Source organism: Rhinolophus sinicus, chromosome X (assembly GCF_036562045.2).
Source record: "Rhinolophus sinicus isolate RSC01 chromosome X, ASM3656204v1, whole genome shotgun sequence".
Taxonomy (NCBI): Eukaryota; Metazoa; Chordata; class Mammalia; order Chiroptera; family Rhinolophidae; genus Rhinolophus; species Rhinolophus sinicus.
In genome coordinates this window covers 11,583,066-11,815,970 of record NC_133768.1, presented here as the reverse complement: position 1 = coordinate 11,815,970, position 232,905 = coordinate 11,583,066, and the positions used below count along the sequence as shown (strand labels likewise).

General features: G+C 40.0%; 5 protein-coding genes and 2 long non-coding RNA genes across 22 annotated transcripts; 6 read left to right on the top strand and 1 right to left on the bottom strand.

The window, feature by feature from the left end:
* The first annotated feature begins 8,635 nt into the window (after positions 1 to 8,635).
* On the top strand, positions 8,636 to 117,531 carry PIR (pirin). 3 transcript variants are annotated; one of them, XR_002138553.2, is made up of 12 exons: positions 8,636 to 8,854; positions 10,314 to 10,438; positions 19,677 to 19,769; positions 37,454 to 37,537; positions 40,082 to 40,288; positions 63,445 to 63,529; positions 77,869 to 77,913; positions 86,980 to 87,062; positions 93,702 to 93,768; positions 97,626 to 97,756; positions 98,840 to 98,878; positions 117,401 to 117,471. XR_002138553.2 is itself a non-coding variant. In XM_019746288.2 (11 exons), the coding sequence occupies exons 2-10, from the start codon at positions 10,343 to 10,345 to the stop codon at positions 97,736 to 97,738; spliced, it is 873 nt and encodes a 290-aa protein (XP_019601847.1). In that variant the 5' UTR covers positions 8,636 to 8,854; positions 10,314 to 10,342; the 3' UTR covers positions 97,739 to 97,756; positions 117,401 to 117,531. The 3 variants fall into 3 exon arrangements, 2 of the variants coding, with proteins under 2 accessions (XP_019601847.1, XP_019601846.1); XM_019746288.2 differs by lacking the exon at positions 98,840 to 98,878 and having other exon boundaries at positions 117,401 to 117,531; XM_019746287.2 differs by lacking the exons at positions 98,840 to 98,878; positions 117,401 to 117,471 and having other exon boundaries at positions 8,638 to 8,854; positions 97,626 to 97,944.
* LOC141569619 (uncharacterized) lies at positions 17,173 to 17,756 on the bottom strand. Its single transcript, XR_012493312.1, has 2 exons — positions 17,618 to 17,756; positions 17,173 to 17,294 (listed from the first exon to the last, which is right to left on the bottom strand). It is a non-coding gene; the product is annotated as an uncharacterized LOC141569619 (long non-coding RNA).
* VEGFD (vascular endothelial growth factor D) lies at positions 98,073 to 132,106 on the top strand. Its single transcript, XM_019746284.2, has 7 exons — positions 98,073 to 98,878; positions 117,401 to 117,602; positions 121,085 to 121,275; positions 124,279 to 124,427; positions 125,651 to 125,751; positions 130,619 to 130,814; positions 131,444 to 132,106. Exons 1-7 carry the CDS (start codon positions 98,789 to 98,791, stop codon positions 131,568 to 131,570), a joined length of 1,056 nt encoding a protein of 351 aa, XP_019601843.2. The 5' UTR covers positions 98,073 to 98,788; the 3' UTR covers positions 131,571 to 132,106.
* Positions 132,107 to 134,871: 2,765 nt separating this feature from the next.
* On the top strand, positions 134,872 to 138,168 carry LOC141569691 (uncharacterized). Its single transcript, XR_012493445.1, has 3 exons — positions 134,872 to 135,041; positions 136,009 to 136,242; positions 137,578 to 138,168. It is a non-coding gene; the product is annotated as an uncharacterized LOC141569691 (long non-coding RNA).
* Positions 138,169 to 138,413: 245 nt separating this feature from the next.
* On the top strand, positions 138,414 to 153,217 carry PIGA (phosphatidylinositol glycan anchor biosynthesis class A). Of its 7 annotated transcripts, XR_012493295.1 has the most exons (7): positions 138,414 to 139,000; positions 140,894 to 141,670; positions 146,314 to 146,446; positions 147,147 to 147,318; positions 147,477 to 147,683; positions 148,176 to 148,298; positions 150,993 to 151,128. XR_012493295.1 is itself a non-coding variant. In XM_074323411.1 (6 exons), exons 2-6 carry the CDS (start codon positions 140,956 to 140,958, stop codon positions 148,218 to 148,220), a joined length of 1,272 nt encoding a protein of 423 aa, XP_074179512.1. In that variant the 5' UTR covers positions 138,414 to 139,000; positions 140,894 to 140,955; the 3' UTR covers positions 148,221 to 151,135. The 7 variants fall into 7 exon arrangements, 6 of the variants coding, with proteins under 6 accessions (XP_074179512.1, XP_074179508.1, XP_019601901.1 ...); XM_074323411.1 differs by having other exon boundaries at positions 148,176 to 151,135; XM_074323407.1 differs by lacking the exon at positions 148,176 to 148,298 and having other exon boundaries at positions 138,440 to 139,000; positions 150,993 to 153,217.
* Positions 153,218 to 156,680: 3,463 nt separating this feature from the next.
* On the top strand, positions 156,681 to 181,162 carry ASB11 (ankyrin repeat and SOCS box containing 11). 4 transcript variants are annotated; one of them, XM_074323245.1, is made up of 8 exons: positions 156,683 to 156,913; positions 157,722 to 157,957; positions 165,660 to 165,739; positions 169,338 to 169,394; positions 172,596 to 172,746; positions 176,422 to 176,556; positions 177,696 to 177,887; positions 180,598 to 181,162. In XM_074323245.1, the coding sequence occupies exons 2-8, from the start codon at positions 157,840 to 157,842 to the stop codon at positions 180,720 to 180,722; spliced, it is 858 nt and encodes a 285-aa protein (XP_074179346.1). In that variant the 5' UTR covers positions 156,683 to 156,913; positions 157,722 to 157,839; the 3' UTR covers positions 180,723 to 181,162. The 4 variants fall into 4 exon arrangements, with proteins under 4 accessions (XP_074179345.1, XP_074179346.1, XP_019601870.1 ...); XM_019746312.2 differs by having other exon boundaries at positions 156,685 to 156,913; positions 169,287 to 169,394; XM_074323244.1 differs by lacking the exon at positions 157,722 to 157,957 and having other exon boundaries at positions 156,681 to 156,913.
* Positions 181,163 to 181,312: 150 nt separating this feature from the next.
* On the top strand, positions 181,313 to 208,116 carry ASB9 (ankyrin repeat and SOCS box containing 9). Of its 5 annotated transcripts, XM_074323246.1 has the most exons (9): positions 181,313 to 181,830; positions 182,714 to 182,807; positions 189,279 to 189,507; positions 195,268 to 195,347; positions 197,609 to 197,716; positions 200,690 to 200,840; positions 202,537 to 202,671; positions 204,128 to 204,319; positions 207,897 to 208,116. In XM_074323246.1, the coding sequence occupies exons 3-9, from the start codon at positions 189,387 to 189,389 to the stop codon at positions 208,019 to 208,021; spliced, it is 912 nt and encodes a 303-aa protein (XP_074179347.1). In that variant the 5' UTR covers positions 181,313 to 181,830; positions 182,714 to 182,807; positions 189,279 to 189,386; the 3' UTR covers positions 208,022 to 208,116. The 5 variants fall into 5 exon arrangements, with proteins under 5 accessions (XP_074179347.1, XP_074179349.1, XP_074179350.1 ...); XM_074323248.1 differs by lacking the exon at positions 207,897 to 208,116 and adding an exon at positions 205,974 to 207,873 and having other exon boundaries at positions 181,313 to 182,807; XM_019746317.2 differs by lacking the exons at positions 181,313 to 181,830; positions 182,714 to 182,807 and adding an exon at positions 188,781 to 188,968.
* Positions 208,117 to 232,905: the final 24,789 nt, after the last annotated feature.

Sequence of the window (232,905 nt, the reverse complement as noted above, 5' to 3'; positions counted from 1 at the left end):
AAAGGGAGGCCAGAGAATATATGAGACAGAAGGACAGATAATATGACAGAAAAGGAACATTTTCACAGCTTAGATTATTAAGAAATCCAGAAATGGAAGTGAGATTGGTTTTGCTAATGTACCATGCACCAAGATTGCAGTGGAAAGGTGTGATTGTCACTTGACATCATTATGACAACGTGACAACTTTGACTGTACTCTTTCCACCGTTTTCTCTGGTGCACACTGGCTGCTTGTGTGTAATCAATCTAGTGACTTATTTTAGGCTCTGCTATGGATAGTTGAGGAAATTAATCATCCTTTTGGCATGCATTGGCACACTGTGTTAACTTATAAATTGTTGGCTACTTTAACTTACGTGTAAACACCTATGATGTGATCAAATCTTGGGTTGGCAGAGGAGAATGAAGCTACTAACTTTCAAAGAGGTATTCTTTTGTGTGGACACAGGATTAGCGTCGTTTCTATTCATCCATTCAGTTAGTCAAGTCTTATTGAGACCCTTCCATGTGCTAAGCATTCTATTAGGGTCTGGAGACACAGTAGTAAACAGGCCGGAGGCAGCCCACCTGTTCAGGGGGTTATGTGTAGTGGAGGAACAACCATATGTAAAGTTTTAATTACAGTAGAGCGTGTGAAAAATAACTTGCAGAGAGATTTTTAATGTTTCTTTTTGAAGCTGGACTTTGGGAAAGGGCAAACACTCCTTCAGAAGAATTCAAAAGAGGGGAGATTACACCCTGACAGCAAATGAGTCACTGATGGATTCCAAATAGCTCTTAATCCCCTAGGAATAAAGTCAGCAGTCATTTGAGAAACTGAGGGCTGAGCAGCATCACGGCGTCACAGCAACCTGGACAAATAAATGAATTCTACATTCAGTTAACATTCATTTCTACGTGGTGACTTGTATACACTCCACTGTTTAAGCATGGTAGCATGGCACAAGATGCATTCTAGAATGAAAAGTAAATGGAAGGGAGGGGAAGAAGGAAGTGGTAGAACCCTGGAAACACCTGGGCACAATCTCTTGGGATTCTCATCCCTTCCTGGGCCTTAAAGCACTCAAGGGCAGCTGGGAGGAGTGGTTTCCTCTGAGTCAAAATGTCACAGATTTATTTATTGTATTCATTCACTTCCTCAGCCACTTCTCCTGAGACTTTCTTTGGCTCCGTATTTTCCATGTCTTTAGTTGAAACTTGTTGTGGCAACCAGCTATTTCAATTAGAGAAATTATTTGCTCAAATCCTAATCTGCATTGTCACCGCTACCCAGCAAAACCCTTAGGAACTTTTTCCAAAGCGTGTTCATGCAAGCCTTTAACAAGCAACAAGCTTCTGTAGGGACACAGCGTGGGATAATTAGACTTCATGACGTAAATAAGCTTGGGTTCACTTGGGAGTAATAGTGCTTATATTTTTAGAATAAGGAAGAATCTGATAGGATTCATTGTGTGTGTGTGTGTGTGTGTGTGTGTGTGTGTGTGTGTGTGTGACAGAGAGAGACAGAGAGAGAGAGAGAGAGACCCCTTCTCACCTCTGTATTTTTCTCTCACTTTAAAACATTCATTTGACTCATGGCTTTAAATGCTGTATTTGAGTATATAAGTATTTGAGAATCAACGTGTCCATCTATACTTGGAATATCTAATAAACATGTCAAACTTGACATGTCCAAAGCTGCCCTCCCGACTAACCCATCAAATTGGTTTCTCCTACAACCTTTCCCTTCTCAGCTAACAGCTACTCTATCCTTCCAGTTGCTCAGGCCAAGAAATATGGAATCACCCTTGACTTTTACCCTTCGTTCATACCCAACATCCAACCCTTCTTGAGATATGGTTAGTTCTATCTTCAAAATATATCCCAAATTGGCCACTTTTCACCACCTCTACTGCTACCTACTGGTCTAAGTTGCCACCATCCCTCACCCGGAATATTGCACGTGCCTCCTGACCACTCTCCCTGCTCCTACTCTGGCTCCCTGCAGTCTATTCTCCACTAACTAGCCAGAGTGATTTTTCTAAATGAAGTCAAATCCTGCCACTGCTCCAGTCTTAACGCTCCAATGCCCCCCTTCTGATCCCCTAGTACCATCTCTAACATCTCATGATTCTTCTACCTCACATTGCCATTCCTAAAACTTGCCCTCTTGCTACTCCTACAGTATTCTGAGCACCATCTGCCCCAGGGCCTTTGCATTGGCACTTTCCTCTGCTTGGCAAACTGTTACAGATATCTGCCTGGTTCATCTCCCCATCTCCAGGCTCTGCTTCAAATGGCATCTTCCTAATGAGCTCGACCTGGACCACCCAGTTTAATACTCAACCCCACTCTACCCAGTGCTCCCAATCTCCCGTACTCTGCTCTATTTGTTCTTCTGTCCCCTAGCACTTAGCACCTTAAAATTGACTACATGATTATTTATTACCTTTAATGTCCATCTCCTCACTAAAGAACAAGCCCACAGGGCTCCAATAGCTTCTCTCTGCAGCCTGAGCTTTTTCCATGGGGATCTCTTCATTGGGGGCGTCACTCCGTTACCTCCTGTACTTATTTGTTCTGGTGCTAAAATTATCGATTTAGAGGTTGGGATCTGATGTAAATTGTTTACACTTACTGGCATTGAAGATTGATGTATCACCTCTCCTGAGGACGCTTGCATGTTAAACCTCAGGTTCTACAGTGGAACAAATAGCATTGTTCCTCATGAAAGGAGGTGGGTGAGTGGAGGGTGGAGGTGGACATGAAAAGTTTTGTTGTTTTGTTTTGTTATGACCTTTCCAACATCTATGAAATCTTTACACAGACTGTTGGCATTTTGTCAATTTTACCCCTACTTTTTAGTGGAAGTGGGGTCTAGTTGGGGTTGGCAAGCTATCACTACCACCTGTTTTTGTAAATAAAATTTATTGGAACACAGCCCGGCCATTTGTTTACATGTTGTGTATGGCTGCTTTCATTCTACGATGGCAGAGTTGAGTAGTTGCGACAGAGACCGTATGCCCACAGTCTCAGATATTTACTATCTGTCCTTCACAGGAAAATTTTGCCAACTCTTGCTCTAGAAGAATCCTGCTAGCTGTGGAAGTGACCTAGTAGCTTGGAATTTAGTTCAACAGCTCAATTCAACAGACGTTCACTGAATTGTACTGTGTTCAAGGTGCCAGAGTTAGAAGCAGAAAAGGTAGGCAAAGGGGGTATCTTTATGTACCCCTTTCAGCCATGATCCTCACTTAGATTCAAATTAGTTTTTTCTAAAATTTTATCACGAAAAATTTCAAATGCAGAAAAGTTAAAAAAAATTGTATGGTGAGCGCCCATACAGCACCATCTAGATTCTACAATTGCATTTTACATTTGCTATGTCAGCTAGCTAGCTATCTATGCACCTCTCTATCCATCCATCAGTCAATCTTATTGGTATACTACTATTAGTATTACAATTATTGGTTTTTGTTTTCCTTTGGTGCAAAGTAAGTTGCAGATATCAGTATACTTCATCCATAAACACCACAGTGTATAAAACATTAAGTAGAGGTTAATTCAAATTCGCCTTTAATTTTAACTCCAATACTGTGATCTTGAAAGCAGCCTTCATTTGGCCGGAAGACACAACCTTACAAAAGCTGAAAACTGAGAAAGGTTATCAGGGTAACTGAGGTAAGTATCAGGGGAATCATTCACCTAAATTTCTCTATTTCCCTGGTTCAGAGATGAATCAGCCTTTCAGGGCCGAGAGCCTTTTGCTTGTGATGAATTCTAGGAAAGTTCTGTGGCTCAAAAGAGAAGGTCAGAAGCTATTCTTTTTGGCATGCTGCCAAAAGCCCACAGGAAAAGCAGTAACACAGTTATGAGTTTTGTGCAACAGTTGATCACATGTAGCTTCTGGGCCAGAACCCTGGTCGATGGAACAGACTGGGTCTGTGTAGACTGCTCTCATGAGGCTGGAAATAGGAGTCACGTACACACTTCTGGATATATTTGGATGTTCTCAACCACCAGAACATTAATGGCCTCCATAAACTAATGTTACAAAATAATCAGTCCCTGACTTGAAACCAATTGATTTCCTGCGTTCAGTGAGTCTGAATCCCTAATATGGAATATTCCAGAAATATTTTTCATTTAATGAACAACAGCTACAGTGTCCTGGGAGGCACATTACCAAAACCTGACCAATTTGCAAGAAATAATTTTTGCTTGAAGGAGAAAAAAATTGCAAATAATGAAATGTATAATATGTCCATGTATTTCTATAAAATATATCTTTGAGAAGAAAGTCAATAAGTCGTACAGAAGAGGAAAATGTAGTTTTTGATTAAAGAGGAAGAAGAGCCCAAACAAAATATGCGTATAATGTGGATGCCTTTAGAGATTATAATAGTGTTATTTCGAATCATTTAGGGAAGGCTTTCTTCACTGTCACATCAGCATGGAGTTTTCTTTATGTTTCCCAGGGTTCCAAAGGCAACCATGGTCTCTTTACACACTCATATAATCTGCACATTTCCATCTGGGTGGCAAATGACAGCGTGAAAAATGCTCAAAGTTCCATGCACAGGGTCACATTTCTCATCTCAAAAGTGGGCCCTGCTACAGTGAAATGTTACATGCCCCACATTCCATTTGTAAACATTTGTCCCTTCCCACCTTTGTTTTTCTTCATTTTAAGTCTTCTAGCTTTTCAGGCCTGCTCCCCCCAGCCCCCTGGTGCTGCAGGAGCCTGCAAATAGAATTTCCTGCCTTGCTTTGACAATGCATGCCGTGGACTTAGCTTCTACCTGTGAGTGGCTTCTCAAAGACAAGAAGAAGGGACGTTATCACTTCTGTTACAGTTTTGGAGGTGGAGGGGATTCCAAGTCCCAGAAGAAACTTTGAAAAGGTGATAAACTGAAAACCTCCCCGAGTATTGCAAATCTAGTACAAAAGTGGGTGAAAATGTACAGCGAACCCATTCTCTCCTGTTTTACTATGAAGCTGTCCCTGTAAATGCTACTTGTAACAGAGGAGACTTTCAGGACACCTGAACTCCAGTGGGATCCAACATTTCATCTCTCAAGTCTAGTTTAATAATTGTTGATCTTGCCTGATGGCTGGTTGCCTTGGTAATAGCATTTAAATGGACACCCGCTTACTGAACGGGTAAATATTTGTAAGAATTTTCCTTTCGCCCAGAGAACTTTGTAAATCTCCCTCGTCTCTTCTGTCACATAAATATATATATATATTCCAGTTATTATCATGAAACAAATGACCTGGAAACCCAGTGGGTTAAACAACCATTTTTATTTGCTCACAATTCTGTGGGTCCAGAAGTTGGGAAGGACACATTTGGGTCTTCGTTCATGTCTTATCCGGGTGCTGTCAGCTAGGTTAACTGGGGCTAGAGGATCGACTTCCAAGATGGCTTCTTTGTTTATATGTCTGGCTCCTCAGTGTGCTCGGCCTCTGTCTCTTTCTTCACATGGCATTTCTTCCTTTAGGACCTCTCCTCCACATGGTGTGGGCTTTTCTTAGAATGGTGGTCTCAACTTCATTGCTCTTCTTACGCGGCAGCTGGCTTTCAAGAGGCAGGAAGCAGAAGCTGCCAGGCCATTTCAGAACCACACCTAGAATTGGCACAGTGTCACTTCCACCGTATTGCATTGGTCAAAACAGCCACAAGCCCTCCCTAGGCTCAAGAGGAAGAGAAATAAACTCCATTTGTGATGAGCGGAGTATCAAGGTCACATTACAGAAGAAGACAGGTGTGATGAGAAATACTGTTGGGGCCACCTTCGGAAAATAGAAACTTCCAAAGGATGATAAGCAATGACTCTGGTGAAGAATGTATAGGTGCAATGATTGCTACATCAAACATCTCTCCCAGACTTGAAGGGGCAGATGGGGGTTTTCCCAGAGGGAGTGATATCCCAACTGAGAGCTGAAAGATGAATAGGAATAAGCCAGATTAAGGAGAGAGAAAGTTCCAGACAGAGGCACAGCAAGCCAACAAGAGAGAGAATGCACAGTCCAGAGCCAAAAAGAAGTTCAGCATGGTGGAAAGAGGGGGTACCTGTGTGTGTGTCCTTGAACCAGTGCCAGCATGTTGAGGGGGAAGCCAAGTTAATGACATCCTGGGACTTTTTCTTGAGGACAATGAAGGTTTTAGGTGGTTATTCTATTTCCCTCTGACTTGGAGACTGGATTGGCCAGTAGTATGCCTGAAGGCAAGAAGAATGGGGTGGTTAACAGAGAAGATGGATGGTGGCCATCAAAACGGGAAGGACTGGATGTCTTTAAGAGACATCAGGAGCAGAATCCACAGGATTTCAAGGTGGAATAGTGAGGGGAAAGCATGAGTTACAGGCTCAGGCAGTTGGCTAAATGCTGAACTTTTTGGTAAGGGAGGCAGAAGCATTTACTAAGGATTACAAAGTGCCAGACAGAGAGCCCATGCTTCTACTTTATTTGGAGACAGTTGCAGAAGTAAGTTTGATGATGATATAAGCCACAACGCTTTATTATGTCATGGAACTTTCAATGCTCACATGTATTATTTTATTTAGCCTTGAATCATCTAAGTAAGGTGGGGAGGGGATTTTGAGCCCCACTGACGTATGAAGAATCCAGGGGAAGGTCCTTGCTCCACTACTAACCTTTACTTTTAGAGCAGAGGTCTGCACACTAGGCCTGCAGCCCAGTCTGGCCCACCACCTAGATTTTACAACCTGCAAGCTAGGAACAGTTTTTCCATTTTTAAATGGTGGAAATTAAAAAAAAAAAATCAAGAGGAATAACATTTTGTGACAAGTGAAAATCATATTGGCACTGGAGAGTGAGTCCTTCTCAGCGCAATGTCCAGGTTCTTAGCGTCTTGAGCAGAGAATTGAACGAGACACAGAAATAAAGTGGTGAAAGAGTAGTTTATTAGAAGAGATAGCACACTTCAAAGAAATAGAAGCGGACCTGAGCAGTAGAGAGTGGCTCAAGGGCCCAAGGTGACATTATTAGGAGAAAAAGTACACTCCACAGAGTTTGGAGCGGGCCGAGCAAAAGAAGAGGCTCAAAAGGCTCTGACTGGAGAGTTTTTATCCTTTTTTTTTCTCTCAAATGGGCTGTTCCTTTTCCCGGTGTGGGACCAACTGATTGACACCTGTGATTGACAAGAGGCTACACCTCATCTTTTTTAAACTGCACAGGTGTGAGTGGTTGGTTTGATCTAGTTGGGTACCTTGTATCCATTTGTTTACAATGGAAAGGGGAAGGTTTGGACAGAGAGGGGAGGTCTTCTGGGCGGTGATGTAAAGACCCGATGCCTATCTCTAACTGCCTGCCTTGTTTTCTCCTTGAGAGATGTGATCCCCATAAAATCTCTATGGGAAGTTGAGGGACAGAAGGTCTGTTTTTCTGTATCTGCTTCCTGCTGGGCAGGGGCATAGAGTTGTCCCTACCTATTGGGGGATTCATGGAACCTCACCCTATCAGATGAGAGGAAGGGATCTCAAGATCCGCCTAGAAGACCATGTTGGCTTCTTTGGTTGCAACTGGCAATGTTGGTGGGGTGTCCTCTGCATCCCCAAGGCCCCTGAATGAGGAAAAATAGATCTTAATAAATCTGTTTGCTCTAGAGAGCCTGTGGCCATTCAACCAGTCATTTAGGTGGCCTCAATTGTCCTGGAGCTGAGCCCAGAATGGGCTGGAAAGAACATTCAGCTTCAATGATTACAATCAACAAGTGCACTGGCCTGGGGGAATGTTAAAACCTATTTGGTTTCTGGGATGGCCAAGAGTTAGGTCCGGAATGGCTTGGGGGATGTTGGGAAATTACAGGCTTTTAAGTAGTTATCTGAGGCCGGGTGAGAAACATCCTGTGATTCAGGCTGGGAGCAATCTTTAGGATTCAGAAACTGATTAGAAGAGTAATCAAACCCCAGGGCTAAGCGGCTAAGAAACTAAGGAAAAGGAGACTTAAAATTTCTATAGTGAGGGAGGCTTAAAACTTTTGTAGTGTGCGAGCTCTCCCATATCAATATGAAATTCAAATTTTAGTATACATATTAAAGGTTTTATTGAAACAGCCACACCCATTTCTGGTGTTTAGAGGACATAAAGGGCAGCTGTGCCTGTACCCCTGGTTAAGAATCCCAGCAATGAACTAGATCCCTTTACTGGCTTCTGCAACTCCGCACTCCCCTGGGAAAACTCTCCAATGCCTCCCCCCCCCCCATTCTAAGCAGCAAATAGCAGGCGATTTATTTATGTAGCAAACAACTGTGTAGTGCTTAGGACCTGCCAAGCTCATCTAATTCTCATCACAACCCCGGGAGGTTGTATTGTATTATCACTACCATCCCCATTTTGCAGTGGAGGAACAGAGGCCAAGAGAGGCTGAGCCACCAGCCCAAGGTCACGTAGCTAACAAGTGGTGGAGACAGGTTCGAACGCAGGTAGACAGGCTCAGCGGGTTGCGTGACAAGCGGACTCCAATTAAAGACAGGTTTCCTACCGAGTCAAGCGCCGACCCTCACCCTGATCAGAACACCTGCTGGGCCCAAGCAAGGCCCCCACAGGCCGGGGGGCGCAACTCTCCCCGGCGGGAGGGGCGGGAGGGGCAGGGACGCGGAGGCCAAAGGGCGGGGGAGCAGGCGGGGGAGAAGGGAGGGTGGAGCGAAGGGATCCACTAGGCGGTGTGTCCATAAGGAGTGTCTCGGTTGCCCAGTGTCCCCCGCCTCCTGCTTCCCCGCAGCAAAAGGCGAAGTGCTGAGTCACGGTGAGGCGGCTGCCCGGCGCCCTCCACGCTGCCTCCTTGCGCTCGCGCCCTCTGCCCGCACCTGCACCGCCTGACAAGCTCCAGCTGCCGCCGCTGCTGCGTGAGTACCCAGGCGCCCGCGGGGTGCGCGGGTGGGTGCGGGACATCAGGGAACAGCACCCCACCATCTTCCCCAGCCCGCTTTAGATGCCTAGGGGAGTCTCAGAGGGAAATGACTAGAGATGCTTAGTAGTCCTCCGCAATTTGGTGAAAATGGTAGGCGGCTTTTCTTTCTGCAAAACACTGAGATTTGGAAGTCAATCATCGGTTCTTCACGTGCATAGAATTTAATTGTAGGAGTCTGGAAGGACCCAGAAATAGTCCATAGAGGGGTAAAATACATTCGAGTTGCGTGTATGTAGGTGATGACAGTCCCTGAGGGCTTTGAGGCTTGAGCTCATTTCTGTGCCCCACAGTCCAGCACCCAATAAGTATTGATTAGAGTGCTCCGAATAATAGCAATTGACCTTAGAGCGCTGACTACACTCTTCTGAGGTAGAGGGTCTCGTTTTATTGCCCCTGTTTTACAGCTGGAAAAACTGAGGCACCAAAGGCTTAGGCAATTGGCCCCAGGTCACACAACTGGTACATGGTGAAGCTGGATGCAAACCCAGGCTGTCTGGCTCCAAGGTCTATGCCTCTTGCTAAAGCATCTCTCTTAGTTTGAGTAGGAATCTTTGAAGGAATGGATTATATTTTGCTTGAAGAAGAGCTTTAGGGATTGGGGGTACTGTCTGCAAGCATTTGAAGTGGAAAAGGGACTGATTGTACTGATTATACTTGTTCTGTGATATTCCATTGAGTAGAACTTAGACCCACAGGAGGAAACAGTTTTGAATAATGAACCAGGAGTATAGCTCAGTCCTGAAATCTGGGATGCATTGTCAAAGGCACATCCTCCATGAGTTTTCTATGCTCTTGAAGACTTAATGAGAAAGCACAAAGATTTCTTGCCAGAAAAGTTGGCCCTGAACTTCAGGGATAGATGGGTCTTTGAATTTGATGACCCTCAAGGAAACCTTTCAATGCCAAATCTTCAGCATTCTGGAGAGTCACAGACCTCTCGGTTTTTCTCCGTGTTCTCTATGTCACCATACAAATCTCTCAGCCTCACTGGTAGCTCCTGCCTTATGGGGCAGCATGGGGTCAGGGGATGGGAGTGGGGCTGAAATTTCAAAAAGGTAAAGCAGATAAAGTGCTCATGAAGCGTGGTTAGTAAATGCCCCACAGGCGGATATTGCTAAACCTCATAGAAGATGGCTGTAGAGTCACATGAGATAACAATTGGAAATAATTGGTGGCTGGGAACCTTGTAAGTACTCACACTGTTCGCCATCATGATTGCTGTTTAAATCACCTAACCCGCATCTTGTACATAGTAAGCAATCAATAAATTGTAGCTGGTAGTATTTTGGGCAAGTCTGATCTTAATGTTCTTTATGTCGTAGTCCTTGGATGGGACTTAGGATTTAATGACTCTCTTTTTTGTTGTCCCTCCTTTTGCCTTCTGTCCTCTACAGATCAGCGTCAGAACACTTGAGACTTCAACATGGTGTCCTCCAAGAAGGTTACCCTCTCGGTGCTCAGCCGGGAGCAGTCGGAAGGGGTTGGAGCACGGGTACGCAGAAGCATTGGCAGACCCGAGGTATGCCGGTTGGGTGGCTGTTTGTGCTTTTTTGCAGAAGGGACTGGTGGGACACTGAGGGTAAACTTGGGAAGAGAGGGCCCAGACCATCATGAGCTGTTCTGTGGAGTGGCATGGAGGCCAAATCTAAATTTAGCATTTGGGGTCCCTCACAGACCAGTTGCAGCCCAAAGGGGATTTGTATAATGTGGATACCGAGGTCCTGGGCAGAAGGTGCAGCTGACCTTCGTAAAGCATCTCTGCGCCCTCTGCATACCCACATCCCATTCTGGGTGGATTTGTCAGCCTCAGCATGCATATCACCAAACATACCCATCTTATGCCCACAAGTCAAAGCACCAGGGAGTAACTCTGGATCCCAATTCCAAATTCCCAGGAGAGAGAATCTGATTGGCTTGGCTTGGGTCAGATCTCTACCCTTGGCCAGTCAGCCATTGCGAGGGATTTGGGTTCATGGAGAGACCGCCGGGACCCAAATCTGTGGACCTCGTGTGGTGGGGGAAAAGCAGGGGCTCTCAGAGAAAGCAGATGTCTTTCAGCATTAGAGAGATCTTTCATTTGAAAATTATGGGAGACATAAGACTTGTGGAAAAGACAATCTTATATGCACAGAAAGGTATTAAATGATGGTTAGAGCCCAGAGAATACTGTGCCCAGCACCATACCAGATTCCAAAAGATACACTTTTTTATTGAGGTATAATTGACATATTAGTTTCAGGTGTACAACGTAATGATTCATTTGATATTTGTGTATATTGTGAAATGATCACCACAATAAGTCTAATTAACATCTGTCACCATACATGGTTACAGATTTTTTCTTTCTTTCTTGGAATGAGAACTTTAAGATCTCTCTTAGCAGCTTTCAAATATGCAATACAGTATTATTAACTATAGTGACCGTACTGTACATTATATCACATGACTTACTTATTTTATATCTGGAGATTTGTACCTCTTGACTCCCTTCACCCATTTCACTCACCCCCATCTATGCCTCTGGCAACCTACAACCTGTTCTCTATATCTATGAGCTTGTTTTTGGTTTGTTTGTTTGTTTTTATTTTTGCTTTTTAAAATTATTCCACATGTAAGTGAGATCATACAGTATTTGTTTTTCTTTGTCTGGCCTATTTCACTTAGCATAATGCCCTCAAGTTCTATCCATGTTGTCACAAATGGAGAAATCTCTTTCTTTTTATGGCTGAATAGTATTCTATTGTATATACATACCACACCTTCTTTATCCATTCATTAATGGACAGACACTTAAGTTGTTTTCATGTCTTGGCTATTGTAAATAATTCTGCAATGAACATGGGGGTGCAGATATCTTTTTGAGTTAGGATTTTTGTTTGGATAAATACCAAGAAGTAGGATTGCTGGGTCATAAGGTAGTTCTATTTTTAATTTTTTGAGGAACCTCCATACTGTTTTCCATGGTGACTGCACCAATTTACATTCCCCTTTCTCCACATCCTTGCCAACACTTGTTATCGCTTGTCTTTTTGGTAATAGCCATTCTAACAGGTGTAAGGTAATATCTCATTGTGGTTTTTATTTGCATTTTCCTAATGATTAATGAAATGCAAATAAATGAAGAAGTATATTAGAGAAATGGATTCATTTTGAAATGTGAAGTTGGTTTGTCCCTCTTCTTAAAATTTGCTCTGATATTCTCATACTCTTTCCACCATTAGTTTCCTCTTTAACTATGAATGTCCTTTGAGGTCCATAAAACATTGTTTTCAAAAGATAGATACAAACAAGATTCTTCTATGGGCTAAATGCACAATGGATGTTGGGAGATGCAGATAGATGTGGTGTCATATTCTACTGGGACCACATCACCAACAGAACAGTTGTAAAGAATTTGGACACCCATCAGTAAACCCATTATTATATGTTGAGGGTAGCTAACACTTTAATTACTCCATCTATCAGGAACACGTCTGCTGAGGGTTTCTTTCTTTTTTGTTTTTGTTTTGTAAACCCCTTTGGTGGTCTGGTGAAACCTATCAATTCCTCCTCAAAATAATGCATAAAGTAAAATGTATAGGATTACAAAGGAAAACTTGTATATTGAAATATGGTTAGCAAAATATTATAAAACAAATTCATAATGTAATAATTTTACATTAAATAACAAGACTTGGCAGCAGTTCTTTTTTTTTTGGGGTTTTTGATGCTGCTGCAGTGCATGCACTTATTATTTATTTATTTATTTATTTTATTTTTAATTAAATTTATTGAGGTGACAATTGTTAGTAAAATTACATAGATTTCAGGTGTACAATTCTGTATTACATCATCTATAAATCCCATTGTGTGTTCATCACCCAGAGTCAGTTCTCCTTCCATCACCATATATTCGATCCCCCTTACCCTCATCTCCCACCCCCCACCCCCCACCCCCCACCCCCCTTGGCAGCAGTTCTAACTACCTAATTTCAAAGCTTTGAGGGTCATAAGCAATAGTTCAATATACCTGCAACAACTGTAACATGATGTGAAAATAGCTTTGATTTCTATTAGTGACAAAGTCACAGGTACTGGTAATTTACTGTGGCTTTGTAATTACATCTCATAATTGTAGGAAAGGTTACATTTCAGTCTGGAGATGGATGATGGTGACTGTTGCATACCAATGTGAATGCACTTAATGCCACTGAACTGTAGACCATGTCTCCCCGGAAATAAGATCGGGTCTTATAGTAATTTTTGCTCCAAATGACACATTAGGGCTTATGTTCAGGGGATGTCTTCTGAAAAGTCATGGTAGGGCTTATTTTCCGGTTAGGTCTTATTTTGGGGGAAACACAGTACTTAAAAATGGTTAAAATGGTAACATTTATGTTATGTATATTTTACTACAAGAAAAATCCAGAAGAAAAAAGATCAGTTAGAGGTTAGTGAAAATAAAGATGTAATTTTTCCCCAGCCAAGTTTATAGCCACTCTGAATTCCATCCATGGTGCTTAGTGAAGAGTCTCTGGCTGAAAACCTGTGCTTTAAAGATTCCGTGTAATTGTGTATTTTACATCATGGTGATTACACAGAATAAACAGTGTTGTGTCCTCATTTTTTAATTGAACATGGTAGCATAAGCACTTCCCATGTTATTATAAATTGTCCATAAACATCAGTAGCTATGACATACTCCAGTGTATGGGCATACCATTAGTCTCTTACTCATGGCCCTACTTTTGGCCATTTAGACTGTTACCATTTTGTTTAGCACTCTACACACTACCGACTTGCCAGAAAGTTAGACTCCTAACCGTCCAATCAGCAGGGAAGGAAAGCAGCTATCTTACTTCAAGGCAGTTACTTTTCAAACATTTTGCACTGAGGATTTGTCACTGAAGAAACATCTCATAAACTTGGCAGCCCAAGCTATTTTCACGTAGAATTTACAACAGGGTTTCACATTAGTGGCCCTAAGTGTCTTGTTCCCTGTGATTGTAAATGTGGAGGTACGGAATTTACAATGCTCTCACTGAGCCTTTCAGTGATGAATGGTCAAGAAGAGATGGAGTGGAGCTGGCTCACACCTTTCATTACAATTATATGTGGGCCAGGCCAGCCAGGCTGGAATTTGAATGATTGCATAGAATGATGTTAGCGGATTATTCGTCTGTGCTCCCAGCGCGTGGGAAACCTGCTACTCATCTGCATTTGCCTCTGTGCCCCATGCCCCCTTCCACCCGACACTCCTTGGTGGAATGTGATTCTCCTGGGGCCGCTCATATTTATTTTTATTATGAAGAATTTCAAACAGAAAAGTAGAGAAAATAGTATACCGGATCTCCATGTACCTAATGTCTATGATGATCAACTTATGGGCAATTTTATTCCATCTCTCACCCCATCGATTTCTTCCTGCGGAGTATTTTGAAGTGAATCATTTCATTTATAAATATGGCAGTTTGTGTCTCTAAAAGATCAGAACTTTTAAAAATATAACTACAATCCCATTATCACACGTGAAAATTATGAGTGCCTTAATAGCATCAAGTAACCTTGGTTCTGGTTGGTAGAGCCTCTGTAGGTGGCACTCTCCATTATCAGGGTCTGTAGGTAGTGAGTCAGGGTAGAGGAGTGTGGAAGTCACAGACGAAGTCCATTCCGGTTGTATCTACTTCTCAGTCTGGACCATGTGCTGGCAGTTTCCTGTTGCCTTCTCCTCATTACTGTCGGGCTCCAGTCTAGAGGCTGAGTAGGCCCAGGAGGTAGGCTGACCCTTTGGAGCTGCCTTTGAAGGGCCTCTCCCTTCTGCTGCTGCCATATTGTCTTGATGTAGGCTGGCCTTTTGTGGGCTATTGGGGGGGGCTCATGTATGGATTTGTGTTTCTCTTTTGAAAAGCCCAAAGTAGGCAGCCCAGGGTAGTCCTGGATGCCCCACAATTACCAGAGACCCACATTCACTCTAATTTCTTCACTCTTAGTACATTCATAGTGTGTCACCTTATGGCCCAAGATAGCTGTTGGGGTAATAGCCACCATTTGCTTGCTCTCGGACACAGAAGGCAGGAAGGGGGAAAGGCAAAAGGGTACCTGCCAGCTGTCCATCCTCTTTTTATGGGGTATTTCCCTAAAAATCCCACCCAACAACTTCTACATACCTCTTGTTAGCCAGATTCAGTCATATGACCACATCTAGTTGCCAGGGAGCTAGACACCTAAACCAGTACCACTTAGGATGTTTGTGGAATATCTTCTATGTACACAGAATTATTCTAGGTTCAGCGGAGCATCATAAAAAAGCATAGTTTTGGCCCTATACCCAAGGAACTGACATTCCTGGTAGCTACTTGTGGTGCTTCCTGACTTATATAAAATGCCAGGCTGCTGGAGCTTTATTATGGTAGTGCCATGGGCTTGGGGGGAGGTGGTTATAAGTGTTGACTTGCCTTCTCGAGACCAAAAGAAATAGCTTGGAAGCTGCCGCCTGAATTTGGCAGCTAAAAGATTTGTAGCTGTTTGAAGGAAAGGTAATTCTGATATGGTTCAAAATTTTTGAAAGATCATCAGTTTAATATGTAAAGAGAGAAAGATGTGAATGAGTTGGGGGCCAAGTCAAACATTTCAGGAAATTCGAATGCTCATATAAATCAGATCTTATCTACAGATAACATGTTTCTTTAACAATGTTGTTGACTATTTGCCAAATGTTTAGAGAATTTTAGGAACTTTGATAAGGGCTAATACCTAGCCTGCAAATAACACTTTAGTACAATAGTCTAATGCAAGATACTCTTGCTTGATGGAGGAAGAATGCCTCTTACACTTAATCCTCCATCCCTTGACCAGTTGAACAGTTCATCTTTCTGATTCTTTCCTCAACCAGCCCCTGGCTTCTGCAGTCTTTTCCTTGTGCTGGCTTCCTTCCTGTGTGTGTGTCCATATGTCATGGATTGGTGACCAGAAGGATTAAATGTGCCATCAATATATGACAAATAGTACTTTTCAAGCAACTGCTGTTCTGTGGGTGATGGATGGTGATGAGGGTAGGATTAGAAAGAGTGGACCCTCTTCACTATTTATTTAACAGCACGATGTATTTGCTTATATGAAACTCTTTGATACCAAGAGGCAATAAATAAATATCTCATCTCTACCCATATTTTAATTCCATAGACCTACAACAATATAGAACTAAAAAACCATCTTAATGCTCTAAACCCTTTTTTTTGCCCCTGGGGAAGTTGTGCTCAGAGATTTATTGGACCAGCATGATGTAACAGCTACCACCCATCTATGTAGAACCTACAGTGCTTCGCGCACTGGACCAGATACTCTACTTTTCATTGTTTCCAATCCTTCAAGGTATATATTATCCTTGAGAAGAAAAATATATATTATAAGGTAGGAGAATTTTCAACCCTTTCTCTTCCAACCCCACTCCCATTCCTAAACTTTCATTGAGCTGAGATGGAGCTATGAGTGACAGGATAAAATTGAAAGGATCCAAAATCGGATTTTCACTGGAAAGAGCAGAGTTATTGGTGGAAGAGAAAAGGGTAAATTCAGAAGGTGAGGGGGGAAGAGGAGAAAAGGGGAAGAGCTGTCTCCAGGTGTTTCGAGGAGATTTGAAGAGTTAGAGTGAGAGAAGATGGAAATATTGGAGGCAGATATATGTTGGAGAGGAGTAAGGGGGATTTTAAATATTATCTTTAAGTTGAAGCCCCCTTTGGCAATTTTGAGAGTGTTCAATAAGTTGTTTTTCAATTTTTAATACTGGACTGGATGAAACACTGGGCTGAGATGGGTTACAAAGTGGTCCAGCTTTATATGTGTCACAGTTCACATTTTAAAGTGAAGAGACTGAGACTTGGTTAGGTGAAAAAACTTGCAGAAGATTGTTGAATGTGTGTGTGTGTGTGTGTGTGTGTGTGTGTGTGTGTGTGCACGCGTGTGTGTGCAGTATACATGTATATATGTGCATGTGTGTTTGTTTCCATAGAAAGTGAAATAGAGTTAAAACCAGAGGCAGACAAAAAGAGGGTTTGATACTTTCATTTCTAGCAATATGACAGAGTAGATACCATGAAATAAATAAACAAATAACTTTAAAAATTAATTAGCTGAGCTCACAAGAAGTTAGATAAATTTATACAGTCCAAAATCAATGAGAAAGAAAGAAGAAATTGAAAATCTGAATAGTTTTGTAGCCGTTAAGGTAATTGAATCAGTATTTTAAAAGTTCATCACAAAGACAACAGGTCCAGATGACTTTACAGACTAATTTTACTGAACATTTAGGGTACAGATAATTGCAGTAATGCACAGACTCTCCAGAAGGCGAAGGTCCAAGGAGTCCTTAAACCACTCTATGAAGCAGTGTCACCTTGCTACAAGACCCGACAAGACAAGGACAGCAAGTAAAAGGATAATTACATCGCATTTATAAATATTTTTGCAAGAATCCTAAGCGAAATTTAACTAACCCAGTACAGCATTGCATAAAAAACATATACCATGTCCAAATTTGGATAATCTGAAGAAGGTAAATTTAGTTGGATCTATTGGTACAATTTACCAACATTAAGAGATTAAAGCAGGAAAAATAAACATAAGTATCTCAATCAGTACAAAAAAAGCATTCAATAAAATTCAACATCTATTTATTCTTTAAAAAATTTAATAAACTAGAAAGAGAAGGGAAATTCCTTACCTTTATGAAAGGAATCTACAGAAAGCCAGCATTAAACCACCTGGTTACCAGTAAAACTTTAAAAAGCAATCTCTGTAAAATCAGGGACAAGACAAGGACGTCTATTACCATCATTTCAACTCAGCATTGTTGTAGAGGTGCTAGCTTGCAAAAAGACAAGGAGAAGGAAAGTATAAATATTTAAAATGAAGGGGGAAAAACTGAGTTATTTGCTTATGGGTGTTAATTGAAATATTACTCCCAAATATTCACTCCCTACAGTAGGATTATATATCCCCACCCACTTTTAGCTGCATTACCCCTGAGTCCCATAGGAAGCGTTTAAGTGCCCTCCTCTCTGACTTTGGTTTTGGTCAGGTCACATGCTTTCACCAATGGGATGTGTTAATATGATTGTGCCCGATTGGTTTGGTTCACTTTTGCTCCTGACCTTGGCTATGAGAAAAGCATTTCTTACATAGTGGCCACTGTTTCAGTTGGAACCCAGAGTGAGAAGACATGTAGAGGCCAGCCAATCCCAGCAAGAGCCAGAAAAACTGCAGCCTGCCACAGCTTTAATCTAATGCAAGCAAAAAATTGTTTGTGAGATATTGGGCAAAAGCTTATTGATAAATATACTGGTGCTATGAATGTCTGCAAAGGAAACCCCAAAAAAGCTATGAGTAAATTGCTAAAATTAGTAAGAGTTTAGAAATGTTCATAACTGCCTGTCTATTCACATTTCTAATCCCCAGCCACAAACTGTTCAAAATCATAATTTTAAAAGACTATTTATAATACCATTAAAAAGTATGTTAGCTAGAAAAAATTAAGTATATGCAATATCTTTATGGAGAAAATGACAAATCCTATTGAAAGACATTTTAAAAGACCTAAATAAATGGAGGTAACCATATTTATGTATAGGAAAACTCAATATTATATACATGTCAATTCTTCCCAAATTGGTCCATAGATTCAAAGCAATTTCAATCTGTTTCTATGTCTCATTTGAACTTGAGATTTATCTTATCTGCCTTCTAGCTTTTGCACAATATACTGGATACTAAATATTCAAATTCTATATACAGATAACATGTTGATATCTCAAACTCAGTGTGAACTAAAAGTCACCATGGCTATTTCAAGGCTGCTTCTGTTATATTCCTTGTGTTTCTGGATGGCCCTGCCATCCTCCCAGGCACCATAGCTGGAAGTTTGGGAGTCATCTAATGCTCTTCCTTTTTCCCATTCTTCATCACCACAGCCATTGCATTAGTCTTTGTCCTTGCCTGGACTATTGAAATGACCTTCCAAACACTCTTTGTCTCCTTTCTCTTCCTTTTCCAAACTATCTTCCAAACGTTTGCTGGAGTGATCTCTCTAAATCTGATCATCTCAACCTTTGATTAAAACCTGTCACCTTCAGGATAAAATCCAAACTCCTTTGAGATCTGTCCTCTCTCCTTGGCCCATCTCTCATCATAATTCCATGTGCAACTTTTGCCCCAATGGAGTACTTTCCTTGCAGTTTTTTTCAAACTTGCCAATCTGTTTCTGTGCTCTTTTTCTTGGAATTTTCTTCCTCTTTCCCTTCTACTTGATTAACTTCTACATGTACTTCAAGCCTCATCTTAAGTGACACCTCCCCTGTAGAACCTTCCCTGATCCCACCCCACTCTCATATGTAAGTGTCTCCTTCAGAGCATTTATCATCACTGTGCAGTCATTGACTTCCTAGTCTGTTCCCCCATGAGGTGGTGAATGTGTTTAGGATATAGACTGTATCTAGTTTGTGCTTGGCAATTTAAATCTTAGACGATCATGAAATGTTTGTTCACTCTTTACGCTTCTCATAAAATGTCAACTCTAACTTAACTAGTGAGTGAGTGAGTGTGTGTGTGTGTGTGTGTGTGTGTGTGTGTAAGGAGTTCTTTCCTCAAAGCAATTTTCATCGCTAAAAGTTGCTCACTGGCTACGTAATTTTCAGTGAGTCTTTCTAGATCTGCTCATGAATGTAGCCCCTAGTAATATGGCTGAAAAGGCATATCTAATCTGCTGAACTTTATTTTTATTTCAGTTAAAAAATCTGGATCCATTTTTACTGTTCGATGAATTTAAAGGTGGTAGACCAGGCGGATTTCCTGATCACCCACATCGAGGTTTTGAAACAGTAAGTAATATCATTTGACTGCAAAAGTGTATATTTTAAAACTTGCCTCTGTTCTTAAATTTAGTAATCATTTCTTATAGAAAATTCAATTTTAGGAGCAATGAATAATAGGCAAAAATTAATTTATTAGTTCCTGGCTGTAGACCTGTTACTAGAGAATTGTACTATCTATTTTACATGAAGTATACTGAAATTGAAATATTTACTGTTTTTAATATTCTTTGAATTTGTGCCACTGGAGACATTCCTATTTGAGTAGTTAATAAAGAGCAAGAGTTGATTTCTTAAAATATTTATATAATTAAAATTTATTTTAGATAGAAGAAGCAATTTAAGATGTGATTAAAATAATTTTATATAGAAAACTTAGTTTTCTTCAAGACTGTTCAGAAATGTTTAACCTCATGTAATATAATATTTTAAACCCAAAAGACAATCCAAGAACACTATAACTATTTAAACCCAGTTCTAGGGAATTTTGTAGAACCAATGGATTGAAATAGAACATAGCCTAAAAATTAGGATTTTAAAGTCATACATGTACATTTACAAATTTAACTGTAAAATTTAATAGAGATTCTGCTGCACATCTGTTTTAAGTTTTGGTTAGATACAGAAATAAAAATGTATAATATAATATTATGGCACTTTCAAAGATTCCTATTTCCCACACATATATACTTCTGGAAAAATACAGGAGTGGTTACTTCCTAGTTCCAAAGTTTAGCCATCTGCTGTATGAGAAAAATGTGTAATTTTGGGGAAACAGACCAAGACTTGTTAAAGATTTAGTGTGTTTGTCAAGCCAATTATTGAATGAGTAAATATTGAAAGTGGGTGACATGCAGGCATTGGTGTTGGGTGACCTTTTGTATGTTAGGGTGCATGTCTGTGTGTTGGGGAGTGTGGGGAGAAGGTAGAGGGAGGGAGGCTAACGAATAATGAGGCCTGACCTCGGCTTACTTAACAAGGCAAAAGATGCAGTCTACTTAACAAGGCAAAAGATGGACAAGTAAAGAGTTCATCATTGTTGGGTAAAGGTGAAATGAGCCAAGAAGCTTCTGGAAACGGTGTTAAGGACCAAAGTAGTTAGGTCTCCCTTCCTCACTTAGCCATTTGCCTTCCAATTCTCTTCTCATTTCTTTCACCTACCCTACATTCCTGTTGGATTCTGAGCTGGTTCTAGAACATGTGTCCCCACTGTGCTCTTCTGCTTCTGGTGTCAGGACATTCTCACCAGTCCATCCCACAGCCCCAGTCACTGTTATACTAATCTTTCGTGGTTTTCTCAAATATCACTATCTCCATCAAGTTTTCCAGACAGTCACAAGTGGATGCACTTGCTCCTTCATTTGGTCCCCATAGCATTATATGTTTACCAATCTCATGCACATTAGAACATTACACCTCTGTGGTGGCCTCAATCATATTCTGCCTGTTTTGAATGAGAGTTAGGAATTGCCTCAATCGCCACCTCCCTGGCCATGCGCAAAAGGACTGTAAATTGCTTCACCTAAGATAATCCCACATATCCCCATGTTCTCTAGTTGGAGATACTCAGTAACTACTGGCTGCATTTAATTGGATAATAAAAAGAGATGGCTTTTGCTGAAGACAATGAATATATAAAATGAACGATGAAACACATTGCTTTCTTTTCTGTTATGGAAAGGGGGACTGTTATAAATTGTAAACTCAACTTTAAACTACTCTGAAGGAGTTCAGCTGCAGAATATTGGTATTTGACTCTTCTTTTGAGTAAGAATCTTCCTTAAAAACTGTGCAGTTATAGTTGATCCTCATCATTTTGTGGATTCTGTATTTGTAAATTCATCTACTTGCTAGAATTTATTTATTTTTTAATTAAAATTTATTGGGGTGACAATTGTTAGTAAAATTACATAGATTTCAGGGTACAATTCTGTAATACATCATCTATAAATCCCATTGTGTGTTCACCACCCAGAGTCAGTTCTCCTTCCATCACCATATATTTGATCCCCTTTACCCTCATCTACCATCCTCCTCCCTCCTTACCCTCTGGTAACCACTAAACTATTGCTAAAATTTATTTTTAATCCCCAAATCAGTACTTCTGGTGCTTGCGCTGACATTTGTGGGTGTGCACAGACCTGCCCAATGTGCATGCTCATTCCCAGCGAAGGATGAACAAGGTGGTGATCTGCCTTCTTATTCCAGCTCTCACATTCAAACGAATGTCCTTCTTGAGGCCTAGTCAGAGCCACGTTTTTCACATTTTAGTGCTTTGTGTTGGTGATTTCACTGTTTAAAGTGGCCCCCAAACTGTAGTGCTGAAGTGCTGTCTAGTGTTCCTACGTGCAAGAAGGCTGGGAGGTGCCTTATGGAGAAAACACATGTGTTAGATACACTTCCTTCGGAAAAGAGTTAGAGTGCTCTTGGCCGTGAGTTCAGTGTTAATTCATCAACAATATATATTAAATGAGGTGTCTTTAAACAGAAACAAATATAAAACAAGGTTATGTACTGATTGATTGATGAAAATGTGACCGGAGGGACCCAACCCTGTATTTCTCCAGAAGAAGTGGTTCAGTGTTCGTTAATTCAGTGATCGTGGCAACTTTATAGAACATAACTCTTGTGAATAACTATAATCACCTATATCAGTACTCCCCAGGAGTGTAGTTCAGATCTGTCTTAATGTGAACTTTTAAAAGTCTGTAATTTTGTAATAAGTATGTGTAGTGCCAGGTAGGTACTAGAATAATTGGCGGGGGATCACTGCATAAATTATATAAATGTCTAACCACTATGCTGTACACCTGAAGCTAATTTAAAATAATATCGCATGTAAACTGTAACTGAAAAAAAAAAAAAACAATCAAAAAATTAAAAAATGAAAGTCTGCAATTTAAAATCAGGTCCACTTGTAAACTCTCATCATCTCCGTGGAGCATTTTCTACAGGCTTGTTATACATTTTGAAAATGCTAATTAATACAAGGAGAAAAGTTAGAATAACTTCTTATGTTACCTTACCATCCATAAATAGGTATTGTTATTGTTTTGATGTATTTTCTTCCAGTACTTTTTTCTGGTATCATGCTGTATGCTAGGTGTGATCAAACAATATGGTGAATGTTTAAATAAAAATTTATTACGCTAAAAGACACGTTACCATTAATCTCCCTCAAAATTCTCCTCTCACTTAGAACACACTTATCCCATTGTTCTTGCCACTTTCTGAAGCAGTTCTGGAAGTCCTCTTTCATGAGCATCTTTAGTTGCGCTGTCGTGGCTGCCTCCATGTCCTGAATTGATTCAAAACATTTCCCTTTCATGGTCATTTTGACTTTGGGGAAGAACCAGAAGTCACATGTCACAGATCTGGTGAATAAGGTGGATGAGGACACACCGTAATGTTTTTGTTTGACAGAAATTGCTGTACCAGAAGCAATGTGTGACACGGAGCCTTTCCATTGTGATCACAAAATACAGTGAATGCTGCTGCCGAGTGCCATCCAACGGAAAGGCAGGGATCTTCAATATGGGATGTGGCGTGTCAAATCTTAGTAACAGTGTGTGACAAGTTTCAACTTGTTTGGTGCAGTCGGGTGTGAGCTATGGTAGAGCGAGGGTGTGTTTTAAAGTGTGCTATCAATCATCCTCCATCATGGCAATGTTCGTGTCACACATCGCTTCTGGTACTGCAATTTCTGTTAAATAAAAACATTACAGTGTGTCCTCATCCACCTTATTCACTGGATCTGGCATCCTGTGACTTCTGGCTCTTCCCATAAGTCAAAATGATTCAGGACATTGAGGCAGCCGCAACAGTGCAAATAAAGACAATCATGAAAGAGGACTTCCAGAACTGCTTCAAAAAGTGGCATGAATGATGGGATAAGTGTGTTTGAAGCAAGGGGGAGTATTTTGAGGGGGAATAATGGCAATGTGTCTTTTACTGTAATAATTTTTCATTTAAACATCCACTGTGTTTTTTGATCACACCTCATTTGTTTTGTGTCTTTTTAAAAAACTTAACATTATACTGTTAGCATTTTCTCAATACCTTTCAAAAAACTAATCTTTACTGGCTTCATTAAGCATCTGTCATGACGGTTGTACCAACTGACCTTACTGCAACAATGTATGAGGGTACCTGTTTTCCCTCCGCATCACCAGTGCAATATATTTACCCAACTTTTTTTTTTTAATGTTCCTTATTATTTTATTCAGAAAATAACAGAACTACCCAACTTTTATCTTTGCCGTTTTGACCAGTGAAAAATCATGCCTCATAGTTTTAATTTGCATTTTTCTTATCTGAGTGAAGTTGATTAACTTTCCATTTTAAAACCTTTGTTCACCATACATACAAGTATTTATATCCTTGCCCTATTTTTTTTCTGTTGGGTTGCTGGTATTCTTACTGTTTTATAGAAGCTCTTTATATATTAAAGAAATCAGGCCCTTTTCAGTGATAGGAGTTGCAACACTGTTAGGAGAGATTACGCTTGTTTTGCATGTCCCCAAAGGCAAACCTTTGGATACAAAGAATAGATACAAACCAATAGAAGGAAGAACTTTATAACAATTCATTATGCAATGATAGGATAAACCCCCTGAATTGAAGTGATTTTCTTATTTCTAGAGAAATACAAGTGTGTACTGAATTTAAACAATGGGTGTGTTACCAGGATCAGTGGTTCTCAAAATGGCTGTGTGGGAGATGAGTCAGTGCTGTGCTGGAATAAAATATTAGAGCTCATGTGAATTTTTAAAAATAAAAATAAAATTATGCTGTATTATCACATGAATATAAAATATAAATAAATATACATATTTTGAGTGTACACTTGCATTTCTTAAACTGATACTGATACATGATCAAAGAATATTATTCTACAAAATTCTTATTACATCAAGTGTAATCAGTATATCTGCAGTGGTCCCACCTGGTACCTCAGGCTCCACCTGAAATTTACAGAATTAGAATCTGCATTTTAATAACATCTCAAGGGATTGATGTGCACATTAACATTTGAGAAGTGCTCCACTACGAGGTCTGACAATTAAGTTCGCAAACTTGTTGTAATGATGTTGCTAACCTTTTTGATATCAGAGGGGTTATTTATTATGAATTTCTACCAACTGGACACACAGTAAACTAAGTTTACTATTTGGAAGTGCTGAAAAGGCTGCGTGAAAAAGTTAGACGACCTGAACTTTTCGCCAACAATTCATGGCTCTCGCATCAGGACAATGTACCAGCTCACACGGCACTGTCTGTGAGGGAGTTTTTAGCCAGTAAACAAATAACTGTATTGGAACACCCTCCCTACTCACCTGATCTGGCCCCCAGTGACTTCTTTCTTTACCCAAAGATAGAGGAAATACTGAAAGGAAGACATTTTGATGACATTCAGGACATCTAGGGTAATACGACGACAGCTCTGATGGCCATTCCAGAAAGAGTTCCAAAGTTGCTTTGAAGGGTGGACTAGGTGCTGGCGTCAGTGCATAGCTTCCCAAGGGGAATACTTCGAAGGTGATCATGGTATTTAGCAATGAGGTGTGTAGCACTTTTTCTAGGATGAGTTCACAAATTTAATTGTCATGCCTCGTAGATGACCTTCCAAACCAGAAATATAATTCTATGAGATAAGAGTGAGAACCTGATTTTACTGAGTTAATGGCTATTTTTTTTTAACTTAACTCTTTGGTTTGGCTAGCTGTATATTTTCTGTTAAAAACTTGCTTGAAAATTGAGGAAGAAGGAATGCCACGGAAGAGGCACAGCTGGTTGTCATACAACAAAGGGGAAAATGCATTTAGTATTTCCTGCCAGGAGTTTGGACGCTGGAAAGCATTGTTTTCCAAAGGCCTGGGTGGTAAAGGGTGGAATAATTTTGCAGTGACCTATTTCTGGTCAGGCCTGATATCTTGATTTGTTCAGGGCCACTTATAAATGATCAGAAACAAAGAGTGATATTAAAAAATGGGCAGCACTCTTCCCTTTTAAGTCCACGCCCTGCCAAGGTTTAATTTAGCTTGAAAAACCAGTCAAGTTCACGCACTATTGATGAACGCTTCATGTCCTCTGAGAAGAAATGTATTATTTTGTGCCTTTCAAAATCATCCTTTAAATTATAGCTTCAGAATTTCCAGATTTTAGCACTGAAAGTCCCATGTCCCTGGGAACCCCTCAGTTTTGGGGCAACCAGGATGGTTGGTCACCCCTGCCTAAATTTAAGAACTGGTAGTTGTAAACTGTCATGGCTGCTTCTCCGGGACATTTTAGGATGGTCTTTTAAAAAAAATTTTTTTCAGTTACACTTGACATTCAATATTTTATATTAGCTTAAGGTATATAGCATAGTGGTTAGACATTTATATAACTTACACAGTGGTCCCCCAGATTAGTCTAGTACCCACATGACACCATACATAGTTATTACAATATTGTTGACTATATTCTTCCCTATGCTGTACTTTATATCCCCATGACTATTTTGTAACTACCAATTTATTATGTTCTTAGTTGTGCTTAGAAATGTTTTTAGTTTTTCACTACAAGCCTCAGCAGGTTCTTTGATCAGGAAAACAAACCAGCCTTGTTTCCAAGGGCGTGCCCAGCAGAGCAGCCACACTCAAATTCACTGGTTGGCAGGCAGCAGAGTTTGCATGCAATGCCTGAACAATATCATGGAGAGGAAGGGAAGGGTCCTGATGACTCAACGGTGATTCACACGAAACCTCACAACTGGATTTGAACCTCCCGTCTCCCACACAGCTTCTAGCTTGCTGTGTGCTTTCAAAACCAAAGAATACCATTGTTGAATAAAAGCCTGATTAGATTAAAACTCAAATTTTTTTGGGGGGGAGGGGAAGCAAACAATACTCTAAAAATTAGGAGAGCAGGATACTTTCTCAAAATTATAAATGCTATTGTTCAATGAACATCCTATATCATGTCGCACACTGAGATATTAGACATAATCCTGTTAATTTGAGAAAAAAGAAGAATGTCTACCAGCACCATTATGATTTAATATGGTTCTAGAAGCATTGAATCTATTAATAAGAGTTCTAGCTATTGAAAAGCAGGAGGAAAATATTTATTTGTAGGTAATATGCTAATAAAGAAATCCCCACAGTGGCTGCATCCAACTTTGGGCGGCGATGTGACTGGAGGAGGACAGAGGGCGCAGGACTTGTCCTAAAGTTGTGGTTACAATGCAGGCACTTGGGTTTTAGCGTATAAGTTTATTTAGCATGATTGAGGGTGAAGTTAACAAATTATAGGAAGGAAGCTAAAGCCACCTTCACGCCCCAAGATACCCTTTGGTACCACCATGCTAAGAATACCAACCAATACGTGGATATAAAATATCTATGCAAAAATTACCCTTTTTCCTGCATAAAAGCAACAACCAAATATTATGGGGGAAACATCCCATTTACAATAGCAATAAGAACCCCATATAATTACAGGAGAAAAAGTTATTCCTCTTTAACTCAGTAATCCTCCTTCCAGGAATCTAGTAATTTCCTGGAAAAACAAACCCAAAGTAGGAACAAAAGCTTATTATACAAGTGTTTATTCCAGTGCAATTTTATAAAGTTGAAAAAGAGTCAACCAAGTAAGTATCCAAAATAACAAGGGAATTAGTATATATCTGGAAACTATACATAAGGAAATTGTTATAGATCTGAAAGATGGAATATTATGCAGGGTTATTTATAAAAGAAATATTGCAAATTTAAATGTTCATTACTGTTTAAATCAAGGTTTCTCAACCTTGGCACTTCTGACATTTTGGATGGATAATTCTTTGTTTTGGGGGGCTGTCCTCAGATGTTTAGCAGCAGATGCTGCTACCCACCAGATGCCAGTAGCACCACCTACCTCCAGTTGTGACAAAAAATAATGTCTCCATACATTTCCAACTGTCTCCTGCAGGAGAGAGGGCTGCCAGTTTGCCCCCCGTTGAGAACTAGCGGCTTAAATATATGTGTCATACAATGATATACTGCACAGCCATTAAGAAGAATGTCTGTCACAGCTTTGTATGTCCTAATATAGAACAATCTCCATGATAGTTAGAAAGTGACAGGCGAGGTGCAGAATTGGCGAAGTGTAGGATTTGTTTAAAAAGCAAATATAAAGGAATGGGAAGACTATACCTTTTTTCTTTTTTGATGGTTTATTATCAGTTTTATTGTGGTGAAGACATACTAGTTTAGTGAATGGTTACTTCCACAGACTACGTTGATACAAAGAAAATTACAAAGTTCATGTTTCAATACCAAAAGAAGATGGTGCTTAGAGAAAAAACAAACACACAATGACATACAAATATATATTCACAAAGATTTTTTTAAAATTTAGTGCTTTTTAGTATATTCATAAGATTGTGCAACTGTCGCCACTGATTCTAGAACATTTTCATCACCCCAAAAAGAAAGCCAGTACCAGTTAGCAGTCACTCTGCATTCTCACTTCCCCCAATTTCTAGAAAGCACATTTTCTTTTTCTATTGGTTTGCCTATTCTGAACATTTCATATAAAAGGAATTGTACCATATATGGTCTCTCATGTTGGCATGTTTTCAAGCTTCATCCACGTTGTAGCATGTATGAGTACTCATTCCTTTTTATGGCTGAGTAATATTCCTTCGTATGGACATACCACATTTTGTTTATCCAGTCATCTGTTGATGGACACTTGGATTGTTTCCACTTATGATTTTATTCTTGGGTGTGCCTAAATTATCTCTGAAAAGACACCCAAGAAACTGGTAATGTACCTTCCAGGAAAGGCTACTGGGTGATGAGGGAGGGCGGGAAAGAGTTAATTGTCACTCTAACCCCCATTTTTTTTTTTCCGGTACTTTTAGAGTTTTGAACTGTGTCTATTGGTTAACTACTTAAAATATATTTTCAAAATGCCTTCTTCACATGCCGTATTTTAAAAAAAAAAGTATTCTCCTGGTTGTGAAGTTCCTGATGTTCACTTGCTCTCTAAGAACTCTTGCTGAGGCCTTCGACTTGGTTCTGACCCTCCACATAAAATTGACCTGATTTGTGTTCTATTCCAGTCAACCAGATAAGCTAATAATATATGGCAATGCATAATGGGGAGGATGACCTAGGGACAGCTTCCTCTAAGAAATGTTTGTGAACCATTAGAGGTTCCTATGAAATTTAAAAGCATTCAATTTAAAAGCATAACTTTCACTTCTTCCACATGTTCCCTGGCTGAACGGAAATTAAAATTGTGTGTGTGTGTGTGTGTGTGCGCGAGCGCGTGCGCGCGCACGCTTCCATGTACTTGTGAGTTTAGAAATGGGTGTGGAGGACTTCTAGCTGGCAAGAAAGTTAGAGAATGATTAAGGAGGAACAAGAGACTCCGGTTAAAGAAGCTTCACATTCTGAGTGGGAAACTAGCACTTCTAAAAGAAAGATCTGGGAGGGTTTCAGGGAAAATTTTGCCATTTAGGAAAGCCTTAAGGAATAAATTAGGTATGACTCTCTGGTCAGTTGGGGGAAAGATGGAAGGCATAGTATGGGGATATACTAGAAACAGTGAGCAGTTCACGTGCACATAAAAAGTGCATGCGTGTGGGGCGGGTGGGATCTAAGGCTATAGGTTGGGTCACTTACGGGGAAGGCCTTGAAAACAGAGCTCAATCTCTAGTTAGGAGTGAATGGCCAATATTTTATATCCTGAAACTCCCAAGTTCAGGCAGTTGTGTTAAATCAGAACCATATTTAGTCTAAAAGTTGAGCTTTTAGATTGCCAGTGTCAGTGTTTCTCAACTGGGGGTGATTTTGCCCACATGTAAGTCATGTGGCAATTTCTGGACACCTTTATGGTTATACCAACAAGGGGGTGCTACTGCCATCTAGTGGGTAGAGCCCAGGAATGCTGCTGAACATCCTACACAATGCACAGACACTTCGCAACGCTAAGAATTAAGCCCTGGTCTGTGTCAACAAGCATAGGTTACATGAGGGAAAGTAGCAGTGTAACTGAAATACTCTAAGAAAGTAGTCCATATAAATTCCCAATAAATTTCCCATATGCCCCACCCTCCCATTAACAATTGCAGACAGGAACCATTCATGTCTGAGAGACTGCATTCCTAGAGTTTTTTTGTTTTTGTTTTTTTTTTAAGATTTTATTGGGGAAGGGGAACAGGACTTTATTGGGGAACAGTGTGTACTTCCAGGACTTTTCCAAGTCAAGTTGTTGTCCTTTCAGTCTTACTTGTGGAGGGCGCAGCTCATCTCCAGGTCCAGTTGCTGTTGTTAGTTGCAGGGGGCGCAGCCCACCATCCCCTGCGGGAGTCAAACTGGCAACCTTGTGGTTGAGAGCCTGTGTTCCAACCAACTGAGCCATCCAGGAGCTCAGCGGCAGCTCAGCTCAAGGTGCCGTGTTCAATCTTAGTTGCAGGGCGCGCAGCCCACCATCTCTTGTGGGAGTTGAGGAGTCGAACCAGCAACCTTGTGGTTGAGAGCCCACGCTCCAACCAACTGAGCCATCTGGCCATCCGGGAGCTGAGCGGCAGCTCATTGACTTCATTCTAGTTGCAGAGGGCGCAACTCGCTGGCCCATGTGGGAATCGAACCGGCAGCCCCGTTGCCCAGAGCTCGCGCTCTAACCACCCATCCGCCCTCTAGAGTTCTTAAGTAGACACATTGGAGGGGGGATGTAATTAAGACTATAAACCAGTCATTAAACATTCTTTGATGTCACCAAATATAAAATACTGATTTTTAAGTGAGGCAAAAGTAAGTCCAAAATAAATTAACATAGATCATTACACAATAAAAAGCTTTTTGCAACTCTTCAATACTATTAGCAATAGCTGCTCCAGAGTTATCCATCAGTAGACTCTTCAAATTAAATGCCTGACCTTATAGGATTAAACCCGAAGGACATTTGCCATGCAATAACATTAGCTACCAGTTTTATGAGAAACTTCACATGCTTTCTATACATTATCTCTAAGCCTCACAACAACCTGGAAATGTAGGAATTGTTAGCTCTCTATTTTACAGATGAGGAAACAGAGGCTCTGAGAAGTGGTGACTTGCCAAGCTCACACAGTCCACACAGGGCAGGCTTGGGTGGACCCATCTGGACCCAGGCCCACACTTGACCAGTGTTTCATGCTCCTACTCCTTCTGGAGCAAAGTTGCCTTTCTATACATCTGATATTGTCTCAATACATTGACACGTTACTAACATTAGAAATGAGATTGCGTGGGTGACTCAGATCCCCAAACTGAACACCTCATGCTCTCTCTGTTGTTTACTGTGGGACCCAATGCTTTCGTGGTTCTTGGTTCAGGGATCCCAATTATCCTGCCTGTCAGTGCAAAGTAACGCTCTCACTTCTTCTCCCAACTTCCCGTATATGGGGAAATGAACTAGGTTGGTTGACTGCCTGGATATTTAAGGACAATCATTTAACTTCTTGCAGCCACAGGGAGACCATTTGTGATCTAGTAATAACATGGTAATAAAATTATGCTTTAATTGCTTATGACCTTTTATTACAACCTAAAAATTCTTTTCCTCCTTTTATATACCTTTTTGCCCCAGCCACTCCAGCTTTTCCCCAATATTCCATTCTTTTAAGGACCAGCTGGTAGGCTGCCTCCCCCATTCCTCCGGATTCTCCCTCATCAGAATTAATCTTTCTTCTGTGTCTCCACTGGACCTAATTGTACGTCCCTTTAACATTCACTTCTCTTATATGCATATTTTAGTAGTGTTTCCCCTGCTAGAGTGGTAGCTCCCTGAAGGTGGGGAAGGGGTGATCACTGTGTTCCTTTTGGGTGATTTCTAACTTCCTGCTTATGAGTTTGTGATGACATTTTTCCCTTGTGCAGGCTGAAAGGAAAGGAAAAAAAAGGAAAGAAAGACAAACAGAGATTAAGAATTATTCCAAAATATAAAGTTTATTTTAAAAAGATGAAAGACAAAAAATTGGCATTCCCATGTCAGGCCCCCTTATTATAAATTGTGTTATTGCTTCTTGAAGTCCAAAATTATGAGAATTGTGGCCCAATACAATCAAGTACAATGAACACATTCACTAAAAGTTTGAGAAATTGAATCCTTATAATGAATTGAATCAGGGAATAATAATAATGCACCCATCAAAAAGTGTCAGCCGCTTAATTAAACTGTTATTATAATGAAATCTTAACAAAATAGTAAAACAAGAGGAAAACCTACATGATTCCCTTAAACCTCTCTTTCTGAAAGAGCCCTGTGAGCCCCAAACCTGTCTGGGACCATGTGTGCAAGGGAGCGTTTTCAGGTGCTTCATTCTTAAGTAAGTGTCTGTCTTGACAGGTTTTAACTAGAGACTGTACAGAGCAGTAAAACCTCCCTCTACACCACAACACAGCTCGTCCCTTGATGACTAGATGGCACTGTGCCATACAAACACACGGTCTTTAAGCAGAGACACTCGCACATGTTAGAAGACATAGTTATCAGTGGATCTATTATTAAAAAACGTCAGTGAGGTCTGTAGAAAAACAGTGAGAACACATTATTAGGATCAGCAGAGGGCGCTCTTAAGCAACAGTACTTCTAACAACCGCCCCCCCCCCCCCACACACACACCCGCCTCCCTGGGTAGACAACACATTTGTACGTGGGAAATTTGGGTAATCCTAGAAGTTGGCAAACCATTCCCCTGAGGCTCTTTCAGTACAACAGGGGAAATAAAACAATGGACATGAACACCTTGACCACAGACTTACAAGGTGTAGGTGGTATCAGTTAAGGAGCTGGCCTGATGATTACATGGGGAGCCAGGGGTACTTTGTCTGAAGTGATTCACCAAAATATTAATCCTGAGTGGGGTTTGAAGGGGAAGGGCATTCCTGGCTCTAGGGGTTCTACAAGCAGCTGGAAGTTTCTGAGGAAGTCTGTAATTCAGCTTGCCTGATAGTTTGGGAAGCGGTTGTCAGCAACTTAATGTGCATGTGAGAAATGTTGTTCAGAATGAAAAGAAAATCAGTAGATTTGGGAGACTTTTGAGAATAGGAGCAATAGAAAAATATAAAAGGAAAATGGCCTTTCAGTCAGCTGTTCTTTTCTGTGTAGTTAGATATTGTTGAGTAGAACTCTTCAATATCCACACCAAAGAAGGAGCCCATCATCACCTCATTTGAGGATCCTGTGTCTGTCTGTCCTTCCATCAACCTCTTCTCCACTTGGCCCAGCAATCATGAGGCCTAAGCTTTCTGTCTGTGTATAATAGCACAAGGACCCTTTCTTTGGCAGAGGAGGCCATTTTGCCTTAAAACCCTCACACCACACTTGAGGCCTTTAAGTCCTGGCTGCTCCTGCAACTCCCATCACATCTCTCCTTGAAGGCCAGCACCATGCTCACAACACATCCATTACTGCCAGGGCGATGTCAGCATTTGTGAGGCAACATGGGAGGGTGAAATAGTTTTATTATCAGAGATGGAGAATGTTAATGTAAGTCCTTGCTCTGCTGTTATTAATGGTGTAACCTTCATCACACCAAGCCACTTGTTTTCATTAATAACATGTAGATAATAATATATTTCCAGGGTCAGATGCTTTGTAAACGCTGACATGCTATACAAACACAAGATACTGCTATTCATTCATTCATTCATTCATTCATTCATTCATTCAACACATCTTCAGTGCCAGCAACATGTTGTAGCCTTCAGGGAGGTAACATTCTCTTAGGAAAGAGACAATAAATGAATAACCAAATAATTATATAATAGAGTGTCCTTACATGAAAAGGCTAGGAAGAAAAAACAAGTCAGGGTGGGAAGATAAAGAATAGATTGACCAATATGATGGGGTGGTTGTGGGCAGCCTCTCTTAGGCAGTGGCATTTGAGCAGAGGTCTGAATGAAGTGAGGAAGCAAAGCATGAGAATATCAGGGGAAATATATTCCAGAAAGCACAAGTGAGGACCTGAGAGAGGACCCACTAATGGGATCTCTGCCCCACCGGAAGTGTGGCAGATGTGCTAATTCTGCAACTTGCTGAACACTTGTTATGTGCCAGGCGCTTTGTACACATTACCCTCCACTCGGTGAGCTCATCTTCTAGGTCCATGTTTTCACGTACAGCAACCGAGCCTCTAAGAAGTTAATGGAGTTCGCCCCACATCTCACACCTGGTAAATGGCAAACCCAAGGTTCCAACTAGGGCCCCAGAGCCCTGAGACAGGGCACCAGAGGGCAGTGTGGCAGGAGTCCCTGAAGCATTGAAGCCTCTGCAGGATTGTGGCAGGAAGTGTCAAGGCAGGACCCATGAGAGCTGTGGGGACAGAGCCCCAGAAAATAGTTTCCAGGCTCTCGGCCTCACATAGAAAGGTGTTGGCTCAGGTAGTAAATGGCCATCAACTGTGATTGGATGGCCATCAGCTGTGGCTAGTTGGCTGTCAGCTGTAACCAGTGAGCCATTGGCCACTAATATAACTGCTGTGGCTAGGCTAGCAGGAAAATGGGTGCTAGCAAGAAGATGGTGGCTGAGCTAGCAAGAGCGGATTGCAGAGAGGCGGATGCCGCCAGTGAGAATATAGTGGTGTGACTCCCCTACTTATGGCTCCGTGGGTGTTCCTTTTTGGCCTCACCGTGTCCTGCGTTCTTATGTGGGGAGCAGGAGCAGAGACCCCGCAGGCCTCCCCGCACTACAAGAGCTTTAAAATATTTAAATGTGCCCGTTGGCTGAATACCTAAATCATGGTTTGGTTATCAAACCACCTTTTGGCACTTGTGAAAGTGTTTATGCAGGGCTGGGATTGGATGAGCCAATTTAATGGGGTGATTTTCCAGGTTTCTCAGTGATTGCTGAAGTAATTACAACTTTATTTTCTGTAAAATAAGTTGGGGCCTTAATTGTATAGATGCAAACATTATGTTTCTGTCTTTGAAGACCAGTTAGCTGCTTTTATTATGCAATATGTTCCTTGCTGGTCTCTCTCATCAGCTACGACCTCAATGCGTTGTTGTTTTTTTCTCTCTCTCTTTTTCCTACTCAGCTACCAAGAGAAAAAAAAGCCACCATTTTAGGGCAAATGGAAATTAAAGGAAAACGTAGTTTTATCTATAGCATAAACTTTTTGATTTAAAGAATGTCTTGCATCTATAACAATAACTGCGCTTATCACACTCTTCCTTCTAAATACCAGTTAGAAAGGAAACAATAAACTACATTATATCTTGTGCTGCAATTCCTCAGAATTAATTTATAGCTCTTTGAGGTACACTTTTCCTAAATTTCACATTGCAAGTGACACTTTTCTTTCATTGCTGTTGTTGGTTTGTGTCCTTCCAAATGCAAACATACAAAGAAATACGAACTGACAAAGAAGCAAACGTATTTATTATAGTAGAGACCCATGGAAAGTTCAGGAGGAAAGGACGAAGTAGGATCAGGAAGCGTGGCAAATCCTTTAAGAAAACACCTGTTTCAGATTACACAATTCTAATTAAACAGGCACAACTCTTAAATTTAAACATAACACTCCCCAATCCGTTAACCACCCACGGCAATTCTCCAGGTGTTTGCGATTATGTAATGTACTAAAAAATCATCTGGATTGTGTCAACTCTCAAAGTACGGCTTGAGTTTTTAAAAAATCCTTTCCAAGCATCAATTTATAGTTAAGATCTCAGTGTAGCATTTATATCACTTTAGCAAAAATAAATAATAAATTTTTAAAAATAATAAAGAGTCAGTGGTTTCCTTGGTTTCTGATTTTCCCCTCCAAAGGCTAATAAGTATGGTTTTTGCTTTAAGTAGTAAAAAGTAAGCATTATGGGCTCAGCAAACTTCATTGACCAGACATCTCTAATTCAAATTTTACAATATTTAGGATGGGAGAAATGATGTTTACTTTTGTATTATTAGGGAAGAGAGGATATTCACACTGCAAAAGTAGAGGAAAAGGGGTAACTGTTTTCTCAATCTTTTACAAAGAGTGTTGGAATTACTCTCTGAAATAAAATTTGCAAAAAATAAACTTTTCTTGGTGTCCACATAAATATTCATCTTTAAATGAGTCATGCTCACCACAATTTACTTTTTAAAGTTGCCTGACATACTTTGAGATGATTAACAATTTGAAGGCCCCTAGGCTTGGATAATTGAAAAATCTTTGGGGACGGAAAGAATATGATTTGAAAGAGACTCCTTTGAGAACCCAAAGGAGAGCTTCAGCCCAAACAGAATGAAAATTGCCTTTATTATGCAGTTATTTTAATTAGAAATGCATGCAGAACAGGAAAAGAAAGCAATTCTAGACACCACTCCTGATAGTTGGGCTGCTTGTTTGAAATTTGGAAGCATTTTATTTGTCTTCTTAAATTTTCAAGCTTTGTATTGGGTCCTAAGTGCTTAATTCCTATTTTGGCCCTCTATAACAATTCTAGATCTTTTCCACTTAGTAGCATATTAAAGTCAGAGCCAGGTATTTTGTCTTCACACATAATATGGAGTTATTCTTCAGATTCTTAATGTCTTCCCTTATGTCTCACTGCATTCCTGTCCAGCCCCAGTATACTGAAGCAGGGAACAAATATGTAGATTTGCCCGCTCCTATGCAGAATAAAGCACATCACTTATTTTCATTCACTGATTAGTGGCAGCATCTTTATGTATTTTTTTTTCAAAATAAAAAAAGTTGTTGCCTTTGTGAAAAAGTAAAAAAGTAAACTACTTATTCCAGAAAACCCAAACTATCAGAAAAGTGCAATTCTATCATCTAGAGATGACCACTGTTCACATTTTGCTGTGGGTCCATCCGGGCATCTCCATGACTGGATACAATGTTATTGAAATGAACCCATTTAAGTGGATCGTTGCATTTAACCCCTTTAAATAAAATTACTGTCCTGTAACCTGCTTTTCTGATGAAATGATATTTCATTTTTCTGTGTCAGTAAATAGCGATCTATATTACTTTTTAACAGTTGTATGCATAATGTAACATAATTTAGCTAAGTGTACCCTATAATCCATCACCCAGATTGTTCCTGTCTTTTTGCTCTTATAATACGCATTGCAAAGACAGGTTTGTGCAGACATTTTGTATTCTTGTTATTTCCTTAGATTTAAATCTTAGAAGTGTATTTTTTACATTTAAATCCTTCATCTATTTAGAACACGTTTCTGTAAACAGTGGGGGCTGACTCTTTTTTCTCAAATGGTCAGTCAGTTGTTCCAGTACCATTTATTGGAAAATGCCTCCTTGCTCACTGATTTGAAATTGCTGTCATCATATGTTAACTTCTCATAGAAATGGGTCTCTTCTATTTCCATGCCAGTGTTGCACTGTTGCCATTACTATAGCAAGTTTCCAGGTAGAGGTTTTAGACTTAAAATCTAGTCAGGGTTCTGCAGAGAAAGGGAACCAGTAGGGTATACAGAGATAGACATAAGAGGAGGTTTATTGTAGGAATTGGTTCAGGTGGTTATGGAGGTGGAGAAGTCTCATGATTTGCCTGCATCTGCAAGCTGGAGACCCGGGAAAGCTGGTAATTCAGTCTGAGGCCTAAGGCCTGAGAACTTAGGGAGGAGGGCACTGCTAACACTTTCCTCAACACATTTTCTGTGGAAAAGGTGAACTCTTCATAGCAACCCAACTCCTACTTTTTCTTCTGCTTGTTTTTTCAAAGGTATCTTACCTCTTGGAAGGGGGCAGCATGGCCCATGAAGACTTCTGTGGACACTTCGGTCAATTGAACCCAGGAGACCTGCAGGTATGGCCGAGGACAAGGCATCGCTGATGGTTTAATGGTGTTTGGGTGTGCATGCTTGCCCTCACCCCCTGCCAGTACATTCACGCTTTCCTCCCTCTCTCGTATATCTTTGACCTCTCCATTCTGTGGCTCTTCCACCCAACCCAGAAAGCTGCACAGGTCTCTTGTATTCCTCTCACTTTCCTTTCAATCACTTTGTAGCTCCCACTTGGTCTTTCTCTTATGTTTCTCAAAAGAATAATCAAGAGTGACTATCTCAACTTCCTCATCTTCCATTTTGTCCTTCACTCACTGAAATCAGGATTGACCTCTCAGCACCCCAGAACCTTTACTGAAGCCGTTCAGGTAATGGTCACTCATGATGTCCGAATTACCAGGTTCAGTGCACCAGTTTCAGTCTTCATCTTTCTAGACCTTTCTGCTGCGCTTGAGACAATTTACTTCCAGCTGATTTGCTGGGGTAGTTGTGGTCATTTAAGACAATAACCCAAAGCCCGCCACCATCCTACTCTTGTCTGAGACATGAGAATTAAAAATCCCCAGAAAATGCTTGGGTCATCTTTACTGGTTTTGTAAGTCTGAACTCAGTATCAGCTACTTTTTGGGATCATTGACATATTTGGTGGAATGATAACTGCAAATATTTGACTCGTGGGATTTCAATGGACATGAAATTTAAAGGCAGAAACACAAAAGGACAAACAGTTGTGGCCAAAAGTCAACAGTAACCTCGCACTAGAGCAGAACATAAAGTGGAGACGGCCTACAAAGGGGGCGATATGATGTCTGGTTGAGTCCTGACCAAGGAAGTGGCAATTGTCCTGCCCTCTGTGCAACAATTCTAAAGTGTGTCTGCATGGATCCCAGTGGGATTGACACCCTGGTACCCACAGATGTAACTTACCCATTAAATGCCCCCTGCCTAGCTCACTTTTCTCTACACTTCTCTACTTGTGCTTTCTGTATCTCTTTCCAAATAAACTACCTGCACTGATCCTTGCCTCAGGGTCTTCCATGGGAGAACCTAAGCTGAGATAGGCAGGAAACCTATCCATCATGTTCCATCCTTCATCCCCAAAGCCCGAGGTTAGTGTCTAGGTCTGGCCCCTAGTACTCTCGCTCTTTTTTAAAAAATAAATTTTATGGGGAACAGTGTGTTTCTCCAGGGCCCATCAGCTCCAAGTCATTGTCCTTCAATCTAGTTGTGGAGGGCGCAGCTCACTGGCCCATGTGGGAATTGAACCAGCAAATCTGTTGTTCAGAGCTCGCACTCTAACCAGCTGAGCCACCCCGCTGCCCCTAATACACTCTTTCTTTTGTGTGTGTGTGTGTGTGTGTGTTTTGTTGGGGAAGGGGAACAGGGCTTTATTGGGGAACAGTGTGTATTTCCAGGACTTTTTTTTTTCCCCAAGTCAAGTTGTCCTTTCAATTTTAGTTGTGGAGGGTGCCGTTCAGTTTCAAGTTGTTGTCCTTTCAGTCTTAGTTGTGAAGAACCGGCAACCTTGTGGTTGGGGGCCCACACGCTCCAACCAACTGAGCCATCCGGGAGGCAGCTCAGCTCAAGGTGCTGTGTTCAATCTTAGTTGCAGGGGACAGAGCCCACCATCCCTTGCGGGACTCGAGGAATTGAACCGGCAACCTTGTGGTTGAGAGCCCACTGGCCCATGTGGGAATCGAACTGGCAGCCTTCGGAATTAGGCGCATGGAGCTCTAACCGCCTGAGCCACCAGGCCGGCCCCTTAATGCACTCTTAATAAAGAAATAAAGGAATGCTTTAAGAATCTATACAACAGTAGAGGCAAGTAGTGAGGGCTCCTTTACCAGAATTGAGCAAACAGAGACTCAAGTCACCCATCCATGGCTTAGTAGATACTTTGGGCTTGTGCATGTGTCTTTAGGCCCATGCATGTGTCCTCCAGCTGCTGTGAAAATCATCTGCTGATGGCTCATAGCCACATCACACCCTGGACACTGCCCTCCATAGCACAAACTGCCTCTCCCAAGGCTGTGCTCCCTACTGAAGGGAGGCCCGCAGTCACTGCTATGCTGATGAGAGGGAGAAAGAAACCTGGCCACTTCCCCGCAATTTGGGGCAATTCTGAAGCTTCATCCAACTCCAGGCCTCCCTGTTGGATTGACCAAGGCCACCATTGTAACTGCACTGCTGGCTGGCTTCTCCCCCTGCCCAATCCTGCTTCTTTCACTTCTTAATGTGCTCCTGAGAGCACTCCCCAATATGCTGTTTACTTGCGTCTCCCCATAATCAGTGCTCAATGAAAGACTCGGAGTCCAAAGAAAGGCTTCTTCCATTTGTGTGAATTTTAGATCTGATGCTTTGATTTCAGATGTGAACAGTAGAACATGTTGGGAAAACTGGAAAAGGTTCCAGCAGTTATCATTATTGTTTTGTTATTCTGCATGATGCCCAGGGACTATGAAGGAAGCACTTGTAAGGTGCTTCACGCAATTACCGTTTTGCAATAGTCCTCCCTGCAGACTTGTTCGAGGCTGGGTTACATTTCCCTGTTGGTATGGTGTTTGCAGTGGATGACCGCGGGCCGGGGCATTCTGCATGCCGAGATGCCGTGCTCAGAGGAGCCAGCCCATGGCCTGCAACTGTGGGTTAATTTGAGGAGCTCAGAGAAGATGGTGGATCCTCAGTACCAGGAACTGAAAAGTGAAGAAATCCCTAAACCCACTAAGGACGGTGTGACAGTTGCTGTCATTTCTGGAGAAGCCCTGGGTATAAAGGTAAGCCATGCTGTTGTGTGTTTGTGAAAACTGAGATGGTCATTGACATAAGGCTGGCCCCATCTGGGTTGTCAGCTCTCACTGGGTTTATCACAGTTCATGTCCCATGGGATGGACTTGCTTCCTGGAGGCAGAAAAAGTGGAACCTAAGGGGACCTCAAATTTTTTTTGTCACATGCAAACTCAGAGAGTTAGGAAAATTGTAAGAAAGGAAGCCCATATTAAAAATTTGGTCAAAAAACAATTCTCAAGGTATATTTTAATATGCATGCAGATTTAGCCTCTTTCCTTTTGCGTATAATACAGTTGTATAGGTCCTTGGAACTGCAAGATCACCAACTTGAGGAAACAAACAGAAAACAAAGCCAGCTCCACTCCCTGGAGATTTGAATTATTTATGTCCAATTTAGTTAGTAAGGAAAGCACACTAATATATCATAGAAAGGTTCTTTTTAAATTGATTTGAACATTTATTCATCCCATACATGCTATGTCCTGTACATTCTCATCAAATGAGACGTTATAACATTTCAGTTTAGGGTCCCACCTTTTTAATCAAATACGATCAATGGAGGCTAAAGATTATGGACACATTTGTGGTGGGAAAAGGGTATGGGAGCCCTGTGTTAATTGCACACGAGACCTGCTGCTGGGAAGGCCAAGTTCCTCACACTGGGAGGTACTGGACAGCTGGGAAGTGAGCTGGGTGGCTTGGTCCCTTCGGTATCATTTCCCAGAGGCAGACCCCAAGATGAGAATTCATGTGCAAGTAATTTTAAAGGACATGTCCCCAGGGGAACAGAATAAGGAACCAGGACAGGGAATGGCAGGGAGCCAAGCAAGGGTATCATCTCAGGCAAAGTCCCAAAAAAGACGTGGACTCTGGAGGATCCACCGCCTCCTCCAGGTTCCCCCGCTCACCCCTGGCAAGGCAGCTGCGCTGCCACATTCCATTACCCCGTCATGACTCGTGCCCATTGCATTTGGGGTAGGGGGCAGAGAAACAGTTAAAAGGGATCTGAGGGGGATCTAGGAGTGGCCCCAACACCCAGTTCCACACATGCCACCTGGAGTTGAGAGCTCAAACAAATTGGGAGCCACATTGCCATTCTCCTTGTGGGCAACCAGCACTTTATTTTACACACTAATTTATGTAAATCTAAATTTTGTTTAGGTTCACCCACAGGGATAATGGCTTGGCAGTGGCTGCTAGCCAGCCACTCAGTGGGGTGCATTTCATGGGTAACAGATTGGTCGTGATTATTGGTTGGGACTTACGGGGTTATATATTTCCTGCACTATAACCACAGTTCTTTACCTGTACCAGGCCTAGGTGCGTGCATTATTTTGTTTTGTGTTTCTAGTGTAAATAGAAGTAATTGAAGAAGAAAAGAATAAAAAAATGCTCCCTATTAAATATAAACAAATATATATATATATAGTTCACATTCCTATATACATACATACATACATACATACATATGGGGCCAAAAATGTTTACACATTTTAAGAAAGGAAAAAGCTGTATTAAAATTGTAATAACATATATCAATAACAAAAGATGAATAAAAGTCATGTTTGACTTCTGTAATTGCAAGAGGTGCTCAAAGTAGTTCCCATCAGCGTAATTTTAATACAGTTTTTTTATTTTCTTAAAATGTACATTCATCTTTTGGCACCCTCTGTATGTATATATATATGCCTGCCTGCTCTCTATGCCCTGCCAGGCTTATGGCTTAGTACTTTGCAGTTAGAAATGCGACCTTTTATTGTGTTTCTGTGATTCATTTCTGTTTTACCAAGTACTGGGCAGTGCTCTATTAAGATGTATGGTAAGAGTTTGCTTCCCTTCAGCGTCACAGAGGACAATTAAGATTCTGTGGGGTCTTTCTGATAGAAGGCAAAGGATGTCGCTGTGTGTGGAGTCAGGCAGGGCTGTCTAAGGAGAGCTGAAGTCATACAGTTAAGAAGCTGCTCACTCTGTTTCCTGTGGGGCTTTTCACTCTGTTTGCAGGACTCGGGTTCAAGGGGCATATTGAGGGATTTCCCCTGTCCACTTCAACCAAAGCACAAGGCTTTGTGCAATTGCTCTTACGATTTCCTTTATGAAAGAGCTGAATTGTCTGCAGCTAAAATGAGAAATGAGACCACTGGTTTAATAGATAAGTGAAGTCAGCAATATCACGAATCTTAGAGTTTCACAACTGCATCTCATTTATAGACAACACAATGCAATTTTAATGTCCACGCCAATTCCAATTACAGGCAGAAGAACATTTTAAAGCACTTCCAAACAGCAGACCACATGGTCTTGCAGTCACAACCAAGAATTAGCCACCGGAGGTAATATTTTAACTTTGTAAAATAATGTTTTAGTACCTGCTGACCTCTGTTTTTTGTGTCAAGTAAAATTTCTGAAGTGAATTACATTCTCCTAAGTCAGTGATCACTATGAGAACATTTTAATAAGGAACTCTTGGAACCCCATTTAGCATTGATTTGAATTTTGAGAGGCAGTGTGCTGCTGTGCGTACCAGCATGAACTCTGGCGACAGATGGCCTGGATTAGAATCCCCACTATGAACTAGCTGTGTGGCCTTGGGCAAGCCTCTTAACTTCTCTGTGCTTCAGTGTCCGCCTCCTTAAAAAGGGTTTCTGTGAGGATTGGGTTGTTTTTTTTATACATTAAGCTATCAAAACAGCGCCAGACACATGGCAAGCGCCACATAAGTAGTAGCTGTTACTATGATTGTTTTGATTACTTTCTGTTAACTTGGGCAGGAACTGGGCTGAAATTTGTGATTGCCGTCTATGCTAAAAGGACTTGCTGGCATTTGGGAAAGGTAATTAATCTGCTCTGTAGAAAGACACCAGCATCGGTCAGTGTAAAGATGGGGGGACTATTGACCATTTTTTTCTGGCTCCCAAAAGAAACATAGTTTTCTACATCTGAAGCCTTACTATCTGCTGACCAAAGAATGACTAGATCTTTAAAAAGTCTAGATGTACCATATAAACAAACTGAAGATTATTTTATGTTAAATTACCAGGTGAGCCTGAGAATATACCTTTTAAGAGACTGATGTGCTTCTAACCAATATAGAGTCAACAGCAATTCCCCTCCCACAACTAAAATGTCTAGAACATGGAATTAGTGACCATTCCAGCACTTCTCCAACTTCAAAATTCATGATTACCTGGGGATCTTCTTAAAACGCAGATTCTGCTTCAGGTGGTCTGGGCTAAGCCTGAGCGTCTGCATTTCTAACCACTCCCAGGTGATGAGGAGGCTGTGGTCCAGGGACCACTATTTGGAATGCGTGTAACGACCATGGCATCTAAGACACGGGGGATTACTCATCACGAGGACCAATTTGATTACGTGCCTATAGAAGATCTTTTAAGGTCCAACTCTGTGGCTTTTGGCAAATCTCGTTTAATTTTTCTGGACTTCATTTCCTATATCCACAAAAAAGATGAGGGGGTTTTGTGCAAAATGCTATAAGCTTTTTGTAACGACTCAACTGTCCTTTTGATATTCCCAAGTGTGGATGTGTTCCTGCTTCTCAGTTTAGATGTGTCAGCCCTGGGGAAGCTATGGCCAATTTTGAACAAGATTCTGCCAGAATAGCATGGTCTAAAGTGAAGGCTGAAAGAGGGAAAAGATAAAAATGAGATACTTTGAATAGTTTCTGTCACTTCTGGAAGGTCAAAATCACATGTTTATTTCATGAGACTATGAAATTCTCCAAACCCCATTCCATCCTTATCAGGCAGCCAATCAGCAATATTTATTGCCAGTTCTCTCTGGAACATGACTCTTTTTCCAACAAACGCTGCTGTTTTAAATTCCATTATGTCAGAAGCAAGCCTTAAGGAGGCCTCAGTCCCTCTGGGGTCAAAAAAAGGCAATCTGGAGCCAGACTGCTTGCGTTCAAGGCCAACTCCACCACTGACTAACCTTAAAGAAGTCTCAGCATTCTCATCTGTAAAATGGAGAGAATTATGACCCAGAGGGTCATTGGAAGGATTAAATTGGTTAATATGTGTAAAGAACTTAAAACAATACCTGGTGCAGAGGAAGCCTTCTATAAATGGCTGTTCTTTTTACTTCATTGCAAAAGCTTTGTATAGTGTTCATGTGGCCTGCATATGTAACAAAAGAATCTTCCTTCTCATGGACAGACTGTATATTCATGTATTGGGTGGTGACCCAAAGTTCAAAAATTCAATTTCCAAAAGAGTTTACCAAGTATCTCATGTCATTCACTCTGATCTTGCTCACCATGGTGCCCCGCACCTGAAACAGTCTGTGATACATAAAGACAACCAGGAAATACTTTCTGGGTGCATACTTGATATCATTAAAATGTAAATGAATGCTGGGATAAGAGAAACTAGGGTAAAGTAGAAAGCAGATAAGACAATATAGGGGTTAAGAATGACTGCAATAAGCTTAATATGAGCTAACTGAAGAGGTGAGAGAACAATAAAATTAGCTAAATTAAATTTTAAAAGAAAATAAACTATTTAAGGGATTAGGAAGTAGGGAAATAAACACCAGATTGATTTTTTTCTTTAAATTTGCATACTAGGCTGTTTTGCAAGACTCAAAATGTTCCCTGCAGATTTCTTAAGTTCAAGCAGTGACAACAATGAGAAGCAGAGGTTTGGGGGCTTGTGGTTCCCCTTGGGGGTCCACAGGCATGTGTCTTGTCTACTTTAGCATCTTTCCTGTGGGTTTTCAGGGCGTGGATTGATGTCCAGTAGGGGACATACTACCTTTCAACAGTTCCCCGCCCCCTACCCCAGACATTGGAAGACCCCGAGTCCCTCATGCAGTTCTCTCCCAGTCAAAAAGCAATTTTCCCACTAAGCAGCCTGTACTGGTTATGGGTTGGCACAAGATTTCTAACCAAATCTGCAATTGTCACCTCCAATTTGGAGAGCTGATGGAATGTCCGGGCTGTGGCAGACAATTGGTGTCACACATACACTTTTTCCTAGACCAGAAACAGCCGAGAAACTCGACAGAAAACCATATTTCCAGCTTTTGTTTTCTCCAGGAAACTTTAAGGGTAGAATGTCATTTGAAACACTTTCTCACCAATATATTATACAATTTTTCTAGTATCCCTTCAATCATAGTTTGATTAAAATACAGAGTTTGTGTGACTTTCAGGGAAATACTGTTATAGCATGTCCAAATGGCAGTAGGTTTTGACAATCAGAATACTGGACAGTAAACTTAGAACATTTTTGCAGTGTACCTATTTCTCTATTTCAGGGGAAATTGGAATTCATTGACTATGTCCAGCACATGTTAAATGGATCTTGCCTACTTTACAGTTAACTCCATAGTCTCAGCTCTTCCCTTCACCTGCCCTTTTGAGTTTGCATCTGTTCACATTGTGACATGGATAGAGCTGGCCCCCTCTCCCAGGAGGCCTCTCTTTCCTTCCCAGGCTCAAAGAACAACTTCTCAAAGTAGCATTTAAAAAACTGTTTAATCGTGAAAACAGGTAGCACAGGCATACTTTTGTTCCCCCTTCTTTTTGCCTTTGAAGTATTCCAGCATGTTCATGGGTTTAGTTCGAAAAAGAATGATGCATAGTCTCCTAATGGTTGTGTGTGGAGGGCGGGGGCAGTGGGGGGAGAGGGGGACAGTGGGTTTCTGACAAAGGGAGCTTGAGATAACAGGCTCCAGCTGTCACGAGAGCAAGCGGAGGGAAAACAACACTTGCTCAGAAAAGAATCCTCCCTTCTGAACGCCTCACTGTTGATATATTTTACTTATAGATCAGAGTACTCTGTGATAGACTTTAAAAATGCTCCTTTTGGGCTGAGGGGTGGGGTAAGGACGGACCTGAGACTTCTCTCAGTATGCCTTTTTTATTTTTTGAAAGATGCAAATGTTTACATATTTAAAACATCCAGTTAAACCAGAAAAGGGAAAAAGCCCTCAAACTTGAAAATTAAAAACAAATGGAAACAAATGAAGAGCCTAACATTTGTGTAAACATATCAGCAACATAACCACACAGAGGAAATATTTATTTTAAAGGCTTTAAACATAATTTTCTGACTGTACAATTTAGTGGGATATATTCTAAAGACAAAAAGAACGGCATAAAAATTATTAACTTCATTCTGTAGTTTTGTTAGTGTCGGCATTACAATTTTAAAAGTTTTGTGTGTATTGTGAAACAAATGAGTGAATTAATATTTTTAGGAATCAGGATTTTCAGTGTAAGAAAAATAGGTTCAAATACAAAACAAAAGAGCTAAGAAAAATTCTGTAATATTCAATGTTACATTAAATATAAATGGACATTTAAAAAAAAACGGATGGCCATTATCTCTATAAGGCAGTTTCTAGAAACCTAATACATTTGACGATTTGAGGAATCCACGATTTTTAACAATGCAATTCTATGTTTCTTTCTGATAACAATTTTATTTTCCTCTGGTTTTTATTTCCATTCACTTTTCTTTTAGGGTTCATGTTTAATTAGATGTCATGAGGAATACTAAAAAAAAGTCCTGCCTAAGAAATTCATAATCACCCAAATGAATTCTGGCTGAATTTCCCTTTTGACACAGGGCAAGGGGGAAACAGCATTTGGGGAAAAGGATATTGTAAAGGGCCAAGTCCTATAAAAATGTGGAGTTCAGGATTTCACCAACTCTGTCTCTTTGCTACTTGTTCAGCAGAGTCCAACGTACATCCCCTCTCTCTGGTGAAGCCTTCTCAGTTGCCCTACATCCACACTGCCATCTGTCTTCACAACCCATGAGATTTTGGGACTGGCAGTTATTTAATTCACGTGTCCCATTTCTCTATGAGCTGTATTTATTCAGTCATTAGACACCTGCTGTGTGCACATTGTGCAGTGCCCTGGAAATATGCTGTGAATAAGATACAACTACTGTCATCAATTAAAGTCACAGTCTAGTTGGGGAGAGAAACTGGCAAACATTAGAAGTATAATGTGATACGAGAAATGCTAAAGCAGCAGTAGGTAAAGCTTGCATGGTACTATAGAGGAGGGACAATTGATTTTTCTTGTGTGGATGGAGGGAGGGAAAGAAAAGAGATGGGGCCAGGGCGCATGTCTTACAATGGCTTGTATAAAAGGCTTGGATACTGTGTTTTCCCGAAAATAAGACCTAGCCGGACCATCAGCTCTAATGAGTCTTTTGGAGCAAAAATTAATGTAAGACCTGGTATTATTATATTATATTATATTATATTATATTATATTATATTATATTATATTATATTATATTATATTATATTATAGGCCCGGTCTTACAGTAAAATAAGACTGAGTCTTATATTAATTTTTGCTCCAAAAGACTCATTAGAATTCATTGCCCAGCTGGGTCTTATTTTCGGGGAAACACGGTAGTAGCAGTGCAATAACTATTTGGAGATCATGATGGGCTGCATAGGCAACCAGATCCTGGTGGGGTTGCGACAGGGCAAAAGGAAATGATGCAAAATATTGGGCTGAAGGGAAATCCAAGACCAAGTTTGTCTATTCCTGGAGTTTGCCTAAGGCTGACCTTGGTTGTATGTATATTCCGGCCTCCCTCTCTCCCAGGGTTTTTTATAGCATGCTCTGAGGTTAAGGTGGAGTGGGGTGCTGTGTGCACTTCTGTCTCATCTTGAATTTCACAACGTAGTTCATTCTGTGGGACCTGCACAACATAGACGCTGGACCCTGAGCAGATGATCAGTATCATTCCACAGACAAGGGCAAAACTTGGTTCTGATTCAGGGTTGTGAATAGGCACAATTAGGTCTGTTAGTCTTGTTTTGTAAATAGGAGGACACCAGAGAAATGCACCCTGCAACTTCAAAGACTTGTCCTGTGGTAGGCAGCCATAGTTGGCACTTCATTTGCAGTTAGGAATGTTCAAATAAACACTGCTCAGCATCTGATCAGATCAGGGCAGCCCACTCACCCCAGAAATACCATTCTTGGTGTGCACAAAGGGTGCCAGATGTTCTTATTCCTTCAAGATGTCCCTGCTGACCTCATTACCTAGGAAGTACATTCCAGTGGTGTCGACAAGCCCTCTTCTGCCAGGAAGAATGGAGAGGTGCCCTTTCAAAGCAGAAGTTACATCCTGTGCCAGTCATACATCGTTGGCCCTGGTTATAAGGATTACAAATTAGCAAGGAAATTTTGACTCAGAGGATAATGAAAGCTATAAAAAACCAAGGTGTCACCTTCAGTAGAGGTGAGTGGCTATTTCACATATCAGTGTAATAACTTCCATGGCTGCTGTCAAGGTTTGTACTTTGGGGATGTAAGTCTTTCCCCACGAACACATTCCGTGTTTTTTCTAACCACAGTGAAATATACAGGACAGCTTCAGGGAGCATCAGAGGCTATTGCATGTTGTGTTAAACTCTTGTGGATATAAATGAAGTAGATGTTAGTATTTTAAGAACTGGTATTGGCACATACGAGTATAGAGCTGCAAACACACTATTTTGACTGAAGCACAAATCCTTGGAATCATGTAGCTTTTGAACAATTTGAGCAAACTCACACTAAAGTGTAATGAAAAAATTTGGTGTTGGATGTAATTCTGATTACCTGAAGCTTAATTAAGAATTCTGCTCTTGGGGACAGGTATAGGTACTCCAAGATAGACAAGAATTTAAAACTTTCCCATCCAATGGGCTCTAAATCATTGCTAGGGATTACTCTGTTGAAAGAGGAGCATGTTGTGGTCTGGTTAGCATGGGGCTGGTTAGCATTCCCTGGGCTTAGTAAAATCAGATGAGGAAACGGAGGTCTGCCATTCTTGGAAGGGCTTCCACACTGGCCATGGGGAATTGCAGGGATTTCTCAGAAAGGTATCTGTACCATGACAGTTCAGTTGAGCTCAGCAAACATGTGCTAAGGGCCAACTGTATGCAAGGTCCTGTGAAGGTGTGAGAGAAAAAGATGAAAAAAATCAGGGAGCTGGCAGGGGACAATCGAAGGGACAGACACATCAATTGCTAGCACTACTGTACTGTGTGGTCAGTTACCAGACTAGAAAACATGGAGGGGTTTAGGGGAAGGCAGAATAGATAGGAGGTTCAGCCCAATCTGGAGGTTCAGGAAAAGCAGGCATAGGTCTAGAGGAGCCAAATGACCTGCAAAGAAGGGTGGAAAGACACTAGACCGTACAAAGGAGACAGCATGAAGCCAGAGAGGTGTTTATAAGGTGTTTCTCCATACGGCTCTGAAAGTGTCCAGGGGAATAACTCCATGTTTTAGAAGGCCTTCAAATCATGTGTTCATTGTCTTCAGTATGGAAATTGGAAAAGTTATCTCCATCAGGTAACACTTTTCTGGTAATTTCTCTCTCTCTCTCTCTCTCTCTCTCTCTCTCTCTCTCTCTCTCTCTCTCTCTCTCTCTCTCCTCTCTCAGTGATCAAAGCTAAAACAGTGCAAAATGACAAAGATGCAATGTTCTCATGTCACTATGTATAGGAGGTATCCATGTTCAGAGGGTAGCTGTTACGTTTGTAACCCAACATGAATCAATTAAGGTCCAGCTTTTCCAGGTGCACTGAAAAATGAAATAATGACAATTTGCCCTTTTTTTTCCCATGAAACCTCTTGTTCTCTTTGTTTCCATATAGATGGTCATTTTTAACATTACAGAAGGAAACCATGCTAGCCCAAAATTTTCTTTCCTGATTCAACTATAAATAGCAACTGGAGAAATTGAAATGCTTCCTTTTAGAGGAAACCATTTTGAAGTCCAGAGCAAGGCTCTTCTTTCCCACCACCTTCAAACTGCCTGTGGTCAGTTTTTCTCTTATCTCTAGGCTCTGAAAATAATGTTGGCTTCTCCCAATCCCTTCTGGTATTCCCTGATTGCAACAAGGGTCCACAAGAAAGTAGGATGGAGGGCTGGGCTGTGAAAAGGAGGAAGAAAAATAACCTGACACTTTTTCTACTCCATCTTGATTCCCTTAGCATTGATTTTTGTGCCTCTCCATCCTTTCTCCACCGGAGGGTTTTCTTGTAGACCTCCATCCCCTCACCATCACCATTTAGAGGTTCTGCCAATTGAGTCCTCCTGGCTAAATTCTTTCCCTGGCAGCTTCCAAATGTGGTTGCAGCAGCTCTACTTGTCAGGAATTAGTACCCACCTACCTCTTTGTCTGCCCTGGAGACTTTCAGTATCTCCGAGTAACTACCGGTACTTGGCTGGTGGAGTTTTCCAGCATCAGATATTGATTTAAGGCCATCTGTTATTGATTAATCCAAAAGAAGTTTTGAGTGACAGTCCTGATGACTGTGATTAAATGTTTTCATAGGCTTTAACTGACAGAGTCTGTCAGCCAGACAAAAGCACAGAGGACTTAGAATTGGATAGAAGTCAAATGGAGGGAGTTGAGATGGAGGAGAAGACCAAAAGATAATTATCCTTTCTTCCTCTCCAAGTTCAGAATGAATTGACAGGTAGACTCTGAGGAGTTGGCCAGATGGGGATCCAAATATTATCTTTATTGCCTGGTAGAATCTGGATAAGAGCACATGACTTGTATCTGAGACATTTTGGGCTTCTTAATACTGCCTGCCCACTTCATTAAATGTGTCCAGGCAGAACTGTACAGTCATCCTTTTTAGAGGCAGGCTTATTACCTCATGGTGTATGTATCTTTGGGGAGAGAGAGAGAGAGAGAGAGAGAGAGATTGATTTGTGTTCAGAAACAGCTTTTAACTTGGCTAGTGTAGTTGACCTCTTGTATGGGTAATTTACGAGATTCTAGGAAGCCCTGACACATGCCAAAAATTCTCAGTTACGTTATTGAAACTATACCAGTATAAAGTGAATTCTTTGATAGTATGATAGATTGAAAAGAGCAGGGACTGTAGAATCAAAGAGACCTGGGTCCAAATTTCAGCTCTGTTTAATACCTCTGTGACCTTGGGAAAATTATTTTTGAACCTTTACTTCTTTATCTGACCAATGGGGATAATGAACAGTCTGAGTTATTTGTGTGGCATATAATGTGCCTATTAACATAGAAGGTACTTAACACATACTTGTTCCTTTTTCCCTATCTGTCTCCCTTTCTGCTCCCACATTCACTTTTATCATTAGGCTTTACTGATAGCAAATCTCTAGAATTTCTTGGGAAGGAAAATGGCTGACATCTTTTGTGGGCTTACAAGTTAATTAAATTCTAAGCCAGAGTTGTCCCATGAAAATATAATGGAATCAATATGTAATTTAAAATTTTCAGTAGGTACATTGAAAAAAGTAAAAAGAAACAGGCAAAATCAATTTTAACAATGTACTTTAACCCAGTTATCAAAAATATCATTTTAACATATATCAATATTAAATTATAATGAGATATTTTGCATTTTTTGGTCACCAAGTCTTTGACATCCAGTGTGTAGTTTACACTTACAGCACAGCTCAGTTCACACTGGTGGCCACATTTCATGTGCTTAATAGCCTCATATGGCCAGTGGTACCTGTATTGGACAGTGAAGTTCTGAGTGCTTTACATGTATCAGTTTTTTTCCCTGCTGAGTTAACTCAGGTTATCTGGAAAACAGAGCCTAAAGCAGGTCTTATGTACAATCCCAGGGCAGGGAAAGTAAGGGGAAAGGGAAGTGAAGCAGATGCTTGTTGGTGCAGGTACCTGTTTAGAAAACTGTACCTTAGTACTTTCTCATGGAAAAAAAAGGAGGAAGAATTTTTCTGCCATCCCATATTTTCCATTCCTCTTAGGTCAGAGTTTGCCCCATGTGGGCTAATTCCGTGCCGTTCTGGATTGTGGCAACCTAGCCCCTTCAGGCAGCCTCCGAGGAGGCCACCTACCAATCCAGTGGCTTGAGTCTCCATTCCAGTCTAGGCAAGGGATCCAGAGCCTCAGTAATACTGTCAGCCAAGCCCAGGAGCTGTGGAGCGGCTGTAGCTGCCACCACTGTGGGGGCAATCAAAGCTATTCAGAGCGTGGCAGTCAGAAAGGAGCCAAGGCAGCTGGAGATGGCAACAGTTATGACCCAGGAGTCTCCATAAGTGGCCAAGGGCACAGGAGCTAGTTGGGCTGAGAGACTCCGAGGAGACTCATAAAATGTGTCCAATGAAATTCTCACAACAATCTAATGAGGGAGGGAACTGAGGCATAGCGAGATTAGCAACTTGCCCAGGGTTATGCAACTACTAAGTGACAGAGCTGGAATTCTAACCGGATGGCATCCAGGGTCTGTGCTCTTCACCACAAGCTCACACAGGTCCTTACCAGTTTGGCACAATCTGATACAAATCAGATTTTCTGCTGACAGCAGGTTTTTATCCACGGGAACTTGAAAGACAGAGAGGGCCTGTGAGGAGAGATGGATATGGCAGGGTTCAGAGGAAATTCTTGACCCATCTGTAATTTTGCTCAGGAGCTGACCACTTCTTGCTTGCCCAGGAATCCATGAACCATCCCCTGCCCCAGCTGGAGGATAAGTACTGACCCTTCTATAGGTCCCCAGCCCTTCATTCAGCAGATTCGCTGACCTCTTCAGTTTCTCAGAGCTGTTGCCGTACAGTAGGGAACCTCCTCTCTTCTTGTTTGTGGATAGATAGGAAGCCATATTTGATACTTTGGGAGCCTCTTTGTATACTATTTACTTTATTTCAATGGGTTGGTGTAGTAAGTTTGGGTATTTGGAGATTGATCAAGGAGAAGACTGGCTCATGAGAGGCGGTAACATAACCTTTATTTGGGCGGTTCTTGGACAGGCTTGCTTGATAAGTGAAGTCCCTCATAGTTGGAGACTTTCCAGAATAGATGTGTCAGGCCACCACCCAGAAGGGGAATCAGGCAAGGGCCTTCACAGGGGAGTTGGGGAAATCAGAGAGGGGGCTTACCTGTCTAGGTGACGTCGCTCAGCGACAATGTGGAGGGTCTCTGGGTCAGAGAGCTCCAAAAGGCAGCGGCAGTTTGGGGTCTTTTATAGCTGCAGGATTCGTTATTTATGACTAACATATGTTGGGTGCAGTTTCACAAGTTATGCAAGTAGGAGCTAAATATGTTTATGGCTAAAATATGTTTATTTGCAATATATTTAAAACAATTGGATGTGTGAGAATTTGAGTCGGGCAGCCGCAGGCTTTGGGCTACAGATCCTAGCCTGCTGTAAAGAAGTAAACAACAACATGGGGCCATTTTTGCCTAATACCCAGGGGCCGTCTCTGGCCCATTTATATAATAGTTGGACAGGAAACTTTCCATTCATTTACCTCTTCAATTGCTGTAATGGAGTATTAGGATCTGAACAAAGTCCTTAGGGTAGCACAAGTCTAGAATTCCTGACAGTAGGAGATGCTTTTGCGAGCCGACCAAGACCTACTCTTCCTTTTTCTTCTGGCACTCCCATTGGAATCAGAATGTCAGGCAGCCATAGACGTGAGAGATCAACTGGCCAGCTCCACCACTTTGCAGATGAGAATGCTGCAACCCAGTTATGCAAAAAGTCTTTCCCAAGGTCACCCAGCTCATTGCGGAAGGAACCTAGACCTAAACTCAGGTTTCCTAATTTTGCCCCATTTTATTTGACTGCACCCTTGCCTTATCACACCATTCAGCCCTTGTACATAAACTTGCTGAGTATGTCTCTCTCTCCAGTTTGGGAATGCTTTAGCTCATTTTCATGGAAGGGAGCTTCAGAATGAAACTCTTTCTACACCAAAAGAGTACCCTCAGGCACGTATCTATACAAGGAGACACCCCTGACAACATCAGAATGTCCTGAAACGATCACAAAGGAGAAGCCCTGTGTCATAATAAATTTTGTCTTAATCATATCTACACAAAGGTGTCAGTCCCCAGAGCTCTATGAAACCTTATCTTTGCCAAATAGTTTCTCAATCTCAACGCACTTTCTCACAAGAGCTCATAAAAACATCTTAGTAAATACCAAATGTGACTAGTAGAGATTTAAAATGTTATGAAGTCCTGTGAAGAATATTCTAGCACTGGTTAATAGATTTTCTCACTCCGCCTTGGAACATGTTACCCATGGATGGGTGATAAGGGATAGGAAGGCTCCCTGTTGGCATAGTTGGGGGTTATTTGTAGTTTTATTGTGCTGTTGCCTTTGTAGGATTATGAATGGATTGGTCATATAAGAGATGAGCATTTGTGCTTTCTCTGTTTTTAATTTTCAAAAAAATTAGAACATCTATAACCCAACTTCAGTCAAGAATGCTGACTCAAAGGTGAAGAAATCAAAGTCCAGTTTCACAATGAACATGTCTACGGTCAAATTTCAGGATGGTGACAGTCCCTTGCCTTAGCTCTTCTTTCCTCACTGCCTCTCCCCTAAAAAAAAGGAGAGGGACTAGAATGTTACTGTTGATGAATGTGCTGCTTGAAAAAAGATGCTGTGGAGGCTAGACTGTAGGATACTTCAGCTACGTGCAAAATTCTTGGTCAGCTGGACAGTTTGATGCTCAAGATTTTCCACAATCCTTCATGGTTGACTGAAGTTAAGAATGTTGTTGGCCCTCTCTCTCACCCTATACAGAGTCATTGGCATTTTGCCTAAGAGTTTCTTGTTTTCTCTTTGTGTAGCACTTCATGTATATGTCAAAAATATGATTACAAGGTTTTAATCCTTCCCACTGCAGATATAAACTAATCTCTCCCACTCCTTATCAGCATTCTTTAAAATAATCAAGAATTCAGATATCAGTGTGCTTTGGATTAGGGACAGAAGACTTATCATTTCCTTGAAGAGCATCAGCCTATTCTAAACAGTGAGAGTTGGAAGTTTGCTTTAAATAATGTGGTAAATCTACTTTTAATTTCCTCAAAGCCTTAAGATCTCCACAGGAAAGAGAAAGATAAGGTTCTCCATGCAGGGGCCAAAGGATGTGGCAGTAAATTTCGTTAGTGTGTGTGAAGGTGTAAGTGGTGGGGAGAATGGGACTGTGCTGATGGGTTTTCTCCCCAGTGCAAAGCCCAGCAGACCATGAGAGTGGGAAAGTGGTAGAAGGAAACTGAGGAGATTGGGAAACCCCGTGGGAGATGTACTAGATGATGACAAGAACTCCTTATGAGTAGATCTTCTATTAGTTGGGGCTCCTGAGTTAATTAGTGAAGTTTTCTCCATTGAGGCTCTTCCTTGTGATCGACAGAAAGAGAATCTACCTGAAATAGACCCAAGTGTATATGCCAACTTAATAATGATGAAGAAGGTTATCATCAACTGGGGAAAAGGGAAGACTAAGTCATCTGGGACCACTGGTTAACCATTCATGAAAAGAAACTAGTTTATCTCATGATCTCACAAGTAATAATAAAATAAATTTGACATAGATCAAATAATTAAATGTTAAAAATGTTGACCTAAGGGTGGGGGAAAAAATGTTGAACTAGATAAATATAGGCAGATATTTAATGTCATCTTTGGATGGAGAAAGACTTTCTAAGTTTAAAAAGCATTGAAAGGAAAAGGCTGACAAATCTGACCCATGTCAGAAACGCTGTAAATGAAATTAAAGGCCAGAAACAAACTGGGAGGTTTTTACAACAGATACTATTAAAGGCTAATAGCCTTAATTTATTTTTAAAAACAACAACACATCTCATACATTGATAAGAAACGTGCCCAACTCTTGACCCCTATCCCCCAGTTCTCTGCTCCCTCCCAGAGTCATACTTCACGAAAGATATGTCTGCACATGTTATCTCTACTTTCCCACCCCTTCTAGGCTCTCAGCCTGGCATCCACCCCGTCAGTGCACTGAATCACCACTGACTTGCATGTGGCCAAACCCAGAAGTCTTTTTTTCCTCTTCCTCACGTTACTTCTTCCTTTCCATGCTTCTTCCTTCTCTGCACCTTCTCTCCTTCCTTTGGCCTCTGAGATAATGCATTCTTGTATCTCTGGATGCTCCTTTGCTTCTTCTCAGTTTCCTTTCTTAGGGAGGTGCGTTTTCCTCTACCCCAGACCCCTAAATGCTCAAGTTCCCTGCATCTCAGTCCTGAGTCTTCTCTGTCATTGAATATTATCTCTCTAGGTGACCTTATCCATCCCATAGATTTAGATGTCATTTATAGTCTTGTAACTCCCACATTTATATTCACAGCACAATCCTCACCTCTGATCTCTGCGTACTCGCCGTACTTCACATCATTTGCGTGGTTCCCAGGCATGTCAGATTTTAAATAGCAAAAGTTGAAGTCTTACTCCCCCTTCCCCTGCCTGTTTTGACAACAAACAAAGGAAAATTTGTTTCCCTTCCAGTCTTCTCCATCTTAATGAATGAATGGCACCATCACTCACTGCTCAAGTGGCGGTCATCCTTATTCCTTTTCCTCCCCCACCCACATCTAGTCCATTAGCAAAACCTTTCTGTTTCCCAAATAGATTTTATTAATAAATCTATCTACCTCTCTCCCATCCCCTGCCCAGCCCTGGCCAGGCCCACTGCAGCAGCCTCTTCAGGGGGCTCCTCTCTCCTCTCCTTACTCCTTTCCAGTTCTCCACATAGTAGCTCAAGACATCTCTTTAAGATAAAAATTGGATCAATGTGTTCCCATTGTAGTTTAAAGAAATCCCAAATACCTTACTTTGGTCTACACCTGACTGGGTCTTTTCTAATTCTCTAAACTCAACTCACGGCATTCTTTCCAGCAACTTCTTTGTGTCTGCATGTTGCTCTCCTCTGGTTTCTGAGTCCTCCAGGGTCTTCCCTGCCTCCAGGCATTTGCACATGCTGTGCTCCTTCCTTTGCCCAGAAACCTCTTACCCGTAGCTCTTCTCATTCGAGGCCTTCCATCCCCCCATACCCTATCTATTTCTTTTATAGCCTGTATGATTTTATATTTAATTTGTTAAATTGTCTACAAAGCCTGAGCAGATCTATTAATGAATATACATGTCCAATGACTAGCACACTACAGGCTGTCTATCAGTATTGCTCAAATAAAGGAGTTAATTAATAATGAATGAAAACTTGAATAGGTTAATGAGCAGATAGCTTATAAAAAGGCAAGTACAAGTGGCCTAATTAATACGCATGAAGCACCTAGAATAACACCTGGTACATACTAAGCACTTAATATATTTCACTATTGTTATTCTCATATTAATAATATTTAATAGTATTTGGTAAATTAAAAATAATTGTATCACCCAAACTAATAGTCAAATTAAAAGATTAAAGAGATAATAAATTTCTGCTTCTTAAGTTAGCTAAGATTTTTTAAAAATTGGGTGGTCAGCATTTTGATGAGATGGGTACTTTTTGCAGGTAGTTACCAAGTGATTTGACAAAAAAACGATTTGGATGAAAGCAAGTCAGTTAGTAAAACAATTGACCAAAATGATTCTTTGTTCAAAAACAAATACTGCTAGACAATGGTTATCCACACATTGGTATTTGTACTGTGGAGACGGTGCCTTTAAACTGTTTTTTTAGGTTAAGCTTTTTTCCTTATTTTTTTGTTTTCATCCATATTTTCAGATTCTTGGGTACATTCTCTTTTCCTTTACTTTTTTTCCCAGCAATTAATCCTTTCCTGCTATGTTTGTGGCAGGGATATATTGGGGGGAAAAGCCAAAATGTGCAACAATAGGGGATTTGTTGGAATGAGTTCACTTTCTAACAATAAGGGATTAGATAGCGGAAAAACAATATTTAGAGCACATGATGAGTTGAAAACTGCCCTGTGGTGTAGCAAAATTACCAAGACTAGAAAAACCAATGACTAGCAGTAGACATGTTCAGAATTACTGTTCAATCAATCATATGATCATGTTGACCGGTTGCTTTTGGCCACATTGCATTTAGCCATAAACTTACGGATATATCAAGAGTCTTTAAAATGTCTAGACTTTTAGTCCCAAAATTTCATTGTGAAGGAATAAAATAGAAATGTGGTCAAAGATTTATGTGCAAATACATACATCAAAATTTAGCAATGATGCAAATGAAAAAAACCATAAAACATAATGTTCGACATTAGGGGAGGTGATCCAAAATGAGGGTGAGGGTCCAGGAATAGGTAGAAACACTGTTTCTCTTATCAAATATTGAGGATTCACACTTGTTAGTACAGTTACTTAGAATAATTTGCTTAAGCAACATAGTAAAATTGAGAATTTGAGTGCATTTCCTGAAAAATCACTAAATCACAAAGGGTCTTTGAAGTAGTTCCCATAAAGAAATGTGAAAGCATTTATTACAGCTCTGACATGTGACAAATTGCTGCCACTTGCTTTTAGGGAAGGCCAGCATGGTGGCAAAATTAACAGCATGCAGGGATAAATGGGTGGCCCTTAATTATGAAAGGAGCAGTGGCAAAATGGAAGGTAGCTCCTTTGCCATGTTCACACACAGCAACCAACATAGCATGCTCTGGGAAAATGTTTGTAAGCCACATGGCTCCATGTGGAAATGATTTCATCTCCTCATTAAGATCACATTGATGAATAAAAACAGAGGAAGGAAGCCAGCTTGACAAGGATATCATACCAAAAGCCAGGGTGAGCGGGAAGTCTTTGAAGGGTATAAGATGAAGGTAGCTGGGCTCCGGAAGGAAGTAGTTTTGTAGACCCTGTTTGGTCTTGGTTGTTTTGCGGTCATTATTGGAGTGGTGTCTTAGGCTCATTAAGGGTTTAATTCTGACATATTTATAGAGAAAAAGAGACAAGGCTTGTCTGGATTTGGTAGCACTCCTGTTGTTGTAGGTTAGCCAAAATTTACCCTTAACCTCATGAATAGTTACGTTACTTACCTTCTAGAAGCTTTGCCTACTTGATATTTGAACTACAAGATTTTAAGCCATTACAGACTAAAACATTTAAGATAAGTTTTCTAAATACTTTTAACAGAGAATTATGAAATGAGAAGAAAGACAAGAGAGGAATAGCTTTGGATTTCAGTACCCGTGCATATACTATTAAGACCAAAACAGAGACGAGGAAAAAGAAAAGAATGCCGCTGATGGAATTGATGAGCATTAGTTCTGTTCATGCTGAAACAGATCTGAAGAGGAATGTTTTATTTTAGGCTGTTATTGACCAATTTATTTTAATCCTGTGAAAATATATACACTGATAGCTAAGTTTTAACCAAAAAAAGAACAATTGGTTTAATTAAATTCTCATTCTATTTAGAGGGTCTATTGATAGTTTAATACTATGCATTAAAAAACAAAAAACCAGGACACAGGAAAGAATGTGCCTAATGAAGATATTTGTTGATGGTTGCAAACTGACAGTGTGCAATAGAAAAATTAAATCCAGGTTTGCTCAAAGTGTATTTGAGGCTGGCATTATCCTTGAGTTAAATGAATATAATTTACATTTGCTATTCTAGCAGAATTACCAAAATTGAAAAAAAAACACACTACCTGATTTTCAAAAACTATATATGAGTACCTGTATGTTTGTGTGTGTATATATATATATATATATATATATATATATATATATACCTACATACACACTCATGAGAACAGCTTCCAAATTGAATTTTATCTCATTATGGGTTTATTGGAATATATATATATTTAAGTTTTGGGTAGTTGATTATTCAAGACATGTATTGCATTAACACCTTCGTTGATCTGATTTTCAGTACAAAAGAAGTTGTTAGAATCAGAATTCTGTTTTAAGGTGCATTGATGTTGTGAAAAAATACCTTCAAAATGAATTAAAAATTTCCCTTTAGCCCTTTTCACACTATAAGACAATGGGATATATTTGTGGCTTTGTTATGTTAGAACGTCTCTCCCTGATTTCTGTTTAAAATTTTATAAGTGAATACATAAGTACAGAATTCTGTGTGCACTCCCATGTGTATCTATTATGCAGCTACAGTCTCCATATTAATAGATACAGGTTACTATTTTTTGGACAATATGATTAGGTTGAGAAACTAGAGGCAGGACTAGCTTAGAGGGCAAGACTGGTGACTGGATTTGAGGGCAACAATAGGGTGAGCTGATCATTCCCCACGGCCCTAGTTACCCTCCCTTTACCCAGCCTCATCTCACTTCCCTACAGCTCCAGTCTGAGAAATTGGAAGGGAATTTGAAAATGAAAACGTGGAGGAAAACATTGATTTTCTGACTCAGAATTCAGGGAACCAGAAATAGACTGCGACATCAGTGAGTCCCAACACGAGATTTTCAGATGAGTGAACTAAGCCCCGAAGAAGACAAGTGCTTTGCTAGTCAGCAGGATAAGCGATCCTAGTATCAAAGACTCCTGGTTTCCAGTTCAAGGTTATTTTAATGACTACATTGTGGGAGAATTCTAGTAAAAATGAAGCCAAGAGCCTTCTGGTAACTGATGTCTTCACTGTGGGCAGGGATACTGCATTTGTCTGAGGCAAAGGTTAAGAAAGATGCTTAAACCAAACAGGAATTCTTTTTCTGGAAGAGAGCAAAATATTGCCCAGACAGAGGAGTCATCTGGTATTATGTGACATTTACCCTTGATCTTTTTAGAGGTAATCTTAGAAGGCTTCATCAGACAAAACCAGATTCTTTCCATATGGTGCCTTACAAATCTAATGTTCCTAGAGAATCTGCTGCTGTGTCCCATGGGTGCTGCCCTTGTGTTACGTATGTTTCCAGCTCTTTAGATTGATTGTGAATCTTTGGCCTCAGGCTGCACCTGATGCCACGGGTCTTTCTGGTTTCATTTATGTGTGCATAAAGGAATTTCCTTTTCCGGTCTTTGAAGCTGTATTGATGTAGCTTGATCTTCTAAGCCATGTAACACCACCTACCAGACCACTTAAAGTCCAAAACATTCATAGGAAAGGGAGCAATCTTCTGATAGCATTATTTACAGTTCTCTATTCCAAAATTTAATATACAGACATAAACTTTGACCATATCAAATCGCCCATTCTGAAAAGAGGCATTTTGCTACATGTAGGTAAAGATGTTGATAAATACCCTCTGTATACTGTAAATATATTTATTATTATACATGGGGTTTTACAATAGGGAACATCATTCAATAAATATTTATTGAGCACCTACTATGTGACAGGCACTGTGGGTTGGCCCTGGGTGAAAAAGGCAGAAATGTCCATGTCCTTGTGGAGTTTACATAATTAATCTCTGCAAAAAGATGCTTTTATCAAGGATAGTCAATAATTCTGGGCTCTGGATTCTGTCTTTTAGTCTATTTACACATGCATGTTTTTAATGAATATAAGCTTTTTATTAAAATATAACATATATAAAAAGATGTAGTACATACATACAATGGAATATTACTTGGCCATAAAAAAGAATGAAATCTTACCATTTGCAACAACATGGATGGACCTAGAGAGTATTGTACTAAGTGAAATAAGTCAGACTGAGAAAGACAAATACCATATGATCTCACTTATATGTGGAATCTAAAGAACAAAATAAATGAACAAAAAAAACAGAAACAGACACATAGATACAGAGAACAAGCTGATGGTTGCCAGATGAGAGGGGCATTGGGGAGCTGGGTGAAAAAGGTAAAGGGATTAAGAAATACAAATTGGCAGTTATAAAATAGTCACGGGGATGTAAAGTACAGCATAGAGAATACAGTCAATAATATTGTAATAACTGTGTGTAGTGCCAGGTGGGTACTAGACTAATTGGGGGGATCACTTCATAAGCTATATGAATGTCTAACCACTATGCTGTACACCTGAAACTAATAAGATAATATTAAACGTCAACTGTAATTTAAAAAGTAAAGAAAAAAATTAAATAAAATGAAACATATAAACAGAAAAGTAAACAAATCAAGTGTATAGCTCAGAGAATTTTCACCAAGTGAATGCTTCCATGAAACCAGAAGCCAGGTTAAGAAACAGAACATTGTCAGGCCCCAGAAGTCCCCTTTGGAACCTCTTCCGGTTGCTAACCTTCCCAAGGTGACTACTTTTCTCACCTCTGATGCCACAGATTAGTTTGGCTTTGGTTTGAACTTTATAGAAATGGAATCAGTGGTATATGTATCTGCCCTCATTTGCTCAAAATTGTGCTTGTGAGATTCATCTGACTTGTTGCACATAGTAGAGTTCATTCATTCTCCTTGCTGTGTAGTATTCCATTTTAAAAGTATATTACGATTCATTTATCCATCCTATCATTGAAGATATTTGGACTATTCCCAGTTGTTGTCTGTTTCTGACAGTGTCACTATCAAGGATCATAGACTTGTCTTTAGGCGAACAGTTCTGTTGGGGATACTCTTCTGAGTTGGAATGCTTGGTCACAGATTATGCCCATATTCATCAGTACCACGTACTGCCAAGCAGTTTTCTAAAGTGTTTATACCAAGTTATAGTCCTACCAGCAGTGTATGAAAGTTCCAGTTACTCCACATCCTTGCCAAATCCGGCATTATGTGCTTTTTCGTTTTTGTGTGTATTTTAAGTTTAAAAAAGTAGAACAGAACCACTGGGGTTTTGTGATAAACAATGAGGCATCATCAAGTTTATAGCAATGGTAATCATCCCTTGCGTTTTGATCTATGCCAGTGATTCAGAATGGTATCATATCGAATTACAAACTCTGTTTACCTGTTGACAGAATTAAAGCCACTGTGTACAATGGAAAATCCTGGGAAAGTTTGTCTTCCCTTACATGTGGAGTCATGGCTTTTTCAAGTCAGCAGTGGTAGTCCACCTTTTTTTGCTTAACAGGGCCAAGTTAGAACAAATAATATTTACAAGCCACTTCTTTTGAATTGCAAAATGGGCATGGCTTTATTGAGACCTGGGGAAGAAACATACTTTTGGATGTGAGATAACCTTCCATATCAAGTGGAAGACTGGAAGTGAGGAAGTTGGAACAACTGTTGGCCAGTAAACTATTAGCATCGGACCATATTTAAGAAGTGGTTGTGGAGAGATAGCTGTCATCCTGAAATTAGCTTGTCAACCATATTGTGAAGTTAGGAGGGCTAACTTTTAGACCAAAACCCTTAAGAAGGTGCTGTATTGGCAGCCCATCCATACCCCTCCTGCTACTTTAACTGCACTTTCCAAGGAGAAATTGTAAATATAATGGATGCAGGCCTGGGACCAATCACAAAAGAGCCTAGCTGAAGTAAAGAAGAACCTTATTCTTGGAGAGATGCTGATGGTTTCCTTTTTCTTTTCAGTCCAAGATTTACACTCGCACACCAACCTTATATTTGGATTTCAAATTGGACCAAGGAGCAAAACATTCCCAGCCTGTTCCTAAAGGTATGATGGGTTCTGGGATTTAGTGATCATTTCAGGAAAAACAAACAGACAAACAAAGGGCCACTTTCTCTGGAATGTGGTGGTTTCTGAACCTCAACGCAAAGTTCTGTGGACTTAGTTTATGTTTAATTATGGCTAGCAAATACTGCTGGCCCTTTCAAGTTAGGAAAATCAGGAAGAATTCATAGAATGTCATGGCTGGACTGTCTGGGCCACCTCCCTCATTTTACAGGTGTGAACATTAAGGCCCAACAGATGAGCTTCTTGTCAAGGCCTTGTAAAGACTTGCTGGACAGGCAGGACTTTTACACATGTCTCCCACCTGCTTGGCCCATGTTGACTCCCAGTGCTCCTGGAGGCAAATTCCAACCTTGTTACTTATGAACAAGTACATCCTGGATTGTGATACATCATCTCTTGAATAAAGGTATTGCTATAGAAGACTTTTCCTTTAAGTTGACATTTAAATACAAATAATAATTAGGAAACTCCCAAGCATTTAAGGCCAATTTTAGTTTTTTAAAAACTGGTTGTGCCTGAAATCATGAGGCATCAATCTTGGACCCATTATTTTGTTCTTTTTTTTTTTCTTTCATTCTGGCTATTTTTAAGTACTGAAAAGCTTTTTAAATCACTTAAACATATGAGGTGTGATCACAAAATACAGTGAATGTTTCAATAAAAAATTTATTACAGTAAAAGACACATTGTGATTAAGGCCCCTCAAAATACTCCCCCCTCCAGCCCCCCTCCCCCCCGTTTCAAATACATTTATCCCATCGCTCTTGCCACTTTCTGAAGCAGCCCTGGAAGTCCTCTTTCATGCGCTGTCATGGCTGCCTGGATGTCCTGAATCGATTCAAAATGTTTACCTTTGGGGAAGAACCAGGAGTTGCACGGTGCCAGATCCAGAGAATGAAGTGGATGAGGACACACCTTAATGTTTTTATTTGACAGAAATTGCCGTACCAGAAGTGATATGTGACACAGCGCACTGTCATGATGGAGGGTAAAGTAAAGACACTCACAAAAGAGGATTCCAGAACTGCTTCAGAAAATGGCAAGAACGATGGGATAAGTGTGTTCAAAGTGAGGGGGAGTATTTTGAGGGGGCTTAATGGCAACGTGCCTTTTGCTGTAATAAATTTTTTTATTCAAACGTTTACCGTGTTGTTTGATCACATCATGTATGTGTACCCTTATACACAATTTTTATAACAATAAGTGTGATAGCACATATGCTTTAACTTTTTTCTCTTTTGAGTTTGCATCCCTCCAGTACCTTTTCCTCTCTTATCCGCCCATCACAGTACCTTCTCTCTATATCCCAGATCTAGGAGAAATCCCAGATACATTCTCTGATTAGATTTTGCTGTGTTTTCCTCCACACTTACTTTTCTACACTGACATATATGTATTTGTAAATACACACATACAGAGTTACTTTGTCATTGTTTTAGCAAAATGGAATCATAAGTACATTTTTGCATCTTGCCTTTTTGACCAAACTATGCCTCATGGAAATCTTTCCCAATCTGCTCGCGTGGCTCTCCGTAATGGTGGTATTCTGTGCCGTGGCTTGGCTGCAGTGCATTTAGCTATTTCCTGTCAGCAGGCACTCCCTTTGTTCCTCGTGCTTGGTTACTGCATACTGGTCTGCTGTGCACATCCTCGTTCACGTACCCTTCTGTATGGGGACTTATTTTGATGCAGCCGGTTTCCAGAGATGGTCACAAGGTATATGCATGTTTAATTTGAAAAGGTTTTGTCAGGTTGCAGTCCAAAAAGGCAGTCACACTTTCCGTCAGCAGTGTATGAGAGTGCCAGTTTCTCCAGGACACCACTAAGTGTATGGTTCATGTTCATTTCTGCTCTAAGTTTGCACTTAGCCACTGCTCTATATTCCCTCATGAGAGAATGTGTGTCTGTCACTTTACAAAACTGTACTTGTATATCATTTCATCATTATGAATTTTAAACCTGACATTTGTTTCCAAAAACATTTTTAGAGGGATACAAAAGCAAGTTAACTTAGAAATGCATGGTTATTATTGAGTCACTGTAAACCCACTTTAAATAAGTCTTTTATAAACCTAGATATGAAGCAGAAAAACTTGTTTTTTCTAAGACATCACTTTCAGTTATAGTGTTTCTCTCTCTCTCTCTCTCTCTCTCTCTCTCTCTCTGACACACACACACACACACGCATATTCATTCATGCTTACCTTGTATTAGGTGACAAATCCAAAGGTTGAGGCTTCTCTGTCCAGTACCAAACAGTTAATTCAGATATTATAAAGTACTTATTATTTATAGACTTGATAGTTCTGACTGCCTGTGATCAGATATAATAGCTGGTAAAATTATGCCGTGTAAATTTTATTATTCGGTCATTCAAGTCAAGGTCACCCTTTGTCTTTTTTCCCTAAAAACCACCTTTCCAGGTCAAATTCCATTATAAAATCCAAGGACTGTCTAAATTAATTATATTTCTGTGCTTTGCTGCATCAATATTCCTTGAAATGTGTTGGCCCCTGGCTGGGTCCTGGACATGTTTTGTTTGTTGTATTTTGATTGTTTTCTTATGGTAAATAGACTTGACGTGACTGTCTGGGTTATGTTTGGCTTTTGGCATAAGCTTTGCAGTCTCACTAATTTAATGTTGACTGCATTGTATCATTACCAAATGAATGGGATAGAAACAGGCATTTATTGCACCATGCCATCTCTGATGCCAGGAAAATGCATATTTCCCAAGGGACATCCAGTTAAAGGACACTGGTAACATTTCTCATGAATCAGGCTAGGTTTTATCTGAATTCCTGCCTGCAAATAGTATTGGAATCAATTTTTACCATCTTTTTTATTTCCTCTGGGTAAGGCATGTTTCTGTGGAGTTGTGCTAATCTTGCAGAAAACAGATGTTTCATGCAGTGATGATTTGGAAGGCAGTTAGTATCAGGAATAGCGCTGCACGGTGCTTCACTTACAAAGAATCCAATTTGTCAAGTCTCTGACAGTACTAGATTCTTTTCACATTGGCCACACGTTTTTCATGTTATTTCTTGGCTAAAATAAGAGTAAGTAGTTGTTTTCTTTTCTTCTTCCTTTTTTCCTTCCTTCCTTTCTTCCTTTCTTCCTTCCTTTCTTTGTTTCCTTTCTTTCTTTCTTTTTTGCAGTGACTTGTACCATTTCTTGCAGAACAATCTGATTTTCCTTCCTGTAAACTGATATACAGGTAACACTGTTTGTTATCATTCATTGAGAAAGACATAAACTTTTATTTCTAGGAAAATATCAATCATTTCCAAGAAACATGCCTTCTGGTCCTCATGTTCCCTTTGTCTTCTGATTGACTACATCAAAATTTGGCCCTGAACAGCCACTGTTTTCCCCATCTTCCTTCACAGCACCTCTGTTACTAGGTATTTAAAAGCATGATCTGAAATGTTAAAAATGGAGGATTGTTATGTTATGGAAAAACTTAATTATGTAAACCTTTTTTGCATCCCCCAACTTTTAACTGTAAAGTATATGTACATGAATCAACAAAGTTTCTTTAGAAATAATATAGCCTACCCCTCTGTGGTTAGTAGAATAATGGCTATGCCTAATCCCTGTGTCATGCAGGGTCTCAGCTCCCGCTCCCCACATAAGAACGCAGGACAAGGTGAGGCCAAAAAGGAACACCCACGGAGCCATAGATAGGGAAGTCACACCACTATAGTCTCGCTGGCGGCTGGTTGGAGACACAGGAAGCAGGAGCCACATGATCCGCAACCCGCTGTCCACTTGTCTCTGCCAACCAACCTCATTTGCTAACTGCAATCGCAATACACACCCTGCCATGCCACGCCATGCCACCCCACCCCTTGCTAGCGTAGCCACGGCAGTTATATCAGTGGCTAGTGGCTAATGGCTAACCGGTAACAGCCAATGGCCAACTAGTCACAGTTGATGGCCATCTACTACCTGAGCCAGCACCTTTCTATGTGAGGCCGAGAGCCTGGAAACTGCTCTCTGGAGCTCTGTCCCCACACCCTGGAACATGCAAATATGTAAAGGGAAGTTACAGATGCGACAAAATGAAGGATCTTGAGATGGGGAGATTAGCCTGCATAATCCAGCTGGGCCCAATGTAATCATAAGGATCTGTATAAATGAAAGGGAGAGAGAGAGCGAGAGCGAGAGCGAGAGCGAGAGCGAGAGCGAGAGAGAGAGAGAGAGAGAGAGAGAGAGAGAGAGAACATTAAAAGCAGAGGTCAGAATGATACAATTGCTGGGTTTTAAATGGAAGGAGCCACAAGCTAAGGAATAGGGGTAGACTCTAGACCAGGGGTGTCCAAACTTTTTTCAACAGTTTTCACCAAGAGCCACATGCGGTAAAATACACAAACAGCCGGGCCACTCACTCGAGGTGAAGTACGTATTGACTTACCTGGTTTATTTAAGTAAAATAAATATATTTTTGGAATTTGCTGTGGGCCAATTAACAATGGATTGCGGGCCGCAGTTTGGACACCCCTGCTCTAGAAGCTGGAAAAGGCAAGGAAACAAATTCTTCCCTAAAGCCTCCAGAAGGAATGGTGCCCTGCTGACACCTTGATTTTAGACCTTGGAGACCCATTTTTGGACATCTGACCTCCAGAACTGTAAGATAATAAAATTTTGTTGTTTTAAGCCACCAAGTGTGTGGCAATTTGTTAGAGCAGCAATAGGAAACTAATGTACTCTCTTGAATATTAATATACATATTTTTGCTTCCATGTTTGCCTTCAAGGGGAAAGAAGAAAGGAGCCACACCAATTGTATGTTAACAAAGCTTGGGGTGGGGGGAGGAAATAAATGCTTCAAAACACTCTTTAGAAAGTAGATTTTAATGCCATACATACAGTAGCTACTCAGTAAATCACATTAGGACAGGTTGACACAGATCTTTTTTTTTTTTTTTTTTTTTTTAAAGATTTTATTGGGGGAGGGGAACAGGACTTTACTGGGGAACAGTGTGTACTTCCAGGATTTTTTTCCAAGTCAAGTTGTTGTCCTTTCAGTCTTAGTTGTGGAGGGTGCCATTCAGCTTCAAGTTGTTGTCCTTTCAGTCTTAGTTGTGGAGGGCGCAGCTCAGCTCCAGGTCCAGTTGCCGTTACTAGTTGCAGGGAGTGCCGCCCACTATCCCTTGAGGGAGTCGAACCAGTAATCTTGTGGTTGAGAGCCCGCGTTCCAACCAACTGAGCCATGCGGAAACTCAGCGGCAGCTCAGCTCAAGGTGTCGTGTTCAATCTTAGTTGCAGGGGGCGCAGTCCACCATCCCTTGCGGGACTCGAGGAGTTGAACCAGCAACCTTGTGGTTGAGAGCCCACTGGCCCATGTGGGAATTGAACCGGCAGCCTTCGGAGTTAGGCGCATGAAGCTCCAACCACCTGAGCCACTGGGCCGGCCCCGAAAGAGATCTTATTGTATCAGTTATCTATATTGCTGCTTAAAAATTACCCCAAAGCGTAGTGACTTAAAGCAACATTTGTTATCTCACAGGTTAGCTATGTCCTCTGGCTCAAGGACTCTTACAAGGCTGCAACTGAGGTGTCAGCCAGGCTTGACTGGGAAGGATGCACTTCCAAGTTCACATCCATGTGGTTGTTGGCAGCATTTGGTTTTTTGAGGGTTATTGGCTGCAGTCCTTTGTCAGTTTCTTACCACGTGGACCTCTCCATAGGGCAGCTCCCAACATGGCTGTTGGCTTCATCGAGCTGGCAAGTGAGAGAGCCAAAAAGGGTGAGCAAGATGGAAGCCAAAGTCTAATCTCAGAAGTGACAGCCCATTGCTTTTGCGTTATTCTGCTCCTTCGAACCAAGTCACTAGATGCAGCCCACACCTAGAGAGAGGGGATTACATAGGGCACGGATAGTAGGAAGCAGAAGGTATCTTACAGTCAACTCACCAAAGCTTACGATCTTAGATCAAAGTGCCACATAGTGTTCTGTAGTGTCAATGACTTAAACATGAAGAAGGATTTAAAAAAATTTTTGTATTAAATTTATTGGGGTGACATTGGTTAGTAAAATCATATAGGTTTGAGGTGTACAATTCTGTAATACATCAATTATATATCACATGGTGTATTCACCACCCAGAGTCAGTTCTCCTTCCATCACCATGTATTTGATCCCCCTTACCCTCATCTACCACCCCCCACCCCCCTTACCCTCTGGTAACCACTAAACTGTTGTCTGTGTCTATGAGTTTCTCTGTCTTGTTTGTTGCTTTCAGTTTTAGTCATTTTTTTCTCTTGTGATTTTTTTTTAAAAAAAACTGAGCCTAGAGAAATACATGGTGAGTTCTCCTCAGAGTTCCTGCCCAAATGGAGCACTTTCGTTGTCATTATCTGCTTTTTAAAGAAGAATGCCCCAAATATGAATGGTTCATGTGGAATTTTAGATTTTCAGGTGTTTTCATAGACAGAGTGAAGGCTGATTTTGTTCACTACATATAATATATGATTTAATTCATGGGTAGCTTTTGCAAAGCTGTCTACCTACCAGTAGTACATTAGAATATTCAAGCACAGTTTCCCTCAGACTCAGAATATACCCATGACGGTTATGGATGTTAATCAGTAAGTCTTCAGAGCAGGGATGAACATGAACCACTGCCTGAAATATAAAATTGTCATGTCATTTTCCTTTGGATGGGTTGTCCGTCTTTTTTATATTGATTTGTAGGATCTCTTTATATATTCTGAATACTGGTCATTGTCAGTTATTTGTGTTGCAGATATCTCCTCCCTTTTGCCTCTTTTCCACCCTTCTATATTAATATATTTTCTGCATTTTAATCTTTAAATGAGTCAATGTCTTTATTAATGGTTTGTGCTTTATGTGGCCTCTTTAACAACTTTTTTCTAACCCAAGATCATGAAAATATTCTCTCCATTACAGATGCTTTGTTGTTTTGCTTTCTTACTGATATATCTACACCTGAAATTAACTTTCATGTATGGTGAGGTACAATTGCATTTTTTAAAAATGTGACTTTGAAAAAGAGAAAAAAATGGCAAATATATATGATGGGGAATGTCATGAACATTTTCAGGAACTCACAATTCGCTGAGCCATCTTGTAGAGGTAATAATAATCAAAGTACTAACATTTATTCAGTGCCTACTGTTTGCCAGAAACTGCTCTAAGAACGTGCCCTGTATTAACACCTACAATCCTTACAACTCCATGAGTCAAAGACTTATTACCCCATTTTTTCAGATGAGGAAACTGAGATATAAAGAGGTTAAGTAACTTACTCAAGTTCAATTAACTAGTGAGTATTGGGGCTGAGATTCTAACCCGTTATGGCTCTTAACCACTAAGATCCAGACGGATTAATGGACCTTTAGTGACCAATACTCTTACTGGTAGTGCTTTGGGTATGTTGATAAATAAACCCAAGATTTTGCAAATAGGTTTAAAAATGACTATTTTCGAAAATTTTTAAATGCATAATCTCACCAGTTTGAAGATTATATTCTGTTTATCTAATGTATTATCTTTAAGAGAATTAATCATCTTTGACTCTTACGTTAAAAGTCCATATAAAGTAAGAAATTATTCTAAGAATTGAAACACATTTCAATTTTGACAAGGGTGTATTTTTTAAAATATTTTCCAGGTCCTATTTAAAAATATTTTTCTCTTAAAAACAATCAGCTGTCTAAATATGTCCTACAATAATCCTAGGGGTATTTATGACATTCTCTGCTTATTCCAGGTTTCTATTGTTTTCTGAAGCTTTATTTAACCCTTAAAGTTCTATCTGTTTCAGTTCTTAATTATCTATAAACTAGGTTTCAGTCTAAGTTCAAATGCCTAAGATAGTTTCTATTTTACAGCCCTAAATATAATTTTATTATTATAACTACATACTTAAATTATTTTCTGAAATTTTCTGAGCAATTAAAAACCAATTGTGAATACTGTATATTTGAAGAGGAGAAAAGATCCGTTCAAATAAAACCAAGAAATAGTAGTAGCATGTATTATTTTAATTAAAAAAATGATCGTATTAAATGTCTTGTTGCTAGGAAAACTTCAATGTACACTTAGTCTCTAAAGAGCAGGATAAGTTTCCAGGGATTTTTAATATGTTTTTTTTCTTGCTATTTTGTTAGCAAGAAAATAATCTGTGGAGTTTGTCCCCCAGAGGGTTAGGCTCCATTCTGGGCACTTAGAAGGCTTTATACTGAGAATTTACATTCCAAAGAGCTTACATTGCTAATACATTTCTCATTCAAAATGTTAATTTTCCTTTATTTTTTAGTTTTTCTGCTAGTCTCTAATGCAATGAATGTTTCATATTATCTGTGTGGACTAAACCATAGGGAAGATTTTCCTGTGGGTTGCAATTGTTATTGTTTAAAATATAGGATCTTTGGAGACAGCGCTGAGTGTTATATACCCATGACTTATAAACACAGGCCATAGTATGACCATTCTGGAATGTTTGAAACACATTCTGAACATTTTACTCTGGAAAGCAAATCATCTCAAGTGTATTTGTGTGGGTACCATTCTATGCAATATCATTGAGTATTTTATTATCGATATCACTCACCACATTTAGTGAAAGGTCCTGAAATAACCTGTCTCTTGCCCAGATGGCAGAGATACAAAGCTGACACCTCTCTCTTGCTGTTTATGTTGGGTTATAAGATGGGTATTAAATGCCTGTACTTGGCAAGCTTAGAGATCTTATAATGAATGAGCTGTCAGTTGCTGTGTGATCAGAAATCCCACCTTATGTCACCAATTCTAGACTGCAGGGGTCATTGGGACACAGACAGCATCCTAAGTGCCACGAGGTGCTTGAAGAGGACAGCAAAGATCTATTCTTTAGACCTTTGGGAAACAGTGACCCTACATACCTTTGCTCAGTGTTTAGCACAGTCTGCGAGGAGACTCATTAGCTTGGACTTGAGGGGGACGTGCTGGGGAGCATGGGGTCATCTCTGTGGTGATAACCCTTCTCTGGCCTGGGTCGCAGCTCATCAGAAGCATAGATAACTGCCCCTGCAACCTCTTGGCCTACATGATGTTGGAGGAAAGTTAGAAGAGAAAGAAGGGGCAGGAAAGGGAACTGACATTTGTTAAATGCCTACTAAGTGCAGGCATTGTGCAGATATGGTGAGAAACATATAACACACATGTCTGTACATATATATATATATGTATGTATATATGTATATGCAGATATACAATGACAGTTGATCATCACAACAGCCCTGTGTTGTACATATTATTTCCTTATTTTACAAACCAAAACAGGCTCATAGATGTTAAGATTCTGGTCATAGATCTCTCTAGGGATCATTTGCTGTTTTTCAAACCTGCCCTTTCTGCTTGTGATTGCCTGTTTGTCTTTGTTGCTGTTTTATAGTTACTTAGTTGGTTTGTTTTCCACAGCACCAAAGGGTTTTAAGTGGGGCTTCTAGAAAGGTCACATTTTCTGTGTGTAGAAAATGGATTGGAGGCAACCAGTTAGGGGACATTGCTCTCACCTATATGATTTTATCTGTAAAAGAAAAAGATATGAAATAAATATGGCAACACATATGTTCATTATTTTGTCCTTTGTGCTCTTCTGAATTAAAATTAAAGTCTTGAAATTAAAACAAACAAAAAAACAACTCTAAAGTTGAGAGGGAAAGGAACTTAAAAATTTGGTCTAATGATGAGGAAACATTAGACAAACCCAAACTGAGAGACATTCTACAAAATAAACGGTCTGTCCTTTTAATGAAAGAGAAAGACTGAGGAACAGTTTCAGATGTAAGGAGATTAGACGTGACAACTAAATGCAGCAGGAACTCAGATTGCATCCTGGCTTAGAAAGTTTTGCTTCTTTTTGCCGCAAAAGGCACTACTGAGACAACTGGCACAATTTGAATATGTATACGTAGATAATAGTACTGTATAGTGGTCATAATTTTTTCACTGATATTGTAGCAATTTCACAATTTTTATAACTCCACTACGATCATGTAGGAAAATATTTGCTTTTAGCAAATACATACTAAAAATTATTTCAAGATAAAGGGGTATGAGGTCTGTATGTTTTCTCTCACATATTTCTAGAAGGAAGAATGTTAAAGCATCTGTGATAACATGTTAGCTTTTGGAGTATCTGGGTGAATGATGTATGGTCATTCTCTGTACTATTTTTGTAACTTTTCTGTATGTCTGAAATTATTTCAAAATAAAAATTAGAAAATAATTTGGTGGAACGATGAATGAGAGGAGAGGACCAGGTGGGTCTGCCTCCTGTCCCAGGAGGCCAGGCATGAAGTAGGTCCATGGTGAGAGAGCGGCCTGCCCATGCTGAACGCAGCGGGTGGGGAGGCTCTTAGGAACCAGCGCTGCTTTGGGATCTGGCAACCCGCAGGACCCAGACTTCTGGGAGAGTTTCATTCTCTCATTGGCTCCCTTCCCCTCTCTTCTTCCCTCCCCAGAGCTAACCTTTGTCAGGGATTTCGTGTGACGGCAGGCCATGTTTTTGTACTTTCTCCACACATGCATATGTATATAAGGAGTAGTTGTAAAGTTCATTAAAATAATGAACTGTAAGACTGAGAGGCTGGAGGAAAATGAGCTGGATTAAGGCAAAGAATTTAGGCCAGCTAAAGCTCTCACTAGGGACATTTGCAAGACTTGGGAACCTCCCTGGAAATGAGAGCAGATGCCACAGAAAATGATTTACATATTTAAAAGAAAAGTTTTACATTTTTTCTGTTTGACTAAGGGAGTTCTGACTTAAATGTGTTGCTGATTAAACCATCCTACAGGACCAGAGGTGAAATGTGACTTCCATCCCAACTCATTTTCTTTGTTACCAGGGAAGGGAAGGGCTTCCCAGCTGCAAAGGGGCTGTAACTTAGAGGGGGCATTTGTAGAAGACAGGAAACTGTAGGGCCTGTGACCTCTGACAGCACAATAAAAATGTGAGGATGCTATCAACTCCTGGTACAGGACAAGAGGTGGGGGAAGATAGAAAACTGAGGACTTGAAAATCTCACAAGAGAGCTCTTTGCTGATGCAATTCTGCTCTTAGCAGAGAAGGAATTCTAAGAAAATGTAGTGGTTCTTAAACGTATAGTAAACATTCACACAGTTTGGCTCTTGTTTTGCCGTAGCTTTAAGAAACAATGCTTGATGGAAATGAAACGAGGTTTAATAGAAGCAAGTGCAAATGGACAACCAGTTAAGAAGAATTAAAAAAGGAAATTGCCCTCTCTGTTCCTACGCCAGAGTTTAGTTCCTCTAAACTCTGTGCCTTCCAACCAGTAACATGAATTGTGTTATTACTAATGAAGATGGATTCTATATCCTAATAGAAGACTTTTTCACGGAGCAAAATTAGGTGAATGTGTTGAATTAATTGACTTGACCATTCCTTTAAGCCAATGTTTGGTCCTTCTGGATTATGTAAGAAGACAAAAAGGGAAAGAAAACAGACCGAGGCAATTAAGTGTGGACTAGTTTTCTGCTTGGAGGGTGAGGAGGAATGAAGCAAAGGGAGTAGAGGAGAAATGGGATTAGAATAATCCAAATAATCCTGAATAAAAACCCAGTTGAGCAATTGAGAACTTTGAGGTTCTGTCAAACTCAGAAACCATTGATTTTTTTATTAGTTTCAGGTGTACAAAACAATGTAATAGACATTTATCATTTATATCCCTCACACAGTGATAACCCCCCTCCCCCAACCTGCTACCCCTCTGACATCGCACACAGCCATTACATTTCCACTATCTCTATTCCTAATGCTGTACTCTGCTTCTTGTAAATGTATGTGTATGTGTGTGTGTATATATATATATATATATATATATATATATATATATATATTTATATATATAAACTTGTTGTTGACATTCATTATTGTTCAGCTTCAGCTTCAGGTGTACAGTGCAGTGATCAGGCATCTACATCATCCCTGAGGTGGTCTCCCTAATGAGACAAGTGCCCATCGGATACACTACAAAAGCTTTACAACATTATTGATTATATTCCCCAAACTGACTTTCGTACCCCGTGGTCATCTTTTGGTTACTGATTGTACTTTCTAATCCCCTCACCTTCCCCCTTGTCCCCACTCCCCCTCCCACCTAGCAACCCTCAGTTTTTCTTCTATGTTTCTGAGACTGTTTCTGATTAGTTCGTTCATCTATTCTTTTCTTGAGATTCTACATATAAGTGAGATCATAAGTATTTGTCTTTCTCTGTCTGACTTATTTCACTTAGCATAATGTTCTCTAGATCCATCCATATCATTGCAAATGGTAAAATTTCATCCTTCTTTATGGCTGCGTAATACTCCATTGTATAAGTGTACCACAGTTTCTTAATCCAGTCATCCACCGATGGGCATTTTGGTTGATAAACTATTAATTTTTTAATATCTTGTATAAATTACGACACGTACTTACAATGGAATGCTTTGCAGTCTTTCCCAAAGGAAGAGCTATTTCTCTGTTATAACATGGAAAGGTATCCAAAACAGAATACTGAGTTTGCTCTAGTTTTTAAGCAAACAGTATATAGTGCATAAAACAAAGAAACTGAAAGCACAAGTACCCCATTGCTAACAATATGTCAGGGTAAGTATGAAGATTTCCAAAAGATGTTCTGTTTAGATGACGCTACATACTCTCAGTCTTAAAATATTTTCAAATTAAAAAAAATAATGTGTATTACTTTTTTATAATGAGAAAAAAATAGAGATATTTGAAATACAGATATTTGCACTTTGAAAAAGAAATTTAAACAATTTCCAATGGCAAAAATTTTTAAAAAGCAGCTAAGAAAGGGGTTTTGTTGCAACTTTGTTGTAAATCAGGCTCAATAGGACTAAGGAAACTTAGCATCCATTAGAAAGCAAACAGAAGTGCTGTAGTAGAGTCAGCCCATCTGGATAAGACACGTGCAACTAGGCTGTGAATTGTTAGCGTGTTTTCAGCATCTACGTGACCCTCCCTCCCCAAAGTTGCACAACTTGAAAACCTAGCTGTGCCTTATTCATCTTCCTGTTTCCACCCCCAGTGAGTGGTAAATGTTTACTAGGTGATGGTAGACTGAGCTCAGAAGACCGATCGAGTGCGTCAGTAAGGGAGCAGAAGTGTGAGTAAGCTATGAGCAAATAGTGTTACTTCCAGCAGCCTTAAAACTTATTCTAGTAAAAATCTCAGTAAACACTGGAACAGGAGGATGAAAAAATATTCTTTGGCGTCCACCCAAATGTCTTTCTTTTGCTATCCTTTGGATTTTCTTAACCAGACTGAATTTATGTTAAGTTTTATCCACTATACCTTTTCTTTTGTGCCTCTATTGCACATTTCAACCCACCTGCCATCATATCCACTTCCCCCAAGTATATTATGTCCTTCATGATCCTTCCATCCCTGCTTTTGTTTTGTTCACTGTGTCACCACGTTGACTTGCACACAGACTCCAGTCTGCCTGCCCTTCTACCTTGCACTCTGCCCTGCATTTGTTTCCCAGGTCTCCTTCTCCCTTGAAGGCACATGGAGTGATGTCCTAATTCAATTTTGAGCTTGCCATTTCTAAATTCATGTCTCTCGGTAGTGCCACAGCATCTCTTTTGGGCCATGGGTACATTGCATAAATGTCCATGAAAATCCAATGCTGGTGCTCAGAGAGCCACTGGCAGGTGGTTCATGGTTCTGGGCTCTTGGCCCCATGAGTCACTGTAGGAATCTGGTGAATGCTGTGTACCCTCTTCACAGAAAAGTGTCCACACTTGAAAAATTGTGTGCACATTTCCAGGGATTGCATCAGCCATCCGAAGCCCATTTGTGCCCCAAAGATTATGCATCCCTGGATCTGATGCTCTGTTGTAGGATAGATAAAAAGGAATGAGTTCACTGGAAATGAAAATGCAACTAAGTAAAGAAAAGCATATTTCTAGCATTCTGCTCCTGGAGAGAAAGAAGCACAATGAATAAGATAAGCCAGACTGGTGTGTTGCAGTTATTAGCATGATGTTAAAACTGGAAGTTTGTTAATACAGCTGCTGGCATATAGATATGGAGCCAAGTGAATTGTACACCATCTACTTGGGAGGCTATAAAACATTTGGGGCCAAGTCACTTAAGGGTATATGTATGTGCGCATGTGCACATGTGAGAGTGGGTGTGTGTGTTTTAAACAGTTCACAGATCTTAATTTTTTAAGTATGTAGCTAAAAGAAAATAAATGATATAAATACATTGTTATATCTTTGTTCCTTTTGGCATTATGGACACTAACCTTTTGATGTCGCTTGTCCTTTTTCAGGGTGGACAAGCTTCATTTATACCATATCTGGAAATGTGTATATTGGTAAGTGATGACTATGTTGCTTTGGGTTCAAGTGCAATATAATTTGAACTGCTGAAGGAGAGGAAAGGTAAGATGAACCCTTTCATGTCATTGAATAGTACATCTCCTGTCCGTCCAGCACCAGCCTCCTCTATATCCCAGGACATCCTGGTACACTCAGGGTAGGGCACCTCTCAGCTCCCAGGATGTTCAGAGAGGGAGGAGAGTATGAATACCAGTCATGACAGCAGCCATTTTACTGTGGTCTGTGTGCAAATGTAAGGTCCAAGCACCATTGTATGGGTTGACACCTCGCTATGATGGTAAAGGGATAGAACTCTAACAGGCTCCAAGGGGAGCAGGAAGGAGGTTTTCTCTTATTCTAGCCTTGAATATGTGTCTCTTGTTGAGTCTAGTCTAGATGGGATATTCGAAACTCAAGTAATTCTCATTTTATAGATGAAGAAAGTAAAGTCTAAAGAAAGTTATTTAACTTGACAGGGTTAAGTTAGGCCCAGGAGCAGAACCAAGGGCTTCTCAATCCCAGTCCCCTTGACACACGCCATATTCTTTGTATGATGACAATTCCGGGTCCATTTAGCTTGTCATCTAAGCTTCTCAGAGCCCACAGACCAACTTCCAACCGCCAGTAGTGTCTGTGTCTCTTGGCCTGAGATTTTCTCTGAAACCTGGGAACCTGCTCTGCCCTAGTCAGTGCTGGGGAATTATCATTCCCCGAAGCTCCCTCACCCCTCTGGTGGGATACCTCTGAGGCCTGTGTGTGAGGCCTTTTCCTAGAGTTTCCCCTTGGGATTATGTTTAAGCCACCCACAGTGGGTGTGTGCTTGATAACACACCCTTCCTCATCTGCCTTCCCTTTCCTAACTTTCCCTGTTCCTGGACTGGTGTTTCCTGGGTTCGCCTCCCATGTAAACTCCTTGCGCTCAAATACACATCTCAGGCTGTGCTGGGGAAACCTAAAGAAAGAGAAGCAGCCTCCTTTCCCTCCTTACCTCCCCCTCATGGATAGTGACCAGTGGTGTGGATGAGGGGGGCAGGGCAGAGCCTCTGACTGCTCCAAGGTGCAGGCCAAAATCCCATTGCTGAGACCCTGTGGGGTTGAGTGCTTTCCATCCACCTCCTGCAGGCTAGCCAATTCAGTAATGAATTTCTTTGGTCCCTAACATGGCTAGCTCCATGGGCAATACACTCCTAGCCCCAGACAGCTGGCTTAGTAATAACCTCTGCTTAGGCCTTGAAGGCCACACCCAGAGCCATTTAAACCATTCATTATATTCTCCAAAATGGGGTGTTCAACTGCCTAAAATTATTTTTTCCTGGAAAATGCTGGTAATACAAATTCATGTATTTTGATTTTATACAGTAGGAATAGGCTTAGTTCCTCTTTCACTGAATAGTATTTATTTTAGCATTTGAGAAAATGAAAAAAAATGTAGTGTATCACAAATCCATGTGCACACACATCAAACTATATTAACCGTCTGGAAGAGACAAAGCATCATTTGTTTTTATGCTCTTTTGAAAACTTTGAGTATCATGCAGTTCTTTATAAAAATGACGGGTCCAAACCATTTTTATGGAGGTAGCATTCCTGACTTATGATTTCAAGAGAAACAAAATAATCTACACAAATGGAAAACAATAAAGAGAGGACATGATTTTTAAAAATAAATCCACCGAAAGATGCTGGCTGCCCCTCCATAGTTTGGCTTTTTTTTTTTTTTAATTAAAATTTATTGGGGTGACAATTGTTAGTAAAATTACATAGATTTCAGGTGTACAATTCTGTATTACTTCATCTATAAATCCCATTGTGTGTTCACCACCCAGAGTCAGTTCTCCTTCCATCAACATATATTTGATCCCCCTTACCCTCATCTACCACCCCCTCCTCCCTTACCCTCTGATCACCACTAAACGATTATCTGTGTCTATGAGTTTTTATTTCTTCATTTGTTTGTCTTGTTCTTTTGTTGTTTTTGATTCGTATACCACATATCAGTGAAATCCTATGGTTCTCTGTTTTTTCTGTCTGACTTATTTCACTTAGCATTATAATCTCAAGATCCATCCATGTTGTCACAAATGGTCCTATTTCATCTTTTCTTACCGCCGACTAGTATTCCATTGTGTATGTATACCACAACTTCTTTATCCATTCATCTATGGAGAGACACTTTGGTTGTTTCCATGTCTTGGCCACCGTAAACAAAGCTGCAATGAACATTGGAGCACATGTGTCTTTACGGATAAATGTTTTCAGATTTTTTGGAGAGGGATTGCTGGGTTGTATCGTTCTTCTATGCTTAATTTTTTGAGGAACCTCCACACTGCCTTCCATAGTGGCTGCACCAGTCTGCATTCCCACCGACACTGTTTGAGGGTTCCTTTTTCTCCACAGCCTCTCCAACACTTGTTACTATTTGTCTTGTTGATGATAGCCATTCTGACTGGGGTGAGGTGATATCTCATTGTGGTTTTTATTTGCATTTCTCTGATGATTAGTGATGTTGAGTATTTTTTCATATGTCTATTGGCCATTTGTGTGTCCTCTTTGGAGAAATGTCTATTCAAGGAGCACATGATTCTTAAGGTGGTAAGGATACCACAAATGTTTGTGTAGAATGAGAAAAAGCAGGAGCAGCAAATTTTCTGTAAAGGGCCAAATATCAAGTATTTTCATCACTGGAGGCCATCCAGTTTCAGTTGCAATGACTTATTCCTGCTGCCTTTGTAGCACAAAAGCAACCACAGGTAATACAGAAACAATTGGTTCCAATAAAACTTTATTTATGGCCACTGAAATATGAATTTCACATATTTTTCATGTGTCATGAACTACTACTCTTGATTTTTTCTCAACCATTTAAAAATGTAAAAACCTTTCTTAGCTGGTTGTTGCTACAAAAGCTCACATTCGCTTTTGGGTTAAATGGCATTATAAGGATGAAAGAGAGAAAAATTTACAAATAATCTTCAAAACCTGTTTTAATCTGTAGTTACAGCCTTGTTTCCTGACAGACCTTTAGTCCAAGAATTTAACAAGTGAAAAGCTCAACGATTCGAGAGGTAAGATGACTTACACATCTACTTGTTTTTCTGGAGGTGAGGCAGATTTTCCTGAGTCATCTGTATATACTGGCCTGGTCTTGTGACCATGGGCCTCAAGTCCAAAACATCTGGCAGGAAATGGGGTCACAGTCTGTAGCCTTGGAGCAAACTTGTATCTGCCCAGGGTAAACTGGACCTTGGAGAGAATCCAGCTCCCAAAACTGGGCTCTTGGGACTCTGCTTAACCAATGAGTGACTGGCCAGATGACCTCATTTGAATTTTATCTCCTTCCGTTCCTCCTACTCACCTGCTAATAGAAATGCTAGTGAGAAAAACAAAAGAGCAAGAACAAATCACCAGAGAAAAAGAAATGACAAACAGAAATAGCGATTGAATATATATTGACTTATAAATTCTATAGAGAAAATCCAGAAAATGCTTTCTGACTTTACTGGCTCAATTTTATCTTGCTTATAAAACCAGGATGGTACCTGCCAGTCACAGATGGTAAGAGCTGATAAGCAAGTAATTATTTTTTTCTGTTTAAGTAGATATTGGAAATACATATAGTCAGACATTTTCAAGTTCAAGGTGACAACCTGAAGAAGAGAAGGAGTTAGCAGAAATAAAATGAGTAGACTTAACACTTTTTTATTTTAAAAAGTATTTCTTTGAGGTATTTTCTGCTTTTCTGGGATCTTCTTAATTTTTTATACGTTAGTTTATTCCAAGCCTTCTAAGCTGACTGTTGAATAGTAGCTTTAAAAATTGTGCGGGAGAGAGAATCGTCTTTGACACAGTCTTATACTGAAGCAACAAGTGCTTTGACCAGCCCTCAGCTGAAATCTGTGTAGTGTATGATTTTTAAAAATCCAAAGAAAATAAAAACTTCACGCCCAGAAAAACCAATAGATCCCAAGGATACTAGCACTGAACCCCTTCCTTGTAGCTGAGATGAAAGTGACATGACTCATTAACACAGAGATCAAAAGGATAGAAGATACTTTATCCTGTATTCCTGAAGCTTGGGACAGTTTATCAGCTTGGATGCCAGTCCCTGGTAGGACCACTATCAAGTATACTGTTGGGGCTTACAAAATATATTTAGAAATCTAAAAATATTTGTGTGTGGTTATTGAACTAACAGCTAACTGGCTTATCTGGGTAGTAAAATGTTTCCAATTTATTTAAATAAGTAATTATTCATGCTTAGTTTGTACTCAATTCTTTGCTTCTGGTTCTGGGGAGTATTAAGAAGTTTGGCATGGCCCCTGGAACTCAATAAAAATGAGGACATACACGAGAAGCCCTCCAAATTGACCTCCACTTACTCAGAACGAACTGCTTCATGCCATGGTGAATACCTTGAGCGAGGTGCCTGAGCACCCAGGATATCAGCTCCCCCCAACACCACCTGCCCATTGCTACTCCCTTCAGCCAAGTCTCAAGTGAACTCGGCCGCTGTGATTGCTCTCAAATCTGTTTATGTCAGTTGTACCAATAATGGCAATTCTGTAATTAAACTATATGTTAATTAATGAAATAGTGTGAAGAGGGTTAGTATTTCTAGAACAAATAAGTCAAATGCTTTGCAAACATGAATTGCTAACGAAAAGTCTTGAATGAATAAGGGAGAGATGACAGTAAAAGATTGGGGGAAACTGTAATAATCTAGAAGGATTTCAGTGGCTCATTATGTGCATGCTTTATCAGGAAAGGCAGTGCTTCAATCCAATCAGCGGACCTTCCTTGGCTATATTTCTAAAAATTGACAAATGAAGGCACAGTTTCACTATAATTTATTTATGTATTTATCTTTAAAAAAAAAAAAAAAATATATATATATATATATATATATATATATATATATATATATATATATATATGTGTGTGTGTGTGTGTTTTTAAAAGATCTTATTGGGGAAGGGGAACGGGATTTTATTGGGGAACTGTGTATTTCCAGGACTTTGCTGGGGAACAGTGTGTTTTTCCCATGGCCCATCAGCTCCAAGTCAAGTTGTTGTCCTTTCAATCTTATCTGTGGAGGGCACAGTCCAGCTCCAAGTCCAGTCGCCATTGTTCAATCTTAGTTGCAGGGGGCGCAGCCCATCATCCCCCACGGGAGTCGAACAGACAACCCTGTGGTTGAGAGCGCGCACTCCAACCAACTGAGCCATCTGGCCGCCCGGGAGCTCAGTGGCAGCTCATTGTCTCCACTCCAGCTGCACAGGGCACAGCTCGCTGGCCCATGTGAGAATCAACCCGGCAGCCCTGCTACCCAGAGCTCACACTCTAACCAACTGAGCCCCCCGTTTGCCCCGGTTTCACTATAATTTAAAATGAAATGTTTAAGGCAGTTTGTCTTTTTCAGTTAATGATGTTGATTGCGTCAGATAAGAATGCTGCCACTGTACGTATAAAATTGATGATATCAAAACCTATGATGAAGTATTGGAGTGTGTGGAATAGAGAATACGCGGGACAGCAGTTCTTATAAAGAGAAGGAAAAGAAAAAGGAAATTTGGCATATGGGGGAAATTTGCACAGCAATTAATCGCACACTGAAGATGCAGCACTAACTTTAAAATATGTTCTAAAGTATTTTGCCCTTTTATAACTGTTTAGGCAAATGAAAATATTTGCAATTCAATTGTTTTCAGTTAAATTTTCCTTAACTGCACTATTAGATTCAACATTCTTGGCAAAGCTTCTCAGTGGAAACTATTTAGTATCTGATTTGGCTCTACTTATATTTGAAAGTAATCAGAAACAATAAGATATATTTTCTTGAGACTTATTTTAGGTTCAGAAGATAACCAGATGGGTGAAATAGCATGGAAATGACATGAAGATAGTGTCAGTTTCTTTGCTTTCTGTGATCCTGTTTAAAAAACATGTCATAAAATAATACAGAAAGTGAGGTACACTTAGAATGATTACCTGGGAAGCTGACTCGAGTATCTGTAAGAAAGGCCTGCTTTAGCGTGCACCATTTCAGATGGCCTCTTCAGAATCAAGACTGTGATCCGTCTCCCAGATCAGCGAGCAGAATTGGTAAAAATTGTGTTCCACGTAAAGTTAGAATGAAAGCTCTGAGGAAAACATGAACTCTTTGTTTCTAAATTAAGATTTCCTCACAGGCCAATGAACACTATAGTCAAGCAAGCCCCTGGTGGGAGGTGCAGAGAGATCCCAATTTAGCGTTATTTTTGAGAGCTGTCTCTTGCCGGCTCGCTCCATTAAAACATAATGAAGGGGCTTTATAAACTGTTTGGGTCTATGTATCATGAATCATCCTGCATGATGAAATTAGGGGCCAGGAGTAGACCATGTGGATAATGGGTGTTACCTATGAATTAGTTGTCAATAAAGACATGGTTTGTTGTTCCCAGGGAATCTGAGTAAAGCATGCTTAATAAAATGCTGCTCCATATCACACTTAAAAATATTACCCGACTTTAAATGAGATTATTCTTCAACTCCCAGAACTCTCTTTTATTGCCAAATTCTTGCATGAGTGTAAAATCAACAGAAGTCTATCATTTGCTTCCATGGCATTTGTTGACCTAAATCTGAGATGGAGAAGACACCTTTACTGGTGTGCTGACTCTTGCCAGCTCAGAGGGGCTGGTTATGCACCTCTTCCCTGACCTCACAATGGTTGGCAGCTTGAAATTGGCAACAGGGGGAGCATTTACACCAAGGAAAGTGACACACACTACAAATCAGCTTTATTCTCCCCCTTGTCCCTGAAAGTGAGTTTTAAACATTAACTAGCACACCACTGCCTCTGGGACAGACGTTCTTAATCTTTTTTGTGCCATGGACCCTTTTGACATTTGCCAAGGCCCTACCTCTGAACGATGTTTTTTTGTTTGTTTGTTTTTTAACTCAATGAAGTCATTAAAATGCTAAAAGAACAAGTTTATGATATTGTTATATGTGAGCTTCTCTAATGACATTCGAAATAACATGATCCAGCAGCAGGTCATCTCTGAATTCTAAGTAGTGATTAACATAAACTGTATTTTGAGATATCTGGAACAACACTGTCCTGTGATATGCAAATATCTGTGGTTTCTACTGGGGACAAAGTCATTGGTCCAGCTAATGCTACTGTGGTTTGTTGGCTACATTCATAGCTGAAGGAAAGGCCACATTTCAGTTAGGTATCAGTGAAAATAAGGATGGAATTTATCTCCCGTTCATGTCTGTGATTGCTCTGAATTCTATTCACGGACCCCTTGGGAGCACATTGACTCCAGGTTAAGAACTCCTGCTCTATTAGAATCCTACCTCAAGAGGACATTTGAAACCTATATAATTTTACTAACCGTTGTCACCTCAAGAAATTCAATTAAAAAAATAAAAGACAAATGAATCCTATTTCATGTTTGTGAGCATCAAACTGAACCCTGTTGCTTCATATCCAAAGAGGTGGGAAGGACGTTTTCTCTAGAAAAGACAGCTATATTTTCAAGCAATATTCACAAAATTCACAAATTATGTTTCTGTTCATATAATAACTCCTCAAGCTATTGTCTCAATAAGCACTTCTTATTGATTATTATTGCTGTGCCAGTGTATCCCCCTAGACATCTTTATAGACTTCTCGCCCTGCTTAGGATCTTGTCCTTTTGCATGGCTGTTCTGTCCCACTTCAGCTTCTCCGTTTTCTAGCCTCCTCTTGCAGAACCGCTGTTGTAATCTTCAGGCGACGACATTAATCTGCTTCTGGTGAGAATCATGTTAGACCCCTCTCACTCCCACTGTTGCCAAATCCTTTAGATTCTTTCTCAACTCTACCTCTTAAATCCATCCTTATCTTTCTGTGTCTACTCTTCCCGTTCAGACTGTAATTCATTTTAACTTAGACTCTTAGGATAAACTCCTAGTAGGTCATCCTAACTTCAGTTTTGCCCCCTCCAATGTATTCTGTGCTCTTCTCCCAGAGTTATTTCTACAAGACACAGATCTGACCATTTCACACCCATACCCTCTCCTCAAAGGCCCTCCATTTTATATGGATAAGCATGGCCCTCAAGTTTCTCCTTGATCTGAAACCACTCTACTTTTCCATTCTTCCCAGAAGAATGTTCTAGCAATGGCAGAAGGTTCAGCATTCCTCCAGAGATGTCCTGCATGATCCCAGCGCCTTACCTTTCCACAGTCTGTCTTCTTTTCTAGAATGCCCTTCATCCTTCTTGTAGGTCTTACTAATCCTTCAAAGTTCTGTTTGTCTTAACTCCTTCACAACAAATTCCTAGGGTCCCTACTCCTGAATTAGCCCCTATAGTCCCTGTTCTCTCATTGAACTTTGCTTATCTTACTGTTGCCTTTTACAATTTCATTTGTATTATTTCGTCTGTGAGCCTCAGTATAGAGGGGATGGAAATGTATCCATCCTGAAGATCCCCCCCCCCCCACACACACAACATTTAGCACTGGGATTGTTCATAGTTCAGTAGCCATCCAACTTACTTATTTTTCAACTGGATTATTCTCTGATTATTTTGCAAATATATATTTAGTTTCACCCAATGAGATTTTGAATTATTTGTATGCAACAAATCTGCTCGGCACTTCCTGGTATTTTCTCAGTACTAACAATTATAGGTGCTGAATAAATACTTGTTGAAATGAATTAATGATGGCATTTACTCATTTTCCTAAGTATGCTTCATTCTTATGAGGTTTATAATTTACCCAAGGAAACACTCTTAGCATGTCATGCCCAGGACTTTGCTTGTTAATTGAACTATTAGGCAGCCATTAAAGGTGTAAGTGGAAACACAATGCAAGACTCACCTCCCTGTTATTTTCTACAATGGAAACCAGCCAGTTTCAGACTTTAATAATTGCAGATATCATCAACCAAGAGATTTAAGGAGATTCCTAAGTCTTATTTCTGAAGTTGAAATGAACGTTACGGTGCTCTGTAGTTACCACATTTGTAACCATATGATAAATATACTGTGATGAGTATCACATTTAGTGGGTCACCTTTTTTGTAGGGCCTGATGACGCACAACAAAAAATAGAACCTCATCACACAGCAGTGCTGGGGGAAGGTGACGGTGTCCAGGTGGAGAACAAAGTAAGTATTAAAAAATCTTTAATTTTTCGTAACTTGTACTTTCTACTAGTTTCCAGGGACATGCCTAAATCTCCAGTGTAGCTGGGAATTTTTCTCTCTACTGGGCAAAGAAACTATGCCACAAGTTTACTAACCCCTTTCATTAACTTTTGTTATTTCTACTAGCTTATTTTAAGGTTTTATTTATAATGATTCCTCGTCTTCAGGAATCATCTATGTCCCTATTGTTTACCCCAAGAAATTTGAATCTGGAGGCAACACATCTTCCTTGTCTTTTAATTTTCTTTTTTTATAAACTTGATTTACTTTGTTTTAGTGTAAGTGAAAATGGGTCAGCTCTTTAGGAGTATAAATATTGATGTACATGCATACTCATAGAGAGCCCTTTGAAAGTAATTCCCACTTTGAACTGAGATGGAGCACATGATGCATTTCGTAGTCATTTTGTGTTAATGCCCTGCTTTTTAAGTAAAGTGTCTGATATTTTAGGAGTCTTCGGAGCTTGTTTTCCCCTGGTTGCCAAATTTCTTCCCTATGTCTATTTCACTGCCTTGGGTGATTCACTCACTCATCATCTTGTGAGCCTATGAAGTCAGTCTGACTGCTTTGCATCATTCTAATAAAGACGATTGAGGAGACAATTGTGCAAAAGGTTCTGAAAAGATCAATTTTGAAAAGTAGGGATGAAAACTATTTCAGTGTGCAGGTCACTGCTGGAGAGGCAGTCTGAGTGACTTCTGGCCCTCTGACCCTGGCCTTGTATTAGGTTGGTGCAAAAGTATTTGCGGTTTTTGCAATTATTTTTAACCTTTTAAACTGCAATTACTTTTGCACCAACCTAATAGAATGCAATGGATTTGAGGAATTATTCTATCTTAGCCCACTTTCCTGGCAGCTCACCTCCTGCTGCTTTAATCATCTGTACCACTGCCATGAACTGTGAAGTAAATAGAAGAAAACCTCATGAGCACCACACAAAATGCATATCGCAGGGTCTATGTTGAGCTGTATGAAACTGCCACACTTGACCTACAAAAATGGCAATTTTATCTACTTCAACCCAGTGCAGGAAAAGAGGAATGGAAGCTATACATAGGCCAGAACCTACTGATAGCAGATAAGTTTGTAACGTTATCTGGGTTTGACTTGATAACCTCAGTTCTTCCAATAATATAGCAAAGGGCACATGCAAATATTAACGATTTGGAAGCTGAAATGCAACACCAGAAAGAAGTGATGAGAGGAGCCAGAAAGACAGGAGGCAGCAGGGATAGAAAAGAATCGGCTGAAACCATCAGTTTATTGACAGCGCTCCTGGCTTTGGAGACATCATTCTATTATGGGTTCTTTTGTAATTATTGCTGTGTACAAGCCTAGTCTGAGCCATCGAGACATTAGAAAGATTTCTGTGAAAAAAATTGTTTTATAAAAAAATTAGCATTTAAAGGGCACTTGTCACTCACATCCACAAAGACTAGAAAGTCCCCCTTAGATTACAACAGAGAAGAGATTGTGAAGTGTGAATCTCGGCTTTACCACTTGTTAGCTGTGTGACTTTGGACATGTTTCCCAACCTCTCTGAGCTTCAGTTTCTTTGTCTGCAAAATTGAAATAATGATACCAACTGCATGGGGTTGTTAGAATATGTGCAGTTGTGTCTATCAAAAGTGTACTCCAGATCTCGCACAGGGGTTGGTGAATTATGTCCAATAGGCCAAATCAAACCTGTTTTTGTTAATTACGTTTTATTGGACCACAGCCACACCCATTCATTGCTGTTTGTCTGTGAATCCTTTCCCACTACAATGGTAGAGTTGAGTGGTTGTGACAGAGACTGAATAGCCCACAAAGCCTAAAATGTTAACTCTCTGGGTCTTTACAAGGAAAAGATTGCTAATCCCTGGCCCAGTACATAGTGGGTGGCCCATAATGGTAGCTGGAAAGTTCACTGATCTAAAAGCCTAATTTAACAGATCGTCATGCCAGATACATGTTACCTAATGAGGATTCATACCTTAGGCACGTAACAGTTTCTACAGCTAGGAAAAGGCCCTAAAGGAATCTAATTCATTTGGGCTCCAGGCCACAGTTATCTTCACTTAGAACTAGATTTAGCCTAAGGATTAGATAAAGAAGAAAGATGTGACTTCCCAGTACTCCCCCAATTCCGTTTGCACTGAGTCGTGGTCAAGAAGGAGGAGGTGATATACTCCCTGGCTTCCTTCCAGCACGGTTCTCCCTGCACTTGACTGGTCCTCATTTCTGCATCTTCCACCATCACACCTATCTTCCTGGTTGGCCAGTCGAAGGGGCAGTTTCCTGTAGAGTGGCCAGTCCTCTGGGGCAGGAGAGCAGGGCAAGGAAAGGTTGGTATAGATCACGTCTTTTCTTTCCCTAGGCTTCCCTGCTCGATCTCAGCCTTTGACTCAGTTTAGGTCAGCACATTTTAGGATACAGGGACCCCTGTGTTCTTCACTCAGAAGGCAGATTGTCTTTTGTGACCATTCCTCTGAAGTCTTCCATGGCAAGTAGCAACTACCGGGGGCTTGGTTTATGTTAGATTTAAGTCTTTGAGCCAGACCCTTGGACTTCTTAGAGGAAACCAAACCCCAACAATGGCCTTAACTTTTTCAGAGTTCTTAAAGATTGGGATCAACCCATGCTACCCTGGACATTTGATCCTGTACTGTGCTGGTCACCCTGGAACGGCCTCTATTTCAAGGGCTAGGGCTCCCTGTGCTGCTTTGGCCTACAGTTGGTACTCTGGTTACCAGGATGGCTCCATGATCGGGGCACAGGGATTTGATATGAAAGGCTGGATCTCACCTTTGGCCCCGTGTTTATACTAGTGCTTTCTATAGAGAAGGTCTTAAGCCTCATGGACTAACAAACTTATTAGTGTAGTTTGTCAAGATAGGCAATCAATTCCTCATGGGATGCCATTAAATCCATACTTGAGGTTAATGATACTCTAACTGGCACCATTCGTGGGGAACTCATTAAATTAATGCAGATTAATATTTCATTAAAATAAAGATGGAAAGACAAACAAAGCACCCTATTAAAGCTAGAGACAACTTTTTGCTTATGTATGTGCAAAAATTCATAACCATTAATTTTTTAAAACTGGTAACAGTTAATCGTTTTGTCTTTCAATTGGCCTAAGTATAAACAATGAAATCTAGTAAGAACAACTGCATTCAATTAAGTCATGCTAAAGCTCAGTTTCTTTCTTCTGGTAATTTTTTCAGGTAATGTATCACTGTAATAAATGTTCATAAAGCAAAAGCATGCCCTTAGATTCATTCTCAAAGTCTAATCAATCAAACAAACATGAGAACATACTCAATAGTGTAGAAGTTATCAACACCTTCAATGAATCCTAGTGTCTTCATCTGGGCTTCAATCATTTATTGTTGGTATCAGTGGAACCCAAGGCATATCTTGGCAATAATATTTATGGAATAACAAAGCAATTTGGAAAAGGGAATTTGGAAAAGGGAATCAAGTAAACCAGAAGGGCCTAACGCTGAGCTAGGAACTCTGAGAATGTGCGCCATTTTACGTTCCATGTAAAGTAAAAGATGCAGTCTGAGCCCCACGAGATCATGAATTTTAGTTGGGGTAATTATACATGAAGCAGCAAGCGGGCCTCTTACCTTTATATATGGTCTTTTCATCAGACCCCAAAAAGGCATTGACTTAGATTCACACAGGGACTCGTGTCTTAAACAGGTCTTTCATTCTCTTTGCTTTTTACGTGATTGTCATCATTTGACATTGTACACAAGCTCACCATAGACAAGGATTTTCCAAGATAACAGCAATTGGGACTTTTAACCACATCAGCATTCTACTGAATATCCAGAAAGATGATCAGCTTTCACCAAAGAAGGCTAGTTAAGGAAAGAAAAAAAGATGCATTTAAGAAAAAAGAAAGACACAAAACATCTGGTTTAGGTTAGAGCAGAAGGGGCCACTCAGAGGTTAATTTTGTGGAGAAGTCATTAAAGGAAACTTGGATCATCCTTCAGATTTCGGAAATGGGAAACTGAGCCCCTGAATTTCTCAACACCCAGAAGTTTAATCATTTTTCACTTCAGACCAAATTCAAGTGTCCTTTTATCCTACTGCCCAAATTATAAATGAAAAGCCATCATTGATTTGAGTAATAGCAAAAGGAGCAAAACTTTTATTTTTAAAACTTTATTATTCTAAACTGTATAAACTGTAGGACAAATTTGTTACTTAAAGATGCATCTTCTGAATTAAAAACCGTGCAGTCTTAGAAGTCAGCACATCTGTGACATGGGAGATTGACCTTTCCTCTTCCTTTCTCTCGTAACCCCCAACTCTTTGTTTCCCCTCTGCCTCCTCACCCTAAAACTCAAGTACATCTCCCCTCCAAAAAACACCTCAAAACACTATTCAGTGACATCTTCTTTCAGATTAAATTATAAATGATGTAGTACCAATGATTAGAACTATTTTCCTAAGACACTTTTCTTTCAAATGTCTGTTGATTCACATTAGAATTTCACCACTCCAAAGCCTTTAGGGAATAAACTTTTTTTTTATTGAATTTTCAGTCATTTAAACATGACATTGGAAAAAAAATCATTTCACATAGAAACCTGCCCCTTTCCTGTGGGCTTAGGTTCTGTTATGCACAATTTCACTTATTCATAATCTTGGGACATCAGCATGTATATTAATTATTCTCCTGAGCTATAAAGCATGATGATATCTTTAGGGCCTGCTGGCAACTACAGTAAGTGGTCCTAGACTAATTTTTAAGCTTCTATACCTGTTTTCATAGTTCATATTTCGTTTCCATTGTTGATGCTAAAATGTCCATTTTCTTGTATTGCTATCCAGAAGTGCTTTCCTGTCATATAGCTTTGAATCTGTTATAGAGCTGATAACCACAAAGCCTAATTGCTAGTGTTGTGTATAAAGCAAGAATAAGTAGGGAGATTGAGTGAGGATCTGTGCTAAGGTTAAAGCACTAATCTGTAGTGTATGGAGTTTATGGCGTCTATTTTAAAATTTGAAATAGCAGAAGCCTTTTTAGGCTTACTGTTTGATTTTCAGCTGAGTTCACATTGGCATATTTTGACATCAAGTTGGGTTATGGATAGGTAAGGTGGTGATGTATAAATAAGTGTAGGCCTAGGAATAGTTAAACATATTTTTTAAACGTGAAGAAATCATTAAAGCATCCACTAAATGTACTAAATGATACCAGCCCTGGAATTGTAGGGAGTGAATTAAGACTTACAAAAAATATTCTACCCTAAATTCCCTTTTAATTTTTTAAAATTGGAAGCAAGAGAAATAAATTTCAGTTCTGTAAAACACAAGTTTTTTTAAGAAACATGGAGGATTAAATAATTCATTATTCATTTTTATTGAATCTAGTGATAAATCTTCTGGTACTAGTAACATAATGATTTCTAGTTAAAGAGCTTATATTAATAAAAGCATATAAATATAATATGATGTATAACATAATATTTTATCACATATTTAGATATATGCTTATTATTAGAATATGGGTGAAGTTTTTCAAAATTTTTGAAGGATTTGTTTTAAAGTGCCTAATCGTTATGGCTTTATTGATTGTTTTATTCTAAATCAGATAAATGTAAGAGATGCTTCAAAAGAAATACATTATGTTCAGTTATCTATTAGTGAGTAACAAACCACCCTAAACTCTAGTAGCTTAAAGGAATTATTTATTATGTCTCACAAGTGTGGTGGAAGGTTCTGCTGGTTTCTCTGGCATTACTGGTTCAGAGGACACAAGCGGTAGTGGAGGTTTGGGGTCATATTGTCAAAATGCTCTCTGGAAGGATTACGGCACAATTTTAAATCTCCCCAACAATATCTAAAGGTGCATCTTTCTCTGCATCCACACTAACACTGGATATTATAATTTTTTTCAGTTTCAGGGAAAAATCTGATCTTCATTCTGAAAAACTTTTAAAGACTTTAACACAATAGGACCTTTTTGGAGAGAAATTTGCTTGAGCAGATGTCCCTTGGATGTTTTAAAAACTTTAACACAGTAGGACCCTTTTGGAGAGAAATTTGCTTGAGCAGATGTCCCTTGGATGTTTTAAAAACTTTAACACAATAGGACCCTTTTGGAGAGAAATTTGCCTGAGCAGATGTCCCTTGGATGCCTTTATAAGGTTAGGGCAACATTTCTGCGGCATATTTTATGTTAATAGTAATAAGTATCAATTACTTTTGGATTTGCATAAATAATCTTCCATTTAAAAACTTACATTGTTAGTGGGAAATTATAAATCCTATAAACAATTATAGCCACGTCAGTCACACAGTTTGTCTTAAAGAGGTTTCCATTTAAAGACAATCTTAATTTTAATTCTTCTTTATTTGTAAAGGTTAATATTTTAGTGGTCTGGACTTATTCTTGAATTCTGAATGCAAGCAAACATCTTAAGGAATAAGTGTTTCCATATTGAGTGCTGCACAGAAAGTATTTCTGGAATTTATATTCAGAATTAGGAACATTGTCCATTTGGCCAGCATGTCAACTTCAAATTATTCCTAAGTCGATATTTAAAAATAAGCATGTTTATGGTTTGATGTGTTCTTTCTTGACTTCAGGATCCTGAGAGAAGCCATTTTGTCTTGATTGCCGGGGAGCCATTAAGAGAACCAGTTGTCCAACATGGTAAGCCCAAAAGACATGTCCTTTGAAATGTCAATGAGAAGCAAAGTGTTTTTCACTTTTTTTTAACTTTTTAAAACCCAGACAGTTAGGTTATTCTGTTACCTGTTTATGTTTAAAGATAGCCATAACCATTTCTCAACTATTTGGAAACAAGTATTAGTTTAATGAATTCGCTAAGGCCTTAATTAATGTCCACAAATTAAACATAGGATGTCATAGATTGTTGGAATAGAGACTGTCCTTAGCGTCAAGGGAGTGGTGTCCCTTTTATAAAGGGGAAAATGAAATCTCGATATTTTACATACTTAACAGATCCTTTGGTAGCATTTACTGTTTACTAGGATTGGTCAAGATGCTTTCCAAATATTAATTCATGTAATCTTCAAAGCAATCTTATGAGGTAGATACTCTCATCCCATTTTTCAGATGTGGAAGTAGAGGTGCAGAGTTGCATTGGCTTGCCCATGGCCACATAGCGGGATTCACACTCAGACTGTCTGGCTTCCAACCAGCCTGCCCCTTCTCCTTGCACCATGCTGGTTGCTCCTCACTCTACCCTGTGGCTTGTCTGATGGGACACAATTGTTGGTAGTGCAGCTGGGATTCGAACCCTAATTCTTGACCCCATGTTTTGTGCTCTCTCCACTATACCAAGGTTCTACATCATGAGGGATTAAACTCATACCAGTTTTATTACTGGGGAGGGAATTCAAAGGTTTAATTAGAGAAGAGATGGAAATTGTAGTTTGAAAGAGGATTTATGGGATTATCAATAACTATCAAATAACTCACTTGTTTATAACTCTTAGAGTTGATCAATTAAAAACATATGCTTTCCGGGAGGATGTAATATACAGCGTGGTGATGACAGTTAATAATACTGTATTGCATATTTGAAAGTTGCTAAGAGAATAAATCGTAAATGTTCTCATCACAAAAAAAAAAATTATGTAACTATGTATGGTGACTGTTGTTAACTAGATATTATGGTGATCATTTCACAATGTGTACAAATACCGAATCATTAAGTTGTACACCCAAAACTAATGTTGCATGCCTGTTATACTTCAATTTAAAAAAATAATAAATTTGGTGATATAGTATCCAAAAAAAAAAAAAAAAGAAAAAAAAGGGCATGAGGAAAAGGGGGAAAAACCCCAAAACATAGGCTCTCTGGTTTCAATTTTCTTCTCCTCCTTGAGCATTTGAAGAGATGAGCTTACTTAACTAGACTTTGGAGGACTCTAAGTTTCCAGGGGTTCCCTTATTTCTCAAAGTGGGGTCCGTGTCCACAAGAGACAGTTAGAAATGCAGAGTTTCAGACCCTACTCTGGACCTACTGAATCAGAATATACATTTTAATAAGCTTCCCACCTGATTCATATGCACAGTATAAATCGAGAAGCCCAGCAGAATACTCCAGAAAAATGTCAGGATGGGAGCCCAGACATGCATTGTCTTTACAGAAAAATAATTGGGGTACAGGAGAGGTGCTCTACAACTCCAAACTATAGCAAAGTTATGATGTGTCCTTGGCCCAGTACCTGCTTTCCTTTTCTCTGTGTGTCCTTTAAAAAGTTGGCTTCTCCAGGATGACTTCTTGGATTTGTTATTTGTTTCACATATGAGGGCTCTCTCATTCTTTCCTGCCTGATGTAGTCCAAAGCTCCATCTCCAGATGAAATTTCTCTCATGAGCCCCAGATTCGTATTTCTAACAATGTGTCAAGCACCTCTGCCAGGAAGCCATTTTATTGTCTCTGGATATTGTCAAAATACCCAGAACTGAACTCCTTGCTCTACCCACAGCCTCCTATGTCCTGTGTCTCGATTACCCTTAACAATTCCACCATCAACTCAGCTGGTAGAGCCTGACATGTTCTCTACCCTGATGCCAAAATCTTCAAAAACTGCAGATCAGATCACGTTGCTGTCCTGATCGCCTGCAGTATCATGTCCAGACTTCTTTCCATGGATTTAATCCAAAGCCCAGAGGAGTCTGGCCTCTTCCTGCATATCAGATTCCCCCATTCTCTTCCCTCTTTGAGCCCTCCTTCCGGTACTGTGCCCCTCTCCTCAGTTCCTCCCGCATGCTAATCCTGAGAATGCCTTTCCTCCATATATGCCTGTTTAAACATCACCTCCTTTGGGAAACCTTTCCTGCACACTTCCTCCCCTTTCTGTGCTGATTCCATAGATTTTACACACTTTCATCATTCCAGGTATTATGCTCTTTATAATGTTTTGTTTTCATATCTGTCTGTGTGATAGAGTTGAGATCTTTGTGGGACAGTCTGCCAGTCACGTCCAGCTCCTAGCACAATCTTTAATAGGCACTCAATAAATACTTGATAGATAGGTAATTGAATGAAGAAATGAATAAATGAATGAATGAAGATGCTTTCTTCCTGTGTTCTCTTTGTACAACCATCCTATTCCCTGCAACCTCCCAAAAGGCCTCAACATCATCAATGCATATTATGTTGTGTCTTCCTTCTCAAGTGTTAAAGTGAAGGCCAAATCCCTGCTGATATGCTAACAGTGGTTAAGACGTTGAAATGTGTGATTCCCTGCAAGTAACACAGTTATATTTTAATCTGAGTCTCTCAGAGAAAGCCCCTTAGAGGAGGAACTGTCGTAAAAGGAATGTCAGGAACCTCTGCAGACTGGTAGAAGAAATATACTGAACTGGCAAATTTGTCAACTGCTTTCAAGACACTGCCAGTGCCATAGAGGAGCTGGCCCTGTTATCTAGCAGATTGTCGAAGTGATACAGTCCAGGATGGTGTCCCTTGGCCCCTACAACGTGTGAAGCAAAGGGAAGAGACAGACACTTTGCTTCCTGGTGGATTAGGGGAGTACTTCTACACTTTTAGCGGAACCCAAATTTAAATCTAGGAATTAGACAAAGGGACCAGCAAACTCTGACCCATGGGCCAATTCTGCCCACTGCATGTTTTTGTAAAGAAAGTTGTATTGGAACACAGCCATGCCTATTCACTTTCGTATTGTCTGTGACTCCTTTTGCACTTCAGCAAAAGAATAGCGTACTGGAGACAGACTGCTTGACCACAAAATCTAAAATATATACTTTCTGACATTTACAGAAAAAGTTTGCCAGCCTCTAGAGAATCCAAAATATGCTTTCTTGACTTGAATTTTTTGTAATCTCCTGTTTATTGTCAACAAGCAGCTACTAGTTTTCAAAAATTACTTAGACCCCTCATTTAAGTACACAGTCTCATATATGGTGTAGACACCAAATTAGGATGAGATTCGCCAATTCTTTGTATCAGATTGGTTGAATTCTTGACATCAGCTAGTGCTGTCAAACTAACAACTACAGTAAATCTTAAAAGTTCTCATCACAAGAAAAAAATGTGGTAACTATATATGGTGACAGATACTAGACTGTTATGGTGATTGTTTTGCAATATATATGCTGATATAAAATCATTATGTTGTACACTTGAAACTAATAAAATGTTGCGTGTCAATTATGTCTGAAAAAAATAAGGAAGGAAAAAAACCCTAACAACTACAAAAAATAGTTGTAATACAACCACACCTAAGAATGTTTTAAATAGCTTGCCATTGTTGATGACAACCTGCAATGGATGAGTGACATAAAATTGCCTTTGTTCATTTGAAGTTTGGTCTTTATAATTATACGCAATCCTAGTCAAGAAACTTGTATGGCAGTAGTTGGGGATTGAACACTGTGAAAGTAACCTTTTAATGTTCGGATATGCCTGGATGTGTTTCAAGTTAAGAACTACAGCAACATGTAGCAGTTCTAGTGGTAGAAGGAAATATTATTGTCACCCAGAATTTTCTGAATGTCTCTTTCTGCCTTAGGTCCATTTGTGATGAACACCAATGAAGAGATTTCTCAGGCCATTCTTGATTTCAGAAATGCAAAAAATGGGTTTGAAAGAGCCAAAACCTGGAAATCAAAGATTGGAAACTAGTGAAGAGCACGAGAGCAGGTCTTGATGCTTTCTAGAATTTTGCCACTTGTGGCATCCATCTGTTCAACGCATTCAGTTTCCAAAGCTGACTTAACTGGTGCTTCTGAAGAATTCCACACTAAAGTGATAGCATGGTTTTTATAGCAATGTACAGTGAGATAAATTCCTGGCACATGCAAATAAACCTAATTGTTGCTTCTTTAAAAGTCAGTGTTCTTCATTTTGACCCAAGTTACTAAGCTTCTGTTACAAAAATCACTGTGTATGTTTGCTTTTCACATGCATGTAGATACTGTGTTATTTTTGTGCAGAGTGAATTATTTTAAAGCATATTCGATTGTTTTCTGTGTGTCACTGGAAGTTGATGGGTGAGCATCAGAAGTTCCTTCCTGAGCAATGCAGTTTCAATACTACAGTTGTGCCTATGTGTGCAGGGGTTTCACATTACAGGTTATCGGCGTTAAAATAACAGCGGTCCTGAGCGTTTGAGTCAGTTTTTGAAACGGCCCTGCTATTGGTAGGGACGCGACAGGATTACAGCCAAGACTTCCCTGCATTTTCTGCCAAAATCTGTGTCAGATTTAAGACACATGCTTCTGCAAACTTCCATGGGGGTTGTGAAAAAAGTTGGAATCCAGAATTGGGTCCCAGCTTTTCTGTAGCTGCAGGCATTGGTGGCCACACCACCTTTTTACAAAGCAACTAGAACCTGGGGCATAGGGTGGAGAGATGTTTTTTTAATTTGCTGGACATGAAATGGACTTAGAGTGATTTCTCATTGGAAGTGGGAGACATGTCCACCTCCTGATTATTTTGGGAGCATGAAAACATGTAAAAATTCCTTCATCTCTCTTCCTCCGTAAGATTGTGCAAAAACGTACCTTGACTAATTGAAGTTGTTTCATTGGATTTTTATCACAACTGATTATTTGTTTTTTCAGTGAAATCTTGGGGTCTCGAACTTTCCTTCTGGGAATGTCTTTTGAAACAGTTTTCTCTAGCTGCCTGATAGCAATCGCTTGGTAATCAGTGGATATTAAAATATTCAAAATGTACAGACAGTGGGCATTGCTGAATATTTTCATGATGTCTTATCTGCAGTTGGTGCAGGGCTCCAGTTACGAACGTGGACCAGTGAAGGTAGGTGAGCTCAATTTTTAATATGATGCAGGTTGTTTTATTGGCTTATACGAAGGACTTTCTTTTTTTGCATCCTCTGTTTGTTAATGAGTGTTCTGTTTCTTAGGCTTACTATGATGCTTGCTATGAGTTTGAAAATGCTAGGGAGTGTGGAGATGTAATAGGACATGAATGAACATTCTGGAATCTTTTCAGATAGGGAAGTTTCCCTCATTTGTATATGCAGATGGCACAGTGATTTTCTAATGAAGCACTGACTTGTTTTTGTGACACAGATAACTTTGTGGGCCATTTATTTTCATGTCACTTGTGAGCAGCAAATGTTAATTTAGTTTCCTTAATTTCTTCTGTAAATCGAAAACTGCTTTCTATAGACCTTTTCTATGTGGTTTTCTAAATTACCCATTGCCTCCATCTAGAAAAATGTTTTCTTATAACTCATTTGGTATTTTTGCTTTGAAATGTGCATAAAATTCAACAGTAATTGACTCTGGCTCTATGAGCACGCATCAGATAGAGCCCAATAAATTGAGAGGAATGGAAAAAAAATTAACTGGGATATTACTGACTAAGCAGTATTTCACCCAATTTTATGTATTTCATAGAGTATATTGGTTTTTTAAATCAGCTCTGTATTTTGAAAATGATTCTGATTGTTTTGAGTGAAGTGATGCTAAATCATTATTGAGTTGGAAATTTCTGGCAGTGAACAATTAAATGTGGACTTGAGATTTTGTAGTTGTTTTTAGGACATGCATTTTTCATCAGGGATGATAGCGCCCCCAACAGGGGAAAATTGGTCCTTGGGGCTGAAAAAGTGTTAACTCTCATGTTGAAAGCACACATATACATGCAGCACACAAATAGATGTACATGGTATCTGTAAAGGGTGGACTCTGCTAGTGGGTGAGAATCACCTTGTCCAGCAGTTTACACCTTTCTAATTTTCCAAATTCCAAATGCATTTGGGAGAAGTCAGTCATTCAACTCCACTTCATTGCCACCAGCCTGGATGATGGAGCTCAATGCCAGATTATAGGTGAAAAGGAATCCAATTTTGAGCTTATGTAACAAGAGAAAAAAAAATCTGACTTGTTTGAAGCAAGTAAGACTTTTCGGGCTGTTCAGCTTTTTCTTAAGTACACAAAACTCAGGTTTAGATGTGCTGGGTTCATGGAGTTGTGCTTTTCTCTTTTTTTCTCCCAGTTTTATTGCATGAAGTTTTAAAATATTTCCATTGTACTTTGAAAACATCAATTTATTTGATGGGACAAGAAGAGACTGAGTTGTTGGAAATAAGTGTGATTCTTGAGGTTAACTCTTTTAAAGAGCAGAGACACCAAGGTTTCTTTCGGTGTCCTGGGCACAGTGAGGTTTTAAATGTTTCAGATTTACTGCTAATACATGAACTTATTTAATGGGGAAATGGAGGGAAGCAGTTGAATTTGCATGTGACAGAAAACATGTCGTTATACATGGAAGATGCAGCATTTGTGCTTCGCAGTAGTATTCGTGATTTTCTTCGTATATATCCGAATTTCCTTTAAAAAGTGAAGCTACATATACTGAGCTTACATCCACCCTATCCCCAAATAATTAAATATTTCTGATGTGAAGGGAAGGTTGCCTATATTTAAAGAGGAGCTTTGGTATTGATTATTGTACTTTTCCTTTCCCCCCAACTTTTTCTTGAGAGAAAATCTAAGGAGAAATATGTTTCTTAGTGTTAATGGTCCTCCTGTTTAAATTAAAATTGAGTATGAAAGCATAGTCAGGATGGTAGGGTTTGGATACTGGAATATGAATTTTATGTTTTGTTTTTTTGAGGTGAATATGTTTCATTTATTACAAGACCTGTTCAGGGTCCTCCTCAGTAGTAGGACCACGAGCAGGTTCTTCTCTCCACCCACCCCTTTTCTAACCACCTCTTTTCCAGAATGGACGGTGATGCCAATTCTGTCCCTAGGTTGCCTTTTCCCCACAGTCCTCACTTGCTAGCCTTGAACAGTCTCCTGTGTTTTCAGGTTACACTAGCGTTGCCTCTACTACAGTTGCATAAGTCGGTGAACATTTTTTTTTTGCAGCAACTATGCAAACAGCTACGAATAACCCAGACAATTGCACTTAGTGCTATTTGAGGGTAAGGCATCCTAATTTCATTAGTTTTGCCACTTGTACTTAGGAGAGCTGTTTGGGGTCAGCAGTGCATGGAATTTGTGAATTGAGATAAATCTGCTTGAAATTCTACTGTATATACTGTTTAACTGCTAAGTTGCTCAATCTGAACAGAACATGTTTTCTTTTACAAATAAGGTTAACCCAATACCTATTCTTGGCTCACTAACAATCAGATTAAGCATCTAGGTGTGGGATTTAGTTCTATGTCTATTTTCGCCAGCTTGTTTATACAGTTGGGATAGTCATATACAGTTGCACAGGGTGTGCACTGCACAACTCTGGGAAGCTCTATCCATATAGACTCACATCTGTATGTGACAACCCTGAGTACAATAGTGTAGACACTCTTGGGCATTTGGCAAATAAATACCTGCAACCTCATTGTCCTGTCATTCACATTGACCTTCTGGCCAGCACTATATCTGGTTTATTTGATAAGCCATTAGGGGAAGCCATCCCCCATAAATCTTTTCAAAGTCACTGGTGCAGACATATCAATAAAGCAATAAAGGAATAATTCCTGGTCATGGTAGGCTTTCCTACCATGTTTCCCCGAAAATAAGACCTAGCTGGACAATCAGCTTTAATGCATCTTTTGGAGCAAAAATTAATATAAGACCTGGTATTATATTATATTATATTATGTTACATTAAATTATATTAAACTGGGTCTTATAGTAAAATAAGACTGGGTTTTATCTACCATAATATAAGACTGAGTCTTATATTAAATTTTGCTCCAAAAGACACATTAGAGCTGATTATCTGGCTAGGTCTTATTTTCGGGGAAACACGGTAACTCTTTTCTGGCAAAATTCATTTCCTTCTGCCCCACACTATGTTTTGGCCCACTCCTTCTTAACTTCACTGGTGGAAGAATATAGCTGGGTGTTGGAGTTATTCAAACTCTGCATAAGGCTGGAATAAGTCCGAGATCCACAGGAATGTGGGATACCTCTAACTTTCATGAAAAGCCACATGGCTGACAAGACTTCATAACCTTTGTGTGACTTGCCTTCTCCTGAAATTGTCTCTAAAGTGAACTGAATAACAGGGACTGAGGTGTACCTTCCATATTTAAGTCCAGAAAGCAGACTTGCCCCCTCCCCACTCCCCTCCCTATTTCCACTTCCAAAGTCATACACAGGAAAGTCCATTGACTTTGTTGCTAGTCAAGTGATCCAATGAGCTCTTGTCCACTCTTCTGTCAGGCACAGTTTTTGGGCATAAAAGACATAGAAGATGTTTTCTGTTAATTTCTTCTTCATTTATGACCTTGTATTTTAATGTGTTGAATTACATGTTTCTACGAGGTGTGTCAATTAAGAGCCGACCTTGTTGCACCGATGTTGCTAACCTTTTTTTGATGTCAGAGGGATTATTCATTATGAATTTGTACCAACTGGACAAACAGTTCACCAAGGTTACTACTTGGAAGTGCTGAAAAGGCTGCATGAAAAAGTTAGAAGCCTGAACTTTTCACCAGCAATTCATGGCTCTTGCATCACGACAATGCACCAGCTCACACGGCACTGTCTGTGAGGGAGTTTTTAGTAAACAAATAACTGTATTGGAACACCCTCCCTACTCACCTGATCTGGCCCCCTGTGACTTCTTTCTTTACCCAAAGATAAAGGAAATATTGAAAGGAAGATAGTTTGATGACATTCAGGACATCAAGGGTAATACGATGACAGCTCTGATGGCCATTCCAGAAAGAGTTCCAAATTTGCTTCAAAGGCTGGACTAGGCACTGGCGTCAGTGCATAGCTTCCCAAGGGGAGTATTTCGAAGGTGACCGTAGTGATTTCAGCAACGAGGTATGTAGCACTTTTTCTGGGATGAGTTCGCGGACTTCATTGTCAGACCGTATATGCAGACCCATTTTATCCTAGTTAGCCACTTTTAACTAGTTGTTAAGGCTTTTATATCAGTATAGCGTATTATTGGTATTCAGCATACAATAGAACCCAACTGTATCTTATATATTGAGTATAGTACTTCTTTTCATGACATTTTTAAATTTAAAAATCCTGATTTGGGCTTGCAGATAAACCTTTACTATAGACCCCTAAGAGCTCTAGAAAAGAAAATAACATTAAAGCTGAATGTTGAATGAGCTCCATTATGGAACCCCTCTTGGAACAGGCTTATAAAGACAATTTATGAAGTGAAAATATAGTATTTGGACACATTGGATGCTTCCATGTAGAACTTGACGTAATAAGATCTGGAACTCCGGGGCACATTTATCATTAACCACAGTTGGCTAGAGATGCTAGACAAATACTGACACAAATGACAGTAAAATCGTTTCTGAGCACATTTCTAACTCAACTCTTTCCTTCCACTTGAGATTAGCAGAAAGGGTGGAAACTATACATAATTGGGATGGCATTGAGATGAGACATTTCTTCCAGGTTGCTTTTATGGTGGTAAGTTCCTTTTTCTCTCACTTGCCAGTAGTTCTTATAGTCTGTACTGAGATCCTAGGACATTATAAAGCAAAGACACTTTGAGGTCCCCCCACCCCACATCATGAAAGTCTTGAGTGGTTTTGATGTCCTAAAGGATCTCCCTTGCCTCTCATTAGAACCTTCCAGTATTTGACAATTCATTATTTTTTTCTTGAGCATCTACTATGAGCGCTAGGAAAGCAGCAGAAATAAGACAGTGTTTCAACTCTCATGGAACTTACAGTGTGGCAGGTGGAGGCAGGCAATACACAAATCTGTAACATGTAGGGGTGATACGTGCTATGAAGAAAATCCAGCAGGGGAAGGAGATAGAGCAATGGTTGGAGGAGAATTCTCTGATTCCGTTTCATTTGTGCAGACGCCTGAAGGAAGTGGGGGAGGCAGAGACCACCACTGTGCAATGGCCATGGTGAGGGCAGGGATGTGGCTTGGGGGTTTGGGTATTAGCCAGCGGACCAGTGAGGAGAGTGGAGGCCAGCGCTGCAGTCATGTAGGGTGTGGCTGTGTGCCCATGAAAGTTTGTGGCCACTGAAATTTGAATTGTATATCATTTTCATGCATCAGGAAATATTCCCCTTTTCATTTGTTTCAACCATGTAGAAAATAATTCTTAGCTCGTAGGCCATACCAAAAGAGGCTACAGACTGGATGTGGTCCACAGGTGGTAGTTCACCATCCCTGATGTATATAATTGTACTATTTTATCCTCTTCATAGTATGTATCAGTACTGGTACCTGACATTTTTTATTTGCTTGTGTCTATGTTTATTGCTTTGTTACCCCCCATTAGAATGAAAACTTTCTGAAAACAGGAACTTTTCATTGTCTTGTTCAGTGTCCCAATCACCTAGTGCAAAAGCCTATAATAGAATAGATACTTTAAAAAAGTATCTGTTGACTGACTGATAGATTAGGCTTCTAGGATTTTGAGATACCCAGGTTATGAACTATTGCATTAAATAGTCTCCAACATCTACTCTCATCATGGCTTATCTGATTTCATTTTGTTAATCCTGAAGAATTTTCTATAAGGCAGTGTACTCATCCCGGGCTATTTTCCTGTGGGGATTAGAAAGAATTTGGGTGGAGGTATCAAAGAATCCTCTAGGGTCCTTCCAGCCTCAAGCTATTCTATAAGGTTTTTACTTCTAGGAGCCAGTTATAGAAGGAAGTTACCTTAGCCTGTTATTCTAGCTTGGTGCTCACAGAAAGAGAGATGGGCAAAGCAGCATCTGGCCACATAGCAGGTCTGGTTAAAACTTGGACACCTTGATGATTTCCTTCATCGTTGAGATCCTTGAGAAGTGCCGTCTATGTTTTCATCTATGTTTGTGAAGATGTGGTAAATTATGGCAAAGTACTCTGGTCAGATACTTTATCAGTCAGGCTAAGTCAGAATATGCTATAACAACAAAAATCCCCGAGTCTTTAGGACTCACAAACAACAGAAGATGAAAGTGGCTGAGCGTCCACAGCTTAAATGGCACTTGAATGGCAGAGGGAAGGAGAGCCCTGGAGAGTCTCGCCCTGGCAGTTAAATGCTCTGACTCAGAAGTGACACATCACTTTTGGTCACAGCCTCTTGACTCACCACCCCATCAACCACAAGGGGCCAAGAAGGGCATTCCTTCCATGTGCTCAGAAGGTAGAAAGCTGGAAATATTTGGTGAACAGTACTAATGGTCACACAACTTTGGTCATTTCTAAATCTTTCTGAACATACCTTTGAGATGGAAAACAGCCACAGGTGGACACTGGGATAGAGTAGCTGAAGGAAGACACTCATGGTTATTTCTACTGCTCAGGAGATTCCCTCTCCCTGATAAAGGAAAGCTGTGCATTTAATTCAGTAAACATTTGTGGAATGTCTCCCATGTGCCAGGCCCATGGGTGGAAGTGATATGTTTTTTATAAACTAAAGAGGTCTTAGTTATGTGCTTGTCTTACCAACAGCCAAGGAGTTCAATTTGGCTTGTGGGAAGGATAATTTTAATGCCTAAAACTTTAAGTAATAATGTAACTTTTTATAATGATTCTCCTTGTCATTCATTGTTACCTAAATAATTACAACACTCACATGTTGGAAAAATTTATTGTTTTCCTGAAACCTACGTTTGGCTAAAATTGTTTCTGGAGAGAGAAAATGAAATGTTGAATATTGCTGTGGCAAATATTTTGTTGCCTACTGTTTCATTCTGGAGAGAGTGAAGAAGAGTGTAATTTTGGTTCAGTGAATACCCTGAGTTCATCCTAAATAAGAGACTCTCCCAAAAGAACAGAATAGGATGAAAAATAGTAGCCTTTGTAATGTTGTGCTTGGTTCATAGCTACACTGCCTTAGCAAGACTGGGGATCAGTGGGCATCTTAGCTAATGCAGAGGATGTTGGTGAGGAAAAGGAGAGCTGTGGATGTTGACATGGGACCACTGTATATTTAGAAAGAAAGGGAAAGGGGCAGGCTGGGCTGACTGCCATTGGCACGGCAGGGCTGCCTTGTAAAAAGCACGATGAGGTTTTGCATAAAGATCTTCTGTCCATCGATGGATTATGTTACACGTAGGCTGAAATGGGACTGTAGCTGTTAATTACCACCACAATAATGCTGATTAACAAACCAGTCCAAATTTCAGTGGCTTCAAACATCACTAACCTATTCTCACTAATGTTTCTGTGGGTCGGCTGGGAATCAAGGCCCAAGACATAGGTTGAGTGTGGGTCTGCCCCACGTTCCTCCTCTGCCTCGGATCAATGGGCTAGGGGCAGGTGCTTGTGCTGATGGCAGAAATGTAGGCGAACTGTGCAATCATAAATACATTCCAGTCCTCTGCTTGTAGCATAGCTTGTAGCATCCTGTTGGTCAAAGTAGGTCACATGGCTCAACCTCAGTGCAGCTGAGAAATAGACTCCTTCCCTGGGATGGGGGGGCAGTGAAATTGTTTTTAACAATAACCTAAGTACCATAAAGGCTTTGGGGTGTTGCCTTAGACATTGGGCCCTTGATCTTTGAAATCAGTGATAAAGAGACAGTAACTCAGCAGTATATACTCTTAGGGTTATTGAGAGCATCCTTTTAGAGTTCTGCCACTCAAGCCCATCCTACACTCATGTGCCCCCACATTTACAAAGCATAAATGCATCAAATGGGAGCACAGGCATGTGAGCAGAGCATGGCTTTAAAACATGTGAAGGGGGAGCGTAGACGTCTTTCCAAAGCTAGATAATATGGCTGGGCAGAAAACCTCCAACCGTAGTCATCAAATTGGAGGATGTGGAGGTCCCAGACATCCTAGCCCTCTATTGTCCCCTGAAAATACCCAGACAGCTATGCACACGCAGAAATGCGTGCACTTTCCTTGCGTGTGTAGTTCCTTTCCTTAGTCTAAGTTTGCCCTCGGCTGGTTCTAGCTGAGCAACCACCGCAGCCATGACCACAGCAGTAATTATTAGCAAGTGCCCTCAACTGGTGCCCCATACTGTTAGGTACCACCTCTTGTGGGTAAAGCCAGATCCTAATAACAAAACACAACGTTTTTAAGAAGTGGGTCTTTTTTTTTTTTTTTTTACTATTCATCCATCTATAAAGATATATGTAACGCCTGAGTAGATATTTTAAAATTGGCAGTTCATCTGAAAATACCCCCAAGAAAGAAAGGTGAAAAAGAAGGAGGAGGAAAAGAAAAAGTTTGTCCTTGATTTACTCAGGAAAAGTTTTTCTCTTTTTAATTTTTATTTACTGTGACTGGAGTTGCCCCATCTTGCTCTTTTGAAACTCACCTCTCTGGTGACTAAGGGAAACCGAGGACCATCAAACAGGACCAGATGCCCTCTTTTGAGAGCCCGCTCTATACCTGACCCTTCCCACATCCGACCTCATATAATCTCCACATTAGCACTGGAAAGTGAGTATTATTAGCATTGCCATCTATAAATGAGGAAACCAAGGCTTAAGGAAGTTCAAAATTTGACCCTCAGTCAAAAAGCTAAAAAGTAGCAGTGTCTGGATTCACAAATAGCTTAGTTTTTTTAAAGTTATTATATATTAAACATTGTGGGAAACAAGTAAACTCGTCATATCGCCTCTAGTTGGAACCGGAAAAATTTTGCAAAGTAAATAAATAGAGACCTCTTTTTAAACTAAAACACTGAAAGTTTCATAGAAAAATATCAAATAGATCGAAAGATATGAATATTTTACGGAAAGTCTAATTTTGGGGAGAAAATGTCAAAACCCCGCGTTACAACGCAATTTGGCGGGAAAATGCCCGCTTACAAAGTGTTAAAATTAACATTTTTTTCACTCTTGATATTCAGCTCTATGAATTTTAACACATGTATAGATTTGTGTAACCACCACCACAATCAGGATACAGGAAAAAATTCACGTATTCTTTTTATAGTCACTCCCTCCCTGCTCCTCTGGCAACCTCTGCTCTGTTCTCCATCACTATCGTTTTGGGGTGGGTTTTTTTTGGACACTGTCATAAATGGAATCATACAGTATGTAACCTTTTGAAATTAGCTTCTTTCACTCCCAGTTTCTTTGAGATCCATCCAAGGTGCTGCACGTACCACAGATCATTCGTTTTTATTGGAGTGGGATGGATGTAGAACAGTTTGCTTAGCCATTCGCCCGTTGAATGACACATGGATTGTTTCCAGTTTTTTGCCTATTACAAAGAGAGTTAAACTATAAACATTCATATAACCATTTTTGTATGAACATAAGTCCTCATTTATCAAGGGTAAATTCCCAGGCGTGAGACTGCTGGGTTGGTCATGTGGTGAGTGTATGTTGAACCTTATAAGAAATTGCCAACACATTTTCCTGAGTGCTATACCATTCAAAGTCAGTTGTGAACACTTCAAATCCATGCTCTCCCCTCTCCAATCAGCTGCCTGTCCAGACGACAGAGTGGTTTACACTATCAGGCAAAGCTTCCTCTTGGGGGATGTTATTTCCACTTGGGAGCTGTCGGAAGCAAAGTCACAAAGCTTCAACTTGGACTCACAAGTCTAACATGACCTGAGCAGATTCCTTGGCAAGTGGGAGAGTGAGAAAGGAGAATAGAGGGGCAGGAGGGGAAATACCTATGGAGGACAGCTGGGAACGTGACCGTGCAACTTGGGCCCCCAATTGGGGAAAATTTGGTGGTTTTGGCTAAGCCTTAAATATCAAGTTAAAATACAAAATGCTCTTCCAGTGAATCAGAAGTTGCTAAGAAGTGGAGGGAACAGGAACTGTTTGTATTGCAACCTGATCCGCCTCAGTAAACCCACTGCAAAGAGCTGAGCCCCCAGGAAACACTTGTAAATCCCTAAGCAAATCTAGGGAAAGTTGTGTGAACTGTATTCCCTCCATAGCTCACCAGGAAACTTCTGGATTTTCCCAATATTCAAATTCTACTCACCCCACCCCTTTGTCACCAAACTTCCTGAAGACTTGGTGCCAACACAATGTAATAAAATAGCATCAACACGTTTTGAAAGACTTGGAAACATAGTGTTAGACCCACAGTTCTTAAGAGGTCAATCCAGTGAGGAGTTTTACAAAACTGGTTTCCTTTTCCATTTCTAGAACAGAATGGTTCTTTTTTTTTCTTTTTTTTACTAATTGTTTTATTTTTCAATTACAGTTGACATACAATGTTATATGAGTTTCAGGTGTACAACATACTGATTGGACATATAATTTATGAAGTGATCACCCCAATCTGACACCATACATAGTTATTACATATTAGTGACTATATTCCCTATACTGTACTCTACATTCCCATGACTATTTTGTAGCTACCAATTTGTACTTCTTAATCTCTTCCCCCTTTTCACCCCCCGTGCCCCCATCCCATCTGGCAGCCATCAAAATGTTCTCTGTATCTATGAGTCTGTTTCTGTTTTGTTTGTATGTTTGTTTTTATTTTTTTATTTTTTTAAAGATTTTATTGGGGAAGGGGAACAGGACTTTATTGGGGAACAGTGTGTACTTCCAGGCCTTTTTTTCCAAGTCAAGTTGTTGTCCTTTCAATCTTAGTTGTGGAGGGTGCCGTTCAGCTTCAAGTTGTTGTCCTTTCAGTCTTAGTTGTGGAGGGCGCAGCTCAGCTCCAGGTCCAGTTGCCGTTGCTAGTTGCAGGGGGCGCAGCCCACCATTCCTTGCAGGAGTTGAACCGGCAACCTTGTGGTTGAGAGGATGCGCTCCAACCAACTGAGCCATCCGGGAGCTCAGTGGCAGCTCAGCTCAAGGTGCCGTGTTCAATCTTAGTTGCAGGGGGCAGAGCCCACCATCCCTTGTGGGATTCGAGGAGTTGAACCGGCAGCCTTGTGGTTGAGAGCCCCCTGGCCCATGTGGGAATCGAACTGGCAGCCCTAGGAGTTAGGAGCATGGAGCTCTAACCGCCTGAGCCACCGGCCGGCCCCTGTATGTTTGTTTTTAGAACAGGAACTTTTTATGAGCAAGGGACTGAAAGGGCTCAAGAAAAGCTTAGAGCCAGGATCAGAGCCTAGTTGTGTACTCTGGTACCTAGTTGTGCCATGCTCCTTCCACTTGGCATCCATGTTTCTGTTCTCATTAATATTTTCTTTCAAATATAGACTGCCTTGTAAAAGGATTATAATTTGTATTTCCCTGTTGAATTCCAGCAGGTTAAAGTAGTACTTATTATTTTTAATTCTGTTTTTGAGAAATTGGTTGTTTTGGCTTCTTGGGAATTTGACAGCATTTTATTCTGTCATCTAAGATGGTCTCACAGAAGGTAACTGACCTCGTGTTATTTAGCCTGGAAGACAATCTCGGAAAAGTCATATAGGTTGGAAACTGGTCCACAAACAGTTTATCAGGTAGCTTGAGTTTTAAAAACAATGCTTAGAAAGTCCAGATCAGCAATATACTCATACATATATTTTGAATCCAAGATATAATGCAAAAGGGTTCAAAGAATAAGACTATTTCTCAGTATGCATCTACCATTTAGTCCCCACTGAATGGACTTTTACGTAGTTCAGCCACTCACCCAGGTCTTTGAACTTAAACCAGCATGCACCACCCCCAAAATTAGTGGTTCTTACTAAAATTATTTGGGAAGATTTTTTAAGTACCTTTTTATTTTGAAGTAATTTTAGATTTACAGAAAAGTTGCAAAGGTAGCATAGAGAATTCCTGTATATCTCTCACCTGGCTTCCCCTAAGACTAGCAAACACTTGGGAAGTTTAAAAAAATATCCTTGGCAAAACCACAGCCCAGACCCATAGAAAGAGAACATCTGAGGATGGGATCCAAGTATCAGTGTTTCTCTGAAGCATCTTCCTAGGTAGGTTCAAGGTGAAGTCAATGTTGAGAACCTCTGCTACAAACCCTTCCTTCTCAAAGTGTGGTCACCCCTCCAAGATCATTGCCATCACCTGGGAACTTGCATTCTAGGTCTCACCCAAAACCTCCTGCATCAGAACTTGCATTTCAATAAGATCACCAGATAATTAGGATTCACATTTCAGTGGTTTTTTTTTATTAGTTTCAGGAGTACAAAACAATGTAATAGTCAATTTTGAGAAGCACTAATCTATACAAAAGATTAAACATATCAGACAAACCTGAGCCCAATCACTATTGGTCAAATGTGTGTGTATAAGTATTATTCCTAAATTATTTCATCAGATATTTATGGTTTATTATGTGAAAATATGAACCAGACATGTATTCTACCCATATTCACAGAGACTGCAGTCTAGTAAGGAGAATGCAATATGTTCATAAATAATATAGTCTAACTTAGGGACAACACAGAATGCTTGATGGGAGTAGTGATACTTGGTTTGGACCTGGAAGGAGGACACCTGGAGAAAGATACTTAAAAGATAAGTGACGTAGTTGGACCAAATCGATAACTCAGGATTACATTTTCTACAGAATTTGATGCAACAATTGGCTTATTCATACATTTAATCCACATTGATTTGGCTCTTAGTATTGCCATGTGAACAAGATATATCATTACTGCCACAGGGACCCTGACAGCCCAGTGGGGAAGACAAGCAATATTAGTTCAGTGATGGTAAGCACTAGGAAGGAGAAGGGTGGGGTGCTAGGAGTTCATGCAACACTGGGACCACAGCTAGGCAGGGATGGGAGTGCTGGGGGAGGGTTCCCTAAGAAGATAGCACCTGGCTGAGAAAGGTTTAGCTAGGCCTAGGGTAGATGGCATTCCAAGTAGAGGGGACAGCACAGACTAAGGCCAAAGCAAGAAGAAATGAACAAAACAGCAAACCAATGAAATGGATGTCCAGTAATATTCCATTGTTCAACACGCCAATGTTTTCCATTGCCTCCTGGATTGGATACAAGTAGCCTGGCCTTCAAGCTTCCAATCCTTTCTCTTTTATGTTTTAAATAACTGTGTTGATATACAATTTACATACTATGAAATTTACCCATTCACTTGTTTTAAGTAACTCGGTGATTTTAGTAAACTTACTAGTTGTGCAGCCATCATCCATGTAAGATCCCCTATGCACTTTTACAGTTAACCCTCATTCCCACTCCCAGCCCCAGGCAGCCAATAATCAATTTTCTGTCTCTTGGGTTATACCAAGGAATGGAATTGGTTGGTCATATCCTAAATTTGTGTTTAACTTTTTTTATTTAAATATAGTTGGCATGCAATCTTATATTGATTATATTAGTTTCAGGTGTATAATATAGTGATTTGACATGTTTATACCTTACAATGTGATCACCCCACTAATTTTAGTAATCATCTGTCATCGCGTGGACTTAATCACAATATTATTGACTATATTCCCCTTCCCCTTTTCATCCCCTCCCTTCCGGTAACAATCCCTTTGGTCTCTGTTTCTATGAGTCTGTTTTTGTTGTTTTGTTTCTGTTTAACTCTTTAAAGAACTGCTGAACTCTTTTCCAAAGTGACAGCACCATTTTACAATCCCATCAGCAACCTGTGAGGGTTCCCATGGCTCCGTGTCACTGACAACACTTGGTGTTGTTACTCTTTTTGACTGTAGTCATCCTACTGGATGTGAGGTGGTACCTCATTGCACCAACCTCTCTTCCTAATTTTTCATTCCAGTCCTTCCACTCTTAAACCTGCTCTGTGCCCAACCAAAGTGAACCTCCTACTGTTTTCTTCAGTGGGGCTCCTTGATATCCCCAAATCATGCCTTTGTTCACTCTTTGAATGTGTGACTTGACTAGATATTTGGGGGAAGGGGAGAGAGGACGGAAATTTAGAGTTCAAATTAGTAGGATACTAATTTGAAGGCCTTTGATTTCCCTACAGCATGGACACTTCCAAATCCCTCCTACAAACCCAGCCACCATACCTTTCCGGACACCTTGCCTGCCATCTTAGTCACACTTGGCCTAAGCCTGAGCTGTTGAGATCCTCATGCTTCCTCAGGGGAGTATGCCATGTGAACTTAGAAACGAACAGAGGGAGCAATGAGTACCATTCATATTATACCGTAGAAAGCAGTATGTACCGGGGTGCCAAAAAATGTATACACGTGGCTTGTATTCATCTTTTGTTATCGGTATATATTGAGTATTGCAATTTTAAATAAGTTTTTTTCTTTCTTACAATCTGTGTGCATTTTTTTTGGCACTCTTTGTATTTAAATAATGGTAAAATCCTGTTCCAAAGACTTTAAGCCTCACAATTTAACAACTGGCCTACGGTAGCCAGAATATCAGAGAAAGATTTATTATTTAGGAGTGAAATCACTAACAATCTTGGATTAATCACTAAAAAAAGATGCTGCTGTAATAAAAAGCAGAGATCTGGTAACCCTGCGTCACTTCCTCTTGCTGACTGCTTTTTAATTATTTTAGTTTTGGTTAGCACTTCCATTAGAAAATAGGAAGAAATATGAGCAACTTATTTGGCAGAGTTTTGGTAGTTAAAACCATTGCAATCAATGGGTTAAGTACGTATTTGGGACTATATTTGTACTTTTTAATTATAATTTTGTTTTGTGCAAGCAGATAACATCAAGTTAATTATACAAAAATCAACCAGTACAGAAAGTTTATTGGAAACAAACCACCATTCTCAACCCTTTGTAAACATATGCCCCCAATGAATTAGTCAGATTTCTGCTTATGTTGAATTGTTAGTACTTCCACTTGTAATAGGAAAATGACTATCAGCAATTTCTCAGTTATTTCAAGTTATGTTTTAAATTATAAGGCTTAAAGTATGCTCAAATAACTGAGTAAACACTGCATTTTTTATGATGGGGTAAGTCACATGAGCCATTCAATACTTTTAATTCAATCCAGAGAGTTGATGTTTTCTCTTGAGTGCTCAAAGTTGGATAGTTTAAAAATATTTTTGAAATTGAATTGAAATCCATAAAAAGTAGGAAGCCATACATCAGTCTTTATTTATGGATGGTATTGAATGAAATTAGTCTCCATAAATGAAAATCTTTTCAATATAGTACAATTTTTTAAATATTTAAAAAGCTATTTGATTGGTTTCATTTTTATCTGAAAGCAGTGTTGTAACAAAATTTTATTTTGAAAATTGAGTATGTAGTAGTTATACTGTCCAACTAGAAGAAGCAATGAATAATCAGGAAAAGAGAGGCTATTGACAAATGAGCCTAATGGAGAATGATTGAATTTCAGAGTTGATAGAGACATTAGCAATTATTCAGTTTCATCCTCAGAATGTTTTAGATGAAAAAGCTGTGGCACACTGCTTAAATTCAATACCTATTCCACAAACCCTATGTATTATGCTCGTCATGCTTCCTCCTCCCCTCATGCCCAGAAAATTACCTTGATTCACACTTCACAGATAAGTGAGAAATCATAGGTCCCAAGCAGTCCTGCTATCTACAAACCCATGTCATTCTCTGTGAGGTTCCTGTTTCAGGGGGTGACCCTCTCATCCATTCATCCTGTGTCCACTTATCTCTGGAACTTACATTAAACCAACCCCCCTAGGTCCCTGCTTCACCTGTCCTGCATATGCATTCAGTTTTTTCCTCTCTGTTTGCTCTTTCCCTCAGCTCATAAACACATTCAAGGTTCTCCTACGTTTATTAAACACACACACACACACACACACACACACACACACACACACACACACTCACATCTGAATTTCCAATCACGATGACCTTCTAAATTCATGCTTTGAGATCTTTTTTAGTCCATAGCAATGATAGATACAATATAAAATTGATCAGATGATGGTAAACATCTGCAGATGGCAAACACTTGCAGAAATGGTACCAAAAACACGAAGCTGAAAAAAATCAACACATTGTACACCTTAACCTTACACCATGCTATATGTCGATCACATCTCAATAAAAGTGAATTTTAGAAAAACATGAAGCAGAAGCTGCAGAACTGATGGACTCTGAGTCTGGAAGGTGGAGGCCACCAAGAATTGAGCTCTAGTGGGTCATGGGATCCATGAGTCATGGGTACTACATCAGATCCATCAGATCCATGAAAGTGGAAGGAAGTGTTACTGCTCACTGCTGCCTAGAGCTGTGTCTTCTATGAAAATGTTTCACCGGGGGCAAAGGAGGAAGCAGATACTTCCTTGCAACCAGAAATTGATCTAAAGTGATCCTGAGTCATAGATACTCAACAGAATTCTGGATTCAGGGCCCTGCAAGTCAGGGTATAACCACAGAACTTTTAAATGATGAAAGAATAGTGAAAAAGAAAAATGAATCTCCCAATGAAGATGAAACAACTAAACAAAATTCCGAAGCACACAGAGGTAATCATTACTAAGAAAGACAGCCAACAAAATGAATAATCGGGATATAAATCATACATATGAAGTTGTAATATGAAACAATACTTCAAATAAGTAGGACCCTCAAAGACGTAAAGGACTAATATTCATAAAATAAAATGACAAATTAGGAAAGACATACAGAAATGAAACAAAAAGCAGATAGGAAAGAGAATGAAGTAGAAAGATTTGAAATTAGAAATATGGTGATTGAAATTCAATACTTAACAAAGTAAACTCTAGATTCATACAATTGGAGATTTGGTGATTGGGGAGATGGACCAATTAATTTACCCATAACATATTGAAGAGAAATGAAGGGAGAAATAATAGATAAATATGAAAGCACATTTACGAGACATGTAAGGTCATTAAAAGTTCCAATATATGTCCAATAAGTATTTCAAAAAAGAGAATAGAGACAATATAAAACATGGAATAATGAAAAATATAATGACTGAGAAAAGTGAAATTTTAAAAAGATGGGCGGCCTCAGATTGAAACCGCTATGAAGGTCTCCGTCTCAACTTCTCAACTCTGCCATTGTAAAATGAAGCAGCCATAGATACAATGTAAGTGAATTGGACATGACTATATTCCAATAAAACTTTATTTATAAAAACAAGCAGGCAGCAGGGTGAATAAGGCCAGGGGCTGTAGTTTGACAATGCCTGATCTAGGGAATTAGCTGTTGTTTATATTTTCATGTAGATCCCTCCAGATGTTTTACATATACATATATTTAAATTATATGTGATTAATTCACAATGGTTAGTTGTTTATATATGATGTACATAAATAATTTGAACAGAGATGAACTGAATTATATAACATGGATCACACTTGCTTTTCTGACCACCCACTCTCGGACAATGCAGTATCCATCATCATATCTAAAAAACAAAAAATCCTACTTCCAAAATCCCGATGAATGATGCAGATTCATTTTGTCCCAATAAACATCATTGGTTTTGATGATCGCATAGTATTTCATTGTATACATTTATTGTTATTTACATAACCAAATCCCTAATTTTGAACAATTAGGCTACACTCTGAAAATCTTTTTGATCGAGTCTTTTTTTCTCACAAATCTTTTTTTCTCACAAATTGTATTAGTCAATACAGTTCGTGCAACTGTGTGGAAAGCAAATTTTCAACATAAACTCTAATAGTGTATTTTATCAGAAAAAAAAGTCTTTGAAATAGTAAGCAGGTTTAAAAGGGGGGCAGGGCTCAGAGGGTTAAAAGTTGGAAAATTCAGTTTATCAGGACCTTATAATGTTCCTTGCATGATTGTAGACAGGGTCCCCAGGACTTTCTGGGTCAGTTTCTCAAATAACAGATTAAAACAATCGTCATTGGCTCCTGTCGCAAGAATAGTATGATTTTAAAATCTATATTAGTTTCCTGTAGCTGCTGTACCAAGTTACCACAAACTTGGTGGCTTAAAATAACAGAAATGTATTCTCTCACAGTTCTGGAATCCAGAATTCCTGAATTGAGGCTCTCGGCAGAGCTCTGCTCCACCCAAAGTCTCTTGGAGAGAATCCTTCCTTGCCTCTTCCAGCTTCTAGTGGCTCCAGGCCATCCCTACCTGTGGCTGCCTTATTTTAATCTTTGTCTCCATCTTCACAAAATCTCCTTTGTGTCTGTGGCTTTCCATCATTTGTCTCATAAGGACACTTGTCTTTGTATTTAGGGCCCTCCTAGATAATCCAGGAGGATCTCATCTCAAGATTTCTTGACTGCATTATATCTGCAAAGATCCTATTCCTAAATAAAGTCACATTCAGAAGTTCTGGTGGTTAGGACATGGACATATCATTTTGAAGTCCACCATTCAACCCACTATGATATTGTTTCTAAATGTTCTGAGAACCCAGGGGCCATAATTCCTTTGATTCGATCATGAGTGAGCAAAATGTGAATCAGAAATACTAGGTGTCATTTTTCCTAGGTACTGGTGTACATTTCATTCATCTCTCTAGTTTCTTTTCAGATCTATTTACATTTTTAAGTGTTGGTAATGAAGATTATTAGACAAACTAAAACTTCAGTACTTGCTTTTAAACCAATCTTTATTTTTTTTAAGCGGTCAATGCTGGAACAATCTGAACAGCAGATTAGGGCGGCTTCTGGTTTGGAGGAACTGCTGCGAATCACACACTTTGAGGACTGGAAGCTATGGCGATGCCGACTGAAGCTGAAAAGTTTTACCAGCACGGACTCTCGCTCAGCATCCCATCGGTCCACTAGGTTTGCAGCAACTTTCTACGACATCGAAACACTAAAAGGTAGGTATGTGTGTGTGGAGGCCAATTCTTGCTCTTTCTCAGATACTAACAAATGCACCAACCTCTTCCAAAATTTAGCAAGGCAGGCATGTGTCAGAGAGAGAAACGGGGGGCTTTGATTTCATAGCTTTGGTGTTGGTGGAGAATCTTGGTTTTCTACGTCTACTCCACAGATAAATATATTCAATAGGATTTTGAGATAAAAAGCCAAAACAAAGAACACTTCAAAATATAGGAATATATTTAACTCAAAGATATGGGGGCAAAACAAACCCAGAAAGATGGTTCTTAATAGAAAAAAATCATTGGGTTGACTTAAAAAATAAAACAACCTAGGTATTCATCAGCAAGGGGCATTCTACTGCTATACATACGTGAATAAAAACTAATAGGTTAGGTATAGCTTTTTTATTTCTTCAAAATTCCGTGATTTTTTAAGTAAAAATGAAAAGTAGAAATTGGCAGCTGTGTTGTAACAATGCATAGTGGTATTACTAGGGGAATAATGGAGGGGGGAAAATCTCTAGACAAAAGAATCCAAACTCCAGACTGGAAAATAACATAATTGGAAATAAAGGGAATGATTGTTCCCTTGTAAGGTATGGCAGTTCTTTATAAGAAAACCATTGTCTGTCTGTATTACGCCATAATGAATGAAATGCTTGCCAAATAATACTGTGTGGCCTCTGATTAGGCATTTAACATTTTTGATGACACGTAACATCAACACAAATACCACTGTGGCATGTTGATCTAGCATTTTCGATTTGATTAAGCTATGATTACCTGGTAATAGATTGTATCTGTTACGTAATTCAAATTGACCAGTAAGCCAAAATTATAGTTTGCTTTCTTTCTAGACTTCTCTTTATTTTTTTGCATTTGTAGAAAGATGATGATGTTGCACAGGGATCTGGTGTTGGCTGTGGGGGAGGCGGTGCGTAGGCAGGGATACATCCCTTGGCTGCATTGTGGGCATGAATGTGAAGAGAATCCTTTGTGCTCATGTGTATAACTGTGTGTCTAAATGAGCTGAGATAGTTGGAACCACAGCCTAGAACCTACTCTAGCCAGAGGTTTGCAGCTCTAGTTGTATCTCTGTGGTGAATTAGCATGGACTTCATGAAAGCAAGGGAGTTAGGCTTCACCTGAGATCCAAGGCCTTAAGCAGATGACCTGTCTGTCTGAAGGCTTTAGGTGAGTCTGGAGATACTCTGTGAAGATGGAGGTAGACACGCGAATGACCATAAAACCAAGACGAGGTGATAAAAAAAAGTCAGTCACATTGACATTTTCTAAGGAGGAAACCATAAAAAAAGTATAAAAATATTTTTAAAAGAATGTAAAAAAACTCTAAAATGTTTCGTTACATGGGGGATCATCTGAAGTTTTTTACTAAGCTAGAAACAGCAAGTAATCAAATGGGTATGTTACATCAATTGCAATTTGTTATTAACTCTCCCTCATAGATTCCAGGGTCATCTTGGAGGTGGAGCAGCCTGCTGAGCAGTAGTAAAGAATAGTAGAGTCATGAGGCCTTTACTCTGTGTCATTGATCACAGTTCCACAAAAGTTTGATTAAAATCTTACCACTCCAACTTTCAAAACTTAGTTTTATTTTTTAAAAAAAGGAAATGGACAGCAACATTTAAATAGAATTTTGAACAAGGACTATTTTTATAAGTCGATTACTTGCTTTTTCCAGGATTCATGATTAATAATAGAGAATTGAATAATACCCATATTAATACCTCATTGGGTAATTTATCTCTCATGTTTTTCACCGTCACGTTCTTTCCATAAACACTCAAAATCAGAAATTTAGTGATTGAAGAAGCAACATATGAGGAAAGTTGAGATTAAGGGGGGAAAGGATATGGAAAGCTGTTTTAAAGGAGTAATTTAGAGACTAGAGTCAGATCTCCAACAATAATATTATATCTGTGTACTTGAGGCAGGCGTTCTTTCTGTCTCTTCTGGTGGAAACATGTTCACGTATGTGGGAATTCAGAATAAGCTGGTGAGAGAGAACAATATACATTTTTAAAGATGGGCTGAAAACAGAGAAGAGCTATTATCTATTGCTGCATAGCACATTACTCCCAAACTTAGCTGCTTAGAGAATAACATTTTTTATCTCACAGTTTTTGTGGGTCATAAATGCGTACATGGCCTAAATGGGTGTCTCGCCTTCAGAGTCTCCATAGAGGCTACAGTCAAGGTGTCAGCTTGGCCCACAGGCAGCATCTCGAAGTTCACCTGGGGCAGGATATGCCTCCAAGTTCACTCAGAGGCTATTGGCAGGACTCAGTTCCTCACAGGCTGTTGGACCGAGGGTCCCGGTTCCTCACTGGCTGTTGGCCAGAGCCCACCCTCAGTCCGTTTCCCACCTTCCCAGCTTGACAACTTGCTTCATCAAAGCCTGCAAGCCAAGGAGGCAAGAGAAAGGGAGAGTGCCCGCAAGCGATAGAGGCTGCTAGAAAGACGGAAGTCACGGTCTTTTTTAACCTAATCGTGGAAGTGACATCCCATCACTTTTGCTGTATTCTCTTCATACGAATGAACTCATTAGGTCCAGACCACACACAGAGGAGGGCATTACACAAGGGTGTGGACACCAGGAGGGGCGTACCATTGGGGGATCCGTTTTAAGGCTGCCCGCCACAAGAGGTTTTCACCACCACCCTCAACATATAATAAACTACAAGTCCGTGGCAAGCTAAAAGAATGCCTTTAAATGTTGTCTTTGTCATAAAATTGAATCACTTCCCAAAACCATCCATAGAAAGGCTATACAACATTAAGTATCAAAGTGTCAAATCTAATTTAAAAAATAAACTAGGAGAGAAAAGCAAGTATTGTTTTACAAAAATGTATATAATCCTTTTATTCCCACAGGCTTGTCTCTTTTTCTTGTTTTTCTCCAGTTCTCTAGAATGGCCAGAATATTTCTCCTTCCGTCAAAATGAATTGTCTTATTTCATCATTTATATAAATATCAGTATTGGACACTCGCAAATGAGAAAAGTCTCACTTGAGGAAAGATTAGTTCCACTTAAATTTCCATTCATGTGTTTGCCAGATTTGAATCCTACTGTAGTTTCTTAAGCAACCAATAGAAATGTACTCTTTGCTGATGCTAAAACCTACCCACACCTGGCTTCAAGTAGAAGAAATGTTACCCAGCTGTGTTGTGTAAATTGCTTAATAAATAACACTTACATGTTATTTCTTACATGGTTTTACTTTTTCTGAAAACAGTCTGTGGTTAATAACATGTAATAACACTTACATATTATTTCTTACACGGTTTTAATTTTTCTGAAAACAGTCTGTGGTTAAAGGACTGACAAAAAAATATCCGTCTGGTAAAACAAACAAGCACTACAGATGTGAAAACGACCATGTGCAGCATAACCCGGGCTCACGCTGGCATGGCAGGTCATTTCTTTTGCTGGCCCCAATGAGCTTCCTCTCTGCAGTTATAGATGAGGAATGGCAAAGAACCCAGTGCAGCCCTAGAGAGACGTGTGTGGAGGTCGCCAGTGAGCTGGGGAGGAGCACCAACAGGTTCTTCAAGCCTCCCTGTGTGAACGTGTTCCGGTGCGGCGGCTGCTGCAACGAAGAGAGCCTCATTTGTATGAACACAAGCACCTCGTACGTTTCCAAACAGGTATGAGGACATCAGCAAGTACGCCCTCTCCAAAGCCCTGATGATGGTGTTGACAGCTACAACTAAGCTTGTTGCCAAGCACTATGCTAAATACTTTACGTCTTGTCTCATTTATTCCCTGAAATCAGCTAAAAGGGTATCTTACTATCCTCCTTTCTAGATGAAGACACTGAGGCTCAAAGAAGTAACTTATGGCAGAGCTGGGATTCAAACCCAGGTCTGTGAGACTCCAGAGCCTGAATGCTTATCAGTTACAGTCTCTCTGATGCTATCATGTCAAGAATCAGAAAGGCATATGGAAGTTACTAGAACAGATATTAAAAGGAATGAAGACAGCTGCACTGTCTTGTGTATTTGTTAGGTTCTATGTTGTTCAAATGGAGTGACTGAGAAGAGTAATTTAATAAAGGATGTGGGCTGAGTTAGGGGAAGTAGGAAGGGCTGGTGCAGCACCCAGAGCTAGCAAAAAAGGGGGAGCTGTTCCCAGCTTTGGACTGAAGACGCAAGGAAATGGAGCAGTTATGGGACCCAGAGATAAAGTGGAAAGGGGGCTGCTGGACTGGCTGGAGGAGTGGCGGCCACTGCCAACCCTTAGCCTGGCAAGGAGTCGGGGGTAGGGGTGGGAGAGGCAAGAGGAACTAGAGACGCATTCCATGGAGGTCGGTGTCCTGGGACACAGACTTCAGTGGGGAAGGAAGGAGAGAGGATGGCATCTTTGGAGGGGCAAATGGAGAATATCTAGCACAGAAGACCTTTGAATTCTGCAGTCCTCATGAAAAAAAGAATTCTCCCCTCTCCATCTTATACAATCCCTTTTGCTCCATAGATAAGTTTTTCTTTTTATCACTACCACAGTGTTATTATGTAACTATGTAATACTTGTTGCTTAGGAGAAAAACAATAACAAGTTTAGGAAAACATATTAAAAAGCTACAAGTGAAACTACATTCTTTTTGATTCTATGTTACAAATTCCTCATGCATGTTGATACATTCATTGAACTGTCATATTTGCTTATACAATCTATTCTTCTGTATACATATGTATACAACATGTATACAGTAGTGGTACCATGAAATTACATATGCACCAAATATGTCCATGTTAGGTAATTATCTTAATTGGATGGAAAAAATAGAATGTTGATGTGTTTGGTAATAAGTTAACTTATCCTTAATTTTGTTCTTCCTACCCCCTAAAATATCCCTTAAACTGTAGAATTTCTTTTTCTAAATCCTTTTAGAGACTCTTGGGACTTGTAAAAATTCTGACCTCTTCTATTTGATAATCAGGTCCAAAAAATAGCATAAGTATGGCTAAGTATCAACAGTCAATAGAAACAAAGCTTGCATAACATAAGAGGCTTTAGTTCATGACAGTGTTATTCCCTAGAGCATAGCTGAAAAATTTCGCAAGAAGATGTAGTTTATGCAAAGTAAACACTCTAAAAACACTCTCTTACTTAGATTCATGGAAGTCCCATTACATATTAAAAGGTCAGAATAAACACAACTTTAATGGATTGTTTCTACTTAATAGAGAGTTGAATACTTTATTTTGACTGCTATCCTCAACAAATGATTAGTTTTAAAGAATGTACTTAAGTATAAGTGTACAACAGATTTTATTTCCAAATATGCATATTTGAACATTTTAGTAGTGGGTTTTCTTTCAAAAAAACAACAACAAAAAACCTACCTCTCATTCCAAAGTTATGGACTATTTGATGAAATACCTGTTAGAAACAAAGTGAATAAATGAATACTTTCATTTAAGTAAGGGCTGTATGGGATGGTGATTGACTGGAAAGAACATTAAAAATCAGGTTCAAATTCATCCATACATCATAGAACCACTGCAGAAACAAAGTAATTGACATTTCTCTTAAGTTCTACTTGCCAGGATCCCACCTTGCTTCTTCTGGTCATAGCAATTTCATTCCAAAATGTAATAAGGCATATTCTTAAGAGTATCACCTCTGGCTCTAGAGTAGACTGCCTGGGCTCAAACCAGGCAGGTTTATAACTTGCTATAGGCAAGTTATAACCTCTCTGTACATCTGTTTCTTTGTCCGTAGAGGGGGGGCGAGGATAATTTTTTAAAAAAAACACCCTATAATGTTGTTATGAGGTGTAAATGAATTAATATAATATGCTTACAACAGGGCCAGGCATATAGAAACACAGAAAGAAGGATATTCATGTTACCTATAATTAAGTGGTTGGGCATGATGAGCTTGTATCAGTCAGTTATTACTATGCAGTGCTGCATAATAAACACCCTAAAACTCACGGCCTTCAAACAACAAAGACTTATTCTTACTCATGTATCTGTGGTTCAGTTGGTTTAGTGTGGTTTCAGTTGGATTCCACTCCAAGCTGCAGGTTGCATCCAGGTCTGTTCCCTTTGTCTCTTATCCCTTGGACCAGCAAGCCTGCCAGGTCATGCTCTTCTCATGGTTACTGCACACACATGAGAAAACAAGCCCCACAAAGCACCCACAGTTCAAATGTGTAGTTGTGTCATGTCTGCTAACATTGTGTTGATCAAAGCAAGTCACATGGCCAAGTCCAAAGTCAAGGAACAGGAAACTATATTCCTTGAACAGAGATGGTATGAGAAGGCATAAGTAATTTGTTTTGAACAATATTCTAGTCATCATCGTCTCAAATAAACTTCAAAGCTATAATTTCAGTTAGTACTTACTATTTATACTCTAAAGCAGGAGCAGGGACCGACAGTGCCATTTTACAAGGGTACCAGTGACACAGAAAATTTAAAAGATTTGACCAAGCTTAAATACTTGGTAAAGTTGCCTAAGTCCCCAGTTTCCTCACTTCCAGCCCAGCATTCTTTCCACCATGCCAGCCTTTATCCTTATTAGTTCTGGTCTTAATGGACAACTTTGCTAAAGTCATTGCCATAAAAGACAAAGGCGAAAATGCAGACTATAGAAATAATTATTTTAAAAAATATATATGTATTATGGTTATCTTTCTCTAGCTCTTTGAGATATCGGTGCCTTTGACATCAGTACCTGAATTAGTGCCTGTCAAAGTTGCCAACCATACAGGTTGTAAGTGCTTGTCAACGGCTCCCCATCATCCATACTCCATTATCAGAAGATCCATCCAGGTCCCAGAAGAAGATCGGTAAGCATTACTTCTCCTCGGTTATACTTGTTCTTGCCTTTGCCAAAGCTGTGTGTGGGAGATACTTAATTAATTACAGAGTCATCACTATCTCTTCAAGTTCTCCACCTTTTAGCTTCTAACCCAGATCTACTGGTAGTAACTATTTGGCAAATATATTTTGTATTAGGTGTTAGATGTATATTGCAGTGGAACCAAAAAGCTCAGTGGTTATGAACTAACTCAACATGTCCACTTACGGACATCTTTGTTCATAATACACACAGTTGTAAAACTTAGTTCCAGCCTCAAATTTGTCACATGTTCCCTCATTCCAGAGCAAGCATTAAATAAAACTCATTTTAGGCTGTTTATACATTTCAGTCCCAAAATTCGGGAAAAAAATAAAAAGGTTCCTAGAGGCATTGGGGAGTGGCAAAACTATCTGCATCTGAGTTTGGCGATTTTCTAATCCTTCTTCTTAAGATCACCAAATGGGAAATTCTTACTTTAAATTAAAATGACTTACAATTAATTTGACTTTGAAATTTTCTTGAGAGTATTTTATGATTCTTCATGACACAAATTATGATACCCTAAAGTGTTCTGAAATCAAAGGTAAGAATCACTGATTTGGGGGAAAAAAGATTGAGAAACAAATAGAGGGCAAATTACAAATACTGAATGAAAATATGAAGTAACTAAGTTGGAAACTTAGATCTTGCAAAGGTAAAGCAGTAAAGGCTTGTGTGAGTGACAAGTGAAGGAGTCAGCTGCTGGTTATGTTAGTTAACACTGAACCAAGGAAACACTTCTACCTCTCTCAAGCAGAGAAGAAAGCTCATATATCAGGGACATTTATCCTCAAGATGTTCCTGCTGTGTTGACCAATGTCTTTATCTCCATTTTAAAGAAGATAAATTCTTAGGTGCTATGTTAGAACAATATTTACTTTTGGTAGATAAGTTCTGTTGATAGTGAATTTGCATTGTTTCAACACCAGTCTTCTTTAAAAGATGATAATTTTCCAAAATTACAGTTTAATTTCCAAACATTTCTAAATAGAATATTTGTAATTACAGAATTACTATCTAATAACGTGCATTTCAGGAATATGAATTAAGCTCCTTAAAAATTTTAAACATTCTACACTTAAAAATTTATTCAACATTTTAAAAAAATGTTTGAAATGTATGATTGCCTTTCGAAGAGTTTAAATGTGGTTTGTTTTTTTCTTTTCCTAGCTGTTCACATTCCAAGAAACTCTGTCCCATTGACATGCTATGGGATAGCAACAAATGTAAATGTGTTTTACAGGAGGAGAATCCACTCGCTGGAATGGAAGGTAATGAGCAGCATGAAATAATAATAGTAATAATGCAAATAACAACAATAGAAACTAACATTTATTAAGTTCTTACTATGACCAAACAATGTTGTAAGCCTTTTATATGTATAAACTCATTATATCCTCACACTAATTCTATAATATACTGTTATTATCCCTCTTTCCTACAATTAAAAAATGGACACACCAAGATGTCTGGTAATTTTCTCAAGGTCACACAACTACGAATGATCGAAGCAGTCAGATTCCAAAACACTCTGTACTATAATTATACAGTAAGTCTACCAATGCATCATCTACTTTCTAAAAGAAAAGCCCAAAGCGATTGGAGCATCCTGAAACATTGAATTTGAAAGGGGATGGTAACCTATAATGAAAGCCACTTCAGAACTAAACACTTAGTCAACCATGTTTTACTAATTCATTTGTATAAAAATCTCACCAGAACATAAAGTAATTTTGGACTTGTTGGTTTCTTTAACTGTGTCATGTGAAAACGTGCCAATAATTTCAAAAGGGGGCAGGAGATATGACAAAAGTTTTTATGAAACTAGGGCTAAGTAAAAGCAAAACATGGCTGCTGGGCTAAGGGGAGTTGGGAACCATATGAGACAGGTGGTCATCACTGCCCATAACTCATAATGCTATGATTTTGAGTGATGGACATTTGGCTGAAAATGAATGCCTTTTTTTGTTTATTTCCCAGATAATTTGACATGATTCTACTGAAAAAAAAAGTCAAGGAATCGTGCAATTTGAACCTTGCTTGTTTTAAACTATGATCTACAAGCAAGACTAGTAAGGATTAAACTCTAAGGAATCAGTGCCTAGAAACAATTAGTAACATCCTACTTCCTGTATTTCTGTCTCTCAGCTTCCTTCTAAATGTTTTCCTGGAAGCTCAACACCGGGTTTAAGAGAAACTTAAAGTCAATGTAGTTGAAATGCCCGTGCAGATCTTGAATGTCATCTACATCCTTCAAGTGTTCAGCTATCCGCTTGCAGAATGTACATCAGTCATGGAGAAACTCGCCACCCACTGACATAGCCCGGTTACTCTGGCCACACTCTTGGTGCTAGTAAACTATGTTGAACCTAAATCTCTCTCTCTCCAGAACAGGACTATCCAGTGGAATTACAGTGAGAGTCACATATGTAACTTACATTGTATAGTCCTCACATTAAAAAGGTCAAAAGAAAACAAGTGAAATGAATTTTCATATATTTTATTTAATCCAACATATCAAAAATAGTATCATTTTAACATGCAATCGTGTTATAAAACTTCTCAATGAGATATTCTCATTTTTGTGTGCAAAGTCTTTGAAATCCAGTGTATATTTTATATTTACAGCACGTCTCAATTTGGACTTGCCATTTTGTGCTCTATATGACTAGTAGCTACCATGTTGGACAGCCCAGCTCTAGAGCATCAACTCATTAGTTCAGGTTTTACCCTACGGAGTCATGTAAAATATAATTCTTTGTCCATGTGCTTCATTTTTTAATAGTGTTAGAAGGTTATTGTGGGAGGCAATACACATAGAGCTTAAAGGCTGTTCTAGTTGAGGTTTCCCTGCTACACAGCTTCTGAAAGAGATTGGTACTCAGGAGGCTCGCATGTAGGCACAATGCATTAAAATGTGAGATGGAGTCAGGACCAGGTAGAGGGAGAAGTTGAACCGCAGTGCAGTTGCTAAGAGATGTCAGCCAATCCTATGGGGAGCTGAAGCTGGGAGAGCCCTTGGGGGTTGTCTCAAATTGAAACCAAGGGGCTGGGGCCTCTGGACTGGTCATTGGATATGGGCTGCCTCGGGGAGGGAACGTCATGTAACCTTGGGTGAGGTGGTCTCTTTCTACTGAAGGTAATTCCTGGGGAGGGACTCAGCCAGTGCACATGAGTGCTGAGGGTAGAAAGAGTAGTGGGGAAAGAGAGAAGTGCGCTGAGCAGGGGGGAAATGAGTGCTCAGGAGCCGAAGTACAAGAACATAGCATATGGGGTGCTGGAAGGAGTTCAGCATGGCGGGGCTGTAACGGGAGGGGGCTGCATAGATATGAAAGAGGAAGCTGGAGAGGTTCACAGGGAAGTTAGTGAACCTTGTCCCAGAGCTTCGATGCGATGCTAAGGGCAAAGGGAAACCACTCAACTGGTTCAAGCGGGACAGTGACAGCACCTTTTAGAATTTCAATGAAATCAACCCAACGGCAGCATACAAAAGGGTGGGTTGGTCCCCCAGGGAAGGAAAGGAGGTGGGGAACCTTCTGGGAAGTTGTAGCAATGATGGAAGTGAGAGGCACAGGGTAGTCTGGATCACAATCACTTCTAATTTTCATCTCCCATAATTCAATGTGGGCCAAGTTCACGGTCATCTTTCCAGTGTCCCCATCAAACTAATATCATATACTGAGCTTACTGTTCACTAACTACCTTTTTCACACATGTGGCTGTTAAGCCAACTGCCTTTTTTACAATGATCTCTTTCCTGAATGAGCACATTTGGGTTAGTGAATCCAAGTCCAACTTAATTTTATCTTGTTAGATTCAGGTCATTGCTCTAAACTGTTACAATACCAAAATAAAAGGGCGGGATGGGGGGCAGTTCCTGATTCTGTAATTTAAATTCATCAAGATATCCACAACTGCAAAAATTTACTTAGAAAAATTCCATCATTTTATTGATAAAAATGATAAATGGAACAAGGCTGGGAACAGAGTACACTGGCATCCCATCATCAACTTGCCCAGGACTGACATCAATATGTAATAGTTCAGGGTATCACCCTTAGCTATAGTTGCTGCTTCACTCAGTTGTCCTACAACCAGTCTCTGTTACTTTGAACTTGGCTAGAAGGATTGAGGCCAGCCTCTGCCAACTAGCTTGCTGAAGTTCAGCAAACACCCAGTGGGCTGTGTTTCCCTAAACCACCTGGCCAAGAATGGAGTTGGTCTCTGCCTGAAGTGTTCTGAATGAGTCTCTACTGCCACCTTGTGATCCTTGCAAATCTTTTCAGTGCTTCCTCACTGTCTTTTAACAATGTATTCTTGTCTTGCCCCAAAGGGACATCTGCCTCACTGGCATATGGCTTACAAAGCTCACCTTTTTTCTCCTCACACAATTCAGAATGGAGTCTCCCTGGATCTAGCCTTCCAACACCCATTCCCATTCAACATCATCCCTCAAAGATCATCAGCCACAGAGCAGTTAAAACTATGAGATTGGATGACACGAGGTTGCCATTTTGATATATCATTAACAGTCAGATATTGGCAAGAACATATGGTTTAACTGAATGTTCAATGTCTTGGAATGCTGGGTGGGATTCTTCAGAGTCTCTGTACATCATCTAGCTTCAGGACCCTTTAATTATACCAAATAAGCTTAAAAAAGTTTATCAAGTGTCTATTTTATGCCAGAATGATGACACCTGGTCCCTATATCCTTCAGGATTTTTAAATTCATGGACAAGACAAAGAAATAAACAGTCAAATGTAAGTAGTGTCAGAAAGCACAGGATAGAAATAGCACAAGGCCAGGGCTCTAGGCTAAACTTGCAGAATTTGGGAAAGATATGGGGGAGGGAGGATAACTACTAGCAGAAGGAAGGAAGTACATGGCGAAAGGCATGGGTCTGAGACAGCCGGGCATATCAGGGGAACAAAAAGTACTATACTTCAGTATGGAAGCAACATAGGATATGAGAGAGACAGAGAGACAGAGAGAAAAGAGGAGAGGAGTCTGGGAGGTGAGTAGGGTTCTGTTCATGGAGGGTCTTGTATGTCCTAGTGGGAAAATTGGCTTTTATTGTGAAAGAAAGGGGAATCTTTTAAGGTACTTAAAGTAGTAGAGTGATGTGATTAGATTTGCATTTGATAAACTTGTGGAGAATGGACTAAAGGGGTAAAACTTGTGTTGGCAGAGTGACAGCCATCGACACAAAAAATACAAAGTACTGACTGAATTGAGGCAGTGGCAGTGGTGATGGGAAAAAAGTACAAATTCAGGGCGGCAGAAAGGGGTGGACATGGTGATTAGGCTCAGTATGGCAGGTGAGTACAGAGTGATGGCGCCATTCCTTAAATCAGGCAAACTCGAGAGAAGCAGGTTTGGGGAAGAAACTAAACACGTAATTTGCTATAAAACCGTCAATAATGCTAAAGTGACATAGTCAAGTTCTTCCAAAGTTTCTCTCTCTTCCATTTTTTGCAATGAATTTCAACTTGAGGATCAGAATTGGACATGGAGTCATCCAATTGTTTTGTACACATTCTAAAATAAAGATCTGTCAGCTATGTGTGTAAAAAACTTCTCAGGTCCTCCTGTCTCAGGTGAAAGTATCTTCCAGCAGATCTGGAATCCAAATTTGTTATCACTGTTGTATCTTTTATATCAGTGTTATGATGTGCGGTGAGGAGTACATCACTGATTCTACCCACATCTGGAAGGTCTGAGGTATTTTTCTACAGTGCCGATATTTCTGTTCCTCTCTCCATTTAGTCTTCACCTAAAAACTGGAAAGGACTAGACTCACAATCCTTAGACAGCCTACATTTTATTACTAATACTTGGTTGTGAAAATTTGCATTTTAATAAGTCACCAACCTAAAAATCTCTGAAAAATCTTACTAGGAATATTCAGCTTCTAACATTTTTATCACAAACTGAGGAGAACTTACAAATTCTCTCTTTGTATTGCGAAATTAGAGGTGAGTTTCCTTCACCCTGTGCAAAGATTAGGCGAAAATCTACAGGAAAGATTTTGTAAATTCAAGTTATTCTGGAATGATGTAAAGTATACATCCACTTTGGAGATCATGTTATTCATGCTACAGCTATTCGACCGACACTTTTCTTGTACTGTTTAGACCACTCTCACCTCCAGGAACTGACTGTCTGTGGGCCACACATGAAGTTTGATGAAGACCAGTGTGAGTGTGTCTGTAAAACATCCTGTCCCGGCAATCTCATTCAGCACCCAGAAAACTGCAGCTGCATTGAGTGCACAGAGAGTCTGGAGAGCTGCTGCCAGAAGCACAAGATATTTCACCCAGACACCTGCAGGTGAATGGCTTTTTTGCTTTCACCTTAATGTGACTCATTGACATGTAATGTAAATGCTATTTTGATTCAGTGGGATTCCTTATTAAGCCATTTTTTTTCAGTGCCCAAGCCTCTTTTTGATAGTGAAACAGAGGTGTGGCAGCTAAGGTAGAAGCAAGAGTATCCAGAGTGATGATTAATTGAGAAGACAGGAAAATCCTGCCTCCTATTGTTGGCTTATGGACCTCAAGCAGAAGCTAAATTGATGAGATTTAAACAATTATTTGTGGAGGGCTTTGGATCAGCAGTCTCTTTGATTTAATCTCTCTCTCTCTCTCTCTCTCTCTCTCTCTCTCTCTCTCTCAATATATGTCCATATATGTTTGTTTGGTTGTTTTTTCTTTGAGGAAAGAGGTGTCACTGGATTTATATAGCAAGAAGTTTATTGATGAATAGAACAGTTAGAGGTTACTGAGTGCACTTTAATAGATTTTAAATCTATGTGGGATAACCATTCAGGATTTTATATTGACTTTTTAAATACATATCTGGAAAATTTACTTTGAAAACTTAATCAAATCAGAACAGAATTATTCCTTCGAATGCAGTCCTTGATTCTGAAGTTTCATGTTTATTTTCTTTTGCAACAGCTGTGAGGACAGATGCCCCTTTCACACCAGAACGTGTACAAATGCAAAACCAGCGTGTGCCAAGCATTGCCGCTTTCCTAAGGAAAAAAGGGCTTCTCATGGGCTCCACAGTCGAGAAAATCCTTGATTCAACTTTGTTCCCAAGTTTCCCATCCTTGTCATTTTAAACAGCATGCTGCTTTGCCAAGTTGCTGTCACTGTGTTTTTTTTTCCAGGTGTTAGAAAAATCCATTTTACATACTACCGCAGTGAATCCAGACCAACCTTCCATTAAACGCCAGCTGAGGATTTCCTGGCTTGCTGACAGATGTCTTCTAACTGAAGATGCCTCTGTACACCAAGGAATGGAGAGGAGGGAGTCTTGTAACCCCTTGTATTTGTTTGGTGAATGAAAAAGTTTTGACCATCATGGAATGACAGGTGCCATGTGACTGATTACTCACAGCAGATGAGGCAATTCGCATAGCCTCAGAGTCCTTTGCTAATTGCAACTCTCTTGTGAATTATTCTGATTCTTTCTTATGCAGATTTTGATTTGTATGATCAGCACTGATTTTTCTGATTACTGTCCAGCTTGTAGTTTTGAGTTTACTGAACTACTGTCTGTTGTTTCATATTTAAGTGTATTTAAAGAAAATAAACACCATTATTCAAGCCATTGAATTTTGTGTGTTATTTAATATGCTACCACTCTAAATTTTATGCTAAAGAAAAAAAACACTTTAAAGAAAGAAAGGAATTTAGAAGTGGGAGGTGTGGGGAGAGACATGGGCACAACAAAACTTGACACCAGTTTTGGAAAACCTGAGCAGTAGCTCTCAGAAGGTTTAAGATGCTACACGAGGTCAAATAAATGTGACCCAAGAATCAGCTGGAAACCGATCTTTCTTTTGAGATTCAATTCAGCTTGACCTGACCCCATCCCATGGCTGAGGAGAGCCCACCGATGCCCCTGACAGCTTTGAGGGCCATGTTTCTTCTGGCCATCTCTGTCTGCACGCGTCTGCACTCACTCAGATCAGTCTCATTCACATCTCCATTCTCATGACCACCTAATTCTTCTCTCTTCTACTGCTAGCCAGGAAGGGAGCACAAGCCGTTTCCCTTGTTTTCCCCCAAAAATACTCCCACAAATAATTTGTTGATGGGGTAGACTTTACTGAAAATCTGGTATAACGGAACTTAGCAGCATTAGCAGAATTAAGTTACTTAGCAAGTAACTTAAAAACTGTTGCTTTCCTCAGCACCTTGCATAGATAGATAGGCAGATAGATGATAGATAGATAGATAGATAGATAGGCAGGCAGCAGATGCAATCTGTTACAGCACTTATCATACACTTGTAAGTAGTTGTGTTTATGTTTATCTCCCCACTGCACTGCGACCTCTTTACAATCAGAAACGGCCCTGATTAAGTTTGTATACCCCACGCTTCTCAGGCCAGACTATGTGGAGCAGTACAATAACAAGGAGGAAGATGACAAATACAGCAAATACTTTTGTTTCTCCTGCAGCCGCAAGATAAGACTGTTGGATCCTGGCCCAACCCCTACCCTCCCTGTCTCAGGCTTCCTAAACAGTTCCTGAATTCTCCCTTTGTTCACTTAAGTTCTCCATGGCTTTGGGCCCTCTGCTCCTTTCCTGGCTTTAGTTCTCAGTTTCCTGGTGACACAGCTGATCTCAACTGGCCTGGCCATGGGACCAGTCCCCACTGTGCTGCCAATACCATTGCCTCATCATTTACTGGTATTGGTATTGGCCCAGTCACTTCTCTTGTCACTGTTCCTCTTGCCCTCACTTTATGACCTTAATGGGCCTTCTTTCTTCTCATTTTACTATTTGATTCTCAGGCTTCTGAAAGGTCTCACACAAAATTTCGTGTCTTCAATGGATTAGCGTTCAACTCCTTGCTTTGCCCCTTCAGTTTCTACCACTCTCCTTCTCCAGATTATTTGTTTAAGTTCCCTTGAGAACTGGGGCAGCAGACAGCCTGAGGGACACCGCACAGTTAAAGGAGTTACTTCATTTATCCTTGACTGATAAAAAGAGAAACTGAATCCTAGACAAGGAGAGAAGACCTGAGTTTAAGGACAGGCTCTGCCACCTAATTGCATTATCAGACTGAGCAACCTCATGGGGCCTCAGCTTCCTCACCTGTCAAATGTGGATGATAATCTCATCTCTCTGGACCTTAGAGTTGCTCATTTCCCTTGAGTTACCGTAAGTGAAAACAATTTGAAAAAATACAGCGGTACTTTACAAATGAAAGGGATTATCCTGAAGGAGAGATACATGACTGTGAATAACGTTCTTGGTGTATCCTGGATCTGCCCTAAACCAACTCAAACCATATTTTGATTGGTGGCTCTGACTTCCTAGTTGCCATTTAGATGGCAATATTAGTGAATTCTGGACTAGGACAAAACTATTTGCAATCTGGCTTTGCCCTTCTAACACCCCTCCCCCTGATTTTTTCCCAACCCCCAATAACCCCCAAGAGATTTGTACTTGGATTCCTGAGGCTGGGCCTGAGCTGGAATGGGGCTGGTCCTCAGGGTGGAGGTGGGGTAACTGGCCTATTGCCTTATTAGAATTCACTGGTCATTGTACAGGAATATTTATCATACTAATAGCTTTGGAATGTGGGCTGATAATTCTCAACTTGTTGCAAAATAAAAATATGTGAGAAGCCCCAAGAGCTTAAAGCAAACAATAAATGCCAGTGGTGCATAATATCCCTGATTATCTGAGCCACAAGGCCAGAATATGTATTAATATGACAGCACAGACCATAAATCTGTGACTAAAGCAGAGTGGTGGGAGGCCCATTAGAGATGGAAACAGCATAATAGTCACAGTTGGATGAGATTAAAATATGATGTGAGATACTTGATAAAGGAGATGGACAAATAATCCATTTAAAGGCTCCTAAGGGAAGCAATAGTTCAGTGAAAATTGTGAGCCTAATCGATTTGGTCATTTGGTCAACAAGAGGTAGATTTTGTCTAATTATAACCTTCAGTGTGAGAACGTGCTGCATATAGTAGGTGCCTAATAAAGAATCATTTAATAAATAATGAGGGATTGCATTGATTTTTGTGGCCAGGGAATGGGAACTCATCTGCTGCTGGAATGAATGCTCAAGATGCACTCCCATTCTCCAGGGCCTGTCTCCATGTGGCTTTTCATCATTCAATATCTTGCGAGAGCTTCTTCACAGCATAGCCATTGGCTTTCAAGTGAGAAGTTTCCAATAGGACATGCCCCAGTGCATAAGCACTTAGTAAGTTTCTGCTGTATCTCATTTACTGATGTCCCATTGGCTGAGGAGGTCACATGGCCAAGGCCAGAGTTATTGTGGGAGGGGATTAGACAAAGGGTGCGAATATTGGAAAGTAGTTCATTGAAGGGCACCAATGTGAATCTTTCACAGGCTGATTCCTGTCTCTAGCCACACATGGAGCCCTGTTAGGGTCTATCATTCTACAAGAGCTGAATTCTGGTTCATGTCTTCCTGCTTCCACATACAGAGTCCAGGACCTACATGGCTTTGGTCTGACTACCATTTTCATTTTGGTTCTGTTTCTGATACATGGAAGTATGTATATATGTATGTATGTGTGTGTGTGTGTGTATGTATGTATGTATTTATTTTACCACAGCTTTAACATTTTAATTTTCTCACTTATATTATATCTCTTATTTTTTCGTTTAAAGCAGAATAAGGAGTGAGGAGTCTCAAAGTATTAATTGAAAATGTCATGTTGGCTGGAAGTCTGGCTCAACAGCAAGTCCATTTTCCTTAAGTTCCTCTACCAGTTTTTTTTTCCATTTTTTACTGGAAACGCCACACTTCTCCTTTCTGAACCCTTCCCCTGTATAATTATATAACGCTGTTCACTGGACAGTCAGTACCTGTCTGCACCTTGTTCATGTTGTTCTTGGAACGGTTTTACTCCACACTTCTCCTTTCTGAACCCTTCCCCTGTATAATTATACAACGCTGTTCACTGGACAGTCAGTACCTATCTGTACCTTGTTCATGTTGTTCTTGGAACGGTTTTATGCCCATCAGTTGCGTAAGCATCCTTTATTTCTACTAGCTAAATGTTAGTAGCTAGAAATATTCTTTCCCTCCGAATTCCTGGTATTTCTCTTGTATTTCTCTTATGGCACTTGTCGCTTCCTACCTTTTATCATATATATTTACATATGCCTTAACTCTGTCTTGGTTCCTTGGGGGTAAAGCTCGTGACAGATTTTCCTTGCCTTGAGCCTTGTATGTAAAGAGCAGGCTCTCCATACAACTGTTGCCTTCCCACTCCAACAGTATCCAAGGGAACTAATTTACATATACATTTATAATGAGCTGAATTTCAAGGGAAGGTGATAGCCACATTTATTTTACACCTCCATTTATAGGTCATTTTATACTACAACTGGTACTGATTGCCCTCATATTTTATTAAGTGTAATCAGAATATACTACATATAAATATTTTAGTCTACTTTCAGTGGTTTCCAAGAAAATTCTCTAAAGGCATATCTTGATTCCCTACATTTAGGCAAAATTCTATACAGTGGTACCTCGGTTTTCGAACGTAATCCATTCTGGAAGACCGTTCAAGTTCGGAAACGTTCGAAAACAGCTGACAGCTAGGCCTCAGGATCTTGCACTCAGCGGAAGCCGCGTGATATGTTCGACTTCTGAGGTGTGTTCGAAAACCGAAGCACTCACTTCTGGGTTTATGGCGTTCGTAAACTGAAATGTTCATCAACGGAGACGTTCAAAAACCGAGGTACTACTGTACTGTACTGTAATTAGAATTATCCCTTATACCCTCTGGGAACCACTAAACTATTGTAAGCGGGGGAGGGGTAGTGGATGAGGGTAAAGGGGATCAAATATATGGTGATGGACAGAGAACTGACTCTGGGTGGCGAACACGCAATGTGATATGTAGATGATGTAATACAGAATTGTACACCTGAAATCTATGTAACTTTACTAACAATTGTCACCCCAACAAAATTTAGTTAAGAAAAAAGGATTATCCCCAGATTTATAGCTTAATTCTGCTGCTACAACTCTCTTTTGACTTTTAGAAAATAGTCTTTAATAGAGACCCTTGTTTAAGGTTTAACTAATTATAAGTGGAGTTCTGTAACCACGTGAGATTGTGAACCATGTGCAGAATCATAATTTATTTGCTTTTTAATGCTCTGTGCCTAGCTCAGCTGATGACTGTTAAATGTTTTCAGATTTTGTTGGAACAGCCGGCAGTTTTCTCAACCCCTTTTCCCTACAAAGACTCAGCAACAGTGTACCTTTATGAATATCTATTTATAAAGGTCAGCCTATTCTACAGTATTTAAAACACAAAAAGTCTTTCCAGAAAAGTGGATCCCTTTATACTATTGGTAAAAGATATATAAAAGCTAGGAAAGATGAAAAGCTTTTAAAACACAGGGACTATGTTTAATAGTCCTTGTATTCCCTACAAAGCCTTTGATAGAGTAAGCACTCAGTAAATATTTGATGATAAAGATAAAAAAATATTTGTTCTGATTTGAAAAAAGGATCACAACTCTTCAAGGAGTATTGGCATTAAGATCTTAGAAGATTCATGGTAGAATTTCCAAAGTGTATTGTGATCAGAACTATGGAAGTGAGAAACCATGGGCTCAATAAATGAGGCTTACCACTCATTTATACCTTTCAGAATGTCTATCTACACTCTTTGTCTTAAAACCTCTTGCAAAAATGAAAAGGCCAAATCAATGTTATACCATCTGTTAGTGTCGGTGTTATCTGTGAAGCCAACTGCAAATTATTTAGCTTGAATTAGTATCCCTGAGTCTTTGTCACCTTTATTCCCTGATGCTTCAACATTAACACAGAGCAGAGTATCTATTCCTACTGTGCCTTACTCATTAAGATTAACCCATGAATACACTTCAAATCCTCCAACCAAAGTGCTCTTTGAATTGTATCACTGCACTGTAATTTTTTAAAGGTACACTGTATGAAATATTTTTGATACATTTTATTGAGTATATAATGTATGTCAGAGACCGTGTTGGATAAAGAAATTCATTAATACAACTAAAACATATTCGATGTCTATTACCAGGAACAGACTCTGCCTCAACTTATTATCTGGCTGGGAAGGCAGACATTTAACAAGCAAATTCAATTGCCAGTTTTCAGAAAGAAGTTCATTGAGATTCCAAGAAGATACAAGTCTTTAAGGATCAGGTGGAGGAGGAAGAGGACAGCAGCCAGGCAAACAACTTGAATATCACCTGATAAATGCTACACCAGCGTATGGCCAAAGTACTATCAAAATACAAAAGCAGGAGGATTTAATTCTCTCTGGAGGTTTGGGGACGGCGTCAGAAAGGAGCTGAAATTTTCAGGTTTTCTACAGGCTTAAAAGGGATGCTGAGTGATGGTGTTCAGGAAGGCATTTGTTCTGGAAAGTGTATGCAGGGCAGGGCTGGGAAACTCCAAGTACTGACTCTGAGGAGTAGATCAGACCTCTCCCACTGATTCATTTGCCTCTTGGCCAAGCACGACCATAGCCAGTTGAACCAGTTTGAGTGGGAGTTGATATTTCAGGTCAGACCTCAGATTTTTTTTCTCCAGAGTGTATGGCTGCCAGATAAAATGCAAAATGCCCAGTTAAATTTGACTTTTAGATAAATGACAATTTTTCAGTAAAGTCCCCAATATTTAGGATATATATATATATATATATATATATATATATAATATTTATCTGAAATTCAAAATTAAAAAAAAATTTTGATTTGATTTGACTTTTTTGTTTTTGTATTTTCATTTGTTACATCAGGGAACCTTACCAGAGTGACAAGAACCAACACGGTTCTGTGGTGGCACAAATAATCAGAAACAAAACGCACCATGACCCCGCCTTTCTGTAGCCTTCCCACTCAAGTCTCTCCAATTGGAATCAAGAGAGAATAGAGACAGTGTTCTGTAGAAAAAGAGACGCTGTAACTAGGCAACAAAGGTTCAAACGCACCCGATCATTCAAAAGATCCAGGTTTAGAAATGCGGTGCATTTTGGGAGTTGGTTTGCTAAGTTCGGATTCTCCTTCAAAGGCCACCAGACTACAACTCCCAGCAGCACTAAAGGTTGCGAGGCACCCTGGGAGTTCTGGCTATATCCTCGGAAGGGCCCTGGAGGGCTGCTTGTGTAACAAGAGACCAGAGCCGATTTTGAGAGATTCGCGACATTAGGAATTCATATAAAAGATTAAACCGAAGATTACTGCTTTCAATCCAGAGACAAAAAGTCTTCCAGAACACTGTGGAGACATGTGCCACTGGGTACTGCTTTTACATCCCACGTTGAAGGGTGGGGACTGAACACCGTCCCTGCACGTGATCCTAGCGCCTCTTTATTATTGGCTCCTTCAGGGACGAAGCGCTCGGGCGCGGACGCCCGGGATTGGTGTTTCAGGGCAGCCGGGTGGGACTCTGGCTGCTGCCGCGGGAGGTCTGGACATTGGCGGCCATGGAACTCGCCGGTAAGTGTGCGTCTGCCCTCCCTGCGCTGGCACTCTCACCCGCTTCCGGTTGGGACTGGACTGCCCCGCTGGGAGTGTGGCCGGCCATGGAGGGGGTAAAGCCGGCCCGGCTTAAAGCTCGGAAGTGGGTGTCGAAGGTCTCCGGACTCTAGTAGGGCTGAGGATGCGCTGGGGCGGGTTCCGTGGACCCTAGGACGGGCGGGGCTCCGGGACACCCGGCCTCAGACCCCTGCCCACTCTTTGGCCACTTTCCTCTCTTTGGGCCTGGTAAGAGCCCGCCTGACTGTAGCTGGGTCGTCCTTTCTTTGGCAGTAGCGCTCCCCACTGTTCTCTCAATGAACGAAGCCAGGGCAGTGCCCAGCGGTTGGGTGGAAGCTCTGTCCTCTTGACCCCAAGCTCCCGCCGGATCTCCCTAAGGCTCTTCGGGAACCTCTCTGCTGCTAATGACTGTCCAGGAACTCATTGGCCCTGGTCGAGATTTTTGCAGCCATCGCGCATTTGCCACTTAAGTGGCTGGGTGGGGACCTTGGATAAATCGCTCAACTTGTCTGGCTTTTCGTTTGTAGAATGAGAAGTATTCACTAGATCTCTTAGCCTGTCTTTAAGTTTACAATCTAAGATTCTGTGAATATGCTGTTTGTTGAGCTTTTACGCCATATAAGATGTTGGACTGTAAGAACCCGATAGAAGTAGGCAAACTCCACACAGACCATTGCAGGTCGATGAAAAACTTTAAATGAATTCATTTGGTTTTTTATTTACTGTTTTCGTTATTCATCTTTTTAATTGACTACAACTGGGAATTCGCGTTTAGGTGACAAACCGCATTTAAGAAAATGTTAGTGAAGCCACTGAAAAGTAAAAACCTGAAGAATCTCAGTATTTGATAATATGAACCTTAATTAGTAAATTCAGGTCAACGAACACTTATAGAGTATTTCTGAGAATATATTTAAAATATAGATGAGTTTGTTGGACAGAGTACATGTTAAAACTTTGTGCCTGCAGTTAATTTGCATTTTCTGAGTCTGCAGGTGAAATTGGAAACTTAGACCTTTAGGGTGGCTTCCCATTGTATAGTTGAGTTTCTGGAGGCATGGAAATCTAATTTGTAAAACTGAGGAAGGTTTCTAGCAGGTTTCTAAGACTGTAGCTTTAAAAGTCTAAGAATCTGTAACAGTACTGAATATTGAGTTGGCATTTTGCATTCATAAGGATCTAGGAGTCACCTGAGATGAACATTTCAGATGTAGAAAATGGCCCCAGATCCAGCCCATCTCTAGTTTAGTCTCATTCAGAAAGGCCTACATAACTGAAAGGTTAAGTTAAGAAAATAAAGGAAGCAGTTTGATTATCTTCTTCCTTGAGTAAGGAAACAATGTGGATGTCTGCAGTATGTGCTACCAGTGACACTTGAAAAAGCTGCTCTCCAAAAGACAGCTCTAGCTCCAGGTATATTTTAGTATAAACCACAAAGTTAGTACTAACAAAACTTAATGAGATTCACTGAATCAGTGTCTAAGCTCTAGTGGGGTTGGCACACTTTTTCTGTAAAGAGCCCTGCATGTAATTATTGGAATGAACTGGTTTGTTAGCATGGCAAATTATTATATACTATGGTGTAACAAATGTATTTTTGAAAATTATATGCAGCAGTCTTTTTAAAGCAAGATTAAGATAAAAGGACATTATCAAATGTAGTTTTGTTGTATGGCACAGAGTAAATGCTAAGCAAGTAAATGTCAAATGAGTAAATTCAGATATACTTTGTTTTATTTCTCGGGGAAAAGCTAACCAATTTACATTAACATTAAAACAATATTGATGTCTGGATTTGGAATATGGAATGTATTTTGTCTCAGAGCTGAGATCCTCTTTTACTCTCTCTTTCAGGTACTAGACGACGCATATCTCAACTGGATTACTCTAAGGACTAATGCCTACACCATCTCAGCATGGCCTATCGAAGAGGAGGAGGGCATGGCCATCCTCGCTCAGCTACCCGCTGCCGTGTTGGTCGTGGAAGTCTTTACACATTTAGAACCCGTACCCATAATATATGCATGGTGTCGGATTTTTTCTACCCGAATATGGGAGGCGTGGAAAGCCACATTTACCAGCTCTCTCAGTGCCTGATTGAAAGAGGACACAAGGTCATAATTGTCACCCATGCTTACGGAAATCGCAAAGGCATCCGTTACCTCACAAATGGCCTCAAAGTCTATTACTTGCCTCTGAAAGTCATGTACAACCAGTCTACAGCCACGACCCTGTTTCACAGTCTGCCGTTGCTCAGGTACATATTTGTTCGGGAGAGAGTCACGATAATCCATTCACATAGTTCCTTTTCTGCCATGGCCCATGATGCCCTCTTCCACGCCAAGACAATGGGGCTCCAGACAGTCTTCACGGACCATTCCCTTTTTGGATTTGCTGATGTCAGCTCGGTGCTTACAAACAAGCTTCTAACTGTGTCTCTTTGTGACACAAACCACATAATTTGTGTCTCTTATACTAGTAAGGAAAACACTGTACTAAGAGCAGCACTGAATCCTGAAATAGTGTCCGTCATTCCTAATGCTGTAGATCCTACTGACTTCACTCCAGACCCATTTAGAAGGCATGATAGTATAACTATTGTTGTTGTCAGCAGACTTGTTTACAGAAAAGGTAATGAAATGATAGTTACAATTGCGCTGCACAGACTTTTCTTTCTTGTAGAAAGCTGTTGAATACTTGTATACAATGATTGTTTAGCTGTTTATTTTGTTTTATGGTTTTATGACTACTGTATTAAATATAGCAAAGAAAGATGGAATATTGTTTTATACATCCAAAAATTTTTTTGAAACAATGGTGAATGCTGCCTCCCTGCCAACCTTTGATGTTTTAATAGTGACTTAAAAACAGTAACCTGATGCTGTTTAGTAGATCAGGTCTTTTTAAAAGTTAAAACAGCCCTGCATGTGTGGTAAGAAGTATAGGGCCAAGCCCACCACCAATTTCTAATTGCGAAAGTAATGTCTTTTCTTTGCAGATATACATATATATGTTTTAAAGATTTTATTGGGGAAGGGGAACAGGACTTTATTGGGGAACAGTGTGTACTTCCAGGACTTATTCCAAGTCAAGTTGTTGTCCTTTGAATCTTAGTTGTGGAGGGCGCAGCTCAGCTCCGGGTCTAGTTGCCGTTGTTAGTTGCAGGGGGCACAGCCCACCATCCCTTGTGGGAGTCGAGGAGTCGAACCGGCAACTTTGTGGTTGAGAGCCCACTGGCCCATGTGGGAATCGAACTGTCGACCTTTGGCATTAGGAGCACAGACCTCCAACCGCCTGAGCCACTGGGCCGGCCTCTTTGCAGATATTTTGAAAACGAAAAAAAGCACAAAGATGAAAACTAAATCAACTATAACTGTACTCTTCAGGGATGACCATAATGAATGTTTTAATTTATAGCCTTCCTGTTTTTTTCTGCATACTTGAAATCAGTTAGCTTGTTCTGCACATTACTGATTTGTAGCTTGTATATTTAATCCTAGATAAGGCATTAGTAAAACATTGGTAGGTAAGTCATGAAGGAAAGGGAATAACATGGCTCAGAGTCCAATCTTGGCTCTGTCTCGTTTGTGTGATTGAGGATAAGCTACGTAACGTCTCTTCAGTCTCAGTTTTTTCATTTGTGTAATTTGGGCAACAGTGGAAATCTTGTGAGGGTTCAGTGATGGTTCCTATAAACTACTTAGCCCAGTTTGTACTTGATAAGTGTTCGCTCTTATCAGGGAGGATTTTTTCAGTACCTCTGCAGCATTTAATGGACACCACAGTAGAATTTGTAGAGCTTCATTTACTAAGCCTGAAACAGTCTGGTTATTCTAGACGAAAATCGTCTTCTGGATGCTATTTGAAAACCTGTCTAGTAATCATAATTAAAGTAGAGAATCGTTCAAAAGATAATAAATAACCTCCCCTTAAGTATTTGAAATCAACTCAAAATATTAATGTGGACTGAATTGCCTATTGTTTAGGCCTGCAGGCTTAAGAGTACTGGTCCACTGATTCGAGCTGCATCATCTTTCTTGCACAATTACCTTCAAAAATCATCCTTTACAATTGCCAATTTGGGTTTCTTTTCAATGGGGTGAGAGCCTAAGGGCGCGTGAAGTAATGTGCTGGATTTTTCATTTGTTTTTGATTTTATACAGTGGTTTAAGACACTGTACTTTCCTTTATTGAATTCTTCAGACCGTTCAGCTTCTCATAGAAACTCATTTTGTCAGTTTCTGTGCTATTTAATTACCCAATTGGGTAACAAGGGCAACTGGCATCAGACAGGTTTGTGGACAACGCAGGTGATTTTTGGTAAGCGTGAGCTCGGTGGGATCAGAAGTGTACCTCAGTGTACTATGCTGTGAGCTAAAATCCACTTCGGCCATGGGAATGGAGAGCCGTAGATGATCGGGCAGTCCACTTAGGCGGAGGTTGGTGAGGAAACTGCTACTGAACTCTGCTGGAGTGAAAGCAATGATGTGCTTCCATTCTTTTTTTTTTCCCCCAGAGTTTTTATAAGAGTTTATTTGAGCCAAACTGATGACATATGCTGGGGAGCGAGATCTCCAGTGCTCCCTGTGCTTGCTTTCTTAACTCATGATGTTAATCGACCAGCATTCTGTATTCTGAATCCTTTGGGATATTTGCTGATATGTTATTTGTTAGAAAATGTGCTTAAAATGTTTTTTAATCAAATAAGTGTACCTTTGTGAGATAGCTAGCTGAGAAAGAGTATGATGCATGCATGGTTGAGGATCAGAGCAAAATTAACTACTTGTACAATGATTAAACCTGTACTTCATTAATTATAGTATTTTCACCAGCTGAGCTAACCAGCAGCAGGTAAAGGAACGGCATTTCCTGTTCTCAATTCAATAATTTAACAAATACTTATCAAACCCTCTCTGTATGCCAGGCATCGTGCAAAAAGTAACATTCTGAGAAGGAACGCCACATCTGTAGCACACAAGTGAGTAGTTGTATTAGTTACATTAATGGTCCGTTGAAGATTAAGAAATTAATTTCCTTAGGAGGTGTTCATTTGGACCAGATATCAAAGGCCCACTGGAATGTAAGAGAGAATAAATCAAAATTCTTATCACTCAGATTTCCTGGCTGGTTTCTTCCCTCGTCCCTCGAGCCTGTTTTGCTCAGTCAGGGTTTTCCAGTGGTCCTGTGCATGTGCAGACATGCCCTACTTCTTGTTGTAGTGGTTGGTAATGGCAACTTACATTTATATTCTGCAGTTGATACAGCCTATTCATGGTACACTACCTCATTTGACCCAACAACTGTAGGGTAGATGTTCTCTGCATGTAACAGACTTGAGTTTCAGAGAGGGTAAGTAACTCGCCCAGGTTATACAGTAGGTAACAGAGATGACAGACCTGAGTTCAGTCTTCTTGAGGTAAGGCCTCTCATTCCCTCCACCATTATCCTAGATATGGATTCAGAAGATTCTTTGAAATATTGTTAGACTGAGCTTTAAAAGCAGTTTGAATCAGGAATTTTCCTTGTCCATTTTGTGTGACTGGAGATGGGACGTCCTTTTGTATATTTTGTTGTGTTAGACTCTGTTTAGAGGCACTAGGACATTTTTTTCTGGAGGAAAAAACCCTTTATTTTTAGAATAGTATTACAGACAATTGACAATATCAATTAGTTCCATTTCTTATAAGGTACTTGTCAGGATTAAATGACATACTGCATTTAAAATATATTGCCTGACAGTAAGTACTCAGTAAATGTTAGCTATTTTCAGCAATTATGATTATTCATATGTGTTGTTTTTTTTCATTTGGAGAATGGGTTCTTAAGCTTTGTATTAGAAGGGAGAGAGAGGAAAGAAAGAAATGAAATGAAACAATTATAGGAGACTAAATGTTAAAAGTCAGTAAGCCACCTTGTGGTTTATCTAGAAATCCACCAGATGGATTTAGTAATAGACCTGAAACATACCTGAAGAGAAGCCTTCATAATTCAGAAACGCCGCACGCGAATTTGTTTGCTAATACAATCATTTTGAAAATACTAACAAAGTTCACCTAGTAAATCCTATTTTGAATTATTTAATAAAAATGACCTTGTATATACAGAGGGTGCCAAAAATTGTATACACATTTTAAGAAAGGAAAAGCTATTAAAATTGTAACACTCAATACATACTGATAACAAAAGATGAATACAAGTCATGTGTATACATTTTTTTGGCACCTCCCTGTATATCTCCCACTACTGTTTTTATAGTTGATCTGCCTATACTAGGGAAGATTGATAGAAGTGTGATTGTGTGTGTGTGTGTGTGTGTGTGCGCGTGCGCACATTTCTTAAAATTAATAAACTAACTGGGTTATTTTACTTTGAATGTGTACAATTTGTTAATGAGCTAAATTCCCAAATAGTGTCAATATTGCTGTCACTTTGGATAGCCACTTTCAGACTAGTAGGGCATGATTTACTTTATTGCTTTATGTTACCTGAGGTTGCATTTACATAGAAAAGTGTTTCATTAAAAAAAGGAACAAACATGCATCCTTTTGTTCTATGGACTGTAATGGTCCGGCAGTTGAGATCCTGCCACTTTCATTTACTCTCCTTTAGGGGAAGCGGGCTATAACAGGTTTGGATGGACCACTCTTTTAAATTTTACTAATACTGTGGCATTTACTGCAAAATCCTCTGTACAGATTGCATTCTGCGTGTAGTAGAGGCAGCAGTTATACCCAGTTGCTTAGCCCTTTCCTGTGGCAGGAAGTGGAATCATAGACTGGTAGAACTTTATAACTGAAAGAGACCTTGGACTTTAGGTACATAGGTCTCTTCATTTTCTGTATCAGGAAATGAAGAGTTTGCTTTTTAAAAGGCTGGGACAAGACCTAGATCTCCAGCTAGCTGTCCTGTAGAAAACTTGAACTCAAAAGGTAGCTACCTCAAATACCATTTTTAGAAGTGGGTGATACATAAACAAAAGTGAATAACTTAAAGAACGTTATGTTGAAATGAAACAGAGTAGTCCACAAATTGGGTGTGTGGAAGGTAACAATGGATGTCAGTGTGTGTATCTTTAAGAATTGCAACTCTTGGGGGATGTCTGGCTGTTTGTGAATGATTCCACCCTCCCAGGAAAGGTTTAAGAGAATTAGTTTCTCTACATAAGGAGGGCATAGCTAATACTTTTCAAAGTGAGTGGATTCTCAGTTCTGATGATTTTTTTGAAAGTTTAAATATTAGTATCTCCAACATTGAACTTTATTTTCTATTTTCAGGGACCGATTTGCTTAGTGGTATAATTCCTGAACTCTGTCAGAAATATCCAGATTTAAATTTCATAATTGGAGGAGAGGGACCAAAGAGAATCGTTTTGGAAGAAGTACGGGAAAGATACCAGCTACATGACAGGTATTGATGGATTCCATATTATCTTGGGTGAGAAAATACCAGTTACTTAAATTCAGTTTGGGCTCCATGCCTGTGTTAAGTGGGCTGCTTCTCCTACATATACTTAATGTAAACATGTAATGCAAGGCCTATTTAAAAACATTTATATAAAATGGGAAACCCTAATTAAAGAATTCACAATTTTTTCCGTTAGCCCAATATTATTTGACTTTACAGGGCAGTGATTGGAGGCACCCTAGAAGGCACAAAAAACCAACTGCTTTGATTGGAAATGTTTGCCGATTTTTAAGGCATTCTGAGTTGTGATTTGAATAGCATGGCCCAAATCATGTCAATTGCTCTGCACATGCAGATTCCAACATTTGTCTTCCTCACTTACTTAGATAACATGTGAGGTGTGTGCCTGTGAAGCAGCAGTGTAAAAGGGACAGTTTCCTGTTTAGTAATGACACTTTAACATTTACTCATCAAAGTGTATTAATATTTTCATTAAATGCAAACTAATTTTGGAAAAGATGAAATTTGATATGTGTGACGAAAGTCAGGAATATGTTAACTGAGTTTAACCAAACAGCTTTATAATCATTTAGATCAAAGTTTGGCAATATTAATCTTTTGAGGTGGCAAACATTAGAACCAGTACGAATATAAGTATAATATGAATAGCACACTTGACCTATAAATTATATTTCTTTTCTAGCATGAATTTTCACTTTCCTCTTCTCATTTTAAAAATCAGAGTGCGTCTCTTGGGAGCCTTAGAACACAAGGATGTTAGAAATGTCTTAGTTCAAGGACATATTTTTCTTAATACGTCCCTCACCGAAGCGTTCTGCATGGCAATTGTGGAAGCAGCCAGTTGTGGTTTACAGGTAAAAAGCTTTGAGGGCTTATATTGTGGGCGTTTCTGTACTTGTATTTTGAAAACTAACCAGACACATTCCATAATAATTTTTACATTGGTTTTTCTTATTTTCTCTTGTGATACGAGTTATGCTGGATTGTATATTCTTTTTTTTTTCTTTTTAAGGTTGTAAGTACCAAGGTTGGTGGAATTCCTGAAGTACTTCCAGAAAATCTTATTATTTTATGTGAGCCTTCTGTAAAATCTTTGTGTGAGGGATTGGAAAAAGCTATTTCCCAACTGAAGTCAGGAACATTGCCAGCTCCAGAAAATATCCATAACATAGTAAAGACTTTCTACACCTGGAGGAATGTTGCCGAGAGAACGGAAAAAGTATGTCATGTGCCAAGAAAAGGGTATTTGAAGATTGTGTCTGAATTCCTGATTCACGTATACGTTTGCCTTTTCTTATACAGGTTTACCATTTCTGTTCTATTGCTTAAGCTTATGAAGTCTCTTCCAAATGAAAAGAAGTGCACTAATGGATTACTTTTGGTATATGCTAGACTTCAAGTTTCTAGTCAAATCATTGGGTTTGACATCTGAAAACAGTAGTAATGCAGTCTAGACCTTTCATTAGACTGGGCATAAAGAAGTTACAGAATTTTCTAGAAGCCACAACCATTAGAGGCAAAACTAATATTAAAACCTACTGTTGGACATTTTCTTGAGGCTGTTTATAATTCTACAGTGTATAGGTCTATTAGAAAATAATGGTTTTACCTAAACTCTGATTGCAGAAACTTTGTAACTTGTTAATATTTAATTCAGGCTACTTTCTAAAGCTCTTGTGTCACTTTTGCTAACTGCTGTGATTTTCTACAGGGAAAGGATTTTTGCATCTTTTGGCTGATTGAGAACCTAAGTTAGAATTCAAAATGCACATGACAAATGTTGGAAATATGATCACAAATAAAAAGCAGCAATAGAGAATTTCCGAAAGGACAGGTACAGGAAATAGATTAATACCCTTAGGTGGGAGAGTCTGGTTGTGGGACATGCTTTCTGGTTTCGAGTTAGGGACTTCATTTATTCTACTCAGTTTCATCCGTCCTTTAAGTTTCGTTACTTCGTCTGCCTCATGCCTTTTATTACCATGTAAACAAGCTGGATGGAAACACCCTGCTTCTTAGTACAGTGGTACCTCGGTTTTCGAACGTCTCCTTTAATGAACATTTCAGTTTACGAATGCCGTAAGTTTTATGGATCTATGGTATCATTAGATAGTAAAATTCATGCTAAATTTGCAGTTTTAGGGGTTGATTTTAAAGGTCCGGAATGGATTAATCCATTTTGCATTACTTTCTATGGGGAAACCACACCTCGGTTTTCGAACTTTTCAGAACTCGAATGGTCTTCTGGAATGGATTACGTTCGAAAACTGAAGTACCACTGTATATAGAAATTGAGAACCAGACAGTCAGTCAGTTGGGAACATGGAGCAGATAGTTTAGACTAGTGCTTTATGCTGTCAGTTGTAGTCAGTGGAGCACCTAGTTTCTAGCCTGAAGATGGAGCTGTGTAAACAGAATAGCTCTTTCCTGCAAGGCTTTCTTACTTGGTTTAAATTGTAAATTCCTGTACATAAGATGAACCCATATTTGAATATAAGTGCAAAAATTGTCATATCCATTTTCCATTGAACTGTACGATATTTGAGTTAAACACTTTTGACTGAAATGTCTCTGAGACACTCACCTTCTAGAAGTTTTCAGTATCTCCACCTATATGAAATAACCACCTTTTCCTGGGTTTCCTTTGAAGTTGGAGTGTAGCACTGATTACCTGTTAGGAGTACATGTCAGAATCACCTAGGTATCCTTTTCAGGATCTGTTCATTCCATCTTTGTGTCCCCCGGCCTCTTCAGCCACTGCCTAGATTCTAATATGACTTTTTAGGAGCAGAGGTGGCATTTGGGAATGGTTGGCAGGGCTATTTGGTCAGACTGGTTTTTTCAGTGATACTCCACTCTACCCTGTTTTCCCAAATAAGAAATAAGACCTAGCCGGACCATAGCTCTAATGCGTCTTTTGGAGCAAAAATTAATGTAAGACCCAGTCTTATTTTACTATAATATAAGACCCGGTCTTATCTAACATAATATAATATAAGACCTGTTCTTATATTAATTTTTGCTCCAAAAGACACACTAGAGCTGATGGTCCAGCTAGGTCTTATTTCTGGGGAAACAGGATTGAGAACCACTGCTCTGTAACTTGTGGCTTCACCTTCTTGATCGACATGTAAACCTCAGAAGTCTGAGCCATTGTAGATAGTAAGTTTGGGACAAAGAACTCTGGTTTTTTGTCAACATATGTTTAAGGAGCTAATTAGGATTTTTTAAACCGTGACTTTTGTTTAAGGTCTTGCTTGAAGTAATAGTAAAAATCTGTATTTTTTTTCTATTTTATACTCTGTGGTGATTTATAGTATACATTCAGAAAAAAGTCCTGTCTATAGTGGATTGTCATGCCTATCATTCTCTTCATAGTAGTAAATTACTTTGTCATTTAAGGTCAAAATTTGATTGACACTGAAATAAAGGTTGACACGCAGGTCACTTTGTAGTTGCTCTTTTAATTCTACCTGTCCCACACAGGACACCTCGATTCCTTTCAACTTCTCCTTAGTTTGTGCTATTTAGAAACTTGAACAAGTTGTGATTCGCCTGTCTCAGCGTAATTGTCAACATACTTTTGATTCAGAGGTATTCCAGATGTCCTCAAGGTGAAGCCCTGATGAAAACATCCTGTATCTTTCAAAGGCCATTGGCCTTTAGGACTTACACTGCACGTCATAAGTTTCTTGAGTTCAAAAGGAGATGGTTTACAGATCTGATACATGAGAAGCACAAGTAATACTCAAATGAATTTAAAAAATTAATGTTGGTTCATTTTATGTGTTCAGAATAAGAATGTTTAAAGATCTTTGTTTTTTCCTCATATTTCTGAGTTTAGTGCCTAGCAGTGCTGTAAAAAGCAAGCCACCTACTATCAATTCTCAGCAATAAACTTTGTTTTCTTTGCCGGTGTTTGACCTGTACCTGCCACGAAGATTTCCCCCGTTTCTTTTCCCTCTTATTTGGAATCTGTGAAATGTTTCTGTACATTCTCAGCCTCTGTGCTCAGCAACACAGCTTCACATGGCTGTGGAAAGAAGAGCTGCTCTGTACCCAGAAAGAATCACACTAGCTTGTCACTCTCTGATTGTGGTTGATGTCTGCCAGGTAGCGTGGTGAGGGCTTCTCCGCCGAGTCAAGGAACCTTAGAAGGCCTGTTCTGCTTCAGGGAGTCACTGCTGAATTAAACATGGCCTTGACAGAGGCGACCCGAAGAATGGTTCCAACTTCTCAGGACTTTAGAATTCTCGTAGTTGGTTATAAGTGATGGTGGTCCCTAGGAGACAGGACCCGTGGCATGTTCGTCTTTCTTTGGCATGGCATCTAGCCTGGTATTTTGTCCATGATAAGCACTGCATGAGTGTTGAATCAGAAGGCAGTAATTTTGTAATGAATTTCATAAGCCACATCGTTCCCTATAACAACAACGAGATTTAAGCGACTTCTGTTTACATCTGTAAAACATTCCTGGTCGTTGCTTATTGTGGGTCAGAGTGCTCATTCTCGGCCTCTCTCCTGCCAGGTGTACGACCGGGTGGCAGGAGAAGCTGTGCTACCGATGGACAGACGACTGGACAGACTCATCTCTCACTGTGGCCCAGTAACAGGCTGCATTTTTGCTTTGTTGGCCGTATTCAACTTTCTCTTCCTCATTTTCTTGAGATGGATGACTCCAGATTCTGTCATTGATGTTGCAATAGATGCCACAGGGCCAAAGGGTGCCTGGACTCATCAATATCCTTACAGTAAAAAACGGGGTGAGAATAATGAGATGTGTAACATCAGGTAGAAGGAAGCCTGGATTGGAAGTTTTTAAACATTTGTAACCATTCTATTAAGACAATTGAAAATAACCTTGCTCTTTCTTTTTTTTTTTTAAAGTTAATTTAGTAAGTTATGCTACCTCTATATTATTCAATGTTTTATTTTGAGGAAAGAGAAAAACTTATGCAATTCCTGAGTGTAGAAACCCCTTGCACTTATTTAAAATTTAAGAGAGAACATTTAAGCCACTCAGGTATGACCTTTCTCAGACTACTGAAATCCCTTTAGCAGAGATGTTTTCACATTATATTTTGGGAGCTTTGGGTGCTGAAGGGCCAAATGTTTTCTGGACATTTTTTTGGCCAATTTTAAGTGTTCTATCATTAACTAGATAGTCACCAGATGTTTACAAGTCACATTCTTGGACATTTATCATGTATACTCAGTGTTACATGTAATCAGGTTTCGTGAGTAAAAAGGTCCGTCACTCACCAGCGTGTTTTAAGCACCTGCTATGTGGAGAACACTGAGCTAGATACTTCCTGCCGTGAAGGACCAGGGTACATTCGCTGTTTATCATTCAAATGGCTCACTTCACTGCAATCACAGTTGACATGAAATGGTGAAAATATCCAACATGCCAAAAATGTTCATGCTTTTAATACCAGGAAACAGTTGTCCGCATGCTCCGGGTACTTCTTTGAGCCTGTTGTACGCATTCTCCTAGGTGGAGCCTTCATCTTCAGTTGTGTTGATGAAAATGCCGTTTGCTTTTTAATTACTAGGGACCGATATCACTGTTGATGAGAATGCAGAGAAAAACCCTCCACCTCTTTCAGTGTATAATTTAGTCCTCTGTAAATGCCTTTGTGTTTTCCGAACAGAATGTATGAGGTATGCCATCTCAAACTCAGATGCTACCCTGTACCTTTGAGAGAAGTCACTTCCCTTCACTTGTGGCCTAGCTGATGTCTGATAAGTATTGTCAGTGTGCAAAAGTCTTTACCCCCAGGATGTTTTGTTTATAGCGAATTGAGTCTGAAAATTTTAGGAACACAAGTCTCTTTGTGGATGGATGTGTTGTTAACTGTACTTGTCCAGAGCCATGGGTTTTTGAACCCCAAATTATCCACATGGTGTGTCTTATTATGGGACTCCTTAGAATAAATTTTTGTGATAAAGGACTGCAATCAAAAGACAGGCACGTGTGGGTACACTAGATAGATTTTGCCAGTATTGTGATTCTGTACAGGATTTTTTTTAATGGCAATATTTACAAAACTTCTTGTTAAAAAGTATCATAACATGCCTAGTAACTGGTTGCCACTGATATAGAAGAAATATATTTGTGTTTCCTACTAAAACACAGATGCAAGAGTGCAATTTTTAAAGTCTAGAAGTTAAGGGTTCTTTAGTTAAAATAAAATGGACTGACCCAAACCATTAAATCTTTTTGGGATTTTTATGCAAAGAAACTGATTTATGTAAATATGGAATAAACAGTGCCAATATTCATGATAAAGCGTGATCTGTAACATTTGGTTTTATTTAATAAGTAATTTTTAAAAACATACTATTTTTTCTTACCTTTTTATTTCTTGGAAATTTTTCAGAATTGTCACTTGATTATTGTCATTTATTTCAGATGGAAATAGGATTTAAAGTTCTTGCATGTAAAATATGTAATTTGCGAATTATTTTTCTTTTAACAAATGGAAGTAAATTTGCTTGTTCTAGTAAATCTTAATTTCAGACTTCCCAGATACCTTAATTGTAACTATCAGTGTTGCACTGGTCAATATGTGGAAACATATTGTTCTACCCTGCTACTTACAGTTATTCGAAAGTGATCTTGCAGTGATGAAGAGTTTATGAAAAATATATTGTATTTCCTTTGATGTTACAAAAAGTAGCACATGTAAAAGTGATCTATGAAAACATGGTACATGTCCAAAAATAAAGACCAAAATGACATTTTGACAATTTTCTGAGTTTGTCTTTTTTTATGAACAGCACTCCCCCCGCGTCCCTCCCTTGCACGCTTTGTTTTTCAGTGCAATTTGATGTGTTGATTGGTCTGTTAGTAAAACAGGAAGTATCCTTCTATTGATGAATCCCTCTGTCATCTTTTCTTTCTAGAGTGCTTCTCTCTTTTACTCATGGAATAGCAAGTTCAATTGTGCCTTTGTTTCCTGATCCAAACAAATTCTTGTTTTGTACTGTGCTAGAGTTACTGCATGAGACAAGTGAATACATCTATTAACTGTTGTGTATGTGAAGTATGTAATTACACTTTATCTCGTGAGCTATTTTAAGAGAAATTTGAATTTTGATTTCCTTTACAGAAACAGAGCTTCTCCCACCCCTTTTGTTGGAAGCAGTGGAAAGCATCACCTACATTGGTATGTTCCGATTTCTTTTTCTTTTTTTTTTTTTAAGATTTTTTTTTTTATTATTGTTGGGGAAGGGGAACAGGACTTTATTGGGGAACAGTGTGTACTTCCGGGACTTTTCCAAGTCAAGTTGTTGTCCTTTCAGTCTTAGTTGTGGAGGGTGCCGTTCAGCTCCAGGTCCAGTCGCCGTTGTTAGTTGCATGGGGTGCAGCCCAGGGAGTCGAACCGGCAACCTTGTGGTTGAGAGCCCCGCGCTCCAGCCAACTGATCCACCCAGGAGCTGAGCGGCAGCTCATTGACTTCATTCTAGTTGCGGAGGGCGCAGCTCACTGGCCCATGTGGGAATCGAACCAGCAGCCCCGTTGCTCAGAGCTCGCGCTCTAACCAGCTGATCCACCCGTCTGCGCTGTTCTGATTTCTTACACCGAAACTTGTTTATGGCAAAGTCAAGGTATCATGCATCTGTGTTCACTTTTTAAATTTATTTATTATTTATTTATTTATTTTTAAGGGTTTTATAAAATATAGCTAATACACAATATTATATTAGTTTCACGTGTACATTGCAGTTATTTAACAGTACCCACCTGGCAATATAGATAGTTATTACCATATTATTGATTATATTCCCTATGCTAAAGAAGTGATCATGATAAGTCCAGCAACCATCTGACACTACACGCTATCACAGTATTAGTGACTATATTTCCTATGCTGTACATTACATCACCATGACTTGTTTGTTTTATATCTGGAACTTTGAACCTCTTATTCCCCTTTATCTTTTCACCCCCTTTTTTCAAAAATTAGTTTCAGGTGCACAAAACAATGTAATAGTTAGACGTTTATCATTTATATCCCTCACACAGTGATAACCCCCCACCCCCCACCCACTACCCCTCTGACATCGCACACAGCCATTACATTTCCACTGCTTCTATTCCTAATGCTGTACTCCGCTTCTTGTAACTTAAATATATATATAAACTTGTAGTTGACATTCATTATTGTTTAGCTTCAGCTTCAGGTCACTTTTGTGAAGTATTTTTAAAGGCCTCTCTATCCTTCTCTGCATTCCCAAAAGAATCTGGCTAGATGTTACCATATTGTATCCTGTGGCTGGATTTTTTAAATATGAAATTCTGAAAACTGAATTCTATACAGAATTTGGTTTCTATTCAACAGTACTTTGGGGAGTTGATTTTTCTTTATCCTTTATTGTTTATGTTTGGCTATGGCTCAGTGGTCAACTGGATGTGGAGTGTGTGTGTGAAAGAGTTGGTGATGTTGTGCCCGTTCGGATATGTGGCAGTGTCTGGAGACATTCTGCTTGTTACAACAGGATGGGAGTGAGGCATTGGTATCGAGTGTGTTGAGGTCAGGGATGCTGCTAGATATCCTACAGTGCTTTCACACAGCCCCCCACCACAGAGAATTATCTGGCTCAAAATGTCAGTAGTTCTGAGGCTGAGCGACCCTGGTGCTGTAGATGATTTCATCTCTTGTAAAAGATAATGTGAATTAACTCCTTCCGTAGCTTTTTACATGCATCTCAGATGTAAAGATGGTCTCTCAGAGGTAGTATAGACATCCATTTGAAGCTTGAAAAAGTTGAGCTGCTCATAGCTGACTTTTCTGGTATGTAAAACAAAGTACAGCCAGCCGTGTTTTAAAAGAAAATCAAAACCAAAACAAGATTGAATAATGTGATAATGATGCAATATACATCACCGGGCTGACATGAATAAATGATTGCCTTCTTAGAGTACAGTTGAAGAAAGAGACATGAAAAGAGCTAAAATACTTGTGTTCATCCATGTATTTTCATACATTGGCACTCGACTAGGTAATCTCAACTTGGTAAAGTCAACCCTATATGTTAATATTTGTTCTTGAAAATGAAAACAACAAGAGATCTTTATGGTTCTGTGACACCGAAATGATCTGCTGTGTATTGTGATTCAAAGCTGTATTCTCACGCATCAGCCTTTTAGCAGAGTATAGGTAAACAGTTCTTCTGATGGTACTCATTCTAATTTGAGTGCTAGAAGCTCCCATATATTTGCATAAAGCATTTATTAAATAAGATTTATTTAGTCTGCTCTTATAATTTTAATTTGGCTTGTCTTTTCTAACAGATTGTAGAAATTTAGAAAAATCTAATAGAATGAAAAGAGGAAACCTAGATTTGCCTCCCTTAATTTTCCAAGGTGAGGAAAATTCAAAATAAATTATTCTCACTTGTATTGGCCAGCTTGTTGAACAGTTAGGGTTACATCTAAGCAACTAGGGAAGGAATTGATTAATAGAATCTTTGGGTATTTCACCCAAAACCTAGGGCATCGTCTTCATCTGTTTCATTATGACTCCCCCATGATCAAGGGTAGCCCACATTTTCCAGAAAGAGGCACCACCTTTACTGACACTTGAAATGGGAAGTGAGCGATCAGTAACTTTGCTGGGGGACGTTGTCATGGATGAAATTATTACAGTAAAGTGGTGGAATGCTTCTAGTCTGACACTTCCACTTGGAGAGGCTTCCAAGATGGACCTTCTATTAAGCACTGCCTTCGAGTAAATGGTCTTTTTTAACTGGTCATATTTGAGATTTGGGTTTTGTCTCCCATAAACCTCAGAATGAAGAAAAAATGAAATGTTCCAGGGGCTAGACTTCCCACCAGGAGCATAGGATGTATTTGTACTGATTTGTGTGAACTTCAGATAGCTTGTTTTGTCCCCATGGGATCTGAGACGTTTCTTTTATCTTTCCAATCCTGCCTTCCAACATAACATAATCAAAATTGGGATTCAGGAATAAAAAAGGTTTGGATTTGAATCCTGTTTGTTAGGTAGCACTGAGGAATGTAGGTCTAGGATTATTGGGTGTTTCTGGTTAGAAGGAAGTTTCTTTCGTGTATTTAACCTTGCTGTGAATGTCAGCAGCACATGCAGTCTCCAAATCCCAGTTAGCTTAGAACCTACACACTGAGTTCTCCGTAACAGGAGCACTGAGGGCTAGAAGGTTTAAAATAGATGTCATATGATACCAATTATAACTCAGGGAAATTTTGCAGTCCCGAGAACCTGTACAGAGTACAAGCCAAAATGGAAGATGGTCCTGTTTTCTATGGCTTTAAAAACATTTTTATTACAATGTTTGCTACCTTTCTTTTCTTCAAGCTTTTAATTAAAGTTTTTTTGGCTCTCTTAACACATTTCTATATCGTCAAAGGAAATAGAAAAGAAGCGGCAAGGATAGCAGAAGAGATCTATGGTGGAATTTCAGGTAAAAATACATGAAGTTGTTCCCAATTCCTTTTTTTTTAAACCTCCTGGATAATTCATGTGAATATTTCTAGAAGGCAGATTTTATATATACTTTGGCTTTGAGTGGGTGGTTTAAAAAAATTATTTAAAGTAGCAAATGGTATTGACTGCACCAATTTGTGAAGGATTTTCAGCCTTATTTTTTTTGCAAGTTAGTAGTTCTGTTAACATTTAAGAAGTAAATAAAGTAGTGGCTTTCTGAGAATATTTTGAGAAACCTCATTTTTGCTAACCAAAATATTACTTATGTAGGATTATTGTCTTTTACATTTTTAATCAAACTTGAACAATGCATTCTAACAAGACAGAATATCCTCAGGAAATAGAATGGCCAGTACATTTAATGTAAAGCAGCACACGTGGCATGCTATATTTATTTTTGTGCTGTCATTTGCAATTCAAATTGATTAGCCACTTGTCACTGTTAGGAAAAACCCTTCACTAAACCCATTTATACATGGCACCATGCAAAGCACTACAAACAAAGGTTATTGTAATAAGAAATGCCAGCATTTGGGCAAAACAATTTAAAGTCTTATGCTTTGTAAATTTAGTCTCCATTTCTTTCAAGAAATGATTCACCTTAATTGTGGTGAGATGCTGCAAAACTAATTGAATCAGATATCCTTGTCACTGCTGGGATTGTCACTTAATAGAGGAGTATTTATTCATAAACAGTTCAGAATTTCCCGATGTGTTTTTAATGTTCATAGTGGCTCCAGGATTACATCATTCTTTATCTGGTATCCATTTCAATTTGCATCCAGGATTCTCTTTCAAAATAAACTGATGCTATGTGATTCGAACACAGTAGACGACTTTGAAGACACTAGATAACAGCAGTCTTATCCAAGGAAATAAGACCTCCAAAGACGAAGCATCAGAATGCTTCAATTAACTGGGGAAAATGAGAAGAATCTTGACGTTTCAGGAAGTGTCAGAAGGCCCGGAGTATGGAAAGAGGTTTCTTTTGGGGATTACATTTGTCACACATTTCAGGGAGGTATGTTGCTTAGACTGGTTAAAAAAAAACAAACAACTTTTTTTTTTAGTTTCAAGTTAAGCATGATCTGAAAAGCTGTTTTGTAATTTAATTTATAAATCTGGGCAGGGGCTTTTTAATGTTTCAGTAATACAGTTTTGTTGTTCTCATAGATACATTATCCTCATGGTTTATATTAGGTAAAGTCCAACAGTCTGTGTCGGCAAGAGTGTTAAAATGTTTTTTGTTGCTCATGTGCATTATTTTTGTCTTTGTGGCCCTTAAGTTAAATACACTCTTAAAAAGGTTTTATAATAGTCAAAATCCATGGTTTAAATCTGGAGCCATAATACAAATCTCTTAAATGGAGCATTCATTGTTTATCTCAAATATCTTTATTTGTTTAAGCGCCTAGGATAATATTTAATTTGCAAGTAGCATGGTATAATAAAGTAAAACATGTGTTTTTCAGTTATTAACAGGAGGCAGCAGGGAGAATAGTGCATGTTAATTTCGCAGTTTCATTTCCTTCCTATATATATGTATATATGCATGTGTGTGTGTGTGTGTGTGTGTGTGTGTGTGTGTATTTGATATATAGGGCTTTATGTAATAATGTAGGAAGTAACATGCCAGAAACAGTGGTTTTCACATGATTCTAGCAGTGTGTTTTCTTGTGATACTGTTAGGAGTTAGATACTATATACTTAAAGCCAGACGTATTAAAAATCAAGAACAAAATTTTGTGTAAGTGTTCAACTCAAACCAGAAATTACCTTTGCTGTTCATTGGTCAAATGTTTGTTGGGAAAATATGTGGCATTTAATCAGTAAGTTAGCTAATTGGCTTAGAAAAGTCTTAGCTCAAGGTTAAGTATCTTGATTCCAATAGCATATTATGTTCCTGTAAACTATCGTCAGTACTGTCTAAGACAAGGGGAGGGCAGTAAAAACTGACCCGGGGCAGAGTTTAGCCTGTCGTTGGTCGTGGCATTCTTTCTTTTGGAAGCAGCACTTAGCATCTTATCCCTCATTAAGTATCATTTTCTGGCTGTAAAATCTTTTGGGAAAGATTGTTTTCTTCTGGGATTTCATATTCTGGAATGTATCATTCAATATGTCTTTGTGGTTTAAACTACTGCATTTGTAGAGAACTCATCAGAATTGAGTTAAGCTGTGGTTGGCTTATTATTTTGATTTTTTCAGGCTGGTCTGTGTGGTTGGTCAATATTACACGTGTATATTTTTAAGTTTGAAACATTGTTATTGGCCCTTGGCATTACATCTAGAGCACCAGATGGATCACTGGATCCCACCTTCAGCCCATAGATTTTTATGCAGGCGCTATCTCCCCTGAGAGATGTGGTGTGTGATTTTTTGACCTTTGCTAATTGGGCCAGAATTGAAGCTGTATTCAGTACAGTGACTTGGTTATCAAACTTGATAAAAATAAAGTGTAGCTACAGGTTGATAATCTGCTTTCACAACCCTTGGACCAGATGTGTTTCAGGATTCAGGAATTTGGGGGGATAGTAGTAAGATTACACAGGGTATATACTGTATATTACATAGCACTCCCAGCAGGACCCAGAGCTGCCTCCCAGAATCAAACATTTTGACATTTCTGTAGTGAACATGGAAATATTCACACTAAGCAAAAATACAAATTAAAAATAATAAATTGCTTAACCAGAGTCCTGGCCATGTTTTGCTGCCAAAGGGGTTTGCATCAACCTTGGTGAAACACTTGGTTTTCAGAATTTGGGGGATTTTACAATGGCAGATAGGAGATTATGGAACTATTGTACCCCTCCCCGCTTTTCTTTTTTTAAAAGGGCTATTTTAAGCTAAGTCTAAAAGATTGATTCTATTCTGAGTGTTATGCTTAAAATCGGTTGTCCTTGTTGCTCTGAATTCAAAGGACTGACCTTGATTTGATGGCCCCACCTCTGCCTGACTCATCGTCCTGACTCATTTTTCCTATCCTGCCCTTTTGGACAGATTTTCCTGCCTTTGGTACATTCTTGCCTAATCTTCTACCTAGCCTTCTACTCTTGTGCAGTTTTGCTGGTTGTTTCCTCAGCCTTGGCCCAACCATCCTCTGAGTGGTTACATATCACAGGTGCCAGCTGGCTTTCCCAGGTTGGGACAATCACTCTTTAGTAGGGGCCCCACCTGTCACCTAGCTCAGCTCTCCTGCTCCTAATGGGTTCAAAGGAACCTTCTTTTTAATACACTACAGAAAGATGTTCATTAACTTGGGTTCATCTCCTGACCAGAGCTGGGTGTTCTAGGGAGTATACATTTTAACTCGATTTTATTATAGTATTTTAGATATCTCAGGAAATGGATTATAATGTGTTTTTTTACAATTACCTTTGTTGCTTAAAATATCATTAATTCTGCTAGACCCTTGCTTGTGTTTTGGTTCAAAATTGAAATTCCTTTTGAATTTTATTTTCTTTGATACATGCTACAAGAGAAGATATTGCTTTATATGATTTTAGAACTTGACTAAAGAGAATAAAGATTGTTCCATGTGTACTAGAGATTAAAACCAGTTAGGTTGTTTTAAAAATAATAATAAACCTGTGATCTCGAATACTTGTTGGAATTAGGAAGGATAAAAATTGCAAAACAATTTAAAAATAATAATTGATTTTTATCTTGAATACTTGAAACTCAGACAGCTGTATTCCATCTGAACCAGTTTTGTTATTGAAATCTATGGTTTTCTAAGTTGTCATGAAATTGTTATTCAGAGATTCTGAGAAGTAGAGATATAAATCGTATTCTGAGAAAAAGTCAAAGGTGGGAATGAAAAAATACTTGAACATTTTCCGTACACCTCATCAGGAACAAGTAAACATATTTGTAGAGTAAACTATCTTTATAATGTGCTTGCGGCCCTGTGACACAGGCAGTCTGCCAAATAACTGAAAATAGACTGCCTTGGAAGAGAGTAACTGATTCCTACTTAAGCATTCATTTATTTGGAGAGCTTGGTTGCATATTTCTTGAAAGAAATGGAAAAACTCCCTAGCTGCCAAATAACTTTTGTCCTTAATTTCTCATAATTAGCTCCAATTTGCAAAACAAGAATGATAAAACTGAGAGACTGCGTGTCAGGAATAAGAGAAGAAAAACAGGAGAGCCCACCTTCGCAGTTTTCTGGGAAAGGGTTTTGTGTGAAAACTCTTCAAGGTCCTTCAAAGCAAGTTCTGGAAAACAGTGTGACTAGAAGCAGTGTGACTCCTTCAGAGTGGTTTTGTTTCCAGTTGGAAAACAAAAATGATTTCTACATTTAAGGTGCTATACAATAGATACATTTCACATTATCTATAGAGAGAAGGTGGATATAGCAAAGCACTCCAGACAAGTAAATCTAGCATGAGGACCGGCAGAATTTAAACACCAGTAGTTCTTAAAACCAGAACAGCGAGTGTTCTGAAGTCTCAAACCTTGGATTTCAGTTTTTTTTCTGCCAGTTACTAGAAGTGAGATCTCTTCTTGTGGGGCGAGGGCGTTGTCTGCATTTGGGGGTATTCCAATACATGAAGCAAGGCTCTTCCCCCTTCTCTTCAAAGCCAAGGGATGGGGTTCCAGGAGAAATGCAAGTTTAGATAAGGGGCGCCTGAAAGGAGGGGACCCGGGATATTTCATTCTCACATTGGAAGCCTGCTTAGGCAACTTGCTGAACTGCCCCCTGCGCTACTCAGATAGAAAAGAGAATTGGAAAGCAGTGGGGTGGTGAGTGAAAGGCTCAGCACAACCCACCATTCCCTCTTTCTTGGCGGAATGGAAGATGGCCCCACAGGCTTGCTGCGACTTCAGAAGCATGGGGTGGGGGTAGGGGGCATCGAGGATGCTGCACTGGTGGGGGACACGAGGACAGGTGGTGAAATGCCAGTACATAGGAAAGGGGCCCCAGAGTGAGCCTGGTGTGAAGGGCAAGGCCACCGACCAGGAGTGAGATCTGCTGTTGAGGCCGAGTGAGCAGGACTGGTCTCCTTTCAGTTAACTGGGGAGACGTCTTCCCTTTCCTCTCACTTCTCCCCACTCCCAAGGCACCAGAGGAGCTGGCACCTAGAAGGAAGTGGGGACATGTGTAAGAACACACCGCACTTCAGCCTCCAGCTACTTGGGTGGCAGAGAGGCCCCCACTCTGCCCTGGGGCTGGGCAGAGGAGTAGAGATTACAGCTTTAGAGTGGACTGCCCAGCAGGCTAGTAGTGTTTACATCTCTATTGAAATCGGACGTAAACACAGACAAGTGCACACATCCCGAGCAACAGCTGGATGAATTTTCACAAAGCAGACACAGTCAGCTCCCAGCTCCCAAGGTCAAGAAACTGCATGTTATCAGCATGGCCCCCACCAGGCCCCCTGCCAGTCAGCCCCTGCCCTTCCTCTAGGTACTTTGGACTCCTGACACTCAGCGCGAATTTGGCCCTTTTTGTACTTTATAGAAAGGAATCAGCACACACTCTTGTGCCTGGCTTCCTTCTCTCCACGTTAGGTTGTGAGATCTCTCCAGGTTGTGTGTACAGAGCAGGTCTTATGGGACTGATGAGTGATAGGAAATTACTAGGAAAAGGACGGAGATGTGGTTCCCGCTTCCCAGAAGGAAAGGGGACGTCACAGCTCACTTGGAGGCAAGTTAATGCTAAGTTCATAGCAAGTTACCACTTAAAGCTTTTTATTTTTGAACCAAATACTTACAGTACCTTTAGGTGACTTGGGTTGACTGGCTATTGTTAGAACAAAAGAATAACAAAGCCATGTTTGTGGGTTTGCTTCTTACGTTGATCAGGGTGCTGAGTTGCCGTCTGTGGGTGAAGTCTGTCCTCGCAACCCGGGTGCCTGCGTCCATTTTCAAGAGCAATTAGGCGAGACAGCGCATATGTGATGCAGGCTTCAGATTGAATGAGATGGAGATGCACTGGAAGAAAACCAAAGCTGACGAATTGAGTATCACATGTATACATTATCTCATTATGCAAATTGTAAATGTCCAAGAGATTTACAAATACTCCACTCACCAGCTTGTAACTAACTCAGGGACAAGTGGAGATACAAACACAATGTACTTTCATCCTAAAGATTTTATCTGTTTTTCTTATAAAAGCATTGCACATTCATATTAGGAGGATGAAAACACTAGTGATTATACACACACACACACACGCACATAGTTTTTTATTTTGAAACTAATTTCAAAATGACAGAAAAGTTACAAGAGTGGTACAAAGAATTCCTACTTCTCTTTGCCCACAGACTCTATTCATGTTTACCCAGCTGTCCTAATTATTTCCTTGATAGCAAAGGGATCCAATCCAGGGGCGCACATTGCCTTTAGATGTGTCTTGTCAGCTTCCTTCAGTTTGAAACAGTTCCTCTGTCCCTCTTTGAACTGGTTATAGGACAGTTATTTTATGGGGTGTCCCTCAGCTTGAATTGGTTTGCAGTATTCTCATGACTAGATTTGGGTTATGCATTGTGAGCAGGAATGTCACAGAAGCGATGGTGTGTTCTTTCCATTGTGTTCCTGCCAATTGTACATGGTATTGCTCATGTGTTCCATTAGATGGCACTCTGCCAGTTTGTTTCCATCACTTCTGATGTTAACTTTGACCCCCTGGGTAAGGTGGTATCTACAATTCTGTTCCACTGTAAAATTACCTGTGTTCCCTTGATAACTAGTAATTATTTTGTGGGGAGATAATTTGAGTCAGATTCTATTTCTACATTTCTAAGTTGGAGTTCTACTATAAGGAAGAGCTTTCTCTTCTCCCAGTTTATATAATATATTCATTTATATCAGTGAGGACTTTCATTTAATAGGAATTAAATTATTTAATCTCTTACCATCATTTATGTTGATGCTCAAATTGTCCCATATATGGCCAATGGAAACCCCTTCAAGCCAGCTTCCCTGTCTTTTTGATATTTCCCATCATTGCCCATCATTCATTGAACATTTCCTTACTTTCTGGCAAGGTGTTTGAGGCCCATCTTGTATTTTTCCTGGCCTAGCCCTGAAATCAGGCATTTCTCCAAGGAGCCCTGGTTTAGGTTTTCTCAGTGCACTGTGTATGTGTGTATGTGTGTGTGTGTGTATGTATGTGTACGAGGGGTTCCAAAAAATGTACACGTTCTAAGAGATGTTATCTATGTATTACTTTTCGAAGTTGAATCGAATTACAGTAGCAACATGTAGTATGATGTTCGCTCAAAAGATGGCGTTACATCAAATGAATGCTAGCGTCATTCATTGTATTACAATTTTAATACAGTTTTTACCTTTCTTAAAATGTATATACATTTTTTCAGCATATACATATAGTCACATTTTCATACTAATTGCTCCAATTTTAATCCAACCCTATTAAGTTCATTCTAGCTTTCCCCATTTTCATAACCCAAAGGGTTAGAGAAGATAAAAACTGAGTTTCAGTGTAAGAAGACATCTTACTGAAATGTTTGTAGCCCTGGTTCTTATTAGTTGGGAAAGTTCACACTCTCCTTGAGGCCTCAAGCTATTTCAAATCCACCTAATTCCATCTTTGGTGGGATTGTTTTTGCCAAGGTTGCGGTATGGGGAAAACTGAATTCTTAATACAATCGGGATCACCTAGAAAAGGTTGGTTGTGTTAAATTCCAACTGTATTACATGCTATTCAGTGTGTGAAGAGCACAGTTATAATTTGAAGAATGCTCAGATTTTGCAAACCAGAGTAGGTTTTCTTCCAAAGTGGATGATTAGCCTTTGGCGTGTTTGATAGAGGGTTACTTCTGCAATGTCCATTTAAACTGGTTAGTCTTGTTTGCTGATGGGCATCTACAAGAAAAATGTGTTCCTAAGGCAGTTCTGAGGCTGCTCCCTGGAACGCGCATAGACTTACTAAATGTACTTATTATTAAAGTTAATTGTATTGTGCACCTACCATCATGGATGCATTTTATTGGCCTACTTAGAGACCCAAGCACTTGCTAAATACTAGATTGCTGTTCTCTCATTTTGCAGATCAGGAAATTGAAGTTTAAGTAATTTTAGTAACTTGCCCACTTTTTCAGAGAAAGTGGTCACGGTGGGACTCGAACCGAGGCAGTGTGGCTTCACTGGCCCCGGGCTTTGCCATCACACTCAACTGCCCCCAACAAAGCTGTTCAGGGAGAAGCTTTTGGAGGATTATACCATCTGATAAACAACATTCTGCATTCTGATAATAGATATGCTTCATTACCAAATTGAAACAGAGGCAATTACATAGGGAATTTAGAACACAACCATTTTCCCTAACCTACTAGAATCTCCTCCATGGTGCATAGGATGTTGAGTCTTTAGGGTAGGAGTCAGGGTGAGCGGCAGGGGGAAAAAATGAAAGTAGGGATGCTCATTGTCCAGCTTTGCCCTTCATTTTGCTTTATGTAGAGCTATTGATTCAAGCACTTGGCAGTATTTATATGAACTGCATCTATTGCTCATTAAAACTGCTCCAAAAAGCCAGAGACAGTCTGTGTGCTCTCTCCTCACCCACCAGCAAGCTAATGGACTGCATACTTAGTGGCTTGTCACCCTGAAAGTGGCTGACACGAGAACCTGATGCTTGTTAAAAGCTTCTCTCCTCTTCTTCCAAACCACCTCTCACACTATGTGGGCAGCATGACCGAGCTGCTGAAGAAGACTTCAGACCTTGGCTCTGAGCTTGATTTGTGTTTCAGACTGCTGGGCTGATCGATCCCCACTTCATGAAGCGGCGGCCCAGGGGCGCTTACTGGCCCTTAAAACTTTAATTGCACAGGTAAGAAAACAGAAGACTTGATCCTTTGTGTTTATGATATAATCAAGCATCCTTCTTTATTAGCCTTGCCTGTAGCAGAGGTCTTGCTTGCTGGACCCCAGTACGGCCATTCTAGGCGTATGTGTCCTCTTACAGCTCACCATTTGTTTCTCCTGCCTCTCCTTTCTTGGGAGACTGGCTCATTTTTGCCCAGTTCCATCCTTCCCCTTCTGGGCCTTCCTTTACTTCATAGATAGTTTCCCTGTGGGTGTGGTGGGGGATGCCCTCAAATTTGTGTTACACTAAGTCACCTTAGACTCTCCCAGTGTGCCTTAGTTGCATCAATCAGCTATTGCTATGTAACAAATCACCTCAACACCTAGCGGCTGAAACACAACAAACACTTAGATTCTCATGGTTTCTGTGGGCCAAGGAACAGGTTAGCTGGGTAGCTCCGAGTCCCTTGCAATCTGTGAAGTATCAGCCAGGGCTGCAGTCATCTCCTACCTCGACTGGGGGAGGATCTACTTCCAACCTCACCCATATGGTTGTTGGTCAACTTCAGTTACTTGCTACATGGGCCTCTGCATAGGGTGGCGCCTGCATCGTGAGATGGCATCTCATCCCCCAGAGAGAACGTGAGAGAGTACCTAAGAAGGAAGTCTTAGTATAACCTAATCTCCAAAGTGACATCACTTCTGCCATATTCTCTTCATTAGGTATATGAGTCAGTAAATCCACTCAACGGGAGAGGAGAATACAAGTGAGCCAATACCAGCAATCAGGGATCACAGGGAACCATCTTAGAGGCTGGCTTCCCCACCGATACAACATTGCAAGAGTGAAAATAGGTAGACAAACAAGTAACCTTACTCCTTTGGGAAGACTTATTAAAGTCTTGCTTACTTTATTTTAATTTATGACTGTATCCCTGGCAGCTTGAACAATGAATGGTGGCCAAGTAAATATTTGTGAAGGAATGAAAGTGTACACACTCCATTTACTTTGTTTTAGAGTCTGTGTGTGGATAGAAGAGGTGAGTCATGTATCTGTTTTCCACATCCTAGCTGCCACCGAACCTGGCTTACTTACTGATTTCAATTTAAACTGCTGGGCACACTGCTCTTTATTTGTGTAGGTGTGCCTTTATTTTCTCTCCTTTATGAATTGTTAGTTCTCAAGAAAGTACAAGCAAAAAGAAAACATTGCTGCCAGAAATTATCAAATAGGTTTTATCACTTGCTTATTTGTTTGTAAGCACTTTAAATTTGATTGGATTGTTTTCATACGTAATATATTCACATAATTCAGAAATTAAAATGATACAAAAAGGTACACAGTGAAAAGTCTTGCTTCCACCTCCTCCCTCTCAGCCTCTCACCTCAGTCCTTTTATTAGTATTTTTAATAGGATTTTAATTTTGGAATGATTTTAAAGAAACATTGTACAGATAGTACAGACTTCCCGTATACCCTTCACTCAACTTCTCATAGTGTTAACATCTTACATAACTGCAGTTCTTTAGTCAAAAATAAGCGATTAACACTGGTACAATGCCATTAGCTAACCTACAGACGACTGGGATTACACCAGTTTTCCCACTAGCGTCCATTTTCTCTTCCAGGATTCAATCCAGGATACCACATTACATTGAGCACGTCTTTATTTTTCACTCGACTTCATACGCACATTGGTGTCTCTAGTGTGCTTAAATGTATAAGGAGCATTCTTTATAGAGAAGTTCAACTTTCCCTAAGTGCACCCTCACTTCTTTGCCCTGACACACTAGCCAAATGTATTCTATTTTATTTTTTACTTTGTTTCACGTTAAGATAAGGTGGTGTGCTGAGTAAAACATTAAACTGAGGACCAGGAGCTCCTGATTATCACGCTGGCTGTCACCGCCAGCTGGTGAGCCTCCAGTCTTATTAATAATTTGAATTTTCTGCTTCTCTGTTTTCTCATGCATCGTGAATGGGATTCACTGTAGATGGTCTTTCAGGCTTGTCCAGCATCACATTTCTAAAATTCCAGGTATTCTGAGAGTTTGCACTAATGGGTTTTTTCCCTAGCACATTACTGCCACCTTGTGGACTAGCCCGTTTTTCTTTTCTTGAAAAGAAAATCAGATATGGGAAAAGAAAAAGGGACTTTTCGAATTGTATTAGATACGCAACTTGAAATATATAGCACCGCTCTGGAGTAATGACACCATATTCAGGACATGAAAATGGACAGAACTGAGGAGGCACAAAGAGACCCTAAGATGAAGGGACAGGCAACACCTCGAAGGTTTGGCAGGAGACGGTGGGTTACTTAGGTTGGGGTTTGGAGTTCCGGGTCATGCACTAGGTTTGGGAAGCTTTCAGCAGGTGAATTACAAGGCAGGAATAAAAAACAACTCATCTGGGAAGGATCAACTAGGGACCTAATTCCTGCTGGACCATCAGCTCTAATGCATCTTTTGGAGGAAAAATTAATATAAGACCCGGCATTACATTATATAAGACCTGGTGTTATATAATGCAAGAGCGGGTCTTATATAATATAAAATATAATACCGGGCCTGGTATTAATTTTTGCTCCAAAAGGCGCATTAGAGCTGACGGTCTGGCTAGGTCTTATTTTCGGGGAAACATGGTAGCACTGGGCCCTGTTGCACCTGGCTAAGGAGATGGGGTTAGGAGAAGCCCCTGGCCCCAGAGCCTGGTATGCAGACACCTCTGCACACAGTGGAGTGGTGGCTGACATCAACTCTGGGAGCACAGCCTACTTTACTTTCTTCTCTTAAGCCTGGGGGGAGGGGGTCATCCTTTTGTTCCCAATCTGATTACAGTACTTTAAGTGTATTTTCTCTTCCTTATGATGTCCTTAATGACATTTTCTCTAGCTTACTATATTGTAAGAATACAGTACGTAATACATGTAACATACAAAATATGTTAATTGACTGTTTATGTTATCAGTAAGGCTTCCAGTCAACAGTAGGCTGTTAATGGTTAAGTTTTGGGGGAGTCCAAAGTTATAGATGGATTTTTGACTGCATGGGGGTAGGGCTTGGGGTCCCTAACCCCTGTGTTGTTCAAGGTTTAACTGTACTTTTTTTTGCCTTACTAGCTTGACATTTTGTATGCTTCAGGCCTTAGCTAAATACTACCTCATTTGCGAAGTTTTTTCTTACTACCCAAGCCAGATTCAAGGATACCCCATGCTCCCAACTGAAATTTGAATATGTATAGGAGTATATTCCAGTATAGCAATATATTCTTGCTGTTCCCCTCCCGCCCCCCCCCCCCATTTCTGTTTTCCCGCTAGGTTCTTAGAGGAGAGAGACCTATGTCATAAGTTTTGAAGACCCAAGTACTAACATTGCCTGGCCCAGAATGCTGAATAAGCATTTGGTGAATACATGAATTCAAGGCTCCCACACCATATTTAGATTCCCCAGTCATGGCCTTTACTTTCTATGTGATCCCCACAGGCCGACAGGAACAGCTCCAACAGTGTTGCTTTCATTGATATTGCTAATGCAGTCTTTACCTTTAACCGACTTCTCTCCAAATTGTAGGGTGTCAATGTGAACCTCGTGACAATTAACCGGGTCTCTTCTCTCCATGAGGCATGCCTTGGAGGTCATGTAGCCTGCGCTAAAGCCTTGTTGGAAAATGGTGCACACGTGAGTACCGCCCCTGACCCGCAGGTCTGTCTGCCCAAGTGCAGCTGCTGCCATCTAGAGAGACATGACCTTTCAGACTGCTTGCGTGCTGTAGGTAACACAGGTCTGGCCCCATCCGCGTCCACATTCCTGAATGGTCTGGAAGACACTGTTGCTTGCTCCTCCCTTCAGGATCCATGCCCACTTGTGAACATTCAGATGACGTAATTCACAGAAATCTTTCAAAATTGTGATGCTAACTTTAAAAAAATCAGTTGAGCTAAAGTAATTTGAAAACTGATCTTGGAAATTTTATTGTAAAACATTAGAAAGAACACATTCTGAAAGAACAAAAAAACCACTCTTAATTGAAAAACCTAAATGAAGAACTCTTTGTATTGAGTAAATTATTAAAGCCCATGAGCTTCTAATAAATAACACATTGCAAAAACCTACAAAATTAACTTCATCTTATTTTTAAATTCTCTCCTTCAAGGAGTGACTGTGGTGCTGTATGTAATCAGATATCAGAATAACTTATCAAATTAAAACTTTTGAAAATATCAATGACATTTATTTAGTTGCCAGATACTGTTCTGTTGCTAATTTTTTCCCCTCCCTCCCCCAACTCCGATTCAAGCCTCACACAGCAGCTCATACCATCCTTTAGCTGCCCAGCTCCAGGTTGAGCCATTGTTCACAATCTTAGCTGTAGAGGGCGCAGCTGACTGGCCCATGTGGGACTCGAACCCGTGGCCTTCAGCGTTAGGAGCATGGCGCGCCAACCACCTGAGCCACTGGGCTGCTGTTTTTAAACTCAGTCTTTGCATTCTTTGTTTCATGAGCTACAGTGTGTTTAAGGGCTTAATGAAGATTTTCTTTGCATTTTATGTGGAAGTTGGGTTTCTACGTCATGTTAGACTGAATATCAAAGTCTTCCGTGGGCAAAGTGATTTTCCCGATGCCATCATGGTTGTGTATTTTCATTAGGTAGTGCTTATTTAAGTTACCACTTAGTCAACTCACATGTAATGATGAGAGCAAGGTTGGGGGAGCACCATTTCCTTTCAAGCTAGATGACTGGAGTCACAGGCAGACTGTGAGTGGGAAATATCAGACAACATCAGGTCGTAGAGGAGTGTGAGCTGGTACAACTCTGGGACGTTTTGTGGGGTACAAAGAGTGAGACATGGTCCCTTGTCTTTGGCAATTTTATGAGGGAACAGTCGATACATACGATATTATTTAACATTTACCTCAGAATGAGAGAAGAAACAAGAGGAAAGTTGGTCAATCAGTAGAACATTCCTCAAAATTGACGGTCTCATGGGTACCTCAAACCCAGTGCATCCAAAACCGTGCTTATCATATTCTTCCCTCTGGGACTCCCGGCTCCTCTTGGATTCCCAGTCTCAGAAACCAGATGAAAGAGATTCCTGGTTTCCGAAGCCCCAAATCGGGGATCATCCTATTTCTTCCGTCTCCTCATCTAATTAATCACAACATCCTACTAATTTTACTTCCTAAATGTTTCTCAAGTCTGTGCTCTCCTTTGGCCTGTTCCTATAGTGATCTAAAACATTTATTGTTGTATCAAAATGATCTCTTCCTCTGTTTGTCTTTCCCTGTGGAATTCAACCTGTTTAACCTATTCTGTATGATTTCCTTAACATTTTCTTTTCTCCAGCTTTCTTTATTGTAAGAATACAGTGCATAATACATGTAACATACAAAATATATGAATTGACTATTTGTTATCAGTGAGGCTTCCAGTCAACAGTAGGCTATTAGTAGTTAAGTTTTTGGGGAGTCCAAAGTTATAGATGGATTTTTGATTGCGTAGGGGGTGTCTTACCCACCTTTGTTTACAAAATTGGCACCTAATAGATGCTGAATAATGCTGAACTGAAGTGACAGAGAAACTTACAGGAAATCAAATTAGAAGACTTCCTGGACTGAGGAAGAGGATAATACTTAGTAAAAACAAATCAAACCAGTTCCACCAAATATTTTTTATGGAAAATATTTTATAGAAATAGGTTAGAAATCCCTAGAATGTATACATTTACACACATTTTCTCTGTCCTTTCTGTCTCTGCCATCTTAGCATCTCATCTTTAGCTTTCCAGTTTAATGGGGCTATCCTGGCACTGTGGAGAAATATCTTTTTTGTCTCTAAAAGAAAGAAATTTGGGATCCTGATTATCACAAGCATATATCCTTAGTTGCTGAGGTGATAGGGTTTGACATCAGGCCCTTATTGTCCCACATTTCAATCCTATCAGAACCTCCCCACCAGAATGCCTTGTTCCCCCAACGTTCTTTCCAGTCTATTGTTAGTATTCAAAGATGCCTCCCAGCCAGGCTTGTTCTCATAGCCTCCCATAGCCCTAGAAGGCACTGAGGATGGTTGGAGACACCATATTGCTAACTGTTTTCTTTGTGCCTTTGGCTTGGTCACGATCTCTTTAGGAGTCACTGCTGGCATATGTAATTTGTATGGATTATAATAGTCCAGAAAGGAAATCTGTGTCAAGAAAGGCAGAACGTGGGGAATTGCCAAGGAAATTTTTTTCTAAGCACAGATTTGGGGACCTTAAGCTAGCTGGTTTTTCTAGTACTTTTGGTTTCTGCCATATTTATTCATGATTGAGAGGGGCAGTCAGCTCCATATTAATGGAAATAATTGTTGCTCTAAATGTTTATTGAGTGTCTACTGGGCACCAGGCAATGTTCTAAGTGTTTAACTATAGTAACACACTTGATCCACTCAATAACCTCACAAGGTACATACATTCTTTTATGATCTTCACTTTACAGATATGGAAACCAAGGCACAAAGTTAGTATCCCAACCAAGATCTCTGAACAAATAAAAGAGAATGAGAGCTGGATTTGAATCCAAGCTGATGAGTCCATAGGCCATGTTCTTAACCACCATAGAGGACCGCTCATCAATGATTAGGAGGCTCCTAAGAAGCTCTGGAATACCCATGAATGCATTTGAAAAGCTTTGTCCCATTTTGCCCCATTTGAAATGTCATTTATAGGTGAGAGTTGATAGGCTACTGGTGCCTAATTAACATGATGCTGTAATGATGTAGCGTTTCCTTGCTCATTCACCAGCATGGGAAATTTCTCCAGGCAGATATACAGGAATGCAACTTGGAGATGGTGACAAAGAATTAGCAAATCCTCTGCATCTGTCTTTGCCCATCATTAGGTCAATGGAGTGACAGTTCATGGAGCCACGCCCCTCTTCAATGCTTGCTGCAGTGGCAGTGCAGCGTGTGTCAACGTGCTGCTGGAGTTTGGAGCCAAGGCCCAGCTCGAGGTGCACCTGGCTTCCCCCATCCATGAGGCAGTGAAGAGAGGTAAATGAGCCATGACATTACACACAGAACACTGGGGGACTTGCTCCAATTGGCATGAATCAGTGGTACAGTGTTCACCATGCAAGGATCGCCCAGACCTTCTTCACCAGTAGACTACTGTGTGTGCCTTAGAAATCCCACAGCAGCAACTTCAGTTTGCCTAAACCTTCAGGAGATACCACCGGGGCACGAAACACGTCTTTCTATAACCTGGGAATGGCTTTGTGTCTCAGATGTCCCATTTCCTGGGGACTGTCTCTCAGCAGGCCATTGTTGAGGCTCTTTGCTGGTGTTTTGGTGGCAGCTGGTGCAGTCAAGACTGCAGAGGTGACTTCCATGAGTTGTACTGTGCTTATGTCACTGTCCTTACTAGAAAAGAATAGCTCATCCCCAAGCCCATAAAATATCAACCACTAACATAAAATAAATTACGAAAGTGTCTGAAAGCGAAGGCTGATAGTCTCTCTAATGAAAGATTAAACATAATTGTCCATAACAGGCAGTACACTCTAGATGAGCTGATGACTTCAGGGTCATTACGTAGTTATTGAGAAAAAAAAGGTGCAAATTTAAAAAGCATGGCACTGGAAACCTTGAAATTGACTCTAGATTCCTGTGTTCTCACTTACTTTTGAAATGAGGGAAAAGAGTAACATTAAGGAATTTAAAAATTATATGCATAGACTAGACATGAACAAGAAGATGCCATTGCAAGGCCAAGGCCATTTGTCAAAGGTCACACCTAAAGAGCAACGTTTCTGTGTTACCCAGCTGGTATAATTGGGGATGAAAGTCTTTTTTTCAGAAGGCAATACTGAAAGATTTGCCCCAGGTTATTAAACATGTCACTTGGTAATTTTTTTGGAATGGATTACTTTAAATGTCACAAAAGACCCAAATCTCAATGTATCTATGGTTTTGATGTTTTATACATATTTAATAAACAATTATTAATAACTGGTGGCCATTTCCCAAACTTCAAGTAAGTCTTTTAAGTTGTAGGGAAATAGTCTACTTTGGAAATGATATAAAAGTCTTTAAAATTGTTTTAATATGGATTTGAAGTAATAATGAATCTATTATTTGCATTTCACCCGAACATTTGAAAATGGATGAACATTGGGAATGGCTTGAGTTACCTGAGTAATTCTGCAGTGCTTGGATGGTTATATATGGAGTATTTGGTATCTGTGTGCCTACAAAAAAAAAAAAAAAAAATATATATATATATATATACACACACACACACACACACACACACACACACACACATATATACATATATGCTTATCATAAACACATGAATTTGTGTGTCATTCTGCATTTTTTTCTGTATCATAAAAGTGTGTTAGGGACCAAATGTCACAGAATGGAAGGATGAATAGCAAATTCATTATTTTACATATTGTTACATTAATGCTAATCATTTGACTTTTATATATTCTTTTTTAATTTTTTAAAATTTTACTTATTTTTTTATATTAGTTTCAGGTATATATTCATTTTTGAAACTTCCTGAGAATACTTAAATTTAACTCAAACTAGGCTCAGTTTCTTCTGCAGAAAAAAAAAGACAGGAATTACTCACAAATATTTATTAGATACCTGTGTTTGCTAGGCAGTTTTAGGTACTGATTAGATATTATTTCTAGATTCTTACAGCTTTCAACCTCTATGAGTACGCTGGATCAGTCTGATCAATACTTTGACATATCGATGCTAAAATCCAGGTATAACATTTACTTATGTGAACAAATAGTTTGAATCCACAGAATCCTTATTTGTGCATTTTAATGCCTATTTATCCTTAACTCAGAATTTGTGATAAATCAAGCAGGTTTGAGATGAAGCTTACTTTTATGCTATCTATAAAGAAAAGGTTGGTTAAGTTAATCAGAGATGATAAGATTTTTTTAAGGAAACATTTAAATCTTCAAAGAGAACAAACTCTTTACAAGCTCCCATTGATACCTCAGAAGCATTTGCTCCTGAACAAAATCATTCATATGCTGCAAATTAACCATGCCTGTCTATTCATTGGGCAAACTCTCTAAGGAGAATACTTGTTACATAGTTCTTGTTAGCTATTAAATTTGAAAGTACATTTCAATATATTCTATACTTGAGAAATTTAACTAATTCTCATAGGTATCTTTCAGGTTAACCAAAATAAGGAGGTTTTACTGCCTGGTGCGGCCATACACTCAATCTTGCATGCGTGGGCGAAGAAGAGAATGAGAGATTTGTAATGGAGGGGGATCAGGGTTGGGCCTTGGATTTGAGCACTGGCTTTTCAGAGTAATACCGTGTTTCCCCGAAAACAAGACCTAGCCGGACAATCAGCTCTTATGTGGCTTTTGGAGCAAAAATTAATATAAGACCCAGTCTTATTTTACTATAAGACCGGGTATAATATAATAGTATAATATAATATAATGTAATATTATGTAATGTAATGTAATATAATATAATACCGGGTCTTATATTAATTTTTGCTCCAAAAGATGCATTAGAGCTGATTGTCCGGCTAGGTCTTATTTTCGGGGAAACACGGTAATAGGATGAGTCATTTACCCCCCTAGGTCTCGAAGCTTCCATTTGTAAACTAGAGGATTTCAGCTGTGCTCCTCAGAGCCCTTAATTTAGTTGGAGGTACCTCAAAGGCTGCAAAGAGGAATTTAAGTGGGGAAAGCATGGGCGTACTTCCCTTTCTAATGGTTTTATTTTGGAGATTTCTAAGATTTAAAAAAACATATATTTTCTGCTTAAAAAACGTCTATTGGCCGTCTGTATGTTCTCTTTGGAGAAGTGTCTCTTCAGGTCCTCTGCCCATTTTTTAATTGGGTTGTTTGTTTTTTTGTTGTTGAGGTGCATGAGTTCCTTGTATATTTTGGATATTAGCCCCTTATCGGAGGCACTGTTTGCAAAAATCTTCTCCCTTTCAGTTTGTTGCCTCTAATTTTTGTGGATGGTTTCTTTTGCTGTGCAGAAGCTTTCTGGTTGATATAGTCCCATTCATTTATTTTAGCTTTTACTTCCCTTACCTTTGAGGTCAAATTCATAAAATCCTCTTTGAACCCAAGGTCCATAAGTTTAGTACCTATGCTTTCTTCTATGCGGTTTATTGTTTCAGGTCTTATATTTAGGTCTATGGAAGGCAGTGTGGAGGTTCCTCAAAAAAATTACGAATAGAATTACCATATGACCCAGCAATCCCTCTCCTGGGTATCTACCCCCCAAAAAATCTGAAAACATTTATACATCAAGACAAGTGTGTTCCAATGTTCATTGCAGCTTTATTTACAGTGGCCAAGACATGGAAACAACCAAAGTGTCCTTCAATAGATGACTGGATAAAGAAGTTGTAGTATATATACACAATGGAATACTAAATACTATTGTGCCATAAGAAAAGATGAAAGAAGGGGGATCAAATATATGGTGATGGAAGGAGAACTGACTCTGGGTGGTGAACACACAATGGGATTTATAGATGATGTATTACAGAAGTGTACACCTGAAATCTGTGTAATTTACTAACAATTGTCCCCCCAATAAACTTTAATTTAAAAAAAAAGTCTTATTTCTAAAGCCCATTCCAGATAAGCGATCGTATAATTCTGTGAATAGTCAATATTTCCCTTACTTGACTCGGATTATCTTGTGTTCCACCAGGTCATAGAGAGTGCATGGAGATTCTGCTGGCAAATAACGTTAACATTGACCAAGAAGTGCCTCAGCTTGGAACTCCCCTGTATGTGGCCTGCACCCACCAAAGGGTAGACTGTGTGAAGAAACTTCTAGAATTAGGTAACTTCCAGAAATCTTGTCATGAGAAGAACCTACTGCCCTTGTTGGTTTTCCATGGCTTCAAAGATGAAGTTCTTGTCAGGCTGGACAAAATTCTGACAGCATTTGATGCTTGAACGCTTAAAACAGAACTTCTCCAGGGAAATGAGTGTGTGTATATTTCAGTTCTGCTTCCTTGGATATTGGCTCCATTTACTTGGTATGGGTCTCCTTGGTGGTCTCGAGAGAGAGCAAGAGTCTCTTTCCCATAAGTCCTAGGGGAAAAAACAATTGTATTTCCTTGGCTCTTTTTGAGTCACATGCTCATGTCTGAACCAATCATGGTGGCCAAGGGAATACATTGCACTAATCGGCTTTGGCCTAGATTTCAGTCTACACTGCAGCTGTTGGGCTTCACTGGAAACACATGAACTGGGAATCACAGGGGATGGTTCCCCAGAGGAAATCTAGATGTGGTTACCAGGAAGATGCTGGATAGTAAAAACAGCAGACATTTGCCATAGACTACTTTAGATCAATCCTACTAAGTTATTTAGTAATTTTTTTTTTAATTCTAAAAGGCATGTACAGAAACAGAGTCCAGCGAAAGGTGAAATGTCTTGAAACTATTGTTTAAAGATTCCCCCAAATTAGCCACTGGCATAAAGGTGGAGATTATAGTAAGAACCTTTAAATAAGAATTTTTATCTCCAAGATTTTTCTTGCCTTTTTTATCTGCCATCATATACTACTCCCTGTAGTAATTCAGAAATCTTTTTTGTGAGCCCTGAATAATATAAATACTAAATAAACTTTATCCTAATACTAAATGCTAAGTAGCTTTATCCTTTGCCAAAAAACAAAATAACTGTGTAAAAAGAGCTATAAATACCTAATTTTGTATGTCACAAAGTTCATATGGGAAAGGAAGTAAAGCATTTCAAATGACTAAAATATTTTTTATTTACTTTTCTTGCAAAATATTTTGAAACTGTCTTAATGGACATTGCTGAGGTTCTAAACTTACATCACATTTTCAGAGATTTGTCAAATATGTCATGGCATTTAAGATATCTTTATGTACAGCTACTAGATTTTAAGCTCACTGTGTTTCTACGTTTAACATTTGGTGTTGAATTGTGGCCATCTGCTTTGTTAAGGAGCCAGTGTTGAGCACGGCCAGTGGCTGGACACCCCCCTCCATGCTGCAGCCAGGCAGTCCAGTGGGGAAGTCATCCACCTGCTAACAGACTACGGGGCTAACTTGAAGTGCAGAAACGCTCAGGGCAAAAGTGCACTTGATCTGGCGGCCCCGAAAAGCAGCGTTGAGCAGGCGCTCCTGCTGCGGGAAGGTAAGGAAGGACTCGGGGGTCATGTCTTTTCCATAAGCACATCTGCTCTCTCTTCTTTCTGTCTTGTCTCTAGACTTTCTCACCTTTTTCCTTTTTTTCTCTTTGTAATTGGAACTGACAGGAGGTGGTGAGTCCTAGCATCACTGAGATGGGATTTTCTATGCTGTGTATATTCACTTGTAACCAAAGGGCATTTACATACAACTGGTATGTTGCTTTGTATTTTCCATAACAAGAAAATAATCAGAGAACTTTGTTTTCACTGTGAAAAGGTTGAACTGCCACATCTATCCTGGCCTAAGCATACAGTTGAACACTCCAAACTCTGCTTTGTAATATCTGGAGGAGATTCAGGGGAAGTTAGAAATACTTGAGTGAGATGATAAAATGGATGCGGAATCCCGTTGTCGAGATCAGGGAATAGGTGGGTCTGCATTCCTCATTGCCTCACTCCCATTTCCATCATGAGCTGATGCAACTACGGATGCCAGGGGAGGAAGGCCGGGCCTCCAAAATGCTCTGTATTCCAAATTCAAAAGAGAACCATGTTATGACCATACAGAAAGAGAACATATCAGAGCGTATATTGATCATTTGTACACTCGGGAGAATATTAACGGTAATAGTAATTATTCATCTTTACGTGTGCCAGGCACTGGAGGGCGCAGCTCACAGTGGCCCACGTGGGGATCGAACCGGCGACATTGGTGTTAGTAGCACCACGCTCTAAACAACTGAGCTAACTGGCCGCCCCTCCTTGAATTCTTAAAATGTTAAGGCAGCAAGAACTTTACAGTAACGGGTGCTATCCCAGTTAATGGGAAAAGAGAAACATGAAGAGATGGGCTTGCAGAAGGTCACACGGCCTCTGAGAAGCAGAGCCAGGATCCTAACCAAGCATTCTGATCCCAGAATAGTGTCATGGCCCGATCCTGAATCTTCTGAAACAGTTTCTAGTGGAAAAGTGTTTTCTTTCATTCACCAGTTCCATTTTGTGAAACCACCCCATGTCTCATATGCCTTCCAAGTGGAGTGCTTGGTTCAGTACTTTTTGGAATGCTCTCTAGGTCAGTGCTTCTTAAGCTTTAGGGAGCATAGGAATCACCAGGGGATCTCATTAAAATGCAGATTCTGATTCAGCAGATTCTGCATGTCCACCATGTTCCCAGGTGCTGTTGACGCTGCTGCACTGAGATCACATTTGGGGTTCCACTGGTCTAGATTATTTCCAGTAGCCTGTCATTCATGCTTGTTCTTGTATTTGAACCTACACTTGAAGAATTAGGGTCTTCCTTACCAGTCCGCAGTTTGGAAATACATACCAGGTACTTTCCAACTATTAGCTGAGAATATGGTTTATAGCAGTTGTCACATTTCCTCTTCCATCAAAACACCCCAATAAATTTAAAAAAACAAAACAAAACAAAAACAAACAAACAAACAAAAAACAAAAAATGTTTCCAGGTCCAGGATTTGTATTACCTATAAGCAAGTTCCTCTGTCCTCTGTCTTCATAAATATAGCCGCTTGCCCTAGAAGGATGAGTACCAGCTGTGTCAGAGTTCACTCTGGTGTCTGAACTAGTCTAGGCAAACTGGACAATTTGCTGCGTTACTGTTTCCAGAGGAGCTTTAGTTGGGTGACAGGTAGCGATGCTTTCTATTCTTGCTTCCCAAGATTTTAACTAAGGACGATTGTTTGTTCCTCCAGGTAGCTTTCTATCACATGGGTGCTCCTTGCAAATATCAATGCATGTGTTATCTGGCTGTTGTACATGCAGTCCACCATTTCTCATAGGGTGCAAGTAGGATATTCTTGAAAAGGAAAGCTTTGTATAGTCCAGTAATTACACAGGTCTACTTGAAGAGATCTTGATTGATAGAGTCAGGTTTGGAAATAGTAGGACATTACAAATGCCCCTGTATAGCGTAGTCCAGCCCAAAGCTCATTCATCCTACTCCCTCATATTTTGGCCTCTTGTTAGTTTACTTTCCTTTAGGACTTAAAGCCACTCAAAGCCGTGGGCATGATGACTCCGTGAGACTCCATGAGATGGAGGTTCAGGGTATAATGGGGTCTAAGTGAATTGGGTCCTTTCTCCAGATCCTCTGTTGAGCTGGGATCCTTGAGAGAATGGAGGGCCCTCCAAGTGTGAGTCGGGACCCAGCCAGCACTGCCTCCTGGGCAGCTAGAGCCAGGCAGTCCAGGAGGACCCTGAGGCCTGAGTGCCAGCCCCCCCCCCCATATCTCGTGGCACTGCCTCTGTGATCACGTAGGCCAGGCTTCCTGCTGACACTCTTGCCAGTTGTCCCTCCCTCTGCAGCTCTGCCTTGGGGTCCTGCATGTTCAGTGCTCCATTTGTGTCTTCTTTTCAGTCAGTGTATCACCTCCATTGGCATATGTGGTACATGAATAGAGTGCATTCCCTTTAGACCTCACACTTCATTTCTAACGTGCCTCTGGTTGGCATCATTCTTCAATATCAATGCAATACCATTGGAGGCTCAACGAAAGAAACATGTCGCCATCCAGGAGGCAAACCAGGATCCCTGTGTGTATTGCGTGTCTCTACCTGACTCTCTAATTCCTATACAGATCCATCTTCAGTTTTTAGAAAGTTTCACCCTCTTCCAGTTCTCTTGTCTCCCCTTCATTCCCTCAAACCCTCCCCACTGTCATGAGGTTCACGCCATTTTAATTCCTTCCTCAGGCCCGCCTGCTCTTGCCCAGCTCTGCCGCCTGTGTGTCCGGAAGTGTTTGGGTCGAACATGTCATCAAACCATCCACAAGCTACATCTGCCGGAGCCACTGCAAAGATTCCTCCTCTACCGGTAGTCCCAAATGTCCATGGGAAGTTCTTGGAAATAATCAGGTTGTTGCCTTCTGTACCCAGGGTACCTAGTGTAGACACTCAACAGCTACACTCTCAGCATCTTCAAATGAGCTAAGCCAGTTAGAGTAAATTCCTGATGAATCGTTATACTTGGGGAGTGAAAACTCCTGGTTAGTTTAATGTTCTCAGAAACATTTCTTTTTTAGCTCTCAGTGTTAAGAAACTTTTAAAAACTGTTAGTAGAGTGAAAACAAGTTATTTTTAAAGGCTCATGATCTTCATTTATTTAAGGGTCACCACTCTGAATAGCATGCAGACACATGTAAATCTGGGTGAATAAGATTATGATGAATCTAAGTATTCCAAGATGTGTTTCTGATTTAGTTCCTCCCTCCTTCCCCCTTTCTTTCCTCCTATGAATAAATCTCTGCTGTAATTGTGATTTCCTTGCCTTTTTTATATATATAAAAATGCTAAATACTTTAAAAACATCACAGTCGAGATTTCCGGTTACTGAGGTTCTGGTTGATAAGAGAGATGTTGGAAGAAATTAGCTCACCTGGATGGTGGGGTCTGTCGCTCATCACTTTCGATATTAGATGCTGTTCTTTGAAATAGACACTGGGCACTCCCCAGGCATGGTTTGATGCAACCCAAGCACCTGCCAATTTATTTGCAAAGTCAAGAGTCCCAGGGTGTTTGAAATAATTACATGTTTATGCCAATCACTGAGATGGGCTCAATGCTGCGTCAATATTATTTCTGCGAGTAGGGGCCCAAAATAAGCACAAAGGTGTACTCGAAAAACAGCCTTCCTCTCCTCCTTTTTTCTCTTCTCCTACCTCTCCTTTTTCTTCTTCCCAGCCCCTTCCCCTTCTGAGATCCTTTCTTCTCCTTTTTGTGAATTTAGGACATGAAAATTGGATAGACTTTTAATTATTGTAAGTACTTCTGTCATGGTTTAGTGACTATAGTGATACTAGTTTCTAAAAAGAACACTTTCTCTCAGATGATCCTATGATTTGTTCCAAACATATATTATTTTTCCAGTTTTTCTAGACTTTTGATTCTCAACTGGGAACAGTTGTACGCTGCCTCCACCCTCCTCAGGTACATTTGGCAAAGTCTGGAGGCATTTTTGGTTGCAACAACTAAGGGATGGGTGCTACTGACATGCAGTGTGTGGAGGTCAGAGGTGCAGTTGATCATTTTACAAGGGGCAGCTTCCCACAGCAAAGAAATGTCAGGTCCAAAATGTCTCTAGTGCTGAGAGAGAGAACTGCTCTAAACCTGTGCTGTTCAATATGGAAGCCACTCACCACATGTGGCTACTGAGCAGTTGAAATGTGGCTAGGATGAATGGAGATGTGCTGTGAGTCTAAAATACACACTACATGAAGACTCAGTACAAAAAATATGAATTATTATTTTGGTGTTGATTACACATTGACATGACAATATTTTGAATATATTAGGTTAACTAAAATGTATTATTAAAATTATTTCCCCTTTTTACTTTTGAAATGTGACTACAGTACAATTTGAAATTATATATGTCGCTAGCATCATATTTCTGTTAGCACTATTCCAGACCTTTTTCTCATTTTCACAACTTTGGAACATCAAATAAGTTAATCTTAATTAGTTAACTGTTTGGGGAAAAGGTTAAATTCTTATTTTACATCATATTTCAAAAATGAATCTAGTGTTTTAAATGTTAAAAGTTTTTAAATGATGCTATAAGTACTAGAATAAAGTGTTCATGAATATACATGAAAGGGAAGGTGTTTTCTAAGCATGATATCAAAGGCAGTCACTTTAAAGGAAAATACTGATAAATTAAAACGCATATCATAGAACATTCAGGAATTGGAGGCTTTCTATCTTCAAAGTGTTATGCTGAGGGCATTTTTTAGGTCATCCTGCATCTTGCTGAATGTCTGAGCTCTGTGTTAAGCCCCAGGATGTCCTATGATACTCGGTCTGCCTGTAGGCCCAAGGAATTTGGGAATCCTGCTGTTTCCTCCACTTCCTGAAATTGCCGACCATGGATTTCACAAATATTTCCTATGGACCCCACCAGTCTGGTAAGAATGTGTGTGTGTGTTTGGGGGGGAGGGTGCTCTTTAATCCTGAACTGAGTCCCAGAACCGATCCTTTTCGTTCCAGAAGGATGTGGATACAGAACAGGTCTCAATCCCTGCATCTTGGAGTTACTGCAATGTTTTATGATTTATGAATGTAGAGATTGGAGAGGCGCTAGTCTTTCACTTCCCTTTGAGTCCCACATCCCATCAAACTAGAATTAGACCATCAGACGAATCATCTGGTTTATATGAGATTATAATTGCTTGCTTTTGGGGATTCTTGACACTATTATAGATTATTACATTTTTCACAGGATGTGGGATGGTTTATTCCCCAAATAGTATACTTTTTTTAATGTCAATCATATTTGAAGTGCTCTTGGATAACTTCTCAATTACTTTGTTCAACATGTTTTTACTCAGCTTCTATTATGTGCCAGACACTGATTGAGGCTGTGAAAAGGATAAACATGGTCCTTGCCCTAGTAAAGCTTATGTGTTAGTGTCGGCAGCAGGAAATAAGCAACACGTACATGTATATCATCATGTCAGGAAATGATAAGAAAAATGAAGCAGATGGGGGTAAACAGTGACGGTGAGAGCTACTATTTTAGATAAGGTAATTAGGCAAGGTCCCTGGCGGGGTGACTGCATTTTAAAAGAACTATTCATGTGCGTAATATTTATTAATTTTTACTGTTAAGGTATTAGTGACTTTTCAGTACATCGTGGTTTTGTTTTGGTTTTGTTTTGGTTTCTTTGCCTGATTTAACATAGCGATCCTATTATAAAACTATTTTTGATTTCTGTTCTTTCCACAAACCATACATACTATAATGATTTTCTAAGTTTCAAACTCTTTTACACTATCCTTTTAAATGGTTGTGTCATATTCCTTAGCTATTTCCATGTTGCTGGATACTTATTTCTAATTTCTTGTTATAAATAATACTAGTGTGAACTTCATTTTTTAATAAATCTTTTTAAATGTTTGAAGTATTTCTTAGAAAATATTTGAAGTGGTATTTACTGGTTAAGAAGACAATTTAAAATAGTAGTTTAAAATAATTTAAAATAGATACACAATCATTTTAAGGGAAATACATTTTAATAACCAAATACCCAATATTACCCATCCATATGCCATCTGTCTATATACAGACATCTAATATATCTATCTACCATGTGTCTATCTGGCATCTATCTATCCGTTATTTATCTGACTGTATCCATCATCTGCCTTGACCCATTATTAAAAAAAAAAATAAGCTTCCCTGTGTCTCTTGAAGATTTAAGCCTCAACTCTTTCAAAATCCCTTAAATTATTTAAAAGGTTGAATATGTCATCGACATCTCTAAGTTTTTTGTTAATATTTTATTAAGTAATTGCTTTTCCCCAAGTAATTCTTCTTCCTGATATTTGTAATAATGCCATGTCAAATCTACTTGAGGTTTACAGGTGATTTTTTTTTCAGTAACAATGCTCATTGCTAAGATTTTATACACTTAACACAAAGAGAACAGCTGATGCTTCAGAGACATTGCCTGAAGCTGTCGTGGTGAGGGATGAATTGTTGAATAATCACAGCTTGTCAGGGGAGAATGCTCTGAACCTCACGTTTTCCCGTCACAAATCATTGCCAGGGGCTGCTCCTGCATGGACATCTGCGTGCGGAATATATCATCATCTTCCTTTAGCAGAGTGTGTACTAGGACAAATACACGGTCACACTCAGAAGAACAGCTTCAAATTTTAACATCAGTTTAACCTGTAAAAAAAGGATGTCAGGTTTTCATTTTCATTTATTAATTTTTCTTCCTCTGCTGTTATTTCTTTTTTTAACCTTTTTTTAATTAAAATTTATCGGGGTAACAATGGTTAGTAAAATTACATGGGTTTTTATATCTTGAAAAATTTCCAGCTTATAGAAAAAATTGCAAGAATAATACAATGAATATTTGTACATCCATCATCTCAGTTCACCAATTGTTAGCATTTTGCAACATTTACCTGTCTCTCTATGTATGTGTATATGTACATATGTTTGTATGTATATGTACGTATACCATGTTTCCCTGAAAATAAGACCTAGCCAAATGCGCTCTAATGCGTCTTTTGGAGCAAAAATTAATATAAGACCTGGTCTTATTTTACTATAAGACTGGATATAATATAATATATAATATAATATAATATAATATAATATAATATAGGGTAATATATAATATAATCTAATAAAGACTGGTTGTTATACTATAAGACTGGGTATAATATAATATAATATAATATAATACTGTGTCTTTAATATAATAAAATATAATGTAATGTAATATAATATAATACCGGGTCTTATATTAATTTTTGCTCCAAAAGACGCATTAGAGCTGATGGTCCGGCTAGGTCTTATTTTCGGGGAAATGCGGTACATATGTGTATACATGTGTATACACATACCTATATAATATATACATATATATATATATATATATATATATATATATCCATGTATAATTAGTACATATACAAACATTTTCTAAACGAACCATTTGTGAGTAAACCATGGACACCAAGATTCTTCACCAGGGCTAGGAATTGGATGAGGCAATGTAAGGAGGCATTGAAAAACTCAGTCATCAGATAAATATTTTAGTGCTGGATTTTAAAAATTCAATGTTAAGGAAAAAAGCCCACGATAACTAAAACGTCAAAAAATTTTAAGACAGTCTCTTGTTTGTTTTATGACCCTGTATAATTGTGCAATGAGAACAGCATTTCTAATCAGCCTGACATTCTGGGACATGTGGCTGTTGGGCTTCTGAGGAATGACAATGGCTTGCGAACAGATTGAGCAATGTGGGCTTCATATATATACACTCGTGTTTTGACTATAGAACTTGCATTAACTTTTTCTCTTTGATGCAAAATGTGTACATAGGGATGTACATTTCTCCCTTTGCATCACGCTCCCATATGGCTCTGCTCTAAGCACTTCAGCGTGCATCTCCCAGGAACACATAGATCCTTCTACATCACGTGGTGCCGTGATCACATGCAGGAAGGTTGACATTAATGAACGGTGTTTATCTGATATACATTCATATTTAAGTTTCCATGATTGTGGCACTGAGGTCTTTTTTGTCTTGTTCCCCCCATAAGGATCCAATCAAGGATCATGCATCACATTTAGTTATCAAGTCTTTTCATCTGGAAAGAGGACCCCCACCTTTTGTGCTTTGTGCCATTGGCATTTTTGAAGAATCCAGTCCCATTGTTATACAGACTGTCTCAATTTTAATTTGCCTGTTTCCTCAAGAATACTGTATTATGCCAGATTTTTAAACACACATCCTTGTTGGAATGTTATTGTACTCCTAGATGGGGTAGGAATGAGTGACTGCTTTCTAAAGTACCATGTTTCCCCAAAAATAAGACCGATCTTATATTAAGGTTTGCTCCAAAAGACGCATTGGGACTTATGTTCAGGGGAGTCATCCTGAAAAATCATGCTAGGGCTTATTTTCCGGTGAGGTCTTATTTTCAGGGAAACACAGTAGCAACCTCAGATAGCCCAGCATGCAGGGCCAGTTATGCAAGAACAACTGAAACAGATGTACAGCAAAAACAGATCATTCCAAATTTTCAGAGAAGGTGTGTTCCTTTTAGGTTTTAAATGTTTTGTGCTAGAAAAAAGTGCTAAGTGGAATGAGAAGAGGTTTCAGCTCCTGGGCCCACTTTGACTGATGGGAGGTGAGTTTCAGGGCTCCCCAAGGCCTCGGGAGGAAAGAGTCATAATCCATGTGTGACATCAACAATGGACAGCTAGGTGAGGGGTGGGGCAGAGGCTGGCTGGTGTTAAGACTGCACTTGAAAAGGAGTGGCTGGCCTTACAGCAGCTGCAGGACACAATTCTTACCTAATCTGGGCCAAGTTTCCTGAACATACACACAAGGACTGTCTAGAAGTGGTAAGATTGTTCTTGTCGTATGACTCTCCATCATCACAGCTCATACACATGTAATTCAGCTTTATCCTCATACAGATCCTTAAAAATGCATGAGCTTCTCTTGTAATGGTTTTCTAATTCCTGCCTAGAACTGTTGCTAAACAATTTGAAAAAATCAGTTCCCATTTTCCAATATTCACAAGTGTTGATCAGCATTATAAATATAATGAGAAGATTGAAAGCTGATTAATTCCCTACTAGGTACTAAGGCAACAGCCTGGAAATCTTTATTGTCATTTTGGACAATAAACTTAAATTTGAATATGGAAAAGCCTTATCTTCTTGGAATTTAACTAAAGGTAAATAAAGAAGCTGTACTATGCAGATTTTACTCTAAAAGAATGGTGATGGAGTCCAGCTTCCGGGAACCATTGGGCCCCTCTGTTAACTCCTTGTCATCCAGTCTAGTTGGGAGTAAATTTCTTCCTTTCTGCCAAATACATGTTTTATTGGTTTTCAAATCTTTCCTGATGGAGTAGTGAACAATGTATGTGCTCATGGCTTTCTCGATTAATTCTGCAAATAGGGTGGGAGGGCAATTTGAGAGTGTTTATCTCAATTTCAAGTGAACAACCCCTTTTTCAAACTGAAATTTATTTTGAGATAATTGTAGGTTCGCATGCAATTGTAAGAAATAATACAGAACCATATGATTTCACTGATATGTGGTATATAAACCAAAAACAACAAAAGAACAAGACAAACAAATGAGAAACAGAAACTCATAGACACAGACAATAGTTTAGTGGTTACCAGAGGGTAAGGGGGAAGGGGGGTGGGAGATGAGGGTAAAGGGGATCAAATATATGGTGATGGAAGGAGAACTGACTCTGGGTGGTGAACACACAATGGGATTTATAGATGATGTAATACAGAATTGTACACCTGAAACCTATGTAACTTTACTAACCATTGTCACCTCCAATAAACTTGAATTAAAAAAAAGAAGTAATACAGAGATCCCCTATAGCTTTGCCCAGTTTCCCCCAATAACTTTGTAAAACTGTGGTATAATATCAACCAGGGAATCGTCATTGATGCAATGTACTAAACTCATTCAGAATTTTTCATTTTGACTTTTACTCCATCCTGTCTTTAGTTGTAGAGAAATTACCATGTGTATGAGCAGCATTTTCATCCTTAGGCATCTGCCCTCCAGAAATATTTGCACGTGTGCACAAAGCCATATGTACAAAAATATGGACTTCAGTATTTTTGTAGTCGTAAAAGAAATGGTAACATTCTGCCTACGTCATGGGAAAATAATGAAATATTTGCAGTAGTGACTAACGAAAGCTATATATGCTTGAAATGGAAAGATCCCCAAGACAAATAAGTGTAAAAAGCATAGAACAATATAATTACAATTATATGACAGATGTTAGGGGATAAATGTGTATACATATGTACCACACGGAGATGCAGTATAAAATGTGAAGGACTCTCCTCAAACTGTTAACAATAGTTACCATGTCTTTCAACGAGGATCCATAAGTCTGAAACAGTGAGGCTACATCTTGGGCATTTAAAAACAGTCTGCCATTTCACAGCCAGACTGTGCTTAGACTCACTCAGTGCCTTCCCAAAGGAGGAAGAAAAATCCCCTGCCACCTGGAAGAGAGAAGTAGCCAGAATCTAAGTGGCCGTCAGCCTGAACCAGCACCCAGGGGTGAGGGGAAATGGTGTATCTGCAAAGACACGTGCAAAGCCCCAAATGTGTTGTAAAGGCAAAGCCTTCACAAAGTAAAACTTTTTATTTTTAACAAAGATGGTAGGTCTCTTCCATGCCCCCATGCCAGCCAGCAGTCCGTTTTTCCAATAACAACCATTAATTATTTACTTAGAAGTTAAAATATAATGTGTGGAGGAAGGGTGAAGCAGGGCATTTAATGAAATCCTTGCAGTTAGAAGAAAGAAAACAAGTGCTTTTCCAAACCTGCATGTTTGTAACATATAGATACATTTCCCCATAAGAAACTCCCAGAAAAATTGGAACCACATGCGCAGATGGCCTGGGCGTGCTGGGCATGTTGCTGAGTGAGCAGTTCAGCAGGGCTGCAGCAATACCAGCTTTCTCTGCTCTTGGGTTCTGGGGCTTGTCTCCACAAGAAGCCCCCAAGTAACAAACGGATCCTGGCAGGGGGGAACAAGGCTGCAGTAAGGAGCAAGGTTTCCTACACCCCCACCCAGTTCCTTCACTCTCCAAAATTTACAAACTTTGTTTCCTTCCTGAAAACCCCAAGGTTTCCTCACTGATTGGTCTCAGTTTTCGAAAGGAGGTGACATCAGCTACTTTGTAGACTTGGGGCTTGGGGGGCTGTCCTGGGCTTTGGCCAGCCTCCAGCCAGCTAGGTGGAGCCTGCGGGTGCGTGCGTGCGTGCGTGCGTGTGTGTGTGTGTGTGTGTGTGTATGTGTCTGACCACAAGTAGCACTTGGATTATCCTGCCTGTTCTGTTCTCTGTTGCAGACAGTTGTTCTCTACCATCTGACCAGGACGGTGCAGCTTGGCAGGCTGCAGTGCCAGAATTTCTCAGGAGCAGAAGCATGGAATTGAAACTTTTCACAAGCCATTGAAATGGAACACAGAGCTTGTTCAGCCCAGGACAGCACCACGGATGGTGCACCACAGGACAGGACCGTCAGGAAGCCCAGAGGCCCTCCTGATACCAGGCACCTTGCAAATCCACTGATGGGCCGTGAGTCTAGGGGCTGTGGAATCAGAGTGCTGGGGAGAGGTTGTTTATCGGAGAGAGAACAGGGCTGGACAGTTTCAGTGGCTCCATCTGAGATAAGTCCATGGGGCACTTATTGGACCGATGTCCATAGCTTGTGAGCATATATCCTTTACACGGTTGTTCAAAAATGTGTACACCTCTGTGTGCAGAGTCCTATAGACCATAGAAAGTCAACTGTCAAAGTTTATTCTCCAGTAAAAGCTTCAGCTCTAAAGGTCAAATGCATCACTTACATTAAATTGGAGGTTTAAAAGTTACTTATAAATAGGAACATTTGTGCAGGCTGTTAAAACTGATTCAAAAGGTTTTAGGTATTTGGCATTTAGGTGGGGCTGGGTTTATAAAGCATGTTCAAACCTGATCGATTCACTTTAAAAGGAGCCTTTTTTTTTTAACCTTTGGAGAAGTGTCTTACAGGTATGAGTCTCACCTGTCAGGTGGTGTCTTTGCTAATGTATAGAGATTCACACCTCCGGGCAACAGCCCTTTCCTGTGAGAATTCAGCAGGTGGCTGCTAACTGAAAGGAATCTGAAAACTGGGTGTAGGCCTTAGAGGGGAGATTGTTATATCCAGCACCCTGGTAGGGTGCCCCGAACACTTGCAATCAAATGGACTTATGCAGGGACCCTGCAGTCAGCTAGGGCTTATTAATTTCCTACTGTACGCGGGCTGAAAGGGGGGAAAACATAAGGAATAAAATACACAGTGCCTTTCCTTGGACTTACTGAATAGGTAAGACTGCTCATTCATTCATTTATCCCATTTTGCTTGTAAAATGAGCAGAGCAGTGAATAGGATTTGGATCTGAAAAGGCAGAACTGGATTATTGAGCATAGACTTGGAGCAGTAGAAAAGAGAGTGGCACACGAAATCACTTTTTAGAATGAATTTGATAAATATATTTTTAAAGCAAAAGAATCAGCAATTCGCTTGACTTCCGCATGATTATTTTACAGCTAAGTATTATGTTGATGTTCACTAGGGTTTCTAGAGGTCCTAGTACAACTCTGGTTGTATATATTTTTTTTGGCACTCCCAGTATATATGGTACTTAAAAAGTGAACACACGGTCACAGCTAGAACGCAGAGTGTCTTAGGGAGTCTAGTAAAAAGTTTGGAGAGATGAAACGTGATAATGAACCTTCAAAAGCTGGGTGGCAGAATTTAACCTTCATGAGGCAGGGACTTTGGAGCCATCGGTGATTCTAGAGCAGAGACCTGGCAATCATGAAGACTGTAAATAAATTAAACTGGTAGCCACAGTCAGGATGGATTGTGGAGGGGTCATGGGAAATTCCAGCACTAACTCACAGATTCTCAAACTCTCACGTGCATCAGCGTCACCTGGAGAATTTGATAAAATGCAGATGGCTAGGCCCCACCCTCAGAGCCCCTGACACAGTTGTAGTTCTGGGATGAGGTTGGGAATCTGCATTTATAACAAGCTCCCAGGTGATGCTGACAGTGCCGTTTGGGGGCCACACTTTGAGAACCACTGCACTAATCCAAGCATGGACCTTGCATTTGGACCAAACTTGGAAATGACAGAGAAAGCACAAATAAGAGATAATTTCAAAAGAAAGAAAACTTAGGCTATGTTGGAGCTAAAGGAGAGAAATCAGCCAACATTGTAAAGTTTTTAAGCCTAAATTAATGTCAGATATGCAGTCTAGAGAAGACAGAAGTTGGGAGGAGGAGCTGGCTTAGGAGGAGAGTGAGGAAGGGAGGGTAAGGAGTTAATATTTTAAACATGAAAGTGCCAATGGTCAATGCGCAGCCTGATGACATGGGACTGAATACAGGTCGGGAGTCAGAGACCTCAGATAGGCTGGGCTCAGTCCTACCCTATCACATCCCAAAGACTGAAAGCAAATGCTTCCGCCATCTCACAGAAACCCAACCTCTCTTTTTACCCCTTGACCTTGCAAAATGTTTCCCAGGATGATAGATTTATGCTACGGGCCCAGCATTCACTGGCAGCTTGCGTGGCTCCGTTAATAGATCTTTTTAGAATGTACCAATTAGTGCATTTTAAATCTCTTATGAAATAATGAAAATTTAAAAAAATCATTCCAGAAATTGCAATAAAAAGGAAATGGCAGCTTTCCTAATGTGTTGTAAGTTTGATGGAGACTCAATTTAAAAGAAAAGTTAAGTTTAATGGCACTAATTGGTGGACTTAGGGAGTGGTTTCATTAGGAGATCTCGCTGGCCCCATTTAGCCATGACTTACTGATTGCCATTGACCTCATTTTTGGTAGTAAAACCAATAGACCCTGGCTGAACAGTGTTGGGGAAGAATCTTTCATATATACCAAGGGCTTGGATAACATGTTATATACAGATTATGGCCCTTGAGTTTCAAAGACTTTGGTGGGGTCAGTGGAAAGGGGATTGTGACTTTGAATCTCCCCTTTATCCATAGTCTCCTATGGTGAGCATCATCCGTGTTCTGGTAGGAAAAGGTCTCCTTTCCATTGATTCTGCTCTCTCCAGTTATCAGCAGAAAGGCAGGCAAAGCTGCTTCTGGGTGTAACTCACACGTGTTGAGCCTGTAGCTCATTGCTTGTTTGGGGGGGGTGGGCTCTGGAAAACCCTGGGGAGACATCTCCTGGATATCTCCTCAGTGTTCTCAAGAGCTAAAGTAAGTGTGTGGACTAATCCGTGTTGCAAATTATGGTGTTTGCTAAACTATATGTGTATATATGTATATGTACACATACACATACACACATATATACACACATGCATAATTCATGCTCTCAAAGCTAGGAAAAATGTCAACCATTCCTTGTCACAATTTTAAGTCTTCACACAATCACTCAATTGTTCAGAGACCTGTTGAGGTTAAAGTCCTTGTATAAATTTGAGATGAATTTTGGTTTTACAAGGGCCCAAGTTTTTCTTCTGGGCAAGAATATAAGCACAGTGTGATAGCCTTACCAAGCCCTAGTCTAAACTGACTTTAAATCAGGAAGAAAAGTCTCATACACTGCTGGTGGGAATATCGAGTGGTCCAGCCACAGTTCCACAGAAGGCTCAACACTGGGTTACCATATTATACAAGTAGTTCTATTCCTAGGTGTATACCCAACAGAACTGAAAACATACATCTACTCAAAAAAGTGTACATGAATGTTCATAGCAGTGTTATTAGTAATAGCCAAGAAGTAGAAACAGCACAAATGTCCATCAACTAGTGCATTAGTAAATTGTGGTCTATCTATGCAATGGATATTATTCGGCCATAAAAAGGGATGAAGTACTGATACATACTGCAATCTGGATGAACCTTGAAATAGTACGCCCAGTGAAAGAAGCCAGTCACAGAGGACCACATATGGTATGGTTCTATTTATGTGAAAAGTCCAGAATGGGAAAATCCATAGAGACAGAAAGCGGATCAGTGTTTTCCAGAGGTTGAAGGTACTAGAAATGGGGAGTGACTGCTAATGGGCAAGGGATTTCTTTTGGGAGTGATGAAATGTTCTGAACTTGATTGTGGTGATGGTTGCACAACTCTATCAGTATACCCAAACCACTGAATTATAGACTTTAAGTGGCTGAGTCGTATAGTATGTCAATTATAGCTCAATAAAGCTGTTAGACAGATAGATATTGTCAGCCACCTACCAGGACAACACCCTGCGCTTCTCAAAGACAGAGTCTGCTCTGTAAATGCTACATTCTGAAGCACACCTCAGGTAGCCTTTTTTTTTTTTTCCCTCAGAGAAGTACATAACTCTTTATTTACCCTAAATAGGAGTAATGGTTCCATGACAAGTGAATAGAAAGTAGAGCCCATTTTTGCCTGCACTTGATAATATAATTGCATCATTTTAATGAAACCTGAGCGGACTGACTATTTAGGACCCAAATTACCTGCCTGGACTGTTGAGGCTGTCACCTCTAATTATCTGAGGTAGCTTCAAGAAAGTTTGAGGAATGTGGCAGCGCTATTTCCTAGCAGCTGAGCCCATAGTTGGAAAAATAGATTAATCATCACACACACGGTGATCCATAAGGGTACTTTTGCAAATCTATTTACGACTGATTTTCAAAACCTTTTCCAATTTTTGGCTCTTTCTTCTCACTCAAGATTTTGTGTGGATGGTATTTTGCATTAGCACCAACAGGATAGAATTAACTGTCCTTTGAATACTAATTTCGAGAGAAATCTTTCTGAATCTGCAGTCTGGATTGTAGGCTGTGAGTGCTAGAGACAGCAGTGCTTTTCCTGAGAGAATTTGGAACCTCGGAGAATGCTTTGAGGACACTGAGTTTCTATTGAGCATAAGGTTTTGGAGGTAGGAAAAGCCACTTGACTTAAGGTGCCTCAAGTACCTTAGTGAGACCAGAAGAAAAGCATTGGATGGGCAGTGTGTAGGCGGGTTCATTTAGCTTCCCCTTACCTATTACATGCTTCATAAATCCATCTGGAAGGATGGTAATTTGCTCACTGGGACAGATTTTCCGGGACATTGCTAGCTCCATGGAGCAGGCCGACCTCAGCCAACACATGTTAAGTACAAAGTGTTCTCACCTCCTCCTTTAGGGCCTTTCAAAGTTGTCCAGGTCTTCTCAGCTTTTAGGACATATGAGTTCCTTTAAAAGGCATGGCTAGTAACAGACCATTCTGTCTTGTTTGTGTGTAGTGGTGTTTACTTAAGCAGGCCGAGCTGGAGCTGAAGCAAGCTCAGACGAGCCTCCTCACATTCTGACTTCCTGCGTTTGTTCTGGAAACTAGACGCAGTTTGAGATGAGAAAAATTCAGGTCTATATCTCATTCAGATTACATCCACACTCAATTAGAAAGAGAGAGGAAAGCATTTAATGTGTTCAGATACAGTTTACAGGCTTCCTTCCTAAGAATGTGCGTTCCTTCCATATAGTTGTGGAACAAATTTGCTATTTTAAATAGCAATGATTATGGGATGTAATCAAGACTCTCTGTTTAGCATTAGGGCAGGATAATAACAGTAGCTAATAGATATTAAGCCATGGGTAAGTATATTGCTGTCCTCACTTTGCAGAGAAGGAAACTGAAGCTTAGGGCCTGTCCAGGGACCCACAGCTCAGAAGACAAGAGGGTCTGAATTCCGAGCTTTCCCTTAACCACGTCGGCATGCTGCCTTTGGGGGGTAAATAATGTCCCTGTTAACAAGGTCAGACTGAACTCTAATTTGCACTTGATTCTGGAACAGGAGGTAATCCATAAATAGATATGGTTCTGTTTAGATTTGATTCCAAGCCTAATGGTGTATGTAATTACTTGATTACTACTATTAGTCTATGGCACTGTTTGCTGTGATGCCAAAGTTTGTATTTCACGCGGGAAACTAGACTGGCAACCACAGCGTAACACATTAATGCTGGTAATTAGTGAAGCTCTCACTTAACTAAATGGACCATTTGCCTTTGAAATCAGTGTGTAAGTAGAAGTACAGTAACCCATCTGTCATCCCAATCTACCTCTTTTGTCCTTAATTTGGACACTGGCTGTAGTTCTTTCTTTAGGTCCTTAGACATTTCAAATAAACTGTGTACAGGAAACGTTAATGGAGGGGAGAAATGCTGAAGTCCTGATGAGAGTTTGATTGATTGACTCCAACGTCTCCATCCAATAAGACCTATTAGACTTTTATTGGTGGATGGGCAAGGATGAGCCTTTGGGTCTAAAGTACATTCAAAGGATGTAACCCCTTCCTCCCTTTCCACAGATATTGTGTCTGATCGGACTCCTGTGCATGAAGCTGCGATCCATGGGAGTCTGCTGTCTTTGAAGAAACTCATAAGCCAGGTAGGTAGCTTTTTGAAAAAGAAAATAAAATAAATATTAAGCACATCCTACTGCTCACCACATTTAGAAAAAAAAAATCACAGCCTGATATTAAGGTATAAATTCATCTTCAGCAAAGTGAGGTGAATCTCGTCCTATCCAACCATATTTTATATTTGGAGGCTGGCCTAATACTAGAATTTAGCACAATTCTATGCACATAGTAGGTGCTGTATTAAATATCTATTGAATGAATAATGGGCAGATGAGTGCATTCGAATTGCCTTCATTTTATTCGATAAACTATGTTCCTAAAAATTATCATGTGGTGTTGGTTCTCAACTGGAGTGATTTTGCCGCTTTGGGGACATTTGACAATGTCTGGAGACACTTTTGGTTGTCACAACTGGGATGGGGGTGAAGGGTTGATACTGGTATCTAGTAGATAGAGAGATACGTAGAGACCAGGGATGTTACTAAACATACTACATTGCATAGGACATCAAAAAGTTACCCATCCCAAAATGTCCGTAGTGCTGGGGTTGAAAACCCCTGATATGAAAAAAGACATGCTTGCAAATGTCTTTTTAAATATGTCATCTTATAATTTCTGAGACATTTTCAGTTCTATTGAATCTCCAGTTGATAGTGGCTCTGCCCAGTTTGATATTAATTTCTCTGCCCCTCAGGTGTAATTTCAAGTACACATTAATTTGAGTTTTGCTGGTTTTGAAATTTTGGTGGATCTTAAGCAAAGGCATGTCTAAGAAAGCAGTTAAGATCACCCTTCAACATTCTAAAAAAGTTTTTGTTCAGGATGTTCTGTTCTCTGAAAAGATAATAGATCTTCTAAGTTAGGAGCGCTTGGCCCTTTCTGTACCATAGTCCCCTTTGGCATTCTGGCAACGTCTATGAATCCCTTGTTAGACTAATGTTTTAAATACATAAAACAAAACACAAAGGAAACCTATCAAAATATTAAACGACAATTGTGTGACCAAGTAATATATGAACTTCTTTAGTAATGAACTAAATATGATTTCATGGTGATTCTAATGACCAACCATAATTGCTAAGTAGGATGAACATATATTTTGGATATTTTAAATATCTGTAACAATTGTAATAAAAATATCTGTAATTCCTCTCTATGATAGTCCTGTATACTGCTACAGGACTTGGTTTGCTGTCTACATTCATAATTCAATGCATAATTGAAGGACATGATAAATTTCAGGCAGTGGTTAGTGAAAATAAATATGCTTTTTGAAAAAAAAATCCAATTTCATCGACCTTTCCAGACTAAGTAATCCTCCTATAAGAAAATAATTTCTAGAGAAAAATTTCAGACTACCCCAAGCCACTATCTTAAGCTGTTTTTGATAGCAACAGCCTATTATAAATAGAAATATAGATAGTAGCGCAAAACTCTAGCTAAAAGAAGTTAAGCTGCTTCTCAGATAAAATGAAACTTTTAGCTTATTTTGATAGGACAAAAATGATCATTGCAGCTTTTATAATATGTCACTTACTAAATTGGACGGATCCTGATTTATATTCAGTATTTATATGGTTACTGAACATCAGCCGGAACCATGTGTTTAAGCTCTATCACGTTATTTCAGCAAGTTCTCTTCCTGGAACCTCAATTTCTGCCTTCGTAGAATGAGCATTCCAATACCTACCTGCATTAGTAAGCTCTTGCTGTGTACCAACCACTCCAAACGCAGTGGTATCGTGCAATAAACGTTTCTCGCTAACGAGTCTCTGCGTCAGCTAATCTAGGCTGGGCTTGGCTCCAAGCTGTTCCCATCCTTCTTTGACCAGTGGCGACATGAGAAATTTTCTTCTCATGGCTGAAGGCTGGAGCATCAGAGGCTCAGCCCAACCATGCAGGAATACACACAAGAATAGTTGCTTGTCAAAGACCTCATCAAAACAATAAGCCAGCAAGAGGGAGGGCAAGAGGGTGAGAGCAAAATGCAAGTCAGTCTTGAGTCCAATTGCTCGGTAACAGGTATGTGTAGCATACATTCTAATACAGTACATACTGTCAAACTGTTTTCCTAAGTGGTTGTATAATATACTCCCACCAGCAGAATGAAACATCCTTTTTTTGTTCATGTTTTTCTACATCATTATCAATACCTTAGTATCCTGTCAGATTTGAGGCCAGGTTAACTTTTAAAAGAATCGTCATAGTACTGCATTTGTGGCTGAAAAACCAACCCTATGGAACTGATGTTTTGCACCCGTTCCTCTGCCCATGTCCCGTCTCCCAGGGGTGGCCTGTGAACCTCGTTACAGCAGATCACGTGTCCCCACTCCATGAAGCCTGTCTTGGAGGTCATTCCTCTTGTGCCAACTTTTTATTGAAGCATGGAGCTCAGGTAAGTACAGCTCAAATAGCATCTTAATAACCATGAATGAAAAATGACTATTTTTATCCCTTCAGAATAATTAGCAGCATTTTTGATTAGCCTTATTTGAAATATGAAGAGGGGTATTTTTCAAAAGCATCGTGTCCTTCCAGCTTATTTGCTTTAGCAATAGATGAAATACTGAATTTTTAGCTAGAAAGTAATGATTCAAGTCTGTATCATTTTCTTTAATAGTCACTGCTAATAATTAGCTGTTAGATTTCTGTCTTCATTCCTACGGCTTGAAGGTAGTGAAATATTGTAGAAAACACAGCACATTTGGCTCGACACCTAAATAATGGTCCCAGACCATTTCTACCATTTACTAACATTGGAAACTCAGACGAGTTCCTTATTCTTTGAGCTTTAGCGTCTACATGTGAAAAATGGGGGAAATACCAAAAAAAGTTGTGTAACTTACTGTGGTATTGCAAGGATTGAAAGAGAAAAAGGTATATGATTATTTGAAGAATGAGAATTGCGATTGCCATGAGAGATCTGCCAAGGGAGACACAGAATCATTGAATTTGAAAGTAGGTACCAGTACATCTTCCATTCACTAAGTCTCCTCATGCTCAAAAGTGACGGGAAAGTCTGATCAGAAAATTACATATGAGGTTCTCATATTCTCTCAACCAGTATTTACTGAGCATTTATTATATGCCTAACTCTGGATAAAGACTTTCAGGAACTTATAAATTGAATGAGGAGACAGCCAGATAAACAGGTGTTTTACTGACTGCAACACTAGTTGTTTCAGTATATAAGCCCTGAAGTCTCAGTAGCTTAATACACTGAAAGTGTATTTCTTGCTCAATGACATTCCAGTGTGGGCATTGCCAGTTGGGTGACTCTTTTCCATGGGTGATTCAGGAATACAGGCTTCTTCCATCCTGCTCCACAATTTTCAGTAAGTCATTTCCACGTGTGCTCTAGAGGTAGCCTCCATTCCAGGTGGTTGGAAGGGGAAAAGATGTGGAGGATTGTGCACGGAAAACTTAAGGACCAGTCTAGGTAGTAACATATATCACTTTGCCCACATCTCATTTGTCAGATCTCACGCCACACCCAACTGCTAGAGAAGTTGGGTAACGCAGTATGGTTATATGCCTAAGAGAGAGAAAATAGGTTTGTTGAATGCATGCCATCTCAGCCACAGCAGGCAATTACAATACACTGTTTTTATCCATTAGTTTTTACTGGGTAGCAACCACCCTAACTTAATGGCTTAAGACAGCAACCATTTATTTATCTCCCAATTCGTTGCATTGGCTGGACAGCATTTCTGGTCTGGGCTGGTTCAGCTGACCTCAGCTGGGCTTACTTATGTACTTGAGGATAGCTGATAGGTTGGTTGGAGCAGGCTGCTTCATGATGACCTTGACTCGTATGGCCGAGATGTCTGGGGAGCCAGAAAATCTCTATGTGGTCTCTAATCCTTTTGCAGGCTGTCTGGACTTATTTACATGGTAGTAGGGATTCCAAGAGCCACAAAAGAGGGCAAGCTCTCTGCTTGAAACACATTTGTTACTGTCCCATCCATTGGCCAAAGCAAGTCACATGGGCAAGCCCAGCTTCAAGTATTGAAAAAATAGTGTTCATCTTATGAAGAATTGCAAAGCTGCATTGCATGCTGTGCAGAAACTCTGGCCATTTTTGCAAACGACCACAATGTAATAAGTATTAATAGTAAGGGTTGTTGGGAGCACATAGAAATGTTCCTCACCCATTTATTTCTGATGGGGAGGGAGGGAGTCAAACTAGGCTTCGTATAGGAAGTGATGTCTAAGCTGAAAGCTCAATGACCTGTTGGAGTTAGCTAAAAGCGGGGGGGGGGGGGGGGGATATGGACCGCCTACCCACTAGGAACACCAAATGCAAAGGCCTGGAAGTGAAAGTGAGAATATTTTTGTGACTTCAAATCATTCCTTATAGGGGGAGAGTAGAGTGGGTGAGAGGGGTAAGGATACAAACATCATCAGGTTTCTATTTTGGTTAAGAAAACATACCCAACACTTGGAAACAGGGCTAGGGCTCAGGAGAGACAAGAGGTGCCCAGGGTGCAAACTTGAAAGAGCTGCTCACTGTCAGGGGCGTGCAGCACTCTCACAGCTCTAGGAGGGAGTCGTCTCCTTAAATTTTGCACCCCCTGGGCATCTTTTGTGCCTCACTAGTCCTGGCCTTGCCAGGACTATATTCTTGTTTAACAGGTTCACCAAAGAATGTCTTAACAATATAGAAAAATGCATCTGCATTTGGCTTTGCTCTTTCCTATTCAATTATAGCCCAAACCCTGTGCAGTTCAATGCAAACATGTAAGTTTCTGTCTGATTTCCAACATTAGCAAAGATAGCCCCAAAGATTATAGTTTTATGGCCCTATAAGGTATTAACCAATTTTGTGTTTAGTAGCAAATGTATTTCAGCATTCCATTGACTGACTATATAAATTCTCCTTTGAGCCAGCCTTACCATCTTAGTAGTTAATGAATGAATTAAAAAAAAATCTTTGGCATGTGTTCACTCTATATTTGTATAAAAATCATGTTTAAAATTTTTTTTAAATGATACATTAACAATTTTAAAAAGTTACTCTGACTGCTCTGAAGAAACTGGATTGGTGTGGGATGGGTCTATGATGAAATGTTTGAAATAAAGAGATTCGTTTGTAAGGTATGGAAATATCCTAACCGGTTTCCAAGTTCATGTTCCTGGGGAGGGCATGGAGCAGATAGAACATCCGGTAACATTCTTGGTGCCTTACATTCCATGCCTCATTCAGTTTTTCACATCAAGTTCGTGGAGTTTGGTATTTTTGTCCCCATTTTATAGCTGTGGAATGGAAGGCTCACTGAAGTTAAATAACAGCTTCGGGGTGGTAGAGTATAGATTTGAGCCCAGAACACCCCAGAGGCTGTCTTCATTGTGGAGCTTTCCTTTCCAGGTGGATGGCATCACCATGGACTGGCACACTCCCTTGTTTAATGCTTGTGTCAGCGGCAGCCAGGACTGTGTGAATTTGCTTCTGCAGCATGGAGCCAGCCTCTGCCCTGTGAGTGAGCTGGCATCCCCGATCCACGAAGCTGCTAAGAGAGGTAAAGCTACTGTGAAGTGAAGTTTTCCAACCACTCCTTCAAGGGATCTTACTGTTGAGAGAAAGAAGGAAGAGGAGGTCTATTTTAGAGCAGTAGTTCTCACAGTGGGGTCCAGGGACCAGAGCATCAGTGAGACCTAGCACACAAAAATGCAGATTCTTGGGCCTCACGGCAGACCCCCTGAATGAGGAACTCTGGGGTCAGGGGAAGGGGGGCGATCCAGCCATCTGTGTTTTGCTTAACAAGCCTTACAGATGATTCTGATGCAGTCTGTTTGAGAGCTACCTTTTTAAAGCATTTGGAATGTTCACTGCTGTATTTCTGGAACAAAGCCTGGCATATAGTAGACTATTCATCAATATTTGTTGAATATATCGTGAAACCCATGACTCCATAGAAATCAAATTATGTAATAAAACAAATTATATCCTTCTATTTAAAGGCCTTAAAGAATATTGTCTCAAGGTTACTTAAGTTTGCTAAGTGAAACAAACTTTGAAGTTTGGGGAATGTAAGTTGTTTCATACGGTTTGGGGGAATTCTTTTTTCCTCCCCAGCTTTATTGAGGTAGGATTGACAAATAAAATTGTATGACTTTAAGGTATGCAATGTGATTTAATATACATTGTGAAATGATTACCACAGTGAAGTTCATTAACACATCCATCGCCTCACATAGTTACCTTTGTTGTGTGGTGAGAACACTTAAGATCTCTCTCAGCAAATTTCAAGTAGACAATACAGTCTTGTTAACTATAGTCACCATGCTGTACATTACATCCCTATAACTTATTCATCTAGTGTAGAATTTTTAAAGCCACACTTTTTCTGATATTCTTAACTCTGAGACAAAAAATAAAAATGCAAGTTTTGCTTTTCTCCAATGCCGCCGCGGCCCTCCCCCTCCTCCATCATCCCCATCCCCGTACCTTGCCAGAGGGCTTTCTGTTTCCCCAGTGGCTTTCACAAAATGGCTCCCCCAGATCCTTACAGCAGCCCTATTTGACTGGCCCAACTATTATTATAATGATCTCCCAAAGCATTGACATGTATCCACTAAGAGACACACTAACTCATATTCACTGGATACATGAACCAAAACAAGAGGAATGCAAAGGGGCAATGTTTAAAGTATGACATTCTAGACCAAGGAAGAGTGACTGATTCAGTTTCACCGAACCTAGTTTGCCAGACTGGGCCCCGCTCATGTTGCATTTGGCAGCTTCTTCTAAGCATCGCCTGTGCCCACTGTGGCCTGTCTCTCCCAGGGCCTGTCCTTGGTGAGGTTGTAAGTGAGCTCCCCTGTCCCATGACCCGTGCTGTGCCCTTTCTTCTCCAGGTCCATCTTCAGTCCCTGTTCTTCCATACCTCTCCCCAACTCTCACTTCCGTTTGTATACTCGGACCGATTACGAAGCCCAAACAATGGGAAAGGCGGATGCTTGCTGGTTGCTTACCAAGGCCAGTAAACTCAACTGCTGTTCCACTCGGAGCTGCAGATCACATCCATGGTCAACCTGTGACCTCATGGCAGTGCTTAAAATCATTCCCTATTCAAAGCAAAAGAAACAGCTTTTGGTCCCCTGGATAAGTTGCTGGCAGATTTAAAATCACACACAAAAATGGGGAAGGTGCTGTTTTCCTAGCTGAGAGAGAGAACTTGTGCTGTAACTGTTTTCTCCTGCTTTGGGCTGCAGGCCACATGGAGTGCATCGAGTCTCTTGCAGTTCATGGGGCCGACCTTGACCATAACATCCGCCACCTGGGCACGCCCCTATACCTGGCTTGTGAAAAGGAGCAGATAGATTGTGTCAAGAAGCTGCTGGAGTCAGGTAAAACAAAAGGCGAAATGAAACAAAGAAAATGAAAAGTAAATTAAATGTATTTTAAAGCTCTTTCTATGTCTCAGAGTTCGTGTGGGCAGTGGAGTTGGACAAGGTGGGGATTCATATTGACTGTGTTCCCATGGGGACTTGTCTTAAACTGTTTCACGTTAGCTCTCTCACTTGTAATGAGGATAATGATGAGGATGATGGTAATATCTCCTCCCAGGGTGGTCCTTGATGATGGTTACTTTCTCCTCCCTTTCCTCTGCCTCCTCCCTCCTATCATATTATTAGGCCCTGGATAACTCCCAAAGTTGCCGGATTAAGGCTGAGTCTTCCTATTTTGGGCCTTCTTCACTAATTCTCTTTGTTTTGGAAATTGCACTTGCCTCATTTTTAGCCCATTGTAAATATTACATTATCTTTGAAAAGGCTTGTGTAGCATCATTCTTTTTCACCTCCCTGCTGTTGTCCAGTCCCCTCTTCAAAACTTGGAACACCATGTCATCACCTCTTTAATTATTTGAGTCCTGTTTTTTTCTTTAAAACTCCAGTAATCTTTCCCCCCCTGAATGTTCTTATAGTTCTTACTGCCTTCTACTCATCTAGTAGTCATTGCCATGAATTAGGAGATTCATATTCATTCATATTCATTCTCATTCTCCCTCCTCTCTCTCTCCTTCTCTCTCCCTCTCTTTCCCTTTCTCTCCATCTCTCTCCCTGCCTGGCTCCCTCCCTCACTTCCTCCTTCTTTCCCTCCCTCCTTCCCTCCCTTTCCTTCTCCCTTCTCCCTCTTTTCTTCCTCCCTCCTTTCTCCTCTCTCTCGCTCTCTCTTTCTTTTTGTCTCGTCCAGGTGTGACATGCCTCACAAACCCAAGAACAAAGCAGTTAACATTTATTGAATGGACATATATGCCCATTTTACTAGAGGGACAGCAACTGAGGAAAAGCCACATGATCCCATATGTCAGAGTGGGAGCCAGCATCCAGCCTGGGGTAGGGATTTGATGAAAGTGTAGGCATAGAATTGGCTGGCATAGTTCTAGAATTCCACTTTGCTGCCAAAGAGGAGGACTTTGTGACCTTCCCAGTGACCTTGGGATTTCACCATCTAGCCTCACTTCAGGTCTGTACTGGCTAATATTAGGGGCCTGTTAAAAATGGGCAGCTGTCACGCCACCAGGATTTTTCTTGTATGTATCACACCTATGTATTGCACTCACAGGTGAGGTTTTAAACCTCATACGCTTCACAGCTCATGCTGTACATTCAGTGACATTGTCAAATGGCATGTACCTCATGTTTTAAATGGAATCAAGCCATCTTCCATTTTCTCAGGAGAATTCTTATCCTCACTGTGGATGCCCTTTTGTTAGGGAATTTTGAGGTGCAGTGCATTGAGAAGGGGGAGGCTCGGACTTTGCCCCTCAGCTGAGTCTCTGTTGTTCTCGTCACTGTTTAGGAGCAAGCGTGAACCAAGGCCGAGGTCTGGACTCCCCTCTTCACGCAGTGGCCAGAACATCCTGTGTGCTGCTGGCCCGCATGCTCATGGATTTTGGAGCAGACACCCAGGCCAAGAATGCCGAAGGCAAACGTCCCTTAGAGCTGGTGTCTCCAGAGAGCCCTCTGTTACAGCTCTTCTTGCAGAGAGAAGGTGCTTCTCCTTTGCCCGAACCTAAACCCTAACCCATAGAAACTCCTGCGGGTTCTAGCAGGAGGCAGGTACTGACTGGGTTCTGACTTCTGGTCCTATAGAAAGGCTCGTTGTCTGCTGTCATCCACTGTGGGTGGCTGATGTAATTTAGTATTCAACAAGGAGCAGTACTGGTGATGGAATAAAGCACCATCCTGCTGTTTGGCATGTGGGAGACAGGCTGTCTTGGGTAATCTAATACTCATAGATGAGATGGGCCAGTTTTCAAAGAATGAAGATATTGTTTTAAAATTTTTATATTAACGTTGGCTAAAACATACTTTATTTAGAATGATGTAGCAGAGGTCTCTCTGGGGCTGTCTAATGTCCTCACAATGTGTTACTGTACTACAGACGGGCCGAACTACTGGGCAGTGGTTTCTGGGGGTAAGAATGTAACTAAGTATGACTTTAATGATTCACAGCAATCTGGAAACGTTTACTATGAAAGTTAATCAACAATAAGGCCACATTCCTCCATAAATAAGAACTGACACTTCTGACCTTGTGATTGAGCAGTTGCAAGGGGGTAGGGACAGTTCCCTGGGCTGTGAGATCGTGTGGGCTGGGGTGGGGAGCAAAGATCCCTCAGACTGAATTCTTAGTTGTCCCTAGAGGAAGAGAGCAGCCAGCTTAGGACCTGCTTTGTTTACCACAGTGTGGACTTGAAGTTTTAGGGCTTGTGGGACTTTGCAGCAGGCTTCCTAGCAGAAGGATTCTCATGTCGTAATCGGCTTATTTTGTCCCCACATGCCAAGCACTAGGGCTGGCTCTGGGCACCGTTGTGAAGTAGCCATGGAATCCTTTCACCTCTTCCTCCCACTACTCCAGGGTAGTTGCAGTCAAATCCCAGCCTTGGGGCCCCCAAACAAGGCCTGTACTCCCCAAGCCATGCCAGCTGGGCTGGGGAACACTGACCGTAGGTGCAAGAAACAGTCCAATAGAAGCCCTTTATATTAAGTGGTGGGGTAAATACCAGGCAACTGGACCTGCAGTTTGAAGATTTCTTGTTTTGAAAAAATTCTGTCTATCTATACAGGGCCGATTTCTCCAGCAGGCACAGACAGCACAATACTTGGGGCCCACAGAAATGTTTTAATTCCTTTTAAAATTGGAAGGACAAGTGAATAAAACTCAACGTGGATTATATTAATCTTTACACCAACACAATTTCAAAATGTCATATATATTTTTTTAATTGGGAAAGAGCTCCACTAAGGCATAAGTGCCTCGGAGCCCCTAAAGTAAAAAAGACACACACACACACACACACACACACACACACACACACCCAATGTTCAGATTGCCTCCACTGACTCTTCCCTTCTACTTTATTTCCCAAAGTTATTGCTAGACACCTGTGTTACCTTTAATTCCTTTATTTACATTTCAGTGACAGTGTGGCCAATGATCCCACTGGTTTATAAAATGCCGTTTTCTATTGGAGAGAATCGCCACTTCTTTTGCCTCCATGAGTCATTTTTGGGCTTCTGGTAAGGTCACCTCTCAGCAGGCAGAAAACCCATGGGAAATGGGGACAGAAAGCCGGACCTGTGGATTTCACACAGTCATTTCTTTTATTTATTTATTTTATTATTATTTTTTTTTAACACAGTCATTTCTGTCTCTGAGTGTCCCCGGAAAGGAGTTCAAGAATATGACCCAACCACCTTGAGAAGCATCTAAAGCAGTGTGTACTTGTGGCAAACACTGAAAACTGAAAATGACTCTCTTTCATCCCAGCTCCACAGGAGCCACTCCTGAATGCACTTTGGCTGTAAAGCATTTTGAGTGTTGCTGGGGGAAAAAAAGAAGTGAAGACCCAAAGCAACATGTCAATTCAGAAACATAGAATGAGCTGATTTTATTATTGAGTGTGGCAAATGGCTACGAAGCTGTAGTGGGTTTTCAGGTCAATTTATATGGGATTAAGGTGACAGTTGTACATCATCATACTTGTGGTAAACAGCAGATACTCAGTTTGCATCGGTAGCTCCACCGAGTTTGCTCGGATGTTCTGCTTTTCCGGATTCGCCATCAGGCTTGCTCTGATGTCTTGTTCCTCGTAATTCTTTATCAGTACCTCCTACACTTGTCCCTGACGGTGTATCTAGCACAGATGATTAGTCATATCCTTCAGCGTTCCTTAGCGAGATGAGCGTAAGTTGTTTCCCCACAGCACACCTTTTGCAACGTGTTAATATATGTTTTGAGTGCACTGAATATAATCTGCAAGTTATCCTAAATTCCAACAGGGACCTTCTGAAGGTGCTATGAGGGCCTGATTGAAAATACTGCATTGATTTCTCTGATTGTATGTGTTGTTTCCCCCTCTCCTTGTTCTCCATCATCGGAGAAATATGCAATCCACTTTATCCTGTAGCTTTTGGTGACATTGTAGGAAATTAGAAGCCACTGTGTCCTTTTGATTGTATTCTCAACTCTGGCGGCACAATCCGAGCACCCAGGGCACGTGCCTTGAACAAATCCAGATGCATGATCCTCACTCAACAATAATTGAAACAACATCTCTGGGCGGGGCCCAAAATCACGTAATTTAAAGCCACCTTCTTCCAGTAGGTGATTCTAAAGTACAGTCTGGATTGAGGACCACTGCCCTGTGGAGTTCTTGGAGCTATATAGCTTTGCTTTTCTAAAAGAGTGGTTTTAATAACCAAAAGAGAATCCCCATTATAGTTTGGTGCAGGTGGTGGCGGGAGTCATTTTCCATTCTTTTACCCTATAGCAGGGTTTATCAGCGTCAGCATTGTTCTCATTTGGGGCCATTGGAGACCGTCCCATGCACGGTAGGATGTTTAGCAGCATCCCTGGCCTCTACCCACTAGATGCCAGCAGCACCTTCCCCAAGTTGTGACAACCCAAAATGCCTCTAGACATTGCCAAGTGTCCCTGATGAGCAAAATATCCCTCCTTTCTCCCTCCCCCCACTCCCGTTGAGAACCACTGTCCTAAAATGTAAACTCTTGGCTGGTTCCTTATGCAAGGTTTGTGCTAGTTCGCTTTTCACCAATGAATTGAAGCATTGGGCTAGCTCTGAATGCAGAATATAAAAACAATTATGATTTAAGATAACATCTGATTCACTGATAACTCATTGTATTCAAATATCTTAAAATTGCTCAAATTATAAAAATGCTTCCTTCTAGAAATATGAGCTTACTGTTTTTAATGTAAAAGATAAAGAAAGCCATTAAACATGAATTTTGTTTTCATTATTGGGAATTTTCTGTAGCTTCATAATTCCAAAATTAGCTCCCTTAAGCCTCCCTTAGTGAGACTAAGCTTTGAATTTTTTTCAGTCTGTTCTAAATAAAAACATAATAAACTCATTTCAGTTAGTCCAGAAAAGAGAAAACATGGCCTAAAAATTCCTCCTATAAAACACAGAAAATGATCTTAAACAGTACCATAATTATTTCCTTATCACAATGTTGTATCTTGTATGCTTTAAAAGAAGGAATGGAAAAGTTGTCTTAGATCACTGAAACCAATGTGTGGCTGTCTGATTTTTTTCCAGGGCCCCCTTCTTTGATGCAGTTATGCCGCCTTAGAATCCGGAAGTACTTTGGGATCCAGCTGCATCGTAAAATCACTGGATTCTTCCTCCCGGAGGAGGTGAAACAGTTTCTCCTACACATTTGAATATGTCAAAGGAATGGAGTCACAAAACAACAGACAAACCTTATCGAGTGTTCTGGCCATTGGAATTTTAAAATAAAGTCAGGTTACAAAGCTTGGCTAGTTTTCTCAATGGGATGTTTGTTTTCAGTGGAAACACACTGGGTACTTTTGTATTATTGGTTGGAAGGCATGAAGACATTTTTCCCTCTGGCCCGGAAAAGGGTAGCTAAAAGAATAACTATTGTTTTGCATATGTACTACATGCCAAACACCGAGCTAGGAACACTTTGTGCGTCATCTAATTTAGCCCTCACAGCAACCCCACCAGGTGGGTACTATCCGTGCCCTTCTCCAGGGGACACACTGAGATCAGGGGGGTCAATTTGTCCAGTTACCCAAGCAAGGACAGGAAAACCAGATTTGAGTATAGGTTTTCTGATACTATCCTGGGAACTTTGGAGTGAGACAGAATTTTCTAATACCACTATTCTGGCTCCATTTGTGTTACATGGGAAGGCAGGTAAAGAAGAAAGAAGTTTCTTTATCTACATCTGACTTTTTGTTTTCAGTTACAGTTGACATTCAGTATTACTGTATATTAGTTTCAGGTGTACAGCATAGTGGTTAGACATTTATATAATTTATGCAATGATCCTTCGATTAGTCTAGTACCCTCTTGGCACTATGCATAATTGCTGACTTTTTTTTTAACCTTCCCTGTTATAATAAAACCACTACTGCTCTAGTATAGTATAGGGCCCAGTTCTTTTTCTGAACCCAAATATTTTATACATATTAGGCATATTCTAGAACCGTGCTGTCCAATACAGTAGCTACTAGCCCAGTTGCTCTCAACCAGGGGTGATTTTGCCCCCTAGAGGACATTTGGCAACATCTAAAGACTTTTTTGGTTGCTACAATGGGTGGGGTTACTACTGGCATCCAGTGGCTAGAGACCAAGGCTGTTGCTAAACATCCTACAATGCACGGGACGGCCCCACCACAAAGAATGATCCAGTCCAAAATGTAAATAGTGCCGAGGTTGAGAAACCCTACACTAGCCATAGGTGGCTATTTTTTAAAATGTAAATTAATTAAGATGAGCTAAAATTAAAGCTCCAGTTCCTCAGTGTCATTAGCCACGTTTCAGGTGTTTAATAACCACACAGAGCTAGTGGCTATGATTGTATTGGACAGCACAGATACAGATCATTGCATAAAGTTCTATGGATCCACTGTTGCAGAAGTTTCTTTTGGAGATATTTCTTTTGGCCAGCATTCTTCAGATGGCTCAACAAATGGATTTTCACTGCCTTTTAGTTTCTGATTTACATGAGACTTATGATATAATTAATAATGATGGCTGTAGTTTCAAGTCTTCTCTCTGAAAGATTAATTTGGGGTCCCATTCCATCAATAGAAAGAAAATATTGTACCTATTTACACCACATCTTTACCTGTAAGATGACCTACGGCCTAGATGATCTCTAAAGATATTTCCGACATGATTTTCTGTGATTCTAAATTCAATTTGCCACATGAAAGACGAGAATCTTGTTCTAAAAGGTCCAACTAGTTACCCAGCAGATGGCGCTGCTGTCACATAGACACTCAAGCAATAGGGTTGTGCTTCATAAATAACCCGTTGTAAGATGGTTTACCACATAGACTCTGGAAATTTCCAGTCAGGAATGCAAACTTGGTACTGATAAATTCCATTGACACCGGTTTCCTTCTTTTCCAATGTACCCCAAAATTCAAATGTGACTTGACAGAACCTCACCTCCCTGCTTCTTTTTTCTTCTTGATCTGATCATGTTTACATTTACAGCTACTCAGAATTTAGATATAGCATCCTGCCACTTGCTAATTCATTTCATTTCATTAATTCGTTTACTCAGGAAATACTATGAGTGAGTGCCGGTGTCTGTGACATGCTATTCTAGGCACCAAGCTGGCCACAGTGAAGAAGATAGGCAAAGATACTGACTTTCTGGGTGTTACACTCTAGTGGGGGAATCATTTGCTAAGTAGTAAGGAGCTATAGGCATTTTGCTATAATTTTCTTTTTGAAAACAGTAATTTAAAAGATAGCCTGGTTTCTCATAGGAAATGTATTGGACAGACTCGTATGTTAATCTTCCCTTGGCCAAATCCTCTGAGTTTAACCCCGGACTGTGCAGAATTACTAGAACAGCATTTTTCTTCTTAAATCTTCCAGATAATTAACCAATTTGCAAATTCAGATAATAGATGGTCATCTCTGCAAATGGGGAAAGCACCACCACCACCTCCCTCATTGCAATTCAGGAAAATTTGAAATTGCCTCATTTAGCAATGCTCAGAAAGAAGATTCTATTAAAATAGAAAGTCTATCTTTATGAGTCTAGCTGTGGTTCTATTTATAAGTGGCATATACCTTTGAATGTTTTATTATCACAATCTGGCACAACTTCATAAATTCTATCATTAAAGCTGGTTCAGTGACATTTAATAGACTCCCACCTCCATGAAGGAGGGATATAAATTTTTAGCCTCATACAACTATCTTTAAAAAATACTTCATTTTAGGGCGCAAACTTAGCACATATTTATTGTTAGCCCAGTCTCATATTGTCGGTTTGCTACATTCCCTTGGTTTTATCCAGTGGAAACACGGACCAGTTTGTACACATCACTAGCACAATTCCTATTATAATGAAGGAAGAAAGCAGAAGAGGCCAGGAAAGGACAATTGATTTATTCTGGGTTTATATTGGGGCTGATTGACATGGTCTGATACTCCGTGTACCAGGCTGGGGTGGTTAGTCATTAAGCAGACATTTGGGGCTCAGAAACAAGAACCAAGATGTACTCAGCTATCTATCCTGGGGCAGGGGGTTGGGCATTTATTACATGATGAGAGCCCAGCATTAGGGCTTGAGTATAAGACCCGGTCAGCTGCAAAAGCAGCTAAACAACAGCTTCTATTTTAGAGGGCTTGCTAATGGCCAGGCCCCAGGCATCAGTGATTTATAAGCCTTACCTCAAACCTTAACAACTCTGTCATCCCCATTTTACAGATGGGGATCCAGAGATGTTAAGGAATTTGCAAGTCACACAGTAGGTGCTGAAGCCAGAGTTTACTGCAGAAGCCCGAGCTCTTAACCATTACACTCTCTGCCTTCTATTTTTTACAACCTCCAAAGCTCTGGTCCCAGGGTCCTAAAAACCCCCGCCTGATTTCCCAGGTTCTTGAAAGTGGAGGTGGAGCCAAGTCTGTAGGTCAAAGGTTTCAGCATGGTGTCAGGCGGCTGTGCCAGCTTTAGGTTGGATATTACCCAGCCCTTTCCCCAACCCATGAACCAGCCTGGGAGGCCCCAAACCTGCTGCCTGTTGGGGCAGGTGAGTCCCGTCTTGCCCTGTCAGTGATGCTGGTGAGTACAAAACAACACTTTCCCAGGGGACCAAGCCCAGCGTGGCAAATGAGATTCTTTTTTTTCTGAACTGAGAGTATTTTGTACTAACTCCATCAGTGACAAAATCTTTATCTGTAATGTGACAGGGTGGAGGGGAAGCTGCCTGGGCTTTGAACAAAATCATCTGGCTGCTGATTTGCTAGTTGTGTATGTTGGTTTTTTCTTTTCTTTCTTGCTACATTAGTCTTCTATTGCTACATAACACATGTTCACATGTTCACAAGCTTAGTGGCTTAAAGCAATACTAAGTTATTATCTCATAGTCTCTGTAGGTCAGAAGTCCAGGCACAGTGTGACTGGATTCTCTGCTCAGAGCTAAAATTCAGGTGTTGGCTAAGGTTGCAGTTCTTTTCTGGGGTCTAGGGAGTCTTCCTTCAAGGTCACTGGTTGTTGGCAGAATTCAGTTCCTGATGGCTGCAGGACTCGGGTCCTTGTTTTCCTGCTAGCTGTCAGCTGAGGACTGCCCTCAATGTCTAGAGACCACCCGACTGTTCCTTGCCCTGTGGCCCCCTCCACAGGAAGTTTACAGCATGGATTCCGGCTTTTTTGCAGTCCAGGTGGAGTACATTGCCCTGACTGTCTATGCTGCAGCCTGCTGGAGGAAACTGTTTCTAAAGGGCTCACCTAATTAGGGCAGACCTACCTGGATTATCTGATTTGAGACCTTAATTACATCTGCAAAATCCCTTCAAATGATCACCTACATGGTGTTTAATTGAAAAAATGGCAGAAAGAATGTGGATACCAGAGGCCCAGAATCTTGGGGACCATCTTAGAATTCTGCCTACCATACCTGCTAATGGCTAACAAGCATCCATGTTGTATTGATTTTTCTGAAGCACGGACTTCATCTATAGCCGCATGTGGTCTGTCTTGTCAGATGGCCCAGCAGCCCCAAAATGTCAGAGGCAGTCAACATCTGAAGCAGGATAAGGGGGCCTTCTGTTACATATAATCTGGAGGCTTGCTCTGTGTCTTGGTCCAATCCCGTGTTGCTCCAATCCCCGCCTTCAGAGTGTTTGGGCTGGGACTGAGGAAGTCACGCTCAGGTTTGGGTTCCGCTGTGGGCTCATCTTGATGAGGAACAGGTAAAATCCTTAGCACAGACCTCTCAGGACAGAAAAGGATCCAACCTTCATGCTGTGTCCTCCATAATGTGACGGAGGAGAACGTCCTACTGCCCAATACACCCTCCAAGACGTTTAGACTCCTTCAAGTGTTTAAATTCTCACTGATTTGACAAGATTGATTTTCTACACTTTACTTTGTAAAATCTATTGTAAAGCAGAGGCAAGTAAAATTGATTTCCACTCACTTTCCTCCCCACCCAAGGCCTCTTTGCTCACTTCTGGCGATATGTGATTTTTCAAGTTTCTGTGCCCTTTTGAAAAGCTTGGTCTTTTGGAGTACAGTGAAGTCAGAAGTTTCTACAGGCATGTGTGGGAATTTTAATGTGATGTTTTAGGTGTTTAAGCTTCATTGGCTTAGAAGATACCTCTGTTGGAAGCCTAAGTATTTACATTGCAAGCATTGGGCTATGATCATGAAAGCTGGGAGTGGTCTTACCCTGCTTTTCATCCAGTTCACATTTCATGTATTTTACTTAAATAAGAAGGCACTTCAGGAAGCCACCAGTGGAAATTTATTCCTTTGAGTTGCATTGTAGCATCAAATGGAGTGGGCCCAATTAAATTCACTTTAGAGAACTAAAGGAAATGGGACATTCCTTATATCCTACATTGAAGAGTAAAATGCAGACCCACTACATTTGGTAGTTACCATCAGTCTGGCTGGAAATTTAGCCTCAGTCACAATATGGACCCTTTCAAGGGTTAAGCAGAGATCTCAAGGTTCTTACATTGTCCATAACGTGCAAGGAGGACCTCCTGGTCTTAGGTCTAGGTGGGCACTGATGATGTTTGTTGTCCAGGCCCATGTGGTTCCTTGGAAACAGGAGGCTCTGAGGCAACCACGTGACCAAATACTTGGGCTGGGGCTGGGAGCCCTAGTGCCTGGGACGCAGCCTCCCTAGAGACACCCTGTAGCCGTTGTCTCTTAATGCTCTGCTGCTTCCCCAGGTTGTTGTGTGGGAAGAAGACACGAGCACCTGCTCCTGGCACCCACCCAAAAACTAGTCCCCTTTCAATCTTGGGGAATTAATGTCTCCCCATGTTAGCAAATTCCACCCTCAGTCTCCAAGTGTTCTTTCCCTTGCAGTTCTGGGAAAACCTCAGTGAGTTTCAGAAACACAAACCAAGAAAGTGGGCACTTAACACAGAAAGTGCCTGCTTTCAGGGAACTCCAGCCTTCAACCCTGTATCGTAAATGTTCATGAGCCCAGGGAATTACGGGCTTGAGTATTTTCTATTTTCCCAATGAAACACAAAGAGTGAGTAGGAGGAGGTGATTTTGGAGATGAGAGGATGGAAAAGATGTAAAGCTGTTGTCTCTGAGAGCAGAAAAGTTAACTCTACTGGAGAATCGTGGTAGGATTGTTAGGTGTGTGGAACGCCCACTTGAGATCCATGGTCATGATGGTGTTTTTCCTCCAGCCACTCTCAGTGTTCACGTGCAGCTGTGGCATGGATGCAGAACTCAGAGAGAGGGACAAGGGAGTTAAGGGGAGTATACAAGGGTATGATTGCTGTCTAAACTGGGCAAGGAGGCATAGGAAGACATGGGAGGGCAGGGATGGTGGACAGTGACAAAGTCGTAGGGTCGATACATTGGAAATCCATTCACTGAATCAAAGAACTATTGGTATCGAGAGTAAGTGGGTTAGAGCAAGAGGGATTGATTGTTAGTTTGAGGCTTGAAGTCAAGATTTTGGAAGTAGTTTGGTTATTGGAGGTAGACTCTAGAAGAATGTGGGTGGATTAAGGAAAAGATAATTGGAAGTGAAGGCTGCAAGGGACAGAGAAGTAAGGATGTGTGGTGACTTCTATTCTCCATGAGTGGAAAAGTTGCTGAGAACAATGACAAACATAAAAGATTAAGAGGAAGACAGAGAGCCAAATCTAAGAAGGAGACATTAGTTGATGATTATAACAAGGAGAGGTAGGAGACTACATGCTCTGATGGTGTAATTTAAAAGGAGATAGAGGTTTGAAGGAGGAAGAAGAGAAGTGACCTAGAACAGAGGTGGGCAAACAGTGGTTAGCAGACCTAATTCATCTTGCCTTCTGTTTTTATAAATAAAGTTTTATTGGAACATAGCTACACTCATTCATTTACATATTATCTATATCTTCTTTGGCACTACACACTACATCAGAGTTGAGTAGTTGTGACAGAGGCCATAAGGCCTGCAAAGCCTAAATTATTTACTATCTGGTACTTTACAGAAAAAAGTTTGCTGACCCTTGATGTAGAATTAGCAATGAAAAACATTAACCTCACAGTAAAGAAGTAAGTATGATTAATATCATTTACCTGGCCACACAAATGTCAAATCCTTCTGTTCCTTTCAGTCTGGGTCTACTCTAAGTCACAGAGCAACCATTTTGACTCAATAGATTTTTATTTTTCGCAATCAACCCATTGAATGGCTGAAATGACAAAATGGCTGGCAGCTTTAGCTTTGTGCATGGATATATTTTTCCATGTAAGCCTGAACCAGCGTACATGATTGTAACACTTCTACATGAAATTTACAGAAGTGATTTTGCTCATGTGTAAATCCATTCAAAAATCAACTGCAGGCTCTGGCACTACTCGATGGCTTGTTAGGGCACTGAGTAAAGATGCTAGTGGATCTATCTTCCACAACTAATTTCCTGTTCTAACTTACCTTATTCCTTGCTACTGGTCTTAAGATTGGGACACTGTTGTACATGGTTTGCCCAGGATAATGAGACAGGCATGGTCAGCATTCCCAGAGTAGTCAATCTGAGGCTAGTGGTCCCCCACGTTCCTTCTCTGGAAAATTTGAATTAAGCAATATAAAAACTCAGACAATGGTGGTCAACTGCATCAACTCAATAGTGAGACACCAAAGTAAGTATTTAGGTTCTTGGTCATAAGTGGGTTCATTGTCTTGTCTCTTTTAGTATTTCAGATAAGATGTGTTCCCTGGGCCAATAGCCCTTTATGCCCTTTGTACAAGGAGAAAAGAATATGGAGGGAGTAGCACAAATGCAAATCAGTCTTTACTCTTGGGAAGACCATTGACAGCATGAACCCAACTGAAGCAGAGTCAGTAGGCACACTTTCTGTAACAGATATGCTTTTCTGGTCTTAACAGGAAGGACTGACACTCGAACAGCAAAGAGCCACTGAGGTTATTTGCCACCCAAAGATAGCCTAGGGATTCTCTCAGATAAAGCAAAGAGTGAGCATTTGAGATGCAAATGGTTTCCTTGGAAGATGTTTATTAAGAAGCATATCACCTTGGCCATTTTCCTCCCAGCGTTTTCCAGAACTGACATTGATGGTGGTGTTTGTAGAAACGTATTTAAAATGCAGTTGTATCAGTTATGCTCTGGACCTGTCAGACTGTAGTGATGAAAAAAAAAAAAACATAAAAAAAATTCCCGCACAGCCCCTAGCTACCAACAGTTACTGATGGAAATAGGCCCTGTTGTGCCCTTTAGCTCATTAATAAGTTCTTCTGATCCAGTCACTTCCTATGTTAGTTGGGTTTAGTGAAAATGCATTCTGCTGTTTGGGGATTTAGCAGCCGAAGACAGAAAAAACCAAATACGTGTACTAGTATCAGCTACAGCAAAAACACTACACCAGAGATCTGAAAGGATAGTGACCAGTGGGAATCCTGATGTTTCGTGTTCCAAGGCTCTACGTGTACTCTTTCCCTGGTCAATGATGACTCCTTGCCTCTGATTAATGAATAAGCAGTTCTCTGTCTTTAGTTCAATAAACTGTGGATGGAAGGCAGCTGTTCTGCTGTGGATCCCACCAGTGGTGGTGATGCCAGATTGGTTGTTAAATGAGGCTGGCAGATACTTTTCCTCAGGCTGTGAATTTCTGTGTCTCATGTGACCTCCACTTTAGGTCAGGACCAGAGGCAGCTGCTTGAGAAGGGAGAAAGACTTCAGTTTGATGTGACACTTTCCACTCTACTGTATTGGAAGAAGTCATCGAAACATGCTTTTTTCTGTAAACCTTTATGTGGAAGTGGAGAGTCATGGACTAATTAGCTTCTCTGAATTAGTTTGGTAGTCATAAAAAGAATGACTCAGAAATTAGTGAGGAGGCTTGTTTCCCCCTGATGTGGAATAACAGGATGATATTTGATATTTGGCTATACTCAGTGTAGAGGACCCACTTTCAAACTTTACCCGGCTAGTGAAGGCAAGATAATGACATTTTAGTTTTGTCTACTTTGTCATGGACAATAGGTTTTGAGTAGTGGTATGCTGGTAAATGTTTAACACCCAGGTCTCCAGAAAAAAATACAAATTTCTAATTTGTAGTGTTTACGAGTTTCTGTGGTGTAAATATGCCCACCATGGCCAATTTCAAGCCACCCGTATGACAGTGTTGAATACAGAGTTGGGAAAACACGTGCACAATCAACTTTTAGGAGCTGGTACCAACTGGCTTCAGCCTTCTAGGAATGATTAGACCATATACAACAAGGCTGGCTCCTGTCTACTACTTCAGAAGGGTATTTGCTGGAGAGGAAAGTTAAGGGATATATTTTGATGATGTCAGTTTTAACTATGCCTCACCTTTGTGGCTTAAACACAAGCTGAGAAGCTGTCTAACTAGATGTGATTCACTTGGCCATTATAGGTAAATTGTATGTTACCTCCGACTACTGCAGTTTTTCATCGCAGCAGTACAGAGTTGTGGAAAGAACGTAGTATTGGAGTGTGGGTGGGGCCCATTGGGGGAAAGATCTTTCTTCTATCTCCAGCTCTTCCAATCATTGACTATTTCACTCTTGGAAAAATTGTATGTTACCTACCCTCTTTTCTGCCTCCCCAACAACTTATGAATGAAAACTAGGCACCAGCTTCTTCCCAACAAATTCAAAAGCAAAATTATAGGGCTGTGCATTTTACCCTTTTTCTTCTCTGCTCTCCCTCTGGAAGTTCAAACAATAGGACAATGAATGGAAGACAGAAACAAGATGTTAGCAAAGTCACAAAGCCCAGTGCAAACACACAGTCTCCTCTGAAAGGATTTCACCACTTTGACACTTAAAAATGTAATGTGCAGTATGATGACTATAGTTAATGATACTGCATTGTATGTTTGAAAGTTGCTAAGAGAGGAAAGCTTAAAAGTTCTCATTACAAGAACAAATTGTAACTATGTGAGGCGATGGAAGTTAACTAGATTGAGGCGCACATTTCCAATATATACAAATGTCAAATCATTATGTTGTACACCTGAAACTAATACAATGTTATACATCAACTATATCTCAATACAACTGGGAAAAATTTTAGAAATAGATTACTTGAGAGAAAATGAACATGAAAAAAAAGGAGTGTTTCCCATAATTCAAAAGAAGTGACTATAATTTGCTCATTGAAATCACTAATCCCTTTTGAATTCACTAATTCTTTATAATACAATACAGAGAAGATATGCCCCAACTATAAAATTATACACAGAAGTTCTAAAAATACTGATTTCCCAAATCCCACTTCAGTCAGACCTCATGATTCAGAATGACAGTTGGGGTGGGAAGTGGAGAAGAAGAACAGACTCAGTAGTTTAAAAAATTCCTCCGATGTTTCGGATGCAGGTGAAGATTTGGAAATCACTGCTCTAGACCAAGGAAGGACTTTGTGATGGCTCCGTTAAGCAGAGCTCAAAGTTAAGCAGTTTCTTCTAGGTCAGCAGTCCATGTGGGAGCTCAGAAAGACTGAAGCGTTTACAGATTAATATTGCCAGTGGTAAGAAGCCAAACCTCTGTATCAGTGGTCCATCAAAATGGCTCCCGTTTACCCTCATCTGCCGCCACCACTCTCCTCCCCCCTTCCCCTCTGGTAACCACTAACCTATTGTCTGTGTCTATGAGTTTTTTCTGTCTGGCTTATTTTGCTTAGCATAGTAATCCCAAGCTCCATCCATGTTGTCGCAAATGGCACTATTTCATCTTTTCTTACGGCAGAGTAGATGGAAGGAGAACTGACTCTGGGTGGTGAACACACAATGTGAAATATAGATGATGTATTACAGAATTGTATACCTGAAACCTCTGTACCTTTATTAACTATTGTCACCCCAATAAACATTAATTTTTTAAAAAATGGCTCCTCATCAAATTTATAGCTCCCGAAATTTCACTGCTAATGTAACTGACTGACAAGCACCCGGGTGTTTTCCAGCTGCCAACTATTGTGTTCTCCCACCCCTCCAAGTCCGTAAAACGAAGGTTTCTGAAAGTATTAAGGAAACTGAAAGAGATGGCACATCTGGGTGACTGATGGCCTTCAGAGGCTGGAAGAACTGCCAGAAAGAGGAGCTCTTAGCCACTTGTAGGCTTTCATGGGCGTCAGTTTTGGTATTTGAGTCAATGTACATTAGGTACATCAATTCCTATTGTAGCCGACTGTCAGCATCTCTGTCCCTTTGGTACCTGACTCAAGTATAATCATCAGGTGAACACACTCTTTATCATTGTCCATTTTTCTAAGCTTCTGTGTATTGATTTTCAACCTCAGAGCTGGGGCAAAACAGCCTTGAACTCTAAGTGATTTTTCTACTCTGCCTTTTTCTTCAGTTCATTCATTTATTCATCAAATAATAAATGTAGAAGATCTGCTATGGCCCAGAGATACTGCAGTAAAAAAAAAAAAAGAAAGAAAAAAGAAAAATTAGACCAGAAACCCTGCTTTCCTGGACTCTCCCTGTGGGACGACAATAAAAAAATCACAAGCAAAGTAATAACTATGTTAATGTGGTGAACAAAATAAATAATATACATAGTATGAAAGATGGTGCTAAGTGCCACAGAGACAAGGAGGAGGGAGAGTTGGGGTAGGGATTGTGCGTTAATGGTGGCAGTTAAACAGGGTTTAATTGCTCAGGAAAACCCACGGGACTCTAAATGACAAAGCTTACCAATCTGAAGTTCATGATTGGAAAATGATATAATAGAGAAAGAGCATTAAAGCACGGATATGCATGATAGCCAAAGACTGCCTCCTAAGGAGGGATCTGGAGAGATTGGGGTACAGATCTATTGTCCTGTATAAGTGCTGTGGCAGGGTGCACTTTTGCTTTCTGATCAAGAGCCAGAGATGTGTACATGGTACCCCTGGGAACCACGGAAACCAAAATGGAGTCTTGGCTAGAGTTTTTATGCACGGCTGGTTATGTATGCACATTCCTGCCATGTAACCAGCCTTTACAGCAGAGACCTCTGAGGGTGTCACCCGGACCAGGTGCAGATCATCAGTGTCACCATTATCGATAAACAATGCTGACAAGCTGCTACAAACCTCTTCAAACTCCTCAAGCCCATGGGCCCACTGCAGCACTACTAATTAATAGGTTTCATGCCCTGGCCAGGCATCAGTGTCATACAGATGGATTTCTTATTTCAACAGAAGTTTAGGCAAATACTAGGCATGCTGCAATGAACTCTCACAGCACAGACTGCAATTCTAAATATCAAGTCAGGGAGAGCTTAATGAGAAGGTGACATTGAAGCCAAAATCTCAAGGTGATGACAGAGCTAGCTAGCTAGGTAGAAATCTGAAGGCAGCTTTTTGCCTCCTTTAAGGCAGGGAGATCAGCAAGTGCAAAGGCCCTGAGGCAAGATTGTGTTCTTGTAGGGAAAGCAAAGGGGTCTCTGAGGTCAAGGCTGACTGAATGCTGAGGAAACAGAAGACGATCTCAAAGAGGTCAGGAGCAGATGCTGCGTGGAGATCTGAATCACATGCTCTCCGAAATTTTTCTGGACTCTGCCTTGCTTTTCCCTACATGTTGCAATGGAATATGTCAGTACATTAGAACAGGAGTTTTTTTTTTTTAATTAAAGTTTATTGGCGTGACAATTGCTAGTAAAGTTACATAGATTTCAGGTGTACAATTCTGTAATACATCATCTATATATCGCATTGTGTGTTCACCACCCAGAGTCAGTTCTCCTTCCATCACCATATATTTGATCCCCTTTACCTACCACCTGCCTCCCCCTTACCCTCTGGCAACCACTAAACTATTGTCTATGTCTATGAGTTTTTGTTTCTCATTTGTTTGTCTTGTTCTTTTGTTGTTTTTGGTTTATATACCACGTATCAGTGAAATCACATGGTTCTCTGCTTTTTCTGTTTGACTTATTTCGCTCAGCATTATACTCTCAAGATCCATCCATGTTGTCACAAATGTTCCTATATCATCTTTTCTTACCACCGAATAGTATTCCATTGTGTATATATACCACAACTTCTTTATCCATTCATCTATCGAAGGACATTTTGGTTGTTTCCATGTCTTGGCCACCGTAAACAAAGCTGCAATGAACATTGGAGCACACGTGTCTTTATGGATAAATGTTTTCAGATTTTTGGGGTAGATACCCAGGAGAGGGATTGCTGGGTCATATGGCAATTCTATTTGTAATTTTTTGAGGAACCTCCACACTGCCTTCCATAGCGGCTGCACCAGTCTGCATTCCCACCAACAGTGTATGAGGGTTCCTTTTTCTCCACAGCCTCTCCGACACTTGTTACTATTTGTCTTGTTGTTGATAGCCATTCTGACTGGGGTGAGGTGATACCTCATTGTAGTTTTGATTTGCATTTCTCTGATGATTAGTGATGTTGAGCATTTTTTCATATGTCTATTTGTCATTTGTATGTCCTCTTTGGGGAAACGTCTCTTCAGGTCGTCTGCCCATTTTTCAATTGGGTTGTTTGGGTTTTTTTGTTGTTGAGTTGCACGAGTTCCTTGTATATTTTGGATATTAGCCCCTTATTGGAGGCACTGTTTGCAAAAATCTTCTCCCATTCAGTTGGTGGCCTCTTTATTTTGTCAATGGTTTCTTTTGCTGTGCAGAAGCTTTTAAGTTTCATATAGTCCCATTCGTTTATTTTAGCTTTTACTTCCCTTGCCTTTGGAGTCAAATTCATAAAATGCTCTTTGAACCCAAGGTCCATAAGTTTAGTACCTATGTTTTCTTCTATGCAGTTTATTGTTTCAGGTCTTATGTTTAAGTCTTTGAGCCATTTTGAATTAATTTTGGTACATAGTGACAGATAGCAGTCCAGTTTCATTCCTTTGCACGTGGCTATCCAATTCTCCCAGCACCACTTATTGAAGAGGCTGTCTTTTCTCCATTGTATGTTTTTTGCTTCTTTGTCAAAAATTATCTGTCATCCCAATAAATTTAAAAAATAAATTTAAAAAAATTATCTGTCCATATTTATGTGGCTTTATTTCTGGGTTCTTAATTCTATTCCCTTGGTCTATGTGTCTGTTTTTCTGCCAATACCATGCTGTTTTGATTATTGTTGCCCTGTAGTACAAGCTAAAGTCAGGGAGTGTGATACCTCCAGCATTGTTCTTTTTTCTTAAGATTGCTTTGGCTATTCAGCGTCTTTTGTGGTTCCATAGAAATCTGATAATTTTTTGTTCTATTTCTTTAAAATATGCCATTGGGATTTTGATGGGGATTGCATTGAATCTGTATATTGCTTTGGGTAATATGGCCATTTTAACTATGTTGATTCTTCCAATCCATGAGCACGGAATGTCTTTCCATTTCTTTGTGTCTTCTTCAACTTCTTTTAAAAATGTCTTACAGTTTTCAGCATATAGGTCTTGCACATCCTTGGTTAAGTTTATTCCTAGGTATTTTATTCTTTTTGTTGCAATTGCAAAAGGTATTTTTTTAAATTTCTTTTTCTCAGATTTCACTGTTAGTATATAGGAATGCAGTGGACTTTTGTACGTTGATTTTGTAGCCAGCAACTTTACTGTATTCGTTGATTGTTTCTAATAGCTTTTTGGTGGAGTCTTTAGGGTTTTCTATATATAGCATCATGTCATCTGCAAGGAGTGATAATTTAACTTCTTCATTCCCAATTTGGATGCCTTTTATTTCTTTCTCTTGCCTGATTGCTCTGGCAAGGACTTCCAACACTAAGTTGAAAAGCAGAGGTGATGGGGAAAGAGAAGAGGAATTCTTAACCTGGGAATCTATGGATAGAATTCAAGAGGTCTGTAAATTAAAAATTTTTCAAATCTTTGTTTTTACTAACATCTCACTGAAAATGAGTATTTCTTTCAATTAGGAATACCGGCATCCAGATAAGTATTAGCAGTATTGTAACTGCCATTCATAGATGTCACAGATATTTTTATATCAGATCATAGTCATTGCAAATATTCCGAAATATCTTTTATCCTCATCACTTCTTTGGAATTACTGTAGTTATTAACCTGTTTCTAGATTGCACATGACAATGATCTTAATGTGTCCAGATCAAATAATGAAGTTGAATATTTTCATAACTAAATTTAAACTCAGAAAGCTCTGGAGAGTTCTGATGTCTTTAAGAGAAGATGATCTTCTCTTAAATGAGCTATGGAAGTTCAATTCCATGTGCAACAATATATCTCTGTGGATTGGCTTTTCAACATTGGTAACCATTATGACAAACAACAACAGCAACAAAATGATGTAGATTGGATAGCCAACTCGATGTACCTCCAACTTTCAAAGACCACACCACAGTTTAATGTTTTCTTATAAACTAAGCAACAACAGCCTTCACAGAAAACTGTCTTTAAAAATATCCTATAACTTGCACAGATGTGTTATATTCTCATTTTATGTGTTGTTATTTAGAATGATTACAAAAAAGCACTTAAATTACTATGCCATAAATTTATTCATTTCATTTTTTCTTTAACATTCACTGAGGTGTATTTTACATGCAATTCACAGAACTTTACCAGCTGCAAAAAATAAAATAAAATAAAATAAAATGAGTTCAGCAAGAACATTTCCTATTAGCTATTCCAAACAGATATACAAGGTCTCCAGGATAACAGCTGGTATCTTGAGAAATTGAATTTTCCAGTGCCAGGTAAGGTTGATGAGGTATTAGCTCCTGAATGGAATATATCATATAAGATTTGACAAGCTTGAATTAATACCTAATGTTCTTGAAAGGGGCAGGAAATGATTGGAGAGCAATCAGGGAGTGCTCCCAAAGAGGCCACAGATAACGTGCAAGCAGATAAATATGAAAATGCACCCCATTAGCAGGTCACAAATGGACTGCCATCAGCTGGTTATCGCTGAGGGTAAAATGAAAGCTTAAGGAGATGTGTGAACACAGCAGGGAACTGGCACCTCTGCTAATTTTTCCCTCTCAGGTAACCAGATTTGTTTATAGGACTTGGCTATTCAGAAATGCTTTTGGCTGAAGGCTCTATTTAAACAACAAAAAAGGGCCTGCTCAACAATGCCCCCTGTGCTGAGAAATATGTGCCCCTATGTTATGTTTCAGTTATTGATCTGGGCTGAAACCACATTAGATAATCGTCTAAATTGCATACTGACAACCAGCATTTAATCCAGCAGTCTTTTCTCCACCGTGTGCAATGCAGTGGAATCTTCTGGGATCCTCTTGGGCTCACTGACTTCTTGGGCTTGCAGGTATCCTCAACTGGGGGGTATTTAGCCCCCCCAACACTATCTGGGCACATTTGGCAATGTCCAGAGATACTTTTGGTTGTGACAATTGGATGCTGCTGTGGGTAGAGGCTAAGGATGCTGCTAAACATCGTACAGCGGTGAGGACAGCACTCACGACAAAGAACCCTGGCCCAGAATGTGAGCAGTGCCAAGGGTGAGAGACCCTGGTGCAGACGATGGTGCACATAACTACCTGGTAGTGTCAGGCGTACAAAGAGGAGGGTCTTGAAGGAGGAGCAAAGTGGCCAAGTAGAGAAAGAAAGAAAAGGCATACCATTTTGTCTGTTTTGACACATTTTCCAAACACGACTCTACTGTGGACTTCAGGTTGTTTCATGGAAATTACTCATTTCTGTCCTGCTTTCATCTTTCTTGTGGATAAAAAGGGGCAGCCAAGATCAGGGAAGGTTACAGTAAGATTCTGGCACCACCTAGAAAAGCATCCACACTTGGGGCTCTGTTGTTCAATTAATCTTATATTAAAATATTGATGTATCATCAATATTGATCTATCATATATCAATCATAATTTATTGTGCATACTGATATATGTCGTTCACCTTCTAATTAACATTATTCTTTAGCTCCTATCCAAATAAAGCACTTGAATGCAGTCACATCTCACATGGTGGAGTGGCTGGGCGATAAAAGAGTTTTCAAACAATAGTCCAACCCTGATCTAAAGTCAGAGTTATAGGTACTCTCACTTGTCCCATGACGGGACAATGAAAATACGTGGGAGAGAAGTAAGGAAGCACATTTTCACAGAGTAGTGAGAGGTGGTAATGGGACTCAGAGCAGACCTACTGCAGATTGAGAAGTAGGGCAAACTGGTAATGGGTGGCTGTCCTTAATCACCTCTTGTAGTCCCTTTTCCCATTACAGAGTCTGTGATTCATTTATCCAACCATCTTGTGGTCTACTGGCTGCTAACTATTCCTGTTCTGATGTTTGCTGTTAAAAGCCCAAGTGATCACCGTAAGTCCAGCAACCATCTAACACTGCACTATGCTGTCACAATATTATTGACTATATTCCCCATGCTGTACGTTACATCCCTATGACTTATTTGTTTTATACCTGGAAATTTGAACCTCTTATTCTCCTTTCCCCCTTTTAATTTTTCAATTACAGTTAACATTTAATATTATTTTCTGTTAATTTCAGATGTACAGCATAGTGATTAGACATTTGTATAATTTAAGAAGTGATCCCCCTGACTAGTCTAGTACCCACCTGGCACTATACATAGTTATTACCATATCATTGACTATATTCCCTATGCTTTACTTTACATGTCCATGACTGTTTTGTAGCTACAGACTTGTACTTCTTAATCCCTTCACCTTTTTCGTCTTGTCTCCCAACCCCCTCCCATCTATCACTCTGATAAATCTAGTATCCATATGACACCGTAGTTATTACAATATTGTTGATTATATTCCTTCTGCTATACCCTACATCCCCATGAGTACTTTGGAATAACCAATTTGTACTTCTTAATCCCTTCTTATTTTTCATTTACCCCCTCAACCCCCCTCCCATCTGGCGACCATCAAAATATTCTTTGTATCTATGAGTGTGTTTCTGTTTTGTTTGTTTATTTTGTTCTTTAGATTCCACATATAAGTGAAACCACATTGCATCTGTCTTTCTCTGTCTGACATATTCCACTCAGCACAGTACCCTTCAGGTCCTTTCATGCAGCTACAGATGGCATGAACCCATTCCCTTCCATGCCCGAGCAATATTCATATATATATATATATCCCCCCTCCTTTTCATCCATTCTTCCATCAACAGACACCCAGGCTGACTCCACATCTTGGCCATTGTAAACAATGCTGCAATGAACATATGGATGCACATATCCCCTCAAAGTAGCATACGGGGTTTCTTCAGATAAATACCCAGAAGTGGGGTTACTCGGTCCTTCTTTGTCTCCTGTTATAGCCTTTGTTTTAAAGTCTGTTTTGTCTGGTAAAAGTATTGCTACCCCAGCTTCTTCTTTTTTTTTCCATTTCCATTTTCATGAAATATCTTTTTCCATCCCTTTACTTTCAGTCTCTGTGTGTCTTTCCATCTGAAATGAGTCTCTTATAGGTAACATATGTAAGGGTTCTGTTTTCTTATCCATGTTTTTGATTGAAGCATTTAATCCATTTATATGGAAAGTAATTGTTTATAGATATGTAACTATTGTCATTTTAGTATTTATATTTTTGATCTCTCACTTTTTTTAATCTTAAAGAACTCCCTCTGACATTCCTTGTAATACTGGTTTGGTGATGAACTCCTTTAGCTGTTTCTTGTCTGGGAAGCTCTTTATCTGTCCTTTGATTTTAAATGATAGCCTCGCTGGATAGAGTAGTCTTGGTTGTAGATCCTTGCTTTTCATCAAGTTAAATATTTTGTGTCAGTTCTGTCTGGCCTGCAAAGTTTCTGTTGAAAAACCAGCTGACAATCTTATGGGAGCTCCCTTATAAGTTACTAGTTGCCTCTATCTTGCTGCTTTTAGGATTCTCTCTTTGTCTTTAACCTTTGACATTTTAATTATAATGTGTTTTGGTGTGGGCCTGTTTGGGTTCATTTTGTTTGTGACTCTGTGATTTCTGGGCTTGTATGTCTATTTCCTTTGCCCGATTAGGAAAGTTTTCAGTCATTATTTCTTCAAATACGTTCTCAATCCCTTGCTTTCTCTCTTCTCCTCTGGTACCCCTATGCTGCGAATGTTGTTATGCTTCATGTTGTCCCAGAGGTCTCTTAAACTATCCTTATTTTTTAAAATTCTTTTTTTCCTTTTGCTGTTCTAATTGGGTGTTTTCTGGTACCGTGTCTTCCAAATAGTTGATTCAGTCCTCTGCTTCATCTAATCTGCTGGTGATTCCTTCTAGTGCATTCTTCATTTCTGTTATTGTATTCTTCACTTCTGACTGATTCTTTTTTTATAGTTTCTATGTCTTTTTTTAATGCTTGCTCTTTGTTGAAGTTCTCAGTAAGTTCCTTGGATATTCTTATAACCAGTGTTTTTAACTGTGTTTCTGGTAAGTTGCTTGCCTCCATTTCATTTAGTTCTTTTTTTGGAGTTTTCTCCTGTTCTTTCATTTGGGATGTATTTGTTTCTTCATTTTGGCTGCCTCTCTGTTTGTTTCTATGTGTTATGTAGCTCTGCTACGTCTCTTGCCAGGTGATCTTATGTAGTAGGTGCCCTGTGGGGCCCTAGCATGGTCTCCCTGGTTACCTGAGCCTGATGCTCCAGGAGTGTCCCTTGTGTGGGTTGCATGTGCCCTCCTGTTATAGTTGAGCCTTGATTGCTGTTAGCACATCAGGGGGTAGGATTGATCCTCAGGCTAATAGGCTGTGGGGTTTGGCCATGTTCACAGCTTACAGGCTGCCATGTGGGGGACTTACCACATAGAGTGGGATTTGTCCCAACGGGTTCTGGTGCCTGTTGAGATTGCCCTTTGGGTGTGCCACTTGTGGGGCTAATTGGGCAGTGTTCTACTATGATCTGAAGCCAACCTCCAAGTATGTTGGTTCTGGGGCCTCTTAGGAGGGGCTCTGGTGCAGGCCCAGGTCAGCCACTGCCTGTGACCAGTCAGGGATTACCTGGCAGTTGGTCGCTGCCTGTGCTGGACCTGGAGGCATGTGGGAGAGGCCATGCTGCGAACTGAGGATGGCTGCCACCAGTACCAGGCCTGGGGTAGCTCTGCAAAAAGCCAAGACACACTGAGGCCTGCTGCTGTCTGCTGCCAGTTGCTGGCTCTGTTAAGGTTCAGCTACCAACAAAGCCTCCTGCAGTATTGAGTTGGGTGGGGTGGGGTCTCAGTGAGTCAGCACAGCAGAGCTGTGGGGCTTACTGGGCCAATCAGATTCAGATTTGGCCAGAGGGAGGGCTCAACATAGGAAAGATGGCAGCCATCTGTTGGCTACATGGGAGGAAGAACCAAACAGGGAAATTGCTGATTGTCCTCCAGACTGCCCCCTCCAAGGCCACACACCTGAGTCTGCCCCCTGTATGCCTCTGACTCCCCCCGCCTTTCCCCCCCAAGTCGCCCTCCCTCTGCCAGAGCCCAAGGTGAATGCCTCTGAGCAAGTCTGTGCACGGGCCCTTTAAGAGGATGTCTGGGTTTCCTGCAGCCTTCCATCCTACCCTGATGGTTGGAATCCCCACTGTTTTCCACAGCAAAATGTTGTGGGGGCTCCTTTTCTGGCACCAGTACTCCTGCATGGGAAGCCTGGTGTGAGGTTGGGGTCCCTTGCTCCTCCATGGGGAACCTCCATGGCCAATACATCCCTCCTAATTTTCATCCACCATATGGATGTTTGGGGCCAGCCTGTTTTGCGTCTCCACCCAGACTTCAGATGGTTATCCAGGTTGATTTTTCTATAATTTAGTTGCAATTCTGATGTGTTCACAGGATGAGGCAAGCACAGAGTATATCTACTTCGCCATCTTGGATCATTCCAAGGAATAGCTTCTAATGTTATGCTTTTGTAGGTTGGAAGAACAGATATTGGGGTTCAGTGAGGCATTTAGAGAATCCCTTCAATCACTACCTGGGGTGTCCACTATCTCTGTTCTCTTAAGCAACATGGCTTACTATTGCACCACACTCCTTATGGTCCATAAAGCCCCAGGTGGCCTTATCCAGCCCCATGGCTATAAATGCCACCTTTATTCCAACAACTCTCAAACATAGAAACTGAGAAGTGACCGTCTGATTTGGAAGTCACCAACACAATAGTCAAACAGTAACTCAGCTTCATTGAGTTTGAAATTTGATCATGGTGGGTTGAAAGCAAGTGGGAGTGGGTTGAAATCACATGGTGGGTGAGGAAGTGAAACCAGTGATGAAGGTCAGGGGAAGGGAAACTTTTGGCTGATGTCTTAAGCAAGATGTCTCTGATACCTGTGTCATATCCACTTGGCCTTCCTCTGATTTCAGCTGCAGCTGAGATGGACAGTTCCTTGCAAATCTAGACTCAGTTTGCACTTACAAGACCCCACCTCAAGTACACACCTTTCTGCATTCTCTTCAAGGTCTCTTCTAATACTTTGGAAGTTCACTAGGACTTGTTTGAGCACAGCCCAAACATATGAGGGAGGTGACCCCAGGGACGAGCCTCACTATGAGGGAAGGAAGCCAATGTATAAATGCTCCAACCTCCCATCTTGAGGGTGGTCATTTTTTCTGCTTCTCTGGTGGAATGGAGCCCCTACTTTGCATAGCAGTAACTTAGATAATGCACCCTAATATGGGCTTTTCCTCCTTCCTGTCCCATTCTTTCTACTCACTCATTCATGCCTGATTACTATTGCCAAATGCTTTTGCTTAGATCTTATCATATCCAGAACCACGTGAGCTCTTGGCTCTGCAGTCTTGGCACTTTCGGGTTTTACTGAGTATGTTCACATACTCTACCAAATACCCTCTGTGGATACTGAGTAGCATTCCAACCCTTCTGAGCTCTCCCCTGTACTACAGGGGCTGAAAAATGAGAAACATCTCCCAGATCTCTTGCTGTCAGGGTTCCAGTTTCATTTTGTTAATGAGGGAACAATTTGGAAAGCCATTATCGTTCAGCGGTGGTTGGACACAGGTGACAGGAGCTATAGTTGCACCCTTGAAAATTGCTCAATTTAGCACTGCAGGCGTCTTAGGTAATTAGTGGCACTTCCTGTGACTCCCGTGGCTCTTTGATCAGTTTCCCTGACTTTCATTTCTCCAATCCTTCTAGGAGTTGTGTAAGCCTCTAATCCCCTATGGAAAATCCTTTCCTGTTCAAAATATCTAGAGTGGTTTATGTTTTTGTGGCCAAACCCTGACTGATACACATATACAGTGGTACCTCGGTTTTCGAACATAATCCATTCTGGAAGACCATTCAAGTTCTGAAACGTTTGACAACAGTGGACAGCTAGGCCTCAGGATCTTGCACTCAGCAGAAGCCGCGTGACATGTTCAACTTCTGAGGCGTGTTCGAAAACCAAAGCACTTACTTCCGGGTTTACGGCGTTCGTAAACCAAAATGTTCATCATCGGAGACGTTAAAAAACCGAGGTACTACTGTATTATCTAATTTTATTGAGAGAAAAGGTCTATGAATTTGATTTGCCAGTGTTGATGGTTAATAGATGAGGGAAAGATAAGATCCTGCTCAGGTAACAAAGCAAAGGTATTTTGAGAAATATTAGAACAATAAAGCGAATGCATTGCATTAGTCAAGGTGAAAATCACTTCAAGAGAAAGGGAATCCTTGATGATGATTATTCTATTGTCCTCCAAGAAATGCCAGCCTGTATCAAGATGATAGATAAAAAACAGTGCAGGTGCTAAAGTTGAGGAATTGAAACCCTCTATAAATCTGTGTAAGCAAGTGAAGAAGGAAAAGATGAGCCAACCAAGGAAACCTCATTAACATGCACGTCGTGGCTGTGTTATCTGACTTCTCACAGGAGCTGATGCAGCGATACTGGGAATTGTGTACTGTGTGGTGCTGTGAAGTGGAAAGTACAATTTCCCACAAAAAATTAAGAATTCTAGGTGATACTGCAGTTCATAAAACACCTTCCCTGACATACCCAGAACATTTTTAATCAAATGATTAAACATTTTTAATCAAATGCTGGTCACTCTACTTGTGGCTCAGTCAAGTTGACACATAAAATTAACCATCACGGTGCTGTGAAAGGGAACACATGATTTCTGGTGAAGAATACCCAGAGCAGATGTACATATTCATTTGACAAACATTTCCAAGGCCAAAGTCACGAAGAGCTGCACTTTTAGTTGCTAGAGATACAGACCGTGACCCTAGTCCAAGTCTCCTCTAGTCCGCTAAGAGGAACAGACAAGATTTGGATAACTGCATTGCAATGTTTTAGAGGTACGTACAGGATGCAGAGGGAGCTGGAGCTGGGCTCTTGGAAGAGATGACACCTGATCTTTGTCTTAAAGGACCATCAACATTGAGCTAAATGGAGAAGAGGATGAAAGGATATGTCAAATAATAGAGGCAAGAAAGAGAAGGGCATATTCAGGAAATTACAAATAGTTATCATAATGAAATAATGGCTGGCTGTAAGCACCAATATTTGGCACTCAGTAAATGTTTACCCGTGTCTGTATTCCCCCTTTCCCTTGTAGTTACTGTCTATTCTTTGGGGAGACCAGGAGGTTTTCAAATGTCAATCAACCTTTTGATAACGAGAAGTGCTTCCATGTAATTCACTACACTTAAAGAAATCATTGCTGCCTTCTAGAAGCTGCACCTTAACAGATGTTTCTGAGTGAATTTATTCATCATATCAAGCATAGCCTTGCAATGTGGGATGCTTTTCAAAAGTCCCTTTTGGGTGAACAGATTGTGTTGTTGCTGAGGGAATTCACAGGAGTGAGGCAATCACTGTAATTCAAGCAATTTCTTCTCATTTAAGAGCACCAACTGTTTGTATTAGCACTGACTGACACGATCCACTTATGAAGGATCTCAGCACAGTTGTCTGCAATTTTTGGCTGTCAAATGGTCATCAGAACTGATAGGCTCTAATTGCAAGCAAGATCCTTCTGATCTCTTTATCAAAACCTTTACTTAACAGCCACCATATTTGGGTTCAGTTGGCTAGCTTGTGCGTAATACCACAAGATGAGAAAAGTGTGGCCTAATTTACTTTTTTATTCATTGAGCAGAATTATTCAAATGCTTACTATAGTGTGCTAGTACAGGGAACATAGGGATAAATAAGACACCCTCTCAATTAGTTCTTAAACTAGTAGGAGAAGAAGATACGTAAACAAATAATTGCAGCAGAATGTGATCATTTTAACAATATATACAGTGATGCTGCTGTACAGAGATAAAAGACCTTGAACTGGATTTTTAATGTAGAAAAGGCAGACAGAAGGAGGAAAGAAATGCTAGATATTGGGGACAGCATTGCACCACAGGAGGGGGGTATGAAAAATACATTCTACTCAGAATGGCTATCATCAACAAGACAAATAGTAACAAGTGTTGGAGAGGCTGTGGAGAAAAAGGAACCCTCATACACTGTTGGTGGGAATGCAGACTGGTGCAGCCGCTATGGAAGGCAGTGTGGAGGTTCCTCAAAAAATTACGAATAGAATTACCATACGACCCAGCAATCCCTCTCCTGGGTATCTACCCCAAAAATCTGAAAACATTTATCCATAAAGACACGTGTGCTCCAATGTTCATTGCAGCTTTGTTTACGGTGGCCAAGACATGGAAACAACCAAAATGTCCTTCGATAGATGAATGGATAAAGAAGTTGTGGTATATATACACAATGGAATACTATTCAGCGGTAAGAAAAGATGATATAGGAACATTTGTGACAACATGGATGGATCTTGAGAGTATAATGCTGAGCGAAATAAGTCAGACAGAAAAAGCAGAGAACCATGTGATTTCACTGATATGGGGTATATAAACCAAAAACAACAAAACAACAAGACAAACAAATGAGAAACAAAAACTCATAGACACAGACAATAGTTTAGTGGTTACCAGAGGGTAAGGGGGGAGGAGGGTGGTAGATGAGGGTAAAGGGGATCAAATATATGGTGATGGAAGGAGAACTGACTCTGGGTGGTGAACACACAATGGGATTTATAGATGATGTATTACAGAATTGTACACCTGAAATCTATGTAACTTTGCTAACAATTGTCACCCCAATAAATTAAAAAAAAATACATTCCACTGAGAAAAAAGAACTTGGCTTGCATGGTTGTAGCATGTTGGGAAAGGATAGGAGATGATGTTGGAAAAGCAGGCAAGGACCAAGT

Excerpts from the sequence above, each read along its gene's own strand:
- PIR (XM_019746288.2), top strand. The coding sequence starts at position 10,343 with ATGGTGTCCTCCAAGAAGGTTACCCTCTCGGTGCTCAGCCGGGAGCAG. Across the intron at positions 10,439-19,676 it reads GAAGCATTGGCAGACCCGAG|TTAAAAAATCTGGATCCATT; the intron begins GTATGCCGGTTG and ends TTTTTATTTCAG. Across the intron at positions 19,770-37,453 it reads CACATCGAGGTTTTGAAACA|GTATCTTACCTCTTGGAAGG; the intron begins GTAAGTAATATC and ends GTTTTTTCAAAG.
- VEGFD (XM_019746284.2), top strand. The coding sequence starts at position 98,789 with ATGTACAGACAGTGGGCATTGCTGAATATTTTCATGATGTCTTATCTG. Across the intron at positions 121,276-124,278 it reads CCTCGTACGTTTCCAAACAG|CTCTTTGAGATATCGGTGCC; the intron begins GTATGAGGACAT and ends ATCTTTCTCTAG. Across the intron at positions 125,752-130,618 it reads TCCACTCGCTGGAATGGAAG|ACCACTCTCACCTCCAGGAA; the intron begins GTAATGAGCAGC and ends TGTACTGTTTAG.
- PIGA (XM_074323407.1), top strand. The coding sequence starts at position 140,956 with ATGGCCTATCGAAGAGGAGGAGGGCATGGCCATCCTCGCTCAGCTACC. Across the intron at positions 141,671-146,313 it reads CAGACTTGTTTACAGAAAAG|GGACCGATTTGCTTAGTGGT; the intron begins GTAATGAAATGA and ends TTCTATTTTCAG. Across the intron at positions 146,447-147,146 it reads AGATACCAGCTACATGACAG|CATGAATTTTCACTTTCCTC; the intron begins GTATTGATGGAT and ends TTTCTTTTCTAG.
- ASB11 (XM_019746311.2), top strand. The coding sequence starts at position 156,733 with ATGGAAGATGGTCCTGTTTTCTATGGCTTTAAAAACATTTTTATTACA. Across the intron at positions 165,740-169,286 it reads TTAAAACTTTAATTGCACAG|GGTGTCAATGTGAACCTCGT; the intron begins GTAAGAAAACAG and ends TCCAAATTGTAG. Across the intron at positions 169,395-172,595 it reads TGTTGGAAAATGGTGCACAC|GTCAATGGAGTGACAGTTCA; the intron begins GTGAGTACCGCC and ends GCCCATCATTAG.
- ASB9 (XM_074323246.1), top strand. The coding sequence starts at position 189,387 with ATGGAACACAGAGCTTGTTCAGCCCAGGACAGCACCACGGATGGTGCA. Across the intron at positions 197,717-200,689 it reads TATTGAAGCATGGAGCTCAG|GTGGATGGCATCACCATGGA; the intron begins GTAAGTACAGCT and ends TTTCCTTTCCAG. Across the intron at positions 200,841-202,536 it reads CCACGAAGCTGCTAAGAGAG|GCCACATGGAGTGCATCGAG; the intron begins GTAAAGCTACTG and ends TTTGGGCTGCAG.